Source organism: Manduca sexta, chromosome 22, assembly GCF_014839805.1.
Source record: "Manduca sexta isolate Smith_Timp_Sample1 chromosome 22, JHU_Msex_v1.0, whole genome shotgun sequence".
NCBI classification, from domain to species: domain Eukaryota; kingdom Metazoa; phylum Arthropoda; class Insecta; order Lepidoptera; family Sphingidae; genus Manduca; species Manduca sexta.
The window spans coordinates 8042374-8294827 of record NC_051136.1 but is presented as its reverse complement, the minus strand read 5'-3'; the positions used below and the strand labels follow the sequence as shown (position 1 = coordinate 8294827).

Below are 252454 nucleotides of genomic sequence, written 5' to 3'. Positions count from 1 at the left end.
GTTGAAAAGCAATTGCCGGTAATTTCTTGTAGAAGGTTATAATTAGTGTAGTGTTAGTATAGCTTGAATTTCCAGCGTTCAAACAAGGAAAAACATTTTCATTATGTCTGAAAAATGCATATCAGTGTCTTGATTTAACAAACAACGACGGAGTGAGCACATTATAACGAAATAATTATCAAATGATGTTCTGTAGTTCAGTATCAAAGGACATTGTCGAAAACGGCCCCAGAACCAACAAAGGTGTAACTAGCACCCTAATTATTTATGTATTTTTTTATACTATTTGCAAATATGTGTATAAAACGGACAAGCTGCTACATCCAAAATCTATATATATAAAAATGAATTGCTGTTCGTTAGTCTCGCTAAAACTCGAGAACGGCTGAACGGATTTATCTTATCTTGGTCTTGAATTATTCGTGGAGGTCTAGGGAAGGTTTAAAAGGTGAGAAAAATTCGAATAATTGTCGGGAAAATCCTCAAAACAGCATTTTTCTATTTCCCATACAAACGTTTTCTAAATAAAATGGAGAGTCAATTTGTAATTTATTACCGCTGCATAAAGTTCAAATTCGCGTGCGCGTTGGAGGATCTAATATCGCGTTCTGAAACTCAACAAAAGTGAAAGTGAATCGCGAACGCGATAAAATTGCATAGTCTCAAAATACATAGTACATAAATAGTGGTCGGCTTCGAGAAACTCAATTTTAGCTAACTTCAGTTGTTAATATAATATATAACTCAAAGGTGACTGACAGTGATATATCAAGGAACAGCCCAAACCATTGGACGGATCGGGCTAAGACTTTACATGCATAAAGCTACTATGACGTAGGCATCCCCTAAGAAAGGATTTTGATAAATTCTACCCTTAAGGGGATAAAATAGGGGATGAAAGTTTGTATAAATGTTCTTAGATTTTCGACTGATTGAACTGAAATTATAGATTGGGGATAAAATTAGTTTGAACCTATAAGTACCGGGAAAATATGTAGCAAGACTTTTATCAAACAGTGGAATTTTATCCTGGAAAACACCTTCACGCGGGCGAAGCCGCGAGCAAAAGCTAGTGAGTATATAAAAATATTGTAACGACTTAAAGTCAAAGTCGCCGACATGTTTACAACTAATTGTGTATAGAGATGTACCGGTTCGACAAAACGATAAATCTAATTACCGATAATTAATTGTTGAAACATTTTAATATATTCGATTTGTGAGGCAATATATCTTTAATTATTATAATAATATTTAATCGAGCAGTGGATGCGTCTCAAATAAATAAGTTGTTAGTTTTAGGACTAAATTGATTATAGATCAAGTCGTCTATGAAAAAAGTTTTTATTTTAGTTTTTAATTCATATTGATTTACTTTGTTTATTTAGATTCTATATTAGCGATCCGCCCTGGCTTCGTACAGATAGCAGAGCATAATATATTATGCGAACATTTATTTTTCTGTCGTACAAAATATTTATGAATTATACATATAAAAAGTAGCGTTCTTCTCTCTCCCTCCATCCGGGGGCCTCTAACTCTCTCCATATGAAATTAATATCGGATCCGCCCGTGTGAAAGATTTTCCGGGATAAGGGTCCGCTAAATATTTTTCCGAATAAAAATAACCCTATGTTGAATAAAATCGATTTTAGTATAAATGATCGATATAATCGATCCAGAATCTAGTCGAGTAGTATCCCTAATTCTTACTTCATTTTTCAATTTAATTTAAGGTGGTAGCTCAAGGTCCATTTTCATACATTTTGTTTCGGCTTTAATCTGGGTAACTAAACAAGTATTGGCAAGTAAAGAATTTAAATTCACGTCTAGTTAGTGATTAGTTCTCGCAGTTGAAAGAAAAATGTAAAAATAATTAATAATCATGGATATTTCGGCCTTTAAAATTTAATATGACGAAATTTTAAAGGCAGAAATATCCATGATTATTAATTTATTTTTACATTTTTCTTTCAACTGCGAGAACTAATCACTAACTAGACGTGAATTTAAATTCTTTACTTGCCAATACTTGTTTAGTTACCCAGATTAAAGCCGAAACAAAATGTATGAAAATGGACCTTGAGCTACCACCTTAATGTCACTTACACTTCACTCATCAGAGACAAATAAACTAGACTCCATATAATATATTATAATTCTCTGACTCTCACTATATCATTGACGATTCGGCTATTATAAAGACTCTGTGCGATTGATTACAATATCGACATACACTGGCTGTGATTTCTGGATTTTGTGAACTGATGTAACAATTTACCTGGCATTGATTACGGATACGAAATGGAAATTGCTTTTTTGCCTTAATTGTGGCTCTGCTGGCGGATCCATGGTGTTGGAGAACGAGCAGATTCGCCATTGTATACAACAATGGACAGCGCCTCGTTTGGTAAGCACATTTTTCTTTAATCGTACAAGTTTAACTGCTGCCAAACTTCTAGTTCGCTCCTCAGTTCCTGTTCTTGGTAACTGCGTGAAGACAACAAACAGAGTCTGTATACTACCTTCTACACACTTTAGCATGTGGCTGTGGCAACTTTAGAGCAAACTAGCAAGTATATTGTTAGTTAAAAAATGTGTGTCATATGCTTGAAGGTTTCTTACATTTAATTCAGCTGGAAGATTTGAATACATAAATCTGCTTTCCGTGTGACACAATATTAATATATTGCCATTATAATTTGAGCATAATGCGTTTGTTTTTTTTTTCAGGTTGTAGCCCTTGAACTTATATGTACAGCATGTTGGACCACGGCCCAAGAGCCTATACATACTTCAGCTGTAACAATGTTAGTAGAAGCTGCGTGTTCTGTAATAGAATGTTGGAATTCCGGACTCGGTGATTGTGATTGGCAAAACTGAATTGATAAATAATACCATAACAACCCTCCTGCACAATACTCAGATAATATTTTATAAAACAATGTAGGTGATGAGGAAATAAATAATATGAACTAAAAATATTTTTTTATTTGTGTAATTTTATCCTACATGCCCTAAGAGTCTACCAAAAGTGTGTAAAATATGCCATGCTTCTGATAAAGCGTGAATGCTCAACAGTGCGCCTCTGTCTGTCTCTTCGGGGAATACGTACGACGTACGTATCTATAGAAAATACATAAAATCTGAAGGGTACTCTTAGAGGATGTAAATACTATAACTACATAATTAGGTACCTATTTACTTATAAAAAATTATATGAATCAAGTCTTAAAATAGCCTGATTTAAGTAAAAAATAATCAAGATACCTACATAGTGCTGAATCTTTAGGGCTTATATATATTAGATAGGTACTTATGTCAATAAAAAGCATATTTAAAGCGTAAATGATAGGACTATAAATCTACCTTGAACATTAAAATACTTTATTTATCACGTAGGCGAACAAAGTTGCACTTATGATACGTCAAAACAAAGAATAAGAATAATTATTATTTCTAAACAACTATTAAAATCACTTATATAACTATGGAGATTTTAAATTAGGGATAAAGTTTATACAAAAGACTAGGTACAAACCGAAGTAACCAGCTCGGGCTGGCAAGTAGGGGAAATAGAAGGGTAACGCGTCGCGATCCTCACCGGCGAGGACATGAGCCCTAACCTAGCTAACCTACCAGCCTTTCACTAGCTACCTAAGTGATGACTACCCGAAGAAGAAAGGCAGAAAGAAACTCCGGGCTTTCTTTTTTGTCATCAATTGTTCACTACTTGACATTGAAAAGCTTTCAATGTTTACTATCAATTATAACCTCAAAATCTCATCGTTTTTTTGGATTGATGCGATATCGCAGCTTGTCCGTTTTATAAATAATATGTCATGAGAATTTATTAATGATTCTAAATATTACAAACATTTTTCCATTGCTGTTGGTTCCAGGGCGAATTATGTATGGGCACAGAACAATGTCCTTTGCGCACAATCGTCTTCGAAGCTTAAAAATTTCACACATTTACTTAAACAAAATATTAGGTCTAAATCGATATGACTACGACTCTATAGTCATCACGGCTGTTGTTATTTTTCTAGTAATAATCCGAATGTAAATTGAAAAGGTACGAAAGTCTTAATGCTTACAACATATCATAAACATAAAATATTTTATCAAATTATAACGAAGGAAAATCGATTATGGATTGATTATAGGTAAATCCCCGGAATGGACATAGCAACTGGTCGACAGGAATTCCATAGTAAGGTATATAACTGACAATACATAATACAGATGACTTATCGTTCTAAAAGTTTTAAAAGTTTATCGTAAAGAAAACCGTTAAAAATAGACACAAAATACGATTTGAAGGGACTTTTGTGCGCAGCAATTTATGAACGGAAAGTGGCTTATGCTACATTTTTCCGGAAAACGCAGTGTTCCTGTGGAACTTTTATTCTGGCGAAAACTTTCACGCAGGCGGAGCCGCAAACACAAGAAACGATGTACGTTTGCACAACAGTGGGACTCTCCGTAGACTTCCGATGTTTTTTCAACATTATACGTGTATGTCGTGTGGTGACTTTTCCCACAGTTGAATGATTTAATGTTTTTACTCTAACTTTAATTTTAAGATTTAAATAAAACTAATTTACGAATTTTATCACGATTTTTTGTATTATAATTTTCTCGGGATGTTTTGAAGACTTTGCAGCCTTCAAGGTCACGGGGAGACTGAGTTGTTGGCCATCCGAAAAGTCAATATTACAATATCTATCTACATATTACAATTATTCAAAAATTCTAATTGTTTTAGCTATTGACGGACCGATCTACGCAGAACGAGCTCACAATGTGTTTCAACCGTGATAAAATTCGTAAAATAGTTTTATTTCAATGTCTAACGTTCGCGTAAACAGAAGAAATTTTAAATTTGAGGTCTTTCGATAAATTTACTCATTTTTTTACAAAATCAACGTCGCATATTTTTGTTTTTGATTGGCTTTTATAATGTATAGCGTAAAATAAAAAACTAGGAACCGACTGCGCGTGCTATTTTGGCATGCGTATTGTATGTATGCATATGTGGCACATAACGGATTTGACTACTGAATTAATTTACTGATCTTAATACGACAACAGTACCACGCATTTGATGATACTACCACTCGATTATTATATGGTGTTAGTATTATCAGGCTCTATTGTCCACGCGAATTTCCGAGATATTTTCTTTGAAATTGTATAGAAAAAATACTAATAAAATCCATTAACGTGCAGATAAATTGTTCATGACCGCAAATATTAGATTCTGGGTTGAAACTGAGTAGAAAATCGTAATATCACATTGCCCGACCGGGATTCGAACTTCAGGACAGTGGCTGCACAGCGCACGCAATAGAACTACGTCACCGAGGCAGTCATTAATTACTAAATATCATTTAATTACTAACTAATTCGTGATTACGCGCTTACTCCGTCGTGTCATAAATTGTTTATGATTTGTGATATATTTAGTTTATACCGTATTTTAAGCAAATAGAGTAGATACTCTCCTACAGATTTGTTACAGTTAGAGAGTATCAATAATATAGAATACTTGATATAGCGGGAGGATGATTTGTAGCTGCCTCGTACAGTTAGAAAAGGAAAATTGAACTGAACGTTTTTATAAAAATAGTAATGTCTAATATGGTAGTATCGATTATACAATGCCATGAAAATTGTGAACCCAGTGACATCTATTATACTTTTTATCGAGTTTATAATCATTATAATGAATTATGAAGAACAAAATAGTAACCTATTTTATTTCAATCTTTAATTTTAGTTAACCATCTAATTCATTTAAGTCATTTTCCTAGGTGAACGCATCCACAAATACATCATAATAGTTAAATTAAATTAATACTAGAAGCCTAAAAATACAGGTCATGGGGTAAAGTTAACTAAATCAACGCCCGGAATATGCTAACTTACCTCGGTGGTACGATTTTCTCACAAAACGCCGATAATGTAATCACATAATAGCTTTACTGATGTTTGCAGAGGAGAAATGTCTTACCTCCGTGAAGTACAACCTAGCAAATTATTTCGTAATATTGTACCCATTTGTTTTAATATTAGCGACATCTATAAACTAATCGGCTTCTTTACGTCTTTAGTTTGTTTTAATTAGTATTGTCATTTGTAGTTTTGAAGACTCACGGAACCATATCAATAAAAAAAATGGAATAAATTTGACATGCCAAAAGATAGACTTTAGTAACTACGGAACGCAATTTATTTTCTTTGCAAAACTTAGCTCATGTTACCGCCGTAGTGTCGAGTCTGTCAGCAGAAACCGGTTTAACAATAACATATATAAAACTGTATCAGCCATTGTATTATTGTGCTTGATTAAAAAGAGCCATTATCGGTTGTCAGTGGCTGTGATCGTCAGTCGGCCATTCCGTTCATTACGAAACGTGGGGGCGCGAGGAAGCGAGTAAACGGGGCAGCGGGTCGGTGGTGACCCGCAAAGAAACAGCAAGTGTGTGTCCTATGTCCGTGCACCGTTGCTGAGAATTTAATTTCCACGGCCCGCCTGCCCTCGCCACCATTGTCCCCCCAGTATTTCATTACGGCTCGAGCTTTTCTATTAATAAATCACTCTTCGCCTGCGCCATTTAATTACGTCCCGGATCCGGCCAACGTCTGATTACACTTTCATCGAACATCTAATTAGGAGTGCAGTCGGGCCGTGCCAATCCCGGAACTCGCAACGTGTGTATTCTTTGTGCGACAGATATTACACAGCACCTGCATCACGCCGCCATGCACAAACTACGAGACTAACTCACAAACGGACAAACTTTGATTAAAATCTGCCATTTCCGCAGTGGTATTCACACATGAAACTCAAATTAAAATATAGCCGATTAGATTATTTACCACTTAATACGGCGTGAAATGCTCAAGATATTGCTTACAGTTTTTTTATAATGAATAAGAAAAACATAAATCCAAGCTTAAGGCCATCGTGGCGGCTCAAGACCTTTTTAATTTCCTGGAACGGATGGTGCGGGCGCGGGCGCGGGAGCGAGCGCGGGCGCGTCGGCCGGCGACGCGGGCAGTGGCGGCGGCCCACCCGTTTAACTTATTGCCACGGTTAACGAGAATACGCCGTTGTGTGCCGGCGAAATTGAAGGATTTACTCCGCGTCCCTCCTTTATTAAACGTATTGCACACTTGCCCGGTTCACATGTGTGTGTTCCTACTATACACGCAGTACGCCGAAATTACATTTCACATGAGTCGTAATAACAAGGGCGGGTGTAAATCACTAGCGTTATTAGTTTCTCTAGCTATTTGTTTTTTTTTTTCGATATGAGTAATTTGCTATTTATTTAAAGCAAGAATTGCAGTGCGCGACGTTACAAGTAAGAATTGATCTGAATATTATTATGTGCATGTCAGTTCAAAATAAACTTTAACATTTAAATACCTTTTCCACATTCTAAATAGACCGTTCCATTTCCAGAAGAGTTGTAAAGACAGCGGTTAGACGGGCCGAACGAGTGCAGCCGCGCGTAAGACGCAATATCACTGGACTTCCTGTAAGCTAAGCGTATCGCTCAAAGTTTTGCAATATACGCGCACCGAGCCCGTCCTTTATTAAAAACTATTCTCACATTTTTAATTAAAACTTGTGTTCCCCCACTAAAACTTTATTTAAGCAATAAAGGCGGCGCAATTAGCGGCGCTGTCCCCGCCGGCGACTTCACCTACTTTTCCTTTGCTTTAATGAGTGTTTTTTAATAAAGTCGGAGACTGCAGCAAATTTATTAATTTAGTTTAACTCGTGTCACGGTACTTAATGTACCAAATTCCAATTATTCAAAGATTCGTAATATAAACACCTAACACATTATTTTTGCCATATTATATCCACATACAACTTGTTTGTGTAAGTTATAAACGACAAAAAATTAATTGCTACGAAAATGGAATGTTTTCAGTAAGGTACATTAGGAAGGTAGAGTAAGGATCGTTGTCGAGCAGCGAACTAAAAGCCTGAATGACGCGAGCCCCCCGCTCGCGCCCGGTGCAGGCCCACCTCCCGCCAAGTGTTCCGGCCATAATTACATTCCCGTGTCTAACAAATGGAGAATCGGTGTTGATTTGTGTTTAGCCGAGCACGAGGCGGTGATCCGCGCGGCCACGTCGCGCCGCGCGTCCACTACGCCCCGTCTGCCCTCCGCCGCTGAGCTTCACGCTACAGAATATACACTACGTGCATAGTGTGCCAAACTGATCTTACAGCTACATTAACTGCTTTGTTTACGTGAAACAAATAAATTACGATGCTTAACATACTCGGTAAAAATCATAAATCAACTAACTTTATGGTCTATTGCACGGATAATTTCTGTTCAAAAATATAAAACTTTAGTAGTAATAAGATGTCGTATAATCTATATTAAGTACTTCATTATACCCAATAAAGAGCCTTGACTTACTGTTTTATCAAGACTCGCCTATATCAATATGACGACTGCGTAAATCGGCGCAGCATTATGCAACTAAAAAAATTACAAATAATATTTATAAGAAATTTTCATACGAACTATAACTGTATCATTAAATTATTGGGAAAGTTTTAATTTTCATTAAAGTTTATTAAAATGGCATCTTTATTATTGTTTTTTGCATGATGAGGGGAAGTTGAGAGTAAACAATACATAAAAGAAGTATAATATGTACTATGTACTTATTTATAAAACGTAAGGTGAATAAAAATAAACATATTATTTTTTTTTTTACCCATTGCACGCAAATAAAATACTTTAATATTGAAATTAACTTTTAAACCCCGTTAATTCTTTGTATTTTGTAAGATTAAAACCGTATAGTTTCGTGCGAGTATAATAATTGTGAATATTGGCTAAGTGAAAAACGTAGCTCGGCCGGCCGGCCTAAAAGCTTCGCGGCAGATTGCATCAGCACACGGGTTTTCCATTACAAGCTAGTTCTTTATTACCAGCTTTAAGAACTTAGCACGAGGATGTTGTAAATTGGATGCACTATATTTACCTATCAACATGAATGTTTTCGTTTTGAACTAAACACTATTTTTCGCTAAAATGTTTCTCCGCTATGCTTATTTAGTGTCAATAAAGGAAGACATAAAATGAATTCCGCAGATCTAACGCGGTCGTCATCGAAGTAGCCGATAGTTCAGTTTCGCATAGCAGTTAAAACGGGGTCGTTGGCGCAATAGCTCGTATGAGGCGGGCTAGGAGTCGTTAGGGCGCTCGTATATCCTCGGATAACCGCGAATATTGGCCGCACTAACAATGTGCGTCTTTATAAGTTTTTAACGAGCTCGGACGGTATAAATTATGTGTGCGGCGGGCAGTGGGTCTCGTTATCTCGCTAACGGCGCACTAGCGGAAGCTTAATGTACCGAGAGCTTTATTGTAGCCACTTACAGCACGCTGCAATCCCAACTAGTTGTACAACATCAGTACAGTTCACTTCGTTATTTTTAACAGCCATATCCTCTTAATAATACGTCTATTAAAACGTGTGAAATTGCTTATAACTTTATGCTTTTACACTTTAATAGTCAAAGCTTTACAGTATTTTCAATTTGTGAACACAAGTCGACCATATACATGTATGGAAAGGAGTATTATTCCTTTTATGTATTAAGTATGCAAAATTACTACGTATAGCCAGCCAATTAAATGCACAACTTTCAAAATCTATATTCAATGTAAGCTTTAGGTAATACGGAAACCATTAAGGGCAATTGAAAGTTAATAAATGTTTCCAACAGTGATTGCTCAGACTGGACCGGTGGCAGACGAAATTAAATTGAGTCTTTGTTCTTTTTAGGGTTCCGTACCTCTATGTGGTAAAACGGAGCCCTATAAATTTTAGGGTAATTTAACTCAATCAAATTGTAAGAAAATTTATACTAATTTATTTAGAACATTTCGGACCAGTGCTAAAACCAGACTAAATAAATTTATAATGTATATTTTCACTATTTGGCCAAACCAATAGCAATTTAATGACTAATCTATAGCAATAAATGACACACTCATGTGCTTGAAACGGATTTCATTGTGTTCCATAATCAATAAAAGAATATTATTAAGAAATTATTTGAATTGCATTCGGTTGTTCCGAACTTTTATGTTAAAACTAGGAAACACAATTTTTATCTAGACTTATTTTGGTAAAGTATTCCGTCAACGTTCCGAGAGCTTTGATTAAAAATATCAATTAAGATTACGAGCTTTTTATTCCAATTCTAATCAACCAGTTAATTAGTATTTAGCGTAAGCGGTTCCCGGCATCCGTGCTTGGCACCGACTTTTATAATAATAGTAATACTAACGATTTTAATTTGTAAGGGACTAAACATTTCAATCATTAATTGTACTGAATAAATTGCGTATTACTTCTTGTGTTATCTTAATTACTATTATCGTATTAGATTTGGACAATTAAGAGGTAGAGGAAAATCAAGTGTTGAGATGTTTCAATTACCACCTTAAAATATACTATGACATAAAAAAAGTTTATTAAGTTAAGTTATAAAATATGCTTTATACTTCTTAGAAAAAAAATAATTTCTTGTGTGGCAAAAAAAATACTACTACACCGCAATTTGTTCTAGAACAATGTAGTTTAACACTGACATGTGACTCCCATTGTTAATAACCTAATAAGACAATACTTAACTGTAATACGCTAAACAAGAGAGATATACAAACCTATATCAGTAATCTCAATGTAGTTAAATTTGTTTTATAAAGCTTCAGCTGAGAACGAAGACACATCTCTGACACTGTAGGAGCCGTGAAGTAACAAATCAATATTTAGAGTGAGTGCTTTTTCGTGCTATGGAGAAGCTTTTATCTGGACAACGGTCGGATGGCAGCACAAACAGTCAAAGGACAGAGACATTCACTTTAATATAACATGATCTACCCGTACAGTCCTTACTTTACAAGACAGCTCAAAAAAACATTGCAGAGTTTTTCTTACCATGTTTACATTCGCAGGCGGTTTAACAATAATATTGGTATTGAAAGTACATTACAATTTTACGCGGGATGCAGTTGAAGTAAACAATTTATATTCGAAAACAATAAATAGAACTCACTTTGTGTAATGTGTATGCAGATATGATTGAGATTTTATTCCTATAAGTAGGTTGCAAGTACATGTATTTTGTAACGTGAGTGGATTTAATCAAAATATTCTTATCGTCGTTTTCATCAAATTAATTCAGAGGTTTGCTTTTTTATTACAAAACTTTTTGCCCTGGGTTTATCACTAACTATTGACTACCGAACATCTAAATAAATGACAAACGTCTCGCAGAGCCTTAATGTCATTTAACTAATGATATGAAATTGTTTGCATATTAAATAAAAGTATGATCACAGCTTTTAAATTTACGTAATAATCGGCTGGACACAAGACTGTTTCAACGTAAACACACACAAAAAATGATTGCTAACTTGCTAGCTCTGATACGAAGTACTTTAATCATATTTTGTAGAAGACCAATATAAGTTTTAGTTAGTGCTGTACCAGTGAAGGTATTTTGATAAGAAGTCGGGCTGAAATTGACTCGAATGACAAGATCTTTGCGAAACAGCTTAATGTTAAGTTGTGAATGTGGTGAGTCAAACACTGAACATAGCGTCTAGGCTCCGGCGGGACAGCACCGTAACGAGACTCTTGTTTTTCCGGCAAAAACAAAAAAGGAGTTTAGTTAAACTTTGCTAGGGAAAACATAATTATAGAGTCGTACTCGTACTGGTCGGTTTCATATATTTTCATGTAATTAACATTATACCTACAATATGCATTTTTTTATTTTTGATATTGTAATAAATTTATTTGAAGGCTGCTGAAAGCATTACTTTTTGATGTAATGTCAAAAATATCAGATTAAAGATTTAATTTGATCATAAAGCAGTAGAGTTTTCGGCGATAAGTATAGACTAAGTGGAACTTTACCGCAAGCGTTAATTATTATCTGCGAGGAGTGCTCTTTGTTTAGTTGCCAACTCTAAATTAGTTTTCGAAATGGATCATTCACACCCCGGCACACTCCCTTTCTCTCGACCCTCCCAGTTACTAGTAATTGGAATGTTGTGAGATGACACCACTCACTCCTTCTAATCAGTTAACTGGAATTTCACTGAGGCTGTTGCTTTTATTAGTCATATATTATCTCTACTAATCAATACTTCATACGGATATACAAATTATGACTTAAGTTTATAAAGAAAATCTGATATCAGAAGTAACTGTTGTTTAATGCACTTTATGGAAGCGCAATGGAGTGGATTAGGCTGCGATATGTCAATAAAAAGTTCTCTAACGTCGAAATGTTTTATTTTGTACCAGGCACTCAGAGATGGGCGTAAGCACTTGTCTTAGAGTTCCTGCATTAAGTCGTCAACAATTAAGGCTCATTAAATTTCATTAGTGGAATGGTCCCTGCGCGGGCGGGCGGCGGGCGGCGGCCGGCCCGTCGCCGCTTAGACGGATAATCTCCAGCTGTCAGACGCTAATGCGTTTTAGAGTACGTAATTTGAACCGTCGAGATCGGTGGTAATTAACGGCCGCAATTAAGCTAAGTGATTATTAGTAGCTATGGACGCAAAATGTAACATGCATTCAAAATTATTCACTTTGTGTTAATTCCGTTCTATTAAATGTTTACGTCAACCCTACTATCATCACATATAACCCATTGCGAGGGACGTATGTTTCATCGTTGGTATTTAATTGATAAAACTTTTATATGACATGAAAAATGTTTTACTCGTGTTTGTTTAACCTTATTTATGTCATAGTCTAAAATCTACTATTAGTCTCATTTATTAATAGGTGCAATACACTCTACACGTCTCTGGTTTTCGATCTAAAGCAATTTAAGTGAAGATACACACGAGAGTAGAATGAAAGCTTTATGTCACTTCAATTTTTGTTAAAAATAAGTGTGCGCGCCTCAAGTAATCCAGAGGCAGGGATAATGTATTCCCATATATACATAAGTGAAAACATTTTAAGAAGCTCCACGGACCCACTGCATCACCCCCGGGGTTAGGGCCTAAAAGCACTATCTCGAAGCCAAAGCCTTACAACTCTTCTCAAATTCAACTTACTTTTCGCTATGTGGAGGTGCCCGTACAAATGTTTTATACATGGACTCAACAAGTTTGATACTTTAGTTTTTTTAACGTTTTTTTTAAGCAGTTGAATATTGATTAAGATCAAAGCAATAATTGTAATAGCAATAAATTTTGGTAGTATAAGTTGTATTTTTTTATATTAAAACTGTTTGAAATATTATCTAGTGAGACAAATACGTAATCTTCGTAAGTGCTGTACCCTACATATAGGGACCTATTTTATAGATATTATATATAAAATAGGTCACATAAAGTTCTATATATTCTCACTTCCGGTCAGTCGCGCTGTTAGTAAAACATTACAGTAACTTCAATTTTTTTAGCGATCCACATTTTTGTAGCAAATGAGGCAATGGAGTAATCTAACAGCAAATAATCTCCACCGTAGTTGAACGCCCACAGTAACAAAAGACACAGAGATGCTGCCGGCTCTAAAAATGGAATAGCGATTACGAACAGGAGGAAGTAGGGGGAGACGATGCTCAGACGCTCTGCTGGAAATTTCTAAATCCGTAGAACGCCATGAGTGATTACTTATTAAGCGATCGCATATTTATGAACAAAGCCAGTGTTATGCGATTTGTAAGAGTTTACCTCTTGCAACACAACGGACAAAAAGCATGCGTCGAAGACTTTTGTTTTTAGACTTAGCGAAATGTTACCGCAATATATTATACAATTAATCCCATATTCCAACAGCTATTGTTAAATTGTACCTATAGGTAAAAATAATAGGCTAGATATTATGGAATACATAATAATAGCATTTTTATACGTGTTGCTTATAGCTTCTGTATCTGCGTCAGAAAAATAATTGAGTCTTAATAATAAATATTGAATGTATCTATTACTTTTGGGCGTACTCTACTGCCGCAACACACGTAACGAATTCAAGTTTAGTGCTGCGCAGGGCTAAGATCCGGTTGTCGTGGTCACAGCGGGCTGCGAGAGAGAACCGCAGCCACGACAAGACGTCGATTGATTTGTCTAAGCTTTGTGCCGCTGGCCACACTCATGTCTCTTAAAGTCTGAACCAGGATCGTTTAATAAGTTGATCCTAACAACCGTCTGGGAATTATTTATTCGCAAACCAAATGTAACTGCATCCGCATAAAAGACTCATGTCCGATTTCATAAAATAAATCGAAAAGTTTGCGGGTTTAATTCAGTCTTCTCAAACCGACGTCAGTTCGCACTGGAGGCGGGCGGGGCGAGGCGGATGCGAGTCTCGATGTTTTGTAATGGAGCTTTTTAAATGGAAGTCGAACTTTTGTCAGACACTTTTAGCCGTGCCGGAGATACATTTAAGCTTTTTAACTTTTCCACTCCGGTAATGTATCCTTACACTTTCCTATGTCTGTAGTGGAGGTGTCGCACATTTTTTTTGTATTCGAGGGAATAGATGAAGCGCACAACTTTTTGTTTGTGTGTCTCGACTCTCAATACTTTTCCACTAGTTCAGTATAATCCGCCTGGAGTTTCTCTTTACAAGGCTTTGGTCGAGTTATTTTTTATGTTCAACGACAGCATAAACATTTTGCCTACGATCCATTAAGTAAATGCATTCTGGCCGCCACTCGACTCTGCATTAATATTGCATTTCTAACTCCTCTCCGTTCTCCTAGCTCCCGTTATTACGAATCCTCGATGGACACTATCTATTTTATTAGCTATAAATATATCGTTACCACAAAAGATAAACACGGTAATATGCCGGAAAAGATAATTCTAAATTCTACAGGAAATTAACTGCCTTTGACAAATAATTTTATTAAAATCAATAATGAAATATGCAATATTAAACATGTTTACAAGCTGTCACGACATACTTCGTAAAAAATAATTACCTGTAGGTATTTTCTGAAAAAAAAGTACCGTATAGCTCATTTTAAAATAGTTGCTCTTTAGGCCCCAGTTTTCAAATTTCCCCATATTGTTCTAGTAAAAACAAACAGTATAGCGTTAAGTAGGTACCGAACATCAATCGACAATCGACTTCAACCTACGCGAATTGACGGAAATGGAAAAATTATTCCAAGAGTTTATGTTTCACTTTAAAATTCTAGGAAGTATTTGCTCCAGCAAATTATTATATAATTCGTAAGTAATAAATTTGTATATCTTTATCTTAAAAATCAAAAGACATTTTGTATTAGCAACAATGTCATAGGTACATCATACGTTAAATTGTATAAAATTGAAGCTATCAATCTTTTCTCACAAATTACATCAATCTCTCAAAATCAATAAATGTTTGTAGCTAATGTAAGCGCTTAACGAGCCGCGAGCGGGACTCCTGAGCGGATCAGCAAATGGAGTGCTTCATGCATAATGTAGCACAAACTGAGTGTTGTTTTGAAAAGCGTTCTGAATTTGTTATTTTCGTCACACCAGGTGATGCCCGGGCACCTCATGAAACTTTTAACAACATATCGATGTACATATCATTCATTCCTCACATTAAAAGATTACAAACTTCGAAAATTTTATTAAATTTTACACAATTATTTGCGTAACTCAAACGTCACACTAGTTCTAAATTATGAAACCTGCAAAATTTTGGAGACGATTGTCTGAAATTCGCATTTGTACCCTATAATGCATCAGCTTCGCCATTTATCAAACTACTAGCTTTTGCCCGCGGCTCCGCCCGCGTTATAAAGTTTTTCGGGCTAAAGCTTTCCGTTATAAAAGTCACGCTATATATTTGCCCGGGAGCCTATGTTCTTCCCAGGGTCTCAAACTGTCTCCATACCAAATTTTATCCTAATACGTTGGGTAGTTTTTGAGTTTAACACGTTCGGGCAGACCGATGCAGCGGGGGACTTTGTTTTATGATATATTTTTGTAGAACTTTTTAAGAGGAACAATCCCGTCATACATTATTGTTGCATAACTTTAACCGTTTACGCAGCGCACGCAACAAAAGCTCTCAAAACTAATAAATTGTCCCCGTTTTTGCATCATGTTTCATTACTGCTCCGCTCCTATTGGTCATAGCGTGACGATATATAATCTATAGCACTCCAGGAACAAAGGGCTATCCAACACAAAAATATTTTTTCAGTTCGAACCGGTAGTTCCTGAGATTAGCGATTACTGCTCCGCTCCTATTGGGCATAGCGTGATGATATATATAGCCTATAGCATTCCAGGAACAAAGGGCTATCCAACACAAAAAGAATTATTCAGTTCAAACTCCTAGTTCCTGAGATTAGCCATTACTGCTCTGCTCCTATTGGGTATAGCGTGATGATATATAGTCTATAGCACTCCACGCACAAAAGGCTATCCAACGCAAAAATAATTTTTCAGTTTGGACCAGTAGTTCCTGAGATTAGCCATTACTGCTCCGCTCCTATTTGGTATAGCGTGATGATATATAGCCTATAGCACTCCACGAACAAAGGGCTATCCAACGCAAAAAGAATTTTTCAATTCGGACCGGTAGTTCCTGAGATTAGGCATTACTGCTCCGCTCCTATTGGGTATAGCGTGATGATATATAGCCTATAGCACTCCACGAACAAAGGGCTATCCAACGCAAAAAGAATTTTTCAGTTCGGACCGGTAGTTCCTGAGATTAGCGCGTTCAAACAAACAAACAAACAAACAAACAAACAAACAAACTCTTCAGCTTTATATAATAGTATAGATACGACGGAAATTGTTTAACGTATTATTGTATATTCCTAGTATATATTGGATTCTATCACCTCCAGAGGATAAAGGTATAAAACTTTTTCATTACTCATATTACTAACATGATTGCAGAGCATAGGTACCTTAGAGCAACAGATGCCACGCGATTGTAGAATACCTACCCGACCAAATATATACCGACATGTTTTATAGATTTCAATTGGTTAATGTTTATCATGGTTTTGCAAAAGTAGCTATAACTCACTTACTTTGTGCTTTGGCTAAGAAGTAGCCCAAATTTATGTTATAGTGATGCTAGAATCGATATTGTCTATATCGATGTCGCCATCAACATCATTGTTACTAAAGTCGAGAATAATAAGTAATAACTAATAATATTATGCTTAAATTGCTCATATTGATGACGATATTGGCGAAACCGTTGGTGATTTAAATAATGATATCAATCTTAGTGATATCCATCTTCCTAATTATATTAAGCAATGTAAATGGTAGTTTTGATGGAGTAGACATTACAAGATAATATTTGTACAAATACATGCCGGCCGCGATTTTGATGTCGGGGTATTGATATGTAACGTGTATATAGATAATATTAATTAATTGATGTTAACGTGGTCTGCCATAAGGCGATGGTTATAAATTTTTAGTTTAACCGTAAATCAAGGATTTTCTTCTTTTTGATCTGTGACATGTGAATTGTAAGACATGTATATAACAGTTTCACATAAAAAATAACCGTGGAAAATTACTAAAAGGTGAAGAATACAAGAGTGATTTAGTTTGTATGCCGAATGATGTTGACCTACGTTTGCGCTACGTCTTTAACAGTGACTTATGAGAGTGGACACCTTTTCTTATAACAGTAATCACATTCTGGTTAAATAAGCAATCATAAGGGCCCTTGGGCCATGAGAATAAGTTAAGAGAAATATATAACAACCAAAGTTTAAGAAAATAGCATAGAAATAATCGTTGTGCTATAAAACAAAATTTCTATATCCTTACGTAACTTTATTAAATGATAACAGGAGATAACCGGCACCTCAGAATTAATTAATCCACTCAGAGATTGCATCTAAAAGCCCCGTTGCCCCGCGCACCCTATTCCCGCCCGGGGTCGATCCGTTTCCAGCCACTTAAACTTCACGCGGCGCGCTCTAGCTTCCGTTTTAATTACAAAATTAATTCAAAATGTAATTAAAGTTAACAATAAGGCAGCAAACAATTGAAGTTATTTATGTTAGTTTATGCTTTATGGAGAGTTCTTCTTGCGTTAGGAATACGATAAGAGATAATTTATACATATTTTTCTTTATTATACCCAAAGCTTTGAGTACGATTGTTGAGCTTTGTACCACATTATAGACTACTTTGGTTGGATTATACTTGTATACATTACTGCGTTGTTCCTACTGTCCAATAAAATTGTTTATTTTACCAAGAATGCAACGTTTGATAACTGAGTATATTCTCAAAACTTGCGTGATATAATAACGTGATGAAAACAAAACTCACCGCACAATGATGGCAAATGGACTCAGAATGTTGACTGAGGCAACGAAAGCCGACATGAACGAAGCAATCTCGGATTTTTTAAGTGAATGTAAAAAAATATTTATAAATTACCATTTTTTAAACGTTGCCACATCATAATTCACACATCATCATCATGAAGACATGAATGGTGATAACTTTAATTGTGCTGCACAGTCATGCCTACTAATCGGTGCCCTAAAACCAAAGTTGAAAGGCGTCAACAGCAAGAGTAAGGGACAAGGCGCGGGCCGTCGACTCATTTATTATGTGTCACTATACAGGCAATAAAGCTCTGCTGAAAACCACTTAATGCGATTGATTCCGACCATTTCATAAACAAATATAACCTTTCCATTATGGTAAATTATAAAACCTTTTAGCAAATCGAAGAAAAAGGAGTGGTTTGTGTTCATACAATCTCGAGCCTTAGAATACGGTAAGGTAGTATGAAAGTTTGATGCTCTAACTGAAAAGTAGATAGACAAATTGATGTTAATATTAGATAGGTAATCCATCAGATAACATTATGCAAAGAATATTAATTGCTAACTATTGTTATTGAGTTACTTACTTTTGGTACTATAAATAATTTTGAATTATTCGAGCTTTTATCTCTTCATTAGGGCTAAATTAAAAAGACCCTTGGTCGACGTCTGGTGTATCATGTAATATAGATACCGTTGCCCGTATCGCAGAGAGGCTGTACGTGGCGTTACATGACGATGAGAAGCTTGTTGTCATTAAATTTAATCAGTGCCTAATTTAAATTGAACCAAAGACATTTAACTATAAGTTAATTTAGAACTCTTTACATTTAACATTGGGTATTTAGTTTATTTAATATGTGGCAATTTAAGTTAGACACTAACTCTAGCAAAAGTGTGGGCTCAGTAGGTAGAATTTTTATGCGATTTTTTGTAAACTACTTAAGAGATTAAAAATAAAATCTATATAAGTAAGTAGTTTATATATATATTTTAGTTGTATCATATTTTCAATGCAAATAGTCAAAAATCTATATTTTGCTTCCAAAATATGAATAAGCGCTGTTGGTACTACATCTGGTATCAATTAACGTGGCGTTAAATTACCTCCAGAATCAAACTTTAAACCATCATGGATATTTCGGCCTTTAAAATTTAATATGACGAAATTTTAAAGGCAGAAATATCCATGATTATTAATTATTTTTACATTTTTCTTTCAACTGCGAGAACTAATCACTAACTAGACGTGAATTTAAATTCTTTACTTGCCAATACTTGTTTAGTTACCCAGATTAAAGCCGAAACAAAATGTATGAAAATGGACCTTGAGCTACCACCTTACCATAAGATTCCTATTTATTTCTAAAGAGTTTTTATCTCCATCTTCTAAGCAGAGATTTGAGTAACGTCCTGTGTAAAACGATTAAACAAATATCGAGCTTTCTTTCTTTTAGGAATATTCGAAGGATATGGCCCTTGCTCTATTTGTCAAAGAAAAAACGTAGGTTAGGTAACTAGGTACGTACGTTAGGACGAAAGTAAGTACCCATTTACCTAATAAGAACTAAAACATTTTTGACTTATAAAAAACAAAAAATATTACTAAAATATGACGATGGTGTGAATTTTAAATCTATATATATAAAAATCAATTGCTGTTCGTTAGTCTCGCTAAAACTCGAGAACGGCTGAACGGATTTGGCTAATTTTGGTTTTGAATTATTTGTGGAAGTCCAGGGATGGATTAAACGGTGACGAACATAAATAATAAATAACGGAAAATACTAAAAACGACAATATAAGTTTTCAATACAAAATGTTCCTACCTGTCAAACATTTCATGTCTTTTCTCTTTTTAGAAATAAAGAACTGTTACATATATATAGATGTATTCAGAAATAAGTCTGTTTCATAGTTGTAATATGAGGTCCGATTTCTTTGGTTTATTTTGTTCAAATACAAAACATTTCAGAAATAAATAAAGTGTAAAAGTGTCAGTGGGTTCTTAAAAATAGAAAATAAATAAATAAATTTCAAGACTATTATTAAAATCTATCATCAATTTGTCAGTGCGTGAGAACTTTATTTATTGTTATTGTCGCAAAATGCCACGAAGAAGATGACTTAGATCGTCGAAGTTAATCAAATGTGCGACAAGCTACCGCACGCGTAAACCGTACTCTCGACTAGCGAGAGACAGATAATGATAACATACGTATTGTATGGCAAAATTGTTTTTCACAATAAATAATAATAATAAATGTATGTAGGTGATACGAAGTTCACCGGGTCATCTAGTATACGATATAAATCTAGATAGGTATAAGCTTTTAGGTACACGTTAACACTAATTAATTACTGATTACCCTCTGTCCTCTCATCTATACTTATCGCAGGAACTATTGCTACTACTAAAATAAGGGGAAAATTTATTCTTTTTGAGAGCTTCTAGAGCTCGAGCTCTAATATTAGTAGGTATATTGTACAGAGATGTTTTGAGTTTCGGGTTAAAGACATAAAAAAATTAAATTATCCGTGGTTGTTCCCACTACCCGCTGTCTTAAATTTGTAGGATTTATCACGTTTTTGTGGGCGAAATGACCAAATTTTGTTTATCTGAGGGATTTTTGTTAAGGATCAAAATCTAAAGAGAAACTATCATTCCTTGGTGTATTCTTTTTTTTTTTTGCACTCGCAGCTGACTTCACAGCCGTCAAAAAAAATGTACAACACTTATATCATGTTTCACAGGTGAAATTTAATTTATATAATGTTGTAGGTGTCTAAATAATAAAGATTTTAAAAATCTTTGGAATAATTCTTAGAAAATCTAGAGTAAAACTAAAATTGTAAGTGGAAACACTGGTAGTTCTTTATTATAACACGGCTGAAGGACATGAATCCACGGTATGAAGAAATTTAAAAATAATTGTGACAGTTAATAGTTATTTATCCCTACTTACGAAAGACAATATATTAAGAATTTAAATTTGAAGAAAAGAAATACGTAAGACTAGGCAGTATGGTCGTAAGACTATAGCCTGTCCTCTAAGGACGAATTATAAGAAAAAAAAAATTATTTATCCCTTCAATCTTTATTATAATTATTATTTAAAAGCGTGTGGTTACTGGCTAGATTGTAGGAAGTTGTGTAATTCATTAACAATAATAATTCTATGGACAGTTTTTCATTGATGTTGTAACTTTATTGTCCAAATATGCCCACTACTCGAAAAAAGGTGATAAAAACAGTCTATAAAGACGACGATAATAGCGACGATGGTGTGGGTGACTTTAGCGATTCCGGCTCTGAGGCACACATTTCAGACGAAACAGACTCAGAGGATGAAGAAGAAATTGAACAAATATCAGATGACGACTTTGTCGAAAATAAAATAAAAAAGAAAAGATCAAAACCGGTGGCGACCAAGAAACCCATTTCTTTGAAGAATCTCATTAGTAAAGTAAACAAACAATCACCTGAGGACAGTGGTGATGTTTTGATTTCAATTAAAGACCTCACTGAGGAGGATAAACTGCTACCTGCGATTCTTAATTTATCAGAAAGCGGTAAAAACAGTTTACTTAAGTTTATGCTTTATTTCCTTGTAGCTCTTGTTTTTTGTTTAAAATAATGTCTAAATTAAAGCTCAGGCTATATATCTAAGGGATGTTATAATGTAGTTTAAGTGCCTCCTGACCAAATTAAATTTTTATCCACACTCCATGTTGAGTATTTATTATTTAATTTTCAGTCAAAACTAAAGTTAATTGATTTAAAAGTTCATTGATTACTTTAAATCACACTAAACAAATCAGTAACTTATAAGAAAAATGCTTATTATACTCCATAATTATATATATTATAAACTATCCCCCCATATTCATAAACATTATTTATCTAAGGACAGAGCATTGCTATGATAACAAGTCTGTTTATTTATAGTATTACATAAAGCTGAAGGGTTTGTTTGTTTGTTTGAACACGCTAAACTCACCAATTACTGGTTCAAACTGCAGAATTTTTTAGTTTTAGATAACAATTTGTTCATGGAAGCCTAAAGGTTATATATCATCACGCTATGATCAATAGAAGCAGAGCAGTAATGCAAAATTTTGCATAAATGGGATGTTACATGCACTGCATAAACGGTTAAAGATATGCAACCATGAGTGACAGATTTGTTTCTCTCAAAAAATATACTATGACATCAGCCGCATCTGTCTGCCAGATAAAAAAGTTGCAAAAACAGCGAAAGTTTATGCCTCTCAAGAGGTTCAGTTGCGTATACTCAGTATACGGCTAAAGTTGTTATCCCAGGCAAATATAGAACATGACTTTTATTACAGAAAACTTTATCTCGGAAAAACTTTTGTCATGCGGGCGGAGCCGCAGGCAAAAGCTAGTATAGGATACAAGTAAACATTATAATCAAAGATGATCTCTTTATTGTAACATTTAGAGAGAAAGACTAATTTCGAGGCTTTGTTGTTGCCTAGTCTGTTTCTTAGTTTGGTATTGACAAGGTCAAATGTGAAAATTCTTTCAACAGGAGCACAGTACTTTTCATCCAAAAGACCTTTCCTTTAGTTTCCTTTAGTAAATTTGGATAATATATTGTGAAGTAAAACTATTGATGTACATATGAATTATTATTATAACATGCCTTTGCTCACAGTTCCACCCATGTCAATGATTATTTCCAGGATAATAAAGTAGTCTATAGCATCGGGGGCTAATGCATCTTACTATTAGTAAAAGAATTTTCAAAATTGGTTAAGTAGTTTTCAAGTTTCATGCAGTTTTATCCATGGGTTGCAATCTGGATGATCCCAAATACATATAATTGAAGTTCAGATAATCGAGTTTATCAATAGAGTTTAGCATGAAAGCAGACTTATATTTTCCAAAAAATATTTTTAGATAGCAGTGATGATGAAATTACAAATAAGCCAGCAAAGAAAATTCCTCCAACTGCTGTTCCGTCAACAAGCGCTGCACCAAGAATAGATCCTGAAAGTGATCAAGAAATTGATGCTGTATATAAAGATGTTAGTAATCTTATACTCAGTTTTTAATGTATAAACATGTATATAACAAAAGAAAAAGTTTATTTATGAAAGTTATACAGTTACCAAAAATAAAAATTTTGGTCTGCCTTGCTTAATATAATATGGTTTTTTCATCTAACAGTGTCCTTTAATATAAGAATTAAAAGTGCACTTTTTAGCAAGTTCAGTGATTCTTTGACGGAAGTACTAAGAAAGGTTTAAATGAGCTAAAGATATTTATATTTTTTTAAATACTACAATACAGACACTAAAATACTAGTTTCAATAATTCATTGATTGGTGCTGTTTTCTTTTTGAAAACCGGATATCTTTGAGAGCACTACCAATGAATTTCAGTTAATTTAAACATATGCTTTTTAAAAGTAGGAAGTGCATAAACAATTAGGCATTATCATTTATAATCATCTTACCCAGTTGCAGATTTCATTCCCTTTATAATATTAAACAACAATAAAAAACACGATATGATGCAATTATTACATCCACCAGTGTTAACAACTCTTAATAAAAATCTAAAATAATGTGTTTGTAATTATTTTATATGTGACAGCAGTCACACCACTACACCTATTGTTAAGCAGATTGAAGTCCAAATAGAATGTTGACTGATGAGAAAAGATTACCCCTCATCAGTTAACACAACTATGCTGGCCCGTTTAGAGGTGTTAAAACATCATAAGATTTTTATTTAGGAATAACATTTTTCTTACAGGTATGGTCAAATAATGTTCAAGATAACAGTGAAGACATTGCCAAAAAAGCTTTTATGGAACTACAACAACACAACTCAAAGATTGAGGAAACAAAAGCCTCAATAGAAAATTATATAAGTAAACAAAGCGGAGCGGAAACCAATGTAAAAGATTTGTTAGCTTTAGGTGAAGAGGTCTTACCAGTGGAAAAACCTGTAAAGAAGAAAAGTAGAATAAAAAAAACAAAAGTGGATAGTGATTCTGAAGCAGAAGATTGGGAGGAGGTAAAAGGTATTATAATTTTTAAATAATTTGAAGAAAATTTTATGATATAATGTAAAATAAAATATAATATTATTTACCTTGCATATGGTAAACTTTTGAAATAGGATTTAGTAAGGGCACCCAATTTAAAAATTATAAAAAAAAACGTACCTTGATCTTACTTCATATTTGCCATCCTTGGCAACTCTTTTATGACCTTATAGCATTATCAAAACTCCAAGTCGCTATCATAACACAGATAGATCAAATTATATTAATTTATAGTAAACTTTTTAGAATCAAAAAGTATACCCCAACAAGGATTACAACTATTTGTTGAATTCCCTGATGGTGGATGCAAAAAGAAAAAAGCTGTTGATGTGGAGATGATGATGAAACGGAAGCTTAATAGAGTTAAGAAAGAATATCAAGTTTACATGCACAAAGTACATGTTTTGTGCTGGTTAGGGCATGGTAATTATGTCAGTCGTGTTTTAAATAATCAGGAAATAATGTCAGCTGCACTTTCATTAGTGCCATCTAAAGAATGTTACCCTGGGGAAAGAGTTGATCTGAAATACATAGAACAAATAACATCTTGGTTCAAAGATAAATTAACCTTGAAACAAGACCCAAACGAAGATAAATTCAAGCCTAAAGCTCCACCTCTCATAGAAATATTACTATCACAAATAAAACGCAAAGTAGCTACTTCAAAGAAGTACATGGTATTTATATTTGTTGCATTGTTGCGAGCTCTTGGCTTACAATGTCGAGTTATATTTAATTTCGTTACTTTACCTCTGAAGCCACCTACGTCTGAATTATGTTCGCTTTCTACAAAGCCTACAGAAAAGAAAAAAGACGATAAGTCGAAAGAAAACACTGTATCAAATAAAAAGAAGGCAACAAGTGCTACTTCTAAGACAAAATCTAAAGAAAAAGTTGCACAATTGGATGGTAGTTGCGATATAGATCTGCTTGAAGTTTTTAAGAATATTATTCAACTGGATGGCAGTAATGATGATTTAACTCCTAAATCCAGATCCTTAAGATCAACACGAGCCAACAAAGGCAAAACTAATGACTATTCTAATGAAAATGAAGGTATTTCACCACCAAAAAAAATTAAGAGAAATCCTGTTAGGTTTGATAACGATAAAGACACAACAAAACCTGTTGGTGTTAAATTACCTCAAAGAGGAACAAGAAATCTCCAAAATAAGGATAAACCAAATGATATTAACACATATCATGACCTAAAAAAAGATTTGCTGCCTGACAAAGCTTTAAATCCCAAAGAAAACAATTTGCCAGGGAAAAAAACGCAGCTGAGCAAAACCAACAGCAGAAACAATAAAGCAGGCAATACTGCAAATACACAAAATACTGTAGAATCACTTAAAAAATCATCTGATGATTCAGAAAAACAGATTGAATTGAAGCCACCTAAAATCACTGTCACAAATGAAAGTAATGCAAAAGTTTCCAGCATATATTTTGAAGGTCAAACAAATGCCAAAACCAGCAGTAGACTTAGATTATCAAGAAAACGCACTCATTCAGCTGATTCTAACAACTCGCAAATAGAAACTAAGGTAAATAATACTCATACAAATAAGGCAGCTAAACTAAGAACGAAAAGTGCTCCTGGTACTGCTCTACAAGTAACCAAAAGCCCCAAAGCACTAAGAAATAATGTTCGACAAACTAAAACACAAGAAACTTCTTCATCACAACAACGAATCAATCATAGAGATCTTATGAAATCCAAAACAAAAGCCAAAAATGATGTAACTGGTGAGCTGATTGACATCATCACAAACAGCATAAAACAGGAGACTCCACAGTTTAAAAAAGGAATCGGGAAAAGTTAGTATCTTTCATTATACTCATAACTTTATTCAAACAAACAAAAACTCGGGTATTCCTTCCTATAGATTAAATAAGAATTATACAATCTAAAGTGCTTGGTTGGGTTTTTTGACAATTTATTATTTTGTATTCTTGCTGCAGTTAGACATTCCAAAAATCAACTTTAAAAAAAAAAACATATTTTTCTGGACTTCTGAACTTAATACTATTTTCTGTAGTATTCTGAACCAAAATATTCTGATGCCTATAATAACATTTGATGGATTTTATAATTATTAGTATTTTTTTCATGTCACAGGTAAATTAAAAATAGCAACATCTGAACCTGAAGATTCAGATAGTGATGATAATTTTAAGCCAACAAAATTAAGCCCAAAACCCTCTACCAGCAAAGTTATTGACCGCAGAGTTATTTCATCTGATGAAGATACATGCAAAAAGAAAACTGATGTGTGGTGTGAAATTTTTGTGGAAGAATTGGAACAGTGGATTTGTGTAGATATAATCGCTGGGAAGATTCATGACTCTGGTTTCCTCTATGTTAGTATCATGCTGTATAAAGTTCTGTACCCTGAGCACGAATTTACGCGCTATCGTATAGTCAACATAATGGTTTCGATTACGGCAATTTTTTATGTAAACTTGAACAGCGGTCCAGTGTGCATATTTGGAACTAAAATACGGCAGCGTGAACATTACGAGCGCGTAATTTTTGAATAGTAAATCACGCAACCATAGTAATAGTAAACTTAAAATGTCTGGGAATCGGTGGTATATTTTTTTGTGTATTTTTTTTTCTTGACGTATATGATTGTTAAACAACTATCGAGAAATACATAAACGTTAACTTACTCTATACGATAATGCGTAAATATTTTTTTAGAATATGTATAACACAAACAAAAAATATTAATTTCAACATTGTAATTATTTCAGAACCGCAGCACGCACCCTGTTTGCTATGTTGTGGGCTGGGATAACAATAATTACTTGAAAGATTTAACTCGAAGGTATGTGCCGCATTGGAACACAGTAACTCGAAAACTTCGTGCGGAGCAGCCATGGTGGAACAAGTCTCTACAACCTTGGTTAGGTCCTAAAACCGCCAGAGACAGAGAAGAGGATGAGTTTTTAGACAAACAGCAGTTGGACGCACCACTACCCAAAAGCATTGCAGAGTAAATATTTTCTTACATGCTACTTTACATTTCAATATTAGTTCCTTAATATACTTATGCTTACATCTGAAAACATTATTTTACAGACAACAAATATAAAATATTTCATGGTATTATACAACTTTAAAATAAGAATATGATTTTATTTTGAAGATATGAGATTACAAATCATCATCAATTTATATAAGTTATGACTGCTTCCTAAACGTTAGAAAACTAATACGGTTTAACACCACATTTCAGATATAAAAATCATCCGCTATACGCACTAAAGCGACATCTATTGAAATTTGAAGCAATATACCCTCCAGAAGCAGCTTCATTGGGGTTTGTACGCGGGGAGCCAGTTTACGCCAGAGACTGTGTGTATGTGTGTAGGTCGCGAGACACTTGGTTGAAGGAAGCAAAAGTAGTACGACTCGGAGAAAAACCTTACAAAGTAGTGAAAGCTCGCCCTAAATGGGATAAGGTAAGTTGTTTTATGGCTAGAATGACGATATTATATTAAGGATGCGCTGTGCTGGGATACGATAACGAAAGTCCCAGGAACAGGCATTATTTGATGTTTCCAAATCCTCCATGTACCGTGGCGCACCAAATCAGCCATACTACAAGTCCTTGCTGCACTCAACGCCCTCCTGAACTTCAAACTTGAGTAAATGATAATATAATTCCGGATGGTTACCGGAAATTTATCAGAATGCTCCAGATCCTGTGAGCGTGCTATGTGATATTATTTTTATAAGGAATATTTTTTTTTTTTTGTTTCGCGGAGAAAGGTCCTTATTACTACCGCCCAGCCTTCGTGGAGGGCGACTGAGCGGTTATTCTGGGGTAACCGTGCCTTACGGCCCGGAGTTGAGCCGCCCGGATTTGATGACGACCTTCGGGCGACCGCCGGGCCGAGTCCTAACCCCATGTACAGCTAACCTATGCACGGCCTACCAGCTAAAACTCCGCGGTGGCCCTCTTCGGCGCATTCGGGACGGCTGCGGGCTTCCTCTGACGTTGAAGTGTCTAAGTCTACGACCGCAGCCGCCCCTGCGCGGTGGCGCCTTGCGGCCCGTCTCCTATGGAGGGGGGGATCAGAAACCCCGCGCACCGAAGGACGCCCTCGGCGTCTACGGCAGCGTGAGGCCAACTACACACTGCCGTCCATCCCGGGGGTCAACCGACAGATGTGCAAAAGATGCACAGAAATGCACTAGGGCGGACAGCCCCCTGCTGCCCGCCGACGACCCCCTTCGTGGCCCCTATTAGTCGCCTCTTACGACAGGCAGGGGATACCGTGGTGGAATTTTCCAAACGCCCCCATTCCACAGGGCGGGAGACGCCGGTCAGTCGTCCACCCGGCGCCTCCTTCGTCTCCTCTGAGGGCAGGAGGGATTTTCTCTCTCGATCCCTCTCGGCACTCTCCATGGAAGCGACAACGGCCGACAGCGAGAGATCTCCTCCGACGACTGAAACGAGAGCGCTGCGCTCCCTCGTCCCAGGCTGGGCAGGACTCCAACGTATGTTGGGCCGTATCCCGCGGGCAATTGTCACAATGGTGACACACGGCGCTTACTTCCGTACCTACTATTTGACACAGGTACTCACCGAAGCAACCATGCCCGAAGAGCACCTGCGTCAGGCGAAATGTCGCCCCGCCGTGGCGCCTGTCCAGCCACTGTGCAAAGACAGGACGCACTGCCGCGACGGCCCGAAGCCCCGCTGACGGGGCCTTCAGCCTGAGACGCCACTCCTCCAAAGGCTTTTATTAACCTTTCTACGTCTTGACGACCCTAACCAATACCCGGTGGTGGCCTTTTTCGGCGAATACACGATAGCCCAAGAATGTCCTATTCACTAAGATACCTGTGGGAGACCTTTCCTTCGCGACCTTATAGCCCTTCTCTACAGGAATATTAAGAGGATCCCTAACTCTGAAGGACGAAGGCGAAGCTAGTCTATCAAACTAGCATTGTAATGCATCCTTTTATTTCATTAACAAGACTCTAGTTAATCATCAACCCATATTGGCCATTGTGATGGGTTTTTTGTTGATTCTCAAATCCATAATGATTCATCTACCTGCAAGATATTAGACCAGTGCAAATATATTTTCAGAGCTCCAATAAACTAATAACTGACAAACCTTTAGAAGTGTTTGGGCCATGGCAAGTACAAGATTATGAACCACCCGTGGCTGAGAATGGAATAGTTCCTCGTAATGCGTATGGAAATGTTGAGTTATTCAAGCAATGCATGTTACCTAAAGGCACTGTGCATATTAAATGTAAGAAAAAATATCATTTAAAACTGTTGTAGATTTTGTTCAATAAATTTTATCATCTATTTTGTTTGTTAATAAATGTATTTTTTTCCAGTACCTGGATTAAACAAAGTTGCCAGAAAGTTAAATATCGATTGTGCACCCGCGATGACTGGTTTTGAATTTAATGGTGGCTGGTCCCATCCAGTTTACGACGGATTCGTAGTATGTAAAGAATTTGAGGAAGTCATCACAGAAGCATGGGTTGCGGTGTGTATTTTAATGATATCACATTTTCTTTTTCATTGTTATATTTTGCTTATATTTTAAATGAGACGACTAACATGGCATTGAGTATTGGATTCCGTATTCTCAATTTAATGCTGATTGTAAAAATCATGCCTAATTTAAAGTTTTTTTAAAATAAAATCAAATATTTTTAATGTTTGAAATTGACCAAATATGGCGAACGCGCCCCTTGCGAGCAGTTACTGCAACATCGTGTGCATCTTTACTTAACTGATCGCAAAGGATTCCCGCACTGCCTCTCACTAACACGCGCGCTTGTCAGTTTTGAAAGCACGCTTACAATCACGTATTTCTATTCTTGGTAGTTGGTATTATATAAATTCCATTACAATATTAAACGCCGTGTAGAAAAATAAATAATTAAATTATATATTTGATATTCTTTTATAGGACCAAGAGGAACAAGAAAAAAGAGAAAGGGAAAAGACGGATGCTAGAGTTTATGGCAATTGGAAAAAGTTGATTAAAGGCTTACTTATACGTGAACGAATTAAAAACAAATACGGGTTTGAAAATCCTTCTACCTCACAAGCTAATAAGAACAAAACAAAAACTCCGCGCTTCGTCGCCAAGAAAAAATAACTGCGTTTTAAATAAAGCTGAGAATGTTTTGTTCAAACTAAGCTGTTGATATTCATAACTTTATTAATACCACATAACAGACCTTAAAGGTCTCTAGCGTAGAAACGTTTGTTGTATTTTACCTCACTCCGCCTTAATTTTATAATAATTATGTGATTTGTTATTGGTATTTTTAGCAAGGGCCGTTTAATAAAGTATCCCTTAATATATTATGGCATTTTTATTTGTCGAATAGTATATTTATTATATTATTGTTTTCTAATATTAAACTTTTCTGCTAAACTATCCAAAATATAAACACAACTTTTAAGCTCTAGAATTACAGAGACGCAAATGTAGAAAAAATCGTATATTGTAATAATAGCAAACATTCAAAGAGCTAATAAAAACTCAAATGCATCTTTCTTGGATGAACGGTCATTTTGCAAAATGTAATTATAAGGTGCTGATTGTTATTTTAAAGCATCAAATTCAAATTAAGAATGTGTTTAAATTTATTGTTTCTATAGCTGCCGATATAAGGTTCCCATGAGCTGTGTGTCAGTCATCAGTATTATGGGTCTATACATACTACGCCTGAACCGTTTTCAGTGCGCAGTGCGCACATTTCTACGTAAAAATGTATAGTTCTCGACTACATCGCGTTTATCGCGCGTCATCGCGTTTAATATACACCGTCAGTTTAGATAGCCCATAAGAGTACCTAAGTAGAATATTTTTACCTGAACAATCCTGATCAATTAGATGACATCAGTAAAACCCCCACAATTCTGTTGAGTCTAGTCTACACTTGAGTCGTCAAATTCAAATATGAACAAACCCATTACAATTAAAAACTAAAGATATAGCTGATACAGATTCTTATAGACCGTGCTATGCTACCATGCTGCAATCCAGTTACTTACCCTCCAGTTCTTTTTTAAACGGAGCCATATCCAAAAGTAATATCATTAACTAGCTTTTGCTCGCGGCTTCGCCCGCGTGCCTTCACGCGTTTTCCGGGATAAAAGTCCGGCTGTACATTTCCCCAGGATAGAAAGTAGCCTATAACCTTCCCAGGGTTTTAAACTATCTCCATACACATAGAGAGAAAAGGGGACTTTGTTTTATAATATACTTAGTGTAATATTTACTTTTGTGTAGTGTTACACAGGCTCGGCACGCACTATACACTAAGGCGCGTCCACTCTCACCGATAGGCTCTCGTGTACTGACGCGGTGCGCTCGAGACAGTGAAATGTATATATTATGTTTATGTATGTTTATTTGTATATTTGTTTAGTATAATGTTAAATATAATAATATATTGATATTTCATAATAATATATAATGTGTATATAAGTATAATTATATCACAAACACTACATCTCCTTCTTGTCATATTTTTGATTTCTTTATTTTTTTTTTTTTCATTAATCCTTATACCCAATGAAATACAATCATAAATCAGATCTATTCTTATGGAAATCATATTGTTTAGTTTTCTAGACTTTGCTCTTCTGAACTCTGGTCTGATGGTACACTCGTCCATTTGCCTTCCACCCTCTTCAAATGTATCACGTTCCTTCTAAATCTTTGGTCTGTTTCACTATTACGTACCGTGCAGTCACCATTATGTTCACTTTCCACAACATGTGGCGTAGGGTTAAAATTAGTTGTAAGCTTGTTGGATTTTTCCATTGTTTTTACGTAAACTTTATCTCCCTCTATTATATCTGATTCTAGGGCTTTCCGTTTCCTATCTCCATATTCTTTTCCTTTTTTCTTTTTGTATTTTATCCTTATCTCTAATTTCCGAGTCATTTAATCTATAGTTTATTTCTCCTAGTGAAGGTATTTTATCTCTACTTTGCCGTTGGAAGAACAGTTCAGATGGTGATCGTCCAGTAACTGTATGGGGTGTATTATTGTACATAAGTAGATACTCCCATAGACTTTCCTTTAAATCTTTATTCTCGATATGACTAATACGAAGACGTTTTAAAATGTCCCGATTTTGTCGCTCGACCTCGCCGTTCATTTGAGGCCAATATGGGATGGTATTAAATAATCTGATATTGCATTCCTTGCAGAAAGTTCTGAATTCTTCACTGACAAACTGCCTACCATTGTCCGCTGTTATCGAAATAGGATAACCAAGTCTACTAAATGATTCTTTTAGTAGTTTGATGATCTGTAAACTCGTGATCGTTTTAGTGATTTTCACCTCTTTATATCGACTGTAGTAATCAACCACTACTAAAATATATTCTTGACTTGGTAATGGTCCCATTAGATCTACTGCAATATCTACCCACGGCGCCGTAGGCAACTCTCGTCTCTTCATGGGTACTGGTGGGTTTGGAAGACTCACCAATGTACAGCCTTTGCAAGCTTTCACTACGTTTTCCACATCTTTATCGATGCGAGGCCACCAAACCTTAGATCTCAAACGTGCCTTCATGCCTACTATTCCAGGGTGGCCTTCGTGCGCAGCATTCAACACATTTTGCGCAGTTGTTGGGGTATTACAATTTTGTTCCCACGAAGCAAAATATTGTTATAGAAACACAATTCATTTTGAAAAATTTTATAGCTCTTAATGGAATCATCCCATTCATTCTGATAAACACCTTTCTTTACACTGCAAATCTCATGATCTTTTTCTGAATGTGCAACTATGCTACTCATGGATATAGCGACTGGCCGAGAATTTTCTACTATTTGATGCACATGTGTATCTTCTCCTTTTGTGGATCGTCAATGTTACACAATCGTGACAGAGGATCAGCTATATTTGTTTTCCGGGTTTTATACACAACTTTAAAGGTATATGATTGTAGCCTCAGTACCCACCGTTCAATTCTCGCACATGGTTTTGATTTAGGTCCAAACAATATCTCTAATGGCTTATGATCAGTGATCAGATCAAAATGCTTCCCGAATAGAAAAATATTAAAATGTTCGACCGCCCAGACCAATGCCAGTGCCTCTTTTTCTGTTTGGCTATATCTGCGCTCGCAGTCTGTCAACGTTCGATTACCATAAGCAATAATCCTAGGACCACGTGTATCACTTTGTACAAGTACAGCGCCAAGTCCTACAGGGCTAGCATCCGCTATCACTTGTGTTGCATCTTTGACGTTGTAGTATCCTAAAGATTGTATTTTCGTTAATATCTGTTTAAGGTTATTAAATGCTTTACTTTGTTCCTCAGACCATATTTTTTCTAAACTATCCCTTTTGCCCATTCGTAGTCTTCGTAATTGCTTTTAGGGGTTTCTGTCATTTGTAGCTAAATTTGGTACCCACTTGTTAATATAATTTATGAGACCTAAAAAACTTTGCAGTTCCTCTATGGTTTTCGGAACCCTAAAATTCTTTATGCTATTAACATATTTGTCCAAAGGTTTAACTCCTTCATGTGTAAGCTTGTGTCAGTGACATTTACTGTTATTCAAAACAGCATTGTTTTCATTAAGCACCTGCAGGACTTTTTTTAGTCTAGTATCATGCTGTTCCTCACTTTCACCGTAAACAAGGATATCGTCGATAAAATTCACGACTCCGTTACAATTTATCAACATCTTTTCAATGATTTTCTGGAAAATCTCGGGGGCACAAGTAATACCGAACATCAATCTTTTATACCTATATAAGCCTTTGGAGGTTATGAATGTTGTTATATGCCTAGAATCGGAATGAATTTCCACTTGATGGAAGGCATTCTTTATATCTAATTTGCTAAAATATCTAGCATTCTTCATTTTTGGTGAAAATGATCCCATAGAGGAGCAGGGGGGGTGGTTTTCCCGCATGATAGCAGCGTTTGCGCGTCTCATATCAACACACAAACGTAATTCACCATTCCCTTTCATTATTGGCACAATTGGTGAAACCCATTTAGACGGGCCTTGGACTTCTTCTATAATGTCATTGTCTAATAGTTCTTTAATTTTAATTTCAACCTTTTCTTCAATGGGTATCGGTACTCTGCGATACGGTTGGGATACAGGCTTTATAGAATTGTCAATAGGGATCTCTAGTAATATGCCTTTGAATTTTGGAAATGGGGTTATTTGTATTTGATTTATCCCAATGCCTAGCTTCAAAACACCTAAACAAACAGCTGTGTCTTTGCCTAATAGGTCTCTGGTACCTCCTGAAATTACATATATAGTGGCAAATTCCTTCCGACCATTAACCTCGATTGTAGTTTCGAATGAACCTTCTACGACCAATGGAGTGTTACTACCATACGCTAACAAAGTCTTCTTAGGTCTTTTGACTTGATTACAAACATGTACCCGTTTGCTTTTAATTCCTTCCACGTTTTTCTCCGTGATAAGGTTCAATTTACATCCGGAATCAATTAACATATCAATTGTTACGCCACCAACTGTACATTTTATAGTGGTATCATTATCCACCTGAAAAACATAGTCTATTTCTTCAGTTTCTATTAGATCTACATCTCTTTCTTTATCCAGTTTCGTCCTTTTCTGATTATTTTGATTTGTTTCTCTTTTTCGAAATTCATCGATTTTCCTTTTCTGCGGTTCTGTATTCCTTGGGGACCTGCAGTATAAGCGAAAAGTGTCCAATTTTGCCACAAGAATGACATTTCTCTCCTTGGGCTGGGCAATTTACATTACTTGAAAAGTGATCATTACTTCCACATCTACCACAATGTGCTCTTTTTTTATGATGCGACTGATTTTGATAGTCTTTACCTCTGTTATATTGTTTATTTCCTTTAGTAATTAAATTAATATCTAAATTTTTGTTCTTATTACTGTAGTCTTCTAATTGTTGGGTCACCACTTCAAGAGTGTTTGCTTCCGTTATGATTTGGTCAAGGGTGACACCGTCTCCTAAAGTCAAAATTTTCTTTCGTAATTTTGTTGAATTGCATTTTTCTGTAATTTGATCTATGATGTGATCGTCTTGTTTATCGAATGCACATTTTTCGGCCTGCTGGCGCAATCTTACTAAAATTTCTCAAATTTTTCTCCTTCTTCCTGCTTTAATAACCGAAAGACATGTCGTTCATAAACTTTGCTCTGTTTTGGTTGAAAGTATTCGTCCAGTTTCTGTATTGCCACTTCAAATACATCAACGGTTCCTGATGATTCGATGTTGGCTCCTGGTAAATTGTAGAAAATTTCTTGTACTCCCGATCCTCCAAAGTGTAATAGCGTAGCCCTTTTTTGATGCCGATGTAATCTCGGCTGCGTCCAGGTATATTAAGAAAGATCTCTTCCATTTAGCCCACTTGGTAGCTAAGGATGTGATTTCACCTTCAAGATCAAACTTTTCTAAAGCTGGTATTGGTATACTTGTCATTTTAATTTCTTTACTTTATATTTATTTAATTTTTTTTTATGGGGCGTTACCTGAAACAAGTTTTTTGTTTTTAACTAATCTCCAATTTAATGGTGGTATCTATGTACCCAGACTCCAATTTAATGGTGGTAATTTATTACCCAATGTCCAATTTAATGGTAGTACACTCTGTACCCTATTGCCAATTTAATGGTGGTACATCTTTGTACCCTGACACCAATTTAGTTGTGATAACTATTACCCAATCCAATTTAATGGTGGTACATGTTTGTACCCTGATACCAATTTAATGGTGGTACATGTTTGTACCCTGATACCAATTTAATGGTGGTACATTTTTGTACCCTGATACCAATTTAATGGTGGTACATAGTTGGACCCTGATACCAATTTAATGGTGGTACATTTTTGTACCCTGATACCAATTTAATGGTGGTAACTAGTACCCATAAAATACGCACAAATTCACGCCTCCATTCCCGAGAAAGACAGCAAAGGCAAAGGGGGCGCAACCAGTGCACCGACCATTCACCACACACCCAATAATTATTATTTTAGTATTAAATATAATACAACATTAATACCCTTATCATATTGTGTTTATTCACAATTTTAATTATCATAAGTAAAGATGCTTATTCTCGCGTAAAATACAAACCAAAGCAAAACTATATAAATCAACGCCCGCCGCGCCGTTAAGTAGCTATTAATGTGAGGCCCATCCACCACAGTTGTTTTGACAAACTAATCATGTTTCGCCTATAGTACTTTACTACATAGATAGCAATTTCATTGTTTAAAAATAATAATTTACGATAATTTAATTCTGCGGGTACTTTATAAATTTACTCACATATTTTATCCTTTCTAAATGTTTGTATAATCCCTAACCTGTTTTGTTTATTGCTTTATAGTCGTATAATAAATCAATTCTTACCTATTTTCTCGTCGCCACTTGTAATATTTGCTTTTTGTGTGGTGTTACGCAGGCTCGGCACGCACTATACACTAAGGCGCGTCCACTCTCACCGATAGGCTCTCGTGTACTGACGCGGTGCGCTCGAGACAGTGAAATGTATATATTATGTTTATGTATGTTTATTTGTATATTTGTTTAGTATAATGTTAAATATAATAATATATTGATATTTCATAATAATATATAATGTGTATATAAGTATAATTATATCACAAACACTACATCTCCTTCTTGTCATATTTTTGATTTCTTTATTTTTTTTCATTAATCCTTATACCCAATGAAATACAATCATAAATCAGATCTATTCTTATGGAAATCATATTGTTTAGTTTTCTAGACTTTGCTCTTCTGAACTCTGGTCTGATGGTACACTCGTCCATTTGCCTTCCACCCTCTTCAAATGTATCACGTTCCTTCTAAATCTTTGGTCTGTTTCACTATTACGTACCGTGCAGTCACCATTATGTTCACTTTCCACAACATGTGGCGTAGGGTTAAAATTAGTTGTAAGCTTGTTGGATTTTTCCATTGTTTTACGTAAACTTTATCTCCCTCTATTATATCTGATTCTAGGGCTTTCCGTTTCCTATCTCCATATTCTTTTCCTTTTTCTTTTTGTATTTTATCCTTATCTCTAATTTCCGAGTCATTTAATCTATAGTTTATTTCTCCTAGTGAAGGTATTTTATCTCTACTTTGCCGTTGGAAGAACAGTTCAGATGGTGATCGTCCAGTAACTGTATGGGGTGTATTATTGTACATAAGTAGATACTCCCATAGACTTTCCTTTAAATCTTTATTCTCGATATGACTAATACGAAGACGTTTTAAAATGTCCCGATTTTGTCGCTCGACCTCGCCGTTCATTTGAGGCCAATATGGGATGGTATTAAATAATCTGATATTGCATTCCTTGCAGAAAGTTCTGAATTCTTCACTGACAAACTGCCTACCATTGTCCGCTGTTATCCCGAAATAGGATAACCAAGTCTACTAAATGATTCTTTTAGTAGTTTGATGATCTGTAAACTCGTGATCGTTTTAGTGATTTTCACCTCTTTATATCGACTGTAGTAATCAACCACTACTAAAATATATTCTTGACTTGGTAATGGTCCCATTAGATCTACTGCAATATCTACCCACGGCGCCGTAGGCAACTCTCGTCTCTTCATGGGTACTGGTGGGTTTGGAAGACTCACCAATGTACAGCCTTTGCAAGCTTTCACTACGTTTTCCACATCTTTATCGATGCGAGGCCACCAAACCTTAGATCTCAAACGTGCCTTCATGCCTACTATTCCAGGGTGGCCTTCGTGCGCAGCATTCAACACATTTTGCGCAGTTGTTGGGGTATTACAATTTTGTTCCCACGAAGCAAAATATTGTTATAGAAACACAATTCATTTTGAAAAATTTTATAGCTCTTAATGGAATCATCCCATTCATTCTGATAAACACCTTTCTTTACACTGCAAATCTCATGATCTTTTTCTGAATGTGCAACTATGCTACTCATGGATATAGCGACTGGCCGAGAATTTTCTACTATTTGATGCACATGTGTATCTTCTCCTTTTTGTGGATCGTCAATGTTACACAATCGTGACAGAGGATCAGCTATATTTGTTTTTCCGGGTTTATACACAACTTTAAAGGTATATGATTGTAGCCTCAGTACCCACCGTTCAATTCTCGCACATGGTTTTGATTTAGGTCCAAACAATATCTCTAATGGCTTATGATCAGTGATCAGATCAAAATGCTTCCCGAATAGAAAAATATTAAAATGTTCGACCGCCCAGACCAATGCCAGTGCCTCTTTTTCTGTTTGGCTATATCTGCGCTCGCAGTCTGTCAACGTTCGATTACCATAAGCAATAATCCTAGGACCACGTGTATCACTTTGTACAAGTACAGCGCCAAGTCCTACAGGGCTAGCATCCGCTATCACTTGTGTTGCATCTTTGACGTTGTAGTATCCTAAAGATTGTATTTTCGTTAATATCTGTTTAAGGTTATTAAATGCTTTACTTTGTTCCTCAGACCATATTTTTTCTAAACTATCCCTTTTGCCCATTCGTAGTCTTAGTAATTGCTTTAGGGGTTCTGTCATTGTAGCTAAATTTGGTACCCACTTGTTAATATAATTTATGAGACCTAAAAAACTTTGCAGTTCCTCTATGGTTTTCGGAACCCTAAAATTCTTTATGCTATTAACATATTTGTCCAAAGGTTTAACTCCTTCATGTGTAAGCTTGTGTCAGTGACATTTACTGTTATTCAAAACAGCATTGTTTTCATTAAGCACCTGCAGGACTTTTTAGTCTAGTATCATGCTGTTCCTCACTTTCACCGTAAACAAGGATATCGTCGATAAAATTCACGACTCCGTTACAATTTATCAACATCTTTTCAATGATTTTCTGGAAAATCTCGGGGGCACAAGTAATACCGAACATCAATCTTTTATACCTATATAAGCCTTTGGAGGTTATGAATGTTGTTATATGCCTAGAATCGGAATGAATTTCCACTTGATGGAAGGCATTCTTTATATCTAATTTGCTAAAATATCTAGCATTCTTCATTTTTGGTAGAAAATGATCCATAGAAGAGGCAGGGGGTGGTTTTCCCGCATGATAGCAGCGTTTGCGCGTCTCATATCAACACACAAACGTAATTCACCATTCCCTTTCATTATTGGCACAATTGGTGAAACCCATTTAGACGGGCCTTGGACTTCTTCTATAATGTCATTGTCTAATAGTTCTTTAATTTTAATTTCAACCTTTTCTTCAATGGGTATCGGTACTCTGCGATACGGTTGGGATACAGGCTTTATAGAATTGTCAATAGGGATCTCTAGTAATATGCCTTTGAATTTTGGAAATGGGGTTATTTGTATTTGATTTATCCCAATGCCTAGCTTCAAAACACCTAAACAAACAGCTGTGTCTTTGCCTAATAGGTCTCTGGTACCTCCTGAAATTACATATATAGTGGCAAATTCCTTCCGACCATTAACCTCGATTGTAGTTTCGAATGAACCTTCTACGACCAATGGAGTGTTACTACCATACGCTAACAAAGTCTTCTTAGGTCTTTTGACTTGATTACAAACATGTACCCGTTTGCTTTTTAATTCCTTCCACGTTTTCTCCGTGATAAGGTTCAATTTACATCCGGAATCAATTAACATATCAATTGTTACGCCACCAACTGTACATTTTATAGTGGTATCATTATCCACCTGAAAAACATAGTCTATTTCTTCAGTTTCTATTAGATCTACATCTCTTTCTTTATCCAGTTTCGTCCTTTTCTGATTATTTTGATTTGTTTCTCTTTTTCGAAATTCATCGATTTTCCTTTTCTGCGGTTCTGTATTCCTTGGGGACCTGCAGTATAAGCGAAAGTGTCCAATTTTGCCACAAGAATGACATTTCTCTCCTTGGGCTGGGCAATTTACATTACTTGAAAAGTGATCATTACTTCCACATCTACCACAATGTGCTCTTTTTTTATGATGCGACTGATTTTGATAGTCTTTACCTCTGTTATATTGTTTATTTCCTTTAGTAATTAAATTAATATCTAAATTTTTGTTCTTATTACTGTAGTCTTCTAATTGTTGGGTCACCACTTCAAGAGTGTTTGCTTCCGTTATGATTTGGTCAAGGGTGACACCGTCTCCTAAAGTCAAAATTTTCTTTCGTAATTTTGTTGAATTGCATTTTTCTGTAATTTGATCTATGATGTGATCGTCTTGTTTATCGAATGCACATTTTTCGGCCTGCTGGCGCAATCTTACTAAAAATTTCTCAAATTTTTCTCCTTCTTCCTGCTTTAATAACCGAAAGACATGTCGTTCATAAACTTTGCTCTGTTTTGGTTGAAAGTATTCGTCCAGTTTCTGTATTGCCACTTCAAATACATCAACGGTTCCTGATGATTCGATGTTGGCTCCTGGTAAATTGTAGAAAATTTCTTGTACTCCCGATCCTCCAAAGTGTAATAGCGTAGCCCTTTTTTTTGATGCCGATGTAATCTCGGCTGCGTCCAGGTATATTAAGAAAGATCTCTTCCATTTAGCCCACTTGGTAGCTAAGGATGTGATTTCACCTTCAAGATCAAACTTTTCTAAAGCTGGTATTGGTATACTTGTCATTTTAATTTCTTTACTTTATATTTATTTAATTTTTTTTTTATGGGGCGTTACCTGAAACAAGTTTTTTGTTTTTAACTAATCTCCAATTTAATGGTGGTATCTATGTACCCAGACTCCAATTTAATGGTGGTAATTTATTACCCAATCCAATTTAATGGTGGTACATGTTTGTACCCTGATACCAATTTAATGGTGGTACATGTTTGTACCCTGATACCAATTTAATGGTGGTACATTTTTGTACCCTGATACCAATTTAATGGTGGTACATGTTTGTACCCTGATACCAATTTAATGGTGGTACATTTTTGTACCCTGATACCAATTTAATGGTGGTAACTAGTACCCATAAAATACGCACAAATTCACGCCTCCATTCCCGAAGACGCAAAGGCAAGGGCGCAACCAGTGCACCGACCATTCACCACACACCCAATAATTATTATTTTAGTATTAAATATAATACAACATTAATACCCTTATCATATTGTGTTTATTCACAATTTTAATTATCATAAGTAAAGATGCTTATTCTCGCGTAAAATACAAACCAAAGCAAAACTATATAAATCAACGCCCGCCGCGCCGTTAAGTAGCTATTAATGTGAGGCCCATCCACCACAGTTGTTTTGACAAACTAATCATGTTTCGCCTATAGTACTTTACTACATAGATAGCAATTTCATTGTTTAAAAATAATAATTTACGATAATTTAATTCTGCGGGTACTTTATAAATTTACTCACATATTTTATCCTTTCTAAATGTTTGTATAATCCCTAACCTGTTTTGTTTATTGCTTTATAGTCGTATAATAAATCAATTCTTACCTATTTTCTCGTCGCCACTTGTAATATTTACTTTTGTGTAGTGTTACACAGGCTCGGCACGCACTATACACTAAGGCGCGTCCACTCTCACCGATAGGCTCTCGTGTACTGACGCGGTGCGCTCGAGACAGTGAAATGTATATATTATGTTTATGTATGTTTATTTGTATATTTGTTTAGTATAATGTTAAATATAATAATATATTGATATTTCATAATAATATATAATGTGTATATAAGTATAATTATATCACAAACACTACACTTAGATTGTAATTTGATTATTTTATATTAATACTTAGAACATGTTCTGTTTCCCTATTATTCAAACTACAGTAAATTTCTTTGTAATCGTATTTAAGATTGTCAATATCGTTGGCAATCCGTTACAAATAATATTAAAATAAAAAATTAAGTAATGGGAATGGCCACGTTTGAAATTTAACGACTTTTAGCCATTTTTGTTGACGAATTTTTCTTTTATCTTAACTAGGTAGATACGATAATTTTAAACATTTTGCTTTATTAAGTAAATTATATATTTATATAAATTTATATCTAACCTTACGAATCTTCGCATCTAATACATTTAATAGGTATGATTTTAATGTTAATTTCAAATATAGGAACCCATTGTAGTAACTACCCTGCCTAGCGACTACAGTCTGAAGTTCAGTCGATAGGTGAAGTAGATCGAATCCTCACAACCGTTTCATTGTTTTTAAAGTAAAGGTTTTGTAATGGTTGTAATACTTAGTTTATTATCTACCAAAACGTGTGGATTTGTTTAAATAAAACTCGTAGTAATAATCATTTATTTAATAAAATTACTTAATATATCAATTTAATCCATTATTTTATCTGCTATAATATGCAATTAGCTGACTTATTCTTTAGTTTTAACCCGATTTAAATATAAGTTTTAATATAGCAAAAGCTCCAAAAGCAAATAAGTAGTTAGATTTTATTCAAGCACTTGTGCCCGAAGTGATAAAATTACAAAACTAAGTATATACAAAAATCTTGATGTATAAAAATAAGTATGGACACTTCAGGTCTTTTATTTACAAAGACCTGGTCGGTCGAAACGATTGCATTTGCAATCTTTTCCGCGTTTACAGGATAGTTTTAAGTACCTACCTCTATATCACAAAGTGATATTTTGAGGTAAATCACAATGCCATTTTTTTATTAATTTGAATTTATTTGTTTTTTTTTTAATTTTGAATTTTTTTTCATATTTATCTACATTTAAGTCTATACGCCTTATGTCTACTCCATTTTATGACGAATCTATAAACTAAGGGCCCAGACACATTCATCATCCATTTTGTACATTTGTGAAAGGAATGTAACCTTTAATTTATATCTTCATAACAAAATATATATGATTGAATCTAAGAAATCTATTGTTTCATTAGTCTCTTTGTGTAAATTGTGATCAACCATTATTAAAACCAGTTTAATAAATGGTATGATTGCTGAAAAGGTAGCGATGTGCGTAGATTAAATTCCTTTCAAGCTACCATTTAAATCTTAAGTCGTTCCAATAAAGTCCAGCTTTATAGATAATTATGCCATCGTCAATGTGCCTGCGCCCAAACCATATCCGACACCCTTAGGTCCGAAGTTTCTACCATAGCAGCCTCTGCAATAAATTTCACCGTTGGGTCCATCATTCAAATTGGTGGAATCCTGTAACAAATAAAGAATCAAAATAAATCACAGGATTTTTACAACAGATTATACTTATGTGTAATCAGAAAAATCTACCCGGATGGGAAATATTTTAAGCTTTAGGTTCTTTATAAAAATGTTTGCAAAATGTAACAACTTATGTGCCTACTATGTAAAAATCATATCAAAATAGCGTTACCTACTTAAACTAACACTATAGATGCACCCGGGTTCAACGCACTCTGCTCCTCCAATTAAAAATTTAAATACGGCCCTGGTCAAAAAGGTAAAGCCGTTTTGTCAGTCCTACTCTATCATTAACAATTAATAATACTAAGTTGTAGTATTTCCCTCTTAATCGGGGATTTAAACGCCATAGGAGATTAAAGTTGGTGGAAAAAAAATCTCAAAATCAAATTTCTAGAAAACAACGAAATAGGTCATTTAACGATATTATAAATAGTACTTATAAAATTTAAGGATGGAAAAGTTTTGGCATAAATACTAAATTATTTTTGAAAACTCGATTTTTACCAAATACGTTTGAGGATATTAGAGAAGGATAATTTGACAACACTGTTGCAGACTGTGTCAACTGTCAAAAGTCAATTCTTTAACGATGACGTGTGACAACTGATAAATCTTTGATTTTGTTGTGCAGTTCATATTTTATAAAAAATAGTATTTAATATTGGAAAATGAATATCTTATTTTGTATAACTTTGGGGGTAGTCGTTCTTTTCGATAATACATATGGTGAATTTTCAACAGAAGATTGCGCATCTCTTGGATTTATCAAAGCTAACCTGTTGTGTTCTTCTTGCGATCAACTAAAAGATTTTAGTCTTGAACAGTTATATGAACATTGCAAAGAATGCTGTCATGATGATGAGAAAGCTTTAAAGGAGAAGAAATACGCTCGAGCAATACTTGAAGTTTGTACTTGCAAATTCCCCGCCTATCCCCAAATTCAAGCTTTCGTAAAAAGTGACCGCCCGGCAAAATTCCCAAATCTACAAATAAAATACGTACGCGGGCTAGATCCAGTTATTAAATTACTCGACAAAGACGGTATTACGAAGGATACAGTTGCTATTGAAAAATGGAACACAGATTCAGTTGAAGAATTTTTAAATACCCATTTGGAAAAAGAGGTAGAAGACGATCGTCATTACTTGAAAACGAATGAAATATAAGATAACGTAAAATATAAGTAAGTAAAACTTAAAAAAAATGTTTTATTTGTTAAAACTGCCTGTACCATATTATACAACATGTTAAGATCTGATCTTATGTTGATATATACAACTGAACAATTTTGCACTACACTACCAATATATATAATATACATACCAAGTTTTAATATGATTTTTAATGTACAATATGTTCGTGTGAGTGTATGTAAGGCTAAAGCTCTTGTTGAATATAATTATATAATACTCTATTGACGATATAGTTATCAAATCGAATAAGAAACCTCTACCTTTATATAGAATACTTGATCTATTCAAGGTGTAATTTGAAAAAAATTATAATATACTTACAAGAGATCTGTGGCAATCCGCACATGAGAAACAGCGTTTATGCCATGTGCCATTCTTGGAGTGCATTTGTTCAGCGGCGTAGACAGGGAAACCACAGCGGGGGCAGCCTTGGCCTTTGGCTGCTTTCTGTCCAGTGAACGGAAGCTGCTCTGTGCTGCAGGTATAGAAAAAATAGTTGTTAATAATTAAATTAAAAAAAAAAACATATAGGTATGGATAAGTTTAATCCATTAGGATTTTTAGCATAGTAAACAATGTTAAAACTGAATTAGCTGAATGTTGTTTGGTATCCACTTGTAAAACACAAATTGTAATTTCAACATCATTTAAAGAGTAGAAGCAAGTCCCTCTCATTTCAGCTAAATGTATAGGAAACACTTTATGATATTTAAGTACTTACTAAGTAATGGTGGGTTCAGCATCGGTGGAGACAAGGGTGGGGGCGTGGCCGTACCCGAAACCCTTGGGTCCGAAGAGCTTAGCATAGCAGGAACGGCAATGAATTTCCTTGTCAGGGCCATCACAAGCCAACATCGAATCAAGTGGCCGGTGGCATTCCGCACAGTTAAAGCATTTCTTGTGCCACATCTGAGTAAATAAAGATAGGGTTTAATTTTTAATTATCACTCTGTATAATGTTATACATGCGTCAATATCATTAATGTGCCGAATGGATTTTTAAGAATTTAAATTATAATTTTTTGCCAAACTAAACAAGTTAAATTGAACTACCAATTTTTAAATTAACCATAATATGAAATATGAACCAGTATTAACAACAATTACAGGTTAACTCTTATTATAAGATATGAATATTGCGTAATAATTATATATGGTGTTCATACACTAAAACAAATATTACGTTAAAAATTATAATTTCTATCAAACAAGATTTACGCGAGTAATGAAACATTTAAAATGTAACATTTCAGAAACAAATTACTATTTAATATTATCGTAATACAAGTAGAAACTTTAGAAAAAGTACTTACAGTTCCTTTAGCCAATTGCTGTTCAGCAGCGAAGACCATTCCTCCGCAGCGGGGACAACCTTGTCCCTTGGGTGCCTTGATAGACGTGGTATCAGGGTTGTAATAAGGACGGCTAGCCGAAATTTCTTCCTCACTATAAAAATAAGTACGAAAAATGTCTTAGACCCTTCGCAATAGACCGAGAAATATAAAAAAGCTGATGAGTGAATAAAAAATATTTACGTCAAGCCGTCGGTCTGGAGGAAACCGGAACCACAAGCAAAACCATAGCCGTGGGGTCCCCATTTCTTGCCGTAACAAGTCTTGCAGTAGACGTCGTTGTCAGGTCCGTCGCAAGCGATGATAGAGTCCAAAGTCTTGGTGCAATCGCGACATTTGAAGCACTTGCGATGCCACTCGCGACCCTTAGCGAGGACTTGCTCAGCAGCAAACACAACACCGCCGCACCGCGGGCAACCCTTGCCGGGTGGGGCTTTGATCGCAGCGGTATCAATCACCGTGGTCTTCGGTGCTTGATCACTATTCAAAGAATAACACAGTTCTTAAATTCTATTGTTTAAATATTTTTTGCAGCATTGTCATAATGATTAATGCCTATAATTTAAATTTTACTCAGTAGGCACGACTCATATCAAATAAACACATTGAAAATGATATGACGATGATTGTTCAATACAAAACAAAACAAATTGCAGTTGGTTTACTTTGTTTAAAATGTTGATTGTTGAGTGATGCGTAACAATTAAAATACGTATAATAAAAGAATCTCGAAAATGTATTTCGTTTTCCCTTAGTTAAGATCGTTAACATCCTGAGTGTATTATACATCTACCTACGCCCCTATAGTTTAAGTTTCTCAGTCCTATTTAATATTCAATCTTACTTAATATGTGTGGTACAGAACACTAGAAGGGAGTAACTTAAGTAATTTGATAAAACACTTGTAATGTAGGTAATTACTTAGGTGATTAACACGTTAATGAAAAAGAGATGATTATTGTATTGTTTTTTTGCAAATGTAAAATATGTGGTCGAAAATAATAAAATAAATGCTAACTTTCCATATTGTTTCTGCTATGCATTGAAGTACTCAAATGTTTATATTGACGTTACACGTGATACATATCAGACGAAGATAACATGTGAGGGCCTAACGTGGCCCGTCTCAGCGATATTAAAATTAGTACGATCGAGAGCGGAGAGCGCGTTCTATTTTAACTTTGGCAAGTTGCCATCTCTTGTTTGTATTATAAGCTGTTTTTATGAAAGTGACTATGCGATGGAAATAACCTAAACCTGTCGTGTAATCCGAGAACTTTAATACGTAACTTGTTATTAAGAGTTGGAACTAAAATACTTCGTTAAAAATTACACATATAAATATTAGTGACAAAGAAGTATTAAATGAGATCATAATATTATGTTTACAAATACACAACGAGGTCAAATAAAGAAAACCATTTGCTAAAGCAATCTAAAAGCAAATAATTTTATGTTAATGTGTTTCGGTTATGGAGTTATTATATATCAGTCCTATAGACTGCGTCCCTTACGGAATCGGGTGACACACTATGAATGTACCTTTGCCACTCCAAGTCCTTTATATCACACATAAGACCAAGGGATGACATTCCCCCGTGTCCAACACCTCTAGGGCCAAATCTTTGTGCGTAGCACCCTACAGCAAAAGCAAATAAGCGTTATAGGTGCATCTGAGGAGTACACAGCGTTTCACTCACACATTTCATTATACAATAATATGACGTTGGTATGTCCCGTCAAAAGCTGTGCCCTCGCCAGATGAGTTTAACTCATATTGTCAAGTTGTTCTTACCCATTGGCGTAAGGGTCACTCTGCAAGACGCCAGCTCCTTTTCCGTAACCGTATCCCTTAGGACCAAACTTCTTGCCATAGCATACTATAGAATAAAACATATAATTAAAACCACTGACTCAGGTAGGTACGATAACATGCTTTGGTACAAATGAAAGTTATAAACACGCAGGTAATAATCATACAAATTGTCGGTTCATGATTAAAGTGTTACTAAGACAATTGAAGTAATGATCATGTAGAAAGGTGGAAACAAACCTTTACAATAAATGTCTTTATCTGGGCCCTCGCAACAGTTCGTGGAGTCAAGTCGTTTCAAGCAGTCGCCGCATTTGAAGCACTCCTTGTGCCACCCCTGGACATAATATATCGAAGAATGAGGGCACATCAGGGCATGCGAGGATAATAATACCATTGCTACAGGTGCAGTCAGTTAACACAATGATGTATGATGTTATGGTCAAAATCAATATACCACGAATATCGTTCACTTATAAAACGAACATCAAGATACCTCGACAATATATTTCGTTATCTGGCCCATCACAATGTGTCATTGAATCAAGAGTCTTGTTGCAATTTAAACATTTGAAGCATCGTTTGTGATAGCCCTAAAGCATAACAACAACGTAAATTAAATGAATCAGATGTTATATAACTCATATATTATTTTAAGTAATTCCAAATACTTAATATAAGGAAATTTAATGTATAAATTATCGTGCATTTTAATTTACCAAAATTAGAAACATCGTGTACTTATAATGTAAACTTCATAAACCAAAGGAAAGAGAATTTCTGACAATTATTATAAAACTTTGACATACCCTTCCCCGAGCCAACATTTGTTCGGCAGCGTAAACATAACCACCACAGCGCGGGCATCCTTGGCCGGGTGGCGCCTTGGCGATGACGCGGGGTTCGAGGCATGCTCCGTTGGTCCTAACGTCCCTGTATATAAGAATTTTGTTAAAACATATTATTACACTGAGGGGTATTGCTTAGCAATGTAAATAGAAGAGTAGTTAAAAGCCTTGAGAGCTCCGAGAAAATCTGGAAGCCCATACTATCTAATATCGCCCACACGAATTTTGGCGAAGCAGTTGATGCCGGCGGCGCACCTCCGCCGTAATGGGAGAAGGTAAGGGCTCCCGGCCGCCCGCTCCGCTCCGGCCTTGCTATAGCATTATACACATGAACATAGAGGGCGCTTTCCTTATCCCATCACATGTAAAAACTATCGGTTAAAGCTAAGACGAAAGCGTTAGCAGAGTAAGTATTAGAGTCGGTCAGTAGCGAGGAAAATTATAAAAACATGGTGCTTTTATAGGCGCATGCCGAGATGGTGCGTCTGCAGCGTTGCGAAGCCGTGCTGATTCTTTACAGACTCGAATCTCACCGTTGTTCCTGTGTCAGGTGTGTCACTTCGAGGAGAAGGGTATGACCGAGGTTGGAGCGCGTTCGATTCTGCGCGTACCCCTGGCTTGCGCCGCTAGGAGCACACGCTGAATAGACCGAGCTTCAACTCGTAAACAACTAACTCGGAATTGGTAGTCGACTCCTTTATTTTTTTATAAATTAATTATTAAATAATATACTGATAAACAAAATAAATTAAGCGATAGCGAATAAATAACCCTAACTAAAGTATTTTAAAGTACAATATGACGTGCGATCGCGAGGCACCGCTGGTTGGCCGAGTAGTGTGTCGGCGATCCGCAACCTCTGCTTGATGGCTGCTCGCGCTCAATTCCTGTTGCGACATAAACGGAGATTGGTCATGCACGTGTCAGGCGGCGCGAAATGTACAGCCGAGCGCGCGCTTTCTACTGTATTTATAAGTTTATGTACACGCGGTTAATGTTGTTACGCACGGGCCCGGAGGCCGGTCGTCAATGCGACCTTAGATAAGGAAAGACCCTCAATGGCGCGGGCGGCGGGAGTGCGAAGAGGGTAAATTACTTACGCATTCTCGCCCTTTAGGTGGTCGCCAGTGTCCATGGAAAGGCAACCAGCGCCACCACCGAAGCCGTAGCCCTTAGGTCCGAACTTGCGTGCGTGGCACACTTTGCAGTACAGTTCACCTTCGTGTTCTGAGCAGTTGGTGGAGTCCAGCAACTTCTGGCACAAACCTGAATAATATTTCTACATCAATTATCTATATACAAGTTATATAGAAGAATACAAGAGAAGGGAGGTAGGTACATAATATAAACTTAATTAACAAAAACTGTATCTATCATTATGTTATTTTATAGGAGACACAAACATACTATATATAGTAATGTGTCCTACCTAATTGTAAAATAATTAAATTTTTTATAGATATGTTCACTAATAATGTGAGTAAAAGAGAATTTAACGAAAATCTATGCTTAAGAGCGGCGCAGCTTTGAGCAAATCTAACATAGGTACTAGAATCTATGTCCTTGGAATAGTAAACAATTTATTTTTGTGTTCATTTTGTCTTTGAAAGGTTTGAATTTAATCATTTCGTCAGCGCTGTTGTCACTAAAAGCTTTCAATGTAGAGTCGCTTGTGTTTAACTTCAAGTCTAGGTACCATTAAGAATGCGTATAATTTAATGAAGAAACGCCAACATTCATATTTGCAGTGTATTGATTATAATCATTTAATATTAGCCCAATATCATTTACTAATATTTTCCCACTGTTAGAAACTTCACTTCTAATAATAAGATGTAATGACATTTCGTCCATCCCCCTATCTATTATATCTATCTGCCAATCTTCGAAATTTGTAAATTACTGCAAGTAATGCAGATTTTTTCCTGTTTTCCTTTACGGTTAAACTAGCGATAATTATTTAGGATGCATTGACACCTAAAAGTATAGACTCGACGCTTTGGGATTGAATCTATGTCCTTCGTCTCGGTATAGCTTTCCGTCCTAACATGGCTACAGCTCAGCTTTTTTATTTAAATAATTTATATCCTTGTAGTTTCTAATATAATAAAAAATTCTTGTGAAGAAAATAATATAATTATAAACAATACATACTATGTTCCATATACCTAGGCGTGAGAAGCGTTTAGTTTTATTGTTAGTCATACTGCCAGCTGGTTACATGTTTGTAATATTATAAAGTAACATTTATTTTTGTTTCTGACTGACCACGATATTTCTTTACATATTTTTCTTATATTACACATTACCTATTAATATAGTTTAGACGATGAAGTTTGGGTTATAATGCTGGAGCCTCCTTTTAAGCATGTTTACTATATATGGTATACCTAGTTGGTAAATTAAGTAAACTACAAGTAGTTAACTATTCGTTCCTATTTGTAGGCCGTTTATTAAATAGGTATCTTCTTAGACAGGATTTTGCAAATCTAAGTTTTATAGAAACTTACCGCATTTGAAGCACATTTTGTGCCATTTAAGACCGCCGGCGACTCGCTCTTCGGCCGCGTATACTGATTTGCCGCATTTCGGGCACTTAGGGTTGTCTGCTGGTTTGAAAGGCATTGTGCTTGCTTAACTTATCCTGTAACAAAACATTCCCTTTTAGTTTTTACTACCAATAATCCGAATAGATCTGTACTGAAAAGTTACGTGAAGATGTCTTGTACGTTTGTGCGTATCAAAAAAATCATAGGAGTTAATTAATATTTTCGTTCTCGCTATACTAATATAAACACATTGTTATAATACACAATATATCACTCCAATGAGAACACAGTTGTCACATATGGATTAAGAAAATACTTTGAATATCATTTTTTGAATCTAAATGCATCGTGCGTTGGCTGTAATCCAAGTCGCCTGCACCACTTCAAACATATTCGTACTAACACTTTATTGCTCAACAATCACAATGTCGAACACTGCATACACTTTGCAACTTCTTCCCAACACTGCAAGCTTAATATGTAAAGAATGTGTCTGCCTATGGAATATAGGGCGGGCGGCGCGTGGGCCGGTGCGCGTGCGCTCCTAATTTGGGATGTTCAGGTAAAGTTACGTTGCTGGAGCGTGCCGTTGCAACGCTAATAATAGGTCACAGAGGGAAGATGCCGCAATTCCACCGAAGAAGTTTGCGAAATGTTGAAGTGTATGACGGAGTGTTCGACATCACTTTCACCAGTACACGGACCTGTTCGTCGAGTCGCTACGAGAGTCGAGCTCCCGGCCGCGTATACAGTTCAGGGCAGAGATGCCGAGACTGCGATGCGCGAGTTTCGAATGATGCGCGAGGGCACAGCGCGACCGTAGTCTATGCGCGGATTGCACACGGCGCGGCCTCAGTGGAGGGGCGTGCAGAACCCGCCCTCGCTATCGCCCTCACAACTACCCCTAGGCAACCCGTGTAATCACTTCAATAACATCAACTGCTTAGGATTTTAACGACACCTGATGATTAACGTAAGGCAAACAGTTATAACTTGTCTAACTTATGTCTTGTTTAATTTATCATAACAAATAACAAGGCGGTCTTCAAATTAACAATCTGAGAGTTTGCTTTGCTCAATTACTTTCTTTCGTCGAAATATAATATTACAAATCTTTTATTTTGTGAACGATAATTACGCTTATTATTTACATTGGTCTGTAGCAACCTCAGGTAAATGCGTCTATCTCGCATGCTTATGATAAGAACTAACGTAGGTATTATTGGCATTAAAGTGTCCTTATTATAGTAGAAGATTATTGCATGCTATTCGCTTAATCACTGTCCGACGATCCCTGATAACAATCGTGAAACCATTATAATTATTACCGAACATGATGAGTGTTAACGTGAGCTTTTGCCATAGGGTGATAGGCGTAGAGCAGTTACAGGAAGTATATTTGTAATTTAAAATTTTTGTGTGTTTGTAATTGTTCTTATAGTCTTAATCATAAGACGAATTACCCTTTACTTAATTGTATTAAAAACGTTAGTTTAAACTAACTATCAATATAATACTAAAAATTGTATGTATACATGTTTTATTTTGTTTATAAGTCTTTGTTGTTATTACCGGCTAAACATTTTAAGTGGGTACATAAACGTGTTATTTTATTATATTTTGTTGCAATATACAATATTTGGAGAGATGGACCGACGATCTGGTCAGGGTCGCCGGAGTCCGATGGATGAGGGCGGCCCAGAACCGGTCACTGTGGCGCTCAATGGGGGAGGCCTATGTCCAGCAGTGGACGATTCAAGGGCTGAAATGATGATGATGATGATGATACAATATTTTATTTACAATCTAATTAACTCAACTTATAATGAACAAATCGTAATCTCAATCCGCTTTTTGATTGATTTTGCATGATTTTGAATTCAAAATTCAAATAATTGTAAATTTTATTTTCTTGTATACAGCGACAGACTTTGTGAAAAAGTGTAAAGTCGGGGGCGTTAATTTACGATACAAGCCAAAAAATATCAATTTGACTCTTGTTTTTATGTTACTCTGGGATTGTAGCCAGTATAATTAATGAGCAATGAGCATTATGAGATTTAACATCGTATGTCTCAAATTGACCTTCGCAACGCATGGCCACGTAATGCTTTGTAATTCAAAGTTGCTATTTATGGTTATTCATTAGTCTCTACCATTTGTACTGGTTGTTTAATTCGTTATTAACTTTATCTGAAGTGGTACGAAAGATAGGGATACAATTTTATAATGGACCGTTGATATAGGTAAACATTTTCTTCTACTATAATGAGATACATGAAAAAATTTAATAAAGATTACATAGCGGTATAATTAAACAAGTATAAAATATGTAATTAATAATATGTATTAGCACGCAAAGAAATCACATAAGTACCGCTAACAAACATTTTTATAGAAAAGAAAAACGTGTTATTACTGCATAATACATGAAATCCCAATTCGGTTACAATGAGCAAAAATATACAAGTACCATGCTGATTCATAATTTTGGCAACTAAAACACAACCATAAGCGTGTGTGAGTAGTATGAGTCGACTATTGACAAACAGCCATATTCAAAATAATGACGAATATAACACTCTGATCTTCAAGTGTAGATCATCATACTGACACAGAACAAATAATTTTTGTTTTAATATTTTAAATCACACGTCACGTATAACTTGTTCAATAATTTCTCCACTGGTTAAGGAAAAAGAAATACCGACCTTTGTAAAATAGGACCCACATGCCAAATGAAAGATAGGTTTCCAAGCTGGTCTCTATTCTGGATTATTATTAATATTTAAATCATATACTTCACAGTTTACACCTAACTAGATGCCAACCACCCTATACGTGTTGTAAATCACGTTTCTGAATTAGGCGGAGAACATCGAATATACAAAGCCGGTTATATTTCTGGCAACTTTTGTTATCATGAAACTTATATTTTACAAAAAGCCTATCTAAAAGTAACTTAATTGCGTAGTTGTATTGTGAGCGGTACAATGCCGCTCTGAGGTCTTAGGTTCGTAGTAGCCGGCCAAAGTGATATTAGGGTTTTATGGTGATAAGCTCGCCTCTTATCATGGCACGAAACATAAAGGCGAAAAGTGCGTGTCCTGGTTGCGCTATTGCACCTATCTGATTGGAGATTAATGCGTGATGTGTGTGTGTGTGTGTGTGTGTGTGTGTGTGTGTGTGTGTGTGTGTGTTGTGAGTGTGTGTGTGTGTGTTGTGAGTGTGTATGTGTTGTGAGTGTGTGTGTGTGTTGTGAGTGTGTATGTGTTGTGAGTGTGTGTGTTGTGCCTTATATGAAAATGAACACTGCATAATCATTTTTTTTGATAAGGTTAATGACGAATATCTCTAAATTTCTCCAACATACACGCCTGTTGTGACAGGGATAGATCTACGATCAATCGTATTTCACGAGATTTCTTTACAAAAATCTTTTTAAATAAGTAAATTGGTAAAATACGGTTTGACAACTAAAACATTTATGTTTATTTTAGAATAACAACTAACTCAAAGACTAAATATTTGGAAGAAAGCTCTCAGTGAACGTTTTTAAATATCAATCGGGAAACTTTCTTGTAAAATATGAAAGAAATAAGCATAATACAAATAATATCATGTTCTCATACAGCGATTGTGCAATTTGGAATAATTTATCAGCAAGGAAGACCTAGAAAGACCTTGTGCATATATCGCATAACGCGACGAACAGTCAGCTTTCAAAACTGACAAGTACGAGTAATGTCTGTCAATGACGAGTTGGGCATCCCTATGAGCGAGCGAGATGGCAATATTGTAAGGGCATCACACAATCAAAAATAAACAATAAAATACAAGTACTGTTTATTACGTTTACAATAATTAGACCAGTACTGTGTCACATTGTCAAATAGTGGCTCTTGCCAAGTTGCTCACACCTGCCAGTCTATTAATATTTTTTAATAAAAATAGCTTTAAGTAAAACAAAACTTTAGTAATGAGCATGACGTAATTGCCGCTTATATATTTGTAATTCTGCGAGTTTGTCGGTCTGTTTATTTATATCGGGAACATCAATCTCCGATTCTCACAGCTATTGAGTAGGAGTAAACAATGAACAAAGTTTAAATATAACGTTTTATATTTACACCGTGATATACAACTATACAAAGGTATTTTATGCCGCAACGAACTGACTATGCTGTTTTTATAAAATTTCTAGATAAACCATTATTCTTAATGAGTTACACGCTAATAATTTAGTAGGCATATTAAGTAATAAATATTTTACTAATACATGCACTTTATTTTCTAAGTTATGGGTCATGACAAAAACAATGGTCATGTCAATTTGTCTGTCTACTAGTGTATGTATTTGTAGCATCATAATATGCATATAATAATGAGTATTTTTTTATTGAAATTTAACTTCATTAAGAATATTTTTAGCTGTTAAACTTGTTTTGCACGATGCAATTAAATAACCAAGCCTCTAACTTTCCAATAGTAAATAGCACATAATAAATTTTACAGCTGTATAACAGAGCCACATATTCAGTCACATCTAGAGTACCACACATTGCTTTGAATATGATTATGGAGGTTCAACCGTAGTATATCATCGAACTTTATTCAGAAAATAATGTTTTTACTTGACCTAAATGCCAATAGCGAAGGGTCCACATTACCCGATTCGTGCCGGCTTCCCTTTCGCAATTTATAAAAGCTTTAATAATAAGACTGCATTTATGCATATTAGTAGTTATACGTAGTGTCGGGTTCCCTTTCAGAGAATGTCACTCTTCGCCACTGATAAGTACCTACTTTTGTGTTTATTTTATTGTAGTCGGGTTTTATGTACTTTAGCTTATATTTTTAATACCTAGAAGATTTTCTGAAAACAATTTCAGGGCCATAAAATGTATAATTGTCACCCGTGATTAAATTTAAAATAAGAATCTCCACGCCGTCAGTAGCTTTTACATTTTGCCTACGCTACGTATCAAATAACTAACAAAAATATTCGCAACTGTTTTGAATTTAAAACAATTGTGTTTTTTTTTATTATATAACAAAACCCGCGTATTTATTTATTTGGATGATATTTTAATATGGAATTTCGATACCAACTATTGAATTTTTAAATTGTTCGATTATACATACAAATTGGATTAAACGTTTTGTTTCTGTCAGTATAAGATTACAGTACATATCCTAAAGTACATCTAAATGTTTAAACATACAATTCAGATACGGTCAATCAAATCCGTAGCAATTGATACAGTTCCAATATAGAACAGGGTATCGGTATTTCTAGATCCGTTATATCACGAGGAATGTTTTGATTTCGGGATTAAATAACATTCAGGTGTTTATGACTCAATACGCGGCTGCAGGTGTGGTGGATCTCTCCATGCGGTGCGTGTGGGCCGTGGCGAAAATAAAATGGAAACCCACCAGCGTAAGCGAGTTACTCAGACCACGTTACAGAACTCATCGGTGGCCAAAGCATTACTCATGCTTCTGCCGTGGATAGTCGCACTCCCACGCCATATTAAATTTTCGTAGACCGGTATGCTTTTAGACGTCTCTAGTTCTGAAACACAATCAGAACAATGCGAGTAAGTCGTTTTTACCTAATATTTGTTTCCTTTTGTTTCATAAATCTCTAATTTTCATAAGCACTTGTAAATTTATGATTTCTAATCTAATAATATAAACAAAACTGCACACACTTGACTTATAAATATGCATTAACACTATTGATATAGTAAGCACTATGGTTGTTTATCATTAACTCCTAAAGATTAACTAAAGAAGCTACGTTTTTGCAGATCATATCATCAAATATTATCATAACACTTCTAGTTAGGTATGTAAAATCCGTATGCCACAAAAGTACCTGAAGAATAATTTCAAAATGTTTCTGCACATTAACTTCAAACGAAATATTCCTTTTTCTTTATCTATATATATAAAAATCAATTGCTGTTCGTTAGTCTCGCTAAAACTCGAGAACGGCTGAACGGATTTATCTTATCTTGGTCTTGAATTATTCGTGGAGGTCTAGGGAAGATTTAAAAGGTGAGAAAAATTCGAATAATTGCCGGGAAAATCCTCAAAACAGCATTTTTCTATTTCCCATACAAACGTTTTCTAACTAATACGTAGAGTCAATTTGTAATTTATTACCGCTGCATAAAGTTCAAATTCGCGTGCGCGTTGGAGGATCTAATATCGCGTTCTGAAACTCAACAAAAGTGAAAGTGAATCGCGAACGCGACAAAATTGCATAGTCTCAAAATACATAGTACATAAATAGTGGTCGGCTTCGAGAAACTCAATTTTGTTCTTCAGTTGTTAATATAATATATAACTCAAAGGTGACTGACAGTGATATATCAAGGAACAGCCCAAACCATTGGACGGATCGGGCTAATACTTTACATGCATAAAGCTACTATGACGTAGGCATCCCCTAAGAAAGGATTTTGATAAATTCTACCCTTAAGGGGATAAAATAGGGGATGAAAGTTTGTATAAATGTTCTTAGATTTTCGACTGATTGAACTGAAGTTATAGATTGGGGATAAAATTAATTTGAACCTATAAGTACCGGGAAAATATGTAGCAAGACTTTTATCAAACAGTGGAATTTTATCCTGGAAAACACCTTCACGCGGGCGAAGCCGCGAGCAAAAGCTAGTTTAAAATAAAGTCAAGTTTTTGAAGTTTAATTGTAAATATTACATTTATTTTGTTTAGTTTGAGAAACGATTGTTAATAAGAATACTAAAATTAAAAGGCGATTTGAAATTTTGAATTTGTTCAGCTAGTTTTGTGGCTAACTCTACAAGTCCTCGTACCACTTTTTTTTTGTCTCTCAAAGACATTATATTTCTCCTTAAACAATTTTTAATGTTCACAATCACTCTATCATGACTCTACCGAAATTAAAATTACATTTTTAATAGATTTCCATTGACTAATTCTAATTGAATCTCTTAATTTTTTCAGTTTAGCGTAACATTTTTTATCTTTTTACAAGGACTAAAGTTTACATAATAAAATATATTCTTATGTGGAACAGCTTTATCAATTATAATTTACCCAGTTTGAATTTATTTTATTAAACGGCCTTAAAAATTAAGGGAAAATAATACGTACTTACTTTTCATAATTAAAAACAATTATTAATTGTTTTACGTTTATACAGGTGCGCAGGCTAAATTGAATGTTATTATAATTTCCCTTCTTGATAATATAGGGTTTAATATTATAAGGGTATTCATATAAAGATTTTAAACTTTATCTTAAATTATTTAAAATTTATGGAGAATATTTTGTTACAAAACAGTTTCAACTTTTAAAAGGAAAGTGAATAAACCATTTAACATAATAAATTACAAAAAATAGTTTATTTACGATATATTTTCGGTATTTGAAAATTATTAACTCCTGTGTACTTGAAGCTTCTTCAATCTCCGTATTGTAATCGGTAAGTATTTTTTTCGAATAGTGATACATACATAATAGAGGATTCAATGCTCATCACTTTTACGTAAATTTATTCAGGCTATAGCAACATTCTCTACATAGGTGGGTGCAGACAGTATGCAAGAAATTTAATATCACAATAGAATTTTGAAATATTTCATTGAAAACCACCAAGCAAGGCGCAAAATATAAAAATAAGTTACACTATATAATATTTTAATTTATATAGTACCTATACTGCAATTTTTTTTTAAAAAAATATACTAATATCGTCTATTTGATCACAAGATACATTAAATGCAACTGAAGATTATGAAAATGTGTACTGCGTTAAAAACAGAGCGTTTAACGCGATTTTAATGATTTTATTCCTTTACAGTTGTTGACGCTACCACACAGGTAATCGTATAATTTTGGATAAAGACACTTCACACACCGAAATATAAACACTGTTCAATAGGATCACATCTATTTTGGTTGACTACTTGATACTTATTGGAAAAAAACGCACTCTCAAATTTTGTCAGACGAAAAGAAAACGTTTTTTTTTTTATTATTTTGTTTATTTTAATTGCGAGTCACTTATTATTCTTTCAAATTTATTACTGCTGGCAAGGTGAAAATAGAAGTACACAAGAGATATTTTCTTTGACTTTTTTCAATGTTACATCCAATTTGATGCTCGTGGACACATAAATTATTTCAGCACTCCAGATTAATAATAACCTACTTGGCAGATGCAGTGTTACGGTGTACTGAGCTATTTTTTTCGTTGAGATCAAACATTAAACGATTGGGGTCTACTGATTTGTTTATTTTTATTGTTTGAGTATTTATTTAAGTGTTTCATTTAATTGTACTAGGTAGACACTGCGGTGACTCCACTTACACATATAAATTGTACTAAAATGGGTTTTAAATTTTGATACAAGTCTTAATAGCAGAACGGTCGTACTGAGCGAAATGTTTCATTTCAAGAAGTCTTAGCATTTAATCATGTAAATATAAATATTTATGTTTAACCTATTCCGTTGTGTTATAATAACCATAACATAATAATATGTTTGCAGTAATGAATTGTTCCAAAGGTTACCACTACCTTCATAATGTGGTAGAAACTTCCTTTAATACCATAACTGTTTTTTATTCTAATATGTTTACAGATAAGCAGTTCAATCAATGTGTTAATTGATTTAATTTTATCTTAAGGTCTCGAGCATTCGGCCTTGATCATTTGTTCTATAAGTTCCAATACGTTTCAAAATTACGAATCGGAATATTCAAAGATTTACGAATAATTGCTTTAAAAAGTAACAATATTAGGTTTTTTCCAAAATTTCAAAGTAACAGAATATTCCTTATTAAACTGTCTATCTAACAGAAAATGAATATGATGAGTATTTTAGGAAAAGCTGCATGGAATCAATAATTTGAGTATCATTTTCATTATAAAATTAATGATTAGATATCCACATTATAAAAAATTTAAAACAGACAAAGTAAAGATAACATTTTGTACAAATATGGTATTTAATATTTTTTCTATGCAAATTATAAATTTCGAATAGATAACTTCTAAAAATACTTTTTTAATACTGCTCCGCAATATTCGCTTGTCTTTAATGTTCTCTTCCTGTTCCAAATGACATAATTAATGGGTATTTTAAACAGACACCGAGGACCATATCTTTTATTTTTTTAAAAAGCATGACAACATGTTTCTCCTATTATTAAATCATACAGAAATTCAAAGTTGTTTTTTGTCTTCGCTTTACTTAAAAGTCCACGAGGACCGATCAATATCCGTTTTAAATTACCATTTTGTGATTTTTAAGAGAACCTTAGCGTATTTTTTATTTAAAAATTAAATAATAATTACAATTAAGCCGTAAAAAATTGTATACCGAAACCTTTTTAATAAATGAGAATTAACTACGAAACCATTCTTTTAAGCTCTACATTAAACTTTATAAAAGTTTTCTATCGGACTAGATCATGCAATAAAACGCAACGTAGAAGTTCAATTAATCATTAAAAAAAAATGAAAATATGGTATATTCATATTATAGGTATACTTATCCATGTTCTAATTTTAAAACAGTTTATACAATAGGTGATGCAGACTTCTGCAATAAATAAGATTAAATAGTGTAATACAATCGAGACATTTGTTGTGTTGTGGTGTTATTTGTATCTATGCTCACACGCATTATGCGTCGACCTACATTCAACAAATGCCGCGGATAAGCCGTTTAATTAGTAGAAAATGTGCAATAATAATATATTTCAACTGGAGAACAAGAGACTGATCGCCAGTTTATTTTGAAGACACGACGTGGTGACCGGAATAAAAATCAGCACATAATACTTCCTGTTACCAATAACTCTACGGCTTTTATTGTAATTAATTGTGTTTGGAACTTGCAGCTGTTTTCAGAATTTCGTAACTGTTCCGAATATAGCTGTTTTGTAAACTCATTATAAAAGAACTGTATTGTTTGCGCTTTCAACATCTGAAAGTTTACAAAATCAAAGACATTAGGATCCGCTGTTTAAAAATGAAAAGCAATAAAAAGAAAGGAACGAACACATTTCCTGGCGACGCGACGTCAAAAAAGCGGCAGAGACGGGCGCAGCGTGGTCTACCTACCAACAGGGCTATTTTTGTACGGAGAACACGCTGCCCGCGCCTGGAGTCCGATCGTTTCGTAGAAAATCCAGATTACAAAACAGACCGCGTATTAATTTGGTAAGAGTGAGTAATTTGATCTAACAACCAAATGCCACTATGCAATCCATGCAGCTACGTTCTGCATTTTAAAATAGATTTAATCACATTTAAACAGCAGTTGTACCTAATTTTCGAATGGGCATGGCGAGGTAAATCCGCCATGACTAAGAATACATGAAACAAAAAGTTTCCAGATTTTTTAAATTCTTGTTGGAAAATTATTACTCATTGATTTTCATATTATCATTATAGATGCCTTTCCCATTATTATGATTAAGAAAAATATCACAAAATTTGCTAAACCAATATGTACTTGTTGTTTCTGTCTAAATTAATTTATTGAACATTATCATGATACTTTCATAATTATCAGTAAAAATTGGACATCCAAATAACTCTATTTTAACATCTACCTATTTCATATAATTTCAAATATTTATTTTCTACTTACGCTCGCTTATGTTCAATTTACATAGTGTGAACAAGCGTTTTAGTTAGCCTTAACAGCCAACGTCACTCGCCGAATTTTGCAAGGAAATAAAAGATTTACATATTAGGTCAAGTCTTCACATTGAAAACCTGGCAGTAACGACTTGGCACATTTGTAGAAACGGGTACTAACACTCCATTGTGTGATTTGTGTCCAACCGAAACGAATAAATAAATATGAATATTATACATTCTACGTATCTACTGCCATCTTACTAGCTCGTATTGTGAAACCATTCCTTTACTTTGAAAATTCGCTACGTCTTATAAAGAAAAATATTTTCATTGTGTATCCTGATTTAAATTTTAGATATGTTTATATTAGGATACTGAAAAGTAAGAAAATAAAATTTTATAAAATATTTTAATCTTATTGAACATAATATTTGCGTTAAAGGTCTATAAAAAGGGTTTATAAAATGTAATTTTCACATAACAACTGATACAACAAAAATGATTTCACACAGTATGGAAAACATTATAGTTATGTCTACCTAATGATATTTTAAAATAGTATTGTCGGTAGTATTTTGCTTGTTTACACCTGTCAGCAATACACCTTAGCTACGAAACTATTTCTGAATCTACTTTTTCGTTGCGAGAAAAAGACTTCCAGCGATTTCTAGAACAATCGCATGAAATGTATAATAAGGGCAGGTGGGTACATAGATGCTTCTATTTTAGGCAGTCATATTAAGATAATGTATACAATTGTGTGGTTATCGTCTGGCTATTTTGATTCGGTGTATTATTATTGCATAATGACATGGTATTGGCGACTTGTAGAGTACATTATCGAAAACTTTCCTTTTACATAGTTCTATGGATGAGTTCGTTGACAGCACCTGAGTGACGCAGCTAGATGCCCACAACATGCGTCATAACCAAAATTTGACACTTTACCATTTGACGAATAACTAAACTATTTCATTTTGGCAGCCGTGCCAACGGCAAGCTATTTTCGCCGTAATGCTACTTTGTGGGGAAAAGCGACATATATATAATATATATTGGTGGATGTTCCTATACCTTTACACCCATCCAGCATTTATAATAATAAAAAATAACAAAAGGAATGCGAACATATGTTTATAGATATACAAAATATAAAAACTGCTTTTAATTCTAGTAATGCTATTATGCCTTAAACACTAGAGGGCAGTCTAATATGTAACTCTTGCAGTCACGTTCTGTTGCTCTTATTTCCCGCCCCTGATTTAAGCAAGGAAGAATACATTATCTACGTACACTGGAACTTTTGTTTAATAAAGATAATAAAACAAATATATTGGTTTCATTTTATTCATGAAATACATATAAGAAATTTTGTTTTTTTGTTTTATTTATATATACCAATCCCCGCTTAAGGATGTTTACTTTTAATAGGTATCATTGTTATTTTCCAGTTATAAATTATTTTGGTAGGTGGTTATATAACACAATTATAATTTTTATATATTATAAAAAGTAACCAGCCGCGTCTGTCAGTCTGTCCTAACGCAATAAACTCTAAAACTACTAAACGAACAAATTTGGTATAGATATACACCCTGGCAAGAACAAGAACTACTTTTTATCTAAAAAAAATATTAAGCTATACAAAAAGAGTTTTATCAAGTGATTGTGATACACAGGTATGTGTCGATTATTAATATAGAGACATTAGATTTAGAATGTTAATTTTATTTAAAATTATGTAATCTACATAGAGAGTACTGTAGCTTAAATTGTACAGTGAATAATTACAAACTATTTTTTTTTTATCATGAGAATTTATAAAATTATAGTTATATTAATTAAAATATTTCTTCAAACTTCGTATTCTCAATGAGTGTGTAGTTTGTTATGTTTTTGGTTGATTTTTGTGTTTCTGTCTATTATTAGGTATCAACTAAATAATTATTATGCAGAAGTATTCCTCGCGGTTTTGAAAACTTTTCCCTCTAAAGTCTTTACATATTATGTTTAACGATCCATATTCTATAGCGCCATCTGTACGACGCCAGCAAAATCTATTTCAAAAAGAGATCTATATTATGTATGTCAAATTTAACCAAAATCCATATAGAAGTCCCTGCGTTTATTTCTAATAAACATCTAAATATTTTCACACACATTTGAAAATAATCGAAATATATTTATTTGACACGGATAATACACAGCAAAAATACAAAAATTAAGTTGACAATGAACTTAATAATCGTATCAACAACGGTTCCCATACTAGGCAAGCCTGTGACGTAGGGTCCCGTGCCTTAACTCGAGAAAACATTCAACCACACTTACACAGTTGCATTTATAACATTAGTAAAAATAAGAAATAAAAAATTCTGAAGAAAGATTGTTAAGTCTAGTAAGTATGGAATAGATCAAGTACGAAGCTTAAAGTTAAATATGGCACGAAATTTCTTTGTAGCTAACAAGAATAATTTAATATTCATAAATGTGCTTTAATAAATAAAAAAGAATAAATATTTGATGACTATAATAATTACAAGGCAATAAAACTTACTACGTGATCAGTCTTTTCGTTGCTCGTAGCTCTATCTGTTGATAAAGCGTCAATACTGCATTGTGCTGAATTTGGTTAACAGCACCATCTAACGGTGCTATGTAGAATCAGAAACCTCTGAATACACATTTGCGCCATCTGGCTGACGGAGCAGCGGTGCGGAAGGCTCCGCTACTCCAACCAGACTGCGGCCCGCAGGCTTCTGCGTCTCTAATAATAACGATCTAATGAAATCGAGATCTAACGCTAAACCTATTTTAAGGTTTCGTTCGTGCGCCGCTGTTCGCTCGTTATGCTGGTTGGTCGTTATTTTCGTTCGTCGTTATTGTAGACAATTTTGGTCCGGGCCGCCGTTCATCGTTACTTCCAACAGATGGCGATTTCGGATAAACGCATTTGGCTTAAAAATAGAGTCGCTAAATCGGACATCACGTATTAAAAAACATTACATCAATTCAGTTTGCGCCAAAATATATATTAAGTTTATGGGCTTATTTTTGTAACTGCACACATGCGATGTATTTTCAGCAATGTACCTATTTGTTCCGATCCGTACTCGTATATTTTAAAAATTCATTGTTACGGAGACGCGGCTCTATGTATAGAAACTACTACGTTTTATTGCTGGTAAAACCAAGTTATTCTCTTAAATAATCCAAATAATGCTTTTGTTAAATATAGACAACATAGACCCAATTAAATGTGTGAAATAGTTCACAAATACTGTATTGATAGGGACTTTACTAAGATGTCGTAGGCATTCTTAAAACCAACACTTTCCTGTCAAACTAACGAAAAATCCTTAATATTAAGAAGCCTAAGATGTTTAAAGCATATTTTGAAGACTATATGACAGGAAGGACGTCTTACTGGTGGTAGGTCTCTCATATGTGAGAGTCCGCCGGAGCAAGTACCACCGCAATGTCTATTCCTGCCGCCAAGCAGCAGTGTATAGTCACCCTTGTGTTCCGGTTTGAAGGACATTGTATCCAGTGTAACGACTGGACATAATAAGACTTAACATCTCATGTCTTAGGATGGCGATTGCAGTGGAATACCAAACAATACTTTGTAATTCATGGTGTTGGGTGGTGTTTCTTCTGTTTATGGGTGGTCGTATTGCTTACCATCAGGCGAACGGCAAGCTCGTCTCGTCATACAAAAAAAAAACGAAGACTTATTGATAAATTCTACGGCGCTGTGCAGACTTTAACTTTTTATCAAAAAACATACTATTGACACTGATCGATAGTGACTGAAGTTGCCCAAACAACTGTTGATATTAACAGGACTAACCAAAGTACTCGACCCCATAAATACGGTACCTGTACCTATGGGTGAATAGAAAACCTACTGTAATTTGCAATCGTCATATGCAAGCCTACAATTTACCCAAAGCTATTTTCCTCAGGTGTTCTGTTGAAGAAGGGTACTCAAAAATATATAATATGCATTTTAGGGCTATGTTGGAAATGGCTTTAAATGAATGTATATTTAAATGAGTTTCATAATAACGTTGAGAGAAGTTCTTATGAAACAGGTAAGTCGTGCTACGTTCATACTTGTAATAATTTTCATAGAAAACCAGGTGATGCTCATGATCACAAAAAACGAACCCCGTGAAGTAGATGTTACTAAGCTCTTACTATTTATGTTGTCATTCTTGAAGAGCAGATAAACTGTAATAAATGTGGCAAAATATTTAAGGCAAATTTTATCAAATAGTACATTAGGCAACAAGTAACATTAAAGAGTCTCTGTTATCAACATCGCCGAAAAGTAACATATTATTACTTTACCCATGTTATTGCGTACTTTAGAGATATTCTATAGTATGTTAAGAATTAAAATTCTAATACCTACAAATAGCGCTGATGTTTTTTTTTAAATTCCATATACGTCGTATAATGACGGTCCTGCGGCGTATGTAACTTCCTTAATCTTTCCGAATTGGGCATGTGGTGGTTTAAAGTACATACATGGCTTTCATTCTTCATGCGTAGTACATAATATATTTAATTGTAGATCTCTCAAAACTGGGATAGTTCCCATTCTATTGTGTTTATAGGATCTTTTAGAAAGGCCATGTTCGCTTTTTGTATGGGAGTTGGTTCTTTATTTCGAACAAATTTTAACCGACCTCAAACTTATTGGATAATATAGTGACAGAAATGTAGAGCTTGGAATCATTAAAGGTACTCATTCGCTCCATCCACATATATAAGTAGTTGGCGTGCTTTGTAATAAGACTGCCTCGGTGGCGTGGTTGTGTTGCGTACGGGGTACGAATTACGACTACCGCACTGAGGTCTCCTGTTCGAAAACCGATTTGGGCAAAGTAATATTGGGTTTTTCTACTCAGTATCAAACCGGAGTCTGGCATTTATGCCGTATGTGTATGGCGTCAGGTCGTCTCTTATCACATAATAGGATGGAATACATATAGCGAAATTTGGATACACTAGCTGCGTCTCTACCTACCCTTTAGAGGATAAAAAGCATAAGTACGAGTGTGTAAAAAATTTTTGTTTTACAGATAACTTTCCGATCTCTTATATGTGGTTTCCGTTTGCTCAGTATTCTCGCACGGGGACTAGGAAATGAAACCTCTTTTATGGCTGCATTATGAAAATTGTTAGACGAGTGATAATGACGTCTAGATTATATTATCTATAATTACGCTACTTAAATATAAGGCATACATTATTATTTAAGAGAAAGACACGTCGAACTGTTTTTTACGTCTCAAGGACAAATTATACACTTATCTTAACAATAACCACATTAGGTCGATAATCATCAAATTTACAGGGCATACAGAGATACTGTAAGTCTATCATAATAAAGTGTAATTTGCCCTCCTGTATATAGGCGATAATCTAAATAAGGATATCATAATTTCTACGCAAAAGTTCATGAAATTTCCTGCTTTGTGGCTCAAAAATACGACAAATTTAAAAAATCGGTGAAAGGACTCGTATTTATAACTGTTAGACAAAGTATCTGCTGGTGGTATGTAGGGGAAAGTGGGGGGAAACCGGATAGGGGGTAAAAGTGGATAGTGGCTATTTTCATAGTAAGCATGTTACTGTCGCGTTATAAACCTTCGACCGACACTCATAAACGCTCGCTTAGTGTGGTTACAAATGGTGGCCAGGAAAGACTCTCATCGCGCCCGTTTATACGACAAAAACGATAATACAGGTAAGTGATCTATTATTTTCTAATGTTTGACGTACTCTTATTGGTTTTGGTTATAAGTAACTACAATGTTGTATTTTTTTTTACAATATCATGGATAATTAGTGCATTAAAACTACAATAGGTGTTGTTCTGAGTTAAAAAAAAGTGCTGGTAAATATTATTTCAAATATGGTACTTGTGGGGTGAAGTCGGACGGGGTTGTATCGGATATCCGGTTTCACCCTAGTGACCGAAGTTTCGATTTATGTTTTGAGTACTTATTTAGTTTAATTATATATTTTGTGTTTTGTACCTAATTATTAACCTTTTCTCATTTTTTTACAGTTCCTAAATATATCACGGACATACGTCAAAAATCAAATAGGCTACAGTGGTCGGCGTCAGACATGCTTTTGGCAATTAATTCCTTTATAGAAGGCAGATTAGGATATCTTTTGGCAGCGCATAACTATTATGTACCTAAGACGTCATTACAAGACCGCATTAAAAAAATCAAATCTAAAAATTTTATGACGAAGTATTCCGAAAGTGCCCTTCTAGTAAAAAATGTGTATTTTCTGATGTCAAAAGTATTAGCTACAAGTTAGTAAAATAAAGGCAAAGAAGAAGAAAAAAGAAAGTCAAAGACTAGGGTTATTGGTAAAAAAATCAAATAAAGAAAATAGTCCAGAGGATTCAAAAATTTTAATTTGTTGGGGAAAATACAGCCAAACCACGTCCACTGATGTATGGTACGTGACACGGCATGCTTGAAGTAGAGTGTGGAGTGCCTCATGAAGGTTGTATTGGATGTTCTGCACCAGAGATATTATTTTTATATGCAAATATTGTAAATAATTAATATATTTTGCTATTTTGTAGTATACATATTCACCTCATTGATAAAATATGCGTATCCGGTTTTACCCATAGGTATGGGGTGAATCCGGAAATATATTTTTTTGTTAAAACCAGTTCTAGTTCCTATAATTATAATTGATCGCTGATATTCGTGCGCCAAAGGTATGTCTTATGTATGTTCTACGATAAGTGATGTTAACTTTTTTAATATATAATGTTTTAACTAAAATTTTTTTGTTCTTTTCTTAACTATCCGGTGTCGCCCCACTTTCCCCTATTTCTTATATTCATCAGGAAAGCGACCACCGTACACAAGATGTAAAACCCACCATAGTGGCCCACGTAAATGTGCCGCGTTCCAAGAACACCCTGTGAATATTCTGTACAAACAGGCCGGCATAATTGTGTCGACTAGCGAGATACAAGCATGTCTCGTCAGTAGACAGACTATCTGGACCTTACACTGCTTACCATCATGTACAGAGGGGTCAATTTCCCGTGGCCGTATAAAAAAATGTACTTTGGATGCAAGCATCCAGTGCACATTTTTTTTTATAAGCGTACAGTGGCATCCATTATGGACGAATAGACGGCTGTGAAATGTAAATTCGGGACTTTGCACTACACCTATGGTTTAATCCCCGCAATAGGACAAATGTTTGTGATTTGTGTTCAATACCGGCCTTAGTTCAATAGCCTGGGGCTTTATTTCCTTCTGAGGACCCCAGGGGAGGTGTTGAAGGACTAAGAAGACGCGATAGCCTTTAAATAGAGTCTAGTGTCATTATCGACATCGACATAATGATTTTGGCAACAAAAATACAGTTAAGAGGTATAAAAACAAGGACGCATCAACAATTAACGATACGACGATGACAACGCTGTCTGTGTATGTGTGTATTTGTTTCGGTTCTGGGTGTTATATTAGCGTAATATTTCGAGGTACTAACGTTATAAGACTTGCCTTTTAGTGTAAGTTCGTATCTTTGTGAGTGACTGTCAGTTGTGTCAATTATTTGTTTCTTATCATTGACTAGTTGACCCGACAGACTTTGTCCGGTCTTAACTATGAATTTGCAGCGCGCATTCTGTCAATCGCTGACAGTTATTCCAAACAATTGACAGTTATATAAAATTAATATATTCGTTAAGTTTTCTTAAATTTTCAAATTTGCCGTGCAATTTTTTTAATTTTTTCTTTCATAAGAACCTTCTCCTGACAATAAAAACACAACAAAAAAAAATAGTGAAATCGCTCCAGCCGTTGACGCGTGATGGCGTAACCAAAAGAAATAGGGATTCATTTTTATATATATAGAACTCTACGTACTAGATTTGACGTTCCGAACATTTACTGTGTTAACTGACTTTAGTAAGGTCAATATTGAAACCTAGTGGTTATGTACAGAGTGGCGCTCATAATATAAGACCTCGAAGTCTAAGTGTAAACCTGGATTTGAATAAAAAATAGTAGTCAAATAAGTAAAATTATTTGTTGTTCAAGTAAATAAATCGGTAATGACAGTGACGTTTTGGTTGCCATTTTAGTCCAGATATTGAACAAATAGTTTATACGGACGTCGATATTTATTATTATTTATGTTTTTGCATTTATATGGTCAGTTAGAACTTGGCCTAAATACATGAATATACACACCCAAATACACCTTTATATTAATTCATGTGTATATTCTATTTATTATAAGGTAATTAATATGTTTTAAAAAAAGGTCTATGTACATAATGGTCATAAAGATATTTTACCAATAATATTGTTTTCATTAACATTTCTGTTACATGGATTATTAAAAAACTCGTTAATTTCTCAGACGAAATAATATGTAGAAAATTTTATAAGAATATTTTATTATATAAAATGGAAATAAATAAATATATGTAGGTACTTAATCCTAAATACGTATGTACAAAATCATCTTGGCGCTACATGGAACAATATAGTCAAATGTAGGTATACAATATCTACGAGTAATTGTGGGTATGTAATACTCCACGTTATAAGAGACAAGTAAATCTTAAGCTATCATACTTGACTAGATATTCTCAAAGGCTTACAGTCTCTTTAGCGTCCATATCCATATCCACTCAGTTTTGTACAAAAAATACTTATATATTAATATCACTTTTCTCAGGTGGTACGCTCACTTGCCGAGCAGGATCTTGCGGCCAGCGCCGAGGTTCTGTCCAGCCTGGGTAGCGCCCTTGTTGGAACCGGCTTGAAGACCAATCACGGTTTGGCCGGCTTTAAGTACTTCCTCAGAGAAGTCACGCTTGCACTCCTCAGCGGGCTTGGGGCCAAGGTAAGGTCCGTTCCATTCAGGGTGCCTGTAGGTCTGAACAAATACAGAGTTTATTAGCATTTATTCTACTGGCAAGATATTTGATATTGAACATGGAATGTGTGAAATTCGAATAATCTCCTAACGGCCTCTGCTAAACCGCGTGGCCTTGGATATTTATGAAAACTGAGGTAATGTTGCACGATACTCGTAAAATTTGGTTAAACTTGGCACGCTTCCAAGTCCTCAAATTTGAAATGTATCTCAAAGCAAACAAATTGTAAACGTGCTATTTCGTATTAAAGCATGTAACTCCTATTTTCGTAATGTTTATGTTAATCAGCTCGAAATAGAAGGCAAAAAAAATTAAAAATGGTAATGTAGTAAGTCAATACAGTTTAAAAGACAATTATATAATTGCTTTATAATATCTGAGTTTATAAATTCAATGTTATTTGGCAATGAATTGGTGTTCGTTAATAAGCTCACCTCACGGCCGAGAGCAAACAGTGTGCTGACGACTTGCGCGATATCTTTCTTCTCCCACAGATCGACTGTTTGGAACACATCGATGTCAGGGACACCGTATGCCTTTATGGCTGCCTGGAAGCTGTAATAAATTATATATTTGAGTATATTGAATTTTATATAGTTCATTCACGACCAATGTTTTAAAGATACTGTGGGTACTTGTAGATATTAAATACAAATGGAAGCGACTCGAGACTATTATATGGAAATTGGAAAGATACCTACTAATCAATTTAAAAAGTCAATCAAATCAAGGGGTGATCACATAACTACTATGGATAAACTTACTTGGTGATGTTCTCCATCATCTTGAACTGTCCACCAGAGGAGTTGATCTTGGAGACGGAGCCAGGCTTGAGCTTGTTGATGAGCTGGCAGAGGACGGTGCCGTCCTTAAGGACATCCTCGAACGCTTCACCAGGAGGGAATTTGGCGCCAAGGACACCTTCAATCCACTCCTGAGCCTCTTTCTCCTGCTCAGGGCTACGCTTGGCAGCGAGCTGTAAATGTTATTGTACGCATATTAAATATGCCGTAGATCACAATTTTTTACTAGTATATAAAAATCTATCAGTAGAGAATATTTTATGAATGAGAATTATTTATTAGTCAATATTTTATTTATATCAATTTGAGTATTTTTATTTTCTACTTTAAAATAATATATTATTCATGTAAAAAATTGCGTTCATATAAATATGTATATTTTTCCCATCAAATTGCACTACATGTGATAATATTATGGATTTCATGGTATATAATATAATTTTGATTTTATTTGTGACTTTTTTATACGAGAAAATAAATATTTTGTGAAATCATTTATAAATACGATTGGGGGCATAAAAATGTATGATTTATGATAAAATTTGCTGACCTTGGCGCGGACTTGACGTTCCAGAGACATCTTGTGAGAGTGTGTGAGTGTTTCTGCTCAGTGTAGAGGAGGTAATGCGCCGTTGGGAAGCACGAGTAGACTGAACTCCTGAAAGCAGAGAACACGTATTTATAGCGGTCGCGGGCAGGCTGCGCCCTTCTGGAAAACTCACACGCAGTGCCACCCGATGACCCGCCCGCCACAAAATAACCTCTGACTCAACTTTATTTTAACTTATTACATATGAGATACTAAGTATTGAGTTTACTGTTGGAATTTTGTACGTATTAGTTATAATTGTAAAGTTAATAAAAATTAAGAATGACTTTAATAGACAAAGTGGTCTATTTTATGTTTTTCTATTTGTCTTTGTGTTAATGTTATTTACCTTTATATATACTATAAATAATATAATATTTAACAATATGCCTATGTATTTTATAACATATTATTCTTAGAAGGCTCGGTGTCTTTCCATGGGATAAATGAATTAAGAAAATAAAACCTACGAGATTTTCTTAAATGTAAATAATTACACTTATTAACACATTTTGATTTTGAGGTACACTATAGTAATACGGAGTATGTCGTATACATCATACTTATTACGAATGGCATGTAGTATTGTTCATGCAGCTAGTTGTGCCTAAACTAAAGATGTTTATCCATTTCGAATCCTACAGATAAAACGGTTAATCGTCTTCAAAAAGGATGAGGTTTCAGATTCATCGCGTGTATTTGTTAAATAAATAAACTTATCAATGGTTTATCTCCTTATAATTAGATTTGGTAATAAAGAGTACAACATATCGATTCCTTACAAAATTAAAACAGCGTTTTTTATTAAAAAAAAATATGTCTAGGTACTATTTATTACTAGCTTCATTTATGTTATGCATACAGCATCGAAGATCATGGATGTTTCTTCCATCTGCCTAAATACTTTAAATTTATACGTGTCAATTTGAGTCGTAATATACCAATAAATTATTGTCTATTATTTAAGATATCGGTATAACTCAATTATAAAACGAAATATGTTTTGTAACCTCCGATTTATCTTCATAAACCTTACCTTAATCTTACATTGTATACATAAAAAAAATTATGGCAATTTTTTTCCTGCAGGGTATTGTTTTTTTTTTTTCACTTAAGGTTACTTAACTTTATTATGACATAATCTTTGTATGTAACTATTGAATTTATTTAATTATAATAATAGAATTATAACATAATTAATTAATGTGGTACACACACACACACACACACACATACTTCTGTTTTGACGTGAAGTTTTCTTTGAGCGTCTGCGTCATTTGAGTAAAATGTAACAACCAGCACCTAATACCTATGAGTAACCCTCTGTATATACCGTAAGAACTAGAATGTTCGGTTTTTACTGATATATTATGATGCCCACCCGCCTCTCACATAGTATTACTAGGAATTACTCAACAAACAGATTACAGGTAAACAGAACGTCGATCGATGTAAACAATACTGCTTACATTTTCATTTTAATGTAAAATGTGAGAATACATTGTTTATTTATATATCATATATTCTAAAGATGATTTGTTATACTTATAACTGCTTTCTAATATTGTAGTTAAATTGATAGTGTAGAGTGTCTTTAAAATGTTTATTGACTCTAATATTTTTTTTTACATAAACGTGAATCTATTAAACACTACAAATATTAAAAAAAAAACATATTTTTAAGGCGTATAACATACGGCGATAAAATAAGTCAAACATATAACATTCCTTTGAAATAAATTAAATAGGCATGTAACAATTTCTTATACTTTATAAATACAGATTTTCAAATATAATCCAACTGTATTGCAACTTCGAAAAGGCCTGAATTCTCCTTATAAAGCTTTATGGCGAGCTTCCACGTTGCACCCGGCGCACCGCCCACGCTGCGCACCGCCCGCGTGCTCCCGCGCAGCGCCGCGCCGCGCCGCGTCGATGAGTGGCCGCCGAGTTATCATTGTCACCGAAGCCCACGCTCAAACGCCTTCGTTTACAAAAAATATATATTTTACCTTCATTTCTTATACTTTACCTTGAAAAATACATTTGCAAAAAAATCAGACCCATTGACCTTTTAAAAAATTAAATGTGAAAACTTTCAAAGTGATGTTATATCTTAAACAGTCGCTATAAGTAATGTATTAATGCGCTAATGTATGGAAAGCGTTTTTCTACAATTAATTATATGTTGCACGTAAACAAAGTAATTAGACTGCAACTTCATAAATCACACGTCATGTGCCTTCTAAATATGTCGGACTATTATGTGTTCTACCGTGTGTGCGATAAATTTCGTGTTATTATTTGTCATGATATGACTGCCGTCCACTAACACTCGTGATCGCTATGGATTTCTTCATCACCTTTTGGAACATAAATGATGTGAGGTAAAGACGAAATACCACGCGCAATTAATAAAATGTGAAATATGCTATCCCTATCATACTTCAAGTGAGTACAAGATAGGATGCTTTAAAAAATCTGTAAAAAGATATTGACTGTCCGTGTAACTTTTATCTGTACTATTACTTCCATGCAGTGCTGAATGCTACGGTAACCGCTCAGTGCTCACTGCTCACCATAAGGAGGGCCGGATATAGGTATGCTTGTTTACTACCGAATAGTGTTACAAATCTATGCCACTGCATCAAATAAAAAGTGTCTAAGCATGTGATGAAAGTAAAGAAGTGCAAGTATTTGCGTTTGGATCCTGACAGCTTGATGTTTTAGAATTATTTATGTATGCGTCCTCAATCAACATATTTTAAGGAACACTTCCCACGCTTTATCTATCGTTCATGATCGTTCATTATGCCGTCATTTTAGAAAACAATGAAAATAAAAGAGGTGATATTTTTATAATTTATATTTGTCAACTTGTCACATGGACAGCAAAAAAAAATGGCTTCAGATTTGTTTTATTACAATTATTATTTTGAATATTTATAATTATTAAGAACTACGTTATAAGCATTTATCCTGTTATTATAAAAAACTAAAAATTCGTTAACTTCTTTGCCTACTTAATAGGGTTCATTGCGTACATTGCATATCGCTGAGAACTATAGACTATTATTTATCCAAGGAAAGAATTGTATTGCGTTCAGATCGAAGGAGCAAAAACCTGTAAAACAGTTAATCCTTTAAATAATAGCGACCTGTACTTTTTTGTGAATAGGATTATATCGGCGTGGCAATGTGTAAACGTTATTACTCTTAAAAAATCATGAGTACTCCTTATTATCCACAAGTCTTTGTGAGAACCCGAGCTGCCTGTTCCGTAAAAAAAAATAATGCGAGCGGAATTACGAACAAAAGCTTGTAAACATACGTACGCTGCTAAATGTTAGCAAACAATTTTAAAGTAAATTGGCAAGAGTGAAATGAAATGACCTTTTTTAATTCATTATAACATTAATCATAATATTGTCAACGAAATGGGTACGACGGCCCTAGAGCAAGGTCGAGTAATCTTTGAACACGATTCAAGGGCGGGACCTCACTCAGCATATGTACCAGGAATGTATTATTATATTCGTCATTTGACTATTTACACAAAAGAAAAGTCAACATAATATTATATATACACAGGTAAAAAAAAACACATTTATGACGATTTATAATTCGCTTTATTAAAACACCCTCCACAAATTCATCAATTTATTACACATACTCGTAGTACACTATTATTACGTATATGTACAAACATTATTTTATTACATATTTACAATTCCATCCTTTCCCACTATATTTATAACATATCCACACATAAAACACGTAATTCAAAGAAACAGCTCATATTCTACAATTTCTATTGCAGGATTTGTCTACAGAAAATAGACACCATGCAGTAGGCACGTGTCTATTCAAACATTAGTAAATAAAATTTAAATGGTTCATAGGATATTAAAGTACATTACAAATAGTTTCAAACGCGTTTCGCCTTTATAGGAAAGTATACTTCGATAAAACGTATACAATGTTTGGGAATGTTTATTTACAGTCATATCACACAAAATATAAATTTTATTATATTATCTAACTACGAAATCGTTGCCTACATCGTATTCTAATTAAAAATACATCGTACATACAAAAAGCTTGTATGTTAAGCTGTTTACAATAAATATATTATCTAAATTGTAACCTCGTTATTGCAGTAGTATATTTAATGGACACTTGTCACTCATGGCGCGTGAGACCATTGTTTAGTCCGGGCCACCAACGATGCCAGTCAATATTCACTTGAGTCCAATTACAGCAAAATCATGTACCTACATGTAGAAAAGTGGGTATCGGGTCTTCGATTCACTGTGCGCACCCAGCAACTCATCGCGGCGCGAACGGTGAGTCAACGGGGCGACCACTTGACGCCCATTAGAAAAGATGGTTATTCGTTTTGGCAAGGGTGCCGAGATGGTCGGAGAGGAGATAGTTATGTGGTGCGACTCCCAGCAGAGGGAATCCCGACGGCTGGCGAAGCAGTCCGCACCCGCCGGCCCATTTGCCTCCGCCGGCGCTGCTCACTGGCACATGTCCTTCGCCTCCAACTCCGTTCAGTTCTTCGCATAGTTTGTTGGCTGAAACAATAGATAACACTTTTTAAATTCTGATTGGCGAATATAATGTACGACATCAAATTTCCGTGTCGTATCACTAACAAGAGGAATAACGTCCGTACAGTATACATAGTTAATGATCTAACAGCATCGCATACACATTCATTTAATTCCGACATAAAATACCTGCCGCCGAATATCTAATTTGCAAACTATTAAAATAGGCGAAACTCGCACATACAAATCTGCTCAAATTTGAAATCAGACTGCAGCTCGACGGGCAAATATGAAATAATCGTGGTAACGCAATTAAGCACTAATCACCTAATCCTTGCCGCGCGGCTCCGTTGTTTATTCAAGCCTGAGTGACAATCGCGCGCACAATTAGCGCAAATGAGCCGAAGTGAAAATCTGGCGGCTGCGGGCGGCGCTAATGTGATTAATACGGCCACAAGTCCGCTATTAGCCGGTGAACCATGATGCCAGCCTGCGCCCGCCATGTCACTTCCTACCACTATGTTACGTTAGTTCTTACTACTTACACCATAACATTATTTATATTCAAGTTTTAAACTTATGTTAAGAAATATTTTAATTTTGTTTTAACATCAAATTAATAGTGCAAACATTTTCACACGTCAACAACTTATACTGTGCGACAACACACTAATGTAATAACAATAATGTCTGTCTTATACTTTACCATTACGAAATCAACATTTTATTGACCATTAAATTAAGAATTATTACTGCTATTTCTATATCAATTACGTCTGATCTGATCTAGGTATTTTTAAGATTGTTTAATTCAAAGAGACGTATTTATTATGACGAAACAGCCTTGTTGTTTTCGCCCACGTAAACATTCGAGCTAAAATTATACGATCAGGTCTCCCATTGGTTGGAATTTGTGAGTCATTCAGTTATAATTCCAACGATCAATGTAACATAGGAAAGATGATGGCCAAAAATAACGCATGACGTCACAAGTTGAATATCGGCCATGAAGGTACCAAAAACATGACGATCCCGAAAAAAGTTTTTTATCAATAACAAAAGAAAGTAATATTTTTTATTTATCTACTGATTACCGTCTTAATTATTTAGAATCCATGAAGTGACAGGCATTAGCGGTTGAGCTAAATAGGCTGTTCTAAGAAAAAAATGTGAGTTATGCGTATAATCCTCATTTATCATCACCCACGGCATACACTTGCCAAAATAATCAAACCGAAATAAATACATCTCGAAATTTTACGAAAATAAATGTTTACAAGATATATTTTTATTGAGTAAAAATTATTTATTACCATTTTTGTAGTCGTCATATTAATTTATTGACAAGTAACAACATATTTCAATGAAAATCTAAATAAAAACTATAGGACAATAAACATGGTCATAATTTTCTCCATGATAGGTATAACGACATATAAACAAATATTTATGTGTTTCACATCAATTAATTAGTATGTATATGGAAGCTATAGCTAAAGTTATAATAAATAGTACATATTCCATGCAACATTATGAAGCCGATGATTACCCGAACATATATTATGATGTAATAGATAATCCACGCCACCTGACAGCATAGCATTAATTAGTTCTAGGATTAATTTTGTTTCAAACGGCTATGGATAATTATAATATTATTAGAAAAATAATATTGTTAGCGGATGAAAAATTCAATGTATCTTTGTATCTATACTATTATTATAAAGAGGAAAACTTTGTTTGTTTGTAGGTGCAAATCTTTAGAACTACTGAACTAATTTAGGTAATTCTTTCACTAATAGAAAGCTAAATTTTTGAGTGCTATACGACGGTGCTTTTTATTCCGGGAAAATATTTATCAAAAAAAACGTTATCACGTGGGTAGATCCGCGAGCAAAAGCTAGTATATAATAAGATGCTCCGACGTATTTTTACAAGGGTTCAATGTCAATAACGTGTTATATGTAAAGAAAGTCGCAGTTATTTTTACATTTTGTATCATGATTTTATAGCAGGTATCTTACGTATACCAATAAAAATTACATAAATTTTCAACTTATAATTTACGGACAAAATTTAACTGATGGCTAACCATTCTCACCTAAGTCCATTTATAAGCCCCGGCAAATAAACAAGTGGGTCACCTGATGGTCAATAACCTGCACCGCTCATGACCACAAACAATTGCTAAAAATATGACTTTACTGCTGGCCATAGAAGAATTGTTAGGGAAGTATAGGGGTTTTATTGGGGCTTCTGAATATCACAGGTACCATACATTAAACCCTCTCAGAAGTGCAGGAGGCCCGTGCCCAGTTGTGGGACACTATTTAATGCAGGGTGGATTTTATGATTTATTTATTATAATTGCCCAATTTATATTTTAATTTTTTATGTGGAGTAAACTAATCAGTTTATTTTAAAAACTTATGAACACTGAACAGTCTCCAAAGAAACTTGTCCTATTCCAAGGTCGAGGTAGCTACCACTATTTCCTAATCTAAAAAATCTCTCCGTGCAAGCATCTCAAGACATAATTATAATGATGACATGACTATAATTTTTTTTAATATTCTCACATAGCCTTGAAATTATTTTGTAACGGAGAGGCAGTAGTAGCCATCAAGCCACTGTATTATGACAGCTCATTACGGAGAGAATAAATAGATTAATGTGTTGCTATGAACACGCTTCCAACTAGCCGACTGTCGTACTAAATGCGTAAACTTTGGCCATAAACATACGAACACACGGATCTATTTATAGTAGAGTTCATAATACATGTCGACTAATGTGGTGATATTTGTAAAAAAAAAATATTTCCGTTTAATAAACAAAAAGACAAGATATTGTAGTAACTTATTTTAAAATCTTATTGGATATATAATGCAAATTGAAGTTTAGGGAAATAGGAGGCATTTTATTTACTTTGGCGTGAATGAAAGATGAGTAATCGTTGTTGTATTCATGGAATGGAATACCATGGAATCATAACACTACTGTCACCAAGAAAACGAAGTACAGCTAGCTGTTGCATTTTCCAATAAAGAGGAGAATTTTGTGGGCCTATATACTCCTAACCTAACCCATCCTATCTAATTTACATATAAAGTCGGCAAAGCATCCATAATTCTTCTAATACACGGAATCGTGTAACATAACATTAAGTGACACACGTGTTAATTTAATAAAAAAAAATGTGGAATAATCATAGGCCCTATTTTTTGTGCAGTGTCAAACTAGTATGTATTCTATTATACACTGCTCGCCTGCAAGATTTTCCTCCTGCTTCCTGATCTCCTCTCTATATATGTACATTTTATGAATGCTAGAGAACAATTATTCTGGAATCCAAATTGAAATGCAATTGCGACGTATCGTTTTAGAGTACCATAAACCATTATTTGTTGTTCTTTATTTCATAAAAAATCTTCCTGAATCTAAATTATTAGTAAGTAGTGTTCTATATTGTATAGTTAAAGCACGATGTTATTTCTAATTTATTATTCAGTTTAACCTCATCTACTTATCGCTTCCTAACCAATCGTAGTTAATTCCTATCTCAAATCATTAAATTTCTTAAAGTAGCCAATTTATAGTTACTTAATATTATTTAGTCTCCACTTTTAAATTACTTTAATGTCAATTATTATTTTATGCTCTGTTATGCCACGCTACAGACATTTTGAATCGATGTTTTGAATAGGTATGCTCGGCTGTCAGATTATTAACATTAATTTTATGCATTTAGGAAATATATAATTACATCTCTTAATTCAAAAATTCAACACAAGGGTCGGGCTAATAAAATTTATAACAATTTACTTATCTTTGCTTAATAATTATAATAACCGAGGTTCTATTTTTTAAATACAAACGGATTCTGAAATATTGTTTAAATTACAAAGCTACTGCTAGTTCTACAGAATACTAACCGATGTACGTCCGTTTCATAATTAAGTAACAATAAATGGATTTATCGTTAAAATAAGATACTCGGACACCATATTTGTCTTGCTTTTTCTCTTTAAATTTATTTATCTGCAGTTGCCTCCTACATTTACATTTAAAAACTTTCGACTATTGCCCACCCACATAAGAAAATAAAAAAAGTTATCTATCTCGCTAAAATCAATATAATATAATAAATTATGTAACATTGGCAATTCTAATAACATAATTCATCTTTTAACTAATGACAAGGTCTCTTCTTTGATTCAGATGCAGATTTTGCTAATTTTGAAAAAGCTGACGGCACTTGTTCTCCGTGCGTTTGCATTGGCTTGCGGAATTAATTCAACAATTGCTGCAAAATGTCATAGACATCATGCATTATGCTATCTTAAGTCCAGTCCCATTGGAGAGATAGATACCTATTAAGGTAGGTTACCTTATAAAATTTTATTTAATTATATTAATGTATACATTTTCTTTACTTTTCAATACATTTTAAAGAATAGTATATTTACCTGCTGAGGTAATAGGTTTGAGGTCTGGTGGTGAGAGATGTGGCAAAGCGTGGTGGGTGGGCTGGTTGGAAGGCGGCGCGGGCGCAGGATGCGGCGAAGGTGCGGGGGACGCAGGCTTATCCCGCTTGCCCTCCGCTTTGACTGGCGCCTCACCCGCTTTCTGTTGCGCTAAACGCTCCTGCTTGCGAAACTTCGCCCGCCGATTTTGAAACCATACCTGTAGATCAAACGAAATGAATTAAATTAAGCATTTTCTTAGTAATATTATACTTTTATAATATACCTTTATAAACATAATATCCTGCTAATAATATGAAATGTGAAATGTTTTATTCTGAAAAATTTTTGAAGAGCAGAGTTGAGAAAAAAAGTGAAATATTAAAATAATCACGTTATTTTATTTTAAAAAAGTATGTATGAATGAATATTAAGTGGACAGCTTTAACGGTTATTAACAGTAACATATAAATTATAAACTTATATCAATGAGTATATAATTATTATCGTAGTCATCCCAAGCACAAAGTACTAGCGATTACTTAAGAATCATTTCTGTGTCATGAATAATTACCGCCCAAGATGAATTTTGGGCTTTGGTATTATAAAACTAAATTATACTATTCTGGATATAATATTATGATGCTTAGCATTCTGATTTTAAAATTATAAATATTTCGTTATAGACATAAAATATCAAAATTATTGACAAAAATAAATTAGCAAATCCTACTGCTTGGGGAAAAAGCTGCCTCTACTATAGAGGGGAACATTATTGCATCAATATGTTTCCAAGCGATAATTGATAAAGAATACGTGCTCGTACCTAATTTCGATAAGTGAGAGATGATAATAGTATATTTGATCTCCATTGGAATTCAGAATCTCAAATATAAAGTGATTTTTTATGAAGTGTTATATTAGGGGTGACCTATTCGATAAGCTTTTAGATTTATGACAATCAAATTGTAAACATATCTACAGATATTTCAATAAATTAAAACTTGTTAATTTGCAGTGTGTACTTGTAGATATTTTGGTCTTTACCAGGAAACACAGTAAACAAATCTGGAAACAGTAAAAATAATGAAAACATCGAAGCGGACGAATGTACAAACAAAGTTAACGCTCGACCCGACTAATGGCAACGCATCCCATGCATCGCGCGCCAAATTTAAATGCAAACCGTTTTATATTCGTTCGGGTGCGCGCAAATCCGAATTGATCATAATTCGATTTGGTGCGAGAGATAATTGCAACTGCCACTGGCGCTGATTGCGCACAGTTACGAGTAAAAAATGCTATGTCGATACGTGCTCACTGGTGAAAAGCCGTGGTGACGGACTCCCCGAATCGGATCCGTTTCACTATTTATACGCATTCCATTACATTGCTAGTGTTTTAGAATATTAGTTTAGTATCACATTTCATAATTATTTCAAATAGGCCCCACAAAATCTTACAAACTACATTATATTGGCAAAATAGTAACGTCTCGAACGTCTGTTAGTCCAACATGTGTATATATGCGTTTCAATACGTGTAAATATTAGAGACGTCTTCAGCTGCCTGCGTAAATTTTCCTTGGCAATGGCTATGACAAACGTTAATGACCTGCTAGCATTCTAGAAATACATCGAAAACTCCGTTCCTTATCATTTACAAGTCGTAATGCGTCTAGACATCCGCCGTGTACATAGCGGTAACAAAATTGTTGTATTACCCTTCCGCGAGTATAATTAAACCAATTGATTTATATTTGCATATGACTAAAGTCTAAATCAGTAAACATTGACATTGAAGCAGAAGATATATGGTCACTAGTTGTGTTGATGTGTGGGTCGTTAGTCGTATGTCAATGAGAAGCGCAGGTGCATATTAGCTGGAACGTCCGCTTCTGCATGGCCGTCGCGCGGACAACTGACTACCGTGATCATCATATTTACGACATATCGATGCCCTTGTGCCCTCTACTCTCGTTATAGATAACTAACGTGAGAAATAACACTCCGACCCTTTGGCGTGGAGAATCTCTGGTGGGCGCATTGTCAGAACATATTGCATATAAATAATCGTGATATCATTGAATGTCTGTGCCAGCGTAATATGCACTCCGCATTCTTTCCAAAATAATAGCATCATTAACATGTACTTGTACTCCATTATGTACCATCAAACTGCTTGCAATTTGTATTTCTAAGAAATTTCTAACATGATTACGTACACAGTCTTATTATTATATATTTATGAGGACATTGTAACCGTTACTATTGTCTATTATTATTACGTAGGTCAGTGAAGTAGATAAACAAAATCCTAAAATACCCACGAAAATGTTTGTAGCAATGAATTATGGCCACTGAGAAAAACATAGTGATTTACAATTATATTAAAGTCATTACAATGTTGTTTATTATCATCTACTTGTTTCTTTGTATCGGTCAAAGAAAAGTCACACATTAATCCAATGACAAAATGAAACCAATACTCAAAATCTATTTTCACCGAAAAGTTTTACCGATATACTAAAGTGTACATACAACACACAGTTTTATTGGTCTGATATAGAAAATAAATTAAAACTATTAAATTATGTCGCATTAATATTTAAAATATTAATAACTAAATTTCTAAAATATTCCAGAATTACCTTAGAACTAGACGCCTAAAACTAATCTATCTATACTTCTATAAAGCAAAAGAGTTTGTTTGTTTCAATCACAAGAACTACTAGTTCGAATTGAAACAATAATTTTAGTATTCGAGAGCGCATTTATCGAGAAAGCCTATAGGCACATCATCACGCTATGACAAATAGGAGCGGAACATTAATGAAAAATGTTGCAAAAGTGAAGAAAATTTATTCGTTTTGAGAGTTTCAGTTGCGTATGCCCCATAAACTCTTAAAAAGTTCAAAATACTATGTTATAAAACGAAGTTCCCTGTCGCATCTCTCTATATGTCTGAAGACGATAAACTTAAAAACTACCCAGCGGATTGTGATGAAATTTGGTATGGAAAGAGTTCAAGACTTTGGGAAGGACAAAGGCTTTGTATCCCGGGAAAATATATAGCGGGACTTTTATTTCGAAAAACTCTTTCACACAGGCGTAGCCGCGAAGAAAATCTAGTTATTTTAATTTAAAACGAAAATCTATCTTAATTCGGTGTCTTAGTAAAGATTTTATGTAGATCACTGAAGTTTTAAATATCTGCAATACATCAGGCAGACGCTTTGCTTGTTTCAATAATAAATTACATGTTTTATTTTTTGAATGGATCAGTGTGAATGATAATCTGAAATCGTTATTTGTGTTTAGGTATATTATCCTTTTTCTGTAAAAGTGAAGTCTAAAGGATTATTAAATCATGTGATTCAAATAGCTTAATTAGATATATGATGTCATATACGTCGCTTAATGGAACATAATATGTTATAATTCTTATACAATTGAGGTCATTGTAATCGAAGTACAATTTTGATAGCTAGTAAACAGGGGTTTTTTGACTCTTACCTATATAACTATTAAAGCTAGACTTCGGTTAGAACGCCTCTAATTGTAAAAAGATGGTTATGTCCCGTAGACGAATATATGTATATAAATAGACATGAATATTATTCTAATTTCTATGCTAGCTTTAGATATAAACCCGAAAATTCCTCTTTTCTTAAGTAAAAATATTAATTGATCTATCAAACTTCATGCTAAACTGATTCCATTTCGCTTACTTCTTATAACTTTATATTCATAATTTTACATGAGGCGATTGCACATCATTAACATTTCACTTAGGCAATGGAAATCATTTCTTTACTTTTCTACAGGATTAGAGATCACAATTCCATAAAACTCGTAATTTATATATCTACCTAATAATTTGGATGTATCGGGAAGTAAATTTGATCAAAGAGAATGCATTTATATGTTAATAAATTTATATTATAAACTATTATGCTACAGTTTCAAACGGACTTATTGTCATAAGCTGTAGCATAATGCATTCAAGCATTTTAATCAAGCATTATTACTTGTGTATATAATATAATATTCGTGTATTTGTAAAAGTTTTAGACACCTACCAATATCTGTATGCTATGGAGTTACTGCAAGTTAATATTTAGTTTAGCTATAAATTTAACAAATCCACTGTAGCAAGTAGTAATAGTGGCAGGTATTTCTACAATTCTCGCGGTAAATTTGTTCAGCAAATGAGGTCGTCGATTGGTAAAGTTCATCATTTCATTGGGTCGAAAAGAAAATCAGTGGGTCTGAGTGGAAAGGTCCCACGTAGATACGTGCCCGGTTTAACCAAGCGGCAAAACTCTCCGGCGCCCCGGCGACTAACGAACACACTGACTCGCTTGATTGGAGTTAGCGAGTCACGAGCCCGATCGCCCCGAGCACCACGCCTTCCGCATTATTTCCGAATTGGAAAAAATCAAAGCTCCCAGAACGTATGCGGCATCCGCAAACAAACAAATAATACAAATTCCGTTGCCAATACAAATGAGTACCGATACGGCGGTACCGCGGCGAGCAGAATGCGAAGTCGAAGTGTAGCCGAGCGTGGGCCTCAGGCAAATAAACGTCTGCCGATGTGTTTGTTGAAATTTGTTATCAATTGCTGCTCGTGCTTTTAATGTAAACACATCGAAAAACGGCCTTTGCTTATGGGAATACAGATTCAATAAAACGAATTGCTTTCAGTGCGATATTAATATGGATGGAACATTTATGACCAACGCAAGATTAACAGCCAATTTTAGTAATATTGCAAATAAATGGAACTGCATAAAATGTAAATGCTACGTTTAAATATATAAACAAATGACAACAATAAATAAACTGGCGGGCAATTAAGCGCGGGGTCGGAACAATCGAGCACGGCATCAAAATGCACTTTGCAAATGAACCGAATTGGCACGGAGCAGGCGCGGGCGGCGCGACAGGGCCCGGGGCCCGGTGCAACCTCGCGGGCGGAACATCGACATAATGTAATTAAATATACGAGTGCACACACTGTGCTACGGATCACATCTCACACGGACAATCTGATAATGAGTCATTCGCAACGTTAGAAATACTGAATGCATACAAGACAACAATTATTCTGAAAGATCAAAAATGGACGAGTAGCTACATAATAAAATATATTATTACTTTAAGTCCCGAGAACTTCGCCTAAATACCATTACAATTTTAGAATTAGATCTATACATAACATTTTAAAGGATTTTTTGGAGTCTCGGTGACGTGTATGAAAACAAAAAGAGTTTCTGAAACAGAAAGAGTTAACGATAAGTTGATCATACACCGGCAAGCGTTCACTGTAGAATGTAAGTACTAATATATCAAGGAATCGTAACTAATTCCTTAACTATTTAATTCGGTATTTTTTTAAGAAACTTCATTTAACAATATATTTGTGTAATAATATTAAACTTTATGCAGTTCATTTGAGAGGGAATAATATAAAAATATAAATGTTAATACTTCGACCAACAATGACATATAATTCAAATCCGTAAGGGGTAGTTTAATACTGTTTCCAGTACAAACAGCGGCGAACAACAAAGGTTGAGTATTAAAATAAACACGTCGGTGTGTCGCCATGTGGCGCGCTGTGGCGAACAAACACCAAACAGCCTAATGTATTCAGCGGGTTGCACGTCGTCACTCCAACTCGACCTGCCGTCATGTCTAGCAAGCACCGAACTCGTGAGAGCCCGCCCGACTCCTGTATTTCAAACTAAATTAGAGTTGTACGATTTTGAAGATAGAATATCTCAAAATGTCCGAAACATTGTCATGTTTTTTTGGACTTTAACTAATTTTTATTTCCAGGAAAAACAATATTTTAATTACAATTTATGAAATAGTTAAAACCCGAATTCATTATTCATAAAATCTTTCTATAACTTCTTTATATGTTACCACTTCGTTAAAGCAATTTGTAAGCACAGTGACTTTGCTTGGGATATAATGCGGACCACATTTTCAGAAAAGTCAATATTTTAACTACAATTCATCAAATAGGTAAAAATACGGATTCCTCATTCATAAAGTCTTTCTATAACTTCCTAATGTGTTCACTTGGTTAAAGCCATTTGTTATCATAGTGATCTTATTTGATATAATGGTGACCAATTAACTTAAAAAAAATTCCTCTTTAATTCTAAGATCACTTGTAAGTTGAAGCAACCAGAAATGAAGTTATACAACTATTTCATGTATGCGTTTGCCTCTGATCGACTGAACTGATTCAGATTTTTCCATTCAATTTGACCGCATAGTGCATGGTTATCCTATAGTCGTTTACAGTATATTACAAAAAGAATAGAATACACTTAGAATCTCTGAATTCCACTCACCCTCATGCTTTGTATAGAAGAACAATGAGGTATTTGGATGTACTATTATGGTTGTTCTTTGGTGAAAGGAAGAATTTAATGTAACACATCGGTCAATAAGTTCCGAGCCTAGTATATAAATGGCGCTGTAACGGATAAATACTATCGATATTCAAAAATTACTGACCTCTATGTAACACATATCAAAATTGCATAACCTTTTAACTATTTGTTTAAAAGTTATAGTGATTTTAGTGATGCTACTTTGAGTATCTCTAAAACAATGTACGAAAAAGAATTTCGAGTGTGGATTAAACGTTGTTTTTTAATGAAAAAAAATACCATTGAAACAAAAGTTTGGTTCGATAATTGTTATGAGAACTCTGCTCCATCAAAAGCAACAGTTAAAGCTTGATTTGCTGAATTTAAACGTGGGCATACAGACACCAATGATGCTGAACGCTCAGGACGTCCAAATGAGGTTGTGATTCCAAATAATATAAAAAAGTACACAAAATCTTTTTGGATGATCGTAAAGTGATGTTACAGGAAATAGCCGACATTCTAAAGATATCAAAAGGCAATGCCTTTGTCATTTTGCGTGAACATTTGTCCATGAGAAAACTTTGTTCAAAGCGGCTACCGCGTTTGCTCACCGTTGACCAAAACCAATAACGTGTTGAAGCCTCAGAGTGCTGTTTGAAGCTTTTACGGCGAAACCAAACTAATTTTTTCTTGCAATATGTGACAACAGATGAAACCTGGATCCACCATTACACTCCAGTCAAAACGGCAGTCAAGTGAATGGACGGCAACCGACGAAAGGCGTCCAAAGCGACTAGAAACACAAATGTCAGCTGGCAAGGTTATGGCTTCCATGTTTTGGTATGCGCAAGTTATAATATTCATTGACTATCTTCAGAAGGGAGAAAGGATCAATAGTGAATATTATATGGCATTACTGGTGCGTCTAAAACATGAAAAGCACGAAAAAACGGCTTCAAATGCAAAAGAAAAAAGTGCTTTTCCATCAAGACAATGTCCGGTCACACATCGGTCGCCATAATGGCAAAACTGCATGAATTGAAGTTTGAGTTGATGTCTCATCCACCATGTTCTCTAGTTTTGGCTCCTAGCGACTATTACCTGTTTGCTGAATTGAAAAAAATGCTTTCTGGAAAAAAAATGGCCCAAATGGAGAAGTGAACGCTGAAACTGAAGCGTATTTTGAAGGGTTAGACAAATCGTTTTATAGGAAGGGTATAGAAATTTTTGAGAAGCGCTGGATTGATTGTATCACTTTTGAAGGAGACCATCTAGATGAATCAAATCGAATTTCGTAAAAAAAAATTTTTTTTCTTACTTAGGCTCGGGACTTATTGACCGATGTAATATATATTTTTTTACTAAACCAGGAAACATTCGGTACATTTTAACTATAAATGTTTTATTACATCAAATAAATTTTACGATAAAAATGGCTGCAGACAGCCGAGTAAACACTAAATAATAATATCTAAGTAGGTTTCAAAATTAAAATACGTGTATAACGTTTAATAATAGGTACCTAAAATGTAGTAAAAGAACTCTGAATATATTTACTACTGCAAATTTTCTTTCACTTTCAACGGTATAAACAAATGAGATACTAGTCATTTATCAAGTTACTCAAAACCTAAAAATGTTTCTTAGAAAATAACGGAATATGTAATAATTATGTAAACTATGAAAAAAATGGAATATAAGTCGGGATGATTCAAGTATACATGCTGAGATGCTCTACCACCGAGATTTCGACCTTATACCACTTTTTAATTTATTTCATATTGTATCATTTAAAATCCATTTATGATATCACGCAAACTGTTTTCAGTGATTTGAATATTTTAAAGTATATAGGTCTATTTGTGTTACCAGTCAACTAATGTCGTACTTACTATTAAGTACTAAATAGATTTCCTAATCCTACTAATATTATAAATGCCCAAGTTTGTGAGGATGTATGTATGTATATATTTTTGTTCGTCTTTCACGAAAAAACTACTGAATGGATTTGGATGAAACTTTACAGCTATAGTGCTTATACATCAGAATAACACATATGCTATAATTTATAATGATTTTGAGTAATTTGGTCTATAATATAACGATACATATCAAGTAAGTCGAAATAAAAATGGCTATCTTGGCGTACGCTGCCTAAACTGTTGGAGTTAGACAAAGATGATGTACCGTAGAATTGTTTGTTCTAAACAGTCTTAAAAGTCCGCGACAGCTATACTTGCTATGCTGTCTACCTTTTATGTGAAAGCCAATGACCAAAATAGTGAGCCATAAATATAATTAAATCGGATACTTTATTACAATGCACAAATGGGACTTTTATCCCGAGAAACTCCTTCACACGGGCGAAGCCGCGAGCAAAAGCTAGTAATATATATATTATTTAGAACAGTTTAATATTTAATTCAGAAGTCAGAATAACGATAGAAAGTTTACTTTAATCTAGAAGCTTTAATTAGTTCGACCTTATAATGACCTTCTTGAAACGACAATAGTACAATGATTGGTGTCAGTTGTTAAAATTCAATTTCTAATTCGATCAGTTACGTAGGTGGTGTTACTTGTTTGAAAGAAATAAGCCACGTGTAAAAGATTACATATTAAAGACGTGCCTTTCCACGTGACACGCTTCATTCTTTAGATCTTAGTTTGAAAAAGTGTTTATTTATATGTGTATTACGTGCAATAGTTTATAGTTGTCTTAATAAAATGTTTACGTGCCAAATGTTCAAACCCACGCGCCACTGTAATAATTTTAGCCTTATAACAGAATAATAGATGTGCGTTTTTTAAAACAAATTTCATTGTGTTTATTATTACAAATTATTCTGTTAAGATTTATGATTCATCACTTAATTATTGGAAAAATTGTATATTGGACGTTGCCAGTTACCTCAATTTTTTAAAACTAATGTAGAGTTAAAATTTATCAAGGATTATTACAGATTTTTTTTTACTATTACTATGTAATATATGAGTATTATATTGTAATATCAGCAACTTTACTATCGCTTTACAGTATAATTTATATAGAAGATTGTACCTAGCACTGGAAAACAGTAAAATTTAAAGATATTTTATATATGAGTATATTATTTTGTATAATAATAAACTCAAGGTATAGTAATTTAAACTGTTTAATTAATACAGATATTATGATTTTAAGTATATTTATGCTTATTCGCTTTAAAGACTAACGAATAGCATATTAAGGACTTAATCATAGGTATATAATATTATATTGATTCCATATACTTTTTATGCATTCACTTATACAAACATTGGGACTACGTCAAAATTCGAAACGGTACCATATTAATAAACCTTTACATAGAACATAAGCGCTAACACGTCTTTATTTGACACTCTGTCAGAGGGCGAACCCACGGGGCGTATGAAAAACGTGAGGCCGCGCGGAATGATCTAATTGTATTCATTAGCCAGGGCAGGGCGAGCAAATATTTACTGTAGCCGGGGCGCCGGTTCTCTTCATCCATTGCGCACTAGCCTCCGTCACACTTTGATCTTCCTCGATAAGTTAAATGAACTAATATGTGAGCTATTCTTTTTGTTACAGCCCTTTGACTGTTAATTTCAGAACTATATTATACCGTGTGGTAGTAATGTAAAATAGATTTTTTTTTTAATTTATAATTTAATTTACACAAAAAAATGAATCAGTATTTTTCACAAGCTAACTTATATTGATATTTTGTTCATGAAATTAATATTTTTTTAAGTCACTGTTATATAATAATGGGGATTTGGCGTGCTTAGCAGTCTAAACTGTTCAGTCAGCAATTAGTAAAATAATTTATCGAACTTGCCAAAAAAACATAAAAATACTTACACATTTGGCTATTGATATCATTATATACAAATGGAAAGCTATTATTTCCAAAATATAAACAGACATGCGTATCTTTTGAGTATTGATTAGGACTATTGCTAGAAAATACTTATCACTAACTAATAATATAAAGTCTATTAATCTTAGGTTAGATATCGACAAAACAGAGTAAATCAATTGACAGTGCAGCGGTCGAACGCGATCAAACACCGAACACACCCCCCTGTTTATACTTAGCGGATGAAAAGGCAACACCAAACGCCCCGGAATAATATTAGCTACCCTCAATAATCCATTCAATTCTATCGGCTCACTAATAAAAACACTCTCTGTGTAACGATATAAAGGTCATTTCGGTTTGCAGATAAAAATTAACGTTTAGTCGTTTTAGTAGCCGTATTATTTTTTACTAACTGGTAACATTTGTTAACATTTGATGTTAATCCTGGATTAACACGTCATAATAAAGAGATGAATGCATAGTTTATTCAGGCCGTATGTCGAGCTATTCGACGGCGTTTAACAGTGACAGGTGCGATGACACAACATCATTTCTTGTGTTGTTGAAACCGGTGCGGCCGTGATTTAGATATTACGAGTTAATTATTAATTCTGGTACTCGTTAATTCAACAACTATAGCATTGCTCATATCAAAATGTATTTGGGAATATTAAGATTAATAAGTAATTATGTATTATGCGTTAGTGCTATGGAATTTTCGAGATATAAAAAGTTATTGAAATAACACTGTAATTAAAGTGTATATCTGTTGATCCTAGATTCTATCCAGAAGTTTGATATTTACTTATAAATGATGATTCAAATTTACGTTTTTATAAAATTGCCTTCCTCATAATTTGCACAATAAAGTACAGACAACTGTTCCCTTCTCCCGGACGGATCCTAATACAACTACTAGGCCCGATTATTCCCGTACTGAATGGTAGGTCTATATGTTTATTCCAACGTCTTCTTAGCGTATTCCATCATCTCTACCTAACTCTAATACTGCAAAAAATTTAAATGTTCCCTCCACAACCACAATTCAGTAATTCTCTTCTCCACTTCCATTTGGGCTCGGATAGTTTGTATTTTTTTTATTTTACCCTATCGTTGAGTAGAAAATTTGCTACAAAACGTGTCACTTCCTCTTTAAAACATAGAATCCTTAAATTATTGGAGTACGAGGTAGATACACCAATAAGACAATACAGTATAACTCTAGTTCCTCAATTTCATCAAGATTTATAGCTACCAAATTAAGCTAAGTTTTTTGATGATACTAGCACATTTTACGGCGGTTCCATGCCATTTTTAAATCCGGATGCTTATGAAATAAACATTTGTAATATTTCTCAATTTCATTATTATGTAAGAAAAACAAGTAACTGTACCTGTTTTTATAATAAAGAAAAGTTTTAAAATATATAATTTGAAAGCCTCTGTAATAAATAAAAATACGTTAATTTTGTTAATCATATTTTACATTTTCGTTTTAAAATTATAAGCTATATTTGTATTACATAAAATGTTTAATCAATCTGTATTTTGAATAAACGGAGTAAGCAAAAATAATTATTGTAGTTTAAAAAAAATGTGTAAATAAGCGACAGATGTGTCAGCAGTCGCGGCACACGGTCCATTACTCTTAGCAGCCCCTATTATCTGCACTGCTTTCATAAATAAATAACAGTTAACTGTTACTCAAGATATAAATGAGATAATAATATACTCATGAAACGCACGTCTATAAATCTCATTATATTGGTCGTTTCCCTACTGCCCTGTAATAAGCAAGAGCTATTGTTTTGTTTTAGCTAAATACTTGAAGCTGATGTTAATGTCATGCAAAAAGATTCAATAAGATACAAAAAGGTCCATGAAAAATATAAAATCATAATTTTTTGCTAAATATTTATAGTCTATCTATTTCAACACCACATCATTATTAAACAAGACTGGCTTTATATCATAAATAACCGTTGCACATCACACCAAAACAATTAATCACCCGTAATCAATAGTAAAAGCACTTCCCTGTGCACATGTGGGGTCGTTTCAATTAAAAATGTAACAGATTTGAATCGATTTTGACGAATCATCGTGATTGGTGCTTCCACTGTGCTTCCGCGAGACAATACAACTCTAATCAGTTGGATCGGAGGCACGCGACACCAAAATAACTGATAGAGATCAACAGATGTTCCGTTGACCCATCCGTGTTAGTGCGTTGATTCTCCACTCGTGCAAAGAGTCTTCATTTAAACTATGTCGATTTGTACGTGTCGTGTCATAGTCATATAAGTTTTTACACTGTCGAAGTCTTAGGTTCCTGTTAATTATCAAAACCGATATTTTACTTATATATATAATACAACTCTTCTATGTTCTATGTTGAGGGGCTCATTTTTCTGCACTTAGCCCGTAGATAATAAAACTCTTATTAAAAGTTAGTTACTCAGTAAGTAATAGAAAGACAAAAGATAGTAAGGTTAGATCTCCCATTAATATACTTTTTACAGTGTTTTTTTTTACATTTACACATTAACAATATATGTATTTCCCCGACTTCACAAGGGTAGCTTTGAAATCTAAAGCTAGATCACTTCTAGTGGTCCGATCGATGGTACCTATGCTGAGCTGTCCCATTTATCCGCATTTGATATCACAATATAAATTTAAGAAACACAACTACTGTTAATACATACACATATAATGAGCTTGTGTAAACTTACTTTTATTTTTTTACCAATGTAATCTAATCATTATTCCTGTATTTTAACGAATCATACTTATGTAAATTATTTTTAATAATTTCGAAGAGACAAAACATTGATTGGTTTAATCACTGCATAAATATATAGTATATTGATAATTCTTAAAAATCCTATTCCATTGAAATTGCATCAGATGTTAACAACTCACAAAAAAGCAAAAGGGAAATGAGTTGTATGTTTGTAAGATTAATGTTATGAACTGGCACGCAGCAAAAATGATTTAAAATTCAGTTAATGTTCAGAGAATAACATCGCCTGTCCCTGCGCAATTGGTAAATGACTCGTGAGTGAATAGTGCTTGTGATCTGTGATCAAATGTGGGGCGGTGGATGTCATACGCGTTTGTATAATGGCAATGGGTCTGAAACATTTATATTATTACTTTGATCGTATCGTTAACAGGTTCATGTATTATTTGATTTTTGTTAGAGTTGTTTTACCATTGTGAGGAACTACTTGCTTTCGAAGTTAAAACAATATTTCAATCAATAGTAATTTTATAAAACTACCGCTATTGCTATCTAGCAACGTACAAAGTACCGACAAAGTACGGGGTAGAAATGTCTTAATTTACATTAACACACTATAGCAACGAGAAATTTTTGTAATTAGTACCTACACATATACAAAATCCTAATACATTTGATAATAAACAACATAATTAAAAACGAAAACTCTCTTTAACTTTATATCGACCATCATTATAAAATCATAATATATGTATTTATGTTCGTCGTATAACGTATGTAATTTGTTTTTGAAAAGGGTTATAACATTTAACGTTTTCCTGGATCATAGCGATATGCGACAATAGAGCCAGTCGGTTATGATGGCCATATATCCATTGTCGTCTGATAGTTTTTGACGGCCCGCCTATGCTCCCCTGCTGAAGTTGAAACGGTTTGAATGGAATTAAGATGAACTCTATGTTTTGGGTTAGTTATGGCAGAAGTTATATTTTTCATGCTGTTTATGATATATTGTTAGGCGGATGCTGTGACGTGTATTTTTTATCGTTGAGGTTATAATGTAAACATAAATAAAACTATAAATATCCAACGATATAGGTAGTAACGTTAAAAATAAATCTATCGTAATAAAAAAGATTTTAAAAGACATTAAATTCCGATTTATCAATCATTTAATAAACAATGTCCTACGCTCTATTTTAACCCGACTCCATAATATGAGTGTACTTAAATATTTATTTTTTTAATTCTGTATTTAAGAAACTCTGTTGTATTTTTACAACAATATCGCTCCATACGTCATAGGACTTTAAATTTAATTTCCTTTGTGTTATATTTTATCTAATGAATAATGTTTACATAGATTATTGAGAAATCAGCTGTAATTTCCATTTTATAAATACATTAATCACGGGGATATATACATAATATGAAAGGCACAATTATTGGACGCATATGACGCATTCGACATGTAAGGTATGATAAAACAATGAAATATTAATTTATTTAAACATGATAGTATTATATGTATTTTTCGTAAATAAATTTATTGCTATTAAGAAAATTAGTAGACATTATTTCAGGTAAACAGACATTTTCTTGTAATTAGATAGATGAAAAAAAACTGATAAAATATTTTTTAAATACAGCTCTAAATTAAATAATGATTGTTGACATTTAATTACAATAGTTCAAGTGAAGGGTTAAGTTAATATCTCTTAGGGGTTATCGAAACCATGAGAAAATTCAAATTACAATTCCCAAGACATTTTCGGCACAAACAATTTTCCCACATTCAAATTATAGTTCCATACATTGTGCGGGGTTGCACTTTGTCGCGCGACATCCCTAAGGACTGCGTACGAAGCTAAATGAAAAATAATTGTGAGAGTTGCTGCTGATAGGAATGGCGATATAAAAATCAGGGGAGAGTAAGCGCAACAAAACATTCGTAATTCGTACAGATACAGTCCCCAAATACCACAGACAAGGATCTCACGCGCTGTCACCTAATATTATTATTGCAATAAAATATGCCACGACCTCTGGGATTCATAGCGTGATATTTTCACATGTATTAGAAAAATAGAAATCAAATTAAGCCAATTGTTTCTGTGTGAGAACGAGATGTACATATTATTTATTTTCTCTAACATTTTTTATGTAAAATGTTAATTACATACTTTTTGATACACCAATTCATAACACGCTATGAGAAAATAAATTGTAGGTAGCGTTTATAAGGCTTGCAGTATCTGTCATGCGCTACGCCCTCCGTAGACGCTCTGCGTACGATCCGTAGGCGCTTTTTAATCACCTTAAGTGCTTAGCAAGATTTGCACAATGTCTTTAGCAAGAACTACTAAAGAAGTGGAATAGTGTTACACACAATTGTTTAGAACTAAAGCAATGTTTGAATAAAGACATTTTTAGGCTATGATGATTTAACGTAGATATCTTTAAAAAGGTTCAAATAAACATTATATTAATAAATATAAGATATTTAACTCTTTCCAATAATATAATTATTGTATCGCTATAAAGGTAATAAAATTAATAAATCTATATAACTCAGCATACGTTTCTGGTAAAATATAGCATATACGACCAATAGATAAAGTGCATTTGTATCGATTTAACTGTACTTATAATAAAACAAAATTTTATTATAATGAGTCATGTAGCAAAAAATTAAGCAGTACATAAATAGATACTTGAAAAACGTTCTTTCATTCTTAATATTGTACTTTAAATTTATGTTATTGTAATAATGTTGAACAAAACAAGTGTACGCGGCATTTTATTTTAGTCCCTGTGAGGATGGACGGGCACGGTGCGTGGACGCAATCGCGCATGTACTTGTAGCTTCCCACGGCGCTGACATGCTTGTATGGTGCGCTGGTCGCTATTATAGCGTTTCGGATGTCACGCCTTTCGTCACATCATACGCTATGCCGATTTATCGCGCTTATCGCCTTTGAGATATTATCATCATCTGTATTCTCCGATATTAATTGTATTAAGCAAGTTAAGCTTATTAATATTATCATGCATTTTGGTATTTAAAATATTATAAAAATAAAAAAAATCTTAATGCAATTTTTGGATAAATCTATATTATAGTTATGTACGATTTTATTATAAATAAGAAGTTTTATTTATTGAATACTATTACAAAATAATCAATTTGAATAACTTTCTAAATCACTAAACAAGATTAACTTTGCGTTAAGTGATTACTTGATCCTCTTTTATTTAACCCGACTACGGCGACAATCAGTGCGAACAGAGGGTTTATACGTAACTAATTACATTTAGATACATTTTCGCCAATATCATTAGTATAACAGTGTTCTCTACACGTAAATGTAACAATAATCGTGTATTGAAAGGAAACTTAATAAAAGAAAAGGTAATTGCAGGTTTGTTTTATTTATTTTCGTATACTGGTTCAATTTTAGGTCCAAAACCACCGATTTTCTTAAGTTACATTCTAGGTGATTGTTAAAAGCAAGTGTTAAAAGAAGTTCAACTAAATGTCAAGGACACCTATAGCGAGTCACTGCATATCAATCTCTTAGCTTCAAACCCTAATCTCTCTATAAAATAATACTTGACTAAAGACACTCAAAACTAAACTTATCAATTAGAAGCCAGCCACACGCAACGTAAAGCACTCGAACATTATTTATTTATAATCTCAGCAATAACAATATTATGGTTTCATGACTCTTAACAAAACAATTCAGAGCCACAATGAATGTTTTTATTCCCCATTTGTCGTGCAGTGGGCGACAAACATTTGTGGCAAGTGTGTCTAATCAGGCGAGCGACGCGACGACTCACGCGCGTGGCACGCACGTGGCGGCGCGTGCCGACCACCTGCGCAACAGCGTACCCGAATCCCGGCCTCATCTCATGGGGGGAAAGACACCATAATATCTATGGAGTATATATTGCTGACATAGTCAAGTGAAAATGTATGCTATATTAAAACCATTATTCTTTCATTACTTATCACAGTGCTCAATACCCTACACATTTTTTGCCGTAATAATTATTCATAAATATTTTATATGAATTTACGAGCAAAAAAAAATGTAGATATTACATATAAATAAAAAAAAACAAGTATTATGCGCATTAAATAATGAACTTTATGTCAATAAACACAACGTTGAGTAAAAGTAACTCCTTTTAATCGACAAGAATATTATTGAGAAGTCAAGAACTATTTATGTCTTTGATTTTATAAATAATATATGAATCAAGTAGACATCAAGTTGAAGAGAGAATTGTACGACGGCATCGTGTATGCCCACTATTCACTAATTCCCGGTGGATTGCAACGCCAAGATCTTAGATCGAAAGCTGGATTGACATTTTGCTGGCGCATCCCTCGACGGTCGGCGTGTCAATCTTTATTGCAGGCCTCCCGAGCCTCGACCGGCGCGCTGTCAGGTGACCACGCCGATAGTACCTCGAGTAACAACATGGATTCTAGACCAATGATGTATTATAAATCTGTTTCTTATTTCTCTATGCACAAGAAAGAAATGCTACTTATCTTAATGATTAACGTTTCGATTCTTTAGTTACTTCATATCATTGGTAATACCTATCAAAGTACAACAGCGCAACAAAAACAGGAATGAGGCAATATGAATAGGCATTAGTTACAGCAAAAGTTATGTCTGGATATATCCTTTGCCTAATTTCATAATATTCTTAATTCTTAAATACAAAATTCGTCAAAATTAACAAATTAATAGGTAAAATTCAAAACAAAACCTGTCACAAACAAGTTAATTTCGCCTAACCTGTCCTCGAACTAATCTTTCCCGTCACGTGGGAGTAACAATAAAACCAAAATTGTCTGCGATAATATAGAATTTATCGAGCCAACGGTGCCGAACAACATCGCTTGATGGATTAAATTGCCCTATCCCTATGACAACGTGGGCACAGAAAAAATACACTGCGTATTAAAAAGCAGCTGGTCATTTTTCAAGTGATTCCTTTTGCTCTAGCGGACGGACCAGGTGGCGAACTTTTTGCTCGAGTCTTCGGGCGAGGACGGTCGGACGGTTTATTGCAAATTGTGCGTTTACACAACGCTTACGCCGCGCCGGCGAACACTGTTTGCGCAGAGCCTCTCATGTATTTGGGTAGGATTCGCGTGTTTAATTAGAATACGCGGCGCCTCGCGTGCCGCACATATTTTTTATGTAAATCTTTTTTATTTATGTTTGCCATTTATAAAAGTTACTCTGATATTGACTGTTTTTATAAATTACTTAAAAATCGTAATATTAATAAGCTATTATTTACAAGTTGTAAACGCCGATCGCTCATCGTGGGGTCTCACTATATAAGATTTAACATAAGGTACATGAAAGTACAACTTAATTTCAAAGCTTCATGGGTTTTTTTTTTATCCCAGGACCATTCGAGCGAAAACCTTTTTAGAAAAAAAAATATTTTTTTGTTTCCCAGAATAAAGTGGCCTATAGGTCAATAAAGTACTTTGGTTATATGCGTGGCAAATTCAACATCTTAACTCCATCTAGCGGTTTATGCGCGGAACACTAACATATCTTAAACTTTACATTATAATTTTTCAATACCTACGTTACATATCAAATTATTTTAATTTCACTGTATTTAAAACCACTGCGATAAAAACGTAATACGATACAATAAAACGTAAACATTTCCCAAAAAACGAGCCGCAAGCTGCATTTAGCCAGTCATAATTGTAATATGTGAATTCACATTTTCCAGACGAATTTTAATTATCAGGAGTTGCGCGCGCTTGAGTTACGCGACCGCCCGCAATATTTATGGCAGCGCCCCTTCATTCCAATACACTTTTTAACGTAATGAGCGCTCGTTGCCGCGAGGGTGCCGCCCGCCGCTGTGTACCGCACACCGGATTGTTTTTCCATTACACATTATATATCAGCATTATAATTATACCGTACGACCAACGGGTTCAGCCACGTTACAAAGTAAAAATAGAGAGTATTATATGAAGTAAATTAGTTTCGTTTTTTTTTATTTAAGCAACGTGTATTCTATTACTTATTGTTTCATAGTGAAAATTTAAAAACACGTGACCTAGATCGATTAAGTGAATAGACGTGATGGGTTTCGAAAGCAATTTTTTGCTAAGAGAAGAAAGCATAATGCCCTCAGTAATTTGCCCGATTCGTCCATTAAACTTTTAGGAAGAACACACTTCGCGTATCGTTTCACATAAAAAAGAGCGGTTATTATGAAATTAACTAGAACTAACCGCGAAAATTCTGCTTCGCATTTTTTTTAACACCGCCCGTCAGCCGCAGTCGAATTACTGGACACTAATTGGACTGTGGAAATGTGACGGACGGCGCGGGAAGCAGCTTTTTTCTACTACACTCTACCACGTGGAAATCATTTATATAAATCCCTTTTGTTTTTTCCTTTATTCGTATTTTTTCGGTATTAATAGTCTTTATTTTGTGGATTTACCTTTTTTTGCAACTTTAAAAGCATAACTTAAAACCCTAAGTGGCTTCCTACGTACGACGATACGCATTATTTTAAAATACTGATCGTTCAGATAACGCCATATTTTATCATCTAGGCTCTTAACATGTCATCCAACGGAGTATAAAAACCTCTATTCATACACCATTATAAATCATCACATCGCACACATAATAAAGATCCAGGCAATCTAGCCAAATGCACCATTTGTTATCTTTAATACCGTCTTGGCATAGCGACAGGAGAAAAATAAATTAAATTGCACAGTACCTGCACCCTCGCCTCTGTGAGGTCTATTTTCATCGCGATCTCCTCCCTGGTGTATATGTCGGGGTAGTGCGTCTCCTGGAACGCTCGCTCGAGCTCCTTCAGTTGTGCCGATGTGAACGTCGTACGGATTCGTCTTTGCTTTCGTTTCTCTGTCAACGAACCTTCGTGACTGCCGTACACTTTGTAGGGAAGACCGGCTGCGAACAAAAAATGTTTTGGCTTAAATAGTATTATTAAAGTATGTAAATATGAATATAATAAGAGACAACTTAAAAACCGTTATTTAAATTAACTTTTTTATAAATAATTAATATTTGTTTTTTTTTTAGAATATCATGCTCAAACTTTAAACGTAGTACTTTAAGTGTTTTTAATTCTCTAACTACTGTAGGATATTATTTTATTACAGGACCGTAAATGCACTTCGAAATAAGTAAATATACCTACGAAGATTTAGATACAATGGAGCCGCCATTTTCCCCTTCTTGCTGATTCGATAGGGGTCTTTGTATACCTACACTTATAAATTGGCTTGTAATACCTACGCGTACTTTAGTATGTTTACAATAAAACATTATGTATAGCTGCTACCAAAATTATAAAATAAAACAAAATATTTTGTTCTGTAATAGGAACTGAAAGAATCCTTTTAGCATGATGTCATTATTAAATGACATATAAATTTTCGCAAAAATAATGGTCAGTATTACTAACACAGATCATATCTTTTAATGTTGAATCAATATTTTTCAAAACAAGACACATACGAGCAATAAAACTCAAATTGAAAAGTAATAAAACAATATTAATATTTATAGAATGAATCGATCACTTTGTTACTTTAAATACTAAATAATAGTGTACTAGGTATACAAAATTGAACTGTTATAAATTCATTTATCTAGTACGGAACACTTACAAGTACATAAACCTGGCCGGCTTTTGAACCTAGGATAACAAGACATCGAATAGACAAACTTATAAATCTTATAGACTATTTATGAAGTTTTCTATATGATTAAAACCATACTACAGATGTTAGGGGAAATCACAATCAAAGGACTTTTGAATTATATTTTAGATCGTATACTTAATATAATTTTTTCACTTATGATCTAGTAATAAACTGTTTTGAATTATCTGTTTAATACTCTGGTCCCAAAATACATAAACATAATTCACTCAGTTTTCGGGCAATAGATAAAACACAAGAGAAAAACTTTCGTAGCATTGGGTTGTCGCATGAAATAAGTATCGATCGTAGCTCGTAGCAATACGCCGTAGCTCCTTGCTACGTGAGCCTTGAGACTTTCTTTATATCTCTCATTGCCGATCTGTGAACTAGTCGACTGGTTTCGGCAAAAGAAAGGATTCATTTGAAACCGTCCATGATTGAAACATATTTTTAAACTTCAAAATGATATTAATATCTCAAACTATTGGTTACAAATACAAAAAAAAAATCTTAATATTAACCTTGTGTATTCTGTTTCAAAACCATAATTATTGTTATTGAAATTCTCATTTAACAAATAAAGATTTTATCAAAAGATTAGTACTAGGTCACGGCATATCAGTTTGTTGTTAGTGTGGAAGATAACCCTGTGATACCGTTACATGAAATGGCTTAGACATTAGATGTGGCGGCGCTGGGCCGCAGCGGACCACAGACCGCACGCGCGCAGCGACAATTACCTCAAATGAACCGGAATTAATCGAGACTCGCTTCTTGGCCGAGCTGCGGTCTCATTTGCATTATTAATAGAGGCTGCGAGGTTGCGAGACGCGCGGGGCGGGGAGGCTCGATCCCGCCATGTCACTGCCCCTGTTACCCCCCTCATCCCTCGCGCAATTTGCGGGACCTAATGAAGAGGATCTTGCCAAGATGTTTCTGTTCATAAGATGTTTAATTTGAGTTTTCAGTTGGGTCAGGCAGACCGTCCGCTCATTGTTATTGTAAGCTTTATACCGAGGGGCGGAAATAATCGAACATAACGCCTGAAAAATGTATTTGCATGTGTTTCAGGAAGATTCCATTAGATGTATATACTACCTGGATACTTCGATATAATTTTTTATTTGATTGGTTTTAATTTTGTTTCCGTTCTATACCTAAAGGATAAACATTATAAGTATTATGAATGTAAAAAATAAACGAAGGGAAGGTAAAACTTATATTTCCTTAATTGTTGTTATAAATGAGTAGATCATAGGAGTATATGATAAGAAATCCACACGGAAGCCAAGGAGCACGGGAACACGGGAGCACGTGGCACTAATGAATCGTCGCAGGATGATATGATCCCTTGCCTCTTCCTCCGCCCCTGCCCCCGCCGCGCTTTCCCTCTGGCCTCTTCCTTTAATTACCAGACACCAAAAAAGGTTCAACGAACGAACGTTTACAAGAAAACATAGCCCGTGTTATATAAAAATAAAATAAGCGCAAAAAATTTAACCAAAATTTAGGCTGTCAATTTTGGTTTTCCAGACTTTCGTCGTTAATTTAAAAGTACAAGTAAATAGTTACTTACATGAAGACGCGCGACGAGAGGATAGCGTTTTTTAAACTTATTGTTTAAAATAGATTATATTTTTATTTTATTCTTCTTAACTATCAGCGAATGCTAGTACCCACCAAATACATCGTGTTGTTAGATAACCTCATTGGAATAATGAATTATAATTTTATATTTTAATCTTAACTACACATATTTATGAAAATTAAAGTACACTTTGAACTGGGAAGTGTGCGAAACCAATTATAATTTATTAAACTGAAAGAATACTGTACACTCTATATTTCTTGAACTTGACTTTTCAAAATAAATTAAATAATTAATAAGCATTTTTAAACTTTTCTACAACGGATAGTTTCACCTTCGAACAGACGTCGCGGCGCTCAGTAAATAAACTTTCTTGTTTAGAAAAGGGTTTAATGAAAGCTAAATCCTCTCCAGTGAGTTACATCGCAAGCCGTCTGGGTTAGCCATGGTTCATTTTTCTTCCGTCATGCGGAAAGTTAGCGGCATCCATAATGCACGCGATGTCGGCGCGTCATCACGGCATATTGCGGCACCGCGCGCCGAGTCGCGCCAAGCCGAGCCGCGCAGCGTTGAGTCCGCAGCGGCCACCAAGGCGACATACAAAGGGATAAGCTACCTTCCTAATTAATTTATATCGGTCACTCTACATTTCTTTCCATTCTATAAGTACTATAAGACATTATTGTATAATTATTTTTAGCACTTTTGACGTAAATATGTTTTTAAATATGTCGACGTGTAGGTATATTCAGAATGTCAAAATAAATATGATTTTAGGTTTTTTTATCTCTAACAGTAGGCACCTATCTTAAATAAATGAGTTCATATCTGAGAATAAGAAACTGCTAATTCAAGTATAGTGACCTATTTACAGCCACAACATTTTCTAGGAAATCATTTCGATGGGTTGTCAAGCCCATCTTACACCTTCCTTTTACAAGGACGCTAATGAAATGTCTTAATTACGGAAAACCGTCTTAATTACGGAATCTAGAATTTGTATAATGAAAGTTCAATTCTAAATTTGTTATCAGTTTTCGTCTCAATCGCGCCATATCAGTTGAATAAAGTCTTACCGATAACTAAATATTGGTCTCATCAGAATATAATAAGTCAAGTAACGTATGTGTAACGTGTATATATCCATAAATCTATAACCACATTTTTGATGTCGAGATGATACAACAAACGTAAAAAGCATGATAGCCGACTATGAATAGGTACATATAGAGGCAATGTATGTGTTTTATATTACAAATAAACATGTAGATAAATTTGCGTAATGGTGGCAGTAAAATGGTATATGTTTCCATCCGCCGCAGTACGACGCATTTCAATTCGGGTTGCTATAAAATCAAAGGTAATATTAAGTGCATTTATGCATTAGAACGACTTATTGAAAATTATAATATTATGTCATATGCATATCCATTGATAATAATTGTTAAGAGTTACATATACTTACTTAAATTTAAAATGAACATTGAGCTCCAAATAAGTGTAATAATCCCACATAGCATTGGTTTTAAATCTCTTTATTTGATACCAAAAGGATAATATAAAACGAGTACAAAAATTTCCAAGGTTTACCATAGCCGTATTCGAACGAAAACAATAATATCCTTTCTAAAAATAAAAGTCGATTCTCCTCTCGAGTGTGCCGCAGTAACATTGTAGAAGTTACGATCGCGGCTCCCGGTGCTGCTCAACTGTGAGATATTGCCTTTTTTATGGCCCACTCTACTATACTATACTATACTGGGACAGAATAGATCACATGATGCGATAAAATATTGCCCTCCGTCCTGGCACCAAATCGAATTAACCCGTCCACTTGCATACAAAGGCGACATGAGAATAGAAATGGTGATATCGAGTTAGGAACCGACCTGTTTTCCCTCGTCGTTACACTCTGATTCTTGTGAACATACTTGGCGAGAATAAATAAAATGTTTGCTTCGAAAAAATATAAGGGACCTGGCATTTTACTGATCGCAATTTCAAAACTCCGGTTTCACGTGATAAAACTGTTTCCTCATTTGTAAAACAGTTTCAAAGTTAAGTGCTTACGTTCGGTCTCTTTCAACATCCGTTAATATTTTAAACATTTAGCCAAACGCGTACTTTAATCAGAAAAGTTAGTATGGAGTAAATAGAGATTTGGCTTGTGAAGCTATATTAAAAACACATTTCTACCAAAATAATGGATTAACTCACCATTTTAGAAAATACAATGTTGACAATAGGTATTTAAATTATAGAAACTAAATTAAAAAATTATGTACTTATTTTTTTTACTAGGTTTTATCGCTCATATTAATGGATTACATTTTCAACTTTTCGGATGACTTCGAGAAAACAGACTGAGTCTTGCGTTGGAATCTACTGTGAATTATATAATATTCATTATCAATATCATCGATTAAAAATTATATATATTTTCTTATATACTTTATTTTTACTTATATATTTATCTTTACATGTAACGTGTGATAAAGATCATTTTTATTTATTCCTGGCCTACTTGAATATTTTTTTCGGGAATAAAGTTAAACCGTACACTTTTCGTGATAAAAAGTAGCCATTAGGTTGATCTTCTAAAAAGTCTTAATATATTTGTGTGCCAAATTCCATCAAAAACCAAACGAACAAGGTAGAATTCACATAGCTGGTAGGTACTCACTGACATGTCAAGCCTACATTCGGCACATGTAAACAGAAATCTTAATCCAAACCGTATAATTCTTGTAATTGTAGTACAATTAATACGCAAACTTGTAATTAATTTGCGCGTGATTAACGGGTATAATCCGGACTTACTCGAGATTACGTGAGAGTTGCCGCCCGAAGTGAGTTATTGTGTTGCGTGGGCGTTGGCGGGTGTGAAGAGTTCGCGAGCGGCGCGCGGGCGGCAGGGGCGGCGGGCGGCGGTCCACAGCCGCAAGATACGGAGATGGCTCGCTCCAGCTACGTTGTCCTCCCCTCAAGATTCTCGCGGACGCCGTTGCCAATTAGGGGCGCAATCGCTCACGCGGCGAGGATGCACCCCCTCTCAACCCCTCCCAGACCCGCCCAGACCTACTCTTTGTTTCGTGACCGTCGTCGGCAGCGTCGTGAGCTCCCATCCCGCTACTTGTGCGCCAAATGAAAACGGTTTCACTTTGGTATTACTACGGTAAGTGTAAAAAAGATAAAGTTTAAGACACGCTTCGCACCTTCCGCTTTGGTTTTCACACGTTTTTTTATCGTATATCAAATGAATATTATTTTATATGCTAATTACTTAAATTAACAATTAAAATTATATGTTGTCCATAACAAGACAGCGTTACAGAAAAAAATCACAACATATTGCATACATCCCAATATCTAAAATCATAAATGTCGAAAGTAAAGCTCATATATTTATTCTTAGTAAGTACTAGCTTTTGCTGCCGTTTCACATGCCGTAGGATCACTAGCATAAAATCAATCACGAATAATGGAGCTTTCCACCAGAAAAAAAATACAATCAGATTGAAATTTAACAACCGACACTTACGCCCTGCAATCAAGGTAAAAAAAAACTTAGAACTGTAATAACTATTAAAGATTAAGTACTATATCGTTGACATGCTAAAAAAAAATGTAGAATGTGATAATGTATTAAGCGCGCTGCTCCGCTTCATCTAATTCCTTATTGTAAAGAAGCCGGAACACAGACACAGATTTTAGATTTATCAAATAATCAATTAGCTGAAGTACGTAATCAAAAATGCTTAATCTCACTATACTTTAGTATAATGTAAAAAACAAGTGCCATATAACATCGATGAAGATTCAAAAATGATGTTTTATGCAAAATATAACCAATGATATAGGTAGTAAGTACATAAAATAAAAAATCCGCAGTATTTTAATAAATCAAATATGTCTAATGTCTATGGCTGGCAACTGCCTTAGCTTACCCAGGGAAAGATAGAGTTCAAACGTGTGTAGAAAATGGCACCTTATACTGGAACCATTGACTACGGCCTTGACGGCATAGTGACATTACATCTCTACGGTTGATGGAATTAAACTAAAATATTATTACATACGTCGCCGCTGTTGGAAAAGCACAATCGACTGTATAACCAAACGATTATGACAATTGTTTGCAGAAGATAGCCTTATATACTAAATTACGCGCAGATTGAGAGGTTGAGAGCAAATCTCTCGAAGCAATTGCGCAAGAAGAATGCTTCTTTTCTTCCTAAAATTCTCTAATAACGTGATATTTCGCATCGGGCACCGTACAATACGAGATAAACGGCAGTGCAGCTGGTCTGCTTTGTAGTTAGTTAGTCAAGTCTCTGAGGCTTTTTGGTGTAAGTCTTAATCAACATTTTAAGCCCTACGAAATTATTCTACTCACAGCTTTAAATAAATATAATTTACAACGCCATTAAGCTGCTTTTAAGTCTGTATAATATGAATATTGAATGCCTAAAAATATATTTTATTATTTCTAGAAACAGGATGCATCCACCATAGCAAACTGATTAAAACATAATATTTTTATAATTGTCAAGTCATACAATATTTTAAGACAGCTCAATTTACTATCAACAATAAAGGGTACAGATAATATGATAACACACTACCTTAAACTTGTGAAAGAATTCCTATCAATTGTAACCACATTAATTGTAGAAAATTGTTCTTATACATTTTTACTCTTCGTTTCTTTCCAATTGTAAATTTTGTTTACAAATAATTTTCATCAAAACTATCTTTTAGGAATCAAAATATGAAAAGTATTGTTATTTAATAACTAATAGGTAGTATTATGTTATCCACTACATTGTGTATTTCCGACGCTTCGCCGCAGTTTGCAAGCATTAGTGTGTTCTAGTTTTAAATATATTATGGCCATTATTACTAAACAATAAGACAAACAACACAGTCCAGTGCCCTGCAGATATTTAGACTTAAAAGTTTTCCGTTTTGTTGCTACTACTTGTTTTGACGTTTAGACAATATACGCAAGATTACTTATATTATCATTATTCTGTTGTATAATAACAGAGCTATACATTTCTAATGTTCATCCAGAAATTTCTTAGATTTGAATTTATATTTACTGCGATATACCTATTCATTTTTACCGAACCAAAAATTGTTATATAATATCAAAGGATCAGTTCTAATAATATTTCTAATAATATTTTGTTTACTAGGACCTGTAAATGTGGTATTAACTACGAAATTAACGGTATTTCACCTTTATCTTAGTTGCGTGCATGTTCACTCTATTAAATAAACCAAAAATATTTATTAAACTAAATTCCTAAAATGGACGGATCAAGGAATCCAAAGACATTCATATCAATCTCTTTAACGAATATATTATTATCATAAACGTAGTTAAATTCCAAAATTTCACCTTCCTAACGTGAACTAAGCCGAAGTACAGGACGTTATGATGTCCTATTTGAAAGTTATAAAATGTTAATATTATCCAATATATCAATGATATAAATGTTATATTTCTACATATATTTCTACATATAACATTTATATCATTGACGTCAATAGATCTGAAATTTATATTTTCTACTGCGCAATTATATGCCTGCAATAGGTACCGAAATTTATAAGAATCAATTATTTAATAAAAATCAAAATATAATCAGCTGCAGAACTCTTACTCCGACACGGAGATAATTTATTTGATACTACAATACTTTTAGTTAATGTTATACCATTTGATTTTTATTTATTTATTACAGTGTATAACGTCCGCAATATTGTAATTGTTACCAACTTATCAATTAGTGTCAATATTTAAAATCTAACAACATACTTATAGACGGCGCCAAAGTAATAATATTTGCATAACTAAGACTAACAGGAACCACAATTTGGGGTAACGACTACTCCACCAAATTGTGCAAGTGTGGACCATAGCAATAACACGAGTTAAACAATATATTAAATTTATTAATAGTATTCCTTTATATATAATCTAATTGTTATAATAATGAAAATATTTCTTATTGATAACTCCATGGCTTCTATACCAAACAAATAATTTTATTACTTTTTAAGATTACTTTACTAAGAATAGGATTTCAGATTAATGTTTAAATATTTAATGAAACATATTTTAATATAATTGTATTGTTTCTTCTTTAAGAACCTTAATGACCGATTTTTGCCTAAAATAAGTATTGCAGATGGCAATTATCATTTATTACATAGTTGGCTGTAAAGTAAAATTTATTCTAGTATATTTTTGATTATTACGAATTCCGGTTCAGGTTTACTTAATTACATATTTGCCGTAGGAGTTTATTATCACAAAAGTTCAAATTTTCCCTTTAACAAAAATAAAGAATGTAGGTAATGAAGTCTAACTTTCTATATTTGTCGAAAAGTAGCCTCACCGTCGGCATTACAGAACAAACATTTACAATTTAGATCTTTTTAGGGTAATGAGAGTTCACCTAGAATAAAGAGAAAAACTTGCGCTACATTCGCTTTAACATTGTTTTTTATCTTCCGATTTGCACCTATACCAAGACTTTATATCTCAGACACAGCTTAAACTATCAAATTTACATTTAAACATGAAATACTAAGTTTTGAATTGTAGGATACTTTAAAGGCACTAGATATTTTATACCAAAAAAAAACCTAACCGCGCCGCACCTGCCGCCGGTACATTGCGTGGTTTACCCAATAAAAAAATTATATAACTTCATAATATAACTGTACTAATTTGACTCCCTTAAATTTTCCTTAATATATCCTCTAAAAGAAATATTAAAAGTTACTCCGTATAATCTGTTTTATTAAAATCACCGACAAGCTTCGTAGCTTGAAGCCGTCGCATACCCGCTACGAGTTACGGTGCTACACCTTGCTACGCCAGGTGCCGACGATACTGGCTTGTTTACATACTGATAAGGGTGAATATTTAGTCAAAACTATTTCTGATCACAAAACATTTTTAGTTGTTGTCATGAGGTGTATATGGTTTTACTATTAAGTAAAGATTCGTAGCCATATTGCGGTATTTGCGCCCACGCGGCATGGTGCTTAACATCAAGAATAATTTTGATTTTGAGTTATTAAAGGAATAAAAAAAGGTAAAATAAATATAAAAAAATAAATTTCCGTAAAATTTTAACAAGTTTACATGTTACATTTATATTATTGTGTTTGACACTGTATTTTTTTTTTGTTTATGTTAGAATAAACAGTGGGCGAGAGTTACTCACGTTGCAGGTTCATGGATGGCGGGAATATGTGGTGATTCCTCATGGCAGCGTCTTGAGGGCGCGCGCACTGTGGAGGTGGAGGCTGGTACCGCATTCCCTGGTACCGATATGCTGCCTGTGACATCTGGCCACATGATGCCAGCTCTCCCCACGATAACTCGCCACCTCCTGAACCGAGGCAGCCGCTATCGAACCCGCCACCGGCACCGCTCAAGTAGCCGTACTCCATGACTGTTACTGTCCCTTCCGGCTATCTAACCCGTTGACACGTTGACATGTGCTCCAAACAATTATTTTGTAAAATGTTTACAATTTAATGAAAATACGCGGCAGAGGCGCCGCGCCGCGCGGGGCGCGTGCGTCTTGTGTCGGAAGGCGCCGCGCGAAGGCTCACAGCCGCATAATTGGATGAGCCTCAACTATATCGAATTATACCGATTACAGATGGTATCGGATCCCGGCGATAGTTTTTGCCGGCGCGGAGGACCGCGCTCTCGCCCCACTCGAAATCGAATGATAAGCCTAATTCAATAAGGGCGAGCCTCGAGGACGGGGCGGGGCGTGCACCCCCGGCTGCAGGCCAATGGTCGCGGCAGCCGGCGGCGCCGGGCTTCGTGATTGGTCCCCGACGCACCCCCGCTCCGCAACCCCGACTCGGGGTGCGTGTCACGACACTTGTCTACTTTTCTTTTCGCCGACAGTTCCTTTGTCATTGAGGAAAATAAAAAAGTTGTAATTAACGATCCAGGTACCTACAAGCACCTACTTAATTAATAGTTATACGTATTTATTTTCTAACCTGGTCAAATCAACTGTATAGAATGGCCAGTGATTGATAACTTAGAAGTTTTCATTTACTTTTACACAAATAGTGCCTAATTAAACGATCACAAGAAAATAAATATTGTGATCATGTTTGCAATTTATTGTTTTGATCAAATTATACATTTAGCAATATACAAAAATTCCTGGAAAGAGACAAGTAAACAATTAATTTATGATACTTTTTGTACTTGTTTTATCGTTATTATTTATATGGCAGACGACGTTGAGCTCGAGCGCAGACTACAGTAGTGACGTGGGGGAGTTTTATGTGAGAAAACGGCTCGTATAATATTCACAATATTGAAATTACAAGCATGGTGCGCGTCCCGCGGGACTCGGGAGCGAGCACGCTCCGCTACACGCGTAATCACCCGCTCCGCGTGACACTGCGTTCGCTGCTTTATTTAATATTCATTTTAATTTTACATTAGAGTCATCTTCTAATTTTATTGCTAAAAAATATTCAATATCATATATAATAATCACGACATGCTTTATAATCACACGTTACTCAAGTATAAGTCTTTCCTATGCAATAATAGTTCAGCCGAAATGAAACAGTTTCAATACTTATAGGTATTTTATGACATTGAATTTAAAGATAAAGATATTGTTAACAAATTATAGTTCAATTACTACTTGAATATTCCATTATACTGTCTTTGGTAAAGCTGGTAGGGGTCTGCCGCACCCAACCTTCGAATGTAAGATATCTGATTCTTAATACCCTGAATCGGCGACAATGCATGAAAAGATTGATGAAAGTGGAGGAAGCGAAAGAAATATGCCAGAACCATGCAAATTGGCAATCCTCAATCTCTGCCTACCCCTATGGTATAGAGGCTTTATGCTATGTATATATGTATGTGTCCCCTTGGCCTAATGGCAGTACATATAGACTGGGACTGCAGTCTTGGATTTGAATTTCGATTAGAGAAGCGTATTATTTTCTGTAACGTGCTTGAAAAAGCGAATAACGCCGACCTACATTGGAATGAGCTAACGGCGGGTGACAGACGTTCTTGAATATTTAGTTATCCCAACTATACTAAACAATTCAAAAAAAATATAAATCATTATTTTTTACTCTTCCAATACTTTGCCAAAGGTTATTTCATACAATTAGTAAAAATGTTTACTACCAATTTTTTAAAACTAAATATAACTGTAGAAAAAGTTTCAGGTGTGTATAGTTATGTATTTGACTATAAATGTAACGCGTATATAATAATAGAGTGTTACACCAACGTTACATTCGGTTCAGCCTCTCACAATGAAAAACAAGACGTCTCCGTGGTAAAATATGTGATCACTTAGCGACCTGCAATCAAACAACAACTGCCGCACTGTTTTTCCCTGTTTACCAACTGCTCTTTTCCTTGATTTTGTCTCTACTACTATGGTTATTTGGCAAATGGTGTTAATAAATAAAGAAATGAAAAAAGGGCGGGAAACGTTCGACTTGTAAGGCGCGCTTTTTTGATTTTTTATTTTAAAATATAATTTTAATAACTTATTCATAGTGATCAGTGGTGTATAAACTGTTTTTAGATATATTTTAAGTTTAAGTATTATAATTTATTCTTTATTTGTTAATTTCTTTGTCAGTGCTGGCCATCTGGTAAGTTCTTTTATCTTACTTGCTGGATGATGGCTGAGCCCCCGATCCTGGGGGGACAGTCCCTCCGGTGGGCTATAATGTAACAATTAATACTACTTGTAATGAATCTGAATCAGGAATGGACACGGACAGTTCGCTTTCTCAACGCCCACTTAAGAGAAGTCGTTTAAACAAAATTTGTAAACGATGTAATAAGCGTAGAAGGACCCATGGTTCGGAAGACAACAAATTGATAAGTTGTCATTGCAATAACTCTGACGTAATGGAACTACCTGAAACTCTAATTAATTCTAATTACCCCGATACACAGACTAAATTCAATCACAGCAATGACACAATAAATCCCCAGCATACCCCTACTCCTATCGGACGAAAATTATACGAAAGTACTGATAGTGCTCCATATGTTATACATATAAACAGAATACAATCATCCCCCAATGACGGCTCCACACTCCACCCTTTAGCTTTTGGCAAATTCCTAAAAAAACATGATTTTAAAAATATTATAAATGGCAGTATCAAAAGAATTGGTAGAAACAAAATTTCTATGTCTTTTTCAAAATTCATTGATGCAAATAATTTCATTGAACACAACAGTCTATCTTCACAAAATCTTAAAGCCTTTATTCCCACATTTAATATTACACGAATGGGACTGGTGCGGGGAGTCCCTATAGAATGGTCACCAGAAGAAGTTTTAGATAATGTTACAGTGCCTATAGGATGTGGTAAAATTATAAAAATGAGACGGTTAAATTATAAAGTTTTAGTGGAAGGTTCTCCAACATGGAAACCATCCCAAACAATTGTAATGACGTTTGATGGACAAGTGTTACCTAAACGTATATTTATGTGCTACAATGCTCTTCCTGTTGAGTTATATGTTTACCCAACTGTCCAATGCTTTGCATGCTGTTGCTTTGGCCACACGAAAGTACAATGTAGATCAAAACCTCGATGTTTTAAATGTGGTCAAGGACACACAGGAGATTCTTGCAATGTGGAAGAGGATTGCGGCTCATGTTGCTTGTGTTCTGGTAATCATTTTGCTATTAATAAATGTTGCCCAGAATTTAACAGACAAAAAGATATTAAGCTGTTCATGGCTGAGAATTGTATTTCTTATGCCGAAGCTGCAAAAAATTTTCCATCAGTTAACAGATCTTTTGCTGATGTATTGATTAATAAACCTCTTTGTGATGAACCTTTAAAATTTAAACAGCCAACCAATAAATCTACATCACACAAAAAAACAATCTTTTTAAAGCCACGCCCACCACCTACCGCTATAAGTGGTTATAATCAACATGCTCATAAGGAACTAATTAAGGATTACAATATGCCATCCCAATCTGGCAATGGTTGTGCTTTGCAGCATCCACACCAGCAACAAGAACAATCCTTATCTGAGATTGTTCTAGCACTTATAAATTATTTATCTCAATATATAATTGAACCGTCCAACGTTGCCCCTGAATTATTAAACTCTCTCATTAACACACATAATAATGGATCAATTGGTCCAATGGAATTGCCGCAGTGTAATCAGCAAAAAAAGTGACTTAGCTTACATTGTTAATAAATATGAACCCTTTGTGATAGCTCTCACTGAGACATGGCTTAAACCAAATTCTATGTTTCGTATACCCAATTATATATGTCTTAGAGAAGACAGAGCAGATGGGTATGGTGGTGTAGCCATACTTATAGAAAAAATCCCAGACATACACTCCTTTAAGTCTTCCTCCACACAGTGATAATTATTCAATTATAGCCGTCATTATTAACAATATATGTTTTGTTTCCATCTACATTCCTCATCCTTCTTCTCTCGTTTTCATTGAAATTAATAATATGCTTTCTTCTTTACCTCGGCCATTTATATTGCTAGGGGACTTCAATTCACATCATAGATCATGGGGCAGTTCCATCTCTAACTCCAATGGAGAAGCTGTTTTGGAACTTTTAGATACTCATAATCTTTGCATCCTGAATACTGGTAATCCAACACATCGCACTGGTCCTGATGGAATCTTAAGCGCTATTGATTTATCCATTTGCACTCCAAATTTAGCTTCCACTTTGTCCTGGAATACTATGGATTCCACCTTTGGTAGTGATCACTTCCCAATTTTAATTAAGTTTCCTCAGAAATATTTAAAAATCCCTCAACAAGGTCCAAGAATTAAATATAGGTTGAATGATGGAGAATGGGGTAATTTTAAATCAATTGTTGAAAACAGTATATCCTCTCTTCCAAATGTTTCAATAAATGATCCGTGTGAATGTGCAGATGCTTTATGCACATTATTAAATGAAGCAGCTGATAAAGTGTTCCCTGTAAAAAATACACCGAAAAATAAGATACCCTCTCCTCCTTGGTGGGACAAAGAGTGTACAGATGCCGTTAATAAGAGAAAGGCAGCAGAAAAGATCTATGCTGATGACATGTCTAAAGAAAATTTTCAAATTTTATCTAATGTTATTTCTGATACTAAGAAGTTATTTAAAAAAAAGAAATTTGTCGGATGGCAGAATTTCTGTTCTTCTGTTTCCCCATATACACATTCTACAATAGTATGGCGAAATATTAAAAGATTTAGGCTTGCGTTTGAAAACAAAAATTATTCAAGCATTCCCCTTAATTTAGCTGATCAGTTCCTAGATACTGTAGCCCCTGCATCTGTACCACAACAAGATTTGCTTGAAAGATATTCAGCTATCTCTTCCGACAGGTCAGAACTCAACTCACTTTTTACTCTCCCTGAACTTAAAGGTATTTTAACAAATGTCAAAGATACTGCTCCTGGAAATGATGGCATAACATATTCATTCCTTGCTAATCTAGGAGACGGTGCTCTTTCCTATTATTTAGCTCTTATTAATTTAATTATTACTACAGGGAAAATACCATTGTCATGGAAACATCAGTTAGTGTTGCCAATACTAAAACCCAATAAAAATCCATCTTATGTTTCCTCCTATCGTCCTATAGCGTTATCATCTGTGTTAGCAAAAATTGCTGAACATTTAGTTAAAAACCGCCTAGAGTGGTATATTGAAAGCAGAGGCTTACTACCTGATAGTCAGTTCGGATTTAGAAAAGGTAGAAGTACTATGGATAGTATAAGTATATTTGTTACAGATATTCGTTTGGCCTTCTCTAACAAGGAATCAGTAGTTGGTGTTTTTTTAGACATTGCTGCAGCATATGACAATGTTTGTTTGCTTGCTCTTAAAAATAAGCTAAAAACAGTAGGAGTACCAGAAATGCTTACTAATTTTATAATGAATATTCTCTCTGATAGAAAAGTTTCATTAGATATTCCAAATTCTCCTAAAATGTCAAGGCGACTATGGCAAGGCCTTCCACAAGGTTCGGTTCTTAGTCCTCTGTTGTTCAATATATATACTTACGACTTAGGATCGTCAATTAATGATTCCGTTTCTATGCTTCAATACGCGGATGATTTACTTTTGTATACTTCTGACCAGTCAATAGACACTGCTTGTATTAATATTTCTTCTTCACTAAATTTATTAAAAGGTTGGTTAAATTTAAATGGTTTACAACTGTCTGTTCCAAAAAGTACAGCCGTATTATTTACTAGACATAGAATACCTCCCCTGATTAATATACAATATGACGGCGAATTTATACCGGTTAAAAGCCAAGTGAAGTTTTTGGGAATAATACTAGATTCCAAACTTACAGGAGTACCTCACTGTGACTATGTAAGCGCTAAATGCGAGAGACATATAAATATGCTCAGGTGTCTCTCAGGAGTTTGGTGGGGTGCGCACCCATTATCTCTAAAGCTCATATACAATGCAGTCATAAGAAGCGTCTTGGACTATGGAACCTTTGTCTTAGAACCTGGTAACATCGTTGGATTTAAGAAACTAGATGCCATACAATCAAGAGCTTTGAGAATCATATGTGGCGCTATGAAATCAAGCCCTATTAATGCCTTACAGGTTGAATGCGTTGAATCCCCATTAAGGCTTAGACGGCAATGTCTCTCCGACAAATTTTTATTACGTACTCTGCAATTTTCCAATCCTCCTCTTCTATCTAAACTGTGCCGCCTTAAGGAACAGGTTAGATTGTCAAAAATACTGGGTTCATAAGTCCTGGCCTTGTCTAGTTAAAAGTCTCCAAAAATTTCAAGCAATAGAAGCTCCTACACACAATTCACAACACCTCCCTATTTATTCCACCAACTTTGATTCCTTACTACTTTCACCGAATATATGCTTTAATTTGGGTATACAGGAACATTTAAACTATGCGAACAGCTATTTGAACTATTTAATAGATAAGAACTGGCCCTGTTGGCATCAAATTTATACAGATGCATCAAAACATACAACTCCTGGCTGTGTTGGTGTAGGGGTATATCATCTACAATATAAAATCGTCCAAAAAATTAAACTTCCCCCGGAATCTTCAGTGTTCACTGGAGAATGCTTTGGACTATTAAAAGCAATAGAATACATTTTGATGATGAAATTAGCAAACACAGTCATCTTTACCGATTCTAAGAGTGCTTTACAAGCATTGGCCAGGTTCCCATTTAAACATAATTTTTTCACTCCTCTCATCATGCAAATTAGGACAAAACTTCATCACTGTTACCTGAAAAAATATTCCGTGACCTTTGCTTGGGTACCGAGTCATTGTGGCGTTAAAGGAAATGAAAAGGCTGACGAACTGGCCAATCAAGCGGTGGACTGTGGAGATTTATTTCCGTATAAAAATTATAGCCATGACTTGGCCGCTTTGCCTAGAGTTCATCTTCGGGAATCCTGGAGTGAACTTTGGACATCTAGCGGTATGTCAAAGGGCAAATTTTATTACCTAATCCAGCCTACGATACCACTGCGGCCGTGGTTCTGCGGTTTGAAGCTTGGCAGGACGGCTACGTCTGTTTTAATACGGATGCGTCTGGGGCACGTATGTACCCCAGCCCGTCTTGCGAGGCTTGGAATTGTGGAATCTTCGGCATGTAGTTGTGGGTGTGATGTTGGGGATCTAAATCACCTTATATTTTCTTGTCCTAACCATGATCATTCTTCCCTTTATTCCAGCCTGTCCTCACTTGGTGTTCCTTTTCCTACAAATATATGTACTTTACTCTGTAATTATAATATAGACATATATCGTATTTTATCTGTGTATATAAGTATAAATAATATCAAAGTCTAACACTTTTTCCTATTTCTTATTTATTTTAAATATATTCCTCTGATCCTATCCCGTAATTCCCCGGTGTTCATTTTATTTCCTGTTGTTTCCCTAACTTTATTTTCAAAGTGCAACTTACTTTATAAACTGTCTAACCAAAAACGTTGACATTGGCAGATGCGCAAACCGCGCCTTGCCAGAGAGAGAAAAAAAAAAAAAAAAAAAAAATAAAGAAATGTGGGAATAAATGCAAACAACAAATAATATTCGTAACATGTAAATACATTTACAATAATTTAATTTATCATCACTCATATAAAACGACAATGGGAAACATCCCATCATGTAATTTTTGTTTATATTATACTATCTTAACTTGAATTAGTTTTGATTCTTTATTTAATCATTTATATTCCTATAAACAACAGTTACATTTTACTAACCAATAATAAGCATTGAAAAGAAGCTGACCAAGAACCTGAGTTAAAAACATTCGAAGTCCAACAGGATTTATTTTTGGAACTTAAAAAGAAAAAGCTCTATAAATATATAATAATCTCTAGGAATCTTCTTCTGTAACTGCCTAATTTGTTGTAAAATGCGCCTAACGATTCTAAAAGTTATTTTGGTTTAGATATTAGTGGTACTGTGGCGGTATTGTTGTAAGCTGCAGACACTAAAAACTGCCAACATAATGACTTATGAAAATGTAATTTAACGATAAACAATGGAATGTATTGTATCGCTGAATGGAACTTCGTAACGAAATTATAATTATGATATCTGATACCAATATTCAATCTGCCTCTTTGTAAAGTGATCGTCCTCATCAGCTTAGCCATAGTTGGGAAGCCTGCAATCAGCTTTACTGACGAGGTTTATCATAGTAACAGCGATATCATATTAAAGTATTTATAGAAATTTCTACAGCTAATTAAAGTGTTGCATGCATTTATCAGTTGCGGCGAGAGTGTCAAACGTCGCGAGTCGCAGCATCTAATCCGATAATGCGTCGGTTATGGCCGATGGGCGGTGTGCGTGCTACACTCCGTTTACCCCTGACTAATTCAATTTGCGCCCTCCGCGAGGCCACATGCCGAGAGCTGCATCGCGACTGTCCCCATACTCGCTCTGTTTTTAATTAACGAACAACCATAGGAAACTCTTAAATATTAATTTTTATTTTTTTCGCACTGGGACATCGACTCAAATAAATTATTACCTTTGTTTTTCTGCTAGAATATTGAGATGTTTCTAAAGCTGCGTAATGCTTTAAATATTATGTAAATAATAAAAGAAACATTATAAGTCTTATACTAACGGCCAGTTTCTTCCTTAATCGTAACCGTCACTTTTTTGTTCCTTCTGAAGGCAAATTACGCCATAATTAAGGAATTATGGCGTTTGTATTGTGGCAATTCTTATGACTTTTACTTCAGATTTTACTTTTACAGTTCATAAAACTAGATGTTAGGTAAATAGCATCATAACTTTAGAATGTATATAATATACCATAGGTAAAAATAAGAACGTAGCGTTGTTTAGAGTCAAACACTGACTCTGTTTATGTAGTTTATGTTATTCTTATATTTCTTTTTTATAAAATAATATGGTCGGAAATTATTTTTTCACCACCACCAATAAAATATTATACAGCTCTAAAAGGATTGTCGGTATTGTCGACTTCTGAGGAGAAATAGAAAGAGTGGGAGGGGAACAATCTGCCCTCTGGCAAACTTACATACAATCGGGAAATCACTGCAAAACTCGTCAACACTTTTAATGACATCGGAATGCCAAAATCTACCACCTAATATAACAGGTAGAAATTAATTTATTTTACGTTTTTTTAACAGACGTAATATAGATTGATTACCATATCCATAATCATATAAATACGTATTTATAATAATAATGTATTTATTCGTGGTGCCTAGCCTCGGATTTATAACAATGAATTCGCCGACTTAAGTGTTTCAGACTAAATAGAGCATTTCAAGTTAATATAGAAGCCGAGATCTAATTACTGCTCACTGACCATTAGTAATTATTCAGATTCGGGACAAAGCTGATCTAGAAACTCTGGTTTCAAACTGAAAAATTTTAAATGATAGTTTTAGGTACCTTATTAACGTGTGTTTGTGGGTTAGTGGCAATTATAGTAGTCATATTTTATAACACCTCTCATGCGAAGTGGATTTTAACATAACAATCAAATACAATAGCAAAAGAGACGAATTTCACACATTCGCAGTTTGCTGCCTTACTATAAGTCGTGGTACAACTTCTCTGGTCGCTTGTACATTACAACTTATTGCGGAAATATAAATTATGTCAATAAAAGAGAACACGTTAGTGTATTTTTTACTGTAACACTGAGCACATTCCAACTATACCACGACACGAGTTCATAGCAGCACGAACCTCTACTCTACTTCAGAACGAGAGTACTTTAAACGTAACCGTCATAAATTACATTTATTATATCATGTGCAATAATAAAATTTCAAGGAGCTAATCTTTAGAGCCTTATAAAGAAAGAATATAAATCTGCGATTAACCTAATCAGTGTATTATGTGCCTTTAGTATTCAAATTATTTGACATTGGAAAATTGTACACCATTTTGAACTTTTTAAGTTGATGCAGATCGCAGATATTATATTACCGACAACGCTACATAAAGATACTCTCTAATCATTCGGACACGTAAAAGACTAAATTTGGAAAATGTAAAGAATAAACCCATGATTGCGATTAACTCTAAATAATTTCATATTAGGGGCCGTAGCCAAGATACCTTTCTTCAATTATTGACGCTAATGGAAAACTCTGTAAATGACAAATTCGACCAGTAATACATATATTGTTTGTTACTACGGCCCCAGGTATTGATAACATTCAACGTCGCCTTAAAAATATTATAAGCCCTAGATGTTAGCCTAATACTTAATCTTCTTCTGATATAATATCGAAAATATCTCATAATAGCGCCACTTCTAGTTAATGTATTTAGTCCGATTCTCTACCCTGTTAATAACTATATGAGTTAGTGATTGTGGAAACCAAACCAAATCATTGTTATTGGGGCGCTATAATGATAAATGTGTATGATTTCATTATTTCCTATCTGTACGTTATAGTACAAGTATATCTAAATGAAAATACTCTCCCAGTCGAAGTTTTTATATCAATGATTATTATTTTTAAGTAAAGTTGCTAAAAATCCTCAAAAATATGCATAATACAGCTTCAATGAATTTAGAATAATTCCAGAATTCAGCTTAAGAATAAAATAAAGTTATTTAAATATGTTTTAATATATTATCGAGGTTAATCAAAATAAATGTTGATGCGTAAAGTGACTTAACAATATATTTGGGAAATTCCAAATTTGAATTTTGATTTCATAAAAACTTTCTTAGTTTCTTTTATCATTCAAAGAGAAAAAATCACGGAACAAACATTACACTCTGAGTCGGCTGCATTACACCTTCTATGACAACTCGCTTATACTTACCCACTGATTTCTAATTTCGTTAAGTATGGTGGCCGTCCTGATGACTGAATATACAACAGAAAAAGTACCGTAGAAATACCAGACATATTAGAACTGAAAAAATATTTTAATTTCGGAATGGTTATCCCGATACATACAAAGTTAAGTTTTTAAAGAATTCACTGTAAGTAGTCAGCTGCTCAAAATTTTAACAAAGTGTTCTATATTGATTATATGGGGTATATTTGACATTGTTTTATTAAAAGAAACCACATACTTATCTTTTTCAAAATAATAAATTATAATATGTTACTCGAACCGTGTACATGTGTAATAAAAAAGGAGGTATCGAACAAAATAAATATGAATAAAAAGGAATTTTAATTTTACACACCCTGATGCCACTACTACTAACTACTCTAAGACTATTCGTCTCACCGGCAACATCATACCTTCAGTCATAAATACACTTACGTACTCGCCATAATTGCACTAAATTATTATTTAATAAAAATATCAGATTAGTAGAATAAATGAATTTTACTTCGCATTAAATGATATTACGATTTTTAATTTTCCAACAACATTGACGTCTAAGGGTTTTTGAGACGAAAACAAATACTTAGATACAAAACAACAAAATTATCTACATCATTTACCGCGTTCAGTAAAAGGTAATTAATGAAATTGAAGCGAATAGTTGTAACATATCTGTGACAAGTCTGTAACGGCAATGTCAGTTCGCAATCATGGCGATGGGTGAGCTCATCAATCACGGGCGCAGGTGCACCTCGGTATCCCCCGCCGGCCCCCGCAGCCGCTGATGTTCCAACTGCCTTGGAAAAACACAAAAACCTCGCCAAACTTTAAGACGGTAATGCGTGATATAGATGTTGCAAAATCTGTCTATCGCGTAGCCAAAATATCATCTAGTGTAAAAATAAAACTTCAACTATTTACTGCCGTTTAATTATAATAAATTTTCTATTCGTTTATTAAGTAGAGACGCTATAGGCCGTCGTACAAAACGTAATATCACTTTGAAATTTTAGTATTGATGTCAAAATCTAAATTAAAATATGTTTCTTGTACAAATTGGATGAAATAAAAAAAATACTATTCCTTTTTTATAAACCCGTCATCAAATTTAAAAAAAAATTAATAAGCGGCGATAGCCTAGTTGGGTGTGGAACGGACTGCCGAGACGAATGTCCGCAGGTTCAAAAATCCAAGGGCACGCACCTCTGAATTTTCCAGAGCTATGTGTGTATTCTTTCTGAATTATCGCTTGCTTTATCGGTGTAGGAAAACATCGTGAGGAAACCTGCACATCTGAGAAGTTCTCTATAGGAATTTCGAAGATGTGTGAAGTTTACCAATCCGCACTAGGCCAGCGTGGTAGACTATGGCCTAATCCCTCTCAGTAGTAGAGGAGGCCCGTGCTCAGCAGTGGGCAAGTATATAATACAGGGCTGATATTATTATTATTATTATAAACCCGTCATCTAACGATGGCTTAGTTCTTAGCCCTGATAGGTAGGACCACTTTACCTCAATTGGAAAAACAAACTCACATCTGTCAATGACTGGGAAGAAGTAAATATAAGTTTAGTACTGTTACTAACAGCAGGGGTTTAAAAATGTGGTTTAATAATTCCACCTTACTTGACTAGAGTAAAAGATTCATCACATGTACGTTATATAAACCGAACAAATAATTCAAAACTATAACAATAGGAATCGGAATCTTCTTCAAAGTAGATAGGTATATAGAGATTATAGCTGTGCTCAGAGGTAACAAGGCATTGATGTTATTTGAGTATTTTTAAAATAAATGTACATAAATACTGTACGAAATATTATTACATCTTCGGTCCCATTAGTCTTTTCTATTTAACTTAAAACATTCGATCTATCAAATAATTTATAAATTGAATGTATTAAGACAAACAGATAAGTCAGAAAAATCATATTAACATGTATTAAGAACTATTTCACACGTTCCTTTATTCTTAGAAATATACAATATTATTAAAACATCGATGAGTTGTACAAAAAGTCAGTTTTTGACGATATATTTTTCTACCTTCCTTTCATGCACCTACTCAGATGCACCTACCATAATTATCTATGCACCACTCTAAGGTTGACTGGTAGAGAATGTCTATGGCATTAAGTCCGCCTATATACTTTTGTATATAAAGTGCTAAATAAATAAACATAATATATTTGGTGTTTTCAATATACGACTTCGTTGTTTTAGGTGTAAGAGAACTAAGGGTGTGTGATATATTAAGTTAGTCAGTGCCTATGCAAATAATGTTGGTAAATAACATATTATTAGCTCAACTCAATACGTACCTGTGGACACACGACCGTCGCACGACAGTTGAGTAAATAAGCTGACCACATTATTTACTATGTGCAGTTTCGATAGCTCTTTGCAGATAACGTTAGATCAGTGAAGGGGAAGATCGGTCCTCGACCGAGCGACAGGGCCGACGCAGGTCCTGCCGCGCTGCTTGTCAAAGTGGCCGCCGGCGTGTTTGAACAACTAATGAGCGGCTCCCCGGAGACGCTGTGTTTGCCCCGGAACGCTCCGAGCGCTCGAGAGCTTGTCGCTAGGGTTTTTTGAGCAAATGCCTGGGTTTACTGATGTCCCCGCGTCTCCCCATTCCGCCTTCATAAAACTACACCGTCTGTTTACTCGACACTCGGTGTCGTACCTACCGGACTTTCAAGTGTAAATTGGAAAAATGTTGATAAATCTATAAGACCAAAAGGACAACAAAGTCAATGGGTAAATCCTCTCACACGAGAAAAAAATAATTTATTGTGATAAGCTCATCTGTTATATGACCAGGGGCAAGATTTTTAGGCATAAGTAAAAAGATGTACTTAAATAATATGATATAAACTAAATAAATAAAAAAGTCAGTTAAAAAATTATAAACAATTGAACAACTTGATACTTCTTTTTCTGACGTATTTTATTTTATATCTATATATATAAAAATAAATTGCTGTTCGTTAGTCTCGCTAAAACTCGAGAACGGCTGAACGGATTTATCTTATCTTGGTCTTGAATTATTCGTGGAGGTCTAGGGAAGGTTTAAAAGGTGAGAAAAATTCGAATAATTGCCGGGAAAATCCTCAAAACAGCATTTTTCTATTTCCCATACAAACGTTTTCTAACTAATACGTAGAGTCAATTTGAGCTTTATTGCTATTGTATAAAGTTCACTGTTGTCTAAGCAATGTAGGTGTGTTCCTAACATCAAAGCAGTGTGCGTTGGAGCACAGAATATAATAATGTAATGTCGCGTTCTGAAACTCAACAAAAGTGATATCGCGGACCCGACTAAATTGAACAGTCACAAAATTTAATATATCATTAGTTATTTGGTTGGCTTCACGATATTATTTCTTTTGTTTTACTTTAAAATGCATGTTTTCGTTATGGACAATTTTTGAGCTACTTTTGCATATCTATACTTATAATAAATCTGTAGAGAGGTCAATTCTGTACATGAAATATATTTCCAAAATAACTGGGGGTGATTAGGGATCGATACTGATGCCAAAAATGCAATTAGTAAAATTTTTGTCTGTCTGTCTGTATAACCGTTATAGAAACAAAAACTACTCGACGGATTTTAACTTAACTTGGTACAATTATTTTTCATACTCCTGAGCTGGTTATAGTATACTTTTCATCACGCTACAATTAATAGGAGCATAGCAGTGATGGAAAATGTTGGGAAAACGGGAGAAGTTACTCCATTTTTTAAGCTTCCGTCATTTCGTGTGCAACCTTAATGGTTAAAAGTTCCTTCGATTTCACCCAGGATCCCATCATCAGACCCTGACCGGACAATCGGACCACCTGCATACCACCATAAATTAAAAAAAACATCCCGACAAGTTGAGCACCTTCTCCATTTTTGAAACCTGAAATCCACGCGGGCGAAGCTGCGGGCGGAAGCTAGTAATATATAAGTATTTTAAACTACTTTGCTTAAAAAATCATTCACTAATAGGTAATAGATTTAACCCAGTACATTACACGCTATAAAGATTTTTTTATTAAACCGATGTCTTCAGTGTTTCTACTTTCTTATTTACTTACAAACATTGATTAGATTAATCTATGAGTTAACATTTTTATTAGTTATACACAAACCATACTCAATACACCAATTAGAAAACATATTTATTCTAGTTGGAAAAATATCTTTAATATTTTGAAACTCAATACAAATACATGTCAAGGTCTACTAAATGTATTATCAATCTTAACCACTGTCCAGCCGATATTGTTTACCGACTAGCAAGCAACTTGAGGGACTCTTACAAAAGTCTGCGAACTTAATCTTCCAATTTTTATGAATTAAGTAATTATTGCTATACACACATAAAAAACAGTTTTTAAGTGTTATGCAATTGACATTAATCTATGTATGGAAATATCAATATACGCTTGTTTCATTTACATCTTTATTCTAAGTAAAATCCCGAATAACAAGCAGTTAAAAGTAAATGATAATAGAGGAATATAAGAACCCTTCTACACAACAACTGATTAAATTATGAACAGTTATGCAAAGGTTATACGCAGATTTTAGAGTTACAAATGTAACGCACGAAATTATTCACTCAAATGAATAAAAATACCTACTTATAAAAATCAACTTAAATGACACTATCTTAAAAAAAGATAATTTTAGTTTAAATTACAAAATATTTTAAATATATGGTAGAGTCTGTAGGTAGAGCAGTAGATTAAAAAGTATGGGATATGATCTTCCTGGATTTTAATGTACTTATTAGCATGTAGATAAGTTCACAAATATTTTATTGCTTGGAAAATAATCTTTCCTTTTCGATTTTGGGATAATTTTCTATAACTTATCTTAACTGTTATTTTCGTTATAATGACTGTTAATTGGATCCTTTATTATATCGTAATACAAAATTGGCCTTATAGTAAAGTCTTATACAACCTTTTGTAAAATAAACTTACCTATCATATATATTGTACTAATTGGTTTAATATGAATAATTAAGAATAAATTAACTGGATGCATCAAAATACAGGACAGTGTATTTTATTCCATGAACTAGTTCAAACTTTATTTAATTGTGCAAGAGAGCTTCTTATAAGGTAGTTTATCGTTACTCTCTTTTACTCTCTGTTACTGACTATGACTGTTTTGTAACAATCATAAACACCATACTCCTGGAGATTACTATTAATATACTTTACCGCCATCTCTTATCGAGATTCATCATTACTAACCTTGCTGGAGTTGTAAAGCTCTCTCCAAAAAAAGCATTTGTAACTCTACCACTTATTACCAGCAAGTTATCCTAGATGGCGGTTGAAAAGTTTGACGAAAATAATAATTCGAAACATTTTAGTACACTCGTTATTTATACATATCATTTGATAGCGAATTGCTATGAAAATCGACTTTCGAAAATATAACTACAAAAATGTTGATTTTTCATTTTATTATTTTTTGCCGTGTCTTTTTATGCGAATTATTGTTAGACCGCCGGTCCCAAATTTTATTTGTACTAACTGATTATTGTTTTCTAGGCATTTTATTTATTGATAATATATTTTATCATTTACTAATATTTAAAATAGGTTCAGGAGTCGTCACTAATTGGGAGAATTTTTCGAAATCGCGCAGATTCCTATCTTCATGTCTATTTATGGTAATTTAACTAAGTACTTAGGTGTTCTTAAAATCGATGAATTATTTTGCCTAAATAAAAATCAATCAACTATTGCATCGTTAAAACATCACACGCCCAAAGATACACATACACACAAAATCACGCATTTATCCCCGAAGGGGTATGCAGAGGCGCAACCAGAGCACCCACTTTTCGCCAAGTGTGTCCCATCCCATCATCATCCCATCATGTGATAGGGTTAGGGTTGCCAGATGACCGGGATTTCCGGGATTGTCCCGGAATTTTGCGTGTTGTCCCGTGTCCAGTAATTTTATTTTGCTGTCCCGGAATGAAAAAATACTAGTTTTTTCACAAAGTTACGATACTACGGCTGCAAAAGTCAAACCAAACAGCGTGCTCGCACTGCATTTTTCAAAAAAAGTATTTTTTTTTTCATCAACCAATAGTTCTAGGTAATTCCTACTTAGTTTAGTCTCGGACCAAAGATCAAAACCGTGATTCCGTTCGTGGCCCTAGAAATGTCCAGGAAATGATCAGCCTGGATCTGACAACCCTAGATAGGGGGCGAGCCTATGGAGCACAAATTCCAGACTCCGGGCTGATACTGAGCAGAAAAACACAAACGCCCAAAGATATTTTCTTTAAATAAAATAATTATATTTACGTTACCGAATTTTACACAGGTAATTAAAAAAAGCCTCAGGGGTTTACTAAACTTTCGGTACGTTTTAAAACACTTAAGTACCTAAATGTTATAAAAAATATTTTAGGTTTCTAAATTGTAAGTACAACCATTGTCTAGAAATCAGGAGTGTAAGTACTTACCTAATATCTATACCAGTCGGGTTAAACTCTACCACGAAAGTATGGGTATTTCTTTGTTTTGTGAGTTCTACAGTCTACCTTCATATAATGGTAGGTGTTAGTAGTATAGTAAGTGTTTATCAGTAATAAGTATGTTGATAATGTGTCGGAAAAAATATTCCGTCGAATAGAAATTAGTAAGTAACGCTAATTGTCTTCGTCAATAAAGTAATTAAAATTCATATAGTTTTCAAAAGTTTTATTTTAGTATAATATATTTTACATGTAAACCTTGCCAATAAGAATATCCTTAACACTAAATTTCATAAATTAGAACTAATCGTGTAGAAATTATTAGCCTATATGAACAAAAATGTTCAATTGTTGCCGCATATTTCACAATTATAAAAGCAATTCATAATCTTCATACAATGTTAAAATGTTCAAACATTACTACACATATTGTTTAAGTTTGGGTACAATGATATAAAGTTAAGAGAGAAGTTGAAAGCTCGACCATTAATTTATTATAATTAGTTTAATTAACATCGCGTAACGTAACGCTCGGTAGCATCTTGACGACTCTTGTATTAGCCGAATATACGTAAGTCTCTCTCTTATTCTACTTCTTCACAATAAATGCTGTTCTGATTTTTTATATGACAATATTTACTAACGCAAAATGTGATAGCGGCTATCGGTGAGTATTTTATTATAAAACTTATCTAATACATACAATAATGTACTACAACTACTCCTATATACCATAAGGTATCTACATGTGTTATAAATTACAGATTTGGTCGAAAACAGGAATGTGATAAACATGTGACTAGAATTTAATAAAACTTAACATCATTCTAAATAAATATTACATTATTTTAACATTTACGCCCTGAAACGTAAATACACACGTTTAGGCATGTTATTTGGAATTTGCTACAAAATGAGATCTTATCATATAACAACACACAAACGATACAAAATATAATTCATCATAACGGGTATTCTTGTGTCGCAGAATCATTATACGCGTCCGCCAGTAATAACATCGCAACTAGTAAGAAAATATGCTGTGGTTCTATTTATAATTGCATTGAAGGTGATCTGGTGCACAAATATTACAGAATGACAACCGCACCGGTCACCAACGGTCGGCGGCGACGCAACGTGTATGCCATTCAACAACATTTGGCGTCAGTCCTACAAACAATTCACATTAAAACCCAACACAAATATACCAAATCTCTAAGTATATTTTATAAATATTTAATTGGAATGTACATGAAACATTGTATATTTTATAAAAGCCAATATACCTGAAAATATCATTTCGCTTTATATAACACGTCAATTGGCAGCTTTTGGTTCACAGGAATCCTGACGAAACACGTTTATAATAAACTAATAGGTAATTTATTTTTCTTTCAACTTTAGATTATTTGTTTTTATTTCGTTTTTTTTGTAGATTTTTACAACCACTGCTTATAAAATCACACACTTTGCCTATATTACAAAACGCTTAACATCAGCTTGTGCTTTATGTTTTTAGGAGATCAGCTGAAAAACAAACCTATTCACATCTCACTCAAACAAAATATATGTACAGCACTAACACTAAACAAATTAAGTGTATCATAAATAAAAGTTATTTACCCTAATCCACTATACATAAATAATCTGAGATCAATGGACAATTAATCTTCTACTTAATTTAAAATATCAAGTTGTAATTTATGTTTTATGCCACTACACGTTCTAGCAAATAAGAGAATGCATCGAAAATCTTTCTCTACCTGCACCCAGGTGTGCGATGAAAAAAATGCATCAATACAGCCATTACTATATACTCATTTTTTTTCCATTAATGGGAACGCAATGAGTCTGCGTCTAATTTTATTTTCTCTATATTTCAGTGCAACAGGTACTAACAAAAATGACATAAGACATCAACATATACAATTATATCACGTTAACATTAGTAATTAGTAACAACTTTGTACTCAAATTCAAACTGCTGAACAATACAAAAATTAAACGATGCAAATTGACAGGTAAGGGCTGTAGTACATCAAAAATGCACATCTTGAACATCTGTCGGCGTGTCTGGGAGCTGCGTTTGTTCTAGTGTGACCTGCTTGTACGCCTGCGCGTGTCGCGTTCTTGGCTCTTGCGGCTGCGTCTCCCGCGCCAGCACGCGCTCCACGTGGCGCGACACGAGCTCGGCCGCGGCTGGCGATGTTCTTGTCAACGTGCACAAGTCATTAACTGACATGCGCACTCGCAGGCCACGGGCTGCCGCGGTAAGGCAAGCTATCGCAATTAACGACGGCGGCACCAGCAAAAATTCGGTTTCTGCCAACAATAATTACCTTTTAGTATGGCGATAAGCTTATATTAAAAAAAAACAATACTTAGGTTAAAATATAATAAACTCAAAACAGCCAGTTCCATTAATTCCAAAAATTAAAAAGTACGTAAGCTCCGACGCAGGTAGGATAATATGCATCTGTGGCGAGATGTAATTGGTGCAGAGTGCGGACAGGTGGCTCGGACACCTTGCACGTGACGCGCGATGCACCTACCTCCTTGTTTTTTAATTTTATAAACAACAAGCAATCAGAATGTAGATACGAGCTCAGTACCACGTCTTTTCAAAACCACGCAAGAATAACTTAACATAACTTCAACTTGCAAAAATGTAATCCTCGGCCCTATCTACCGTAGAAAGATAAACAACACGGGCAATAATATAATGTAGTAATGCTAGAAAAAAAATGAAGTCGCGTCAAAAGGAACCGTAGAAAAAACGCTGAGTTTCATTTTGCACAATATGCGAAGCTTATTGTTGTATAGACGAGGATAAGGAAGGAAAGTCGAACAGCTGCCAGATTTGTGCATTTTGTCCCCGTCTGCATCTTTGTGTGCTCAGACCCCGGGACAATGAGCTCAAAATAATGGTAATTTACATCTTAAGTCGTCTAGCTAAGGGCGCAGCTGCAATTTCGCCAAATAGTAAGGAGGGTTTCTTTTGTTCGTTTATAAATGTGTTCCATCGCAAGTCAGGCAAATCAAACGCTGCTATGAATATGACGCTAATATTTATTGCGTTATATTAAATATCGCAGAAAGCTAAGTGTCTTATGTGGATTGTGACATCCTATACATATCAATAATTCAAATCGCTAACGGTAAAGGTATTGAAGTGAAACATGTTCGTACAATGCAAAGTTTAAAGTCACTTTGGGTGGAGGCCAACGACGTCAGGCCAAGACGGCAGATGTGATGGCACCTGGCGCGACCCTTCCGTTTGCACCTCCGCAGAACGCGAGCGCGATATAAACATAGGGTCACTGCCCACCTACAAACGTCTTTTATTACGCGGTCGTGCCCTTATAAGAGTCTTCACGCTATTTACCTTGAAAAACAATATTGCAACACGCGAACGGGTCATAATTTCAATCAGAAAAAATATACAGTCCGTTAATTAACGTATGTATGACGTAGGCTTACCAGCGATCCGGATAAAGGTCATTGAAACGATGCTTAGTATGGTAACGTACTCGTACTTCAGTGGGCATTTCAGTTAAATTGATTTTGTAATACCTACAGTAAATAGTCTATAAAGTATTTATGACAATTTTTAATTCAATCCCCAACCACATTTAAATCGGAAATGATCTTTAACAAATCGCGTATCAGCCATGGTAGATCTACGATATGGGCAGCGGAGCGTCGCGATCCGTTGCGCGACAGGTTGCCCGTCAGTTGGCCCACCTCGAACTCCACATCTGTTGACTACAGGTCAACCAACAACCTAGCGAAACCGATCAAGAGAGGCCCCCGCGTCTTACTTTTTCAATTATCACGAACGTAAACAACGTATTTTAACAGACATTGATGACCGTTAAGTTTCGTTCGGGAAACCTGCCAGTCACACCCCGATAGTGAATCCTGATTTAATACAAACATGGCGAAATTGCAGGGGTTGCAAATAGTCAACGCCTAATGGCAGAACTGGTTGTAATAATATATTTTCATACCCTATTAGTTTTACGAGTTATTTTAACACCAATGTTAAGAGCATGGTTTTTTATGATAAATTAAAATCCCGACCTCGCTCATGCCTTGTTTGCAAACAATAAAATATATAAGTTGAATATTTCATTGACAATAAAATATCGTGCAATAAAAGGAAGATGCAACATCCTCGTTGTGTGCTTTTAGTCGGAAGTTGTAAGCGGAAGTTTAATTTCACAAGTTTGAGATACAAGAATATTGTGATTAGAGAAGACGGGTACGTATAGTTTAGTTTCGAGTTAGGCGGGGTCGAGACTCGAGGTACGCCAGGTGCGCGCCGAGACGGTTCCATTGTTAGAGACCTTTTGTCGTCGGGACGTGGGACATGGATTCGGGAGCTTTACAATGGCCGCGGGACGTCTTCCAGTTTAAACTCTAGTCAGCTGTCGCGGTCGCTCCTTTGACGGCATAGACTCGTCACATAAGTCATCGACGACGTAATAAGTCTACTAAGTTGTTTTACTTCGTGCATAACATTATTACAGTGCATTCAAAAATATGTTTAAAATTATAGTACAATTTATTTCATGTGTAATCGACTCAAATATACAAATAAAATATTTCTTCAATTTAATTTTAGATTCTATTGCCGGTACTATTATGAAAAAAAAAATTTTTTTTTTTTCAGTGCCTGCCCATGCACCCTATTGAAATAAGTGTGCAATTTAGGATATTTGGTAACACGTAATAATAGACATAGAATCAGATTTGTGTATGAAGAAAAGAAAGCTCAAGGGTCAAACAATGTTATTAACCCTTTCACACCTCGAGTAATGCGTGATAGGTGGGTTAGCCGTAATTATGACCAACATTCGGTAACCGACACTCGCATGACACGACATCCGGGAACTTTGAATGTCTTTCTATAGTCTAAACATTTTTTTAATATACTTATGTGATATTCAGATACAAATTAATAATTAATTTAGTTACATGTCCCTACATAGTATATGGTTAAATAATATCAATGAAAGGTTAATAATGTTGTACAAAACATTTATCGTATAAGGGCTACAGAGGATTCAAGTTTGAAAGCTATAAATAACTTTTATCTGTGTTCAATACACCATATGGACTATGGAACTATTTTAGACCATTACTTTGGAAACAGATAAGGATTTTATTTATCCGTAAATCTACGTATAGTTTTGTTTATGTCACGGAAATATAATGTATCTCTGGTAGTAACAATTATTTACTTTCGCTAAAGGCAATATAATGCTGTAAATAGACTTAATATTGAATAATGCCAACTAAAATGACGATTACCTTCAGTGGCGCAGCACACGTCCTCATGCTGTGTTTTGATATTTTGGACATTTTGTTTTTTTCTTTTACCTGCCCCTATCCTATTCTTATGTAGAGTCTGCGCACACTGTATCACGCATGTTGCTGAACGATTTGACTTAGTTTTTACGTTCGGTCGCATAGATATGATACTCTACGAGATTTATTACTGTTTATAAATTATTATAAAAAAAATCTATTACCTATATTATATATACTTCAGGTACAATTTAAGCCATGTGGATAATTTGACCACATTATACTATCTATCCGTTACAACTGCACGTGGTACTTGCTTGTATACGCACACTGTCTCACAATGCTTCATACCACCTATTAGTACCGTTGCAGACGCACTTGCTCTATGTATGACGTCATCTGACTGGTTTAAAAACGCATTCTTTTTCTTTTATACAAAGACCTAGCCATTTTATAATTTTCTATTCCCGTAATTTTATTTTTTTGCATAAAACACATAAGCGTTCTTGTTTGAAATTAGAAATTTAATGTTTATTAACTTAGTTTTGATCAACATACATCGAAATCCTTTTACGTAATTTCAATAACTATGTACATTGTCATACAGTGTAATTTCGATAACTATATATACAGGGTTTGTGTTATTAATCCTTCTACTTCTCTAGAAAATTATTTGTACTTGTAAACTTCATATAGACAAATCAACTTAAGGCGATACCCCCAGCAAAACGCCGCTCGTACTGTATTTTTAGAAGCTATCTATTAGAAATTTGTTGTACATGTAACGAACGCTTATGGCCGTTTGAGTAGCCGAGGATCTTCAATGAGTGAACATCTGAATAAGTAGACATACCTTTTAAAAAAATATATACCTATGTATATTATATGTACTTCAGGAAGATATGCACGGAATCAAAAATTAAAAATTGGAAACAACCAGAGTAAACATAACATATTGTAAAATATGATATTTTAATATTTTTTTTTATATAATAAATGTCGCAAAGTAGGGATCTAAAATGCAGTTAGCGCGCCGTTTTACTGCGAGTAACTAATCTTTTAGAATTATAATACACGCTACTAGTGATCTATATATTATTCCGAAAATGTCTTACTAAATGAAATCGAAATGGTAAGCACCGTAACACAACGAACTAGTTAGCCAAGAATTATAGTAGCCGACACTTTTAGCAAACATAATTCTGCGTCAGCGATCACGACACTGGTAAATGAGTATACCTAATAATTCATAACTAATATGCAACGTAACAAAAGGTCACGTACGTTATCGCAACGGGTAAACTTCATATGAATTACTAATTTTTATTTCTACTTTTTATCCTCGTGGTCAAGCAAGCGCAACCCTTCAAGGAATATACCAAAGGGTATTGCTGGTCAGCCAATGACTGCTAGTAGTTATTGTATCAATGTATATACACTGAAACGATTAGAAGTTGAACATGCGCATTGAAAAGTAACTTTCTGTAAATATCCAAATAATGATAAATGTGTAAAACTGTTCGAGATTTACACTGACTTTAACAGATATTACAAATCATTATACTGATAATATTATTTTGTAAACCATTAAGGACTTTGAATTATAAAGAAATAAATGAGACGATAAACCTCAAAATACTACCTGTTTTCATCTACATATGCTATGATCTTATACTAATAATATAAATGCGAAATTTTCGATGTTTCTTAGAAATAAACGAAGAATTTGGCACACGAGTAGATCCTTTCCCGAAAATAACAATTAGGTTAATTTTATCGCGGGACTTTGCTCCGATGGAAAATAATAGATAGCGTCGTACAGTGTTTTAGAGAGTTTTATAACAGGAAAGTCTTTTTTAACACGGGCGAGGCTGCGTGCAACACGTAAATTGGAACTCAAGGCTAAAACTTGTACATTGCTGTTTTGTGACAGAAAATAGAGATAAAGGTGGTAATTAAGCAAACGGATTCATTTAGATTTAAATACAAGATATTAACAAGCAAACATCGAAACAAAACTACAATTTACGAACCCATAAACTCGACCAACAAGTTAACAGAAATTGCTTTATGTAAAACTGTGTAGCATCAAATTAATAAAATCTGAAAGTTAAATAACAAGGCGCACGTGCTTGGGCCATTGTTACAGCTTTGTGATTTACAAAGCCAAATGGTCGTCAAGTAATAAAATAAGGTAGATTAAAATTTAAATACTGGGTTTATATTGTTCAAACAGGAGCAGAGGGCCGGAGTACCATTATAGCGTGGTATAATATAAATACATTTATACAATAGGAGTGCCAGGGGTCAGTGGCTGAAGGGTGCGCCGGCGCAAGGTGTGCGCGCTATCAGTGCGCAAACGGCATGTGCGCGTTCCAATACACGCGTCCACTACCCCTACACCAACACCATCGTAAATGCTTATAGAGTCACGTCCTGTCCATTGCACGCATGCGCACTCGCATTCCCAAACAAAACACCCTCCATCACACATTTAACTAAAAATTATGTTTTTCCAACGCAAAATTACGTAATTTACGCATCCGACAATAAGTGAGAAAACTAGCACGGCTGGTTATCGATTAGTAGTAATTAATACAAAGAGGAAGTTACTCTACCCGCATGTTAAACGAGTACCGGTGCTGATCTATTAGAACAAAAATTGATTTGTAGTCTCTATGAAGGACATTTTACTGAATTAAATACGATTGGTATAAAATTCTCAAACAGGGCATTATGTAAACAACAACAACTGATGAATGGAATTAGTTAAGAAGAGCTTACCTGTATAGCAAACTGATGTTAATGTCAGCGCATGCGTCCGCACTAGGGGATTTACGCGACCCCACGGCACTCTTGCAAGTAAGGGCTCGATAAAATCAAAAGCAGTCGCTATTGATAACTGCCAATTCAACCGCTGCAGGAACATTACTTCCCATTGCTGAAACAAATTAACTAATGTTTACTACGGAAGAACGGAGACATCAATTAACTGTTGTCATTGACAAAAGGCAAGAACCCGTGTGAATTTTTTCCATGCTTTTGTAGGGTGTATGGACTATGCTTTTATTTAAGAACTTACTAAGGAAGGGGCAAACACGTATCCATAATAGTTGAATCGTAACCGTCATACTCGATGCATATAGCGGAAACCGCAAAAAGTAGCGAATAGCCTCGCAATTACCTAGGAGAAACGTAAGAAAAGGTTGAAAACCAAGCGACTTCTTACATAATAACTCCAATATTCATAATTTTAATCTTGTTTTCAAACAGTTAATTTACAAAATTGAGACTCTATGAAATATCCATTTTCAAATATCTTATTTTTAAACCAAAAGACATTGCATTTTTAAATGTTCTTTTTGTATGTTCCTGAGCAGGCAAAAATATATTTAAACTCTCTTAGACACGTTTAAACTTTGTATAATTATTAACCTCCTCAACTACTTCATATTTTGTCCTGAATTTACATTCGCGAAAACATAAATTTATCATATCACCGATAAAAAAAACATGGCAAACAATAAGAGATTACTGGAAAGTTTAAAGTTAATATTGTACAGAAATAAATAAATATCACAGTATCAGGACCTTTCCTCTCTTTTGATAAATCGTAAGCCAATGGTGGGCGACTAACAAATCTCTACAGTAATCACTAGCGTAGAGTTCAATAGACTTATTAAGCGCGTTTAAGTTGTAAGTAATATAATATAATATTAGGGACTGCTAATAGAACATATTATTAATATATTTATTTATTTTAATATAAATAACTTAAAGAAAATGTTGCAGTCGTGTTTTATAAAGTAATGGTATAACGATATAAGTGATGTCAGATTATTGCAATTGATATGTATATATGTAGGTCGATAATTATTAGACACTCGATCAAGTTTTAACGCAATGATTACAAGACATGGGAAAGTGGAACACTACTCGCACCATATGCCATCATTAGGTATGCGAATGGCAGACGTATCGCTATGATCGCACAAATTAATGACAAGGAAATACCTTCACAGGACGCCATACGGCATCGTGCGGCGGTTCCAAAGAATAAAAAAATGTTTTCTCACGCTCATCATAATATTACCACGGCACAAATGGCCAAGTTTATATATTTTAAAAGTCAAATTGTCCACCCCCAAGACCTCCTTTATTTAAATGGGTGTATAATATATTCCGGTGTGAGAATAAGACTAGCAACCTAATTTAGTAATTGTCATTAAGATATATTTAAATTACCCACCTTTTTTTAGGTATTTACATAGACACAAATGGGTTAGAATTTAACAAATTATAATTTCCCCGCTCAAACAAATTTAACGAATCACACCTGCCTATGCAGGAGTGACAATTACGACAATTTTTGAGGCCGAACTGTGGGAATAAATTGTGACGCATTACTAAACACGTAGGTGTTTTACTAAAGCTGCTACCTAATTATAAGATCGCCACGGCGCCAGTGCACCGAAATTGTTTTAGAAGATGTCACTCTTGGACTTTGTCGCGGGCCATTATTGTCATTTAACCCAATACGGGTAATGACTTCCACGTTCAGACTACTTAATTATACCTATTCTGAATCGTACCACCATTTCTTGGCATGTTTCCGTCGGAAACACGCAAGTGAGTTCTTCGTCACAGGTAGTAAGTTATTCACGTAAGGGCGACATTAGTATCTTGCTGGCCCTTGCGGACGTCTCGAGGAACAAATAATTGCCGGAAACTAATTTTAAGGAAACATATCAGTAGGGTGGCAGAGTGACATTTGACTCTGCTTATCGAGTACATTTAGTAAAATCAAGGAATGAATAAGCCGTAGTCGCCGCAGGATGTTAGTTGGCTTTGTTGGCGGAACCACTTAACCTTTTTATATGAAGGCATATCATAAACTAAAAGTAATTCGTACAGGTAATATTTGAGAATCATTTATTTTATGAACCATGTTACGATAAAACTTATAATATGTTTTCGGCAAACTGAACTTACTGTACTTAGCAAGTACAAATTATTTATATAAAAAAAATTATGACTCATCCTGTAAACATGTGTAATTGAAAATAATATATTGTCTTACCCGAACTTCATGTGGATAGACAGAATTGTCTGTGTACGCGCAGAGCAAGTCGACAGAGAGCGGATAGCACTGTCGAAACTTGGAAGCAATAAGCATCGCTGTGACGGCAAGTAACTGCAGCTGTTGTCGCGATATAGCGCGCTGCGCCAGGAATCTGTCCATGTAGCTCACGGCCAACGGGAACACCTGCTCTTCACATTGCTGCTCTTCGCACACCTGGACACATAACGTGATATTTAATCTCAGGTCCAACTTATAATTTAGTACTTAAAATATAATTATTTTCTTTAAGTCAATTACGTCAATTCACCTTAACAGTTTCTTACGAACAGAAACAAATCTCAACCATATTTTAGTTATTAGTCCATTGAAAAGTTACATTTGGGGTTGCGTTTTTTAGAGGACGCAATTTTATTTTTTTGAAGTGTAGGGGGGGTCAGTGTAAAGCTAAAATCAAGTTTGTGGGGTCGCCACCCTTGTCCCACGGCCGCCATCTTGAAAATAGGGGTTGAAATGGTTTTTATGATGTATCTCTTAAACTATTTATCTGACAAAAAAAAATTATAAGCATTTTTTGTTGCAAATTAAATTCTCTACAACTTTGGTTCAGTAACTTTTTGTCGTAGAACTATAAATAAAAAAGTTATAAGCAAAAATGTTAAGAAATTCAATGTTAAGCAATATCCATTGCAACGTCATCAGAACGTGTGTTTATAAGGTTCATAACACTTTTTTTTTGTACTCTCATTACGTACAACACAAACCCGCGGTTGTCGGCTTGTACGCGAATTACTTGGATCCTGAATCGCTTTGGCACAGATGAAGCAATTGTTCACAAAATCAAAGTCTGGCTCTGGAGCTTCTGAAACTGACGATAAACTACTGGAGCTGCTGCTGCGACGACTGATTGTTCACAAAAACAAATTTTTACGAACTGTTTCGGAAGTTACTTACTGTACATATTGCGTGTTATTGTTATTACGTGGACAATCGAACCGATAATGTTGTTCGTCGTCGCAAGTAAGGCCTAAAAAATGTAACATTTCAATGGACTAAGTGTAATTTTGAGGAATTTACCAGTTTATTATATAATATTTTTGGCTTGCGGCTTCGCCCCCATAAACGATTATTTTGAGATAAAAGTTCTGCTCTATATTTTCCCTTAATAAAAAGTACCTTATATCCTTACCAAAGTCTGAAACTATCTCCATACCAAAATTGTACAAACATACGTACCGACAGAGAGAAGCTACAGAGGATTTATTTCACAAGGATTAAATTCTATATTATCTATTTTATTATATACATTCTAGACACTACCCAAATATTAAACGGAACCATGATGGACATACGCTGTCCCTAAATTTTAATAAAATCCCCTCTTTGTTACATTGAAGACACACACATCCATGGTGCCGTCCTCTCACCAAAATATTCTTTGCTTTGCGCTCTCAAAGCCACAGCGTTACATCATTATAAGATGGGGTCATTGTCACTAACGCGTAATTTTTGAAAATCATTGCAAGTTATCATCAAAGTATTAATTAGCTTTTCAATTGGAACCATAGTAAAACCGATAATAATATAATTGTAATCTTTTAATAACTGTCAGTGCTTTGACTACTCGTTGTATTATAATTTTTCCTTACATCAAACAAGTTAAAAAATTTTAGTCAAGTAAAATAATATTCGATTTCCCAAATATGAAGTCTAACGCTCAACAACCCTTAAATGCCAAGTACGTAAGTATAAGGTGTGATATATTAAAAATTAAAATGACTGGAATATATAAAATGAATTGAATATATAAAATTAGTTAAAGCGGCATCAATTAGTAGCATCGTGAAATAATTTTCGTTATTCTCCCGAGTTAACCTATAGAATAAACTTGCGTGATAGTTACTAAATTTATTAAAAAAAAATTACGTGCATTTTTAAAATTGCAGTACCTTACGTAGGCACTATTATTTGATCTTATTATGAGACCACAATTTAAAACATCCCATATCCTTGATGTTAATTACTGACAAACTATATATATCAGCGAGTAAATATAGCATCATTAGGGAATGTAAAAACAAACACGAAACCTTACAAATGGCTAAAAAAATATATACACGTTAGCAGAACACGCTGGGATTTAATGTTACTACAAAATCGTTAACACAATTCAATAATAATTGTGAATACATAATGGGTAATTAATAAATGAATTAATTACGATTGTACTCGGCAACCACCTGATGATTTCAAGGAAGCTTTGAATATAAACAAACAAGTTGAAAGTGTAAACAAACGTGCGATTTTTCTTAAATGCTTGTTTTTATGTTAGTTTAAAGTAAATATGTATAAAGTTATAAAATATATTAAGTATACTTAAATGCATTAAATCGTTTTTTTATGATAAATCATTATAAACAATGTATTTTCTCTCAATAAAATTACTCATTTGACATAAGACACAAATCTGTGATAAGTTAAAACCTTAGTCATAATTAAATAAATTAATTTTTACTTGAATTAAAATGAATATGAATAGGACTTATAGTTTTATATCCTCAAAACTATCGCATATCTTAATTTATGATAAGTACCTATGCTTAACAAAACATAATTAATGTAAACTATATCGAGTAAATGAAAAAATATTTCTGATATGAAGCAGGAGATACATATCCGTATTCACATGTTGTACAAAATGTTACCTGAGATTTAAGTAATTAACTGAACTAATTACCGATACTTAATTAAACAATATTAATTTGTTTTTACCAATCATTGTTTGTTAATTTTTATTAAAGTGAGAGTCAAATAGAAAAAACATTGTTTATGTCAATGTAATAGTTATCGATAAATGTAAATGCTTTGGTAGGTAAAGCTCCATATATTTAGAAAGGGTATTCAATTCAATATTCGGTAAAATAAGATTGTAGCTAACTCAAATAAGTAATTAGGTAACTAATTATTAATATAAAATATTTTCATGATTTATAAGTACAAAAGGTACCTACCTTTTTACATTTAAAATTACTTAACCGAGGGTAGTTGCAACAGCTGATCAAGCGACAATAAATAAGAGTTCTTGATAGGAATTAATTAATAGATTATGGACTGCGTCGCTATTATAAGTATAATTTTAAGAAATAATTTTTAATATTTAGGATATTCAAATTAAACTCACTTCCAACATCCACGTGGTAACCACTTTTCGCATAAAAGGTTGTATATCAATTTGTACATTTTGAAAATAGTCAGTGTGTAATGCGTGAGATCTTTCCAAGGCCAAGAGATTAAGCATTATCCGAGGGTCGCGGTCCAGGGCTCGGTCTGGACCAGCCACGCACATGTCCACTGGTCGCCTGTTGCCACTGTTGCCAGAGTTCTGCATGTTCTCTCCACAAGACAAATCCATTGTCACAATCACTGTAAAATTTATCCACCACAAAAACGTCAACAATTATTTTGCAATTTTAAAGTTCGCGCAATATTTTTCTCGTTTGTTTACAATGTGAGAGCACGTGAGCAGCCGCACCGCACAGCCGCTTGGCAGGCGGCCAACAGATAAGTGTCAAAATACCCGTACGCTGAGGGCTGTGTCGGAACGCCGCTGCACACCGCACCTCACCTCGCCCTTTGGGTCCGGCTGGGGCCCCCGGCCCTTTAATGTTTCTTTAAACTAGGGTCTTATTCATAGTGCCGACAAGACACGGTTTCAGAAATTAGTTGCTAGTGCGATAAAATTCCATGTCGATAAAAAATATTTTCGAACTATGTACCTAACTGTCAAAGTGGATATGGAGATATTGCTTCCAGCTGTTTAGTTAACATTTAAATAGAAAAATAAACATCGGCCTCTTTATTCTTATAGTATTTTATCGACCAGAGAGCCCGGATAAAATGGAAACATCCAAGCAGTAGCTGGGCTCAGTACCTCTCAAGTACGCCTTCATATTCATACCGATTGCCAACCTCATGATTCCAGCATCGATCTTCTCCGACTTGTGTAAATTCTGAGTGAGACACGTGGGAACTTCGGTGCCAGTTCTGTGGTGCTGTTTTTCGTCCTGTCTCCATTTGCAAAGGATTCTTATGACCCTAAACACCAAAGCACTTTTTCAACGTCAATGGCAACACTCAATCAACGATTCTCAAAGTAATTCCGGAATCTTTCGATGGAAAATATAAATATAATAAAATACTATCAGCATTACTACACCCCGAAACAATTGCTATAAGTCCGTTGATGACTGCCGTTGTCTGATATGACGGAAAATCTTGATATCACAAATTGTCTTGGCAATTTTCGCGTACCTACTGTTCACCGAGCGTACCTGTAATCGAAGGCGGTACCACTCTCGAGGTTGTGCAAGGGTACTGTGGTCAACGGTGGCGAAAAGTAAAGTTTTCCGAAAACTAACCCGACAACATATACGTATTAATATGCATAAAAGCGGTCTGTCAATCGTTCCAATGATAATTCCATTACACATAAATTAAGAAAAGGAAGCCGGCAGGAATGTTATATGACCCCGTCGCCACTGGTGCCCAAATAATTTAACAGGGAAAACACAATTTATAATAATAATATTCTATGTCCAACACGCTAGTAGTACAACACAGTTGACAGTGGCTACCTAAGTACTTAGGTACTGCCAGTAGTCTTATTAAACAATTATTTAGGTTTATGCTGTACTGACGTTACATGAGTATTACTAACGCAATAGCTTTTGTTGTTTGGATAGAGTTTGTTAATACTGATCGATATGGCAGATAAGTAATCAGCTTTGTGACCTTAAAGATTAATTATTCTCTTCAACTCTATGCAGTTGTAATACAGATTTCAGTATCATCATTATTGTAGACTGAAGTTAAACTCCTAAAACATAAATATCTAATTAGGCTACATAAAAAATGTGTTTTTACTGTCATTACTTCTTATAACTATGCTTTTTTTTTCAACCTGGCTAACATTTGTTAGCCTGACAAGGGTCGGCCTATACAAACACACTGGATTTGAGGTCAGCACTTTAGGCGCTACACATCCCCTAAGCAAAATTAAGCAACCATACTGATGGCAACCCACTAACGGGATACCAACCTCTGCTCAAGATGGTCACTTAGAAAGGAGGAGGTATCAACGATTAGGGATGAGCGTACTAACGACAATCTATCCATTAACGTCTGTCGGCACGCGGGCCAGAACTATTAGACAACTATACTTAGGCCTTAGACTGCTAACGTACTTAAACTAGGCAATACTTTAAAACTAATGAAATAGGATATGTGTCTTAATAAAATACTTACCTAGTAATAGGTACTTAGCGGATCCACCCCCATGCCACCTCTGATTGAAATGATAAATTAGCTATGTAATTAAATATATAAAGCATTTGTATATACAAAAATAAAAAAAAAACATTTCTGTACTTAAGTATATAAGATATCGGAAAATCATAATTCCTATGGGAAAGTTGAACAATAATATTATAAACAATTTACATATTATGAGTTATAGTGTTTAGAAATATACAACGGAAGATGGGACGCTTTGATGGGACGGGTTGACAAATTGATAACTTTATAATTAGCGGTTATGTTGCGGCCAGCTTAATTTGACCATTGCGTGATGTTTGGAATCGCCGCAATAAATACCGCGGGAACTGTCCGCTTCATACTTCTACGATAATTTATCGGAAATATAACATACATACAATAATATAAATAATAAAAATACAACTTCATACAATCGCACTCTTAATAAAATAATACTTAACCCATTCCAAAATGGTCATTTTGTGGGAATCGTCGAACAACCAATTTCTGTTTGCGATCTTTTATTTTTTTTCCTTTTTTTTCATGCCTTTGGTTTCATTTTTTACTTATCTTTAATAAGCTCAATTTTATAGCAACTTCAAAAAAAAAGATACCAAACATAATTTAGTTTTCCGACGACTGCCACAAATTAACAATTTTGAAATAGGTCACTATTTTATTAAGAGTGCACAATATACTTTTACAACACCTACTAAAAAAGGCTTTCGTCACAAACTTTCCTTATTATTGTTATCATAAACCTGTTTTATATGGATACATAAATATTTTAAGAGTTTATTTTTAAATAGCTATGGACTTTCCATATATATACTTACCTATTATAATTCTCTTTGCAGTAGAGTTTATTGTTTCCATATATATTATAATTCTCTTTGGTTTATTGACAATTTGTTTGTCATAGATAAACCGTCAATAAAATTTATTGTATACTTTCCATGACCAAAAAAATTTAATTCTACAATATATTTAATTTAAAATAGTGATAGAATAACTACAGATCTTGTTCTATAAGAATATAATACTTATAAATCCTTATCGTCAATATTATGAGGCTTGGCAAAAAACAAGTGGAGCAGTTGAGTGGATTCACGACTACATTTATAACTTACGGATTAGCTGCATTTATTGGAATGGTTTATCTTACAGATTGGAGAGCTGTCGTAAACTATATACCGTATTATAATCAGAAATTTGAGAGTACAAAAAAGCCCGAGTGTTAAATAAATTGCAGCATAAAGAATAACAATGACAGGTGGTCACAAAAGTTTACTAGCTAGTTATTAAAATATACAGAGAACACGCTCTGCGCACGCTTTTGAAATAAAAATGAACTGGGATTGAAAGAATGGCATTACAATAATGACTGGTCACCGAGATCAGGTGTGCCCGGATTTATAATAAAATATCCACTGGGTTGGATACAGCCGGCGCAAAGGCAGCTGCCACTCGAGCCCTCCGTACCTCTCTGAGTCGGGCCCTCCGAACAAACTGTTTTTTATTGTATTGTTATATTTGTTTAACAATTTTTGTTTAGTAGTGACTAAATTAAACGGTGGGCAAAGTAACTGGATCTTGTTAAATTACTTGGTGTACTAGCGAATTAGTGCACATCGAATTTTATTTTCATTATTACCAATCTCCTCGTAATAATTATTACGAGTATTGATTTTTTGTTTTATTTTTTATATACAGTACTTAACCTATTCGTTCTTCGTTTAATCTAATAGTGAAATTTGCATCCAAATGTGTCCAGACAATTTTACTCGTCTTATGCTGGAAAACAAATTTATCAGATTAAATCGCTACTCCGTTATTTTTAAATAGATTAGTATTTAGGTATCTACACATAAAGTTCTTTCCCTAAATATCAAATTACTAGTATCACCCTAAATTTATATGATTTTTAATGCCACTGAGTGACGAAGGGATATAACCAGCCATTAACTTATGTTAATGGGCGGCAAAGCCAAAATTAGCAAAGCCATACAGAACTTCGAATTTACCTATCTACTACGCTCATCACCCTGAAACATAAGATGATAATATGTTTCATAGTGCCCGGTTATTGTTATTACAAAGGTTATCATATCTCTTCAAGCCGGAACACAGCAGTGTATGCACGCTGCTGCTAGGCAGTCGAAAATAGAAGTAGATATTGAGGTGATACTTCTCCACATAGATGGCTTCTCACATACGAGAAGCCTACATCATTAAAATATTTGAACTTTACCTATACTTATTTACCCAAACAATATTTTAAAGAGGTATTTCTTTATGGGCGGTGACATCGTCTAAGATTATATTGCCGACAAGTCACCCTAGTACGAATATTTATATCTGCGTTATAGTAAGTATATTATTATGTTAAGTTACAGATTCGTTGTAATTGTATTGTAAACTTGTAACAGTGGTCCTGTAAGTATTTGGAACTAAAATGCGACAGTTTGTATATGTATGCCTCCTAATATTGCGCGTATGTAAACTTCGAATAGTAAATTGTGAATCCATCGTATCATTAAAGTCAAAATACACGTAAAACGACGGAACAAATCTCTTTTTGGACCAGTCGTATCAGCCTTGTCAACTTCACACTTCAACCGCCAGTTATGGCGGGATGAGTGTTTAGGAGACGGAAAACTATGTGATTTGACGGCAAACTGACTTGTTTACGGATTCATTTTATATGTATTACTACGCTACATAGCAGAATTGATCAGTTGACTAAAAAGTTCTGATTCTGTGGTGCAAATAACAAAGAGAATATCTCAGAACAAGAACAAGCATAGAAAGAATCTAAATTACCCTCATATACTTATCCTATTTTTTTCAAATAGGCCAAAACCGTTGAGAAGAACTAGACAATTATGTTGCTAAGATCGGCTTGCGTACACTTTAAAATAATCAAATGGTTACCTTTGGTCATCTTTATGATGCCGAATTAAAAAGCAAATAAAATGTCAAATGTTCCAACTTGCCAATCTCAAAACAATGTCACAAACGCGCCCACACAATTTAGTTACGTTATATTTCAGCGCGTGCTTTTCAAAAGTGGCTACATGTTGTGTAATCTTTTTGTTGTTAATTTTAATAAATACACAGTGCTGTTTAAGTAAAATATAGTCCTAGGAACAAGCAATGGCATGCGTTATTGTGGAGTGTAAGTCTCATTCTTCTCGTAAAGAAAATGAAACTGAAATCATCAGCTTCCATCGGTGAGTAAACAAAAAACCTAATATATTTGCTTAAACCCTGTACATAAGTGCGAAAAGTGTTATTAATTATACTTTATTATGCTGTAGTCATATTATAATCTGCTGTTGGCCATTCGATCCAGTCATTATTAAGTATTTTTCATTTTTACCAATTTACGTAGTCGTGTTCAATAGTGTTGTGCTGCATATTCTGTCGATAACATAGATGTTAGTATATTGTAGTTTACTATTTTGCATAAATTGCCTTTTACTTTCAATATACGATGGTGTAGTGGTAAAAGCCACTTGGAAACCGTGCGCGAAGGCTGGGGGTTAAGGAAAGTATCTGATTTTCATAGTGTGTTTCATACAATGTGTTTCATTGCAGATTCCCCACAGATGATGCTATGAGGCAAAATGGATCGTTGCCATAGCTCGTCCCAATTGGCATTGGAAAAAACAGCACCGTGTTTGCTCTAAGCATTTCGACAAAGTTTTATTAACATTGAAATAAGTTATCAAACATATGTGACATGAATGATACCGCTGTGTTTTAATTTTACTGTCCCATTTAAGTAGCTTCTGTCAAATCACACCTCTTGGGTATCTTTTAATCCCTAAGAAAGTCAGAAAGAACAGAACGTACTGGCTTTCTCCTAAACGAAATTCCGGCCGATTTCTTGTTTGTTACTTACAGCGGTTTCCAATCCTTCCGAAATTTCTAACATTTTCTTAATTTAATAATCTCAATGCTAAACCATTTTTGTGTTTAGTAAATGACGTTTCGGAAGGCATCAAACTGCTGTAAATAGCAAATGAAAATTAGATAAAATTTAGCTCGGAGAAAGCCGGTAGTTCTATAGTTTATTGTAATTTAACAGCTTCTTAACGAGTGCTTTTATATATCCAGACTTCTTTTGGTACTTGAATACCAAATCAGGATATTGATATCTTTTTTTTAGCCTTTATCTAAAATAGCAATTTGCAATGGTTTGTAGTTGACTGACCGAAAAGTGTTTATTTTAGCAGGTCTGTGAATTTACCGTTAGACAAAGTATCTATCGATATCGATAAGATATCAGAAGGGATCGCAACACAATTAAATTTCTTGCTGTCTAAGACAGAGTACACTCAAATGTCATAGTGTTACTTCTATGTTTGTTCTTATTCTGAGATTTTATTCTACTGTCATGGCAACGGGGCGGTCCACAGATTAGGTACTTAGAGAACGCTTGGGCGGTCGACGCTCGGATCCATTCGAAACCACTCAAACCTATTCGGGCCGTGTCAATGCGAGCTGCTAGAGCTGTGACTATAGTAAATACTGCGCTGTTTTTATGTGCAATTTTGTTAGTCTATGACGCGTCTATTTGTAAAACGTCATTGAATAAATGCATTTTATTGGACTGTCGTGGCAAGGGCGGTCGACGCTCGGGCAAATTCCGGCCCACTCGGGCCAAGCGTAGCTTCTCTAAGTAATCTGTGCTCGGGCCGTATCAATGCGAGCTGCTAGGGCAGTATAGGTATGTGACTATAGTATATACGGCGCTGTTATTATGTGAAATTTTGTTAGCTTTGACGCGTCCATTTGTAAAACGTCATTGACTGCAAACTTAAATTATAGTGTTGGCAACACTGTCTCTCACGTGGCGATGGCAACAAGGACCATAAATCCAAATCAGAAACAAATAAACTAAAATCTACACCAAAGATAATTTTAATAACTACCAAAGATAAATCTAAACCTTTCCTACGCCCACATTCGTCAGTAATATCATTGTCTCATTATTATTGTTTTAATGACTAGACAGTATGGTTGATAGATTATAGCCTGTCCTCTGGACTAATTAAAAAAAAATACATTATTATTTGACAGTTCACTTGTGTCTGCTGCAGTGTTGCCAGAAGGTTACATTTCTTACATTTTTCGTTACTTTTGACCCTCTCGCGTAACATGTAAGTAATTTTTATATTTAAGGCAATTTTCGTAACTTTTGAGAACAACGAGATTTGTAATATAAATTATTTATTGTAAACAGTTTACGAACGCATTTCTATTCAACGCATCCAAATTGAACGCGCCTAAAACTGGCGGGTCTAAAAAGTATTTCACTCCATATCACACCTAGGATGGCTCGCCATGACAAAATGAAACGTATTTTGCATGTACTAAAACTTGATTTTGCTTGAGTGTGCGCGCGCACATTTTCTACTACGCGAGTCCCCGCGGTTTCGTCGCTACAGAAATGCTTGCCAAAAGCGCGTAAATTAAAAAAAAAACAATAATGTAACTTTTGCAGCAAAAATGTAACATTTCAGGAAACGAAACGTAACTTACGCCTCAAGGGCCCTGGCAACACTGGTCTGCTGGTATCTATTGCAAAGCAGCTGCAAAGTTTATACATCCATAATATAACCTCTTAATAAAATATAATTCTAAAAACCTATCGTTTGAAAGTTATGTAATAAACAAAACATTAATAAGACAAAATGCCTAGCTACGAATTAGCATTGATGTTGCGGGCCATGCCAAAGGCAGAACTAAAGACTACATTGAAGCGTGTGGCTAATGCTATTTTCGACCGTGGAGGTCTTATAAGAAACATTGAAAACTTGGGAATGAGATCAATGCCATACAAAACCAGCTCTCACGGGTTGGTGCATCGCGAAGCCAATTACTTTATATTCAAAATCAGTACACCGACACAATCTATGGCAGATTTGAGAGAAGAATACAGCAGAGACGTCGATATCATAAGGCAGCGAGTATTTAAGGCTGCAGAGAACAATAATAGCACTTGCACTCTTGAAGAAGAACTATTACCGCCTGCGTATCGAGAAGAGGTCCAAAAAATGATAGAAATAGGAAAAACTCAAGTAAATCCATTCACATATAAATTTAAATACAATTCTGGTCTTGATTATTATCCATTCCAAAAGTAATTTTGGATACATAGTAACTTATTGTATATATATTGTAGAAATAAAATTACAATTTAGGTTCACATTGTTTTTTTTTTTTTGTATTCTTAAATTATAATATTTAAAGCTAAAATTTGGTGCGATGACTGGGTGTTTTAGAGCTGCTCACCTAAGGGTGAACTAATCATTGAAAAACTGTAATCATTCCAAGAAAAGCTTTATCAGGAGTAGACCTTAAAGCAACCCTTATATTATTAGAGGTTCAAGAATCTTCCTCCACTTTTCCTTATCCCCCTTTCATTTTCGGTTAGCAGAACACATTTTAACAAACATTGCAGAAATTATATCATATCTGCTGTGTAGTTGAGAATCGTGTGTACTTTTAAAAAAAAACCTGCACTATATGTCTCCCAACCTGGAATCCAAACACAGAAACTCTACAACTCAGATTGCTATTACATTATTGGATTAAGAATGTTATTAATTAAATAATTTATTTGAACTTATGAAATGTTATGCTTTATTTAGACTGTTAATTTATACTCTCCCATAAAGGTGATTTCAGTTGTTTGCTCTTTAAATAGAGCAACACTTGAGTTGATCATAACAATAGTTAATTGAAACAATTCTAATAAAATATATCATAGTAGTAATGAGTATGATACTTATTTAAATTCCAAGTGCAATCCAGTCTCGTAAGTAAGATTAAAGTTGTTTATTTATTAATGGCCATTTATGTCTATCATGTTAATATCCTTTTATGACCCAACCAAGGACCAAGAATGTAGACATTATAGGAGTGCAACAAAAATGAGGATGACGGAGTTAGACCAACATTTAAACACTGAATAAACCAGTAGTTCCTGAGATAAGCGCATTGAAACAAACAAACAAACTCTTCAACTTTATACAATAGTATTGATTCATAAGAATGCTCCCATTACATGAGAAAATACTCTTGTATATGTATATTCTCAAATGTTTGATACATTTATAAGACCATACAAAAATTAAAAACAGTAAATCAGTTTTTTGATTTTTATTATGTAGGAATTGTAAATTAATTAATATTCATTTGTTGAAACTGGGTTATGAGACAATATTTTAAAGACATCTTCTAATCTGCATTTCTCCAAAGCAGAACGCAACTGTGCCAACTTATTGTAAATATTTTCAGCATGCAATGAGAGGGCTCGCCAATCTGCATACCATTGCACAACAATATCTAGGAACAAAATGTTGTATTGACATTTATGCTTTATTTTTTAGGATAGCAACATTTATGATTTTTAAAACCAGCTCACCTACAAGCTCATCAAAATATGTTTCTGGAATTTCTTCCTCACAGGCCATCCGAGTGTAGTCTTCACACAGCATTGACATTTTACCATTTAAAGCTGATGCATCCAATTCTAGTGCACTAAAGTAGTTACAGAATAAATTTCATACTTCATTATTCAAATCATATTTATGATTTATATTATCTACCTATAATTTGTAGATTATTAGTGTTACTTACGCTAATGCCTTTTGCAAGTTAACATCTTCATTCATTTTATATTCTAATATATATTGATTTTGCAGAGATTTAAAAGCTTTATAGCAATAATCATTTGGTATATCTGAAAATATAGGACATGACCATTTTTAAATGTACTTAACAATTTAAATACATTATTTATTTCACAATAAATGCACAAACCACATGAAATTTCCACACGCATATTCTTTTCGATTGAGTAGTTGGATAATATGTTTCTAATAACAGCTATTGTGGATATGTTATTGGATTTAAATACAGCTAATCCTTTTCTGAAACATAAAATTATCCATATAATTTAAATCACACTAATATAAACGACATGACATATTCAATTAGTACAGGGGTGGATTTAGATGGATTTCTCTACTAAATTATTATAGTATCATAATAGGTAGGTACTTGTTTCCAGAAAACGTTAACACAAGTAGTTTTATTATTTCAGAATATGAAACGATTTTTTAATAGGACACACTGCAATTCAAACTCTCGTAGATACCTATCGCTCTTTTGTCAAGTCACATAAGAACGTTCTTCAGAAAGGTGAATCTAATTTGATGGAAAAACGGATGAAAATTTAAAAGTAAAAGTAAAAACAATTCTCTCCCTTTTGAATCGTTCGAGTTTTACTTACTCGATCCTAATTTGCAATATTCTGTGCATCACTACAGCAAATTTTAAGAATCTCGGCAATGTCTCGTTGTGACAGATGCAATTTTTTTCAGTAGAACATTTCGATAGAATATACATCAATCATCATACAACATCGATAGATACACTTACTGATAGTGACAAATTACGACTGTCCCCAAAAGAGCATGTGAACGTGCAAAACATACACTAACTGCTGGCCTTGGCAGATCACCCGGTAATACTTCCGATAGCCATGAGGTCATTTCAGCTACAGAAAAATTTCCCGATAATTGCAATTGGCACCAACTAAACCTAGAACATGTGAATATTCAAATTGTGTTTTCAAGAATAGTATGTACTACATAGATTGTGCCATTTTGTTCTTACTTTGTCTGTTGCTCTTCATTGATATCGGTATCTTCGTGCTTTGAATAATAAGACAACGCCGGTAATGTAACTGATATCAAACGAGCAACTCTTGGTGCTCCTGCTGGTAATATATAAATCTTCACACACGTAGACTCCAACTTTGATAACGATGATGAATTTAATTTATTTCTCATGCGTATCCACGAACGTCTTGTACCAGCTTGGCATCTTACTGTTGCCAGGAGGTCCGATGCTGTCTTCTGATGAAACACTTATATATAATATTTAGGTACATGTTACACAGGTACTTACTTAAAAGAAAATTGTTACCTCTGAAGTACACATGCTGAGAACCGCTGTGTTGTCAGTCATCATATCTAATTTTTGGTTACAGTAAACGAATAGTATATCCAATGACACAGCCGATGTAATCCTGATCTCTTGCCAGCCATCACGCTTTGCTCCTACTATCTGGATGAATCCGTAGAATCAAAAATTACTTAAAGGTAAGATGTTCCCGATTGTTTAATGTTTAAACAATATTGGGCAATTCCGCGAAATGCTTACCAAATAGAATAGTTACTATTAGTTTCTAAGTAGTTTGACTTTATTGATTTGATATTTACAGTACTTACATCAATTCATGTTTTTTATTACTAAATCAATTTTTATAACATACGATGCTGTGTATTATATGTGTATGCCATAAATATGACTTGAGGGGAAGAGTAACTGGGACTTTCTAGAACATTTCCACTGCAGCGGACATAATATAGACCTTCATCTTATTATTTTTGTGGTTCATAATATATCCTTATACGATGGACATTTTATTATTAAGTACACCTATTTATATAGATACCCTTACCGCTTACCATCAGACGAAGAGCTGGCTCGTCACTAATAATTTGTCCAAAAAATGTGACAAATTCATTGGGGATTATTCTATTAATATTGAGATTTCTTGTCGGTTATTAGACGCCTTATGTAGTAAATATGTCAATCTTATTTGTACCTCATATTGTAAGTCCAATAGCGGAGGAGTGGATAATCCTGCATTTAAAGATCGTGTGCTTTTTTGATACTTGTCACGTTCATTAGCAGTTTGTTTTTCTAATCTTGTTATTTCTAATCTATAGAAACAAAGATATAATTGTTTAAAATTTATCAAAATAATATCTACTACGGTTCTTGTACGCCTAATTGGGTACGTACCTATGTTCAAAAAACAAGATAATTTTGCCATGTTATTTAGGTAATTCGTGGCAAGTAACCATAGAAAAGTTCGTTTGCATAAACAATTGAGTGTAAGAGAAAATAAAATAAAAATATCATACTCTAATTTCCCTCGACGTGCAGCTAAATTTTCCAACGGTGTCTTATTAAGGATCGCTTCAGATATCTGATGATTTGTTCTTAATGCAAATATTCTTCCAGAAAACGTTGCCACGAGCAGTTCTCCTTCTTCAGTTCCCACATAACCGCCAGCTACAGACGAAACTGGTTCACCAGAGAACTGAGAATAAGTAAGTATAGTATAATAGAATGGTAAATTGAATGCTACTTTAAACTTTGCTATAATTAAATATAAAATATACACACATAAGTAAATTTAAGTCTAGGTTTATCTTTAATATTTTCAATATCTACGAGGTACAGCTGTACAGAGCCATCGTGACGACCGACCGCCAAGTGGTAGTTACCATTGCTAGTGTACCAGCCGAGACAACCAACTGACCCTAAGCCTCTGTCTTCGACTAGACATATATGCGATAAAGTTGATCTGAAAAGCACAGAATTGTGTATTGTATAACAAATTTAGTTGACACCCATACTTTATGAGTAAAGTAAGATTTATTCTTAACTAATTACTTACTCTTCGTAAATGATAAGACCTATAGAACCATCACTAGCGCCGTAAAATGAAAATATCTCTGAAGTATACATTTGAGGTGGAGTAAGTAATCGAGTGGGTCCAGAGGGAATAGAGGCACGTGCCGTCATTTGTCCATTTTCAAATATAGCAGCACCTTTATTTGCAATTAGTACCAGAATTCGAATTCGACCATTCTGAAAAATAATACAATATAATATAAGAAAGGAAATTCCTTTCTATTATTAAAAGTTATTTTCAATTTTAAAAATACTAACATTTGGAGCAGAATACGCAGCTATATCCAACACTCTATCGTCACAAATGTATGACTGATATTCACGTAAATCTCTGTAGTACATTACGGTGCGTCCGCTACATATTATTAAATCACCTCCAAGTACACACCTACAAAATAGCATTAATCAAACCAGACCAGTCACTCGCTATGTCATATTATAAAGAATCCGCAGCTAACCGACGATTTTAAATAACGATTCCAATCGTTACCTTTAGATTAAAAGCAAAACTGAACCAATCAGAATTTAGTTTCTTTGTCAAGTCTCCCGACAACATATTTAGAATGGTTTCTTCTTGGCACTAAACCGAGATTATTTATTGGAATCCTTTGTTAAAATTAGCCATTAACTTGACTGTCCTCAGAAAATATAAGTCACCACTATACCAAAACCATTACTACTAATAGTTACTTGTGTATTAAACAATACGAATGTGCTTCCAGGATATTAAAACGGCATTAGTGAACTAGGTTGTCTACATTCCTAAATAATGTTTTTTTTACAATAGGTAAGTGAAACACCTACGTGAAAACACTAATAGCTAGGTATGAACATAATTTTATTATAGTTGCTATAATTACATGGAGGTAATAGTTTCGGATTGTGCAGTTTCCAGTGTAAGAAACACTTTTCCTTTCCTCGTATATCCTTTGACTTCATTACCTGAAGCTGCAAATATTTTGTCATTCTGCGACCCTGTAAATATAAACTTATAAACTTATAAGAATGTCAATATTGTTATAAACAAATAATAAATCTACCTATTTAGAGTGACAGCGTTCGTTACTAATATTTTACCTAACGAGGGTAGTACTTTTTCTTTGTGTTTTTGCTATCGTGAGGCACTTGGAAGCGCGAGGTCCTAGACGGCTGCTCCATTCTCCACCCCTTAATATTTTGGCATACAAATGTTCTAGCTAAACGTGCGTAATAGCAAGGCAATTCACGTCTGCGCCGACAGGCTAAACTCGCCTCATTGCAGCAATAATCAGATACACAAAACAATTCCGATTTTTTAATGGTCGCCTACGTATGACGCGTCAATCTCCCGATAATTATTTGCGTACGATTCTTGCTTCAAACGGAAGAAAATTGCTTCATCTAACAGATGCCGCTACTGCTTATTTAAATCCTATTTTGTCAGCCATATTATCTACAACCATACTTATTATATTATTATGTAATTTACCTATGTAGTATCTATTACAAAGTTATTTGTTTCATAGTTTTTAATTTTGCTGTCTTAGATCATCTACTTGGACTTACTTAAATGATATAATATGATTGTAGCGTTGTTATTAAAATGTGTCATTCAATCTTATAAGGATACTAGCTGACCCGACAGACGTCCCGTCTATGAATTTGCAGCGCGCATTCTGTCAATCATCATCATCATCTCAGTCACAGGTTTGATTCTGTCAATCGCTGACAGTTATTTCAAACAATTGACAGTTACATAAAATTTATATTTTCGTTAAGTTTTCTTAAATTTTCTAATTTTCCGCGCAATTTTCAGAATTTTTCTTTCATAAGAACCTTTTCCTGACAATAACAAACACAACAAAAAAAAATAGTGAAATCGGTCCAGCCGTTCATGCGTGCTGTCGTGACCAAGGGAAATAGGGATTCCTTTAATATATATATATATAGATAAGTTCAAACAGTCTAAGCTAATAATTAAAATCTGTTTAATTAAATTACCAGTTGTAAGTTGAACACACGTTATAGGTTTTCCAGGCAGTGTTTTAAAATGTATTATTGGCTCTTCACCTTTTATACTAATACATTGTAAGATCCCATTTTTGTCTCCTACAGCAAACTAAAAGAAATATTATGAATAGATATCTACACTTTTTGTACCAAAATAAAATAATCAAAATAGAATAATAATACTTAAGTTATGTACCTTTTGTTCCGGTTTTTGGTGTGACGCAGGTAATATTTTTAACGTATCGGGGTATGTAATACCGCAAATTGTGTAATCTACGCGAAATAATTCATAATCCATTGTTATGATTAAAGATAGCTGTCTGAGATTCACGTTCCAGTGGTACAAATTGATGGATAACAAAAATACACCGGTCGATAATGCCTAGGAAACAAAGAGCGAAAACACAAATCCGTTACGTTACTATGTAAGTACCTACGGTTAGGTAAACAGAACATACATACTGTAATTTGAAGCATTTCAATAACAAATACATATTAAATTTCGATACCTTCTCATGTAGATTTTAAACATTCATTTTTTAACTTACCCCGGTGCAGTGGGGTAATTTTATTGCAAAGATAGGTATTATGATTGACGCGCTAAGGTCTCGAATTTAATGATACCTGATACGGCAAAGTGACCTTATTGCACCTGATGGTAAACAGAATTGGCATTATGATCCACGTAGAGTATGGACCGACGAGAAATGTTTATCTGCACTCTTACGTAGTATATTACTTACCCTATGATTTACACTACTCGCTAGTTGACACAACTCTGCCGGTGCCTGCGGAAAAAAAAGGCGTGAGTGTGTGCATATTTGTTTTATTTATTAAATAGAAACCGCATTTGAAATGTGGCTGTTAATGTAATGGCCTTTATTATTATTATCATTGCATTGTCGTATCTTACTGGGATGTATGAAATTTTGTTCTGTAGCCGCAACGTATTAAAAATTAGATAACCTCTTTTGAATTGTCAAAAATATTTGGCACTTGCTGGCAATTGGTAATATTTACTACTTACATCTTTTACATTTTGATTTTGCCTAGAAGATATACTATTCTCTATTTATAAGTGTTTGGTGCCACAAAAAATACTTATCAGTAAATCTATACGTACAATATTTAGTGTGTCGTTCAGAATACATGCTTGATTCAAACATGAATACTTATCCTAAGCTTGTATTTTAGTACGATTGTACATCAACATAGATATTATCAAATCCTAACAAAACATATTTCTGATTTCAACAGATATTCTATTAAAAAGTCAACATGGAGATAGACAACGAAAATGTTATTCAAGCCGTCATTATAATGGACACATTCAACAACAATTTTAATCCCATATGTAATGATAAGGCAATGGTAAGATAATCATGAAAGAAAATAAATTTAAATGTAGTATAATGGTCTTGATTATTATTATATTTTATAGGGTTTTCTACAAGTAGCTGGTGTTCCATTGATAGATTATGTGCTCGAGTCATTAGCATTGGGCGGAGTAGATGAAACTATACTGTTCTGTTGTCAATATGGAAATAAAATAAAAGAATATGTCAAGTAAGCTCATTTTATTTACCTTTAATATTTTACTACAGATTTTAAAAAATATGACATGTATTCAATATTTATGCACATTCTCTGTATGCTCATGAAATTTTACTAACACCTATGTAATGTGGTCAAAACCTTTGATAAGTTCCAATTGTATTGTTTCTAGAAACAAATATAGATAGACCATGATTACCCTATATCACCCCATAAGTAGTAGATATTCAGTAATATATTTGATTTAACATTGTATTTTATTTAATATATATATATATATATATATATATAGTTATATTTTTTTATAGGGAATGTAAAGAAAATAAAGCGTCATGGAGTTTAACAATGGATGTCCAGGTGATGATGTCGGATACTTGTCAGACTATGGGTGATGTGATGAGAGAGTTAGACGCTGCTGCTTTACTTAAAGGCTATTTCATATTAGCTGGTGTGAACAGCATTAGCAATATCCATTATGCAACCCTAATGGAACAGCATAAGTAAGTTTTTTGTTGTAAACTATGTATAATTTCATTTAATATGCTTATTTGTTCAAGTTTATACTTTAGTCAGCTAGTGTCCTGTTTCTATTGTAATTAAATTGAATAAAGTGTAAGTAAAGGAAAATATAGATAAATCTCACCTTTTTTTTCAGGCAAACATGCAAAAAAGATAAAGGTGCAGCAATGACTTTAATTTACAAAAAGCTTTCTTGGGAGCATCCTTTGATTAGCTCTGATAAACCACTATTCCTTGTGGCTAATGGAAATACTAATAAAGTGCTTATGCACCAGAAATATAAACAGGGATCCAAAGAAAAAACAGTCTCACTGCCATTGGTATGAAACTAGCCCTATTTTCACATTAAGGTTCTAAAAAAATTATGATAATTGAGATGAGGATTAATTATTAAAATTACTACAATGGGATTCAGTAATCCAATGATTAATTCATAATGCATGTTTCCATCCATATGACCACTGTCAATGTGATCTCAAAATGTTGTTGATGAGAATTAAGATACAATTCACATTGGTATAACAAAGTGTTATAAATTGCACCACTTGAAAATAAAAATTTGTGTTCATGAGTGACATCCAAAATATAAATTTTAAGAAACACTTTTCAGTTGCTAGGCTTGAAAATTACTTATACAAATAAAATTAAAAATATTTATTATTAATATTTTCTTTTTTAGGATATAATTTTAAATCATTCTGAGGTGAAGTTGCATCATGATTTAGCTGATACAAATATAGCTCTGTGCTCACCTACTGTTCCACCATTGTTCTCTGACAACTTTGACTTTCAAACAAGAGATGACTTTATCCATGGAATATTGATAAATGAAGAGATTCTGGCCAGCTCTTTGTACTACATACTTCTAAAATCAAATCAATATGCTGCAACTGTCTCAAATTGGAGAACATATCAAATTATAAGGTACATGTTGACTTTGTCGTAGTGCCAGATTTATAATTTCCCTAACTATAGACCACTCACATTATTCCTAAATAAATGACCAACCATCCAGATTTTTACACGAACATCCCATAATATCTTGTCATTCCCTGTGCAACATCTTTGAACTAGTCCCATAAAGCGTTTAATGCATCCCGCATACCTCTGATCTGCATTATTCTTGGGAGAGCCAAAAAATATAATGTACACTAAATGGTCTGCATTAAATTTTTAGAAAGTTGGCCATGCAGTTCTTTAAAATATACCCTCTTTATAGCCGCGGCCTATAAAGTCTATTGACAAAAGCAACACATGTCTTCAAAAGTAATACTTTGACAAAACGTGTATACATAAATTTTAAAACCATTAAAAAATATGGTTTTTATTTGAAGTATTTTATCAATCTTTCTTACAGCCGCGATATACTCCACAATTGGGCATATCCATTATCCATAGTATCTGGATCATATCATAAAAATAAATATATTGTTACGGGAATGGTCAACTTTGTTGATAAAACTGCAACATTGAGTAGGTAAGTGTTGCACATACTTATTAATATTATGGTTTCAATAATTTTGTCTGAACTTATTTTGCTTAAATAGATTTTTTTTGTAGATCATGCGTACTGGTGGAAGATGTATTAATTGGACCACAAACGCATATTCATGACAACACTGTAGTATCAAAGTCAATTATAGGGAAAAATTGTGTAATTGGTAATAATGTAACTATCAAGGGATGTCACCTTATGGATAATATAGTTGTTAAAGAAAACTGCACCATATTAAATTCATTTATTGATAGCAACTGTGAAATAAAAGCAAATGCAAGCATGGATGGTGCTATTATAGCCTTAAATGTGACCGTAGAAGGAGCTAGTCAACTGACAGGCAGTATAATAGAAAGTTCAGAAAAAGAGAAAGGTTTGTTTGCAAATTTGAACATTTTTTGTTGTACTAGATAAAACTTATTCATTGCATTTCACATATAGTAATATTAAACATCTATTTGCCCAGAGTTAAGTTACTTTTTTTCATTGAAGATATTAGAGAACATTATTATTGTTTTACTTTTTTCCTATTTCTCTATTCTCCAGTAAACTTCAGGAAAATTACACAGTACGACTTGATGTTTATCTCAATAATGCTGTATGCTTACTGAATTAAAATGGATAATATTATATGTATTAACATTATATATTCTTTCAGAGAAAACACTTTTAAAATCGACATCAGAAAGTGGGACAGAATGGGAGGAGTCATCAGGAAGTGGTGATGAAGAAATTATTGGTTTTCATAAGACATGGAGCAGCAGCGAATCTTGTTACTCATCTGATAGTAGTGCTGAATCTATTCTACCATCTTCTCCAATACCTGATGATACAAATAGTTAGTGATCTTTATACCCACAGCAAATCAATGCTATTTGCCCAGGATATGAAATACTAAATTACTTTTTATTTTCAGTTTTCTTACAAGAAGTTATTGATAGCCTTGCTAGAGGTTATGAAGAAAAGTTGAAGTGTGACTATTTAATTTTAGAAATTAATTCATCAAGATATGCATATAACATACAATTACATGAAGTAAATTTCTTTGTTGTGAAGGCATTACTTAGCATCCCAGTGATTTCACAAAATAAGAATATACTTGGAACAATTAAGGATATTTTAAAATATTTTCGGCCAGTTTTGAACAACTATATTAAAACAAAGTCATCAATATTCGATTGCCTAAGGGCTATAGAAGTAAGATATTTTTTTATTACTTTTCAATATTAATTATAAATATTTTTAGCAAGTATTGTATTCATATCTTGTACAAAAAAAAACAAAGTAATATTTACTTAGGAACTTTAATTCTAAGAAACTTTATATTTTTCAGGATAGCTGTATTAAATGTGAGTGGCTTGAGAACAGAGCAGGACAAATTGTTCATTTATTTTATGAAGCAGATGTGGTTGATGAGGACTCACTGATTGAATGGCATGATGAGTTAAAAGAGAGTGAGAGTCCTATTGCCAATCAGACATCAATTGTCAAATTCTTTGATTGGCTTCAAGAAGCAAGTGAAGAAAGTGAAGATTCTGATTAAAAAAATATTTTATTTCATTACACATTATTTTAAAATAGTATGTACGAACATGTAATTCAACTAATATATTGACTTAATTTTAAAAAGACTTGTTTATTATGTATTCAAAGGTTTTGTTTATCTAATTGTTGCATATTGTTGAAACTGGACAGTAGAGAAATTCCTAAATTTATTAAAATCAAATGATGTAGGTTCACATGGTGAATGCACTTTAATTTGTCTCATATGTGTATCTCTGCCATTTTGGTGGTTGCTTAGAACTGCTATTTGGATCATATAAGTTCTGATTGGCCTGTCATGGATGTCCTTAATTGGTATCATCTCCCAACCTAAAAAAATATTTGAAAAAATTATTACCTTCATAACGTATTGTTAGCTGCTTAAAAAGGGGGATTTCATGTTATATTTAAACTTCAGTTAATGTTCTTGTCTGTAAGGTCTGAGTTTTCAATCAGATTAACACCAAGCTTTTCAATTTAGATAATCACCTGATGGTTCAATAAGTTCAATGACTTCTATTTCCTGCAAATCATTAAAGTGAGTACCAGCTCTAATTGAAATCCTGCTTGGTGTATAACTCTCATCCAATTTATAATCTGTATAAATGTAGATATGAGAAACCATAGTCTTTCTTTGAAATTGTATGTTCACTAAGTGTGGTAACTGGCCATCGGACTGCCAGTATGTATCCATGCAATCATCTCTCAGTTGATCTATGCCAAAACCTGAAAGTAGGGAACAAATGTACACTAACTTTTTCAAACTTGTGCTAGTCTGTACAGTTTATGGATGAGTTTCACCTTCTTACAGAATATGATAATGCAGTCCAAACTATTGCCACAATTACTACAAACACGTCTCTGGCTGTCAGCATGCCTACATTAGACAGTAAATTGTCTACCAGCATCATGATCAAGCTTCTTCTAAAGAGTCAGCACACAAACAGCTAATACCCAAACCTTTACTTCTTGATTTTAATAGAGGTTTACGTCCATCCATCGTATTGTTAATTAATCTAAATATGTAAAAAATACTAAGTATATTACGAATAAAATAAATGTTAAAAAATCATTTTGAATTGTTAAACAATTGGTTTAGCTCGAAATACCTGGTTTACATGATGATAAACTCCAAATTGCGTGGTTCCCAACTTCTCGAACGGTTCCAGATCTCTCACTTACCAGTGGATCCTTTTCCACAGGCATATTATAAATAATTTCACGTACTGGTATTATAGTTAAATATGTTCAAAGCGAAATAATAATTAATAATTGTAAACGTATTTATATAATTAATAATTGTAATCATCTAGTTTATTTGTCTCTGATTGTAATGATTCAATTTTTTTTTAATTGGTCCTTATTAGACAGGCTATCGTCTTTCGACCATACTGCCTAGTCGTACGTATAACAATTGTAAATGTATATAATAATTCTCTTTGGTATAATGATTGTAAATTGTATCACTCTTTAGTTTATATATACAACAAGCAAAGAGAATAACAATATTTTTTTATTTATATGTGTCCAAGTGATAAGCTTTTAACCATAGTCCATACCTCACTCGATACCTTGTTATGAGACTCGATACCTCCTAAAAATAGATTTTTTTTTTTTTTAAAATGAGGCATTGCATTGTCGTCGCTGACGTCTATTATCAAGAAGTTTATTACTATTACTACACTGATAAACGTCAGTGCTTGTGGCATTTTGTATACAGGCTTGATACCAATGACTAAATATAAAGAGGACAGACCTCAAAAGTTAGCTATATGAATAAGTTATATTTATGTTAGGGAAATCGACGCAGAATTGACAACATTTCAAAATGTAAACGTGCTTAAGGTTATAGCTCAAGGTCCATTTTCATACATTTTGTTTCACCTTTAATCTGGGTAACTAAACAAGTATTGGCAAGTAAAGAATTTAAATTCACGTCTAGTTAGTGATTAGTTCTCGCAGTTGAAAGAAAAACGTAAAAATAATTAATAATCATGGATATTTCGGCCTTTAAAATTTCGTCATATTAAATTTTAAAGGCCGAAATATCCATGATTATTTCGTCATATTAAATTAAAAATAAACCAAATACATATTTCTTTACATTTTGAGAAGATATGCATAAACCACACGTTTAATTAACGCGAGTAAAGATAACTGTTTTCCAACAATATTCCCGATAAGTAAAATAGTAATGATTATTATACTTCACCTAATAGTAATATTACTTTAATATATTGCTATGAATAAAATTAGAATTGTTACATAAAAGAATAGATAAACATAAAAGAAACAACATAAAGATGAAATGTAAGATATATTTTTACAAATGGCGGTCTTATGTTTCGAGCAACCTTTGCATGCACGGAAATAGATACATAATCATATTGTTGTTATTGCAAATAATTATTATAATTGATTATCTTAACCACCATTTTTACGGTCATTGATTTTAGTTTGCTGAACCATAGTTATGTTTCTCGATCAAAGAGCATAATAATAAAATAAAATAAAACCAACCAAATAATTGCTGGCTACGCTATCTTATTCCATTTATCATGTATTAAATAAATATCTTAATCTGTAACTTAAATTTTTAGCAAGGAATAGTGCAACATACAAATATATATCAAACACAACTGGATGTTTGTCACAACAGGTACTGCTTTGTTTAACAATTGTTACTTATAAATCAGTTTCAGTTTGTTTGTTTATATTATGGTTTGTTATATTTATATTATGGTAGTTCCTAACCCCTTTCGTATTTGATCTTTTTGGGGCTTGTTTGTCTCTCTTAATTCTTCGATGTCGATACAAAATTTTCGGTACTAGCATATCACTATTGTAAGGGGCGGAGTCGGCACCATTTTATGCATTAAATGTGCCGCATGTCACGTGACCATATCACCCATCCTCTATACTTCTTTTATCATTGCGCAAGGCGGTCCCAGTGTGTTGAAGTAAACGAAATAGTGCCATATGCGAAGAAAGCAATTATTTTTGTCTTTTTTTGTTGCGTTCCAAATAAGCTTTGAGTAAAAGAGATAGACATATATATTGACAATTCTGCGTCGATTTCCCTAACATAAATATAACTTATTCATATAGCTAACTTTTGAGGCCTGTCCTCTTTATATTTAGTCATTGGTCACAACTGACACTTTCAACGAGAGAGACAGAAACAAAAAAACTGTCACTTCATTTTTTTTTACTGCAAAGCAAAGGTCATTGCGTTTTGAGCCGTATATGTGACGTCATTTGGAGCTTACGTCGTTTTAGAATAAAACAAAATTCAATGTGAAAATCATGAATGAAAATATCTGCATTTCGAAAAAAGAAAAAATATGGGTCTCATCATTTTAGATCTAGTTTCATAACATATAAACATTTTGGTATGTTGAAAAAATGAAATGTTGTCAATTGTTAATATATATGTCTATCTCTTTTACTCAAAGCTTATTTGGAACAAAACAAAAAAAGACAAAAATAATTGCTTTCTTCGAATATGGCACTATTTCGTTTACTTCAACACACTGGGACCGCCTTGCGGCAAAAACGCCATTTATTGCAGCCCAGTCAGCAAGTACATGTAGTGTCAGACGATGTAAACAAATCTTCATAAATATTGAATTTAAAGTAATATAAGGTCAGGTGGGGCAAGTGCGCCGACGGGGTAAGTGCACCTGCCCATAAAAAATCGAAAACTATTGATGTTATACAATTACCACAATCTTATATCTATGCTACAAACTGAAATACAGTTCCACTAAAAACCATAAATGGCTCTGTTCATTTTAATAAGATTTATTCGCCATTTTATTTTAAGTGTCATTTAGACCTGTAAACAGAGATGACCCCGTGAAAGATAACATCAAATATTTTAAGATATTTAACATATTTCTGTAAACTAGTAAGGTGAGTACATAGTTTAAACCTTTTATTTTAACTTCCTGCCTGAATTTTATTTATATACACTAAATTAAAGGACTTTTTAGCAATGCGAAAATTGTACCCCAAAATTGTCGAGTAGGGCAAGTACGCCACAGTTACTAGTCGTATGGCGCACTTGCCCCTGAACCATATATTACCAACCTTTTTTGAAAATATGTTTTACTATTATTATTAAAATGTAATATTATATTTTGTTTTGAGCCAACTTAAATAAAAGGGCGTATTAGTTAATTCGTTTTTACAAAAGAAAACATGAAATACCTTGGTCTAGAGCAACTTTACGTGACGAGGTTGCAACTGCTCGATCAGGCACGTTATCTGGGTATAATGCAGCTAAAACATATTAAATGTCATAAGGCCAAATTCTAAGTAATTGAGTTATAAGGCATTCAAAATTGTTAATTCCTACAATTTTGTATGTTTTTTTAGTTTTTAGAAATAAAATGGATTTTGTATTAGGGCTACCATTTTTTATTCCAACATATCCGCACACAAAACTCTAATATTAATATCTAAATATAGCAAAAAAAAATCTAAAATGTTTTGAAGCCCTGATTTACAAATATATGGCGCACTTACCCCGAATATGATTTGACAGCCATAGTTTGTTATAATATTGAGTGATTAAAAATTATCCAAGAGCAATGCGAGTAAAACTTATTTCTCTATGGACTAAAATGAGTGTTTTCTTTATAATGTTTCATATTGGCCTTTTTTTTACACAGGCGCACTTACCCCATTTCCGGAAGCAAGTACTACCATTTTTTTTACTTTGAGCAAAATATTATTAATTTATGGTCCGATTTCTTTGAATGGCTATGGGTTGTTATCACAAAATACCAAATATTCTCAAATTAATAAAATTACATTCTTAAGTCAGCACAAAAAGAAATTATTTTACATTGAATCCAGCTATGAAAATTTTATGGCGCACTTCCCCCGACTGACCTTAATCATATTCTCAATTGTTTATATTGTTTATTAGTGTATTTGTTAAGTTTCGAAAATGACTCTGTGTTGTGTGAAAGGATGCAAATCGAATTCACGCAAGAAAGACCCCAAAATATCTTTTCATAGGTTAGTACTGTTTTTACCGGAAATTTGTAAATATCTTTGTATATTTACTTTTTGGACGTGTTTTTATCAATTAAAATTATATGTGGATCTTGTTTGATAAGCTTTGAACCCTTTTAGGCGTGATTTATATACATTCAAATCATTATGTTTGTTTACATACGAGCTTAGGGATGGGTGGATTTGTTTAGAAATTATTGATATCGATATTTTAATAGACGCCCGTTTATCAGTTACGGTTTTTGTCTTTGAAAGAATGTTAGAGCACACATCAATATTGTATTGCCCAGAACGCCAAACTAAGTGAAATTAGAATATTTTTTTAGATTACCAAAAAATTTAAAAACCAAGGCAAAATGAATTGAGAATTTATTGGGTGACGTGATTGGAATCCTACACTAAATACATATATTCGTTCTTTACATTTTGAGAAGAAATGCATAAACCACACATTTAATTAACGCGAGTAAAAGATAACTGTTTTCCAGCTATATTCCCGATAAGTAAAATAGTAATGATTATTATATTTCATCTAATAGTAATATTACTTTAATATATTGCTATGAATAAAATTAGTATTGTTACATAAAAGAATATATAAACATAAAAGAAACAATATAAAGATGAAAACAACAAAATGATGAAAACCTTTGCATGCACGGAAAAAGATATATAATCATATTGTTTTTATTGCAAATAATTATTATAATTGATTATCTTAAGGTGGTAGCTCAAGGTTTAATATGACGAAATTTTAAAGGCAGAAATATCCATGATTATTAATTATTTTTACATTTTTCTTTCAACTGCGAGAACTAATCACTAACTAGACGTGAATTTAAATTCTTTACTTGCCAATACTTGTTTAGTTACCCAGATTAAAGCCGAAACAAAATGTATGAAAATGGACCTTGAGCTACCACCTTAACCACCATCTTTACGCTCATTGATTTCAGTTTGCTGAAACATAGTTATGTTTCTCGATCAAAGAGCATAATAATAAAATAAAATAAAACCAACCAAATAATTGCTGGCTACGCTGTCTTATTCCATTTATCATGTATTAAGTAAATATCTTAATCTGTACCTTAAATTTTTAGCAAGGAATAGTGCAACATACAAATTTAGATGAAACACAACTGGATGTTTGTCACAACAGGTACTGCTTTTTTTAACAATTGTTACTTATAAATCAGTTTCAGTTTGTTTGTTTATATTATGATTTGTTATAGGTATAGTATGGTAGAACCTAACCCCTTTTGTATTTGATCTTTTTTGGGCTTGTTTGTCTCTCTTTTAATTCTTCGATGTCGATAGAAAATTTTCGGTACTAGCATATCACTACTGCAAGGGGCGGAGTCGGCGCCATGTTATGCATTAAATGTGCCGCATGTCACGTGACCATATCACTCATCCTCTAAGTATATTTATCATATTTTATCATTGCTTGATACAGGCTCAAAAGCCTGTCATATTTTTATATATTTTCAGTAGGATTTTGCATCTCTCCTGGCGCTGTTTATGTCTATTTTCTCTGATCTTAGAATAATAACTGCAAGACGCCACTTAAACGTTCGGCAACCGGGTAAACCTATCTAAGGCCAGATTATTACAGAGGTTTTTTTCCATTCCATTCCCGAACGTACCAGATCTAATACAAAATGGTGTTACCCTACTTTCCCCACACATATGCTGTTTTTTTTCGTGAGTGAATGATAATTATTTACAATTCTTATTATTTTTTTAAGATTGATCTGGAAACCATCGGAAGGACCCCAATCTGGAATTTATTGCGCTTCACTTTGTTTTTATTGTACGCGCTAAGTGATTGTATATTTATTTTTTTATAGCATACGTTTAAACATATCTTTTACTCAATATACTATATGTTTCAGAATTTCCTAAGTACATACATTGAATTGTGCATAATAATAATGATTTGTACATTGTTTATTATTTTTATTTATTTGTCTAGTATAATTTCCCTTCCACATTATATTTATTTTCAAATAATAAGTTAACATTTCGTTACTTAAGGAAAAGTTTTTTTCGCTTTTCCAAGGTGATCTAGCTGTTTTTATGATGATGACTTGGAATGCAGAAACACTTCTGAATTTTAGCAAGGTGTGAGGCAAGCAACCTGATATCAGAAAATCCGTTACTGGATTCACATGTGATTCTAAATGTGTACGCTCGGCCTTATAGTTGGTACTCTATTGATCAATGATCATTCATTGCCATTCATTCCATAATTTAATTCGTATATTCTCATTCACTCAATTATGGCCGCGGCGTGTCTCGAGTTGTTGTAATTGTGGTCGTAATAATTTATCAATTTAATAGTTCCCATTACTACGATGGGATCATTCGGCAAATTCGTGGCAGATTACTGTAAAAACTGGGAAAAATCAGGAAAAGAACAACTGTAAGTTTGATATCGTCTGAATTGTAGGTTGTATATGTTTAAACCGTCTACATCTAAATATAATAATAAGCCTTATCAAAACGGCTAGCGGCCTTACACGCATATCTAGAAATAAATCATAAAAAAAGAATGCCACGTTAACTTAGTTAATTTTATAGTTTGTTATTTCACTTAATAACTTTTATAAGCAAACAGTATTTGGTTTGCAAACACACTTGTAATAAAACTGACTTTTTAGAGCAATGTAGATTTTAAATAAACATCTATGTATAGAATTAGTGAAATATAGAATTAGTGTATAGTAATTGTGTTGACTAACATGTATAGATGTTTTATGGGAGTTCACTCATATGTGGCAATTCATTTTGGTGAATCCATCGTGTCACTTTTTGCAAACAAGCAGCAGTGCTATGTGTGAGCAGTATTTTTTACGCGTTAATAACTGGAACCAGATTTACAATTGTTAATTATGAGACTTGCCTCGGAGGGCAAACATCACCATGATCAGCACCATGCTGTCCTTCTACTTTACTACTCATGGGCTTAAGCATAATGATTGTCATTAAACAAGAATCAGATGTCAATAACATTAATCAAAGCATCTAAATTAATTTTTAATTTGCAGCCTTAAGTATGTGACGCAATCTATAAAAGATGAAGAGAAAAGTCCACTGTTTTCAAAATCAGGAAAGCTCTCTGGGCTCTCACAGACAATTTATGATTTGTTGCTGTGTGGCCTTAGAGGGCATCTAAAAAAAGAAGCAGTTCTATCAGTTCTTAAGGATATAACCGTAAGTGTTTAAACATTATTTAATTAATAGTTTTTTTTACCTATCCAATGTTTTTATATGTGTAGTGTCTTGTCAGTCACTTAATCAAAAACTAATTTAGTTTCTATAACAGTTTCAACATTTCAGTTTTTATAAATAGTTGTGTATGACAGATAAGGAGACATCTTTCACATCTTAGATTTTAATATATAAATATATACTTTATGGTTTTATGTTGACAAGATTAAAACACACTACTCAGGACTATTCAATATACATTTGTTAAACTGGATGTTTGCATAATTTTTAATAACCAGCCCCATTTTTATGTTCAGTTGATATTTGCAATATAAGTAAGATAATTATATTATGAGTAAGTACATTGTTGATAAGTATATAAACATCAATAATCTATAAATAGTATAAATTGAAGTCACAATCTGACTCTGTCTATGTATATTCTCTAACTTATCCTAAACCACACAACAGATTTCAATACTAATTTACTGTTATTCAGAGTTTAGTCCAGATGGGTTCTGTATTTAATATGTTGTAATTAAGTAATTTTCTCTACTATAAAATACTTTTTATAGTAGAGAAAATTACTTTTTTGTGACTAGTTGTCAAAAAATAATTATCAGCTATCAGATTGCCTGCTCCACTATATTGATACCATTGGTATATATATACATAGAATCACATTTTTTATGTTTTCCTGGGTTGGGCAGAGTATTTAACTCACCTGCATTTACAGTTACCTGCATCTACATTTTCAGTTGTAACGTAACACATTTTACAATTTTGCTACTAAGGCAGTCAATGTATTATACAAAATCAATTTATTAAAAATACGTAAATGATACCACTAAAATACTATGTTCATGTTTATAATTTCATCATACTACTGATACTGAACATAATAATTACACTTGCAGCTTGTAAATTATAAAATCTGTTTTAGGCATTACATGCAGATATACCATCCATAGCGTTAGATGTTGTTTGTGTATTGGATGCTGAAACCTGCCATGATGTGCAAAGTGAAGAACGTACCAATTTTTGTAATATAGTCAGAGAACTAGAAGGGTTTCTTTCTGACAAATTATTGAAGGAAAGATTAGAAATTGATACTCTACAAGATGTTGGTACACTGAAAAACAAAAATTTCTATACTAAATTTATCAAAATTAAAACAAAATTATAGTAAGTATATTTTTTATTTAACCACTATTCATATTTAGAAGACTATTCCTAATATTTATGTATCTTTTTGTTTTTAAGCCACCTGCATTGCAAAATTTTCTAGATAACATTTATGATATCCTTAATTTTTCAGTTACAAACAGCGTAAATTTAATTTATTTAGGGAGGAAAGTGAAGGTTATGCCAAACTCATAGTTGAACTGAATCAAGACATAAGTGAGGATATGGAATGGACTAATTTACTGGAAATCATACAATCACTTATAGGTAATGAGTTAATTAAATTTTACTAGTTATATAAACTGGTATAAGAATGATGTATCAGGTCATATTTTTAGTTACTTTGGTAAGCTGTGACAAATAAAAATTATGATATTTTTCTTTCAGGGTGTTTTAATTTGGATCCCAATAGAGTTTTAGATATAATTCTAGAATCATTTGAAGCCAGACCACAATTGGACCATCTTTTTATACCATTGATAAAGAACTACATGGGTGATCCTCAAGTAATTTCAGAGGTTCTGGGTTTTAAACTAGGAAACATAGAGGTGCTGTATAATTATAAAGAACCACCGCAGTTAATGACAGTGATAGCACTTTTATTACAGCATCACATCATATCTTTAGATGACATTTATCCTTGGGTGAGTAATATACCGGCTGTGTATACATGTGTGTGAATATTATTATTCCTTATTTCAATTAAACATATAGAGTATTTTGCATTAAGTATTATATTATCTTGTATATGATTTGGACATTTATAAAATGAAATGGAACCCAAACTGTAGCAAAATATAAAATTAGTTATAAACATGTCTGTTGTTATAGTTACGACCTGATGACACCATAATGGCAAAGGAAGCTGAAAAAGAACTGAAAACAGTACAAGATTACATTCGTAAATTGAATATAGTGTCAACTAAGGGTCCACAAGCCAATCCAATTGAATACATGGAGGAGAAAGTGGATCTTCAGGTAGGTTTTTGCATACATAAGCCTATGTTGCACTGGTAAGCGACCACTTAGTTGAGTTGTTATATTCAGTTGAATCCAAATGGATGTATTTTACATTTAAAATGGCTGACGACCATATAAATTGGTTCTAAATAAATTATTTAAAAAAAATATAATGTATTGGCTATCCTTTCATAAATTATGAAAAATAAGGAAAAACATGCAAAGTAATCAAAGGATTAGTTAACACCATTTATTTTGGTTGACGAGCAGATTTCAAGCAATAAAAATAAAGTAATAAAACAAGTTTCATTTTTACTTTTGTCTTTAAATTAAACATAATTATTATCAAATACTTACCAATATGGATAATATTAAATGACATGATTATTATTTTTTTTATAAAAAAAATACCTGGAATCTTGTGGTTGAATACTGAAAATACCTATTTCAGCAGGTTATTTTAATTTGTCGTATAGTGTTTTTTTCTTGCTTAGTACGTGTGGTCGTAAACTGCCATCAATCATACTTAGTGAACTATCAGGTAGCAACCACTTTTCATAAGTGAAACAAAGTTTAACTTTACATTTGCATTTTTAGACTTTGACAAATTTTAAAACAATAAATTAAATGTTAAAAACGCAATAAGCATAAAAAAATATGATTCTATGGGTCCAGTATACAACCAAATTATTGCTTTCAAGCATATTAATAAAATATGCATTTCAGTATACACCACCTCATTTTATAAATGTGTAGATAAATAAAGCTAAATAATTACTTTAAAACTATTAAACATTTAAAATCAATACATAATTAAAGTAGCTGCACTTCATTCAGTAGACAATGTATTATAATAGGTGACAAAAGCTACCACCTTTGAACACCTCGGGCCTTATATTTTACTGCATGTTGCAGTCAACACATATACTGAGCGTCCTACTTTATTTTAGGCCAAGCGTATTGTATTAAATATTATGCAACAACTATTCAAATAATATTTAAAGAATACTGCAATTTTTTTATTTCGAAAATAAAAATTATTATCTGTTACTAAAAAAATATTTAGGCGAGTAGTTGCTTACAGAAGGTGGTCGTGAAACTGATGTAATGGTTCTAAGTTTTTATAACTTCATTTAAAATATTTATACATACACATATAAATATTTTAAATATAAGTACTTATACATTGTTCATAACATTTGTATACAGATTTTACATTTTTTTATTTCGCTATAACATTTATCAGCTAATTTCTTAAATATAGTCATATAATGTTTGATATGTTATCATAACCAGGAATATTGGACTAATCAAAAGTTGGTGCTGTGCGAAGCCCTCCTGACCGTGAACGCTTGGCGCGAGTTTGCGGCCCTGTTCGGCCGGCTGCCCACATCGAGCATGCCGGCGAGACCTGCTACAGCACTCTGCGGAATGTTGCACGCTCTTGTCGAGCCATTGTACAGAACGTAAGTGAATTACCATTGTTTCCAGAATGAGTGTTTTCGTGGGCGTTCGAGAACAAAATATGTATAAGCTATCAAAGTTATAAAAGAAAAAATTGATTGTCACATAGGATAATGTGCACAACTGGTATTAAAACAAACACAGATTTGTTTATTTTTTTACTTTTTCTTTTCTACGTTATATAAATGTACGATGCTGATAATGAGTTACAGGAATACCAAAGGATATTTAATTCATCAATACTGAAACAGAGAAATATCTAAAATATTTCAGACCGTATAGTATTTTTTTGTTTGCTCCACTCTCAATAGCTGCACACTGGCTATTGGAATAACTAATCCGATAGATAAGTAACCTTAGTCTTTATGTTACATTTGTATTTCCACAGACAATGTCGAGTTGCTCCTAAGATAATGGGTAAACCCATTCCACCGTTGAAATCAAATTTAGCGCCGCCGGCTTGTAAAACATTTGAAGACATGAAGAATACCGTTATACCTGCTTTAATCTTACTGGGACCCTCATTGCATTATGATCCTATTTTAATGTATAAGGTGAGAAAGAACATAAATTAAAACACATCTTTACATAAGTTTTGCTTGGGACTCTTTCCATGTAGTTATATTTTTGACGGCAATCATACATTTTTTTCAATAAATAAATTAAGATTAGGTTTTAATATGATACATATTTTATTTTGGGTTTTAGATAATTCGTATACTAAGAACTGCTAGATCTCTAAAGGAAGATCCTTTACATTATGAAGCATTAACTGTATTAGATGCTGCCATACTGCCATCCCTTACTTTAATGGAGGGTAACTGTTGTATGGCTGAAGAAGTTTACACATTGTTAAAGTTGTACCCATATCAATGCAGGTAAAATGTTTAAGATTTTTATTCCTATTACAAATGAGTAGCAAGTTTAAGGTAAATTTTATATTAGCAATGTCTGATTTCTAGATATTGTCTCTATTCTCGATGGAAGAATGAGGCTGGAGAGCGCATGCCCTCACTGATGCGTGTTAGGGGCAACTCATTGCAACGAATAAAACACATAATGAAACGTGTCTCGAAAGAAAACATTAAACCGCAAGGTCGCCTCATTGGCAAACTGTCGCACGCGGCGCCGGCGTTTCTTTTTGATTACATGTTGTTACAGGTAACTAGTTTCTTTTAGTAAAAACGCATGTAATATTGGCGCACGAGTTCGTAGTTTGTTTATTGTTTGGTTTGGGGATTCGTTACGTCGTCGTCTATGTTACATATTCAAGCAAAAGCAACTAGTTCTCGCTTATGAGATAGAACATTCAGTAAAATATGTAATAGGTTGAGCAGAAACGAAGTGACAGCGCATAATATGTCGTGTGTCAGATCCAGACGTACGACAACCTGATCGGGCCGGTGGTGGAGTCGCTGAAGTACCTGACGCTGCTGTCGCTGGACGTGCTGGGGTTCTGCCTGGTGGAGGCGCTGGGCGCGCGCGGGCTGGCGCCGGCGTGGCTGCAGGCGCTCGCCGCCTTCGCGGGCGCCGCCTTCAAGAAGCACAACATCGAGCTCACCGCGCTGCTGCAGTTCGTCGCCAACCGCCTCAAGGCGCAGCAGAGGTACGGTCAGCAACAAAAGTCGATGAACAGATACTAATTAACAAAACAACTGAACATTAAAACGGACCATAAATCACTTACCAAAGAAGAGTACAGATTAAGGTTATGATTTCAATGTTACATAAGTCGCTAAACATTTAACTTTTGAGTTTTATAACTTGATAGTGCATTAGTTGATGAATCTCATTATTTAATTCAAGAAAGAAGTCTACACCATTACTTGCTTAACATCCTTTTATTTTATTACAAGCTTTTATTTATGATGCAAAGTTTGTATGTATTTATGCATCTACGTATGTATGCATGTATGTGCGTATGTATGCATGTATGTGCGTATGTATGCATGTATGTGCGTATGTTTGGATCAAATCTTGCAAATTATTTTTTAAGTGATTTTTTCCTCAACCAATTGGAATAAAATATTGGATATACATTTAGTTTGGATGACAATGCATGGTTAACTAAGTGACGTCCTACTAAATCCAATATGACGGACGAGCCAGGATGGCGGACTAGTTATTTTTTTACTTTCTATAATATGGATACCAAAGTAAAGGATTGGCTGAAAAAAAGTATGAATAAAAATAATTTTAACAAAAAATTAAACCGCCTTCAGAAACCACTCAAAACCAAAAAATAATTTCACATAACAAGTATATATTGGATACCAATTTTGGAGTAGGTGCCTAATTAAAATTGCTAGTTAAGCTAGATAAATACATTAACGAATATACGAAAATAATGTGCTGCCAGTGTATAAAGTCTAATAAATGATAATGATTAGAAAATATTGGAAACAAATTATGTTCAACGACTTCTGTTGCTGACTATACCTTTACTATATGCAGATAATCCGATACCGAGCAACCTCACACCTTACGAAATAATATTGGTGGACCTAGTAATGGAAATGAGGATTTCAATGTCTATTACGATTATACTACTAAAGACCTGTGCACTGTATTTAGAGTCTCGTCTCTAAACTTAAGTGTGAATTCAATAATAGTTTTCTTCCTTAAACTAGATGGGTTTAAACATTTTCTTTTATTACTTACTCTCACTAAATTTAAGACCTTTTTCACAGCCAAGATTTACTAATATTAAAAGAAATTGTACAAAAAATGGCGGGAATTGAAGCAGCCGAAGAAATGACTCCCGAGCAACTTGATGCCATGGCTGGCGGTGAATTGCTAAAGGGAGAGGTAAATATTAAACTGATTTATTTTAAATGTTATAATTAAATATGTTATACATTTTTTATTAAAAATTTCTTTTAATAGGCTGGATACTTTTCACAAGTACGAAATACAAGAAGATCATCAGCAAGGTTAAAAGAAGCGATAGTTGGCAACAACTTAGATATCGCGTTGTGCATACTTTCAGCGCAACAACGCCATTGCTGTGTTTGGAAAGGTATGTAAATACAAAGCATAGTTGTAGAAATATACCTACGGATCCCGTTTCTATCTAATAAATAACCTCAAATGAAACTAAATCCTTGATAATACTAGATTTAAACTGAATGAATAGGATTTGTTAATTTTAGAATATGATGACGACCCTGCCGTAACCGGAGAACCTCCAGGATCGCAGTTGAAGGTGGTAGGAAGGTTGGCAGATCAATGCCAGGACGCTCTTGTACAGCTGGGCACTTTCCTGGCGTCCTCTCATGCACCCGACGAATATGCTGCCAGACTACCGCCATTACCGGTAATTAACGCCTCCTAATACTAGCGATAGAGCCATACTGTCAAAACATTTTTATTTGTCAACTCAAGCAGCAGTTTTGAGGGCCTTGATGTTCCTATCATATATTGAAACAATGTTTCACACTTACACTTGATTTAAAGTAAATATTTGTTCTTCTTTAGGAATTGCTTCGTGATTACCATGTGGACGCCGACGTTGCATTTTTTTTGCATCGTCCAGTAATAGCTCAAAAAATTGCTGCTAAAATGGAATCTTTGCGAAAACATTCAGATAGTAAATCGGATACACCGGAGAAAAGCATCGAAAGATATAATGTTGCGTCAAAAGAAGCGTTAGAACCAATATTGCAATCGATTACTCCAATGTTATCTGCTAGAGTTTGGGAAGATATATCGCCAGAGTTTTATGTTACTTTTTGGTAAGTAATTCTAAGATTTATATAAACCAAATAACAGTAACAGTACTGTCATAGTGCTTATTGTACTTGATTATTACAATATTATTTGAAATTTTAATAAATATATAAATTGCGTCCCACAGGACACAATTTATAAAACCAGTAAAATTAATACTGAGCAACACATTGCTCAGTATTAATTTTCCTAGTTTTATTTAATTGCATGACCATTTTTAGGTCCCTTTCTATGTACGATCTTCGTGTGCCAGTCGAAAGTTACGAAAGGGAAATAGAACGCTTGAAAATAGCAGCAGCCAATGCCGCTAAAGATACCTCTCAGGGAACCAAGGGCAAGAAAGAACAGGAGCGTTTCAACACCCTCATTGATAAACTACAGGTAAAAGTGATCTTATTGTTTATCAATAGAATTCTGTGACTATTATAAAAGGAAACATGTGAACGATTTCAGATTAGGAAAACTAGGTAATTATTTTGAACGTAACCATTATTCAGTCATTCTAGTTATAGCATGTTTTTTATACGTTGAGTGTTGAGTGAGTGGTGAGTGACGTGCGCGTGCGCAGGAGGAGCGGCGGCGGCAGCAGGAGCACGTGGCGCGCGTCACGGCGCGGCTGCAGCGCGAGTGCGCCGGCTGGTTCCCCACGCGCGCCGCCAAGTCCGCCAAGAACGAGACCGTGACGCGCCTCATGCAGCTGTGCCTGTTCCCGCGCTGCGTCTTCACGGCCGCCGACGCGCTCTACTGCGCCGAGTTCGTGCACACCGTGCACTCGCTCAAGACGCCCAACTTCTCCACGCTGCTGTGCTACGACAGGGTAGGACGCGGGGCACCGCGTGTGCTGCGCTTTCTATTATTACTTTGTTTGAGTCTGAGTTGACACTTGTTGCGAACAGTTTTGTTTTTAACCACCGTTATGAATTCCTATGGAACTGAGACATCATTATGTATTAACAAAGAACATGAGAGATTAAAAGAATTAAGTTTAAGATTTTGAGTGTGAGTGTATTTGAGCAGTTATTCTGCGACATCACATACTCGGTGATGTCGTGCACGGAGGGCGAGGCGGCGCGCTACGGCACGTTCCTGTGCAAGGTGCTGGGCACGGCCATGCGCTGGCACGGCGACAAGCAAGCCTTCCACCGCGAGTGCGCGCATTACCCGGGCTTCGTCACCAAGTACCGAGTCTCGAACCAGTTCACAGAGGCCAACGACCATGTCGGATATGAAAATTACAGGTCATTGTTTTTCAATATAATTTGCTTACTAATACGAATCTACGATACCTTTTCCGGCGTGTTTGATTAAATTTTGTCGTGATGGAAGAATATATCATATTATCCAGACTCATAAAATAAGGTGTATAGACAAAAGCGCAGTTTTATAAGGGCGACAAAAATTTGAATAAAACAAAACTAATTGATAGTATATCAGATATAATTTACGATTAGAAAGATGAGTGCTGGAAACTTCACTATTGTCTTTGTAAACCTTTGATATGAAGCCTCGGTATTATCTGGAATAAAATATTATATTTTATCAATTCAAAGAACAGAGTTTAGATATTAGTCATTAAACTGATGCAATTTCTATGGACCATAGGTCAGTTGTTATGACTAAATAAAACAGTATGTAAATATATTAAAATGTTACCTTTTTTAATAGGCATGTATGTCATAAATGGCACTACAAAATCACGAAGGCAATGGTGGTCTGCTTGGACTCTGGTGATTATGTACAAATACGTAACGCTCTCATCGTGCTGATTCGTGTGTTGCCACACTTCCCCGTACTGGCTAGACTGGCACAGATCATCGAAAAAAAAGTTGACAAGGTAAGGTGAATTTATAAAGGTTTCTATTTCCTGACCAAAATTGATATTCCCCTTAACCTGTGTAATTTGTGTATTTTATTTTTAGGTAAAAGACGAAGAGAAAACCCAAAGACAAGATTTGTACGTTCTGGCTACCGTGTACAGCGGCCAGTTACGTAATAAAGGTCCTAACATGAGGGAAAGCGATTTTCACCAGGTATACACAGAAAATTGATAAGTTGTATTGGAATAATTTGTGTATGTCGCCTCATTGAGATATTTTTACCTTTAGGCTGTCAAATCAGTGAGATCTCGGATTGTATCACTGTATCGAATTGTGCATATTTGCTTCAATTATACATAGTATAAAATAACTGTTTTAATAAAATTAATATTTAATTTCTTGTGCGTATGTAACTATGCGTTAAATAAAGAATCTCACCTTTCCTTGTATCGTTTAAAATTAAATTGTCGCCAAACCCACACTTGGCGGATGCGCCCGCGAGAAAGACTAATCTATACTATTATATAAAGCTGAAGAGTTTGTTTGTTTGTTTGTTTGTTTGTTTGTTTGTTTGTTTGTTTGAACGCGCTAATCTCAGGAACTACCGGTCCAAACTGAAAAATTCTTTTTGCGTTGGATAGCCCTTTGTTCGTGGAGTGCTATAGGCTATATATCATCACGCTATACCCAATAGGAGCGGGGCAGTAATGGCTAATCTCAGGAACTACCGGTCCAAAATGAAAAATTCTTTTTGCGTTGGATAGCCCTTTGTTCGTGGAGTGCTATAGGCTATATATCATCACGCTATACCCAATAGGAGCGGGGCAGTAATGGCTAATCTCAGGAACTACCAGTCCAAACTGAAAAATTCTTTTTGCGTTGGATAGCCCTTTATTCGTGGAGTGCTATAGGGTATATATCATCACGCTATACCCAATAGGAGCGGAGCAGTAATGGCTAATCTCAGGAACTACCGGTTTCAACTGAAAAATTCGTTTTGTGTTGGATAGCCCTTTATTTGTGGACCGCTATAAGCTATATATCATCACGCTATGACCAATAGGAGCGGAGCAGTAATGGCTAATCTCAGGAACTACCGGTTTGAACTGAAAAATTTTTTTTGTGTTGGATAGCCCTTTGTTCCTGGAGTGCTATAGGCTATATATCATCATGCTATGACCAATAGGAGCGGAGCAGTAATGAAACATGTTGCAAAAACGGGGAAAATTATGAGTTTTGAGAGCTTCCGTTGCCTGCGCTGCGTAAACGGTTAAAGTTATGCAACAATGATGTATGACGGGATTGTTTCACTTAAAATGTTCTAAATAATATAACAAAGTCCCCCGCTGCATCTGTCTGCCTTAACGTGTTAAACTCAAAAACTACCTAACGTATTAAGATGAAATTTGGTATGGAGACAGTTTGAGACCCTGGGAAGAACATAAGCTCCCGGGAAACTGCTATTTTTATAACGGAAAACTTTAGCCTGAAAAACTTTATAACGCGGGCGGAGCCGCGAGCAAAAGCTAGTTAAATACATAAAGACATTATTGCAGATGAGCGACAAGCACAAGATAGCGGCGGTCGGCGCGGGCGGTGCGGCCGGCGCCGCGGCGGGCCCGGGCGGCGCGGGGGCGGCGCGGGCGGCGGCGCGGGGGGCGGCGCCTCGCCCGGGGCCGCGCCCGCCGCCGCACCCGTCGCCGCAGGTAACTACTTGCCAATGTGGCAACGCACGCTGCCGCCGTTCCATCTCTCGATGGCTCCGATAAGGAACAAGTCCAACTCCCGCTCACTCATATTCTTTGTTTGCTTTATATAATTAACGTCACGAAAACAGTACCGCACTGGACAGAGCCCCCGCAAGCACGATACTTCACGGTCACGATACTTTCTCAAAAACATGCATTAGCTGTATATTAGTTACAGTTGTACGAACAACTGCAACCTTCGACATATGTAATGTAGATACATTATTATTATTAGATCGATATTAATTACTTCAGTGTTTATACTTGCAAAAATAAACATCATATTTTTGTTTACATTTTGTATGTATATGTTTCTGTGTTACGTTAGATAAAATTAACTCATTCAATAATTTTGAGTAGACGCTGAGAAGCGGGAGTCACGTACCAGCGACCGACGTCGGGAAGAATCCGATCGCGAAAAAGAATCTAAACGTGAATCGCGATCGTAAGTATTGTAGCTTTAAACTTTCGTTGTAAGCTATCACAATATATAAGTCAGTTAAAAATGATGCATTTGTTTGTACAGTTCAATCAAGGAAAGGAACAAGGAGGAGAATAGACCCAAAGAAAAATCGCCCAGAGAACGTTCGCATAGGGTAAAGTATTTCATAATATACTGCAATTAATATGTTTTTTCATAGTTATTGATTAATTCATTGCGACGTTTTTTCTAACAGGATAATTATCTAGAGACAGTGTCCCCGCCACACGAACACCGCAGTGCTACCGATGACATAGAACGAGGTGAGACTCGTATTCTTGTTGTTTGTAGCTGAGCCGATTTTATTAAAAAGTTCGTTGCAAAAAATGTGCTGCAATATAGTAAAACGCAATACTGGCAAAATAACAATTTTAATTGAGAAATATGAATTATGCTTCAAGACTCCCAATATTTTATTAATTTAGTAGCTATTAGTTTTACACGTTTGACAAGTTTCAAATTCATATTAAACAGCTAACAAAGACAGTACCAATTTGTTTACAGTTTAATTGAGAATATAGATGAGAGTGCGACTTTTGTATTTGGCCGACTTATACATTTATGTGACCAGAAGCATTTACCCAATTATGAAAGAGGATTTATAATAAATAAATATATAAATCAGATACTTGTATCAAATTCGAATAAGTACCCAAGGGGCAATTTCATTAGTATGGGTGCATCATGCTTATTTTGTAATATTTTTTTAATGAAATTATTCTTAGAAGGCCTACATTTAAACCTGTCCTATAGTTTTGCATATGCAAATGCATATAATACATAATTACAGTCTAAATAGTTATAATTATTACTCCAAATTGAATGTGTCCGTTCGAATACTATAACTAGTAGTAGTTCCAATACTAAATATTAGCCAAATACGATAATTTAAATTATCAAGTACATATACCTATATAAAGTATATATTATATGTAAGGTTTTTTAAGAAAACAACCCAGCTTTATGAAAATCCGTGTAACTGGAATATTGTAAAGGTAATATAGGGATATTTAGGTCTCAACCAAGAGATTTTGTAATGCAATTCTATTTCAATTATTCATTCCAGATGTGAAGCGCCGTAAAGTAGAAAACAGCGGCAATGGCAAGGTGAGTACTGTGGTAATAAATCGACCTTGCATTGCACTCGCGCCGGACTGAGGATTGGGCTGGACAGCGACTACGAAGCGCCGGAAGCGCCCTGTATATAACAATACTAAAATATTAAATACAAATAAGTGCTCAAGATCGTTACTACGAAGAAGAATAAATGTGTTCTACTAAGACTTTCTGACTCTCAAAGTGCTCAATAAAAATAATAAAAAAAATCACAAAAGTGCAAGAAATTCAAATTCAATAAAAAATTAAATAAATCAATTATAATTTTCAAATGTCATCAAGTAAAAAATATTGAAGAAATCATCAAATCGTTGACCGCTAAAGATGTGGCAGAAGTGGACATCACAAAGGAAAATATACAAACGAAGATTAATAAAGTATTCGACGCATGATACGTCATGATACAGCAGATGGAGGAAAGAAAATTCAAGACAAAGAAACAAAGGAATTGAATATATAATAGCTACCTGGAAGCCCAGAATCACCTTGCAGCTGCACTGTCAGAAACATCTAGGGAAATTTATATAAGAAAGCAAAAGTCCCATGGCATAAACATCACTAAAGCTAAAATTAATATAAAGTTATAAAAGGAACAATCACTCGAATCGTAAGTCCATTCAGCCCAGTCCGCGTTGACACGGTAAGGTCATTTGTAAACGAGCCAAAAGGTCCATTGAGTTAAGCGTGCCTGAACGGAAGATAGATGCGACAGGATAAGTTCGCGCCAATATTCACTTCTTTGATTTGAAGGTCGACCCAAAAGTACTCTTCATAGAATATAACGATATTATCGTATCGTGGCTCGATCAATTAATGCAAGCTTAAAATCAAGCTGGAAGAAGTAATTGTGGCTACTTCGCCATTTCAAAAAGTAACATGAAGGATCAAACTTCGCTGGTTGTCATTACATATTGAAGAATATAGATAGCATATCAATATTAAACAAAAAGTTAAATAAAACACGGACACTTGATGTTAACCCACTAATCAGAATAAAAAGAAGATTGTGTCTAAAATAGCCACAAAGGACTGCAACTGAAATAGAACTACAGAAAGGAGCAAACACTGAAGCATTGAGCATGGCGTCGTCGTCGTTTTTCAAGACCCGGATGAAACATTTTAGAAAAGGATAACGTGAAGAAGACACTGAAGCTGAAGTCTTTAAACAAAAGAGTTTGTAACTGGTCTTAATTCATTGTCCCTTTTGGCTCGATTTTAATTTATTATAAAAATTGAACCATTATATTATGTAGTTAAAAATTAATTTCATTTACTGCACATTTTATGTGAAATAGAAGATTAATATTATTTTTCTACGTAAGCAGGGTAGTAAAGAAATAGAAGAAAGATCACCAGAGAAGGAAAAAAGGAAAAATAAAATAAGAGGTGATGACCGCAAAGAACGTAAGATGAATCGTAAGAGGGTGAGTACTTGTGACAAAAAAGAAGATTCCAACTCCGTTAATGTGTCGCCATGTAGGTATAGATTCTATTGATAAAAAAAATTACAAAACCTAAGCAAACGTTTTGATAACAAGGTAACGTAAATAGTATTTATAGCAGAATCAACCTGCGTGAGATACTTATATCATAATCTAAATATATTATATAACTCAAAGGTGACTGACTGACATAGTGATCTATCAACGCACAGCCCGAACCACGGGACGGATCGGGCTGAAATTTAGTATGCAGGTAGATGTTATGACGTAGGCATCTGCTAAGAAAGGATTTTGATAAATTCCACCTCTAAGGGGATAAAAGTTTGTATAAATCTCAGATTTACACCATATACCATACACCTGGTAGAAATTTAACTCGATATCCATTCGATCGAAGGTGCCAACAAATTATTAATAGTTATGATTATAAACAGAAATTTTCTTGATTTCATACAAGTTTGTTCCCTGATTTTAATGCGATCTCAAATTTTATATTTTATTTTTAGGACAGAACAGAAGAATCTGCTATTTTAGAACAGAAAAGAAGACGGGATGAGCAGAAAGGTCAGTAAATTGTCTAAAAACATTAAAATTTCATATATATCTGTATTACTATGTATGTATTGGCCTGTGCCCAACGGTGGTATATTATATGTATAATACAAGGCATGAACTACCTATGACTTTATATATTAAAATAAACAGGCAGTAATAACATATTGAAACGCGCAATCTGAAAACTTAAATTACCCCAAATGGGACGTCTTCATGTAAAAGACAAATTCTAGTTGTCTTTTTGGTCGAGCTCTGAGGTCGAGCTGGTTTCATACGTCATGTTTTTCATATGACACGTGAATGTGAAGAATATGTATTAAGTGCATACGGGAACACTTACCCTTTCATTCTAATCTAATCCAATTTATTTTATTTGACTGTCCCGTTTGATTTGTTAGATCTTCTATAAAAAAAATGAATCGCTGAATGTCTTGCTCTGCGCAAATCTCGAGAGCAGCTGATCCGATTTCGCTAATTCTTTTTTTAAAATATTCCTTGAAGTACGAGGATGGTTCATAAGGAGAGAAAAATTTAAAATTGCCTGAAAAAGTCTAAAGACAACACTTTTCTTTATTTCCATATAAAAGATTCGTAATAATACTTAAAATTAAATTTGAACTTAACTATTCCATAAAGTTTAAGTGTTAGTGGAGGGGTTCCGGGAAGGCAAAACAATTGCACTGACGTTAGATGGAACGATGGAAAGAATTTTAAGTGTTTTATAATTTTTATTTTTTGACATAATGTAATTGTTGAATTATTAATTTTCTTTTTTCTTTTCTTATCTTACTAGCTGACCCGGTGTCCCAAATCTATACTATTATATAAAGCTGAAGAGTTTGTTTGTTTGAACGCGCTAATCTCAGGAACTACCGGTCCAAACTGAAAAATTCTTTTTGCGTTGGATAGCCCTTTGTTCGTGGAGTGCTATAGGCTATATATCATCACGCTATACCCAATAGGAGCAGAGCAGTAATGGCTAATCTCAGGAACTACCGGTCCAAACTGAAAAATTATTTTTACGTTGGATAGCCTTTTGTTCCTGGAGTGCTATAGGCTATATATCATCACGCTATACCCAATAGGAGCGGAGCAGTAATGGCTAATCTCAGGAACTACAGGTCCAAACTGAAAAAATCTTTTTGCGTTGGATAGCCCTTTGTTCCTGGAGTGCTATAGGCTATATATCATCACGCTATACCCAATAGGAGCGGAGCAGTATTAGATCTCGGGAACTACCGATTCGAACTGAAAAATTCTTTTTGTGTTGAATAGTCCTTTGTTTGTGGAGTGCTATAGACTATATATCATCACGCTATGACCAATAGGAGCGGAGGAGTAACGGGTAATCTCAGGAATTATCGGTTTCAACTGAAAAATCAGAAATTTGAAATATCATTGACACAATGGCCGGGTTTACACATCCGCAATCACGTTCTGAATTAAGAATTTTGATCTAGGAATAGCGTACCGCGTAGCGATCTTGAATAGCGTACCGCGCTAATTTACTTTTATCAACTAAAATTTTTAGAAGCCCCGAATAGCTAAAGTACACAGATATAAGAGAGCTATATCCATAAATATTGAATTTCACTGTCGGTTTACTACTGTTGTTCTGTCGATAACTTTAGAGTATAATTTAGTTCAATAAATTATAATTACATTATATTTACAGCCATAATCAAGATGGGAAGTCATCAGAATGGTTCGCAAGACGATCACCATTACGAAAAGTACCATAAGAGGGTAAGTTTGTGGCCGTGTATTAGACTCTTTTTCAAACTATGATAATTAATTAAGTCACATTTTTATTTCGTAATCGGTTTTTAACAGATTAATTAATGAGAACTTATATTATGTAGAAACATTTTATAATCAATATATGTTATTTTTCACAGGAGAAATCGCCTTTTCGAGATCGTTCTCATGAAGAACCAAGAGATAAACAATATCCTTTTCAATAATTAATTACTGCTATTAGAGACTATTTATTAGTATAAATAGGGTAGATGACACGTTTTTATTTCTTCCTTTTATCAAAATTTTACGATCACAAATAGCTGAGAGAAATTATCAAAACCCGTTCAAAAATAAATAAGTTACAATTATTTGATATCAGATGGATATCATAACTGTCAAAAACACAAATGCGTGTGAAGTGTAGTGACGTTATGGATCTAAATAATGCTCAACACACGCCTACTTGTGTTCTTGCGATATTTCAAACATTAATTTCTACCACAACCAGTTTTGATTGTTTCACAAAATTGTTTATTTTTACTGTTATGTGGATATATAAGATACGGGTGTATCGTGTAAAATAACGTACAAAATAAAAAATATACCCGCTTATGTTTTTGAGATACAGAAGTTGAAGAAATAACGGGTACATAATTGATCTCATATCGAATAGTCTGTATTTCTATATGAGTGTCAAAACATTGGAAATCATTTTACAGTAGATATAGTATAACTAGGAAAATAAAAGTCGCGCCATGTTTAGTTACATGTGTAATTAATTTCATGTAACAGCAACCTTAAATTTAAAAGGAAGGTAAGCAAAAGTGGTGCCCAAAGTTGATTTTTTATTTTAATGTATCGCAAACACGAGCAACTAAGAATTGCGTCGAGTAAGTTAACGTGTAAATATTTCTCTATAGTTGTTTGCCATACTATACGTCAAAAAAGTGTCTTGCTGCCGATTCCCATACATTTTGAGTTTACTGTTACAATGGCTACACGATTTTCTAATATACGAGTAAGTTTACACATGTAGGGTTCAGTTCGAATTCCGATACAAAAATTGACACCAACAAAACTGTAATTTAAGTTTTAGCCCCTGATTTAAATAATACAGTCGAGAAGGCACCAATACGCGTTTGTAAACAGCTTATTCGGGTGTGTTTGTTACTCATAATTATTCATAGTTATATAATAATAATAATATCAGCCCTGTATTATATACTTGCCCACTGCTGAGCACGGGCCTCCTCTACTACTGAGAGGGATTAGGCCTTAGTCCACCACGCTGGCCTAGTGCGGATTGGTAGACTTCACACACCTTCGAAATTCCTATAGAGAACTTCTCAGATGTGCAGGTTTCGTCACGATGTTTTCCTTCACCGTTAAAGCGAACGATAAATTCACAAAGAATACACACATGATTTTAGAAAAGTCAGAGGTGTGTGCCCTTGGGATTTGAACCTGCGGACATTCGTCTTGGCAGTCCGTTCCACACCCAACTAGGCTATCGCCGCTTTTTTTCATAGTCATATATTCGCCAATAATGACAACAAATATTACGTAATTTTCGTGCGAGAGGTACTGATTAGGCTATACTTTTTTGATATTACCTCAACCTTATTGCCGACGAAATGCACGATACCGAACTCGCGCACTATCACTTATCACTCTAGACCAATTTAAATGATGTTTAAACGAGTTAAACGACACGTGCATTCAATAGTTGTCCGTGGCGTCGTGGTGGTCCACGTGGTATTTAACGCGTCACCGCAACTTGCTAATAACAATTATTTTTAGTGAAACACTAATTCTTACATATTACATTGTTTTTTTTTCTAAATTTATTATCATATTTAATACGAATCTGTCCATTCATACTATAGATAAGTATTTGTACAGTGTGATTATCACAGAAATATTATTTCCTTAACAGTGCAATACTAGGCGATCAAATGAATCGAAAATAAGAAGATGAAGAACCTTAAGGATAATAAGAAACTAGCAGATAACCTAGACACGACATTAATTAATTAGGAAACCAATAAAATATTTTAACAAGATAAATGTTTTATTATCTACGTAATATCTACAAAAGTTTCGTTATATGGCAATACGTAGGGGTCGCAATACCGGACCATTTTTCAAAACCGGTATTTTCGGTATTGACCTAAAATAAATTCCGGTATTCCGGTATTTCCGGTATTTGAAGAAATATTAGAAAAATAGGAAATATACTTACATTTAAGTAAGTAATTAAATGTTAAATTTTAATGACAGCTTAGTGATGAGTTAAAGGCTGAATGAAAAGAGATTATTTTTGTAAGCCAACGCTCATGCCGTTCTGATTTCTGAGAGCTGGCTCAAACCTCACCTTCCTTCTACCCTTTACCCCCTCCCTGGTTTCATTTTGATTAGAAATGATCGAGTTGACAAGAGAGGGGGCGAAGTCGCTATATATTTACGTAGCGACCTGAAATATAGAACTGTAATATCTTCCTCTGCTTCTTATTCTGCTTTGCGTAATTTCTGTTTCTTGAGGTTTGGGTCAAGAGAGTGAAAACCTTACTAGGTGTTATTTACTGTCCTCCATCTCTTGATTACTTCTCCAGTCTGGAAACAGTTCTGGAATCTATAAGATCAGAATATGCTCATCACATCATCATGGGTGATTTAAATACTGATCTCCTTGCCAGCCACTCTTCCCGATTTCGTAAACTCCTTACTGTCCTTGACTATGCTAAACTGCATGTCCTACCACTGCAAGCCACCCACTATAAAATAGATGGTCACGACTCTTGGCTTGACACTATCCTCACCTCTGCTCCTTGTTTTCTCCCACGGTAATTTTCCTGCTCCTGGCTTCTCTCACCATGATCTCATCTATTTGTCTTACGCCCCAAAACCTCTCAAGTTCCCCTCAAAGATATTGCACTTGCGTAGTTTTGGTCGCATCGATGCGGATAAGCTGAAAGGATACGCTGCTAACTTTAACTGGGATCACCAATTGGCAGCCACTTCTGTTGACGATAAAGTCGCAATATTTAACCGCGTTGTCACTTCACTCTTTGATACCCATGTCCCTTTAAAGAAAATTAAATTAAAACATCCTCCTGCACCATGGATTACACATGGGGTTAGGATGGCGATGAGACGAAGGGATCGTTCGGAGGAGAACTGATGCCTTTTTAACGCTGCAAGGAATCGGTGTAACCAGGTAGTACCTAATGCAAAACGCCGAACACATTCTCAGTAATATTTCTTCTTCCTTGCCAGCCAGTATCTGGAGAGTCCTCGGAACTCTGGGTATTGTCAAAGTTAAAAACATAGATCTCCACGGTGCGAGTATTGGTTTGGATAACATTAATCAACATTTCATATCTATTACCATGATTGATTACCGAACTAGGCGTCGTACCATGGATTTCTTAGCGGGTCTATCCAGGCCTAACATTAATACTTTTCATTTTTCTTCTGTGCCGTTGGGTAAAATTAGAAAAGTCATCCTGTCCATTAAATCCAGTGCCACTGGCTGTGTCAACATCAGTCGTCGCGTGATAATCCCTATCTTGGACCAACTTCTACCAATCATATCATTAACGCCTCCCTCAGCACTGGTATCTTTCCGTCTTTGTAGCGGAGAGCTATTGCTATCCCTTTTCCTAATTCCTAACCAAATTAAACTAATAATTTCTAAGCATTTCCGTCCCGTATCCATTCTTCCATTTCTCTCAAAAGTGCTTGAGGCCTGTGCTCACTAGCAATTGTCTGAGCATGTGCACCGAAACAACCTACTATGCCCACTCCAGTCTGGCTTCAGGCCTGGCTATAGCACTATTACTGCACTCCTCAAAGTGACTGGCGATATTAGGGAGGGCGTGGAGGATTTGTAAGTCGTTGTTTTGGCTTTGGTTGATTTCTCCAACGCCTTCAATATAGTCAGTCACGACATTCTTCTTGCAAACCTCTCCCACCTTATGATCTCGCCCACGGCACTGAATTGGTTCTCGTTATATTTTCAGGGACGCCAACAGTTGGTGCGCCTAGACGATTCTTCGTCTAGCTGGCGTGATATAGACTGTGGCGTCCCTCAAGGCGGCATACCCTCCCCATTCTTGTTCTCTATCTTCATAAACCTCTTAACACAAAATCTTCAATGTGCGTACCATCTGTATGCTGATGACTTGCAAATTTATTCTCAGGAGCTAGTCGATTGTGTGTCCGCAGCTGTAGATAGGATAAATAAGGACAATTTCGACCTTTCGGTAAACCCCGCGAAATTGACATGAAATACCAGGCCATTATTGTAGGCAGCTCAATGCTTTTTAACAGGTTGGATTTTACATCTATTCCCCCTGTTATGTTTCTCAGCTTTGTTTATCTGACAGCTTGCTCTTTGTTCAGCTTTGTTAATCTGACAGCCAACTAGATTCAAGTTGTATCACAATACGAGTAATAGCCAATCACAACGGCCCTATGTCTACGCACTGCGAAGACTGCCATGCCGTCAGCACTGAGAAACGGACTTGTTATCACAGCAATGCTCCGGCCTTAGATAAATAACGTCTTTGAATAATGAGGATAGACTTTAAAGAACAAAAAATATTTCTAATAAGTTCTAATAAAAATATCAATTAACAGTTAACACCGCTATGCTTAGAACAAAACAAAAGTAGCAATATAGCCATAAGCCATGTATTTTGCTCGCTCTTTATAGAATATACGCCTATACGGATGAATGAAATTGCAAGCAGCTTAAATTTTTGCGATTTAAAACTCGAGAAATTAATAATTATACACACATTTTGTACTGAATTTTATTTTTATAAAATACCGAAAATCCCGGTTTTTGTAAAATCAGTATCGGTATTTTGAAGTTCTTAATTTGGACCGGTATTCCGGTATTTTCGAAATCCGGGATACCGGTTTGCGACCCCTAGGCAATACGCAACGAATCAACTGTATTTAATTTAATTGAGATACCCAAATATTTTAAATTAATTTACTGATGGGGAAGACTGTTACAACTGATAAACCAACGTTTAACGTATAAGTTACATACTGTAAAATGGGATATAAAGGAATACCAGGTGGTTAGGTAAAAATAAAACCAATAGGATTACAACGAAACTATGCTATGTTCCTCTCTGCTTATCTGTCCTGTTGTATGTCTATATTATACTTATAAAGGACAGACTAGAGAACACCTTAAAAATGAATTTATCAAATTTAAAAATTGTCTGCCTAGGTTCCTTGCTGCAATACTAGCCTTTCATTTCGGCCCATACATTTATTATTTTTATCAATAAAAAATCTTGGGGTGGGTTACTGTTACGACTATCCTGCGAATTGGGATATCATGGTCTTTTTTGTACTTGTGGTTTAAAATATTGTACACAGCATCATATTGCATGGTTATTGGTCAATTTGGATCTCCTACTTACTGTCTTGTGTTATGAATAGCACCGCATAAAAGGATTTTCTAAATGCGCTCTTTCTAAATCACTTACACATCATTTGACGTTTTATACAATGCACAGACCATTTGTGTTCACTAGCTCGTTGAATTCTTACAGTTCAAACCTAACCTGACAGGGGGTTTACATAGGCGAATGCACGGGAACGAATAGATACCATATATGTAAGTATAATAATATTCAGCGAGATTATATAAAATTGAACTCAAAAATAATTATTCAAATCGGAGCATGGGATAAATAATCGCTGAACAAACAATATTTTTTTTACGACAAATAGATAAACCCTTTGGAGTCTATATAAAGAGAGTTGTAAGGCACACCTAATATGTATGGGTAAGCTTTGGTTGGTAAGTCAACCCCAAAAACCCAAAAGATATAAGTACTTACTTAAGTAGAAATTAATTAAAGTTTATATTTTGTTCATTTTTGTGGGCTTAAAACACCTCTACTTGAACCCAATACAAAAATAATCATTCACATCCTAATTTATTCAAAGGAGTTATCTTCTGCTTTTGTCCAAAATTCTATACACGTGAAATTTAAATGGGACTATTCTGAAGCTATACGAAATTGAATGAAAAATCGGAACACGGAGTAAATAATCATCTCTTAAAGTCGAAAAAGTAAACAATAAAATTTGTTGCTTTATCCTTTAAATAGGTATTATAAGTGCCTTGTAATATTTTGACCCAAACCTAGAACATCAGCTTTCAAACAAACAACCCTAACCAAAATCAATCAATTTGTTTGGGAGCTACGCAGATATGAACAACTTAATCTTATAACACCCCTCTTTTTCCGTCGGGGGTTAAAATAAATGCGATGATTAGAAAACAACTTTTCTTCAAGTAAGTTATAAAATAATACATAAATTTAATTTTAATTATGTTTTATAGCACCTTTACCATACCATTACTGCGTAAAACGTAACTAACAAGATTTTTATCTGCATGGTGTAAGTGACAGGAGAATGATAAAGAATATAAATCATTCCATCTCATTCTTCATGCATTCTGCACAAGCCAATGTTTTGTATTATTGTGTGCTTAGTTACTGCGTGGGTTATTATTAGATTTTAATAAGTATTAAAGTACATTATATTCTTTTACAATGCATTGTTTCAAAATATGAGATAGGATAAGCGTATACTATGGGCCATAACTTTTAAAAGGTAGGCACAAAATTTCCGAACGACCAGTTTGGAGATATTATTTTATCTGTGTTCCGCAATGTGGTTAAAAACTGTGATCGGCACGGTTCGACATAATAATCGGGATATAAGACGAAATTACTAATGTAAAATAGTTATTTAATAGAATAGAATAGTTATAAACGGTGTATAAAGACAATTCTTAATGATAGACAGTTTTACGCTTACAAAGATTTATGTGGCTTCAAAGGTACATTGAACGTTTAATTCAGCACTGTCGGCCATTTTGTGGGAGTCATAGCGGTCATTTCCAATGATTTTTTTGTTTATGTCTATGGTAAGTTATGTGTTTAGTTTTTTGTCATTTTGTTTATTTTTTGCAAGGTACCTACAAATAATGTTATGTTAATATACAGATGGCTAGAATTTAAGAATGTCGAGTTTAATACTGTTTTAGGCGTGGTCGTAATTGTGAAGTTCATAGAATTTACGTTTTTGGTTGGGCGTTAGAAAATAGAATCATAGTTTGAAGCCATGTTCCCTGATTGATTAGTGAAGTTTTTAAATTGTTTACATTTTCGTTATTATGTAAATATGTACATGTGCTACGGAATTAAATATTATAACTTGCGTAAACCTAATGACTTACAAAAAATTTAAATTGGTAAGGGTATTTACAAAAATATTTACAAATATAATCGGCAGGTAATACACTTATCGTAATGCAATAAAGTATTTTTTGGGTGTAGGCGTCCCTGCTGTCAATACCGGGGGAAACCTGCGAATGAAATACTGGAATCCCCCGGCTCGGCGATTACAGGGGCCCGGTGAAGATAGGGGAAGGATGGGAACTTAGTAAGATGAGCGGAGGGGAAATGTTAGTGAACCCTTATAGGTTTCAATGTGAAGTTACCACCACGAGGAATACACGCTTAACTGTCTGACTAAGGCCTCAATAAATATATGTACCTTTGTGCATGGGCATGCAATCGGTGTGAAGACTGAGCGTACTAGAATTGCCTCAGAGGGAAGGGGGGCAATAAAATAATAAGTACCTATATATATATATATATTTTATGAATTATAAAAATGTTAATACGAGAGAAAAGGTTTCAATTCATGAAATAGTTGTAGGTATAGGTTTACAAGGAATAAATAATAAACTTAGCCAGTCAGAATTAACGACCGCCATCTTGTCACAATTGATATACTTAAACCAGATGTTGCCTACAACAGTCCATAATGATATCCCTGCTCTCGTGTGTAAATATTAATATTCCAATATGTACATACTTATTTTCTCAGTACAAAGTTTTATTGATTTGGCGCTATCTTTAAAATGAACCCACTTGCTATCGTGGCGCCATCATATTTTTTTACGCTTTACAACAAACACTTCAATAAGTTAGACCATAAATAATAATAAATAAAAAAATATTAATAGATCATCAAATTTTAAGAACTTACGTACGTACTTACGTATCAGCACATTTTTTTACATATGTCATAATTTCTATAAAATTCTGGATAGTTTTTATTTGTTGTTGAACTGAGCATAGTGTCCTACGTCAATTGTCATGTAAGTTTAAAGCCTTGTAGAATTATTTGAGGTTATCTAAGGATAGTGTGTATTTATACCTCATTCTGTCAGAATGTTATAAAGAGATTCGCTTTGTACGTTAGTGGGAATTTGGATTGCAATATGGAAAATGTCTATGTTTGGTTTTCTATATATTATGAAATGTTAGGTACAATACACAGTTGGCACAATTTAAATTTTATGCAAATGTCTTTAAAATCATTTAATGTCAAATAATGTATTAGACAGAGTAGGTAAGTAAGTAGTAGAATTATCTGATATTATCTCGCTATCTTTTTCATTAAGTTCTATTGTCTACACCTTGTTGATCGGTGCCGTTATGCTTTTACATAGTGCATCTCTAGCCTGTTGATAGTTAAGTACTTATTATTTTTTTTATCTGATTCGAAATGTTTGGATTATACTTACTTTAGGGGCGGATTTTGTTAATTCTTTTTATATTAGGCTCCATTTAATTTTTTTTAATGAAAGAATAAATAATCAGTCCCGGACTATAAAATATTACTATGACCACGCCTTTTGCGCGATTTAGTGGATCATCATTTTGGTTAATAAGATGCACCTCCAAAGGTGTGTTAATGTGGTGCTGCTTTGAATGTTTTCTTTACCCTAAGAAGCCTTAAAATTGATTGCTCGATTTGTATTTAAACGTGTAAAATATTTTTAGAATCATTTTTTTATGTAACATGACTTTGGTTTGTTAGCCTGACAAGGGTCGGCTTATACAAACACACCGGACTTTCGGGTGAGCGCTTTAAGCGCTCGCAACCTTTAGAAATTAAGTGATAATGCTGAGGGCAACGCACTAATAGAATACGAACCTCGGCTCAGGACGGCCACCGGTAGAGGATGAGACATCAACCGTCAGGGATGAGTGTGTTAGACAATCTATCCCAAAGAGAATTATAATAAATATGGAAAATCTATCCATTACTGTATTAGTCGGCACGCGGGCCGGTACTATTAGAAGGAATGGGGGGGGGGGGCGGGGGACGTGGAACGCGGCGAGGACGGAACTGCATTTTTGTAGAGCCCAGTATCATATTCGATTTATACCCTACTGTGCGTACTAATTGTACCCATTTGTTTACGTCACTTTCTTATTAACAGGAAAATAAATAATCTACCTACTTACTTTCCGTAAAAATAACTACTACCTACAAAACACAATGGATCACAGCAGGACAAATAAATGTTGTGCTGTACCCCTATGTCAGAGTACTTCGTCACGCACACCACAAAAGATGTTTATTCACGTGCCTTTAAATGTTAAAAGACGAAATCTATGGCTGAGACTTGCAAAACGAAATCCTAAAAAAGTTATTGGTGATGCGGAAATATACTTTTGTGAAGACCACTTTGACGTAAGTCCTTTTCTTATTTAACGTACTTGTATATATGCAATGAAACGGAGTAACTAGTTTTACCCATATTAATTTACGCCATGCTTGTATTTGAGGTTATGTACTTACGCAAAATTCGTCAAATAGCAGAATATAAAGGTTATGTTAAAATCTTGTGGTATGTTTAATTAATCTTTTCCGTTTCAGCTCGAAACCGATATATCAAACTATTTACAGTACAAAATGGGATCTACTAAAGAAATTAAAATGGTGCCCGGATGCATACCTACTAAATTTAAGTGCCAGATGAATCACAAATTGTCATCTAAATCACGAGATATACTAGTCACTAAAAAATTATTAGATTTAACTGAAGAGCAGAAAAAGCAGTCGGAGACAACTACAAGTGGCGCACAAACCATCGCAGAGATAAAAAGTCCAGATGTAGGAAGTACCAATACACGAGAACTCAAAAGTGACTCTGGTAAGATAGATCACAGATACATTAAATACTTTTCAACGAATGAGTCATATAACCAGATACAATTACAAGTTTTGAAGCAAATGATTGCACCCGTCATTTACACATTGTGTTACCCTTTTCAATAGACTAAAAATGATGCCATGTGTGCATGGTGTATGTCACAGCCAATTTGCAAAACACATCTTATAGTAAACCACAAGATATTATCAATCGAGCACTATTTTCTAATACGGCTGTCCAATTCGGGCGATTCGTAGTAATAACCAGGGATCAAAATAGTTACTCTCATATATGGTTGTAAACTACCCGACGGATTTCGATTAAATGTGGTATAAGTAGAGACAGTTTGAGTCCCTGGATATCCTTCACATAGGCTATTTTCTATCCCGGATAAATGAATAGCGGGATTTTTATCCCGGAAAAGCTACGAGAAAAATATTATAATATACGCCGTTGTGGGCTGTGGCCCTGTGAGCACAAGTCTAATAAAACACCGTAGGTCTTATACCTACATCATAACAATCTGTCTAGTGCGAGTTAAGGTCGCGCTAATGATAGCAAAATTTAAAACGCTATAAGAAAACTTTTTGGAGAATCTGTTTCTTAAGGAAAATAGGAATATACGGCATAATGCATTTTAAATCGAACCCTCTTCAAGCGAACTCAAATCGCACGTGGCGGATATTTGACATACTGTTTATTATTACCCTATACCTATATTTTTTTCTGAGTCGTGTGTTTTTTACGACACTAAGTAAAAGGATCAAATACAAGTTAAGCATCTGTTTCGTGCAAATATCGCAGGGCTGTAACTAAGTTGCCTTTTTTAAATCGTTAACGCTAACATTATGTCTAAGAATGACACATCCTAGTACCACCCCTTCGATCGCCATTTCCAAATTCGTCATTCCCATTTTTCCGTTTTCTAATAGCGTTAATGATTAAAGAAAGGCTTATTGGTCACGGTCTTATGTGTTATTATATTTCAATGTTAGGCTGAATTTTTTGTATTCGTATTAAATGTACAGGGTAATTTATATTTCTATGCTATTTTATATAATGCTAAGGAGCTTTTTGTTTGTTTGAACGCGCGAATCTCTGGAACTACCAGTTCAAATTTTAAAAAAATGTGGTGTTTTATTCTCATTTATGGAGGGAAGGCTAATCTATACTTCTATACTATTATATAAAGCTGAAGAGTTTGTTTGTTTGTTTGTTTGTTTGAACGCGCTAATCTCAGGAACTATCGGTCTAAACCGAAAAAATCTTTTTGCGTTGGATAGCCCTTTGTTCGTGGAGTGCTATAGGCTATATATCATCACGCTATACCCAATAGGAGCGGAGCAGTAATGGCTAATCTCAGGAAATACCGGTCCAAACTGAAAAAATCTTTTTGCGTTGGATAGCCTTTTGTTCGTGGAGTGCTATAGGCAATATATCATCACGCTATACCCAATAGGAGCGGAGCAGTAATGGCTAATCTCAGGAACTACCGGTCAAAACTGAAAAATTCTTTTTGCGTTGGATAGCTCTTTGTTCGTGGAGTGCTATAGGCTATATATCATCACGCTATATTCAATAGGAGCGGAGCAGTAATGGCTAATCTCAGGAACTACCGATTCAAACTGAAAAAATATTTTTGGGTTGAATAGTCCTTTGTTTGCGGAGTGCTCAAAGTCATATATCATCACGCTATGACCAATAGGAGCGGAGCAGTAATGGCTAATCTCAGGAACTACCGGTTTCAACTGAAAAATTCGTTTTGTGTTGGATAGCCCTTTATTTGTGGACCGCTATAAGCTATATATCATCACGCTATGACCAATAGGAGCGGAGCAGTAATGGCTAATCTCAGGAACTACCGGTTTGAACTGAAAAAATCTTTTTGTGTTGGATAGCCCTTTGTTCCTGGAGTGCTATAGGCTATATATCATCACGCTATGACCAATAGGAGCGGAGCAGTAATGAAACATGTTGCAAAAACGGGGAAAATTATAAGTTTTGAGAGCTTCCGTTGCCTGCGCTGCGTAAACGGTTAAAGTTATGCAACAATGATGTATGACGGGATTGTTCCACTTTAAAAGTTCTAAAAAATATATTATAAAACAAAGTCCCCCGCTGCATCTGTCTGTCTGAACGTGTTAAACTCAAAAACTACCCAACGTATTAAGATGAAATTTGGTATGGAGACAGTTTCAGACCCTGGGAAGAACATAGGCTCCCGGGAAACTACTACTTTTATAACGGAAAACTTTAGCCTGAAAAACTTTATAACGCGGGCGGAGCCGCGGGCAAAAGCTAGTGTCTTTATATATTTAATTAGCCTTTCTCGCGGGCGCATTCGCCAAGTGTGGGTTTGGCGACAATTTAATTTTAAACGATACAAGGAAAGGCGAGATTCTTTATTTAACGCATAGTTACATACGCAAGCAATAATGAAAAATATTGCAAAAACGGGAAAAATATATTACTTTTGGGAGCTTCCGTTGCGTGCGCGGCGTAAACGGTTAAAATTATGCAAAAATTACGTAAGACGGAGTTGTTCCTCTTAAAAAAATTAAGGAAATATAAAAACAATGACCTCAGCCACATCTGTCTGCCTGACTGAACGCGATAAATTCAAAAACTTTCCAGCGGATATCGATAAAATTTGGTATGGAGATAGTTTGAGAACCCGAGAAGAACATTGACAACTTTCTATCCCGGGAAAATACTTCTAGAACAGAAAACTTTAGCCCGGAAAAACTTTATCACGCGGGCGGAGCCGTGGCCAAAAGCTAATATAGAATATTATATATCAAAGCACGTAAAGCCGTTTGTCCTGCATCTGATCTCTCTCCGGTCATATTGGATTGCCGTCTCACCGGACTGTGAGAGTGAAGGAACAGAGAGTGCACCTGTGTATTGCGCACACACTTGTGCAATATAATATATCCTGCGTGAGAGATCAGGCAGATCTCCATTGAGATTGGCCGCCGTGGCCTAAATTCGGCTAGAAAAGAATCATGAAATCAATATATGTTATTTGTATATATTTACAGGAGAATATGCGGCATGTGGCTGACGATAAGCGATACAACCGCTCATAAACTATTCTTTACTTCTACTGTAATACCATATAGAACTTAAAATCAGAACACTGCTTCTCGTCGATAGAAATAGATTTTGCGGTGGTGCGGCTCCTCGCAAAGGAGAAGCCTACCAATAGCAAATTACATGGCATGCTAAAACATTAACTAAATAATGATGAAATACTTACTGCTTTACTAACAAAGGCTTAATACGTTTGTCATAGTTATACAATATTTTGTCTCGCTTCCTATGACGTTAAATATCACTCAACATATCAAAACAAGACGCTGTATAAGTATTACAGGCGTATACAACGTTTATTAGCAAGGTCGTTAAGTATTTGCCGTCTGTAAAGCATGCTTGAGCAACACCCTCTATCTTTTTCTAAGAGAATAATAGCTCTACTCAGTCTTTCATCCTCAACAAAAATAGACAATTATACTGAGTACTTTACCAGTGTCTAGTGCTATTGCGATGTCGACGAAAAAATAGTAGAATTTCATAATATAATAAAAATTATGTTTTCACGAAATTATAATTTATAATGATACTACAATACTTTCATAAATTTTAGTGGTAGACTTTATACCATAACACCATTGCGGTTGTGATTTATGTAAGCTTTTCTAGACCCACAGCTTCTCAAAAGTCAAATATATGGCATAAACAAACATACCGGATATTAAAATATAATGCTTTTGTCAAACAGGACAGAGCAGGACTGTGACGGGATGGTGGACAGTTGTAATGTACTAATTATAATTATCTTATATATATAAAAATGAATCTCTATTTCCCTTGGTCATCGCATCACGCGTGAACGGGTGGACCGATTTCACATTTTTTTTTCTTGTGTTTGTTATTGTTAGGAGAAGGCTTTTATGAAAGAAAAACGCGAAAAATTGCACGGAAAATTAGAAAATTTAAGAAAACTTAACGACACTATTAACTTTACATAACTGTCAGCGATTGACAGAATGCGCGCTGCAAATTCATAGTTAAGACGGGACAACGTCTGACGGGTCAACTAGTTATTAATAAAGAATATGACACAAAGTACCGTCACGCCGCGCCAGCGTCCCGTTGTTTGAAAGAAACTTTAACTCTAAAGTCATTCGGTATTACACAAAGGTGCAGTGATCGATATATAACGTCATTTTTATCTGTTACTTGGGGCTTTAACCACAATAGTGGAGCGTCCACGTGGCAATGGCGAGACGCTGTGTATAAATTATATTTAATCAATAATAGTATTAATGCGAAAAATTCAATAAAATCCAAAAAGACAAATGAATTCTTTCAGAAAACCCATATTATATCCATATAGATTTTGACACCGTCTCTGTATCCATTCTTAACCAAAGACTAGAGGAAATAGGTATACTAGGAGTACCATTTGAATTATTTAGTGATTATTTAAGTAAACGTAAACAAAAATTTAAATAGGAGAGTTCATCAACTCGGCAGAAACTAACGTATGGAGTACGACAAGGAAGTATTCTTGGGCGAACATTGTTCCTAATATATATAAACAAGCTTTGTAATCTGAAATTAAATGGGAGTCGTATTTTCTCTTATGCAGACGACACGGTTATTGTTCTATCTGGCAAGACCTGGCAAGAAGTTCAGTGTTCGGCTGAGTATGCGTTGAGGAAAATAGCCTTCTGGCGGCTGAACTCTAACTTACTAACACTAAACGCTGCCAAAACAAATTACATCTGTTTTACAAAGTATGAGCACACTCAGCCACAATCCGAATTTCAAATTAAAATACATAGGTGCTCTTTGTTACTTCCAAACAACCGTTGCAACTGCACTATAATCGAAAAGGTAAAACACACCAAATATTTAGGTATAATTATGTATCAGTGTACTCAACATGTTATAAATAGATTTAGAAAAATAATTTATAGATTTTTAAAACACTACGATATGTTCCTACAAAAAGTCTTTTGCAACAATATATTTTTCTAGCGATTTCTGTCATATCGTACTGTTTACCAATATGGGGTGGGGGTGCAAAAAAAAACCTCGAATTAGAGTGGGCACAAAGGTCCTTACTAAAACTTATGTTTTTCAAACCATTTAGAGTTCCCACGGAAAGGCTTTACTTTAGTTCTCAGTTCAATTCACATGATCCTCTGACTGTAAGAAAGTTATATCTGATACAACTTGTTCTAGACACACAAAACTCTCCCATATCAAAGAGCAAGGTAAAAAAGAAGAAGGGAATATATTGTTGACCCCCTAGTCCAGGCCATATCTGCTTTTGCTGAGACACAGTATGCAAAGCAGTTTTCTCGTAGGTATATATTATTTAATCAACAAGGAATTACATAATATCATCTATAACTTAACATTCTAAATTATTACCTTTGCAAATTGGCTCTGATTAATTGGTTTAAGACTAAAAGTTACCACGAAATAGAATCTATTGCACACACCATAACATAGCACATACATCCATACACACATTCATACACACACACACATACCAAACACACACTTTATTACAAAAATTCATATGTAGTATATGTGCGCTTAGCTTAAAGATTTTAAAAATTGTGATTTTGTTTCCTTTTTTTTTATAATTTATAACTCATTCAATGAAAAATTGTTATAGCATTACTTACTAAATATTATGATAGTTTGAGGAAACCTGTACGGAAGAGCGAAGTCTCCTAAAACAAGCAGGCATATATTGCTTAAAAGGAGACTACATACCTTTAAGTGACATGTAACCAATACTTGTTAACGAAATAAACAATTTTTATTTCCATACATAATTTTTGTTTCTCTTCAGATATACATGAAAAAATGGACCAATTCCACAAAGTATTTTCATCAGATAAACCGAAGAGCAATTATGTACCGTCTAACAATCTATATGATCTTTTGAAAATAGTGCCTGCTACTCCAGTAGCAGTTAGTGAAACACAAAATGCTGCGTGCAATTTTACTCCAAATACTGATAAATATTATATACCAAAGAAAAAACCCAGATTTAAAGTAAGAACTGTAAGGAGTATAAGAAGAGAAATGGAACAAGATGTTTACAGCTATCTACCAAAAGCCTTAGAAAATCAAAAGGCTAACTTATTAAAAAAAATTATGGATGGGTCGTCAAAAGGCGAAACTACTCATTTGATGGCCAAAAAAATTTTTAATTCTGATCAACCCATACTGAGATCATCTTGGCAGATGTTAATGAATATAAATCCAGAGAACCATCAACATTCTAAACAGTTTGTGTTATGGAATGGAAAATGTATTCAAATAAGTGGAAGTAAAGGTGGAAGGAATAAATTCATTTGCAATTACGATCTGGGAAACCCCATGTTAAAAAAAAATTCGGCAAAGAAGAAAATACTTAATAAGAAAAAGGGGTTGTTACAAAATTCGTTAGCCGTTAGATTTAAGCCGGGACCGTTAAGACGGAAAAAGTATCTCGATGACTCCTATCAAAAATATCACGTTGGTATTACAGAACTAGTAAGTTTACCCAAGCCTGGCTTAGACATACAACCTTTTTATGGTATGACCTTAGAACCAGGAATTGCTAAATTTGTAAATAGTTTACGAGAAGAAAACGGTAAAATTTGTAGAACATGGGCGGAATTTGCAGTAACGATGTTAGGGTCTATTAAGAAATCAAGTGCTGTACAACATAATCCGGATACTACCATTACCTTCGATTTAAACTATAAATGTAATCAGCGTAGAATGTTAATGCGCCGGGATAATCAAGATAGACAAGGTACACTAAAAGATCAAAATGAAAATCATTTTGTACCTAGTTATGTCTCTAATGATTCAGTTATTACATTAGATATTAAACATATGTTAGAAGAAATGTTAGATTCCGTCGAAATCAGTCTGGAGCAAGATAATATATATACAGGACAAGATGAGCCTAGAGAAACTGTTTGTGATGGACCTATTAATGTGTATAGCGCTAAAGAAAAACCCAAAAAAAGATGTTCTGAACTTGGGAGACTTGACGTAACTGTTATAAGATTGCCAGAAGACAATGGAATGAATGAGCTCAAAGTTTGTAATAAGTCATTTTGTACTTTGGGATGTGTGTGTGCATCATTAGAATGTTCATATAATATAAAAACGCATTGTGGACTTGCAGGATGCATGTTTCAATGCATCTGCGACTTTTCTGGTTATATGGATGCAGATATTTTAAAAACTGAATGTTCAGATTTTTTACCTGGCTTATTGAATTTAGATTCTGAAATTAATTTAAATTTGGCAAAGGAAGAACAGAAATTTCGACAGACTGTAATCGTTTCTGGAGAAAAGAGTATATTATTAAAATCACAAAAAAGAAACTGGAAAGCTTCTAAAAAATATGCAGATTTTTACACAAATTTAAATTTAAAAGCGAATAAGAAATCGGAGATGGTATTGTCAGTTGTAGGCTTAAACCTTAATTGTCAAAATATTGAACCGTGGTGCATGGTCCACAACCTGTATAAATGTTTTTGTAGGGGTAAATTTACAGAAACTTGTATTTTCGAGCTTAATGAAGACAATCCTCAAAATATAAGCATTGTAGAGGACACACCTATAAATACAAAGAATCTAGGAATAAACGATGATGTTAACATTAACACTTTAAAAGATGAAGCTGTAGCTACCGAAACGAATGCCAATGTTGATAAAACTAATTCAACAACGCTTATCTCTTCGATTGAAGGACGATATTCGTGCGCTAGAGTAAAAGCATATAGAGGAAGAAAGTATAGTAATGGGTATTATAAAAATACTAACTTCAAAATAAAGAAAATGGAGAAAAATGATGCAAAATTAAAGAAGAGATTGATGTTTATACTAAATAAGTATGCGATAGAGAATAAAGCTAACTTGCAGAAACATGTTATTGCTGACTCAGCCACATTGCTTGACGTAGAAAATAGCACATGTGATAAAACGACACTACGCAGCCAAGTAGCTCCCCAAGGTGAGCGTATAGATAAATCAAAACTGGTGGCATGGCTTGAGTCTAGCTATAAGCTATATAAACAACGTATGGATCAAGGTATTGTAAAAACAAGTTTAGAACCACCGATATCTGGAAAACTTGCCTTATACACATGGGAATTCATTCTAAAAAGGTATAAACAAAGAAAAAACTTTTTTATGGTGAATAAACAGGCCCCATTTAGAATATTTATTGCAGTGGACGGAAAAAGCAGTTTTTTTGAAAATTGTATTAATATTAATAATATTGAATTGGCTGATCTACATAAATTTCCAGTTACCGTCAAGAATCTTCTAACTAATGCGTGTGATTCACAAGAAGATTTTTGTATATTATGTGGATGGAATGAATGTTGGGAAATAATAGGTTCAGTTTCAAAACTGAACGACAAATGTGAAACCAGCATGGTTAATGAGAACGTTTTTACTTCAAATGACTTCTTTCCTGACAAAACAATGTTGATGGAAGTAGATGACATAAATAAACAAAATGAATCATTAATAAATTCTCAAAGCACCGTAAACTTAAAACGCGAGTCAAATTCTGAGTCATCTAAATGGTTTGTTATGACTGTAGAAAACGATTTTAACGAAATACAATTTCATACAAGAGGTTTTTTTGTTACATACAGCAGCATAATAAAAGCAATAAATGTTGCCCGAGGAACTGGTAAAACAGTGAGATTATCTTCTCAGAAATGCGCTGGGAAAGGAAATGATCCCCAATTTGGTATATATGCTATACCTGACTCTAAGGAATACTGTGTTTTTGTCGGACCTTATGAAATGCATGAACCTTTAGGCATTGAAACTGTCATGAATTCATTGTATTTCAAAAAAGACAAAAAAACACGTGGCGTATGGATTACAACAGACAAAGTTGATAACGGGAAAGTTATTGATAATCCACTTTCGTATATGCCATTTTCTCACATGGAAAGTAGTGCTGTGGTCAATTTAGATACAAACGAATCAAATACGGAAGGTAGTACATATATAGAATATCCCGACTGTTCATTGATTCAAACAAATTTACACCAAAATGAGACTAGTAGCGAAGATTCCGATGTCACAAAAACACCAACAAAATGCCTGAAACCTATAAAAATTCGTAAAACCCAAGATTTCTATCATATTGCTTCAAATGGTGCTTTGAAAAAAATATTTTATAAAACTTCTAAGAAACAAGAACCAACCGTCCCTCCCTCTTTTCTGTCGTCAAAGGATGGACATAAAAGTGATATAATAAATTCGTCAAATTCAGATAATAACGAGGGGGATAACGTTGAGGAGAAATCAAGTGACATGTCTTCTGGTCAAACTAGTATTGAATTACTAAGTAACAAAAAATCTGGGGCTGAAATGATGTCTCAAGTCAAAATAACTGCCGTATATTCTCGAAGAAAAATTGAAATAGAATCAAAAAAACCAGAGAAAGGAATGTTTATTTTGAAACCTGAAGAAATTAACCAAAAAATATTAAATAAAACATTCGATCAAGCACAGTTGGTTACTTCAGTGACTGACAAATCGGAAAATAATGATTTTATTGATATGGACATTGAAAATTTCTTAAGTCATTCTGTGGTTTGTAAGTCTCCAGTGCCTGAAGTATTAGAGATTTCAGATAACTCTGATGACGAAAATGAGAACCAATTGAATAAAAAAATGTGTAAAGAAGTTTGGATACAATGCACAAATATAGATAATTTTGGTTGGATTAAAGGACAAAAGAATAATCAAAATTTGTTAAGCTTTGAATTCCCTGGTTTTCAACCTACGGATTTTTATGAAACACAAGAAGCAATTTTAAAAATTAATCAGTGAGTATTTACTTAAATAATTTGCATATTATAATATTACTAGCGACCCGCCCCGGCTTCGCACGGGTGCAATGCTGACTATTTAATGGATGTTATTATTATACATAATAAACCTTCCTCTTGAATCACTCTATCTATTAAAAAAAAACCGCATCAAAATCCGTTGCGTAGTTTTAAAGATTTAAGCACACATAGGGACAGAGAAAGCGACTTTGTTTTATACTATGTAGTGAAGTTCGTACAGCACACTTCCCGATAATCTTTATGGTTGGGTTCTAGTTACCTAGTCTTTACGCAAATGATGCATTTAGAAAGCAAGTTTCGAATCCACTTGTCTTGGTCAGGCAACGGGTTTGAGAGCTTTCACGAGTGTAAGCGCCTTCTTGAGTAATTATTCCGTGGGCAGGCCCGGTGCGGCGCGGTTAGTCCGCCGATAGTTCGCATTCGTCACGGCGACAGGATACTCAACAGTGGGTACAAACAGGCACCCGAATTGGAATCTCTCCGCCGCGCCGTTAGTTTTTATGTTAGATCTATCGTATAACATGATAGATAGGTCAAATATTACATTATAGTCATACTTTTGACTCGTATAGTTGTTATATGAGTACCAATGGCTTCTGAGTTGATTGAATTAACGCGAAAAGGATATATACTGCTAAATTATGTTTTCTAAAGCCTTCCCAAATGTAAACTGTTTGTTTTAGAGTATTATCAAGAAAGATTTACATCTCTAAGAATTTGACCCTTGAATGGGAAATCATTGACAGTGAAAGTAAACTGAAAAATAAAGACATGTTACGTGCAGAACAATTGGGACCCGATTTTGTAAGTATACCTAATATTTTTTTATAATTTCGTGTTATACCTATTCATATGGAAAACTAGGTCCACAAGCTTGTTGCTCTTCCTTTTATTGGTGTAACTAAAATTAATATTATAACTTTTGTCTAAAGTATAGGAATAAATCATGAAATAAAAAAAAAACTTATATTTATTGGAATGATGTTGTATCAAAATAAGTGTAAAGAAAATTTACCACGATTTTCCTTTATACGGGAGACTACACTGGGATAACTTAGCTGTTTCAAATGACCAGCTTTTTTTTTACTTGGATTAAACACCGGTAATATTAATTTATTGACGTTATCATTAAACTTTTAAGGTTTTAACTAAGCAAGGAATACGACATAAACTAGATTTGATAAGGAAGAATTCCTTGAACTTAAAAATCAATGTAAAACCGGACCCTAAAAATTCCATAAAGACTGAAACAATTACATCGACGTGTACTACTTCAACGAGCAAGGTATGTGCCTCATTAAATATTTTAGGTAATATTTTTCCAACTGCTACTTTTTACTTATTTTGTTCTCAGAGTACTTATTTAAGCGGATTAGAGGAGCAAAGCGTCACATTAGAAAACGAAAATAAAATGCTTTGGAATAAGACATTATCTAATAAAACGCAAATATTACAGTCCTTATCGACTGCATCTGAAGAAACTAAACAGCATATGGCCAATAAATTGAAGACCATAATGTCGATGAGTGATTAATAGCGTTACTCTTACTGTTAAACAAGTAACAAGTAGGTATCCTTATTCTTAATTAATTTTAAGTATTCTTAGTAACTATTGAAACAATATTTTTCGTAAGTTTCTTCTGTATATATAAAACAAGCTGTGATACTTATTTGTAAACAATACGAACTTCAACGCTATCGTTGTAGTATTACTTAGTTTATGTGTATAATAAATACAAAGTTATGACTGATTTTGTAATTGTTTCATTATAGTGGTTTAGCTGATCCGTAAATGCCTTTATTTTTTCTGGTTTATCGTCCGTCTAGGAACATCAGTATACAGTAATCTTTAACGGTCCTGCGAGCCGGATTGCGTAGAATTGTTTAGTCTCACTACCACACGTAACATCTTAGTGTTGACTTGAATTAAAGAGATTGGGATTTAGTTATTTTCTCTGAAACAATGTACTTTTGAAAGGTCCACGTTTACAACTTTTCCATAATACAATGTGGGAAATAAATTATACTATCATTTAAAAATTAAAGCATATTATTCTACTACCTAAACAGCAGATAAATAATAATATGGGAAGCTCTTTTTGTATAAAAAATTGTGTATCACTAACATGGAAACAGCAATGTCATTAGGACGTGGGGTATTGTCGGACCCCGCAGTCAACACCGGGGGAAATCTGCAAACGGGATACTAGAATACCCCTACTTAGCGATTGCAGGGCCCTGGAGCAAAGTTGGAAGGAGATATCTGGAGAAGTGTGAGGCAAGAAAAAGGAACTTTCTAAGGATGGGCGGAGAGGAGAAGGCTAGGAAATGTCCGCGAGCAGTCATAGACCTTAATGCGTCGTTACAACCACGAGGTATACACAGTGGATTGTGTATGCCTGGGCCCGCGGCAAATATTCCCCCGTGCACGAGCAAGCATTCGGTATGAAGACCGAGCGTACAAGAATTGTCTCGAGTGAGCATACCTGTGTGTAACATCTGGACTGAAGTAAAACCAATTCAACTTAATAGCTAATAACTAAAGCACCAAGGGTGAATAAATTCCATTGGATATGCTAAATAAACCCCCACAAAATAATTTGCACACAGAAAGCGCTTATAATCTATAATATAAAAATGAATCTCTGAATGTCTTGCTAAGCCCAAATCTCGAAAGCAACTGAACCGATTTCGCTAATTCTTTTTTTTGTAATATTCCTTGAAGTACGAGGATGGTTCTTCCGGAGAGAAATATTTAAAAAAATGCCTGAAAAAGCCTAAAAATAACACTTTTCTATATATATTCCCATACAAAAGATTCGTAATAATACTTAAAAGTCAATTTAAACTTTAATACGATATCATAAAGTTTAAATGTTAGTGGAGGGGTTCCAGGAAGGTAAAACAGTTGATTGACGTTAGTATCGTATAAAATTATTAATGACATTATTTGTCAATATTTGTACGATGGAAAGAATTTTAAGTGTTTTATAATTTTTATTTCTTGACATAACATTAATTGTTGTATTGTAATTGTTAATATATCTTACTAGCTGACCCGATGTTCCAAATAGCAGAATAAGTATTAAAAAAAAATATAATTAAAGAATCGACTGTTAGGCGATACAAAGTTCGTCGGGTCAGTTATATTCTATGATTATAAGATTATTGCAGTTTGAAGGAAGGCATTATAATTTTTTAGATTAATCTAACAAGTGTAATAAAGTCCGAAAAGTTCATTGACAAAAACCGTTATACTACTGAGTCGTCCATCACCGGATACTCACGTATACTAGGATTACAAATTACAATAAGGAATTCTAGAAATTAAGGCGGCGATAGCATGTTTTGTATCCGCTCGGATAGCGAACTCTACACAAGATGGTAAAACCCACTATAGTGGCCCAAGTGTGGTGTCGTGCTTCGGGATCAGCCTCTGTATACCCTGTGCAAGCAGGCCGAATGTCGACAGTCGATGCTATCTGTACCCCATTCCGCTTACCATCAGGTTCAGTGGAACCAGACAGCAAATCATCTTACCGCGCATATAAGTATAATTTTTTCTTTATATATAAGTATACTAAGATAGACAGGTATTTTTTTATATACTTATCATTACAGAAAATTTAAAAGTATCAGTTTGGCATAATCTCAAAACAATGACAGGTATAATGCACAACAATTGCCATAAAAAAGTGACAGTATAAGATGCAAAAGTGCTACATCAAATGTACTTTTTGTAATCATGAGCGGGACAACTGTTTGGCGAACTTTATAACTACCAATATACCTACCAAATTCCACTACACTTATTCGGCTAAACATTTACACGTTATAAACTATAGTACATAATTATTAATTACTATTACATATTTTACTTCTATATTTCCTTTATTTGTCGGTGGAAAACAGCGCGGCGGCTATACGTGGGCGAACAGGTGCTTCACAATAATCTATAGGCATGATGAAACGTTAACTGAACACGCATTAGTAGAAACCAGCATATTTACACCCTCCCAAAGCCTTTGGAATCAATAGAGCACTGGGCTGTAGTGCACCTCAGAGACACAGCCTGATAGCGAGTTAGATACTGAATAATAATTACACAGAATAATAACACTAATTATAATTTGTTAAAGCACACGTCGTTACTTTTACCGTTGCATATGAAGTTAAACCCCGAATTTGGACAGTAATTGTAAAATCTGAAGTAAATTACCACACAAGATACACAGAATCCCCTTACATAAAACTGAAGATAGGCGAGTCGCTTAAGTATTCCCACGTAGGTATAAAGCAAGAATTTCAAAACAGAACCAAGGAACATGCACGATGAGAAATGAAAGTCACACTTGTAGGTAACTAATTTAATATTGCAATAAAATATTTCTTTTAATTCTACATTTAGGTAACCCTGACGTTTATATTTTTGTAAATCATTATAATGTACATAATATATACTTGATTCATTTCGTCAGACAACAGTCATGTTTATAATGAATAGATTATTTCGTTAATTTGAAGCGAGGCGCTAAACACTTCACGCAATTTAATTTATGGAATAAAAAAATACCTATTGTAATTATATTTTACTAACATAATCTAAAATATCACAATGACTAATAAAAGGGAGGGCACGTTCGGTGTGCGCATGGATTGAGAAGTCATCATTTAACAATTCAAAGTAGATAATTATATCGAGGCTTCTATTTCGATTTTGTAGGACGTGAAATAATTACTTGGTAAACTCTAATATTGGAGCATTATATTTCGTAAACTTAAAATTGAAATTTAAATGGTAGCTTAATTTAGAACACCTAAATGTTCGGATAAAGGAACCATTTCTAAATGGTTGAAACACAATAATGTATAAAATACTAAAACAAAATCAAATTGTGTACCTAATGAATTCCCTATGGCTCCAGAATCCAGACGTTTAAATATAAAAAAATAAATATGGCCACTATTTTTGAATTGGTCAACAACTCTACGATACATCTGTGTATCTACTTCTTGATTTTATATTGTCGGCACTTACTTATGCTTTTTGTTTCGATCACGGCTACATTAACCATTTCGTAGCTGAAGTTATAGGTAATAACTATATAAAAAAAACTGCCGCTTCGTTTGATTATTTGACAGCAGCAAACGGCAGTAGTACGATGTACTTGCTTTCTTTGGATATAACTCGTAAAAGGCGATTTAATTCCAAACTTTCGTATTTTATTCAAATCTATCACGGGGGAACTATCCATATGTATTGACATTTAAAGCATTTACATCGATCACCAATAATTTAATGAACGTATCATAAGCTTCTAACTATATCCCCGAGGATTTGGGTCGAGGTGTACGTGGTGCACCCGCTAATCGGCGAACTTATTTTCATTCAACAAGTGATAGGGGAAAGATTATCGCTATATTGGACTCACATTCTAATCTCAGGAATTTAATGTGTATATTTCGAATCGATGAACACAAAATTTGCCCCATTTAAAAGTTCGAACTCAGGACCTCACTGGTTTCATAGCGCAAATAAGCTGCTATAAGACCAATAAGGTGACAAGTTTTAATAGACACATTTGTATTACATTTGGGTATAAATAATAAAATCGTTTTAAAGCGAGATATAAAAAACATCAATTTCGGTCGGTCGTAGAGGAGCGGCGAATATTGTTCCGTTGTGGGATGACAAACTCTGCATGGCGCGGAGAAGTGAACGGGTTGGCAGAGAACGGAGCGCCGGATGACGCTTGGCGCCGCGGCGTACTGCCCGCCGCCCTTTACACAAAACATTTTTACACATAAATCAAACGTAATAATACTACTAAATACTTATTTATAATACAAGCATGGCCTCGTCCTAATTAGTAATTATATTTAAAAGTCTGTTCTAATTATCTAGTATAATTTTTTAGTTTACAGGGACGGAGTTATATTGTTTCTTTCCAGCCGACTAATTATAATTAATTTAGAAGAAGAAGTTCAAAATATCAATAAAAAAAATATAACGTGGCAAAGTAGTGGAACTCATTTATTTGAGATTTTTTTTAAATATATACCTCGATGAACTAAAATCAGCGCCCGCTGAAAGTTGTCGAGGGGGCAGGGCGGGTGGTGGCCCAGTGGGGCGTTGACCTGATGTTCCAGTCCTCGGCGGAATCTGTAATTTATAATGTTTTAAAATCTATAAATACAATTTGGCGAACGGCGTTTATTATTTTTTAGGTGACCGTGACTAGCTGCATTAGAAGAATACCAAATAATTCATCCGTTTTAGGTCGTGCAACACTTTTGGGAATTATTTTTAACATGATTTGTACGAAGTGACTTGATTACTGAAATAATATTGCGTGGTGAGTAACAGTAAGGTTGGGGAATATTCAGCAATCGTACTAACAACAGGCGGATCGGGGGGTCGCGAAGGGGCGGCAGTGGAGAGCGCCCGCGTGACTCGCGGGTGCGGGGCGGCGGCGGCGGCGGCGGCGGCGGCGGGCGGCGCGGGGGGCGGCGGGCGGCGCGGCGGGGCGCTGGCGGCGCGGTGCAGGCCGGCCGCCGCGCCGCCCCTCGCCGCCGCCCCTGCGCCCGCCGGCACCGCTGCACTTCCCGCCGCCGTCGCCGCTGCGGGCCGCACCGACGGCTCCGCAGCAGGTGCCAAATCACGCGACACCCGACGCTCACTTGCCTCCGCCATGGTGGATTTCGCGTTGCTTCCGACATCCGATGGACTCTTTTCCGCCTAATAAACGAAGAATTCGTTGGTTAAGTATAAGTACCTATATAATATAACTATGCCTTAGCTAAAACATAACGGTTAAGAATGGGAACTAAACTTACTTACCACGATGTCTTAAAAGGACTTTCGATTATGCTTAAAAAATCATTTCAGGGTTTTATTTCAAAGCACGTTGATGCAAACTTAGAGTCAACAAGAAGCTTAGCAATTTTAAGGCTGTCGCCAAACTTGTCAAAACACTAACAGATATGTGTTACTGTAAACCTCGAACTATTATGGCAAAGCTAAAATTTACTACTCCACTCTAAATTCGAAAAGTTGGAAATCTTTTGTGATCATATTTCAGTTCGAACTTTAACATCACATCCATTCGATAAATCACAAGTTTTTGGTATTCCAAAGATTCTGTAATGTAAACTATAAACACAGACGGTGTGTTTTGTTATTTCAAATGTTATGTTGCAGTAATAATAAGGTTGTTAAGTTGGTTTGTGATTTGCAAACATTCACGCCAGAAATAAATATTTGAACTTGCGCAGGTAGGTAGATACATTTTGAGGTTTTATTTTAGTTATGTCGAAAGTAGTACGTCGGCGCATCATAACAGCCTAACTAACAGGTAATTATATAAAATTATAAATAAATTCATTGTTTAGTACAAATGTACCAACCGTTATTAGTAAATCCTAGCATGAACCAAATTCTAATGGTACAAGTCAGAAAAATGATCTCGTGATAAAATCCTTATATTTATGAACTCATATTGATTTACCGATACGCAGGTATTTACAGTATTAGATATATATGAAAAAAGTCCTTGGGATATATATAAGAGCAAGATATGTATAAGAGCAGGATATCCAACAAATCGGTCGTTCCGTCTACTCGTTGAATATTCGTCAGCTTCAAGGTCGGCAACATACCAACATATTCTTAGCACTGCAGTTTCACAGGCGGCGGCGAGCAGTGTGCGAGGGGCTCACCTGCGCGGGCGCGTGCGGCGGGCGGTGCGGCGGGAGGGGCGCGGGGGCGAGGGGCGCGGGCGGCACGCGCGCCGCCTGCTCCAGTATCGCCTTCTTCTGTTCCTGTCCCGCCGCGAAATACGAGAACACGCACAGGACCGCGTAACATATTTGGTCCGCCTGCAATTTTAACGTATAGGTACGTGCAATTCTTTCCAATGAATGTTTAAAGTAAAAATTATCATTATGTTAATTGAAAATATTTTAAACATGAGGCCGTTAAATAGATTTAAAATATTTAAAACTCGAATGTTTCTTGTAATTAAGCCATAGTATGATTTTTAATGTCTATTTTACACTTAATGATTTGTAAAACAAAGTAATAATAGAATTAAGGAGAATGGGTATTGGACAATGGCTATAGTATATTATGTATAATACCTTGCTTTACTTACTAAACGCTCAGGTCAGTTACGTAGATAACCAGTCTCGTTTATTTAATGCGAATTAAAAATAACTTATAGCAGGTATTTTAGCAGACTACGAATCCTAATAATGAAAGTATTGAGTAGGGAGACCAACTTACCCATTCTCCTTTTAATGACGAAAATATAATTAAATTAAATGTGTGAGCAAGATAGCAAGAAATGTGCAAAAGAAAACGGAAAATGTACATACACGTGTGAGCAAGGGGCTATAAAACGGAAGGTACGTGATTGAATTCTGATCCATTTGTCACGACATAGTATCGAGAAAGCCATATGGAGAAGAAACGGTGCAGATCAAACACTACTTTCTCTGCCTATAACATAAAACAAACGTCAATGAACAACGTAACGTAGCGTAACTGCATACGTAAGCACATAGTTGTAGTCGTGCAGTAACAATACTTTCTACTTACCATTATTGATTTGTACTTTCGTTGAATTATTTGTCTTGTTTTTGGATCTGTGGGCAACAAACGAATATTATTGGTACAATTCAAATTGTTTCAAGAATATCAAATGTTCTAAAAAAATTATTATAAAACAAAGTTCCCCACCGCGATAAACTCAAAAACTACTAAACGGATTTTGATGTAATTTTGTATGGAAATAGTTTTGAGACCCAGGGAAGGATATAACGCCACATTTTATCCCGGGTCATACTATTTCATGACCAAATTTAATGAGAATAGTATTCTTTACATTATCTTTAATTTTCGCATATACATAATGTGCATTGTTATCAGTTACAGTTACATGCTACAAGGTGATACAAGTAGTATTCGATACCGGCATAACAAATAGTTGACTTCGAATCGCCTCGAGAGTGATTGAATTGATGCATGAAGAAAAAAATATTGAAATATATTTTAAAAATAGAATACAAAAATTTATACTCACTGAATTCTTCTAAAACGAAGATACCGCCGTTCTGTGTGAAGCACTTCCGTATGTGGTCGAGCCGCACGAAGAACTGTAATATATAAAAAAAATAAACTTTGAGTCGAGAACATACATGTTGTGCGCTTAAAATAATATCTTACATTTTTTATACTAATAAAATTGTTAGATACTAACCTAACAATAATGGTGCCGATGTAACATTGTAAATATCGTTACGTGATATAGTGATTCTAGTGCGTCTTACGTTGGTATTAAATTAAGTTTTCACCACCTTCCATGTTAATAGAATAAGGACAGCCACAAAAAAGCGTTCCTGTTCGCATTCAGGCAACAGAAAGATATGCCTACACGCACTGCAATGAATCTTAAGTATTAAACAGGGCTACAGCTCAAATTGCAGTTTCATATTATCTAATTGAAATATTGAATGCTTTTGTTTGTCGTATTTTTCCAGGCAATAATGACTGGCGAATAGGTACCCTTATTACAGGTAAATAAGTCAGCCTTTAGTTGACTTAACTATGGCTAGTAAAGGTAATTAAGCGCACCGTTAAAATATATTTCCGGCTAACTATTAGATTTTATAAAGTGCATAAACGTTATAGAATTTTACTATAAATACCTAAACTCATGCAATCGAGTGGGCAAAATAAAACGTGATCATAACAAAATGAATAATATATGAATTTATTATAGGTCTATCTGTATACTGGCACAAATATGAGATAAGATTACCTTAGGCTAAGAATATTACAATAAAAATACAGGTCTACAGAAAAGACATGGTAACATGCATGCTATTGTACATTATAGCAGCGTAGAGCAAGAACTACAAGATATCGATTCACTAACATATCTTGAAGCCCGTTAGTGCATCGAGTATCGTTACCAACCCAGTTATCATGCCGTTCGTACGTGGATTCTCTGATACTTTAAATATTATTCTTCACTTGTATCTTTTAGACCGTCTTTTTAATGTCCAGCAAGGGCAGATATCGCTTCAGACGGGACAACAAGTGAAAAAAGCAAATGCAAGAACCAGAAATGTCCACGGCTCCGAGGAATCATAAGCATCTGGCGTACGTAGTGTTCAGAGATGTAAACACAGAGCAAAGAGCAGGGCGAGGAACAGAGGGCAGGGGCGGGAGTGCAACAGGCGAGGTCAGAGCGCTCGTGCGGGTGTAGGGACGGGGACGTGCGGGGTGCGGGCGGGCCCGGCCGCACCAGAACTTGTGAGATGGCGAATGCTCTACGACTGACCTCGTGTCTCGCGTCCGCGAGCTCGGGTTCCGGGTGATAGGGGACCAACGAACTAACCCTCTGCACGATGTACCAGAGCGAAATATCGAGACCGCTCGCCGGACGATCCACGATACGAATGCAAGCTGTCGGGTGCGTGATGTAACAGACAATGAACAAAGGGCGTCTATGTGCATGCACGACCGCGCGCGTCGGCGCTCGCCGCACTCGGGAGAACTAATACAACGCTAACAACGGCTAAAAACAATCTGAAAGCCTCAAAACTACAAGTAAAGCCCTACGACCTCGAACGATCATCGCTGATCGCGCGCATCACGGAGACCGTGACTCGGATCATAAAGGTCGATCATCGTAAGAGCCAGCCATTACTAGTCAATGAACCACTGTGTACCTCGAAATCCTTTAGCGCAGCGGCGCGGGTTCGGCGTGTCCGGGGAGAGATGAACAGACAAAAACAAGAGATTAGTTGAGGGCGGCCGAGCGCGTGTCAAGGACCATCTCAAAAGTTCCCGCCGGAGCTCCCCGGCTAGCGGCCCGGCTAGTGGCCCGGCTAGTGGCCCGGCCAGTGGCCCGACTAGTGGCCAGGCCACTAGCGGCCCGGCTAGCGACCCGGCTAGCGGCCCGGCTACTGGCCCGCGCACTCCAGCGGATACGGGGAGGCAGACAATAGCACATGCACAACTCGTATGAGTAACGTGTTCGGATGGACAACAGTTAACCTTACATGTAGAGATCTAAACTATTACATCGACTCATTAATGGAGAAAATGTTTAAGGGCGAAAATATTGGGTTTTCACCTGCCGCAATAAGCTATATTTATTAATATGTATTATAGGAAAATGCAAAATTACCCGAATCTATAATAAATAGGTTATAAATATTAATATTGAGAATTCATAACACGTAAATAAAATAAAAATATATGAGAAATCGAAATAGGAAAGTTTGAGTGGTCCTTGCGTCCGGTTAATGTTTTAACAAGATTTCAAATACACAAACTATTATAAAGGTCAAACTGATCTTGGGATTCGACTAATCAAATTTATCATGCAGTCATAAGAACTGACTGATTTAATTGACACTACTAGTTAATTGAGTTTATTCCTTGTGCCTGTATAATTTAAGTACTTAATCATTTTGGATAAGAAAGCTTCGTAGACGTTAGGAACATAATTATGCGCTAACGGCACTGATACAATACTGAGACAATAAAGCGCTGCACAGCTTGGACGCTGCATCCTCATATAGATTGTCATACAAGGCTTTCTGTACGACATTCTACGAGTCAACATTATCATTCAACTGGATCGAGACTTTTCAAATTAAGCGTTACACTGACAAAATACCCTTACCTGGTTTCACATTTATGACCATACCAAAACAACCCGAGAGTTCTTGCGACCATTCATTGGTTCTCTAGGGTTTTGGTATCTCATTGTCGATGTAGATTCATTTAAATAACATAAATAAGCTGACAATAAAGTGGTATGATGAAAAGTGAATAAAATTAACATACCTTGCTGTGGTGAAAAAGGAGACCAACGCCTTCCATGCACACCTTGAAAATTATGTCAATATATTATGAATTTGTTTTAATAGACCTGCATAAAATTGCGATTTTTTAAAGAGTTGTAAGTACATAATAGTGTTTATGACTATCAAACAACGTAATTAGAGTACTACTCCTTGGCGATAAAGTATATCTCTCAAAGAATGTTGACAAAAATATGGCCAAATTCTTTCTGCAATATGACTACTATCATTAAATTCCACAAAGATAAGGTAACATGGAAGATTACTAAAGTTTCAATACGAAGGGGTTATATTAACATTTAGAATGATTTAATTGTTCAAAATTGTAAAAAGCAAATTGGTGGTTTATGTGAACACCTAAAATTTATTAGGGTTTTCAACGAAAAAACGGGCAGAATATCATAGCTTGCCGGTATACGAAGGTTACCGGAATTTAACACAGGGTTTTTTTTTATTTCTTTGAATGACGAGACGAGCTTACCGTTCGCCTGATGGTAAGCTATACGACCGCCCATAAACAGTAGAAACACCATCCAACATCTTTAATTATTAAGTATTGTTTAGTATTCTACTACGCTCGCTATCCTGCGACATGAGATATTAAGTCTCATTATGTCCAACAGTTACACTGGCTACAATGTCTTTCAAACCGGAACACAACATTACACACTGCTTCTTGGCGGCATAAATAGATATTGCGGTGGTACCTACCCAGGCGGACTCTCACATATGAGAGACCTACTAAGTTATGTATAATGTAATATTTTACATAAGACGTGATGTAGTTTGAATTATACTTATGTAGGTAAGTGTAATCAAGGGAAACCGATAGGGTTCTTTGGCTTTAATATTTCGTGCGTCGACGGTATCTTTTTTTTTTTCTAAAAGGAGATATAAATACAAAATATATTAAAATACCGTTATAGTTTAATTGGTCAGGACTTGGTCATCCTTTTATGTGTACCTGTATAAGACCACCCTCGCCTGTAGCGCAGTCTTGTATGGGGAACTCGCCTCCCAGCTCGGCCGCGTCCTGCCGCCGGCCGCTCTTCTCCATCGCCTCTTTAATGCAGTAGTACAGAGCTTTGCACTGGAATTATAATTAATGACCTTATAACATGATAAAAGTGATTTATTACCAGGGATATGACTAAAGGTATAGCTATTGCAATTCTAACGTATTTTACATAAAAGAAAAGTCTTGTCTAAAGGAATCATTACTTTGAATGTTATTATTTCCTACTTGCTACCAAATTTCCTAAATCACTGTACTGATACATAGCACCATTTGTACGACGCCAGCGCAATTCACTTAAAAAACCAGATTACAAAATTTTATTTGTCCCTGGACGGAGACAAATAACTTAAATAAAATATAGCCTGTGTTTATTCAAGACATAGTCGAGAAGAGTCTTTCGTGTAATAAAAGTAGTGTACTTTTTTGGAGAGTGGCTTATAAGTATGATAGTGTAAGATGATCTATCAGTATCTTATATTTTATCCAAATCCATTCAGCGGTGTAAGAGTTTACTTCGAAAAAGTATTTGAACTCCTAATTCAACTTTGAATAACCTATAGCTCCCACCTTCTTAGTGTAATATTTATGTAGTTGTGTTTGACCGCCGTTCTTCCTCCACAGACACAAGACCCGTATCTTCGGACTGTAAGTCATGTTCACCAGCCGCTCGTACCACCATCTTTCCACGATAGTGCCTGGAAAGTATTATTATTGATTTAACACACAGTTTGTAAGTAATCGTTGAGACACTATTTATTTATATTTGAAACTGTGGTACAACGCCACATCGTTGTCACAGTTGTTGGCGAGTGGGTTTATACAAATTGTTCCGCCACAGAACCTTCAAACATTATAATAAAAAAAAAGTGTAGAAGGATAGAAAAACATTATTATACTTTTCAGTGAAAATGTATCAGTATATAATTATCAGAATATAGTTTTTGTTTGACATCCTTTGTTTTGTTTTTTCTTGAGACCCGCTTAAAGACAAAGTTTGGTACTATTAATGGCTGTTAGCCAAAAGCGGTGCGTCAAACTGCGTAGCGACTCATCTCTTACGCTACGGAGCGTACGCTTCCAAGAGGCGTTCTCGATAAGGAAGCAAGTAGCAGGAACCCACGGCGTTACCTTGCGTGGAGCGCAGCACGAGCCCGTCGTCGCGCACCTCCATGAAGCGCAGCTCGCCCGCCGCGTCGCGCTCGTGCACCGTGAACGTGGCGCGCCGCAGCAGCCGCGAGCCCAGCGGCTTCAGCTCCGTCTCGTTGCCGCGCTGACACACACCATACTACTACACACACGAGCCGCAGAACCCTGCCCCGCGCTCCACAACCGACTATACGATACATACTGAATTATTAGAGAAAGTGTAGCTTCACTTACCAGTGTATGTACAACATCAAGAAGATGGTTCACTTCCTGGCTGTATATAAGGCCGATGTGACTCTTGGCGAGTAAGCGACGAACTTTGTTCCGTATTATATCGGCATCCACACCGAAGAGTACCATCGCGGCGGTTAAATTGTACAGTGCGGTGGACAGCAATCGGTCCTCCTCGTGTTCGAGCCGCTTCCTCTCAGTGTCACTGAGACATTTGTATCGTTCCATCATTTCATTCGCACCCTGATCCATACCGATCATGTCACGCTCTTGGCTCACAGCATCTAAGAAAGCATCCTCCCAGAACTGCATTTGATCCCATAAATTTGATCTCTCTTTACCTTTAACAAACCACATACGATTAAAATTTCAACGGAAATAGATATAATTTAGATAATCTTTAGTAACTATTGCGCTCAACTGAGTTAAATAAAAAACCTATATTATAAAATACTGAAGCAGAAAATTTCATTATTTACCAATAAGTCCTTGATAAAGATAAGTTCTTGCAGTATCCGGTGACGTTAATGGCGAAGTGACAGGCACTCCGACGGGAGGTCGGTATCCACTTAATGAAGACTTAGAAGAGAACACGCTCGAAGCACGCGGCTTCCCACTGGCAGCGCTAAGCCCGCGCCCCACCTACAGAACACGACCTATGCTTCAGCCAACCATAGGGACTCTCGGAACCAATACTAAGATGAATCATTGATTCTAATGTGCTGTGCCAATTTAATTTGGTGATGGCTTTGCAGTTATGTAATCCACTATCGTTGTATGTTGTTGGAACATCTTGTTAATAATATAAGGTATAATACGTACAGTATAAATACATTGTACCAGAATTATAAGCGTAATGTCTTCATGAACACAACATGCACATCTACTCGAGACAAATAGCCTGTGTAAAATTTTGATATAACTTGTATTCTAATAGGTGATGGCCATTTTTTGCCTGCTTAAGCGGAGAGAAAGCTAAAGGCGAGATCACACAACACGCACTAAGACTTACATTGAGGAACATGACGTCAGTATCAGATAAGTTGGACTTAAAGGAGGCGCGGTGGTCGAAGAGATTGGCTCGGTTGGTGGTTATGGAGCCGCTCTCGTCGGCGGAGCAGTCGGACGACGGCGCCGCCTGCCACGACACAAACAACCCGCCTATACTCGCTCTCTTATAACTTTGTACAAAAGACCATCAATTCAATGCGTTACAACCTGGTAATTTGGAAAAAGCTATAATTTTGCAAATAAAACCAGTTATAAAAAATAAAATTTGGAGCCAATAGTGTGTTCGTCAAAACTTTTGTACAACGTTACTATTCCTTTTTACGACGTCGCGTGCTTAGATTACAACCTGCTTTCCTAGAAGTGATGTTTTATGAAAGGAAGGGATATAATAATCCACCAAAATTTAACGTATGGTTAAACGATGTCATCAAATGTTCAAATATAACCCGCCTGTAATCATCTCGATTAGGGGAAACAGGTTCAATATGAAAGTGTTCCTGCATGCTTTCTAAGGCTCGTTTGCGTACGGAGCGTGTCTACGCATGCTTCGGCTGAAGGCTCAGGACGCGAAGCTCTGACGTTCACAGCGATTACCTGCGTGTTTTATATTGATCCATACAGAATAAATTTCTTGTGCGCCTTTCTATTTAGATACCTAAGCCCCGTCACGGTCATTTGAAAGACAATTAAAATTCTTAGAAACGAATTAAACGTATTTATCTATCGAGCTCATGCTAGACAATATTTGAGAATATTCGCTTCAATTACTTTTCAATTATACTATGTAATAACAAAATTTAAATAATTGTAAGGAAACCTAAGAGCAATTATTTTGCCTCCAAATACCGTTAGCAATATACCATAAATAAAAGCAGAGAAATTCACACTTCCACAAAATAAAGGAGCAGAGTGATGTCCAGGTAACGCCCAACGAGATTAAATAATATATAGGAAATTAGAATATAGGTACTTCCGAATAGATGTTAGTCACGTTAAAATAAATGAATATGATAAGTTACATGCTCAAGAATGTACAAGAACTTACTACATATTGAACACATATTTCGACATATTAATACGACATTAATTTTTATACGTACAATAAGTTTCTATGTTAGGTTTGGATCCAGAATGTGAAATAAACAAAAACACATTTACGATCTATTTTTTAAGGAATATTTTTTGGTGCTGTCAATTATGATTGCAAAACTAGATCCGCCCCTGTATCATGCAATTTTATTGTTAGATATATGGACCAAGTTACGAATTTGGTTTTACATTACCGCGGCACTCACGTCTGAATCGAACGAAGTCAGCTTACTAAAGAGCAGATTTCTCTTTTGGTTCAGCATATCTTTGAACATTTCGGTGGTGCTTTGTGCCTCTGAGGAGTCCATCTCAGGATAGTTCACAATTGGCACATCTACAACAACAAAAAATATTTAAGATATGTTGCCGGTTTATTTTATCCAATCTAAAATGTACCGTGTTGTACAGAATATATTCAAACCACAACTAGTCCTATTGAAGCATGGTTTCCAACTATAATTTGTGGGTTGGGTCATTTTTGTACGACACTGTCCAAATTATTTCATTTTATTTACCTGTTTGAGAACTCTTACGCGATGATGGCGATGAAGATGGCGTCTCAAGATCTTGGCGGGCATAATGTTCCGTCAATGCCGAACCGGCCATGCCACCATGCTCCAGGCCAGCGAACTCCTTGCTCCAGTAGTGCGTGTGCGCCATCTCCGCCAGTTGGAACACGGACGCCATCCCACCAAGGCCGAAGTTCGAATACGTATGCTCGAGGCCATGTATGACCGCTTGAAGAACTTTCAGCATTCCTTTCCATACCGCTTTACTTATAAACTAAAAACGGTTATTGTCATTCATTTTAAAGTAAGACATCTATTTCTCAGATATTGGTACCGTTACTAACTTACTAAGTTAGATGTACTGTTACCAACAAGTTCAGTTAGTTATAACTTATGACTTTATTTTTTACTCGTAAAGCATTTATTTTTTGCCAAGGAATATCATGGATACAACGGCTTACCACGTCGTCAACTTTATCGCAAGGCGTTGACTTCCTGTTGAAGTTTCTGTTTAGTTTACTAAGCACCATGTTCCTATAGGACTCGTCTTCCATTAGCTTTTTGAGCCGGTTCAGCTTCAACCAGCCGACGCCTTCCCCTTCAAGCACGTGTTGTACCAACTAGAGGATTTTACAATAATATAGACATTATGATAACCTATTCATTTGAGTGGAACTGTTACTATAATGAGACAAGAGGCGAAAGAAAGGTTCAGGTGCTAGTTAGTTATGGTGAAAAAAGTCGGGGTCTTTACAAAACATTAGTGTTCACGAATGCAACATAAATGCTGTTGTGTGTTATAAAAATGGTGACCTTTGTTTGTTAATGGACGATCGAAGTATGACACCATGTTGAATAAAGTAAAAACCCATTTTGTTTTTTCTATACGCACGGCAAAGTGACATGCACTGCCTTGATGGTAAGTTGTATAGGGTCCAGATCTACAGTGTTGACTGTCGAGACATGATCACCGGTGCCGGTCGACACAATTATGGCGGTTTATTTAATACCGGATATATTCAAGCTTATTCCGGAACGCGACACATTACGTCACTATGGTGGGGTATACACAGTTTGTTATAATATGGTGCAAATTGAAGAGTAATATAATGGTAAGGTGCCTGACCACGTTGAGGAAGGCCTGGTTGTCGGCGTCGGGCGCGTGCGCGTGGTGCGCGGGCGGCGGCGGGTGCGGCGGCGCGTGGCGGACGAGCGGCGAGCGCGCCACCAGCCCGCGCCCGCCGCCCGCGCGCGCGCCCGCGCTGAACGGCCCGAACGACGCCACGCCCACCGCCGCGCGCCCGCCCGCCGGCTGCTTGCCTGCAACCGCCGCGGCACGCTCACAATAACACACCCTACCTACTGTGCTATTTCTTAAATGGTAAACAAAAATCTATCCCGTATGTTTTGAGAGATTGATTTATCCGAATGCCAAATATCATCAATCTATTTTTGCGTAACTACTTAAGAAACATCCAAACATATTCTAGGCAAATTCTAATAATTATAATATAAGTGGGATTAGCTTTAGCTTGCGTCACTGTTTTTGTGAACGTCCTGTTTGGTTTCGATCTTGACCATTTTATGTATAAAAAAATTAGCAAAAAATTTATAGAAACCTTGGTAGTTTTGAAAAGGATCTACTAAAAATCACACAGAGTTAAGCGATTCGACGACTTTTTTAAATTATTTACCTTTAGATCCGAAGAAATCGCTGAACATACTCGATGTGGAAGCAGCCAAACCATTCAGATCTGAACTGATATTCGAGAAGAAGTCGCGATGGGTCGCTGTTAGCAGGTTGGTAGTCTGAAGCGCAGTGGAGTCTCGCCGGCCAGCGTTACTGCCAGTCGAGTCTTGGCTTTCACCCTGTAGTTAATTATGAAATATGAAACCCATTGTCATTGTCCTATTGGTGATACCGTTCTACTATGACTGTAAATGTGGTTTTAATTATAATAGCCGGATAGAAAAAATGAATAAATAACTCACAATCAGATAATTAATAATGAATGCATTTTGAAAATAAATATGGCCCTTGCCTTTATAAGTAATCCTTTTTTCGCGACAACCTCTTTTGCGCTCTTGGTAAGGTCGCCAAATGTAGACTTCCCCACATAAGTCAAATCTTCAAATGTATTTTTACTGACGGCAGTCGCTGTCTTACTAGCTTCTAATGCAGACTTGGAAGCTTCTTGCATGCTCTTTGAGGCTTCTTCCGCTGCTTTCTTGGCGTGCAGAGTCAACTAAAAGGTTTTTTTTAACTATGAGAACAAATTAAGTTGCTTTTTTTCAGTAGCACTTTTTAATTTGGCGAAGCGCCATCAAATTCTTAAGAAAGACAATTTGTAGCCACTCATTGGTGTAAGTGAAATACATTAGTGCATTTTAATATGAATTTGTAAAATTCTGTGAATATTTGTTATGATTGTGATTTTTGATTTAATCAAACTTGAATTATTGCCAGAAAAGTGCTGTATACAAATTATTATGCTGTGTTGTCTATTTAATTTTTTTTTACGAGGCCGCAAACAGTAAGGTTTGAGAGTTGTAATATATGAAAATAGTGTCACAATTAGCGTTGCCTAGTGTTTGGTGAATATAATAGTAAATTATCTAAGTCCATAATGATTAATTGAATGCGATGAACCAACATAAATGTATGGTCTTTTGTTAATATAATTTTCTATTTCCACTACGCGGTGACGCGTTATTACATTTTTTAACTAAATATCTAGCAATGTTTACATATTCTCTAAGCTTAAACTTACTATTTCATGGCATTTTGAACTAAATACAGTCTAAAAGTATAATTTAATGTCATTGCATCCACACAACTAACCAGAGTTTAAACTAAATCAGTGGTTAAATGTAGTAATACCACTTTTATTAACATGCAAAATGACAGAATCATGTTTTACGTCTAGATTTAGTTTAAACCTGTCACTTTTATGTATTTGATTAGCAGAAACCGTGTTTGACTACTGTGACAAATGCATTATAATTTTAATCATTTCAGAGTGAATACCTGACCAAAAGGCGCAAATAGTTTCTTTTCTTCATCGTCGCTACTTTTTTCTTTCTTCCGCTTTTATGTGCATATACACCAAAAATATTATTATAATACCTAATTGATAATAAAATAATTTTAAATTTGATATTATTTTAGGATTTACCTTATCCATGTGAGCTAGTAGTCCTTCTTGACTGCTTTGTCGTGTCGTCTCCCTTACTAACTCCTTAGCTTGGTAAGCAAACTGTTCCAGAAGGGAAGTTTGTGACGCCTGTCGAGACACGCCGCTGCCCGTGCTCTTTAAAAAATATAATGTATCAAATTTCATCTCCTTATAGTTGCGGTACATATGAGCGACGATTTGGACAGTCTTCAAAGAGTTCCGAGTGACAGTTAACAAGTTTTGCACTTTAAAATAATGTGTTAATTTTAATAAAACAAAATGGAGCAAAAGTAATTGTCAAACATGTCAATGGCTGCCATTTTGTAAATAGTAAAACAATTCTTCCTTTTCACGAAATATTTTTTACATGTCTTAAATTGATGAGTTAAAAAAACTATATTGAAATGACTATTTCCAGAATTGATGTTATACGAGTCTAGACAGTAAAATTATTAGGCGAGCTAATGGTGTAGCTATAATAGATCTAGATGGTGCAGTGCACCGGAGCCCCGAGTCAAAGGTGCACCCGGACTCTCAGTAGTGACTTTTGGTCGCAACCCTGTTTTATGAGCATGGGCCCTTGTTACCTAGTTACGCTAATGGGGGAAGCTGTAGTGATGCTCACTTTGACCTGCGGCGACTGGTGCGGAAGCGAGGCGTGTTGCGAGGAGTGTTGCGAGGAGTGGTGCGAGGAGTGGTGCGGGGAGTGGTGCGAGGGCGTGAGCGCGCGGTCGGAGTCGCTGGTGCTGGCGCTGTCGGCGCCGCGCGGGCGGCTCACCACCGTCTGCGGCGTCGTCGTCGAGTTCGAGTCCGACTCGCGACCGAAACTGCCGCTGTCCGTGTCCTACGCAACAACCCACCAATATACCTCACCAGTACGGCATCGATAACGAACAAGTCGCCGATATTTGCGCAATAACGGCACAGCACTTCAGACACATGATTTTGTATGTGAGCCCTCCCTTCACGAATTTTGGAAAAGTGAAACTAAACTTTCTATTAATTATTATTGTAATGTTTAATTTCAATGCGAATACCATGTCTAAGTGCAATCGAATACAGATCAAATTGTTTCGATAAAAAAATAAGTACATCTAAATTACATACACTTTTCTTGACAGGGGTTGGGTGTGTATCAACGGTGTCGACTTTCGCGACGTCTTCCTGCGCTTCTTCGTCGGAGAGATCGCTATGGTCCGAACTGGAGCCGGAGGGAGACGGGGAGGTGGACGTGGCGCCCTCTTGGCGGCCGGGCTGGACCTCCGCCTCGCCGAACATCAGCGATGATGGGGGGCTGTATACCTGGGAATAATTTAACAAGTTTCTGATGGAGGATGTTTATTTAAAATAGATATTTCTATTGAATTGCGATTGATTATGCTATACTCAGAGAAAAAAAAAAATAGGTATAGTATACGGCGACATTGAAAGATTTAACAAAAAAATAATTCATAATATATATAATATGATTTTCTTATATTTAGTTTTCCTCGGATGGTTTTGACGATGGACAAGTTATTGAGAAATGAATGATAATTGTTCCAAACTTACGGTTTTAGGATCCAATGTCGACGATAACGTCATGGGCACTTGGATAACAGCGCTATAAGTTTCGCCGATGACGTGCTGATGAGCACTACCTCCTAGATAACAATATTATTACTTGAAAAATTTGGACCAAATTACAAAAAGTATTCAAGATAAATATTTCATACCTGGAGATAAATCGGAAGAAACCATTTCTGATACAAAGTCGCTGAGCGATGAATACGAAGAGCTCGTACTTTCAGCTGCATCCGAATCAGAACCGCTTTCGTCTGTTAAAAGAAAATCTTTATGACCACTATTTAAAAAATATAATTTTTTTTATTTAATATTTTTATGTGAAATATCTATAGGCGCAGGTATAAACCGGATTGTTGGCGTGGCGACGCTTGCCGTGCACGCTATACTAGGGTATATGTATATAGTGGAGTGGACGATGTACGATATATTAAATAAAAAAAATGTTTATTAAATAAATAGTCATCGTTTTCTGTCCTCAAAGTTGGCCAGTATAAAATTAACTTCGTAAAATTTTAATAAAATATGGTTATGTCATTTCTAGATCATTGACTTGCTTGTGAAATGTAATACCATTTTTCTGAATACTCAAATTATGGCTATATTTACCACAATAGCAAGGGGCCATAACAATACTTATTTATTTAGTACATATGTAGTTGAAACTGATTTAAAGATATTGAACGGTAAGCTACATTGCATCTGCCTGACAGATTTGTCGACGGAAGCCGATCTCCCGTTATTAACTGTCTAATGGTTATATCATCATTGACTGAGACAATAAAACATTCATTTAACTATTTTATTTCATCTCATAATGTGGCTGAAGGAAATCCATCAAGAAATGGGTCACCACCAGGCATATATATTATTAATTTTAATAACGAGACAAGTTTGCCGTTTGCATGATTGTAAGCTATACAACCGCCCATAAACACTAGAAACACCAGCCAACACCATGAATTACAAAGTATTGTTTGGTATTCCACTGCGCTCGCCATAATGAGACATGAGATGATATCTTCAAAGCAAGGAATAAGCATATTATGGAAAATATTTAATCTCGCTACGTAATTTTTCTGGACGCACTTCGAATATTTGCGTTATTGGGCCAATGCAACACCAATTCTCTATATAAAGAACACAAAATCGATATAAATTTTCCGAAGGGACAAAAATGTCGACGACTATGCCAAGTGTAGTACTAGCATAAGAGACTATCATATTGAAACGAATACCGTACGTACCAGTAGGTTGATTATCTTGTCGTTGGAGTTGCCTAAGAGCGCCATTGAGTGAACTACCGTCATCCCAAACAGCGAACCGTATGGGCTGCAACTGATCAGCGAACCATTTCGGCTTATCTCCAATTTGTCGAGGATCGAAAACGCCCGTCTGAACTCTAAGAAATGCTACATTGCAGGGCGTCAACGACCATTCTGCTAAGAATTCCACAGCCTGCAATCAAAATATGTTTTATGTTATTTTTATATTTTTATTAGTCTCAGAATGTGTAATGTCAAGCGGAAGTCAAGAGTCTATCCTGTTAGTATCCGAATCACCCCATTTTTCCATATTCAAAAGGGACCACCAGAAAGTTTTAAGCCGGTATTCTATTCCGGCGTCATATGTTTAGTTTGGGTTTCGATTTAATAGTTGTTTATAGTACACCTGTGTCGGAAATACAACAAGTCCGACATGATGAATTCATCAAAGTTATAATCATTGCGTGTTTATGGTCATAAACATCAAGAAGTCATGTTAAATACGCAAATATTTTATTTATTAACTTGAGCATTGTCTCTCAACTTGACATTATTTTCTAAGACAGCTAGTAAATAATATATATATATATATATATTTTTTAAAGAATTCTTACCTGAGTCCTAGCAAATTTGTTTAGAAATGTCGTAGTTCTTGGACGAGATCTTAAGAAGCTGTTTATTTGAAACGCGACCACTGGTCTTGGGTAGAGGCGTAGAGTTCGTGTGTGTTCCATAAAATTTGCTAATATATTTTGCGAGTTGAAAAATCGCACCTGAAATCGAAAATCATATGAGGATAAACGTCTTTATAAGGAGGCATTTAATAATATTAATATCGCCACGACAGAGAAAAATCTCGATATAAGTTCCTGCAAGATGGCGGTTATGCGATTTGTTTTCTCCCGTGAATGTACCATATTTTAATGGTTACAGTTGTGACCATTTTTATGGTACGTTTTGAAATCAATGTGCACGCACTCACCATGGCCACCCTCGTAGCGATGTCAACGGAATCGACATCGTTCCCGTAGATGAGCGGGTTGAAGGGCTGCGCGGGGTGCGGCGCGTGCGGCGCGTGCGGGGAGTGCGGGGAGTGCGGGGAGTGCGGCGAGGCCACGGAGTGTCGCTGCGGCGTGTGGCCCGCGCTGGCGGGCGCCGCGCCCAGCGACACGCGGCGGCTCTCGGGCGTGCTGTGCGGCGCCGACGCCGGCGCGCCCGGGCGGCTCCACGCCGGCTGCACTCTGCACATGGTGACGAACGCACGAATATTGGATTGGTTCATTGTAGCCGTATTTCGTCGGCTCTGTACAAAGTCTATAACGATTTCTTTTTCAAATTACAAGTCATTGAAAAGTACTATGAAAATATAATACAAGTTATAATTGTATGGTTGCTGAAGCATATTTTTTTAATGCTTATTTACAATCTTTGGAGTCCTTTTTAGATATGCGTAAGTGGGCGTAAACATAGCTATATGAATGGACATACTATTGTACTTATTAATATTAAGGATCAATCAATAATAAAATAACTATAATAACAGATCTTGAAATATGTTCATCTGTAAAAAATATCGGACTTGAACTTACTTAAGTGTTGCCCCACCGACACTGTCTCTCCTCGAAGGCATTAACAGGGCTGAGGCTTGCTCCGCGGTAGTGTTTGTCAAGCTATTCAGTGCCTGTTCAAAATTAAACGCGATTAATCATATACATAATGTTATATACGCCTAACTATTCATGAACTTATGCAATACTTAGCCTCAAAAATCGTGTTAGCAAGTAAAATAAACAATTGCTTTACTCTTGTATAAAACATTTTGCAAACAAGCAATATACATTTTAAGTTGTGTAGCAGCTTAAACTTTCATTTCATTCTTGAATGTAAAATAGGCTATGAAATATTTCTGATGTTTATTTACAATTGCCCAAATGTCTACTATTTGGCAATACATTTTCTATATATTTACGTAAATATGTATTAATTGATACAGTGTGTAATATTTAACAATCATCAATTAAAAGCAAGACCATTACAACTAAAACAAACCATGCCGCACGTGACAAAATCCATTATGACTGAAATAGTGTTCGTGTTCAGTATTCGTTCCATGTTTTAGTCAAATGTGTCGCTTTGAATAATTAATGATGAAAATGAGCCATTTATAGTCAAGTTACAAACGTACAGTAGAAGTTACTCATTCATTGATGATATAATTTTAATGGTATCTAATAGTTGTGTTGAAAACACCCTTTCAGCCAAAAATACATATCATGGCGTTTCACCATGGTTTAATGCGTAAGTATATTATACAAGCATCACGGGATCCCACATACATAAGTATTTAATTAACAATAAAGCATTGGCTTAAGTTTTTGTTTATCCTCACATAGTCTAGTAGGTGGCGCCCCGCAAAGAACACTTACTTTACTAGCTACTCGTACACATTATTACATAAAATTCAGCCCATATATATGTTGCTATAAAATCGTGAGTAAAAATCAATATGTGCAATGTTAAAAAAGAGTATATAATATTTACACCAGTTCCAGCACTGCCCATTAGATGCATGGCCTAGCGACGAGAGAAGTGAAGGTATGTTAGTGAATGTTAAATAAATCAAAGTATTCAAACATAATCATAACAATAATTTCTAATAATTTGTCAAAGACAAGAAGACACAAAGCGGGAAAGTTCGATTTTCTGTTATTTATAATAATAAAGGTAAATAAATAATTATTTTTTCAAACCGAATGTTAAGGTACTCCCACAGTCAATGCCTATCATATTGAATTAAATAGTAGATATTTAATAACAAAATCAAAATTTAATATGTTTTTGGACATGTGTGTTAATAAAATCTATGATAGATTCGCATCTAAACATTTATGTTTTAATTGTTAATAATATTAATCTAAACACATTTACATGTAAAATTTACATGTGGGATTACCGCAAGTATAACAAAATAAAGATATTTCAGTGTCTTCGTATCTCGTGTTTGTGTATTCAAATTAAACCCTAGATAAATAACTGTAATAGTGTACACTTAGACATTGTTAGGTAGTTAAATTATATAGATATTGGAATAAACAGAAGACACAGCAGCTCAGCACATTTAAGTTACGCGTTCACGGGTGCAAAAGTTTGAAATGTGGTCATAAAAAAGATTACAGACACATAAATTAGTTAAGAATAGCATAATATCAAGCCTACCTGCTTTAAATGGTTTTTCAACACGGAACCTTCAGGTTCCGGTAGAGGCGGCAGATCCTGATCATTGCCTGTGGGCGATATTAGTTTGGTGGAATCTAAGTCCACAAGCCAAATGTCGTCCGGCAGTCTAAAAATATGGGAGTCCAGTCAATTATAACAGTTTAAAAATTTGTTTATAAATTGTCACACAAAATTTATATAATTGCTTGGAGGATAGATTAGACAAGTTTTCTCAATGATAGTATTAACAAAGAAAATTTTATAAGTTACCTGAAATTCTTTTTGTATACTAGGAAAGTAGCTGGTATCCCAATAAGAAATGGCGTCGGCGCAAGCAGCAGTTGTTCTGCGCAACTCATACAGCTGGGCAGTAGGGGTATGGCGGGGAACATGTACTCCAGCGGGTACAGCATCGCGACCAGCGCCATGACGGACATCGACAACGCGTTGTAGTCACGTGATTGTACCACCACTTTATTCTCCAATAAAATTAGTGTCAGAACTTTCAAGCATGTATCAACACCTGCGAATTAACGTTTCGTTTGTAATATGTTATTATTACGCGAATATCTAGTAAGTATATTAAAAATAGGGTAGGCAAATATACCTACCGATAGGTAGATTCGTCTCTCATCACATCATGGGAAGAATATATGCAAAAAGCTCTCTGGGACACGAGGCGTGATATTAAAAGCATTTTTAATGTTTTCGTATTGCAAAAGCTTTAATCTGTGTGACAATACCACAAGTCGGCCTTCTAGTGTAGACAAATACGCCTAAAGCGTGATTCTACAACTTACCAAAGTAGATGTTTTTTCACCTTTATTATTATTTTATTAGAGTATTTTATTTTATTTTGGATCGCCAGTCACTTCATTAGAGCTGACTCAAATCTAATGAAGTCAAAGGACAACTTTAAAAAATCTTTAGTGTCCATATTGCGCCATGTATGTATTACCTAACAGTTCCAAAGGCAGGTGCAGAGGGAAGTCGACGAGCGCGAATCTGGTGTGATCCGGCAGCGCGAAGAGTAGCGGCGCGTGCGCAGACGGCGACAGCACCTCGAGCTCCACGCGCGTGGCGCCCGGCACCGCCACCGGCGCCGACAGCAGCCGCAGGATCCACGTCTCGATCTCGCGCACGTCGTGCAGCACGATGGTCGGCGTGTTGTCGTACGCCTGCCCCGTCAGCACCGACCACACGGTGTCCCTGCTGGGCACTCCACAACTGTTATCTGCAGCTACCGTTTGGCTGATCGTCACATTTGTACTTATATACAATATCAAGATTAGGTACAGCTAAAATCAGAAATAATCTCCATAAACGCAATGACAAAATAAACTGTACGAATAATAAGTACCTACTATATGTATATTATATTAAACTTTATATGATATTAAACGAGACGGAAGTCTTACCTAAATATTTGTCTTGACGCACCGACACGTCGTGGACTGGAAGACTCGTTGCATGCATCTATTAATTTCTTTAGAATAAATAGGCACTCTCGGAATGTAGAGAAAAAAGGATGATGTGACAGAAGACATAAAGACGTTAAGGAGTGATTCCGCACACGCTGCAAGAACAAAAAAAAATATCCGTTATTAAGACGTTTATTATTTAAAGTTTAATGGACTATATTCTATTGACAAGGTAAGTAAAGAGTTACGTAAAGCAGGTTTAATGTTAAATTCACAAATTAATTCAAAATAAAAGTATTCACGTGTTCTTAAACGTGTATTTCCAAAATGAAACAGGAGAGTACACGTGATTACTTATAAAAGTATTGGAATGAGTCAGTAGGAGTTGTATTCTTACAGCTTACATGTAGCCAGGTTACTTCGTTAATTGAAAAAAAAAAAATCAATACACGAGCATGTTTCAGAGTCAGCTTTATTCTGAAAGTGCTGTTTCAATTATGATTTTTACTTTCCTTTAACGTATCAACGCACAAGGTTCATAAATAGGTACCATAGTACACAATTGGATAACAGTTCCGCACGGGGGATATTGTACATAAGTGTAGCTACACGGATGTGTGTACGCATGTAACGTGCCTGTCGCCGGCGCGCGGCGCGCGGGCTGGGCGAGTGCGAGCGCTCGCCGCCGCTCTCGCAGTCGGGCGCGGCGACGCGCGGCGCGCTGCACTCGCGCTCGGAGTCGCTAGGCGCCACATTGCTGCTCCTATAGTCACTGGAACCACCGCCACATGTTATTCTTTGCGACTCACAATTTGTAACAGACCATCTCAAATGTATTTATTTAATCTTTATATACAGTAAATGGTTAAGTTAATGCCTGAGGCTTCTCTAACAGTCAAACTTTAAGTGATGCAGAGATGAGACAATGTGGGTATCAAACATAAATAACAATATAATATATCCAATACGTACGTATAATATATACCTAATTATGTGTAAAAATAAGGGATTCAATCGTCAACTGGTAAAACATTATCGGAATCGGGGTGAATGTCTCACTCGTGTACCTACTCCATGAGTTGAGATCGGTGACAATCATCGATCCATCATATACCGGCGGTAATTAACACTAATCAAATTTACACATGCTTCAGTTGCCATAACCGCTAAGTGGTTACATAACTTGTCCATTACTACTTTGTAAATACATATATTCGGTATATACATTATCTATTACATATATATTTTCTAATAGGGTGAGACCTTCGAAATCAAGCGTCAAGGCTAAAATTAAAATACTTCTCGTAAAAAACTAAAACATCAGTGGTTTAGAGGATATCAAATAGGTATAAACTTTGATACAACAGAAGTAAAAAATGTTCACCTGGAAAAAGCAGAGTCGGAGCTTTTTTCGATGGACTTGCGCCAAGAGTCGCGGCGCAATGTAGAGCGCTCTCGAGGCCCCGGCGCCGGCGCACGCTCTACTGCGCGGTAGAAGTTCACGCAAATACCGTACCGGGTCTTTCCTATATAATGTATGTTCATAAGAATCTACAATTTCTCCAAAGCGAATACTAAAATTCTCTAAGAATAGTATTAATGTTCCACTTCATTTAACCTTCGATCATTTAAGACGTATGCAGAATTCTCTATTGTTATATAATTAAGTATTTTTCATGGCAACATCGTAACACCTAACAAGACATAAATGACAAGAGTGATTTACCGGAATCCTTATCCGTGAGGGTAAATACAAATGAGGTAGTGTCTCTAGAAGCGAGATGTCCCGGCGCCCGCCGCGGCCCCACCGACACGCAGCCTTCTGGCTGGCAGAAATACACCATGTCCAACGGCAAGGGGAAGTCATCGTGGTTAGTTAGTGGGTACCGTCGTAACAGTTCTGGAGCCTGAATATAAAATGCAACGTGTCAATTATACAACTGGTTATGTTAAAAAACATTATCTCGAAGCTACGCAAAACAATACACTTACATAGAGAAAATGTTAAGAAATAATTTCTGCCTAAAATATGAATAATCTGGTTCTATTGGGATGGTGCCAATTTATTTTCAAACGGTTGATCAAATTAGCGGAGCTCCAATATGCATAACCCTCATTCCTCAGCTTAAAAATTCGCAGTGCACCAACCACTCATCGATTATTCTACCATTGCATGTGTTGGCGATCACCAATCAAACTGGTATATAATAAACATTAAATACTTATTCTAGATGTTTTGTGTATCTACCCTAATGTCTTTAATAGTTCAGGACATTAAACTCTGAATAAATAGTTATTTTATGGAATCTTCAGAGTATTTTCAGGGACATAAGTACCAGCATCGGTAGGGAACATTAAAATTATTAAAGTATTTTTAAATAAGATTGTAATACATGATAATATCAATATTACCTGAACGGGAGCTAATCCTTTTCCAGATGTGTACGGGCGAGCTCCAACGATGGTTAAATAATCCACCAACCGCGGACATAGATGTTGCTTTTGAATGTCCATACTTCTAATATATTTAAGTGCTTTGATTGTCTACATACAAACTTTTGTGATTCCATTATATGTGAATAGAATATTGCTTGTCATTATTATCACTTACTAATATACCTAAACCTGAAAAGAGAAAACTCCTAAAATATATGCATTTCAACAGTGAAATTTTAACAACCTTTTGCGGGACAATATACATTAAAATCAATATATTGTTAGCGGTTAGACTTATTTAACATTATAATTCCGGCTTTGTAGCAAGGTTTTTAGAACTTTAGCTCTAACGAACAACAAGTTGGCAGTTTATTGATTTCCGATTCGGACTAAGAGCGTTTCCATAAGCCGACACGATAACGGTATGAGACGCCCGTAGCCGATATACGATATCATGAATATACACATATTTCCGATGATATCGGTTTGATTCGAACATTTTCGCGATAGTTTTATGCGGGCAGTATGACAGACTATAATATAAAATTTAAATATAAATCGTTTTTGAGTTATTAACGAAAAGCGATATAATTTTTATTATTTTGTTCATTATATTATGTTATGTGAATTTAAAAAAAAATATGTGCTCTGAGACATTTTTCTAGACGTTATTCCAAATTGAGTGACTCATAGTTTTAGGAGCTTTATCAAGAATGAGAGAAGGCCGATGGACTGAAAAGATGTCACACACCAGTGTATCAATCCGCGAGACCAACAACGGGAACCACCCAGGACGACCACGATATTTAAATTGAACCATTATTGTAATTATTACTTCTATTTTAAATAAGTTAAATTTCATAAAATATATATATATAAATAATTGTGATACAATAACAAAATTTTTCGATTAACTATATCGGTGTCGGATTCCATATCCGGTATCGCCGATATCATATCATTGGACCGTGCAATGTGAAAGGCAGGTACCTAAGTACATATTTCATACATTTTACTTGCCCTGACATCGTATCGGTGTCCGACACGTTTATCGGATCAAATAATATGGAAACGCTGTCAACGTGCGGGTATAATAGCAACGGCGTGCCTTGACCCATTTATTGGCTTGACACGTTTCTCCGGGGACGCCGTCTAATCAGCCGCGGTCCTTACTCCGGGTGGCGCTATTACACCGTTTATTGCCAATAAACTCCCTTTTGTAATATTAAAGTTATTTTGTGCTATTAACGTTCCCGTTAATCTTACCAAACGGCAGACTTAATAAAGTTATTATAGGCTTGCCATTAACCAAGTATTGCGGTTTGAATAAGATAAATCTGTATTAAATTCTATGTTTAGGTGTTCATTTCGAGATCAACTCATTGATGGGTCGTATTAAAAATACCTATGCCAATTAATATTGGCAATATTATATTTGATAGTATTTTTAAGACGGTTTTTATATAACTAGTTTACACGGTACAGTCTTAAAAAACCAAACATATATAATTTTATACTTATAATAATTTAAGCATTGCTGAAAGTAAAGTAATTTTCATGTTTTATATAAAATCCAAATAAATATTAAACTAGGTCACGCTTAAAAATGGGTTAAATCGATGGATATTGAAGTCACCGTCAAACCAGCTTCCGTTTATTTGTCGGTGATATTACATCCTGCATGTATAGGTATTGGCGATTACGATATATCGTCATATAATACAATAATATGAATTTTAACAAGTTGCGTTGCATTAAATATAAGCTGCTAATTACAAGTGAACCACGCGATCTTGGACAGCGACAGATATGCATGGACGTCAACTCGATAGATATTGAGGTTCTCTATCGGCCTGGGCCCTTATTCTGTATGATGGTGTAAACGCGTAACGCGGCCGTGTCATGTTATCTCCGAGAAATGTGCGTGGAATAGTATTCTATAAGTCAAATTTCTATAGTCCTAAACATGACGCGTTGTGTTACGTGCTTGTTACGCACTGTTAAAATAACGTGCGGGATAGAGAATAAGGCCCCTGCTTCCGTTACCGATCTTGTAACACAGGGGTGTAACAATTGGCGACGTTGGTATCTTTAATAAACTTATTACGCGTGCCACGATTTCACCAGCTTAGTTCAATCTTATCAATAAAGAAGAAGCACCATCAAAGAGCTAATTATATCCCACCTCAATCCAATACCGAACGGCCAGGTTTTAAAATCAGGGTTTTCAATGATTCAAACATCATCTCCAAAAAATCAGCTAGTTCCAAAGTATGTCACTTTTTAAATCTTATGACAATCAGGTATGAAGCCCATAATAGATTTTATTTCTGATGCATCACTTGACTTATCACTACATTGCGTCATAAACGTGGGCGGTATCCAAAAGCGTAGGTTTTTATCGTAATAAACGGCCAAATGGCTAACAGAAAAAATTAATTAATGACATTACATAGCGTCGCTCCAATTTCCACAAAGAAACCCATCAAAAACGGTACCTACTTGGAAAAGTTAAGATTAACCGCACATGTTTCAGTTTAATCGCGAGAACGGCATGGAAAAACTAAAAGTAGCAAAAAAATTGTATTAATAATTATTGAAGTTTAAAAAAACTACAACGGAATGCGCAACAACCCCCCTCATCAATAAAGACCTTTAAAATGTGAATAATACAAAATTTTTCAAAAGGCGCTCCGGGAGTATTGCTAGTCTGTTCATTATGTTAGGTTTTATCTATTACTGCACCTTATTCTATGTAATGCGATCAATATCATTTATTATTATAGGAGTAGATAATATGAAAACATGGTGCTTAACTTATCTAGTATGTAGGTAACGGTGCTGTCAAACTGCAGATATGCAAATGGTGTCCCAGTTGACTAATCGTACCAGCATTTGCGTTAAGTTCTACTGCCTTTACGAGCTGATAATGGGCGATAAGCGATTACTTATTGACATTGTACAGAATGCTAATCCTTCCCCGTTTTTGTAATTTCATATAATTCTCTTACACAGAAAAGGATGTCTGACTGCAATGACTGCTTAATTTCAATTATAATAGGGTTCGCGTTTTCGGGTCTACTTATTCCATTTTTCATATTCATAAATTATTCATTTAATTCATTGAACATAATCAAATAAACTAACGAGCTTTGTATTCATTATTATAACATCAGCTTGAAGGTCGAAGGTTATATGTACAATATATTAATTGAATAAAATTCAATGAAAATTATTATTACCTAATACACTTATGAAAATTATTATTACCTAGTACACTTATGAAAATTATGATTACCTAGTACACGTAGTACACTTTTTAAAAATTATAATTACCTAATACACTTATAATTGTCAAAGAAAAGGTAAATTGTGAAGTATTAGAAGAAGACTTTGGATTTAAAATGGTGATCCGATCCACTATGTCGTTTATATCTACAGTAATAGAAGTATTTAAATCTGGGGCAGAATACTTTGGTACTGATGTGGTCGAAAGCAGATTAAAACACAATCTTTAAAAGAACAAAATACCAAGAGCCAATTTCTAATACTGTGAAAGGTACGGTATTTTATAAATAATTTTATCTGACAAGTTATATAGAACAATCAATGGTTTTCCTAGTTTACTAACCACGGTAATTGTTTCAAGCATGCAAAACATCTAAAATTCGCCAAATTTTACCACCCAAAAAGGAATTCGTGTACAATTTTTCGATCCTGCGGTACGATTCACAAATAATATGTTCACTCACTAACACACGAAAAGCGCGTAGGCGTTTATCAACAAACGATGGAGTATCGTTACTCAACGTGTGAAATGTACTAGGATTGCTGACGTCGCCCAAAAGGTAAGACGAAATATAACTGCCCGAAATGTAATGTCAAGGACGAACAGACGATGACATCAATACAGTGTCCTATAGGAAACATAGCCAAGCGGAAACCCCAAAAATATATAGCGAGTCAAACTTGATGGATGTCTACAAAGTTAATTCCTAAATCTCTTAGCAGGCAAGACTGGAAAAAGAGACGGGAGCTCTACGTCCTTTAGTGAGAGGATATAGGAAAACCATAATAATTATTTTTATTCTACATAATATTGTACCCTCAACAACGTCGGTAGAGGGGTCACACATACATACATCCCCATTACAAAGACATAGATAGATACATGGTGTATAGTTTATGCGTTCGTGTCAAGGACAAATATACACAGCTCACACACCGCCTTATTCTGGCAACAAGAAAGTGATGTAGGTAATATCATAATCACGTCAATTAGTAGCTAACAAGATTAGACAACGAGTATCTGTTAGTTCGTTCGGTGAACAAGAAGCCGTGACGGTAAACACTTGAGGTACATTATGCAAACCCTGATTCCTGAAGGTTTCAGTAGGTTACGTCACACATACGTCAACGCACTTGAACTACTTTCTACTGATCCATGGTAATGAATGTTACAGGATGGACAGGGATTCAATGGGCTAAAAAAGGGTATGTAAAAAGTTTACCTTATGTTTTGATGGGGTGTGCGTGATTCTACATCGTCGAGCAGTAGCACGTTAACACGGAGTATCGTATGTGTCGATTTTTCGTAAATGTGGTGATGTAGCAGTACATATCGCGGTATGGCGGCGACTAATGGAGTGACATGCGCGGCCGCCCACGCTCGATAACGCGCCGCGCCGACGCGCCACCGCGCCGCCCATCCCCAACCCCCATGAGCCCCACTCGACATACTACTCACACCTACATCTTTATACATTTTACACACTACTCCAGCCGCACTCTGCACTGTTAAGCCTTACTATTGTTGTAACTGCGCGATAGGTTTCTTTTTCACAATTACGACGTGGCAAATGTAAATTAAACGTATAAGTTATATAGCCTACTGGAATGTTTCAAATATACAATGTTTTATTTTAACTAACAAAACGATTGAAAATAATCTTTACTTTAGTACAACAAATACCTAAGGTCAGCGTAGAAGCCAGTTGATGATTTATATGCCCTATACCTCTCAATCGACCATGGCAAGGTGATACTTGAAGCCTTTTTGAACAACTTTTTCTGGTTTGTCAATGGAGCGATACTTATCTTTAGATAAGTGGAAAATAAAATCAACAGCTACTTGTGTATATAGTCTAAAAAGTAGACTGGATAATGATAAACAGCATTATCCAGTCTAATTTTAGACTATATTGAAGCACTTAACATAAATACTCATTAATATGTATTTTTTTCTACATTATTGGATACTATTAAAACAATTTACCTGTAAGGAAAAAGAGAAAATGAAATCCAGAATTATTTATAAATATTTTATTATAGGTAACTGAATAAATATCATTCCAAATTTATTAACGTAAAAAAAGATTTCAATATATTTCCTATTTTCCGGTGTCCTCTTTTAGAGAAACGGTTCGGTTGAATACCACCTGAAACAAATGCACACTATATTTAATGTGGATATACATTTTTTTTTAAATATTCAAATATTTAATAATATTTGATTATTTATATAATACGTTTATGTGAATCTTAAACTCTAGATGAGATGGAAAAAATATACATATTCTTATTCCGGCTGGTACTCCGTTAGCGACCTCTTCAAAGTTCAATAATATTCTGGAACACTTCGAACGCTTCGGACTCTAAGCTAATGCGAAATGTTTCTGGAATGTTCCTCAATTCTCGCTTGGTATGTTTTTTATCCGAGCTCAGCAAATAAATAACACTGGATCTGATATTAAGTATAATAATGTAATCCAAATTTGATATTAAGTATAATAAAATGACAAGCGAAACCATTTGAGTATGTCAAAGGTCTTCAGAAGCCGCTCTTAGTTATTTTTACTGGCTGAATTTGAACGCAACTCCTCGAACTCAGCCACTGCTATACATTTTTACCTTGTGTACGATAAACAGCGATGGCCAACCAGTCCGACACAAAACTATCTACCTACATACAACTAATATTATTCGAAAACAACAAAGAAAATTAAGGGCCTTTTTTGTGAAATAAAATAATTGACCCTTTAAGAAAAAACGTTACCAAGTGTCTTAACTTATCACTGGTTTATTGTATAAATCATCGAAAAATGTTTATTGATAACATCCATAATGTGGTTTAATAACGTGATTAAGTACGTACAGGCATGTCGTCAACAAATAATTGAATATAGTTAGAAGTATATTGTCATTATCATCTAATGAAGATTCGAATAGACTATACCAAAATATAAAATTACGCTTTAATGGGAAGGATAAACCAATGAAAATAATCCATCAGTAACCATATCAAATAAATTTTGTTCTGATTGGTCCCTTCGCTATGAAACCAACGGTAGCGGGTAAAATTGTTTATAGGAAACTAAAAAGCCACTCAAGTTCTCAACCACTTTCTGTTTAAATTGAATGCTTTAGATAGCTGAATCGGCATTTATGATCAGTACTTTATAAAGCATAGATTTAATTATTTCAAAATTCTCTACATACTATTTTATTTTAATTTCAATCATCAAGGCTAAAAAAGCAATATGGGAATTGTTTATCTAATTTGTTTACAGTATCATCACACACAGCATACATTAAAACCTTAATATTCCTTTTTCCGCATAAATAAATCGCATACTATTAAAAATTAAATAAACTCACCAGCGACGACGTTGTATCGGGATCAACAGAGAAGAAACCGATCCTTTCGAACTGGAACTTATCGTACACCTTGGCGCCCACGATGGATGCGTCCGCGTACGCGTCCACCACCTTCAACGAGTCTGCGCGACAGTCCGACAAGAAACCGCCCGGTACCTCGTTGGGGTCTTCTGGGTTCTTGTGTTTGAATCTGTTATGATCAATTCTTTTCATGTAAGTAGAGAAACACAACATAACACATGACGCTTTTATGCTCGAAGGGGTGTTCAGAGGTACAATCAGCGCATCCACTTATTGTCATGAGACTTCACTTCCATCTCAAGATGTAATAGTGATCTATCGCCATAACAGGCACAAATTCTAGTTTCCGGGGATTAGAAACCCAATTAATATTGAGCAGAAAAAATTTCACTCGCCATACTTAGATACTAAACGCAGTAAAGCTAGCTGTCACTTCGGTCTATAAAGTGGTTTACAAGGAAGCTCTTAATTATACGCAAATTATTAGCGGAACATTTCGAATAAGTACGGTCGTTTCGTAACAGTAAGTTTTGAAATATCTATCAATGTCTCTAGTGCAATGACTAAATATAAAGAGGACAGGCCTCAAAAGTTAGCTATATGAATAAGTTATATTTATGTTAGGGAAATCGACGCAGAATTGTCAATATATATGTCTATCTCTTTTACTCAAAGCTTATTTGGAACGCAACAAACAAAGACAAAAATAATTGCTTTCTTCGAATATGGCACTATTTCGTTTACTTCAACACGCTGGGACCGCCTTGCGGCCGAAACGCCATTTATCGTAGCCCAGTCAGCAAGTACATGTAGTGTCAGACGGTGTAAACAAATCTTCATAAATATTGAATTTAAAGTAATATAATCATATTCTCAATTGTTTAGTTTGTTTATTAGTGTATTTGTTAAGTTTCGAAAGTGACTCAGTGTTGTGTGAAAGGATGCAAATCGAATTCACGCAAGAAAGACCCCGAAATATCTTTTCATAGGTTAGTAACTGTTTTTACCGAAAATTTGTAAATATCTTTGTATATTTACTTTTTGGATGTGTTTTTATCAATTAAAATTATATGTGGATCTTGTTTGATAAGCTTAGAACCCTTTTAGGCGTGATTTATATCCATTAAAATCATTATGTTTGTTTACACACGAGCTTAGGGATGGGTGGATTTGTTTAGAAATTATTGATATCGATATTTTAACAGACGCCCGTTTATCAGTTACGGATTTTGTCTTAGAAAGAATGTTAGAGCACACATCAATATTGTATTATCCAGAACGACAAACTAAGTGAAATTATAATATTTTTTTAGATTACCAAAAATTTTTAAAACCAAGGCAAAATGAATTGAGAATATTGGGCGACGTGATTGGAATCCTACACCAAATACATAATATATTCGTTCTTTACATTTTGAGAAGAAATGCATAAAACACACGTTTAATTAACACGAGTAAAAGATAACTGTTTTCCAACAATATTCCCGATAAGTAAAATAGTAATGATTATTATACTTCACCTAAGAGTAATATTACTTTAATATATTGTTATGAATAAAATTAGAATTGTTATTGCATAACCAATGGAACATAAAAGAAACAACATAAAGATGAAATGTAAGATATATTTTTACAATTGGCGGTCTTATGTTTCGAGCAACCTTTGCATGCACGGAAATAGATACATAATGATGTTGTTATTGCAAATAATTATTATAATTGATTATCTTAACCACCATTTTTACGGTCATTGATTTTAGTTTGCTGAACCATAGTTATGTTTCTCGATCAAAGAGCATAATAATAAAATAAAATAAAACCAACCAAATAATTGCTGGCTACGCTATCTTATTCCATTTATCATGTATTAAATAAATATCTTAATCTGTAACTTAAATTTTTAGCAAGGAATAGTGCAACATACAAATATAGATCAAACACAACTGGATGTTTGTCACAACAGGTACTGCTTTGTTTAACAATTGTTACTTATAAATCAGTTTCAGTTTGTTTGTTTACATTATGGTTTGTTATATTTATATTATGGTAGTTCCTAACCCCTTTCGTATTTGATCTTTTTGGGGCTTGTTTGTCTCTCTTAATTCTTCGATGTCGATACAAAATTTTCGGTACTATATGCATATCACTATTGTAAGGGGCGGAGTCGGCACCATTTTATGCATTAAATGTGCCGCATGTCACGTGACCATATTACCCATCCTCTATACTTCTTTTATCATTGCTCTAGTGTGACTTTTTGAAGTTTACAGAAGTAAACTTAAAAAAAATCGTCGAAATATATTTGAAGACTTAGAAGAATAAAAAGAGACTAATTTAAAAATAGTGTGAACGCTTTTTTAATATAAAATTAAAAACTCTTATTGTGAATCTATTTTTTTTTTAAATGAACTTCGATCGTTATAGCAACAAACTGACTTTAAAATAATCTTAGTTATATTCTAGGTATCCACATAATTATCTAAGATATTGTAAAACATGTGTTTAAGATGAAAATAAATGGATTATAAATATTCACGATACACACATGATTTGAACTTTAACGCCAACGCAGCTATGGGAGCAAAAATAGATTGAATAAGAAGCATGGAGGATTAAAGTGGGTCATGTAAATATCATGCGGAAATAAACATTTTTAAGAAAGGATTTCCCCAAATAATGAAATACTAATGTTCTATTGAAAAATTTGGGAATGGTTACTATAAACACCCTGATATTATTTTTTCATTATTTCTATAAATATAAACATGATACCTAAAAATTAAATACGCGTACTTAGGCCTTACAGTCCAGCTAGACAATAGATTTTTTTAAGTACGTTCCGTTATATGTTTAAAATATTTTTAGAGGATACTTACAAAGGTTCATAAAGTCGTACTTCCACAGTGACTGGTTCGGAAACCCAATGAATGAATGCTTTAGGCTTTTCCGCAGTTTGCGTGGGATCTGCGGTGCATTCTAATTCTGTCACTTTGCCTGCGCCATTTTTGATTACTTTTGTTACCTACAAATGAGTTATATTATAGTATAAAAAATATTTTGATCAGTAAAAACATATGTAGGTACTAGATTGTTCAACAATACCTTAAGGACATAACCAGCATGTCTCAAGCCGACCGATTGTTTCGGTGTAAGCCGTCTGTAACCACTTTCTGGTTGTTCCTTAAAATCAGTAGCTTCTATATAAGTGACTCTACTGAATGTCACGTTATGCGAGCCTCTCTCTGGTTCGCTTGGGAAGTCCGGCACCGTCACTTGGATCGGTTTGTCACTTGGGAAATTCGTTATAGTAATCTTCAATGGCTCCAGGACCACCATGGTTCTGTGAAATATTAAGTTTTGTTCTAGCACAGATTAATTATAGTAGTAACAAAAACAGATAAGCAAGTTAAATTAACACTCAAGTTTATCGTAAATTGTACGACAATGTCTAGTCTTATTATGCCATAGATGTTCTATCTAAATTACCGGTAAGGGAAGCAAATTAGCGGGAATTTTTGAATAAAAATTATTCTCCATCATAATCTAAAGCGTGGTCTATTCGTGTATCAAATTTACCATAAATCGGTTCAGCGGTTTCTGAGTTTACTTCTAACAAACATTTTTATTTATTTTTTAAACAGAAATAGATTACAATCACGTATGCACCACATGAAAAAAATGAAGGACAAAAGGACTAAGTTTCAAAGTACAATTGTCTCAGATGATAGTGTAGAGATCCGCTATAGATCATTTCATCCACGGAGACACGCCTCACTACTTTTCCTCGACACTTACAGTGCGCGTAGGCAACATAAGTACACACGCCCACTATAATGGATAGTGTCGGGGAAAGTGCTTGGATCAGTCCCCTCACCCCGCGACCCCCTGCAACACCCTCGCCTAGAATGCGGTGTGGCGTATCTTCGTAGATGAATGTGGTGTGGAGCGGGCAGTAAGTGCGTGGGGTGACCTGGGCGCGGCGACGTTGAGCGCGTCCCTGACGGCGGCGTCGAGCGCGGCGGGGTCCACGGCGCCGAGCGCGCCCGTCACGCCCAGCGCCGCGCAGAACGAGTTCACGGCCACGGGCGGCACGCCGCGCCGCCGCAGCGCAGACAGCGTGTACAGCCGCGGGTCGTCCCAGTCTGCACGGCATATTATCACCACCATTATAACCGGCTAACTAAAGTCTAATCTAAAAGCTCGAATTACGGCTTACATTTTTATTAAAAATCTACTTAGTCCTGATGTCATGCACCGAACGACAACGACAATATGACACCTGATCGCTCATATTGCAATCAAACCTGTTCATAGGTACATAAGACCTAGTGCTTAGAAATACTTGCAAAAGTGGCAGCTTAAAATTCTCTATAGAAAAACCATACCATTAACAATTCCTTCATCAATAAGTTTGGCAATCTTCCTCTTTGAGACAACAGTGTAGTTTACATTTAGTCGGCCATATTCCCATTGCACAGGACAGTAGATACCCAGAGCATTACAAAGCCAATAATACGAAGACCTGCACAAAATAAAATAAAGACGAATAAATACAAAAAATATTATTATTTCATTATACTATGTGTGAAAAAAAGATTACAAGAACAAACAGAATCAAAATAAAAAAACTTAAATTGTATACCTTCTTGACTGGAATTCTTTAGTACACAGCGAGTGTGTAATGTTCTCTATACTGTCACATAGACAATGAGTATAATCATATGTAGGGTAAATGCACCATTTATTGCCAGTGCGGTGGTGTGGCTTAAACCGTATCCTGTATGCAACTGGATCTTGCTTACCCTCTTCAAGGGTAATTTTCATACGCAAAGTTGCATCACCCTCATCAATTTTACCATTTTTCATATCCTAAAAAATAGTCAAATATATTTAATAATACATTATAGAACACAAAATCATAGAAAAAGAACCTTTAGCCTGCAGCATTTCCCATCTGGTTATAGATATTTTACTTGTTAATTCATTTAAACACCTTTATTTTCTATTAGTAATAATGTTCACTGCTGGACATATCACATCATTTAGAAACATGCTGCTGTTTGTACCTACCTTGTTTCAAATATCACATAGGTGCCACCAATGTAAAAAAGAAGCTTTTACGATTGTATAGCATACATTTGTCATCATTCCTCAAATGCATTAATTTGACATACCTCAAACAACTGCAAACTTTCCTCAATAGGTCTGTTTCTCCAAGGTGATGGTGGTGGATTGAAACCTTTGATCTCTTCAGATTTCTGATGACACACATAAGCTAAATTGTCTTTAATCAGTTGTACTGCCCATTCATATAGTTGGTCAAAGTAATCAGAAGAGTGAGTGATTTGGTAGGGTTTGTAACCTGTTAACAAAAAAAAATATAAGAATGTAAAAACATAACAAGCATAAGTTTCATTTGCTTTAAGAATAGGTCAATAGCTTCAAATCTGTGAAACCAAATTTGAGGAATTAAAGGAAACATGGCACATAATTCACTCACCCTGGTAACCAATGTATTACATTACATATATTCTATAAATTAAACTCATTTCTACCTAACCACCTGTTCATATTAGCACTCTCAATAAAACTATATTTCCAAGTTAATGATCCACATGGGTACATCACATATGTTGTTTAGTTTAGTTGTGAAACTGTCAGATTAATTCTATTGTGAGATAATTTGGATTTGCAATAACTCCCAAGAAAATTATTTAAATTATAGGGTGCAAAATAAAACATTAATGAATTATGCATATGAACCTTCATGAATCACTCCATTAAATGGTAAAAACCATATGAAAATCCACTTAATAGTTTATGATTTTATTGCATTCAAACAAAGAGGCATGATGACTTTATATTGTAATATGTATTGATAGCAACATTTTAATAATATAGACTCACCTAACCACTCAACCATATCTATAATGCCAACAAAGAACTTCTCTTCTTCTTTCTCTGGGTTTGTGTCATCATATCTAAGGAAGCAAACACCATCATGGGCAGCAGCATAACCAAAATTGATGTTGATTGCTTTGGCATGTCCAATATGAAGAATACCATTGGGTTCTGGAGGGAATCTTGTCCGAACCTTGCCCCCAGTAATTTTTAAATGTTCTTCAATCAGTTGTTTAGTCTTAGGTGTAACAACATAGCCATCAGTTTTGTAATTCTCTCCAGGGGCATGGAACGGAAGTTTCTTCATTAACTCAGCAATAGATGTTGCTCCCTCAACATTTGTTGAATCTGATTCATGTTGTTTTGTAACTGAGAAAAATAAATTAATTAATATTCTTACAAAAATGCTACTAGGTTGGACGTTTAATAAAATGAATTGTGAAGGTATTAAGAAGACTGTCTAACTACCTTTAATATCATCTTTTTTAGTTTTGTTTCCTGTATTAACGGGTTTTGCTTTTTTCTCTGCCTTAGGTGGAGGAGCCAGATCAGCCTCAGTTTTAGGGCCAAGTAAATCTAATATCTGAAATTATATATAAATAATAATATATTTTTTTAAATGTGATTTAGTTTATAAAGCCATTTGAGTATAGTGTGTACTTTTTTTGTGTATTCTTTTAGTTATAAGATTATTATAACTAAAAGAATATTTGAATCAAAAATATATTTTTGTCATATTGTGAAGAATCTATATTACTTGAGTACTTATCAAAAAATAGTACGTCCATCATTCTAGGAGATATTCTAATGCATGTCCATAATGATACATACAAGGTGTTAAGTAATTCTAAGTTTGATGAAGTAATAATTTTGTGGGAGTACAAACCTGAACATCCACCTCATTCTTTATAGCCTTCCCATCAGCCCAAGGTAATTCAACTCTTACTGCTTGCATAACAATTCCTGAATTAAAACGATACCTCTTTTCTAAAAGCTCTTGTTTATATTTAGCCATATGTTTCTCAACAGCTTGCTCCACTTGCTCCGGAGTGACTACAATGCCCACACCACACGCTTTCTCAAAAGCACTGAGATCAACATTGGCCTCATTTACATTGCTCAAAAGGTAGTCAAGTCCAGCATCAATTCTCAATGTCGAATCTAATTTGCCTGACGCAACATATTCACACATGAAAGTCAGCTTACTCAATATTTGAGGTTTTATTTTTGTCGCCAGATGATATATCAAAATACCGGCTCCAGATGGCAACTTCTGTAGATCAACCTGTGAACAGCACATTTTAAATAAGTATTATAAATTATAGTTATAATCAATTTCTAATAAAATAATCTACCTCATTTATGGCGGCAAGTAAAATTTTTGTAATATTAGAGTTTTTTAATGTTTCCTTCGCCTTTTGTTCATTCAGCCCTAGTAGCTTGAACCTTTCTATTGTTTCTTCTGGCGACATTTTTACTGATTTATTTATTTTAGATACACTGAAATAGGAAAATATGTAACCACTCCAAAACCCAAGTACTGTATGTAATAAAAATATAATTTTAAGCTTTTATTTTATACGTTGCCCGGGCCACCTCATAACCTATTTTTCTAGTGAGAGTGACAGTCAACTGACAACATGACAGCTGAGAACTGACAGTACCTCAGTATTGCCAGTTCCGATTTTTAAGACATTTAGTACAGAGGTGCAGAGTAACTTGAATATAGGGTATCCAAAGATTTCAAAATCAAATTAATCTGCCCAATTTATTCCAGTGAGATAAAATTTTATTATTAGTTGAAGCGGAGATGCCCACCTATTGTAAACTAATTTGAACTAGGTAACTTTTTATTTCGAACGCATTCAAATGGTTTTTTAGAATATTACTTACTACTAGTAACTAAACAAGTTCGGTTTTGCAGTTGGTATTTTTTTACTGTAATGAATCATAAAGCAAGTTTTCGGAGAAAAAACTATTATTAAAGAAATAAATGCAAAAACAGATGAACGGATTTCTATGAAATTTGGCACTCAGATAGATTATGTTCTGTAGTGTATTTTTTAAATAGATGGTGCTGGCGTCATATAGGTGGCACAATATAAATCGCTAGTATTTTAGGTTTCCATATATATTATAATTCTCTTTGATGTTAGAGATTTTTTAACCGGACAGGCGTTGTATGCGGGGCGGGCCAACCCCTTGATTAAATTCTCTTTGATGTGAACGAAGCGGCGAGCAACACCTATTCCAAAATAAAGTCAATACTGTAAGATAGAGCTTTTTTAAAATTTGCGTCCTTGCAGTCAACACCTGGGTAAACCTGTAAATGGGATACTGGATCCCCTAGTTTTAAAACAAAACTATAAGTACGTAAATAAAAAGTTGTTTCCAAAAAACGTTAAAACTCTCACTTAGTTACTTACCTCAGTTTCGCAGTAACCCTTTTTATTATTGCTAAAAAACGTACCCACTTTCCTGGTTACCGTTCAAAGGTTTATCAAGAACAAAAAATCTAAAAATAAAATAGTACGTAAGTAATATACTTACCTCATGTATATTACTATCTACATGAGGTAGCTAAGCCTACTGGCTTAGTTCAGAGAGGCACTGAAGTGAGGGGGGAAGAAATGAATGCTCATTGTCGCAGAAGTGCTTGTCTAGTCTGTATAGCCTTATGGAAATTTATATTGTACCTACAAGCGCACATTAAAACGTGTTTAAAGGTACTCCATAAAGTTAGTTTCGTAATAATAAATGAAGGTGGTATTAAAAGTAGTCTAATTTATTGGAAAGATACTTAAGTAACCTAAGTAAGTACTCATTCAAATTAATAGCAAATCATTTACACACTATTTTAGTTAAAAAAACAAACCGAACAAGTGCCAATTTGATTTGCGTACCGAAGGTTCCTACAAACTTCTCGGTAAGGTATCCTAGGTATTTAAGTACATATAATTAAGTACCTACCTACATATTTACGAGTGCCGGATTTTTTCTTTTACACGTGCTATTATATTGATGGCTATATGTTGTTAGTTCTCACTAAACTTCATGATTATACCTCGACGTGAAGTATCGTATAGGTTTTTAATTCCCTTGTAAAATCGCAAAAATTGCGAAAATATGCGGCATAAATGGTCTTTTGGTCGCGTTGACTTGAAACTCCTTTAATCCATTAAAAACAGACAACATATTACTGTTAGTTAATTTCTGTAACTATTATAATAAAAACTTTATTGCATCAAATAGAACAAATAAATAATTACATTATAATTGGCATATCCACATAATAAACATAATGTTAGCCACATTTCAATATTTCCAGAGGTCCCCTAACTACGCTATGCCTATAATATGTTGGTGGGATACCTATAATGTACACTTACAAATATGTTTTTTACACAGCCGAAAAACATCGTAGCCCTGAGTATTTGCTGTAA

At 34.9% G+C, this 252454-nt stretch overlaps 15 protein-coding genes and 2 long non-coding RNA genes across 35 annotated transcripts; 6 read left to right on the top strand and 11 right to left on the bottom strand.

Moving 5' to 3' along the window:
- Window positions 1-21402: 21402 nt before the first annotated feature.
- On the top strand, window positions 21403-30791 carry LOC115453701 (DNA repair protein complementing XP-C cells homolog). Its single transcript, XM_030182421.2, has 10 exons — window positions 21403-21925; window positions 23280-23407; window positions 24141-24411; window positions 24682-26256; window positions 26558-26799; window positions 27196-27437; window positions 27681-27906; window positions 29547-29715; window positions 29807-29961; window positions 30391-30791. Exons 1-10 carry the CDS (start codon window positions 21574-21576, stop codon window positions 30580-30582), a joined length of 3552 nt encoding a protein of 1183 aa, XP_030038281.2. The 5' UTR covers window positions 21403-21573; the 3' UTR covers window positions 30583-30791.
- A 1529-nt stretch (window positions 30792-32320) lies between these two features.
- On the bottom strand, window positions 32321-33025 carry LOC119190194 (uncharacterized protein K02A2.6-like). Its single transcript, XM_037441503.1, has one exon. The coding sequence runs from the start codon at window positions 33023-33025 to the stop codon at window positions 32321-32323; it is 705 nt and encodes a 234-aa protein (XP_037297400.1).
- Window positions 33026-42995: 9970 nt separating this feature from the next.
- Window positions 42996-52202, bottom strand: LOC115453699 (muscle LIM protein 1). 3 transcript variants are annotated; one of them, XM_030182417.2, is made up of 11 exons: window positions 52057-52202; window positions 51314-51447; window positions 49904-50069; window positions 48765-48888; window positions 48196-48292; window positions 47938-48022; window positions 46326-46622; window positions 46104-46236; window positions 45512-45699; window positions 45112-45265; window positions 42996-43585 (listed from the first exon to the last, which is right to left on the bottom strand). In XM_030182417.2, the coding sequence occupies exons 2-11, from the start codon at window positions 51426-51428 to the stop codon at window positions 43463-43465; spliced, it is 1482 nt and encodes a 493-aa protein (XP_030038277.1). In that variant the 5' UTR covers window positions 51429-51447; window positions 52057-52202; the 3' UTR covers window positions 42996-43462. The 3 variants fall into 3 exon arrangements, with proteins under 3 accessions (XP_030038277.1, XP_030038278.1, XP_030038279.1); XM_030182418.2 differs by lacking the exons at window positions 42996-43585; window positions 45112-45265; window positions 45512-45699; ... (2 more) ...; window positions 47938-48022; window positions 48196-48292 and adding exons at window positions 47609-47781; window positions 48452-48548; XM_030182419.2 differs by lacking the exons at window positions 42996-43585; window positions 45112-45265; window positions 45512-45699; ... (3 more) ...; window positions 48196-48292; window positions 48765-48888 and adding an exon at window positions 49479-49690.
- Window positions 44166-44930, top strand: LOC115453700 (selenoprotein F). The gene has a single exon (XM_030182420.2). It carries the CDS (start codon window positions 44266-44268, stop codon window positions 44761-44763), a length of 498 nt encoding a protein of 165 aa, XP_030038280.1. The 5' UTR covers window positions 44166-44265; the 3' UTR covers window positions 44764-44930.
- An 18253-nt stretch (window positions 52203-70455) lies between the features above and the next one.
- Window positions 70456-72420, bottom strand: LOC115455100 (muscle-specific protein 20). The gene is made up of 4 exons (XM_037441470.1): window positions 72313-72420; window positions 71724-71935; window positions 71394-71514; window positions 70456-70958 (listed from the first exon to the last, which is right to left on the bottom strand). Exons 1-4 carry the CDS (start codon window positions 72340-72342, stop codon window positions 70767-70769), a joined length of 555 nt encoding a protein of 184 aa, XP_037297367.1. The 5' UTR covers window positions 72343-72420; the 3' UTR covers window positions 70456-70766.
- Window positions 72421-75961: 3541 nt separating this feature from the next.
- LOC115452330 (paired mesoderm homeobox protein 2A-like) lies at window positions 75962-111205 on the bottom strand. Its single transcript, XM_037441502.1, has 4 exons — window positions 110977-111205; window positions 101187-101383; window positions 81377-81593; window positions 75962-76931 (listed from the first exon to the last, which is right to left on the bottom strand). The coding sequence occupies exons 1-4, from the start codon at window positions 111203-111205 to the stop codon at window positions 76729-76731; spliced, it is 846 nt and encodes a 281-aa protein (XP_037297399.1). The 3' UTR covers window positions 75962-76728.
- A 2817-nt stretch (window positions 111206-114022) lies between these two features.
- Window positions 114023-116328, bottom strand: LOC119190170. Of its 2 annotated transcripts, XR_005112799.1 has the most exons (3): window positions 116178-116328; window positions 114883-115763; window positions 114023-114630 (listed from the first exon to the last, which is right to left on the bottom strand). It is a non-coding gene; the product is annotated as an uncharacterized LOC119190170 (long non-coding RNA). The 2 variants fall into 2 exon arrangements; XR_005112798.1 differs by having other exon boundaries at window positions 114023-115763.
- A 1393-nt stretch (window positions 116329-117721) lies between these two features.
- LOC119190169 lies at window positions 117722-118630 on the bottom strand. The gene is made up of 2 exons (XR_005112797.1): window positions 118287-118630; window positions 117722-118064 (listed from the first exon to the last, which is right to left on the bottom strand). It is a non-coding gene; the product is annotated as an uncharacterized LOC119190169 (long non-coding RNA).
- Window positions 118631-128863: 10233 nt separating this feature from the next.
- LOC115448885 (G1/S-specific cyclin-D2-like) lies at window positions 128864-142735 on the bottom strand. The gene is made up of 4 exons (XM_030176484.2): window positions 142229-142735; window positions 139048-139263; window positions 136752-136908; window positions 128864-130976 (listed from the first exon to the last, which is right to left on the bottom strand). The coding sequence occupies exons 1-4, from the start codon at window positions 142457-142459 to the stop codon at window positions 130693-130695; spliced, it is 888 nt and encodes a 295-aa protein (XP_030032344.2). The 5' UTR covers window positions 142460-142735; the 3' UTR covers window positions 128864-130692.
- Window positions 142736-149922: 7187 nt separating this feature from the next.
- On the top strand, window positions 149923-150577 carry LOC115452326 (probable 28S ribosomal protein S6, mitochondrial). The gene has a single exon (XM_030180829.2). It carries the CDS (start codon window positions 150063-150065, stop codon window positions 150513-150515), a length of 453 nt encoding a protein of 150 aa, XP_030036689.1. The 5' UTR covers window positions 149923-150062; the 3' UTR covers window positions 150516-150577.
- Window positions 150578-151531: 954 nt separating this feature from the next.
- LOC115452324 (Bardet-Biedl syndrome 7 protein homolog) lies at window positions 151532-157732 on the bottom strand. Of its 9 annotated transcripts, none has more exons than XM_030180822.2 (16): window positions 157662-157732; window positions 157115-157300; window positions 156910-157027; window positions 155790-155904; window positions 155188-155317; window positions 154913-155106; window positions 154639-154819; window positions 154374-154552; window positions 154052-154169; window positions 153367-153507; window positions 153055-153296; window positions 152818-152979; window positions 152197-152306; window positions 152014-152116; window positions 151799-151914; window positions 151532-151719 (listed from the first exon to the last, which is right to left on the bottom strand). In XM_030180822.2, exons 2-16 carry the CDS (start codon window positions 157214-157216, stop codon window positions 151559-151561), a joined length of 2172 nt encoding a protein of 723 aa, XP_030036682.2. In that variant the 5' UTR covers window positions 157217-157300; window positions 157662-157732; the 3' UTR covers window positions 151532-151558. The 9 variants fall into 9 exon arrangements, with proteins under 9 accessions (XP_030036682.2, XP_030036681.2, XP_030036680.2 ...); XM_030180821.2 differs by lacking the exon at window positions 157662-157732 and adding an exon at window positions 157428-157621; XM_030180820.2 differs by lacking the exon at window positions 157662-157732 and adding an exon at window positions 157467-157621.
- Window positions 157258-162115, top strand: LOC115448881 (translation initiation factor eIF-2B subunit epsilon). 4 transcript variants are annotated; one of them, XM_037441293.1, is made up of 11 exons: window positions 157258-157343; window positions 158176-158289; window positions 158360-158484; window positions 158781-158972; window positions 159128-159311; window positions 159671-159915; window positions 160349-160468; window positions 160552-160859; window positions 161145-161324; window positions 161403-161683; window positions 161820-162115. In XM_037441293.1, the coding sequence occupies exons 2-11, from the start codon at window positions 158197-158199 to the stop codon at window positions 162027-162029; spliced, it is 1938 nt and encodes a 645-aa protein (XP_037297190.1). In that variant the 5' UTR covers window positions 157258-157343; window positions 158176-158196; the 3' UTR covers window positions 162030-162115. The 4 variants fall into 4 exon arrangements, with proteins under 4 accessions (XP_037297190.1, XP_037297191.1, XP_030032331.2 ...); XM_037441294.1 differs by lacking the exon at window positions 157258-157343 and adding an exon at window positions 157704-157723; XM_030176471.2 differs by lacking the exon at window positions 157258-157343 and adding an exon at window positions 157763-157927.
- On the bottom strand, window positions 161772-163486 carry LOC115452325 (anaphase-promoting complex subunit 10). The gene is made up of 3 exons (XM_030180828.2): window positions 163138-163486; window positions 162518-162754; window positions 161772-162358 (listed from the first exon to the last, which is right to left on the bottom strand). Exons 1-3 carry the CDS (start codon window positions 163232-163234, stop codon window positions 162147-162149), a joined length of 546 nt encoding a protein of 181 aa, XP_030036688.1. The 5' UTR covers window positions 163235-163486; the 3' UTR covers window positions 161772-162146.
- Window positions 163487-169292: 5806 nt separating this feature from the next.
- On the top strand, window positions 169293-188570 carry LOC115453529 (THO complex subunit 2). The gene is given in 31 exon segments (XM_037441311.1): window positions 169293-169478; window positions 170104-170269; window positions 171210-171451; window positions 171585-171718; window positions 171839-172095; window positions 172283-172429; window positions 173708-173877; window positions 174264-174429; window positions 174584-174753; window positions 174838-175036; window positions 175249-175481; window positions 176566-176683; window positions 176762-176894; window positions 177028-177191; window positions 177353-177609; window positions 177826-177985; window positions 178173-178421; window positions 178622-178842; window positions 179270-179438; window positions 179524-179634; window positions 180978-181082; window positions 181085-181127; window positions 181530-181614; window positions 181696-181765; window positions 181847-181913; window positions 182717-182757; window positions 184092-184190; window positions 184715-184772; window positions 186439-186509; window positions 186662-186711; window positions 188448-188570. Coding segments are annotated over 31 exon segments (4257 nt in total). The 5' UTR covers window positions 169293-169410; the 3' UTR covers window positions 188482-188570.
- Window positions 188571-193012: 4442 nt separating this feature from the next.
- Window positions 193013-208264, top strand: LOC115448884. 5 transcript variants are annotated; one of them, XM_037441213.1, is made up of 7 exons: window positions 193013-193154; window positions 195844-196097; window positions 196284-196560; window positions 202436-206447; window positions 207155-207275; window positions 207613-207756; window positions 207826-208264. In XM_037441213.1, the coding sequence occupies exons 2-7, from the start codon at window positions 195903-195905 to the stop codon at window positions 208003-208005; spliced, it is 4929 nt and encodes a 1642-aa protein (XP_037297110.1). In that variant the 5' UTR covers window positions 193013-193154; window positions 195844-195902; the 3' UTR covers window positions 208006-208264. The 5 variants fall into 5 exon arrangements, with proteins under 5 accessions (XP_037297110.1, XP_037297108.1, XP_037297111.1 ...); XM_037441211.1 differs by lacking the exon at window positions 193013-193154 and adding an exon at window positions 193197-193470; XM_037441214.1 differs by lacking the exon at window positions 193013-193154 and adding an exon at window positions 194053-194712.
- Window positions 208265-210823: 2559 nt separating this feature from the next.
- On the bottom strand, window positions 210824-241101 carry LOC115448876 (MAP kinase-activating death domain protein). The gene is made up of 41 exons (XM_037441501.1): window positions 240944-241101; window positions 236409-236621; window positions 235723-235903; window positions 235381-235522; window positions 234633-234768; window positions 233994-234151; window positions 233534-233784; window positions 232846-233098; window positions 232576-232702; window positions 231901-231933; window positions 230949-231040; window positions 230342-230600; window positions 229974-230132; window positions 229342-229552; window positions 228247-228348; window positions 228083-228174; window positions 227639-227833; window positions 227157-227375; window positions 226532-226666; window positions 226384-226443; window positions 225398-225601; window positions 225050-225224; window positions 224482-224675; window positions 223817-223975; window positions 223362-223629; window positions 223053-223180; window positions 221759-221884; window positions 221226-221388; window positions 220750-221087; window positions 220498-220639; window positions 219937-220064; window positions 219316-219441; window positions 218335-218376; window positions 217209-217217; window positions 215555-215627; window positions 215071-215117; window positions 214191-214349; window positions 213007-213210; window positions 212872-212973; window positions 212534-212634; window positions 210824-212252 (listed from the first exon to the last, which is right to left on the bottom strand). Exons 2-41 carry the CDS (start codon window positions 236508-236510, stop codon window positions 212111-212113), a joined length of 5937 nt encoding a protein of 1978 aa, XP_037297398.1. The 5' UTR covers window positions 236511-236621; window positions 240944-241101; the 3' UTR covers window positions 210824-212110.
- A 638-nt stretch (window positions 241102-241739) lies between these two features.
- Window positions 241740-250656, bottom strand: LOC115448888 (probable glutamine--tRNA ligase). The gene is made up of 12 exons (XM_030176486.2): window positions 250367-250656; window positions 249898-250296; window positions 249480-249594; window positions 249018-249380; window positions 248285-248472; window positions 247753-247979; window positions 247496-247632; window positions 247081-247252; window positions 246213-246450; window positions 245987-246132; window positions 243090-243279; window positions 241740-241870 (listed from the first exon to the last, which is right to left on the bottom strand). The coding sequence occupies exons 1-12, from the start codon at window positions 250481-250483 to the stop codon at window positions 241823-241825; spliced, it is 2340 nt and encodes a 779-aa protein (XP_030032346.2). The 5' UTR covers window positions 250484-250656; the 3' UTR covers window positions 241740-241822.
- Window positions 250657-252454: the final 1798 nt, after the last annotated feature.

Bases quoted from the DNA above. Each gene is read 5' to 3' on its own strand.
- LOC115448884 (XM_037441213.1), top strand. From the start codon at position 195,903: ATGGATCACAGCAGGACAAATAAATGTTGTGCTGTACCCCTATGTCAG. The intron at 196,561-202,435 runs GTAAGATAGATC...GTTTCTCTTCAG, and splicing joins AGAACTCAAAAGTGACTCTG to ATATACATGAAAAAATGGAC. The intron at 207,276-207,612 runs GTAAGTATACCT...TAAACTTTTAAG, and splicing joins AACAATTGGGACCCGATTTT to GTTTTAACTAAGCAAGGAAT.
- LOC115453701 (XM_030182421.2), top strand. From the start codon at position 21,574: ATGCCCACTACTCGAAAAAAGGTGATAAAAACAGTCTATAAAGACGAC. The intron at 23,408-24,140 runs GTTAGTAATCTT...TTTTTCTTACAG, and splicing joins TTGATGCTGTATATAAAGAT to GTATGGTCAAATAATGTTCA. The intron at 29,962-30,390 runs GTGTGTATTTTA...ATTCTTTTATAG, and splicing joins TCACAGAAGCATGGGTTGCG to GACCAAGAGGAACAAGAAAA.
- LOC115452324 (XM_030180822.2), bottom strand. From the start codon at position 157,216: ATGGATTATGAATTATTTCGCGTAGATTACACAATTTGCGGTATTACA. The intron at 155,905-156,909 runs GTAATTTAATTA...TTATATTTACAG, and splicing joins GTGTGTTCAACTTACAACTG to GGTCGCAGAATGACAAAATA. The intron at 154,553-154,638 runs GTGTGTATATTT...ACTTATTCTCAG, and splicing joins CTAGACTTAAATTTACTTAT to TTCTCTGGTGAACCAGTTTC.
- LOC115448881 (XM_037441293.1), top strand. From the start codon at position 158,197: ATGGAGATAGACAACGAAAATGTTATTCAAGCCGTCATTATAATGGAC. The intron at 159,312-159,670 runs GTATGAAACTAG...TTTCTTTTTTAG, and splicing joins AAACAGTCTCACTGCCATTG to GATATAATTTTAAATCATTC. The intron at 161,325-161,402 runs GTTAGTGATCTT...TTTTATTTTCAG, and splicing joins AATACCTGATGATACAAATA to TTTTCTTACAAGAAGTTATT.
- LOC115452330 (XM_037441502.1), bottom strand. From the start codon at position 111,205: ATGGAGTACGGCTACTTGAGCGGTGCCGGTGGCGGGTTCGATAGCGGC. The intron at 101,384-110,976 runs GTGAGTAACTCT...TTTTGTTCGCAG, and splicing joins GCCATCCATGAACCTGCAAC to CCGGTCTTCCCTACAAAGTG. The intron at 76,932-81,376 runs GTAAATATACTA...CTATTGTTTCAG, and splicing joins CAAACCTATTACCTCAGCAG to CCAACAAACTATGCGAAGAA.
- LOC115453700 (XM_030182420.2), top strand. From the start codon at position 44,266: ATGAATATCTTATTTTGTATAACTTTGGGGGTAGTCGTTCTTTTCGAT.
- LOC115448885 (XM_030176484.2), bottom strand. From the start codon at position 142,459: ATGGATTTGTCTTGTGGAGAGAACATGCAGAACTCTGGCAACAGTGGC. The intron at 139,264-142,228 runs GTGAGTTTAATT...TTATGTGTCCAG, and splicing joins TTACCACGTGGATGTTGGAA to GTGTGCGAAGAGCAGCAATG. The intron at 130,977-136,751 runs GTAAGCTCTTCT...TATTGTTGGCAG, and splicing joins AACATCAGTTTGCTATACAG to AAACCGAATTTTTGCTGGTG.
- LOC115452325 (XM_030180828.2), bottom strand. From the start codon at position 163,234: ATGCCTGTGGAAAAGGATCCACTGGTAAGTGAGAGATCTGGAACCGTT. The intron at 162,755-163,137 runs GTATTTCGAGCT...CCCTACTTTCAG, and splicing joins TTTATCATCATGTAAACCAG to GTTTTGGCATAGATCAACTG. The intron at 162,359-162,517 runs GTGATTATCTAA...ATATTTTTTTAG, and splicing joins TGAACTTATTGAACCATCAG to GTTGGGAGATGATACCAATT.
- LOC115455100 (XM_037441470.1), bottom strand. From the start codon at position 72,342: ATGTCTCTGGAACGTCAAGTCCGCGCCAAG. The intron at 71,936-72,312 runs GTCAGCAAATTT...TAACATTTACAG, and splicing joins AACGTCAAGTCCGCGCCAAG to CTCGCTGCCAAGCGTAGCCC. The intron at 70,959-71,393 runs GTGAGCTTATTA...GTATTTGTTCAG, and splicing joins TGTTTGCTCTCGGCCGTGAG to ACCTACAGGCACCCTGAATG.
- LOC115453699 (XM_030182417.2), bottom strand. From the start codon at position 51,428: ATGCCTTTCAAACCAGCAGACAACCCTAAGTGCCCGAAATGCGGCAAA. The intron at 45,700-46,103 runs GTAAGTACTTTT...TTATTTACTCAG, and splicing joins AGCAATTGGCTAAAGGAACT to ATGTGGCACAAGAAATGCTT. The intron at 45,266-45,511 runs GTAAGTACTTAA...CTATACCTGCAG, and splicing joins GCTGAACCCACCATTACTTA to CACAGAGCAGCTTCCGTTCA.
- LOC115448876 (XM_037441501.1), bottom strand. From the start codon at position 236,510: ATGGACATTCAAAAGCAACATCTATGTCCGCGGTTGGTGGATTATTTA. The intron at 233,785-233,993 runs GTAAGACTTCCG...AGTGCCCAGCAG, and splicing joins GCGTCAAGACAAATATTTAG to GGACACCGTGTGGTCGGTGC. The intron at 226,444-226,531 runs GTAAATCCTAAA...TGCACATAAAAG, and splicing joins TACTAGCTCACATGGATAAG to CGGAAGAAAGAAAAAAGTAG.
- LOC119190194 (XM_037441503.1), bottom strand. From the start codon at position 33,025: ATGAAGGCACGTTTGAGATCTAAGGTTTGGTGGCCTCGCATCGATAAA.
- LOC115448888 (XM_030176486.2), bottom strand. From the start codon at position 250,483: ATGTCGCCAGAAGAAACAATAGAAAGGTTCAAGCTACTAGGGCTGAAT. The intron at 249,381-249,479 runs GTAGTTAGACAG...TATTTTTCTCAG, and splicing joins TAAAAAAGATGATATTAAAG to TTACAAAACAACATGAATCA. The intron at 247,980-248,284 runs GTATGTCAAATT...ACTATTTTTTAG, and splicing joins AAAGTTTGCAGTTGTTTGAG to GATATGAAAAATGGTAAAAT.
- LOC115452326 (XM_030180829.2), top strand. From the start codon at position 150,063: ATGCCTAGCTACGAATTAGCATTGATGTTGCGGGCCATGCCAAAGGCA.